The sequence below is a fragment of the Lycorma delicatula genome, chromosome 12 (assembly GCF_047948215.1).
Source record: "Lycorma delicatula isolate Av1 chromosome 12, ASM4794821v1, whole genome shotgun sequence".
NCBI classification, from domain to species: Eukaryota; Metazoa; Arthropoda; class Insecta; order Hemiptera; family Fulgoridae; genus Lycorma; species Lycorma delicatula.
The window spans coordinates 1,851,905-2,140,262 of record NC_134466.1 but is presented as its reverse complement, the minus strand read 5'-3'; the positions used below and the strand labels follow the sequence as shown (position 1 = coordinate 2,140,262).

Below are 288,358 nucleotides of genomic sequence, written 5' to 3'. Positions count from 1 at the left end.
GAAGTTAGCCACCTGCTGCATTTGTTTCATCTCCCCCCTCTCACCGCACCGTCGTCGCAGTAGTCAGACTGACAGTTGTTTTTACTCCCAATAAAATTAAACAAAAAAATAATTACCTCTGAGAGCGTATGAACCACACAATTTTATAAATTATTGTTTTATTTTATCATTGCCTATCGAACTATTGTTTTTCTATTAAAGCATTTATTACTATAAGGAATTTACTTATTACATTTATTTTATTTATATTTAATTTTTTTTATTAAACACTTCGCTTTTATTATAATCTGAATTTTTTTAAATCTAGCACAAATTATGTATTACAGTAAATAAATTTGTACCTTCAAAACTAGATTTAACTAACATACAATCTAGTTTTGAAGGTACAAATTTATTTACAAGAGGTTGTTGATGAAGCTTTCTATTATTTAATAAAATCTAATGTTGCAGCTTGATAAAACTATATGTGTATATGTCTTTATCAGTAATGCAAGAGTTAGCACGCACGCACACCCGCGCGCGCAAATGAAGAAATTCGTTACTACATAATTACAATTTTTAATTTTTATTAAATATTATATACGTTTACTTCTTAACAAATGTTACCGTTCGTAAATGCGGGGAAACATCAGAATTTTTAATTTTCTAAATCACACGAATCATTTACCGGTACAAAACAAAAATTCACATAGAACTATTTAAATTCATATTTTAATTTAAGCACGTTTTTTCAAAAAAAAAAGGCCTAAAGGATTAATATTTGAATATATGTATAAATAAATATACACTTATACAGACTTTTGAGAAAAATACAAGGTCTTCTGAAGCAGCTTTTTCAATATTGTAATACCGGGCGAGCGACTTAAAATCAAATTAATCAGCTCGAACTGCAGTTATTTTAGCGTCGCGTTTAACACTGCTATTACTAATAGTCTATTTTTGTCGGTTGTAAACTGTTCCGGCTACAGTGCGATATAGTTTCGTTCTTTACGATTATGTTTATTCTAAAATACAGTATTCCATCGAGGAAAGGGCTGCTATCGAGGACGCTTTGGATTGGATCCTTTCAAGAGAAACGTCAGTATCCCGATAAATAGTAGTAGTACACGATTCGGTTAAAAAACGACGCACAACGGAGTCCGTTTCAAACTCAAAACGAAATAGGCCACCTTTCGTCAGGACTCCGTAGGCCATAGCCCGTATTCAAAAAAGAATATCTGCCGGTCCGAAAAAAATCTATAGGGTAAATTATCGCACCAAGATCGTGTAAAATACACATCTTGTAAGATTCTTCACGACTTAAATCGGAAACCTTATCGTGTAAAACCTAAAACAGACTGACCGAAACGTCTTAATTTTTAAGGGGGTCATGAAAGGAGTAAACTTTTGACGGGTTCTTATGAAAAATCGAATAAAGCAGGTCCCAATATTGTATCTCCCATAGATTTTACGATAACCGCCGTAAAACAGAAAAATTCAGTGACGAAAAACAGGGTTTTTTTAGGTTTGAAGTACAATAACTTTGTTAAACGACTGAAAAATGCTTAAATTCTATTAAGAAAACATGTAGAGAACTTAATTTTGAGAAAATTGATAAAATGAAGTTACGAAAAACAAAAAAAAATATCAACTTTTATTATTAAAAACAAAACTCAACAAAATTTAACAGAAAACAACGAATGAATTTATGAAAATTAAAAACAACTTTTTAGCGTAATAAATTTAGATCGCAAACAACAAACTGATTTGTAGAATTTAATAATCTTCGTGAGAATAGCACACTTCGCAGCACTCGTGTTTCATCTGAACGCCAACCGTTACAAGCCGATGAAAAGAAATAAATTCTTCAAGTAGTACAGTTTAGTTCCAAAACGAGCTCGGGAAGAATTTCTACGCTACTTGACATTCTACAAAGTACAGTACGGAGGACATTACACGTTCAAGGACTGAATCCTTGTCACGGCCAGAAAATACAACACCTCAAGCTTGGTGACCGTGCCGGAAGTGTTTTTTTCAGCGGGTTAACATAATTACTTCTAAATCTCATTCGTACTATCTTCGGACGAAGCTGCTTGTATCCGTAACGGTGTAAACAACACGTGAAATTCACATCGGTGGTGTGAAGAAAACCACACGCTCCAGTCGGATCAAATTTCCAGCCGTAATTTTCGGTGAACGTTTGATGCGGCACGATCGACAAAAAATTAGGCCCTTTCTTACTAGAACGTGTCACGGGGAGAAATTTTTGGGGTGGAATTTTCCAATTTAAAAAAATATATAAACCGCAGTGAGTATTTTTTTTAAAAAGTAAATTAAAATTATTTTTTCAAAGGTTAAACATATTTTACTAAAAAAAAGAAAACTTGTTTTTATTTTTACAAATCCTTAAAGTTTTTTTTCCATAGAGTATATTACAACGATTTTTTTCAGAATTAAACGCTCTACAAGTTTGTTTAACAAAGTTATTCTACTTCAAACCTAAAAAAACGTGCTTTTCGTTACTGAACTTTTCTGTTCTACGCTGGATATCGTGAAAATAAGGGATGATAGTTCTGTTTTTTTTTTTTTTATTCTATTTTTCAGGTCAAAAACATCAATTTTACCCCTTATATAACGACTTAAAAATTTCAGTATGACTTATTTCACCGGGGAACTGAAATCCGAGCGAAATCTATGCTAGCCGTAACTTTACAAAGAAGCGTTTTCGGACATATGTTTGTACGTGAACTTTTTCCTTTATTTCAAAATCTAGAATCGGTTCCCAAATTATTTCCCTTTCCTCCTAAATCACCCTGTATTTACGATAAATAAAATAGAACTGATAGTTACCGTTTATTTAACGTTCCATTTCGGACAAACCTCAAATCGGGTGACTTTATTATTAATATAAAAGTACACATTGAAACAATCGCACGCGCGCGCATAGAAATTTGATACCAAATATCGCTAAATATTTAAAATTAAATAAATAAAACGAATGAAGATTGTAACAACGGAAAAAGAACTGCTCCCCCTGTTACACTGAAAGTCGTGGGCTGAATTGCCGCCTAGTTATGGTAAACGTATAACAAAACAGTCAATTAATAGCTGAACCGACTTAAAAGCGAAAAATAAAATTAATTACTCGATTTCCGTAGCCGAGCGGTAGCTGTCTCGGCCGTTCATTCAGAGTACCGGGTTCTAATCCCGGCCAGACACTGTATTTTTCATACGCTACAAATTTCCATTTTCTCGTTCCCGCTTTAGAAGTTTCTTTGTAAGCTTCTGCGGTGAATTAATTCGTCGATCGAAAAAAAAAATAAATGAACGATAAACATGGTATAGATAGATGGTAACGGCGACCGATTCGGTCATCGTGCACGGCTATCAGGAAGTTGTTATTACGTCTAATGTTTGACGTAGCAGAACTGCGGTTCAAATTCAGTTTCTCTAGAAAGATATTCAACATTTATAGTGAATCAATGTAGATGTTGATCATATGATAAAAAATGTCACACCCTTACCGTGAATCGAACTGACTATATATAAAATAAAAGCTACACACCACCGCACTACACTATTTGATTGTTCTGTCGCCTAAAGTTATTCATCTACTTTCAATCGAGACGTGAAAGTGAAAGATACCTCTATAAATTTTTCTTTTGGGGTTTAATTAAGTTAATAAATAATTTTTTTATTCAGATTAGTGTAGAATAATATATTATATAAGAGTATATAATACTCGGGAACGCGTAAATACGCTATTTCATTAATAAAAAAAAAGGAACTGTCCCGGCATTTGTGCGGATGGATCAAGGGAAACCGTGGTAAAACCTTAATCAGGTCGGCATGACAAATTTCACTATCGATTAAAAATAAAGTTAGGTTCGATTAAAGTCCATAAATATAAAAACAGATGAAATAATATCGAGATAACTAAATTAAGCGACTAAATATATAATAATTCACAATTCAAAAGGCGTTAATTATTTATATTTGTTTACACGGTTAACAGGATACAGGAAATTGAGTTTTTTTTTTTTACTTTTCTAATCGGTATAATTTAAGAGTTTATCGGCACAGTAATATTGTTTATGTAGAATGAAATAATTTAATCGTTTTTTAAATAAACAACCTATGTTAAATTTCTTTTTGAAACGGGCCAGTAACGGAAGCATAATGCGGGAAATGTACACATCGTTTGTCTTTTAACCCGTGATTTCTCATAAACTACTAAAAATACAGTTCTCAAACCAATTTCTTTCGATTTTTCACTTCAGATTTCATAAAGAAAAGAAAAACCATCGCGTTTTATTTGGATATACAGTCTGGCTGAATTTTACCAAACTGGCAAGAATTAAGGCAAAACATTTTACCTTACCAGACAAGACTTATTTAATTTTACCTGGCCAGCCAACTATTTGAATTTAAGCATATCTAAATTTTAATTGAAGAAACATATTTTCTTCTTGAGGTTTTTTTTTGTAATTTCAAGTAATCCTCATTACAGCTTTATATATATATTTTTTAAATTTTAAATAATCTAAAGCAGTATAATTTGATAAAGGGGAGATCGACTAGGAAACAAAATGTTTTACTAAGAAATTTGATTTTTTCCTCGATATATACTTTCAATACTGCATAATTTTTATAGTAAAAACGTAATTTGACAAAGGGGTTCAAATCTGACTCGAATTTTATTACTCGATATTTAAAAATATTTCGCGATTGTACTCTAAATATCAATGGCGTATTTGAAATAAAAATCAGTCGAGAGGAAATCTGGGGAAGTTATGCGACCGTTTACTAGTTTTGATTTTACTCAAAAAAAAAAAAAAATTTTTTTATAGAAATAGAATAAAATAAACGGACTGTGAATTTTTTATTCACATTCTGATGCACGGCTTACACACACAACTTAATTAAAAATATTTATTATTTTATTTAAATATATTTATTCGTTTACTTAATTCAATGATTCTAACTAAAGCGCGCGCGCGCATACCGTATTTAATTCGCGCAGGTGTGACGGTACTAGAGGCAACAATCGGCACTAATGTATTTCACAAGTTACAGAACAAATTTCGCTTATACCGTCGGAAGATTGTTGCAGCTTGTGAGGCTTAACGCACCAGGTACTTAATTAACCGGGCGATCGAGTTCGAGACCCGGCCAGTCCGAATTATTTTTTTTACACTTTAAATATTATTTAATTTTACCGCTCGCCTTTGACGCCACAATATACACGTATAGCAGTAGTTTAAAGCATTTATTGGGGTGGAGGTGTGCGATTTCGCAAATATTTTTATTTAAAAAAAAAAATATGACTTTAATTAGGTGAAATCTCGAGATACTGAGGGTGCCCTTGCTCTACAGCCTCGCCCCCTTGAGTTTTTAAGTTGAAAATTTAACGCATCAACGCCCCATATATAGAAATAAACTGACCGTCTTTGGTCAAAATCGGTCCGGTTGATCTGGTCGAAGATTTAGAGGCCAACATCGAACTCTCACACTCGTACATAAGAACATTAACATTCGGAAAATTTCCATCCTGTTTTTTGGATTCCGTAGATGCGAAAACGTCAAGATCCGGCGAAAATCGCATATGCCCAAATCGGACAGATTACGATACTTTTTCCTTCTAGAACTACAGCTCTATTATTGCGTTATTTAGACGGGAAAGTAAAAGAACCGCTCAAGATTTTCCTGGATAGATCAAGGGAAATCATGATAAATACATAACCGTGATAAATTCATGACAATGAGCGTCACAAAATATTTAATTAAATGAAAAAAAAAATTAAAATCAGTTAAAAATTGTATTATACTAAAAAATAAACACAACCTCAGGCGATTTATTAACACAGGATCAAATTGTATTTACTATATATAACCTATCAGCCAAAATGTTCCGTTGAATCGCTTAAAACTTTACTTTAAATTTACTTTAGAGATATCCTTCGTAAGTTAGATCCACGTGTGGATGTCTGTTGCGTATGGAAAAATTATGCAAACCATAGAAATATGATTTTACTCGCAAATAAATATACATACAGAGTGTTTATATAAGAACTGTTTGATTTCAAGTACGATTTAAACGGCATTATATTTAAGGTAGTATAACTTACTTACTGTGCATTAGTGTCTATCCTTAACGGGTAGATTCTGAAGTTTTTCTTGGTGTACTTCGATATATGTACCGTTCGTTGCCCTGCAAATGTCCAGACGGTAATCCGGCTCTTCCCACGTACTCGTCAGGATGTCGAGTGTAATGTATGCTACCGTCGCACTGCAACAACCCTCTTCTGTAGATGGTTGATGTTGCGGATTTTTTTTCCGAATAATGATTTTCACATGCCCTCCCAAAAAGAAATCTAATGAGGTTCAGGTTCCTTGGTGGCCGTGCGATCAGCCCTCCTCTGCCATTCCGCTTGTTTTGAAACCGATGTATAATGCAGCACGGACACGGTTGCTGTAATACCGCAGAGCGCCATTTAGCCGATAGAAAATTAATCCGTTTTACTTCCTTGTACGAAGTAAAGGAAGTAAAAAGTATTTGAGCTAAATTTCAACTTTTAGTGGTTAAATGGGGTCACATTAATTCGGCGTTAAGCAGGTAATGAAAAAAAAAAAACTACAAAAAATAAAATTATAAATAAATATTTATTTTTATTATTTTAGATGAGAATAATGATATCAAAGATTAAATTCCACGGAAAACTAAACTAACTGTTCCGGCATTTGCCCTATTGTATCAAGGGAAACCGTGGCAAAACCTTGATAAGAACAGCCTAACAATATTTATGTCTACGATACATATCACATTACAGGCTTATAATATAGTAAAAACGACTTATACATTACGATAATATTACAATTTTAATTATAATAAATCTTTATGATTTATAAATTTCTTCCACATCTGATGATATCCATCCTTTTTCCCTGCAAAAAGAAATAAAAATTATATAATAATAACAACAATCTACAATCTCTTATCGATAAAATATATCGAAAGGTTTTCACCTGTTACACCCGTCTTCAGAAGAGAATATAAAAAGAATGGAATGAAAAAACACATTATGTGTCACGGTGGTTCATTACAAGCACGAGTATATTACTTCAATTCTAACGATCGATTATGAATACATTTTTGATACAATATTAAAAAAGGCTTATATAATATAAGGAAAATTACAACGAATGCAATCGATATATGGATTAACAGAATAAAAGTTCTTTGAACGATAAACTCAAACATAGAAATTTACAATTACGTAATCTATTCTGATCGGTTCCTGCGTGCTGATATTTGTCATATATATGTATTTCTGGGGTTTGCAACAAAAAAAAAACATCAGTTATTTTCCAGTTATAAATAAATCAAAAAAATTATTGTGCTTTAATGAGAAAATATCGTTTACTATGATTAATTTACAAAATGTATGAACAGAATTGTCCCTTTCATACAAGTGACGTAAACAAACAAATCGTTTTCAACTCTAGATGAGGGAGATTAAAATTTAATGAATCAATTTTTATTTTTTAACTAATTTTTCTTGTGCTACCTCGTTAGGCTACCTAATGATGGCATATAGACCTGCAGTCCAGTCTTTGGAACTGTTGCTAATTGCATCTTAGTTAGCAGTCATTTTACTGTTAAAGTTAAATATTTAAAACTTATATTCAGGTATAAAATAGATAATAGCGTAGATAGAGCTATTAGTCCCTAGTCAAATGTAGGTAGACTACTCTCGCATCAGAGATTTATAGGGGGGTAAAAATTAATCCACTTTGATGGAATGAATACAGTATGTGGTTTCCAATATGACAGAATTTTAGAAACTTCTTTCATTGTAACTGTTCCGAAATCGACGATTTTTTTTAATCGATTATATTAAAAAAAATATCGTTACATTGTGTCATCTTAACCGATTTTTTTCAGTTTTCTTTTATATAAAAAATGTATCTGATAAAAAAGGTTTTTTTTATCAAAAACACTTATTCTCTTATATAACAAAAAATGTATTCTTTTAAAAGAAAATAGAAAAAAGAGTAAAAGATCATCATGAATTTGTTTGATTTTCAGAAATATTAATTACTAAATTAATACATCATTTTTCTTTCCGACCCTTCATTATATATGTTACCGCCCTCAGTAAAAATTTAAATTATTACTTTTTTCAATTTATTTGTAGTTATTTTGTAATTTAGATCTGTAATATAAGATGTTTCTGTATTTTAGGTTAATATTATGCTACCTAATCTATTTTCCGGCCTCCGTGGCGCGAGTGGTAGCGTCTCGGCCTTTCATCCGGAGGTCCCAGGTTCGAACCCGGTCAGGCATGGCATTTTCACACGCGCTACAAATTGTTCATCTCATCCTCTGAAGCGATAACTTAACTGTGGACCCGGAGGTAAAAAAAAATCTAATCTATTTACACGTTTTATTAATATGTAACCTCTAATGTCATTTTTATAATACATTTAGCTTCATTTATTGTAATAAACGAATAAAATAAAACAGATTGTTAAATTACGGGTTAATATTAATTTTATTATAGTAAACAGTATGAAAATAATAATTGCGAGAAGATAGTACTGTCGGATAAAACGTTCTGGGTTCGATTTCGGGTTGCGCTTGACATTATCTTACATTATTATCAAAATTCATAACGTGAAAAAAAAACAATTTTAAAAAAATGCGCGTGATAGTGAGCGGTTAACTTGCGTGGTGCGAGTGGTAGCGTCTCGGCCTTTCATCCAGAGGTCGCGAGTTCGAATCCCGGTCAGGCATGATATTTTCACACGCTATAAAATTGCTATTTCATCTCATTCTGTGAAGCGATACATAACGGTTGGTCCGGAGGAAAAGAAAAAAAAAATATGCGGGTACTCTGGATGTTGTCATTGCGAGTAAAATAAATTAACTTAAAAAAAACCGATTATAAATGTCCGTTTAATTCATGTCGGATAACGTTATAAACATCCTGCAATCATATACAAAACTACATGCCGACGCGCTGTCTACATTTTACTTTGCGATGTGATATGCGAGTCACCCTCTCCAATCGCCGCCACACCAGTCTTTGGTCAAGGTTAAACTAGTAGCGCTGTGCGGTACCCCCGTTTGCGTATTATTTTTTTTTTAACGCGTAAAACTCATATAAGTATTACAGATTATGGAGTGATGCCTGAGCTGTAACTCAGCTCAGAGCTGTATGGCAGCTCTGTTAATTATATGTTACTTTGTGATCTCTAATTATAATTTTTGAATTAAATCCATACTAAATGTGTGTTTGCGAGTTCGTGTTCGCGAACACAAACATAAATATTAAGCTGTCGTTGGTCGGTTGGTTGTGTTACGAGAGATGAAACAATGCAGTCTAGGAAGTGCACTTTAGAGGGCGGGCTAGTTTTCGTAATTTATTTTTGCTGTGGCGTTTGAAGGTTTGTTGTTTATCCGGACGTTTGTTGCGGGGGTGGGGAGCGCAGAGAAATTACGTGGTGACAGAACGAAGCTTATGAAATACAGCGGTCAGTCTCGGCTTGTTTACACAGTTCAAATTAGGTTATCGTTTCTGTGTTCATTGTTTTTAACAGCTATGTTTCCCGTTACCTTTTTATGCTCCACACTTGTTTCTTGTTTCCTTTCATCGGAAAATTTTCTTTACCTAACTTTCTCTTTTACTTTTACTTGTACTAAAATTATCTTCGATAAAAATTCTTCGCTGTTTTAGAACTGCCGTAAAAATATTTCTTTTACTTTTTGGAACTTTTATGCGAGTTTCTTTTCGCGTATATGTGAATATAAATAAATATACGCTTCAGGTTTTACATTCATCGCATCTTTAATCTGTTGTATTTTTTAATTGAAATAGACAAAAAAAAGTCGAAATGAGATCAAAGATTATTTATAAAAAATCTGATACGGATACCACATGCCTTCCTTAGACGCCTATTAAATTACGTATATGCATTTTATGCCGCACTTCATTTACACTTTTTCATTTGAAAATAAGATACGATTTTCGAATTCTATAATAAAGTTGACGGTTACATAATTGCATCGGGGTAGGCGCCACATCGCATCAGATTATTTCCGTATTTTCACATTATTTGTCCGTAACAGCATTTTTATATTAGTACGACGCTCAAGTAGGTGTGTGGTGAGTACATAAAATTAAAAAAGTACATAAACCCGTAATTAAGTAAAAGTACGTAAAATTTTATTTCACTAATAACTTCTGATTTTTTTCATATTTTTTGTTTTTGTTTTATTCTTATTATCGGATTATTAATTATTGTAAAAGTTGTTTTTTTACAATCGGAGGTTAATAATTGTTAATAAATCGATATATTTAAATTTAAAAAAAAAAGTTAATAATAAAAAGCATATCAAGTCGTAATTTAATCGATGCGCCATCCTCTTGTAAGATCTAAATATTTCATTAATTAAAATTTTATTTCGCTATAACTCTGAAACCGATGAAAATAAGTACCGCGTATGATATATCGTTGAAAAGCTCCCCCGATGAGGGCTTATTACTGCAGTTAGAAAAAGTCCAAAATACAATTTTATGGAATTTTGGGCTTTTTTGACATTTTTGGTCCGGTCGATTATAATCAAAAGGGGAGGTGCACGACTAGACAGTACAACACTCCTAAATCCAAAATTTCAACATCCTACGGCTAATCGTTTTTGAGTTATGCGAGACACAGACGTCACGCCGAAACTAGTCAAAATGGATCACGGATGGTAAATAATGATTCCTTTACTTCGTACAAGGAAGTAAAAATGAAATTGTGATTATCCTTTTTAGATGATCGAAATTAAAATTAATCAGTTTAAAAATAATGGAAGTTACGATGTTACTTTTCATTAGGATTGACATTCAAGCGCTTTTTCATTCCGTTACTCTTTTGGAAAAAAAATTGCTTTGATATTACAAAGGCTGAATTTATTGTCACTAATTTGAAAGAACAACTTACTATCGACAGATATTATTGCAAAATGTCGATTTCCTTCTGTTATAAGGAAAGGAATCGTTCCTGTTCTTTCACAAAAAACGTAATTCATCTGTACGATAAAGTCCTTATTAGTTCTCAAAGACGTGGGACGTCATTCAGAAATCGATTCAGAAGTTTTTAACACATTAACCTTACAGTCCTGATCTCGCACCATTAGGTTTTTTTTTTGTTCGGTTCTCTCGAAAAGTTTTTACGTAGCACCAAATTCGGCAATAACCATCGAGTCAAAAATTGCGGTATAAGAACGGGTTAGATACAGAGTTGAATAATCCTTAGTTCACGGAAAGATGGCTACATTTAGCGGGGATTATGTCGGTAAATAGTTTTAATTTCATTATTGAATAAATAATAATTTTTCTACTGTCGTATATCTCTTTAATTTCCGATCGATCTTCGATTATAACCCGAATAGAAAATGCAATTAACTTTTTTAATCGAATGTTATATAAAATTTATTCTCCCTTCCTCTCCTCTCTCGCATAGTCCTAACCCAAAATTTTGCTGACAAAATTTATTATTATAATTGATTTTCTCTTGTTCTAAGACGTGTTGGTTTCAAGTACATTTTTACGATAGTTTTTATCTCTGTTATTTTACGAGCGGAGGGGTTTATGTTACGTTTTATCTATATAATATTTATTTTTTAAAATACTGCAGACGTTCAACATTTTTAGTAGATTATATCTGGAATAATTTTTTAAGATAAAGACGTATGTATGATTATAGACGGTCGATTTTATAACCCTATAAAATAGAATATCCGTCTGTTTGCATATTTGTAAAAATCTTATTCGTATATCAGAAACTCCTGATCCGATCTCGATAATTATTTTAATTAAATATATTTAAAATTTTTACGTATAAAATGTAATGAAGATAAATTATAATTTAGGAATACAGGAATTTCCATTTAGGAGCATAGATTTTATAAATGTACACGTATCGTGTACATTTATAAACGTCAAATAACCGGAGTTCACTAGAAATCCATTCGAATCAAATTACACTTTTTTTTTTAATTTTTTGTTTCAAATTAAGTTATTTTTATTTACAATCTGAACCGCAAATAAATTTGATTATAATAAACAAAAGCCGTGCAAAGAGAGGTCTCCATCGAATCCTTTTAAGAATTGTAAATACAATACAATACGATACAATTGTAAAAAATACACGTACGCTTATGTATACATATCTTTTATAGTTCATTAAAGTATATAATAAAGATAAATAGTTAAATACACCGATTAGTCCGAGAAATTAAGTCCGTAACGTAAAAAGGAAAAAAAGAAATACCAAGAAGTATACCCCCAGTTACACAAGGAATCACAAAAAAAAAACAAACGAACAAAGAAATATCAGAAAAAAGAGAAAAAAATTTGACGTGGACCCTCTCATGACTTCCTTGTACACCTGTTAAATTTACATATACGCATTTAAAAAAAAAAATGAAAAGTACATAAAATGTTATTTCATTAATAAATTCTGATATTTGTTTTTATTGTTATTATTGAATAATTATTTACCGTAAAAGTTTTTTTACAATCAGAAGTTAATAATTATTAATAAATCGATATATTTACATTAAAAGAAAGAAAAAAAAATTAAAAAAAGGAGATGAAGTCTGATTCGAACCGATGTGCCTTCCTCTTGTAACATCCCAATAATTCATCGATGAACATTTTGTTTGGCTATAACTCTGGAACCGGTGAAAATAAGTACCGCTTATGATATATCGCCGAAAAGGTTTCACTGAGACCTGCAGTTTTGGGGATTTTCTGCTTTTTTGGACGTTTTTGATTCGGTCGATCGCAATCAAAAGGGACGTTGCACAACTACATGTTACAACAATCCTAAATTAAAAATTTCAACATCCTATAGCTAATCTTTTGAGATATGCGAGGTACATACGTAAGCAGTCCCAGGAAGGGGGAAGCCAGGGATGGAGGTTTAGTCGGTACTGCGCAGGTATACATACGCCCTTTGTTATAACTGGCGGAACCTGTTAGCGAGCCCGACATTGCTTAGGCGCCCGTAAACGGGGTCCTCCATCTCTTTTAAAAAAAAAGAAAAGGGTACATACGTTTGCACAGACGTCACGCCGAAACTAGTCAAAATGGATTCGCGGATGGTCAAAATGCATATTTTTATTGAGATCTGATAACCGAAAATTTTTCGCGATCCTTTACTTCGTACAAGGAAATAAAAAAAATAATAAATGATGAAAACAAAATGAAACGGCGAAACAAAACGAGATATTTTGACAAAGTATAATGACCTAATGTAGTAGATTAATCCAAATTTCGAAGAACCTTACGACTCCAATAAATGCAGTCGTTTTAAATGTCGAATTTTGTCGCTATTACTCGAACTGCGAATTAGCTCGTATGATGTTCAGTCTCATTTTGTGCTTGTTAATGAATCGTTTTATTTCCTCTCGAACGCTCCGAACTCTCAGATAACCTTAGAGTGTATCTTAGAGTTTCTTGTAAACCACGGAGCCTCTGTTATAATTCTCAGTAACTTATTCCGATATCGCTGAACGATGTCAACGTTACTCTCACTTGTAGTACTTCACAGCAGGATTTTACCATTCCAAATTGGATTTAGGATTGTTGTACACAAATGTTTGTTCGATAATGATAATTGCCACCCCCTGCCTAGCAATCGGTACATTTCCCTGAACTAATCCAGTAATACAAACCGGAATAGTGCTTACATACGCTAAATACGATATTCTGACATGCACACACACACACATGTATATATTATTATTATTATTATGCTTTTACGGCCAACATGGGACCACTTAAGTCAATTTTAGTTGGATCTTTTCTGAGAAAAGCGTGTTATTTTACTCTTCCGAGCTGCCCAGTATTTCTTCATCCGTAAACACCCTCTTCGTAGTATTTTGTCGTTTGTCTGTCTTTTGTTTAAATCTAATGCTTTTATCTTTTAGCTTTGTAATTTTTCCAGTTTTATTCTGTAGGTCGGTCAGGGAAATTCCCAATTCTTTCATATCTTCTCTAATTTCTTTGATCCATCCTACTTCTAGCTTTTGGAACCAGAGCTTTTCAATGATATTTCTTGACAGTCTTGTTTGCGGTGTCCTTATGAGATGACCGAAGAAAGAGATTCTTTTTTTCCGCATAGTATCAGTAACAGGCTCTATTTCTCGATACACCACCTCATTTGGCACGATCCACCATCGGCCTTCTTTTTTGTGTTTTTTATCGATACACGTTCTGACAATTCTCCTCTCTATTTTCAAAATTTTTTTTCAATTCGGTTTTTCTGAGTGATTTTGAAAAGGGTCTCGCTTCCGTAGGTGACTTCTGGCTGTACTACAGTTTTATAATGTTTAAGTTTTGTTTTAGCAGAAAGGCATTTTTTGTTATATGTTGACCGAGTTAATTTTTGGGATTTAATCATTTTATTTGTCCTGTTTTGCCATGTCACTTTTTCATTTAAATTATAAGTTATTATTTCCCCTAGATATTTAAATCGTTTTACTATTTTAATTTTCTGATCGTTTACCGTAATGCGCTCTATTACCAGAGGATCTATGGCCATCAGTTCAGTTTTTTCGAAAGAGATATGAAGCCCTATCTTTTGTGCTAGGTTTTGAAGGCTCATGATTTGTGTTTTGGCTTCTTGAATATTATTTGCTAAAAGAGCGAGGTCATCTGCAAATCCTAGGCAATTTAGTGCGATAGAGTTTTTCTTAGTACCCGTTTTTATATTTTTGGGATTTATTTCATACCATTTTCTCATGACAAATTCGAGGGCGCAGTTAAAAAGGAGTGGTGAGAGGCCTTCTCCTTGCCTCAATCCAGTTTTTATGTAGAAGGGTCGAGAGAGTTCACCTCTGAATTTCACTCTGGACTGGGTATCGGTTAAAGTTAATTTTATCATGTTTACGAGTTTAGGGTTCCAGGTTTCTTAGAATATTCAGCACGGATGGTCGGTGTATACAATCATAGGCCCTTTTAAAGTCGACGAAGGTGATTATTAGTTGTTTTTTCCGTCTTATATATAAGTCCATCATAAGTTTTAGGGATATTATTTGCTCCGGGCAACCTCTCCATGGCCTAAATCCCCCTTGGTATTCCCCAAGTTCCAGTTCAAGTTGGTCTTTGCATCGGTTGTATATGATTCTCGACAGGATTTTGTATGTGCAATCCAGGAGAGATATGCCTCTGTATATACATGTGTATATATATATATATATATATATATATAATTCCTAGCGATTTAGTTGTTTTTGACAAAAATTTGATTACGTTAAATTATTTTTGAAAATCATATTATGTAGTATTTTTGTTTATTGTACTCTAAACTGTACCTACATTTTTCCAATTGATATTGAATTTAAACAAGTGAAATTCTGTTTGGAATTTTTTGTTTTGAAAAAATACGGCGTCTCTTCAGTCACATAGAATATGCCGATATGATTTTTGTGTACGGCTTTTTGCGATAGAAATGGTCCGGCTTCAGCGGAAGAATACCGACGTAGGTATCCTGGACGATTAGTAAAGTATTTTAGAGGAATTTTTAATAATCTTCGTGAAAATAACACTTCCCAGAGCACATGTTTCATCTGAAAGTCAACCGATAAACAGCGATGCAACAAAAAACATTCATCAGGTGCTACAACCGGCTAACAGCTTAAAGAATTTCTACACGACTTAATATTCCTCAAAATCGTGTATGGAAGTCATTACGGCATTATGACTCCTTATGTACAAAAAGTTCAACCCTTCCGGCTCGGTGACAATACCAGACGACTGCAATTTTATCGACGGGTTAATAATTATTACCGCTTAATTCCATTTATTCTATTTTCGGACGAAGCTACTTTTCCTCTTAATGGCGTAAACAACGTACCAAATACTTATCGGTGTTCTGAAGAAAACCCGCATCCTGTAGTCGAATTAAATTTCCAGCGACCGCTTTCGGACAACGTTTGGTGCGGCACGATCGACAACCGGTTAATAGGCCCTTTCATATTAAAACAAAAAGTAGAAATTATCCGGAATTTTTAAACAAGTTTTAAACGTAAAGCCCTTGAAAATTTCTCATCGATAAAACGAACTGAAATCTATCGACTTGACGGAACAACAACATATTCACGGCTACGTTCAATCCGTTTACCGGTAAATATTTCATCTAAAAATCGTCTTAATTCATTCGTGATACACCAAGACAATTCTTAGATAAAAATTTTACCGGTAAATGAAGTGGACGCTACCTAGATCACCTTACTTTTTTACATTGTTTCTGGGGATGGATTAAATGCGAGGTATGCAAGCAAAAGGTGGAAACACGTAATTAACCGATTTCTTTTTAAATATATATAAATGAACTGTTTTGTGCGAATGTAAGTGGCACAAAGGACACCGCTGGTGGTTTCCTGTAGAAGTTATTTTTAAAAGAACTTCTCTTAAAAATAATTTTCGATTAGATTTTCATCCCAAGACGAAAATAACACGATTTTTTCCTTGTTTTCCCCACGTTTTAGTATATCTGCTTTTATTTTAAACCTGTAGACGGAATACCTGTAGAATTACTGCGCAGTGCAGGTGAGGAAGCGATTGATAGATTATACAAACTGGTGTGTAATATTTATGAAAATGGGGAATTTCCATCAGACATCAAAAAAAGTGTTATAGTTATGATACCAAAGAAAGCAGGGGCAGATAAATGTGAAGAATACAGAACGATTAGTTTAACTAGTCATGCATCAAAAATCTTAACTAGAATTTTATACGGAAGAATTGAGAGGAGAGTGGAAGTGTTAGAAGACCAATTTGGTTTCAGGAAAAGTATAGGGACAAGGGAAGCAATTTTAGGCCTCAGATTAATAGTGGAAGGAAGATTAAAGAAAAACAAACCGACATACTTGGCGTTTATAGACCTAGAAAAGGCTTTCGATAACGTAGACTGGAATAAAATGTTCAGCATTTAAAAAAAATTAGGGTTCAAATACAGAGATAGAAGAACAATTGCTAACATCTACAGGAACCAAACAGCAACAGTAACAATCGAAGAACATAAGAAAGAAGCCCTAATAAGAAAGGGAGTCCGACAAGGATGTTCCCTATCTCCGTTACTTTTTAATCTTTACATGGAACTAGCAGTTAATGATGTTAAAGAACAATTTAGATTCGGAGTAACAGTACAAGGTGAAAAGATACGTACAAGATGATACGATTTGCTGATGATATAGTAATTCTAGCCGAGAGTAAAAAGGATTTAGAAGAAACAATCAACGGCATAGATGAAGTCCTACGCAAGAACTATCGCGTGAAAATAAACAAGAACAAAACAAAAGTAATGAAATTTAGTAGAAATAACAAAGATGGACCGCTGAATGTGAAAATAGGAGGAGAAAAGATTATGGAGGTAGAAGAATTTTGTTATTTGGGAAGTAGAATTACTAAAGATGGACGAAGCAGGAGCGATATAAAATGGCGAATAGCACAAGCTAAACGAGCCTTCAGTAAGAAATATAATTTGTTTACATCAAAAATGAATTTAAATGTCAGGAAAAGATTTTTGAAAGTGTATGTTTGGAGTGTCGCTTTATATGGAAGTGAAACTTGGACGATCGGAGTATCTGATAAGAAAAGATTAGAAGCTTTTGAAATGTGGTGCTATAGGAGAATGTTAAAAATCAGACGGGTGGATAAAGTGACAAATGAAGAGGTATTGCGGCAAATAGATGAAGAAAGAAGCATTTGGAAAAATATAGTTAAAAGAAGAGACAGACTTATAGGCCACATACTAAGGCATCCTGGAATAGTCGCTTTAATATTGGAAGGACAGGTAGAAGGGAAAAATTGTGTAGGCAGGCCACGTTTGGAGTATGTAAAACAAATTGTTGGGGATGTAGGATGTAGAGGGTATACTGAAATGAAACGACTAGCACTAGATAGGGAATCTTGGAGAGCTGCATCAAACCAGTCAAATGACTGAAGACAAAAAAAAAAATTTTAAACCTAAAATTAAAGTCTGGTTCTTTCTCCATAAAGGAATTGGAAACGTATTCTACGGTCCCTTTCTCTTCTAAAGTAAAGGCATAACGTGTTTTTTCTCTAAAATCTGTTGTTATAGAATTAATAGTATAAACGCCCTCTTCTAAATCCTCTATTTTTTACATTTAGATACAGTAAAATTAGCGCTTAAGTAAAACGTCTGCACAGCATTTTTTCTACTATTTCTTTAGATATTTTTACTTTCTCTTCTTTTTTCTGTATATTTTCTTTTTCCCAATCGTTAAGCTTTCGAAGGGACTAGTAACAGAAATATCCACGTACTTAAAAACCTTTGTGGTACACATATGTTCTTTAGATTGTATTTTGAAAAATGGTGTTTCTTTAGGCCAGTAGTGGAAATAATTGTTTTTATAAGACATCTGTATAAATCCCTCTTGTTTTGCGATTTTATTAAATTCTACAGCCACCACAAAAACAAATGGTTTCTTCACTGCGGCCACGCGGTCCCCCCAACCCCTTCTCAGACACACGTGTGTCTGAAGGTTAATGATTACGTGGAGTGAATAATTACTGTTTACTTCTTCCAGAAAATCGCCGCCCCAAAAATGCGATCGCGAATAGGTGTCACCATTTGTAAGTTCCCTATTACCTTCCTTTCCTTTCAAGAAAGAAGAAAGAGGGAACGAGCCCAGCAGCCATCAGCCCAGCAGCCACTGACAGCACAGAAGAACGAAGAAACCTGCACTTTCCCCCGTTCAGCCCTTCGGGGCTTCGGGAATTCCAAGGTTAATGGTATGTAACTTCGGTTACTACCAATTCTTGGAAAGTGCAGGCCAAAGAAGAACGAAGAGGTCTTCGGAAGAAGAAGAGGGAGAAGAAGAAGGAAGACCAACCACTCGCCTCAACATCACGGACTGGAGTCCGGAACAGAGCCCAGCAAAGATGCGTCCTGAAGGGCAGCCATACCAGATAGGATGAAGAGCTTCTACACAACCTCTCCTATTTCAAAACTTACAGTAAGATAAAATAACCCAGCAATTGCGACTCCTCCGGAAAAGGGGACGCATTGCTCCCTCCTTACAGGTAGTGCCCCGTTGTGGCGTATTCCTGCTAGCCTATTAAGAGTTAGCACCGAAAGGACTTAAGTGGACGGTCTGAAGGGGAATTACGTCGGGAGGAGAGGCTTTATAAGCCTAGCCTTCCGCGGTCGGCCCATGAAATGGGTTCGATAACGCTGGTTTAACAACGGATTGGAATGCAATTAAATCCGTCTTAAATTCACTAAAATAATAATAGACAAAACTTGAAAAATTAGATCCGAGATTAAAAAATAACCTTTTTAAAAAAACAAGCCCGATTAGAATGATCCAGCAGCAAGGGACTCTGTCCAGGTTCTGCGATAAAGTAGGGAGTAATAGACTCCTCCCAACTTTGCATTCCATTAAATTCTATTAATCTGCGCTTAAATTGTCCCTTAACAGTAAATTATAAAGTTTTTTCTCCTAGCCTTCTACAGTAAATCGCAACAATAGGGAATTTCTCTGTTGTTATTACTATAAAACGAAACACTTCTACGCTAGAATTTACAGGTAATTCGATCCGGTTACCTTTGTGTAAATTTTTATAAAATTCAGCGCTATATTTTTGCTCGTTATTCTTTATTTTCAATACTTCTAATGCGCTGGCGATATCTAGAGATTTTTCAGCTTGTTCGAAATTCTTTCTTGTTTCTTGGATAATTCCTCCAACAATTTTACGCCGTAAACAACACAACCTGTAATCGGCACGATTTGCTGGCTGTTGTAGAAATTTAAGTTGTTTTTAAGGGACGATTGTTTCTGTGGAAATCGTGGTTTACAATATCTTGTATTAAGCCCGTTTGTCCGGTATTTACATTTTGCGCTAAATAGAAAATTATAACCGGAAAAAAAAAGTTTCTCCTATTTTTACGTAAGCGGAGTAGAAAATATTTAATTTGTTGTTTTTCTCTTCCGTTTCCAACAAATTTATCGGCAGCATATTAAAGCTAAATCCGTTTAAAATGTAGCGTATTAATTTTTTTTTTTTTGCTTGTCTTTATCGAGTTTTATCTTGTATCCGATTAGTTTTTTAGTAAGAGAATTTGCCCGTAAACGATAATACAGTAAATCTTTATAAACAACGCAGCAGGTATATTTTAACACGCTACAGATTTTTCCCCGTTGTTTCGTAACAGACGCAGAATAGAACGGTGCATTCGTAAATATTTTTTTGTACTTTTCTAGTACATTCGTCGTGGTATTTTTAAGCTATCGCAAAAACTATCGCATGAAAATAAACAAGAACAAAACAAAAGTAATGAAATGTAGTAGAAATAACAAAGATGGACCGCTGAATGTGAAAATAGGAGGAGAAAAGATTATGGAGGTAGAAGAATTTTGTTATTTGGGAGATAGCATGAGAACTTGTTATTCTTAAGTTGGCTGCGTCGTTTTCAGAAGCGATTTGTGATTCGTGTCATGTCAGATATCATTAGATAAATGAATTATCAACCATTAGGTTTATGAATTTTATACATACATACATACACACACACAGAGAGAGAGAGAGAGAGAGGGATAGGCTTGTACGTTTACGAAGAAGAGTTGTGATTATTTTATCATAAATAACACTTGAGTCACATATATTTATGATACATGACTAACTATATATAACGATTTTAAACACCGCCAGAATGTCTTTAAAATAAGTAATATTTTTATTGCTGAATAAATCAATAAATTTACTCGGTTCATCGGTTGATATTTGAAACATCAAATTTTGTTGTTTTACAAATACTGTTATAAAGAGTTCCTGTGGGCATTAAACTATGTAAACTACCGGTAAGAGCTAAAAAAAATTTAGACGGTTCCGAAACTTGAAAATTTTCCGATTCAAAAATAAAATGTTAAATATCGTATTCAATATTCGTTAACACCTCGGAAATCAATTTAGTTAAAAATTATTTCAGATGGTGCGATTCTGATCGATTAAAACGAACCGATTTATTTGTTGTAAAACTTATTTATTAAATAAAAAATACCATTTTAAATATATTATTATTGTAAATATTTTAAAACTATGGGACATAATGAAATGTTTATTCGAAAATTTAAACCAAATAATTTTACGTTAATATAGAACTATCAGTAACAAAAAACGACATTAAATCAAAATAAACTATAAAGAAAAGAGCGGGGTAACTTTATGTAGTGTGATTACGAGAGATGTATTAAGACACAAGTGAAGTAGTCTATATTGCGTTTGCTGTGTGCGTTATTTACCGGCTAGCTGCTGTACCCGTCTCGTTCGCTGTCTTTCTCATACGTTATTTGTCTCTTTCTGTACCGAACAGTCAGATCTGATTTACTACATGCAACAAAACATCGTGTTACGTCGATGAAAAATGCATTATTTGTAGTTAATTTATCTTGCGTTTTACGAATATTTTGTATAAATACAAAAACGAAATAGAAAAGGATTCTTCTACACAAACTCGGTAAGTAATTTAAATATTAGTATTTTGTACTAAGAAAAATAGCACGGTACTAAATAATGTGGGGACAGAATAAACGGGAATGGTGAAAATTAAATGAACTAAATATTTTAATTTTTTTTTTTTACAAATTACCAAATTGGTTTGTAAACCGATCGATTTAGACATAAACATTCGATTTAGGCGATATCTCTCGATATATACAACTACATTAAATCTAGTAAAAAAAGTTTTTTTTAGGCTATTTATTTACAGGTTTTTTGTTTTTTATTTTTATTTATATAGTAGTGATAGTAATGAGGTTTAAACTGTAGTAAACATTCCGGGGGTCATAAGAAGAAAGAAAGAAAAGTAATAGCGAATTAATATTATTATTTTCATAATATAAGTTGTCAAATATAATACAATAATTTATTTAATTCGTACAAATTAATGCCGGTCCGCTAGATAAAAATTTGCTTTTAAGATTACAAAGTAAAATAACTTATTTTAAGTACCAGTACAATAAAAAGAGGAAAGCCGGTTTATTTTGTGGATTAATCTTGTTATTTAAAATCGAATTATTATAGGTATTTTAATTATAAGATTCTCGGTTTACCGACTTCTCTCGTTCATTTATCCGAACGTTCGTGTTGTTTTCAGTATTCTTAAGTTAACGTTAAACAAATCTCTTTGTTTCTCTTTCTGCAGCTGAAATAACATTAAAATATCTAAATTGAAGTAACTGTTTTTTAAAATTAATATCTGAAATTTCGATTAACCGAACATTCATAGATCGTTTATCGGAGGTAATATACCTGTCAATTTAAATATTACGTCAGTTATTTTACGAAAATAATTCATTTTTTTGCTTCAAATTTAGGTATTTTGTAATTTATTATATTTCTATATTGTAATATTTTCTTTTCAGCGATTCTAATCCTACTGCGATCATTTTATTTTATATTTTTTTTATTTTTAAATTTTAAGATAACAGCGTAACCTTTCACTAGATAAAGTAAACGAGATTAAAGTAACTAAATTTTATATGTATAAAATAATCATGAAGTCAAACCGGGAATGGAACTCAGGACCGAGTGTGCAAACCTCTCCTTGCAAAAAGTAGATTTTTACTTTTTAACTGGCAATATGTACATGTTTATCAAAGGTGAATCCAAATCCAGTCGGATTATTACAGGAAGGAGTAGTATGCAGTTTTATCGAATAATATGTATCTCAGTAGCGATTGAAACACAACCTAATTTTAACATTTTTTATATAAAAAAATAATCATTTAATTTTTTTTCTGTTTAGCCTCCGGAACCGCATAATGTATTATTACTTCAGAGGATGAATGAGTGTAGTCTTGTACAGACAGTGTCACAGCTCGACCGTTCCTGAGGTGTGTTGATTAATTGAAACCCAACTCTCCAAAGAACACAGTTATTCACGATCTTATACTGTTCAAATCCTTAGAACTCTCGATTTCGAAATTAGCTGATCTGCGAAGACAAGTTCACCTCTAGACCAACACGGTGGGTTCATTTTAAAACGGTTATATTAAAATTTCTTTGGTTACTGATCTAGGTTAAAGTTTTCAGTATTTGGACTACATCTTTAACCAAAGCATCTTTATCAAAGGCACGTTCTTAAAAATTAAATAATTAAATATTTATAAATTCTGTATCACAGTGTTCATTAAAAATTATTATTAGAAAATAAACATTCACAGTAATTATAGCATTTTGAAAGTAGCAGACATGAATTCATAATCGGGAGAAATATTTAAATAAACTCAAATACATTTTGTAACAGTGGATAAAGGTGTATAATTAATTTACATTTTTCAAAATTTTATATTTTGGATATCGGATGTAAAATAAGGTAAGTTTTGAAAATCTAATTTTAATTTTATTAATTTACAAGACGATCTATATTTTTTATTTACATAAGTTATTTCTTTTAACGAATAATATTTTTGAAAAAAAAACTTTATTTTACTAATTAATTCTGTTACATTTCTTAATTTTTCTAATTCAACAGAACGATTTACATATTACGTAATTCCATAAAATTATCTTCAATTATACTAACTGTTTTATGAAACTCATAATATCTGTACTAAGAGACTACCGGTCATTAATCTGATTTACAATAACATTTTGTTTTATTTCTACTAACAATTTTTTATATTTTTCTCCATCATAAGCATGTAAATTGGTAGTAAAGAATTAAACAATCGAACCGAGACCATTAACAATTCGTCTTTTATTTCTTACTTTATTACTTACCAAGACTATTTTTAACTTATTCATTTTCGAACGAGTAATAAATTTTAAATAATTACTTCCATCTCTAGACTTATGACTGTTTTTACTTACATTATACAATTTATAATTAAAAGGTATAATTAAAACAATTTAATAAATATTCTTAAATATTATTCAAATTTTATAAATAGATTTACTACTTTATCATAATGAATAAATGTACCGGTAAAAAGCCTCTAATCTGGCTAAATCTAATTCTATCGGGCCCGTTTCCGAATTAATAGTTAGGACCTGCAAGATATTTTAAATACAGATTAGTTTCTGTATCGGAGGATTTTTCTGTTGTATCTGTTTAACCTTTCGAGGTCGTTAAATGTATTTTACTTTTTGTATATGTCGTGCTGTTTTTCACCGAACTGACTTTTCCTTTATCATATTTATTTTTCTCTTTACTTCATCATCTTTACTTTATGATTTTTGACGTAATCGTTTATTATCTGCCGCTGTATATCTGCTTCTAACAATGAAGTTGGGTTATGTCCGTAAAATTTTCAAACCGTTTTAATTTGGTAACAGAATAAATACTACTCTTGTACGCAATAACTGCATATTTTATTTCATTTTTAATACTATCGTTTTTAATTTCTTGTCGGTTATTAAAGATTCTGATATGTTCAGTTACCGTAGACTGAAATCTTTCACGTTGACGATGGATGTTGTGCTTGTAAAATATATTTTAATTTTATATATCCGCATTCATTTTTGAATTATTGAATTCGGTATCATTAGAAATAAATTTTTTCAGGTATTTTATGACGGGTAGATTAATTTAATAATTTATCAGCTGCTTCTGTTAATTGTGATCTTTCAATCCATTATACTTGTGTATACCTAAAAAACTATCTAAATTGACAAAATCTTTTGTTTTTCAACAACAAAAAAACAAACGCCTATCGATATGAAGTATTTTCAGTGGTTTAGGTGTTGGAGTCAAATTCATTTCTGAATTTAAAGGAATTCTTTCACGATTTGTTTTTAAACGAATTTCACATTTATATAATTTTACATATGTATTTTTAAATGCGGGGTTTTAAAAACGCTATCAAAAACATGTTCAAGTCTTGATATATGTTCCTCTAAACTAGTTGAATAAATAAGATAAACAGGTTAATTTTATTCTGATTTCCAACTAGTATATTCGTAATGTGTTGGGAGGTAGGTAAGCTATTAGGTACATTTCATTAGAAAGCTACCTATTGTAATGGATACCGTGATTCGACTTCGGGAAAATTTTGATATATCTTCGCGTTTCACATCCTCCAGACTCCAAAGCCACCTTCAGCTCAAAAGCATATATATATATATTTAACTTTCTCATGGACAAGATAACTGCCGTAATTTTCCGCAAATCACTTTCAAACTGTTCCCTGAAAAAAAGATGCGACCCAAAATCTCGTACGAGTTTGTTAACGGCCAAAATCGGACGATGGGGATGGAAATGGAGGGCTTTTTCGAAAAAAAAAACAAAATATTGCTATAACCTTTTTATTAAGTAAAATATCGAATTCGTTTATGTTTCTACGATTCTTTGGATAAGAGCCTAAAACTTTTGTAAGTAAAGTTTTTTGATATCACCAATCATTGGTTCAGGGGGTAGAAAAAATGAAGTTTTGAAGACAAAAAACAAATCACACCTCCCTTAATAGGCACAGTATCGCATCGCTTTAAAGTGTTCTTTAATCGTCTAAACATTACGTAAAACATTGTCAGACACAATTTTTGATATAACCAACCCGTACGGCAAGGGATGACCGGAGTGTTGCTGGAATTGTAAGACGGGGCTTGTCGTAAGCTAAACATGTGAAACTTTTTTCACATTGTCGTATCGAGTAAATTTGAAGTTTTCTTAACTTTAAGGTGGGAATTTTTTTTATTCCCTCCTTAGCACCGGTGAAATCTTTTTTTTCAACTTCTTTTTAAATTATATTGATGTATTAATAATTATTAACCTCTTGATTGTAAAAAAGGTTTATAATAAATAATTCAATAATAATAAAAAATATGAAAAAAAAATCAGTAGTTATTAATGAAATAAAATTTTATGTACTTTCCATTTTTTTAAAAAAAGGAAATGAAGTCGGATTCGAACCGATGTACCTTCCCCTTGTAAAAGCAAAATATTTCATTAATTGAACATAAAACGATAAAAAAAGAAATATTTTTCATTCTCGAGATAAAAACAAAAATGTACGCCAGGTAAAGTTATGTAAACAACAAAAAAGTCCTAAATAAAATAATTCTGACTGCTCTAATTGTACAAAAATCTACCTAGAATAATAATGAAAAACGACAAAAAATATTTGTTTTTCTTTCTTTTCTTACAAGCACATTTTCATGATATAGTAAGTTAGCGATGTGAAATTTAATATTATTTCTATATTTGATGTAGTCGGGTGCCTGTGTAGGCTATATGAGGTGGTAACTACCGAGTACAAGATAACGCATAAAAGTAATATTAAATTTCATATCGCTGACTATACTAATTTTTTTTTTGTCTTCAGTCATTTGACTGGTTTGATGCAGCTCTCCAAGATTCCCTATCTAGTGCTAGTCGTTTCATTTCAGTATACCCTCTACATCCTACATCCCTAACAATTTGTTTTACATATTCCAAACGTGGCCTGCCTACACAATTTTTCCCTTCTACCTGTCCTTCCAATATTAAAGCGACTATTCCAGGATGCCTTAGTATGTGGCCTATAAGTCTGTCTCTTCTTTTAACTATATTTTTCCAAATGCTTCTTTCTTCATCTATTTGCCGCAATACCTCTTCATTTGTCGCTTTATCCACCCGTCTGATTTTTAACATTCTCCTATAGCACCGCATTTCAAAAGTTTCTAATCTTTTCTTCTCGGATACTCCGATCGTCCAAGTTTCACTTCCATTTAAAGCGACACTTCAAAAATACACTTTCAAAAATCTTTTCCTGACATTTAAATTAATTTTTGATGTAAACAAATTATATTTCTTACTGAAGGCTCGTTTAGCTTGTGCTATTCGCCATTTTATATCGCTCCTGCTTCGTCCATCTTTAGTAATTCTACTTCCCAAATAACAAAATTCTTCTACCTCCATAATCTTTTCTCCTCCTATTTTCACATTCAGCGGTCCATCTTTGTTATTTCTACTAAATTTCATTACTTTTGTTTTGTTCTTGTTTATTTTCACGCGATAGTTCTTGCGTAGGACTTCATCTATGCCGTTCATTGTTTCTTCTAAATTCTTTTTACTCTCGGCTAGAATAACTATATCATCGGCAAATCGTAGCATCTTTATCTTTTCACCTTGTACTGTTACTCCGAATCTAAATTGTTCTTTAACATCATTAACTGCTAGTTCCATGTAAAGATTAAAAAGTAACGGAGATAGGGAACACCCTTGTCGGACTCCCTTTCTTATTACGGCTTCTTTCTTATGTTCTTCAATTATTACTGTTGCTGTTTGGTTCTTGTACATGTTAGCAATTGTTCTTCTATCTCTGTATGTGAACCCTAATTTTTTTATACTAATGAATCTGAAAAAAATGCCGTTAAAATAAAGAAAAACTCGCTCGACTATTTTTTGTTATTCTAGGTAGATGTGTACAATCAGGATTAGTCTTTTTTTTTTTTTAATAATTTTTATCTTGCAGTATAAAAACCAATTACATATTTTAGGGTAATATTGTTTTAGGTATAACTATGTATGGATTATGATTTTAAATACTCATCAAGAAAGCACTGATAAAACTATAGTAAAAGTAACGGAGAAAGTCATTATGATGGATAATGAAAAATGTTATTAAAAAGATATTTGCACAAACTTAAACTTTATAACTAACAAACTGTTAAAATATATCATCAAATAAACATATCAATATTATGTCGAATATTTTGCAGGTTTAACTGTACATCTTTTTCTTTTTCCTGTTTAGCCTCTGGTAACTACCGTTTAGATAATTCTTCAGAGGATGATATGTATGAGTGTATATGAAGTGTAGTCTTGTACATTCTCAGTTCGACCATACCTGAGAAGTGTGGTTAATTGAAAACCCAACCACCAAAGAACACCGGTATCCACGATCTAGTATTCAAATCCATGTAAAAATATGTTTTTTAAAAACAAACTTTTTATTTTATTATACGTATAAAAAAATTATTTCAATATAAATATTCTTCCAGAATTATATTATATTAGCCAATGTTAAGTGTAAATGCTAACAGTGATTTTTTAATTAAAACTGAATAAAATAACATACGTAACAAAGACTTCAACCAGGAATACATACCACTAATAATGCTTGCATATTCTACATACTGAATCCTAACATGCGTGTGTGTGTGTGCGCGCGCGCGCGTGTATGTAAAATTTTACATAAGAGGATATTGATAACATTTTAAAAATTACTTCTGCAGGAATATTGATAGTTATGCCCCAAAAGGGTTTGTATCTTATTTTTGATATATTTACGTACAAAAAATTTTTTAAATTGTTAAACAATGGGTTTCTTTTAAAACGAAATTGCTCTAAAAACTAGAAAATATTTGTAATTTGTAAAAATTTTCAACATTAGTAAAAATTTTGCGCTCACAAAATATTACTTTGTCTTATCAATTTAATTTTTGTTCAATTTTTACCTTTATTAATCCTCGCAGAACACCTATTCCAATTCTTCAGTAAAATTTTATGAGCCGCAATGGATTTCTTTTTACAAATATTGAAAATTACTTTGATTATATTACAGTTACTGAAAAATTATTTCCTACTTTTTAGAGAAATTTTTTTAAATTTATTTATTTTTACTTTTTGGTCTCCCGCATTCGCTTGTTCGTTCAAATGCTATCGATTCGTTCACATCGGTTTATAATTTTTTCTCATTCTTTCTTACTCTAGTAGCGGGCGCGTAATAAATAAAATAAAAACTCAACTTTCGCCCGCTAAAAATCAACTCGTCGAATCTCGCCCGTTTTGCCTTTTCGCTTTCATTCGCTCGCTTTTCATGCTATTTCTCCAACCGTATTTTACGGTGTGTTGCAGTTTTTTTTTTTGTTTTGTACTCTAGTTTCATTTTTTTGTTCCGATGAGAAAATACACTACACGAAGAAAAATGATTTTGTTATAGTAACAGAATTCATTTACTTACAACAAATCGGTTTGTCGTCGTAACAAAATCAGATAACTTACAGTAAAAAATCAGTAACGATAGTTAATAGTAACAAATCCATTTTGTAATCGTAACAAAATCGTTTCGCTGCCACAACACACCCTTAGTTACCGAAACATATGATTTGTTACCCGTAAGTAAACAAATAAATATGTTTTTACAAATGTTCGACATGTTTGTTTTAGAACGATATTAAATACGGTATATTATATTATCATTCGTGCCAAACGTGTATGATTTTTTTTAATAGTTTTCTTATGTTCGAAATCCTGTTTAGATGACACACGTGAAATTTCAGCTTGATTGGATAACGGGAAGTTTATCAGATTTCAGTTACTAAATTTCATCTAAATAGGATTTCGAGCATAAGAAAGCTATTAAAAAAAATAACTGTAATTGAGCGTTATTTCTACGCTCTTTCGTACGGGTAAAAATGTACTTTGCACGATTCATAGCGTTATCCGACAAACACCGCAAGAAAATGACCAATTTTCTTTAATCTAAACGCTGAAATTGCATACAGAATTACAGTTCTTCTCTCTGGAATATGTATATATACGTTGTTTTCTACATGAGCATAAAGCAAGCGACTTTATTTGAAAACTGAAGGTGTTTGAATCTAAAGGGCAAGTCTAAAGGAATGTACGCCGAACATTCAAAGGTATATTTACCGATAATCCAAATAGTATCGCAAAAGATAGAGAGAGACCTTTTTTTGTAGAAAATTTAATTTCAAAAACTGTAAATGGTGTCAGAATTCGATCGATCAACGGTTTGACCGTAGTAAATTTAAATATAGGAAAGGAACATAATCCGGTTGTTACCGCAAGCAATTTAAACGATTACCGTCATGAAACGATGGAATATTTCGTTACGGTAATAGTCGTAAATTCTTTTCGGTTATAAAACCTATGTTAGTACAAAATTTCACCTCGATCGGCCGTGTAGATTTTGCGTGAAATAATAACAGCCTCGTAAAAATTATTATATATTTACACAGATTGTATCACAAAGTTTTCCCGGGCCCTTTCATAACCTTTTCTACTCGTGAAAATAATCTACTCGTTTAAATTTCATTTAAACATTCGTCCTAAAATACTTCGTTTGCGATTTACGGCTAATGAAAGAGACGTGAAAAAGTTTTCTTTGTTTGATTCAACTTACTCTATACCGTTTTGTTTAGAATTAAATCCTCTACAAGTTTTGTTTAAAAGTTATTTAACAAAGTTATTGTACCTCTAACATTAAAAACAGGGTTTTTACCCCGATTTATTAATTTCACACTAGATTTCTACTACTACTGCAGATACGGTTCTAGGATATATTTTTGTTCGATTTTTCCGGTCAAAAACAAAACGATTCACTAATTTTGTCCCTTAATTAATGTTTTAAAAATTTCAGTGAAATTATTTCACCGGGATAGCTGAAATCCGACGTAACTCGCAAACGAAGCATTTTAGGACAAATTTTTATTATAAATTTTCTCCATTATCTTCGCGAGTAGGTTGTGAAAGTCCCGGAAGAAATTCGTGATACACTGTGTATATATAATAAATAATTGTATATGTAATAGATAATACATTACCGGGAAGATAAAATTTTAATTGAAATTAAATGAGATTCGATTGAATCGATTCTTTTTTCTACAACTGATGAATTGATTCACCGTACAAGTTTACAAAGGAATGTAAAAATGGAAATTTTTAGCATAAGCAAAATGTTACACCTCACTGATATTCGAATCCGGGACCTCCAGATGAAACGCCGAGACGCTACCACACCGCCACGGTGATCGGAAGAGTGGTAACCTTAATATAATTTATTAAATCAGTATATTTTTAAAATCTGAGTTCGATTTCTAAACGGTTTTATAATTACATTTTTTTAATATTAATCTATTTTCTTTTTTAAATAAACCTTTATTTAGTTTATTAACTTTTGATAATAAATAAAAATATTTATGTATAAAATTAAATTTTTAATTATGTTTAACTGTTTATTTTAACATTTATTTTATTATTTTAGTCGTTTTAAATAGATTTTTAATGTATATGTGAGGGTGCGCGTACGTGTTACGTAATTGATAATAAAAAAACTGTAAACAACAACCGTAATATTAATCTATTTTGTAAGAGTTAAGAAGACGTGTATACACTGAAGATCACCGATTGTACGCGGAGATGGACGAACATGTATACAGCCTAACTCACTCGATCCAGTCGCTTAGCGTTACGGGCGATAAACGAAATTAAAATTTACGTTTCATCAATGTGTGTTGTTTTATTTAAACAAAATTAACGTCTTTATTTTAACATCATGGTATGTGCTTTTTAATATAGACTTAATAATGTAAATATACTTAATATAGAATGTAGTGTATTACCATTTTTATTATATTTTAAAAAATAGTATTGAATAACTTGTTTCAATCCTGCTTGTAGTGTGTGTTTGTATGTGTGCGTGAGTGTGTGTGTGGGCGCGCGTCCTAATCCTTTATTGCTTTTATATTAATCCTTTATAATCATCAAATTATTGTTGATTTTTGTTTGATTATTGTTGATTTTATTTGCATTTTTGTGCGAGTTTGCGTGCGGGCGCGCACATCTATGTATGTGTATGTATTTAATTTATTCTTTTAACTGATTGTTAAACGAATGAATTTTGACTTTTTTTGTCATAAGTCAAGCCGATCTTAACACACTAGTTATGATATATTTTTCAGTCTACCGGTTGTGAATTATAAAAAATAAAAATTATTTTTTTCTTATCACACTTTGGAGGTACTGAACCGACTTAAAAAAAAATTCGGTTTTTCTATATAACGTAGACGTACGTAAATAAATGATTTACCATAATTAAATAATAAAATAAAAATGAAAAAATTTTCCAGAACATTACCAATATAACTATGAATATAATTTAACCGTACTTAACCTACGCTCGCTAACTTTGACTAGCGAAGGTTAAGTTTGGTTATGCTTTTAAATTTATTTATTATATATATATATTTATTTGTTTATCTCATAACCGAACACGAATATTGCCCTTTTTGTTATCTTCAACTGCTCATTCACGTTATCTACGAACTTTCAGGCAAATCGTGTCTCTTCTTTCGTCTTCGTGTTGACCTCCAATATAACGTATTGCAATCTGGGAAAAATTGAGGTCGGGGGAATAATCGCTCAGAATTACCAAATGATATATAATATAACTAATGTAATTTCACAACTTACATAGAAACAAATTTCCCCGTTAGACCGAGTTACTTTTTACACTTTAAATATTATTCATTTATTTAATTCTACCGCTCACCTGTGACGTCACAACATAGGAGTAAATTAGAGCAATTTTTGTGGCGGGCATGCGATTTAAAAAAAAGTTTTTTTGCAAATATTGTTATTTTTTAATTATTAACAAATGCGCCTAAGTAAAATATGACCTTAATTAGGCGAAATCTCGAGACTGAGGGTGACCTTGCTTCACAGCCTCATCTCTTTGAACTTTTAAGTTGAAAATTTAATGGCATGTGCCTCATACGAAGAAGTAATCAGACCAAGTTTGGTCTAAATCGGTCCAATAGTTCTGGAGATATAAGGTGATTTATATGCAAACACCGAACACATGTTTATACGAACATTAACAACAGGACAATTTCCATTCGGTTTTTTTGGTTACTTAGGCGTCAAAACGTCAAGATCCGGTGAAAACCGCATATGCCGAAATCGGACCGATTTCAATACTTTCTAGAGCTGTAGCGCTATCGAGACGGGAAAGTTAAAGGTAATTTAGTAACTCTTCTTTGCGTTTTTACTGTTAGACATTGTGTGACGTATAATAAATCGACTATTCTAATTAAAAAGGTGCACTAATAAATTTATTTATAGGAAAATCGCTCTATTTATGAAACAGATGCAAAATTTAAATTTAACTATCTCTGGTTCCTGTATATTTTATGTCCACATTTAATAATAAATTTGGTAATTATATAAGTTACGGTCTCGCCACTGATTTTGATGAAATTTGGAATATAACTTACGTAAAAGAAAGTTATTCGTTACTATTAAAATTATTAGTGGGAAACGCCTTCCATCGAGTTACGTCCCTTGCAAGTTACGCAGCACCCTTACCGAAATTTCGAAATATTACAAGTGTAAATAAACTTTATTTTGGGACTGAATAAATCGGTTTCGATGAAATTAAATTCACTTAAGGTTAAATTAATTTAGGTTTAGTTTACGATGTGGGTTTTGGTAAACGTACGATATACATTATTTGCGGAGTAAAACGCTCGGTTTAAATGAAATTTAATCGAGTATAGTTAGTTTAGAACAAGGTTAATGTTAGGTTTACGAGTAAGTCGGTTGAAATTTTCCGTAGTTTATCCGATTAATTCGCATTTCAAGATTTCTGTTCGACTCGACTTTAAGCAAATCTAACCTTATTCTTAACTAAATTTATACGAAACAAAATTTTAGTCGACAATTATTGTATGTTACTGTGAATGCTCGATATCTGACAAATATGGATTTTCTCCGGTACATATCGCCTCCCACCAAATACATCTGTGAAATATCAAAATATTTACTTATTCAGACCTTCCCCAGAATATGTGACAACACAGATAAGTTCTGGGGTAGAGGGTTGAAACGATAACTAAATATTAAAAAAAAGTCACTCGATACCACGCTTACGGTAAATAGATTACAAGAAATGCTCGTAAAGAAGGAAGTTTAAATTTTCGCCATATGTAACCTACGTTTGCTAATCTCGTCTAATCAACGTTAAATTTACAAATTAAATATGTTATTCTCCCACACTGGAGGCGATTAATCAAATTCACCGCATTTATAAACAATCTAATCAAATTTTCAGAATTTTATAAATGAAAAGGTCCAGTCGCTATCAGCGTACCCTGAATGCGGCGAGTCAAATTAATCGCCTCCAGTGATGTATAATTTGTATATTCGATTTAAAATACAAATTTATTCCGATAATACTTTAACAAATAAATACACGGAGTTCCATTCTCTGGAATACCTAAAGTTACATTTTTTTATCCTCCGGGAACACCTTTAGATATCGCTTCAGAGGATGAGATGAATGACAATTTTTGTATAGCGTGTGAAAATACCATGTCTGACCGGGATTCGAACCCGAGTCCTCCGGATGAAAGGTCGAGACGCTACCACAGAGGACCGCTTAAAAGCTTCATTGCCGCAGGTAATTCTATCCTACTAAACGGCATTTGTATGTGTGTGTGTATCCCCTTAGCTTAGCACGGGAATGTACTGTTTACTAGCTGAAACTCCTGATTCGTTAGTACATGTCTAGCGGTGATTAGATGTATACTTGTTATATTATTATTTATCGATATACCTTATTAATATACGTTATATTTGGGGAATATTTAATACCTTTTAACCGCATCTGAATTTCGGTAAGAAAATCGTAAATATCTCGAAATCGGTTGGTCCTAGCGCTCTGAAAGATTTTTTCGAACCCCCCAGGAAGTAAATCTATCCGCTCCCAGCGGTACCCATCGGATGATAATATTTTCAAGCGCCCCCGGGGCGCCGTTCGGAAATCGGTGAGGGGGTGTGATGAGTTTCCACCGTAGTATTTCGGCAACCGCTCGTCCGATTTTCACGATTCAAACGGCGTACGTATCGTCAGCCGGTTGAACGCTAACTGTTAAACGTATCGGATACACTGTTGTTCCGCTGTATCTTAGTTATACGGAAATTAAATAGTTTACCCTGTGTTCAAATTGCAGTCGGTAAAACGTACCGATACGATCTTTCGCTAAATACGCTCAAACATGTGCTCTAGCACAGCCGTAACGTATAAACTTATGAAGATAAAATGTAGAAAATAAAAAATATATTAAAAACACTTTTTAAAAACCTCCTTAAATTAAACACGCTTAACGATAAAAAAAATTAGGACTGTATCTAAGAATGGATTTGACGACAAATACTTTTGTTGTTACTGTATTACAGGAAAATTCCGATTCGTTAGTATCTTTCTAGAGTTAAATTTCTAATTTAACTTTCGTTATATCGGTTTTCATCATTCAAAAAAAATATTTTCGCACAAGAGGTAATCGATTTTGGACACCTAATAATCCCATTCCGAGACGCCGCCCGCCAGAGCAACCCGTCCGGGGGGGTCTAGCTGCGAAGGGCGTGCCTACGGCAGGTCTCTACAGCCAGTAATACAAAAATCTAGCCTAATCTAAGTACAATTAATCTAAGGTTTGTCGCATCGAGTCTAGTTCATATTATTACTCGTTACCTGTAAGGTGGAGGTTCATTCATCAACAGGAGCACAAAACCGTGAAAATTTGAACGTATTTTAATTTTATTCGTTCTATATTAATTTTATTCGATGTAATTTAGAAAACGTAACAGTAGTGTCCTGAATACTGGTAATCCATTTCTTCACCTCTTTATGAAGACATTTTCAACAGTTATACGCTTTATACTATCGTCTAACGTGATATAAATTTTAGGTCTTAAATAGATAAACGATTTCGAAACTGTTCTTTAAATACAGCCGGGATTTGTGAATCTTCTGCATCCGTACTTCTTGTATTATACGCATTATTTTATGACTTTTACAACTATTGAAAAATACTCTTAATAATTTTTATACGTATAGATTCTTCGGGTAAAACATTCAGTTTTTTGGAAACATCAAGAGATAGGTTGAAACTGCTTTTGAATTCCATTATTCTAATTATTATTTTTTGTGGTATTTCCACAGTTAAGTGAGATTTTTTTTTTTTTTGTCTTCAGTCATTTGACTGGTTTGATGCAGCTCTCCAAGATTCCCTATCTAGTGCTAGTCGTTTCATTTCAGTATACCCTCTACATCCTACATCCCCAACAATTTGTTTTACATACTCCAAACGTGGCCTGCCTACACAATTTTTCCCTTCTACCTGTCCTTCCAATATTAAAGCGACTATTCCAGGATGCCTTAGTATGTGGCCTATAAGTCTGTCTCTTCTTTTAACTATATTTTTCCAAACGCTTCTTTCTTCATCTATTTGCCGCAATACCTCTTCATTTGTCACTTTATCCACCCGTCTGATTTTTAACATTCTCCTATAGCACCGCATTTCAAAAGCTTCTAATCTTTTCTTCTCAGATACTCCGATCGTCCGAGTTTCACTTCCATATAAAGCGACACTCCAAACATACACTTTCAAAAATCTTTTCCTGACATTTAAATTAATTTTTGATGTAAACAAATTATATTTCTTACTGAAGGCTCGTTTAGCTTGTGCTATACGAGATTTATAAGCGATTTAATCAGCGCATTATATACGTACAACCCGACCATTTTTAATTGCAATAATTGTTTTTAACGTTAACCGAACGAGGTTAGCGAGCAAAGCGAGTGTAATTATTTTTTTTTTTAGGACTTGGTTTTTTAGCAGGATTTCTCGTAATCTATTAGCCTTAGAGATTGGTTCCGGGTAATTTTTTTTTTTAATTTTAATTTCTAGTTATCGTTTCGACCCCCGCCACAGCTTATCTGTGTTTATCGACATATACCGGTGAAGTTCCGAATTTATAATACGAAATAGTAAACATTTAGATCTTTCACCGACGTATTTGTTGTGCGTCTTCATTCACTGAAGAAATGTCGATCGACATTCTCTAATTTCGATCTTTCACGTTTATATGTGTATTACACGCGTATAGTGCAATATAAAGACTTTTTGGTGCGGGTACTGCATAAATTAGGAGGGATTTAATTCGGGTGAAAGGGGTTTTTGACAAAAAAAGAGTTGTTTTATAACTCGTAACTTACGTCTTTATATTTCAAATTTTATAAAAATCTGAGACGAGTCCGTAACAACTGTAACTACCGTTAACGTTTGTCATGCGATTCTAATCCGGTATGAAAATAAACCAGTTATTTAAGAGGTTAAGAGCTATTCGGTTAAACTGCAATATAGATCTACGAGAATTATTTTAATACATTAAAATACGTTTAGTATTACACAAGTGAAGTGTAGAATAACATTATTTTCAACCGCATTAATGAAAGAAGTTTGTAACGTATGTTTCGCAAGCATATATAGTGTTTCGTTCACGTTCCTTTTCTATCTTCAACGGTTTTTGTTTTGCTTCGCCTGACGATATTACCGTACAGATTAAAATTAAACTACGGAAACGGATTCATATTATGAAACGTGGAATATTAGGAGGTAGAAACAAAGACGGATCTATGTAGTAAGAAAATTTCTATTTACGGTGCGTTTGAAATCTTTTGACAGCCATATTGGATCCGCCATATTGAAACAATTTTTTTTTTTAAATAGGAAACGATACACGACTTTAATTTAATGTTTTACACAAAATACAGTGTCGAAAACCATTTCTCTTCAACGCCTCGTTTTTTATTTATGAACAATAAAAGTTGGTAAAACGGAAAAATCGCGATAGAAGTAAAACGAGTTAAAATCCCCCGTTGTAACTTTTTTATTACATATTACCTTCAGAATTACATCCGATAACAAACTGTAAACAGTTCATGTCGGAATTAATGGCCCAAACCCTAATAACAACAGCCTTCTCGATAATTATAATAAAAAATAATAATTTGGAATACTACTAGAAATTAAACGGCTTCATAAAGCGAGGTATTATTTACTTAAATTATCACAATATTTAATTTAAAAATTTAGTTAAATGTTTTCAGTTCTAAATTATTTAATACGGCAAACTTTGAAAAAAATTTAACAATTTTGAAATTAAAAAATTTGTTACAGATTTATAAGGTAAATCAGTTGTTATTTTACAACATTACGAATTATTAATTTCTCATTTCGGCTTCTTGTTTCAACATAAAAGTACAGCATATATATATATATATATATATATATAGTATCCTAAAAGTACAGCATATATATATATGTATATATATATATATATATATATATATACTATATGCTTACTTACCCACTATATGCTTACTTACCCACTATATGCTTACTTGCGTTTCCCGACGCAGTCAATTTTTCTAATTTTATGTATGTTTTTTAATCAATTTATCGGAAGGCGTGTACTACTCTTCGTATCGAACATACAGTAACACTAACAAGGGCTGTGTTAGTTCAGCCGTCATGTTGTACAACGTCGCATTCCTTACAAAATCAGAATTTAAAAAAATGCCGATAACAGTTTTTAGATATTTATCTGAAGGGTATTTGCAAGCCCAGATATTTCTACTGAATATCTGGTTTTTTTTTTTTGTTATATATATTATAGCGCTGTTTAAAATTCGTTATTGTATGCATTATGAATGTAAAATACAATAAGATTATAGTATTTTGTATTTATTGTATTAAATGGAAAAGCGCGTTTTACCTCGTTTTATTGTTAACACGATTTTTCCTTCATCGCAAATTTGATTGCTTATAACTCGACAACGAAGGAATTAACAGAAAAACGGGTTTCACCACTGTTTTTGTTGTAAAATTTTAAATCGAAATCATCCGTCATACGTCCACCTTCCTATTTAAAAAAAAATAAGTGATTCAACATAGCGGATAAAATTTTAAAACCAACAATAATGATGATTTTTTTAAAAATGTGGAACTCCATTTCTTCCCGTTTCCAAATACTTCTCAGATACACAGCAAAAAGCTGTTCCCGTACTTAAATATCACCCGGTGTGTATAAAAGAACATGTCCTGAATGACTGATTCATCAACGTCCAGCAAAAATACTGAAAAATGGATGAAAATTTGAGTACATGTTCTTGCGCTGTTCCATTTCAATAAAATGGATTTTTTAACATTCCGAATATAAAAGAGTGAAAACAAAGTAACAATGAAACTTAGTATTTTTTTTTTTTTTAATTTGTCGGTAACAAATGAAGATATCAACTTGATTTTTGAAATTTCATTTAAAGATTTAAAAAAAAGTTTCTACATTTTCTTTTGAAAGTCAGCCTTGAAAGTTATAAGAAAAGTAAAAAAAAGAAATATTTGATCAATCCTTGCAAATTTTCCCCGTTTTCGACTATATTAATTGAGATACCTAATCACTAGATTGGGGCTTGCAAATACTCCTTCATATTTTTTTTGTCTTCAGTCATTTGACTGTTTTGATGCAGCTCTCAAAGATTCCCTATCTAGTGCTAGTCGTTTCATTTCAGTATACCCCCTACATCCTACATCCCTAACAATTTGTTTTACATATTCCAAATGTGGCCTGCCTACACAATTTTTTCCTTCTACCTGTCCTTCCAATATTAAAGCGACTATTCCAGGATGCCTTAGTATGTGGCCTATAAGTCTGTCTCTTCTTTTAACTATATTTTTCCAAATGCTTCTTTCTTCATCGATTTACAGCAATACCTCTTCATTTGTCACTTTATCCATCCGTCTGATTTTTAACATTCTCCTATAGCACCACATTTCAAAAGCTTCTAATCTTTTCTTCTCAGATACTCCGATCGTCCAAGCTTCACTTCCATATAAAGCGACACTCCAAACATATACTTTCAAACATTTTTTCCTGACATTTAAATTAATTTTTGATGTTAACAAATTATATGTCTGACTGAAGGCTCGTTTCGCTTGTGCTATTCGGCATTTTATATCGCTCCTGCTTCGTCCATCTTTAGTAATTTTACTTCCCAAATAACAAAATTGTTCTACCTCCATAATCTTTTCTCCTCCTATTTTCACATTCAGTGGTCCATCTTTGTTATTTCTACTACATTTCATTACTTTTGTTTTCTTCTTGTTTATTTTCATGCGATAGTTCCTTCATATATATATCGAAAATACAGTTTTCGGGATTTCTTAAGGGGTGGGACGGCTTACAGTATATTTGAGAATATTAATAAAATTGTTTGGGTTATTATTACGATTATGTTCCAAAATATGTCTGGTAAAATTAGATCGTTGCTAGTCGGTGTATTCTTTATGACTGCTATGATACAATAAAGTAAACTATTTTTTGAAATTTTAATCCTCGATTAGATTTTAACCTTAAATATGAACTAAATATAATTCATATGAACATAAGAAAACATTTTGATGAAATTTTGTTTTACTTAAGTAATAGTAAAGTTAAGTTTCACATTATTATATCGACCTAATTTGGATCGGTGATGACATTGAATTTAATTTCAGTTTAGGTTATAACGTATTTATTATTCAAAATAATAAACTCGCAAAGAATGACTGGTATATGTTTATTTGTAGATAAAAATATTAAACACGAAATAGTGTAACTAGAGTTAGAAAATGCAACACATCGCGTCGGTCTAGTAGTGAAAGCGTCTTCCCAAATCAGCTGATTTGGAAGCCGAGAGTTCCAGGTTCAAGTCCTAGTAAAGTGACTTATTTTCATACGGATTTGAATACGAGATCGTGGATACCGGTGTTCTTTGGCGGTCGGGTTTTTAATTAACCGCACATCTCAGGAACGGTCGAACTGAGACTGTACAAAACTACATTTCATTTACACTCGTACATATCATCTTCTGAATACCTGAACGGTAATTCCCGGAGGACAAACAGGAAAAAAGAAAGAAAGAAAAGAGTTAAAAAATGCGAATTCAGTCGGTATTAATTTTAGAATTAATAACGGGAACCGTAAACTGATTGCCGTTTATCGATCGCCTTTCCAGAACATACTTTCTTGCCTGACTAGCTTAGATGCTTATCTACGAAATATAAAGACGGATGATAACGTAGTTTTAATAGGGGGATACGAATTTGAATATTATTGATAATAATAAGCTAATAAATGAATTTAATTTCTTAGTATTGTGCAATTATATGAATTTAAATCACGTGTAAACAAATCTATACGATTACAAAACAGTCTTGATGACGTAATGCTGTCGACCAGCTGCATAGACAATATTTTCTTTAATAGCGGTTCCGTTGGAAGAGTGACGTCATTGACCATTACTATACTTTTTTTCATACGACACTTATAAACTTTGTAAAAGATAAGACAACAACCGATAATATTATCGATAAAATAAATTATGATGAACTTAATCTTTCTTTCTCCTGTTTAGCCTCCGGTAACTACCGTTTAGATAATTCTTCAGAGGATGTATGAGTGTAAATGAAGTGTAGTTTTGTACATTTTCAGTTCGACCATTCCTGACCCACCGGGTTGGTCTAGTGATGAACGCGTCTTCCCAAATCAGCTGATTTGGAAGTCGAGAGTTCCAGCGTTCAAATCCTAGTAAAGCCAGCTATTTTTACACGGATTTGAATACTAGATTGTGGATACCGGTGTTCTTTGGCGGTTGGGTTTCAATTAACCACACATCTCAGGAACGGTCGAACTGAGAATGTACAAGACTACACACTTCATTCACACTCATACATATCATCCTCTGAAGAATTATCTAAACGGTAGTTACCGGAGGCTAAACAGGAAAGAAAGAAAATTACGTTAAATAAAATAGACTAATATTAAATAGATTAAAAAAAATTCTGTTTAATAAAGATTTCTATTTAATATTAAAATAGAAAAAAATAAAATAAATAGATCTATCTATCTAATAATATGGCTTCCAATGGGGGACTGAGTGTAAGGCTACTGGTGAAGTGATGCAGAAACCTCGTGGATCATCGATTGGTAATACACGTATAATGCTCGTAGGGTGCTGTTTTGGGAGGTGCAATGGGATCTTCTTATAATATTTTTGCAAACAACCGTCCGATTTTCAAAATTTGTTACTTAGTAGATTGAAAGCTAACTTTTGCGTTTATCAAATACTTTCGATTTAACAAATAACGGTTATTCGGAAATATTGCATCTTCGCAACCGATCTTCCGATTTTCAGAATTCAAGCGGGGTGTTTACTAGTATAGAAAATCATAATGGAACCAAACCAAAAGAAAAAGTACAACGTTTGTCAGCAGTTTCTTTTGGGCAGTCGTGTTTTTTAATTTTTAATATTCATCTCTTGTTTATCTTATAATTTGTTTTTGTAATTTTTTTAGACGTAATCTATATAATGTATTATTGTGTCTCGATCAGAATGAAGGTTTATCTATAATAATTAGTTTTATAATGTGAGATTTGCCGGTTCAAATACTACCTGCTGCGAGAGGTTAAAATTTGTAAACCAAATCGAAAACTCTCCGACTAATTCATAAAGGGTACATTGATGGTGGTAGTTTAAGATCAGGCATGTTCCTTTACTAAAAATAGTAATTTGTGTACCGTCGACTATCAAATTAGGCTAATTTTAACGTCTAAATTTTACCGTGATCGCTTGCTTGTTTCTATTTTTTCTCGAGAACAATCGGTCGGTGTTTTTGTGTCCTCAAGTGTTTCTTTATTAATAAAATATTACTTTTTAAAGGACCTGCCAGAAAATTTTCAATAATATTTTGAGCATTTTTGTCAGGGTATCTTAAAATCTAAGAAAGTTTTGTTTCTTACGTTCTGTAACCAAACGGTAGACGGTGCCGTGATTTTAAACTTTTTTAGTTATTAAAAAAAAAGCGTAAGTATCTCTAATATTTCATACCACGAGTACTAGAAGAGTAGCGCGTGAGTTTCCCGTTCCCTACTCGTTGAGCCGAATACAGAATCGGACACCATTTTTGTCATTCGATCAACTTTTGTAATAATTTCATCAAAAATTAATGTTTAAATCAGTCGAAGTACGACCGAATGATTTTTTTAAAATGTAACATTTATTACGACATTACAAAAAAGTGTAAGATTTGTAAAAAAAAAACTTCATTCGCGAACCAGGTGTTATTTTCGAGGGTTAAAAAACCCCATGAAAACGCTTTCGTGCTTTTAACGCAATAGTTCAGTCTTTATTTATTAACTGTTCTATAATGTATATCCAACGAGTTAATTGTTAAACAAATATTTTGTTTAAAGGAGAAGAACGCCGTTCGAAGTGTAAGACCCTTTTTTTTCTATAAGATAATTTTTTTTTGGATTTCTTTGAGAAGAGGAAATGAGGTAAACGCTAGTTTTAAGTTAAACAAATTTTGTAAAAAATTAATTTTCTTAATTTATGTCCTTTGAAATGTTCTTTAAATTTATTTTCAAAGTATTATATGAAAAAAGTTTCGGTTCGGTTCAAAATTTCCAAAAAAATATTTGCAATCGCATTTCTTGAAATTATATTTGTACAAATAAAGAAAATCAATTCAAGGTGATAGGCTGAAGTAGAAAAGGATTTATTCTAAGCGATATATTTTTGTTTAAAGAAAGATAAAAATTAGTTTTATTGCACCCGATGAGGTGTGTGTTATTATTATTTATGTTTTTTTTTTTTAAGTTCAAACTCACTTTTAGGTTTAGTAATGTAGATGTAAATACTGCGTATATCTTTGTGCAGTAAAATTGTAATTTAAATCTACTGTTAAAACATAATTTTGAAAATTATCAAAATTCTGATTTTGTTTAAAAAAATAAAACGTCGATTATTATTATTATTATTTTAATTATTTTAAATGAACTATCAGAATGTAATGAAATTTACTATACGTTCCTGTTATCGGGTTACAAATAATAAATATATATATTCGTTAACCTCTTTGATGTAGCGAAGGTTTTTCCTCTATTATTCTCTACTTTTCTGCCGTAAGTAATTTTTACACGTGTACGTTGAATGAAATGCGATAAAAAAAGCATTGAATTTATTTCAAACGCTAAATTCCAAGTCCTTAATGTTATATGAATTTTCTTATAGTTATTTGATTTACTCGATTTAACTTTATGGTTTTGTACTTACTATTATTTCGCCTCTCAAGCGATGATGAAAATATATTTTGGGTTACCTTGACCGGGCAGTGGAGTTTATTATTAAAGAACTTTGGATCCGACTAATTTTTGAATTCGGCTGACCGATTTCACTTATTACTTTTGTATGGAAAAAATTACGTTACCATTTTGCGTAATTAGCAGATTATTTTGTTAATTGAGGAATTTAACTGTGCAACAAAGTTTGTTTATATTATATTTTTACGATTTCGCTGATCTTTTAGTACGGTTATCTGAATTCTCACGCGGTGCTAGTTTCTTTCACCGCCGTAATGTGGACATCTACTTCGTCGAATCAAAATCGTAATGCATTTTAAATCCAAGATAGTTCCAAATACTGCGTTAGGTATTAAATAAATACTATGTACTGTACTGGAATTTTTCTATTTTGTTAGTTTTTATATAATGAAGGTAGAATGTGATACGTACTAAATTTATCAAACGCTATTTTTACCGAATTCCCGATAGATTTTAATTTAATAAATAATTCAAAGGATAATTAGCCAAACCTGTTTTATTACGACGAAATTCAGTTGTCATATACCTCGCATAGTTTACTCTTGGTTTACGAATTCTGTATGCGATTGTTTTAAATTTTATTTTATTCCAAAACCGTACCGAAAATTAACTACCAGTGAGCGAAATTACTTTCATATGCACAGGATGAGAGACTTAAAACCGAACCGACCCGGTTCGAACTGTAATTATTAGCGTCACTTTTAACATTGCTGCTACTACGAACTCCACTATTAATTGTTTATTTTATTACTCTCGTCTAGCGACGGGCATAATCGAATTGAGATTAATCGGACGGCTCATTTGAAATATGAATGTTACTTATTTTTTTCACAAGTACAAACATCGAATAAGATTAATTACTGTTGAATAATACTCTAATGTTTTGACTGTCTACGGGTTATTGGCGCCGCAATAAGCAAATGCTGCGGTTTCATTTTAATTATCTCATTCTCAATCAGTAGTTTTTGTTAATATATCTTGCGTGTTAATTCGTACAATGTTATTTATTACTGTTTACTAAATTTACTTTTTATTCTTTGGTGATGGTATTTTTACGAAAAGAATTCGCGTTCAAATTTTATTTGATTACTAGCATCCCTCGTCGCGGGTTCGCCCGTACTATATGCGTAAAGAACTTCAAACATTTGGAATAGATTTTTAGTAATTACGTGTAGACTGTTGATCTCAAGATTTATCGCTATTCACAATTACTTGTTAAAAGTATAAAATTCAAATTCCAAATTCTCAGATTCAAATTTTTAATAATCATATCAACATAAGTCTTGCTCGGCTTTGTTTTCCTTCGGACGCCGGTTTGTGATATTAAAAAAAAAAAAAATATTTCTCAGGAGCGGGTAAACCTACATTAATTAAATTTAGAAAATCTAGTTTTTTATTTTACAAAATAAAAATTTTGAAAACTTCACCTTCAAAATGGCGGCCATCATAATTTTTATTCGTCAATATCTTTGTAATTGTTTGATAACATTTTTACTAATTACAAAATTTATTAAGCGTTTTATTTTGAACAAAATGACGCCTCACTTTTAAAATTCCGTTGACAAACAATCAAGTTGTAGCAGACAACCCGGGGCAGTACGCTTTTAAACCGTAATGGAAGCTGATAATTATTTTTTCTGTTTCTATTACCTCCTTTAAATGTAATAAAAATTATCAACTTTTAATATTTTAAAAGCCCTCGTATCCCTTCTAAGTTATATGCTTGGAAATGTAAGAATTTTAAAAACATTTAATCAAAGACAAAATTATATTCGTATAGATAATGTAGTTTTAAATAGTTATTTCATTTAATTCTGCAGTCTAAACATTTTATTTGCCTTGCCTACATAGTCAAAAGACCAAGAGAATAAAAGAAACGAACAGATTTGTTAGTTGTTCATAATATTACTAGCTCACTCACTATCATCTCTCTCTTTCTAACATGAGTTACAAAACTGTTTTTAATATACTGGACAGCTGTCGTTATTTGTCTATTAATAATGATTTATGTCTTTTGGTTGTATGCGGTGTCACTTTGTTTTTTAACGGCAATGTATTATACTACTGTAGTCTGCAGTTGCTTCATATCTTTCTTTTCTAATGTACTTAAATCAGTTATATTCTTTCTAATAATAAATACAATAACATTTCTTCAAAAATATCTTCACTTATTTGAATTATTAAAAAATCTACAATCATTTTTTTTTTAAATATTTTTTTAATTTGAATATTTTTATATTTGAATTTATTAAATAAATCCCTTGTACCAGTTTAGTTTAGTTACACTTTCTTTTTCATTCCTTTCTTTCCAAAAATAATATGATTCTAAATTATAATTTTCAATTATTATTAAATAATCAGATGTTTCACCATCTCTATTACGTACACACACATGTAATAATGCCTGTGAAATTACATATAGTCTACTCATTTTTATAAGTACATAAAATTTTATTTCACTAATAACTTTTAATTTTTTTTCCATATTTTTTTATTATTATTGAAAATAATTATTTATTGTAAAATTCTTTTTACAATCACGGGTTAATAATTATTAATAAATCAATATATTTAAAAAAATAAAAAAATGTTAAAAAATGGAAAAGGAGATGTCTGATCGAACCGATATGCCTTCCCGTTATAGATCGAGATATTTCATAAATTGAATTTTCATTTAGGTTCAACTCTAGAACCGATGGAAAAAGTATCACTTGTGATATATCATTGAAAAGCTCTCGATGAACGCTTATTACTGCGGTTAAGAAAAAGTCCAAAATCAAATTTGTTTTGGATTTTGGTTTTTTGGATTCCTTAGATGTCAAAACCTGAAGATCGGCTGAAAACCACATATGCCCGAATGGGACCTATTATAATACTTTCCCTTGTAGAGCTACAGCTCTGCTATAGCACTACGTAGATGGGAAAGTGAAAACGCTAATATTGTGCAATATTAGCGTTTTCACTTTCCCATCTACGTAGTGCTATAGCAGGAGCGCATGAATATTTCCTACCGAGTTAAAGCAGTGTTTATAATCAATCGTTTCAAAATAGAAAGGAAAAAATTAACATGTAGCGTTGGACTGTTTGTCCCGGTCTCTTTTTACAACTGTAATGCATGTAAAGATAACAAAGCACAAGAGATACCGGTTAGAGCAGCCTTCCATGAGAGCAGTGATGTTTACTAAAATCCATTGTCAGCTAAATATTAGTTGAATTTTTTCTGCAGACTCTGCACGCTGATATGTTTGACTCGATGAAGAAGGCCGTAGGAAACATATCATTTCTCGCATTTTTTGGTAAATCTGGCACATGATTTTTATTGTTCTTGAGGATGGCTCTACTATTTTTAGAAGTAACTGGGATTCATTTCAGGTCATCTACAACTTTATGCCCTTTAATTTAATCGTACAAAAGAACGCATAGTCGTATTTGCTGTAAAATATTAAATCAAATATTATGGATGTGTAATAATACATATATGTACTGTTTTTTTTTTTTTTTGTCTTCAGTCATTTGACTGGTTTGATGCAGCTCTCCAAGATTCCCTATCTAGTGCTAGTCGTTTCATTTCAGTATACCCTCTACATCCTACATCCCCAACAATTTGTTTTACATACTCCAAACGTGGCCTGCCTACACAATTTTTCCCTTCTACCTGTCCTTCCAATATTAAAGCGACTATTCCAGGATGTGGCCTATAAGTCTGTCTCTTCTTTTAACTATATTTTTCCAAATGCTTCTTTCTTCATCTATTTGCCCCAATACCTCTTCATTTGTCACTTTATCCACCCATCTGATTTTTAACATTCTCCTGTAGCACCACATTTCAAAAGCTTCTAATCTTTTCTTCTCAGATACTCCGATCGTCCAAGTTTCACTTCCATATATAGCGACACTCCAAACATACACTTTCAAAAATCTTTTCCTGATATTTAAATTAATTTTTGATGTAAACAAATTATATTTCTTACTGAAGGCTCGTTTAGCTTGTGCTATTCGGCATTTCATATCGCTCCTGCTTCGTCCATCTTTAGTAATTTTACTTCCCAAATAACAAACTTCTTCTACCTCCATAATCTTTTCTCCTCCTATTTTCACATTCAGCGGTCCATCTTTGTTATTTCTACTACATTTCATTACTTTTGTTTTGTTCTTGTTTATTTTCATGCGATAGTTCTTGCGTAGGACTTCATCTATGCCGTTCATTGTTTCTTCTAAATCCTTTTTACTCTCGGCTAGAATTACTATATCATCAGCAAATCGTAGCGTCTTTATCTTTTCACCTTGTACTGTTACTCCGAATCTAAATTGTTCTTTAACATCATTAACTGCTAGTTCCATGTAAAGATTAAAAAGTAACGGAGATAGGGAACATCCTTGTCGGACTCCCTTTCTTATTAGGGCTTCTTTCTTATTGTCTTCAATTGTTATTGTTGCTGTTTGGTTCCTGTACATGTTAGCAAGTTCTTCTATCTCTGTATTTGAACCCTAATTTTTTTAAAATGCTGAACATTTTATTCCAATCTACATTATCGAAAGCCTTTTCTAGGTCTATAAACGCCAAGTATGTTGGTTTGTTTTTCTTTAATCTTCCTTCTACTATTAATCTGAGGCCTAAAATAGCTTCCCTTGTCCCTATACTTTTCCTGAAACCAAATTGGTCTTCTCCTAACACTTCTTCCACTCTCCTCTCAATTCTTCTGTATAAAATTCTAGTTAAGTTTTTTGATGCGTGACTAGTTAAACTAATTGTTCTATATTCTTCACATTTATCTGCCCCTGCTTTCTTTGGTATCATAACTATAATACTTTTTTTGAAGTCTGACGGAAATTCCCCTTTTTCATAAATATTACACACCAGTTTGTATAATCTATCAATCGCTTCCTCACCTGCACTGCGCAGTAATTCTACAGGTATTCCGTCTATTCCAGGAGCCTTTCTGCCATTTAAATCTTTTAATGCTCTCTTAAATTCAGATCTCAGTATTGTTTCTCCCATTTCATCCTCCTCAACTTCCTCTTCTTCCTCTATAACACCATTTTCTAATTCATTTCCTCCGTATAACTCTTCAATATATTCCACCCATCTATCGACTTTACCTGTCATGTACTGTCATGAAAAATAAAATAATTTAAAAATATTAATATTGGAAATTTCAATAATCGATATCTTATGAAATAACATGGCATTTACAATCGGTGTTAGTAATATTCATTAAGTTTTTTAGAAAAAATTGAAAACTCACATTTTGAATATCGACTTGGTCGAATCTAAAGATTTTTTCAAAAATCTAGTTATCGGTCATTCAGTAAAGTTTAAGTCAAATTTTGTATATATACTGAGCATCAGGAATGCTGAATATAATAATCGATGTGATGTAACATTTTTTACATGAAATTACAGGCGGTACGTGCAAACAACATAGAAACCTGGCTGAAATGTGTTATTAAGCGTGTAAATAATACATCTTGATAGTATGAAACAATTCTGAGGCGGGTATCTTAGACCAGGTGAACAAAAATTCTGTTTCACTATTTACTAATTAGAAAAAAGTTAATAAAGAAAGGTTTTATTATATCCAATTCACATCGGAAGAAGTGTTAAGAGTGTTGTCTTTCTGTTCTTACGAGTTCATACAGCGTTTAACCGATGAAGTACATATCTTTTATTTTTAATAAAGTTTCATTCTGATTTATAAAGTCAGAACAAATATTTAAAAGCTTGAAATTGTTCGGGTCATTTGTATTTAAAGGAAATACCGTGTTTTTTTGTTTAAAAAAAAATTAAAAATTGTAGGCTTCAAATTACACGAATGCGGTTGCTATTCAGTTTTTCCTTTGGTGGCTTAAACATTCATAAAAATTTTGATCGAGTTATTGTCTAGTTTAACCCTAACTTGCTCAAAAATCAGGATAACACAGATAAAGGCACCGGGGACTGATCAACTTGACTCGGATATTTTCTATCATATGTTGCTATTTTCTATCAGAGTCGCTTGGCAGGCTGTTCTCGGGGTGCCTAAGCTAGGGTTGCTTTTCGACTTGTTGGAAGGTGGCTTTGGTGAGGGTGCTCTTAAAATCAGGAAAGGATCCGAGTGAGATCAGCAGTTATCGACCAATCAGCCAAGTTGCTTTAATGGCTGGTTGTGGAACGGCTCTGGAAAGCATCGATATGAACTCGCTTCTTAATCGAGGCCAGTACGGCTTCGTTAAAGGGGTTGGAACCAAGGATCGCATCTTAAATGCTCTTGCCGAAGTGGAAAGCGCCGACTGTAAATATGTGTTGGCAATTTTTACTGACGTAGAGGCAGCATTTCCATCCTTATGTTGGAATTCTCTTTCTTTTTCCTGTTTAACCTCCGGTAACTACCGTTTTTAGATAATACTTCAGTGGATGAATGATAATGATATGTATGAGTGTAAATGAAGTGTGGTCTTGTACATTCTCGGTTCGACCGTACCCGAGATGTGTGGTTAATTGAAACCCTACCACCAAAGAACACCGGTATGCGTTGGAGTTCTGTCCTCTATGAGTTGGAACGCCGCAATGTTCCCGTAGCCCTGCAGGCCGTAGTGCGTGACTATTTGTATAAGCGTACGGCTCTGTTTAGAGATACATACCTGGCTGTAGAAACGTCCGTCACCAGGGGAAGCCCGCAGGGTTCTGTTCTCGTTCACCTGCTGTGCAACCTGGTATTTGACGGATTTCTGAGACTGACATTCGCAGAAAGGGTCACGGCCCAGGCGACCCTCAATTTAAGTATAAAGGCTGTGTGATCAGCCGAGTTAGAGTTCATAAGTACGTAAGTGTCTCTGATGCACAAGCATAGGAGGATTGCTGGGAAGGATTACGGGCTATCGGGCCGTCATTTGTACACGGTGTACTGAGGTGTCTTCGAAAGTATGGTCTTTTATGCTGCGTCCGTTTGGGCCCATAGGTTGGACAGAAACAGAGCACTTATTCAGAATTTAATTAATAATAATTGTTTATTTAATCGGGTCGGTTCCAATCCGACTTCATCTCTTTTTTTAATTTAAATACATTGATTTATAAACAATTATTAACCTCTGATTGTAAAACGATTTTTACAATAAATAATAATTAAATAAAATAAAGAATATGAAAAAATATCCGAATTTATTAATGAAATAAAATTTTATTTACCTTTCATTCTAAAAAAATGTGTATATGTAATTTAATAGGCGTACAATTAAGTCATGCGGTGTCCACGGTATTTTTTTTTCTTTTTGTCTTCGTAACTTTGGAAACAATATTGGTGATGGGAGAATCGATCAAAGTTTAAAAATATCAAATTCTGGAATTTTTAAAAAAGTTTCTAGTTTATTTAAATCTTTATTAATAATATTACAATAAAAAATCATCATGATTCACCCCCACCCGTAAAAAAGAAACCTTAGATAACTTTTTGTTGTACATTTTTCAGTGAAATTTTCTTATTTCTTCCATTTAACATACTAAATGAAAATAAACCTAATCGTTTTTTTGGGATGTGATTTTGGGGGTAGGAGAGCAGAAAAAGTAATAAAATAACGAATTTTTTAAACTTTTTTCTTGAATCATTATTTTTTCACTATATAGAAATAATTAACCGGTGTCAGGAAAATATTAAAACAGCCTGACACCGGCCAAAAGCCGCAACTTCAAATACATTCTTAAGAACAACAATCAAAACATACCAAGTTTACGTAGGAAACCTCAGGAGTGAAGCGGTTTCCTGTTTCCTTCTTCGTTAAACCTGAACGAACAGCTTCTGCTATATACCTGCGTTAAAATAAAATGCAGGTGATTATCAGCTCTACAAATGACATCTCTCCGAATGATCGCTATGATCGCGGATGTAATGAACATCATTACTATCAGAAAAAGTATTATCTGAATGACGGTTCTTGTACCTCGTATGTTTTAAATGTGTTCAATGCCAAAAAAAATATACTTTAGTCGATTATAAAAATATTTAAAATTTAAAACGTTCTGTAATTTACTGCATTTACAACTAAAAGTAATGAAATGCAATAAATCCACGATCGGAAAGGATTTTTCTTGGTTATAAAATTATATTTTCTTTTTTAATAATTATTTTATTTAAATAAGTGTTCGGATATAACAAAAAATAGAAATTGGTTTGTAAAAAAATATTCAAAATCTATTTGTTTATTCCACAATTTCTTTTTTCCTTATAGCTTTACAAAGGGAAACAATGTTTCCCGATGTTAATGAAGATTCATTCCAGCGTAATAGAATTTACAGTTATTATTCAAAAGCGATACCGGCAACAATTTATTATGCGTCTAATCTTTGTGATCATTAATAAAAATTAGATTATGCCGAATAAAATAATCGTAATTAAATAAAAATATATTTATATACATCGGTAATAAGCGTTGTAAATGCAAAGATAGAAATTTAAATTTAAAAAAATGAATTTATAAAATGATACCCTGTAACCGGCCGCTACTTCACTTTTCTTATTTTAAGTTTGGTATTATAAAAAAAGATTTTAACTCAAGACTCGATGACATGAAGATTCAATATCGTCAACCGTTAAGAGTAACGTTTAGCGTTCTAGAAGCTTTTGCGAGAAAGAAAAATTAGAAGAAAAAAATTTTAATTTTAAAGTTTTTTAAACGGTGTTTCCGTACTTTTATTTAACGATAGTTTTCTGCATTGCTGTTACAATAAGTTTCCGATAATTGTTTTCTAACTTAAATTTATTTTTTTTTCAGTCGCCTAGCGCAAAGGCGTATTTCTCTTTTCTTATAACGAACCAAATTGGTTTTTATTCTAATTTCAATATAAATTTTCCGTAGCAATCTGTAACCGGTTTTATTTTCTTTAAAGAATAATTTCGCACCGTCTTGACAAAATTAATTTTACGTTTAATATTTCCAATCTTAGAGATTAGTTTGCTTAACGCGATCTCGTTAACGCTAAAATTACGTTTATTTATTTATTTTTTTCAGTGTCTGTATTCTTTTGTTTTACGAAAAGTGTAAGCGGCTGTTTTTTGATTATTATTCTGTCCTTACAATCTTTTTAAAATTAAGATTGTTTGTAGAAAAAAAATTTGGTCGATTTCCTTTCTACGTTCACGTATTAATGACTATTTTATTAATACCGTTGAACTCATCTGTATTTTAACTTCCCGACTAAAATTCTGTCGATGCTGAAACAGCATAGCTATAAACAAATAGTATAACGATTTGGGTTTTGGGGCTTTTGTAGATGCTGAAGTTTGTAAGCGCTATTAGATAAAAAAACTCAAAATAGAAATTTCTGGAATTGTATGTTCGTAGCATACCTGTATTTTTATTAATTACTTCAGACCGACTCGACATAAACACTTGGAAAACGACTAAAAATGTTCTTTATGAGGTATTGATAGGATTAAATTTTTGAAAAACAAAGTCGAGGGAGGGCTAGTTTTCGTTATTTTGAATTTTTATATAGCGATTGTAGAAAATTGAGATTTAGTAGAATGAAAGTACGTATTAAATAAGTTTTAAATCGATCGGTTTAACGGTAGGAATATTCAACATAATTTCTAATCGGATTTTGCCTCCTACCTAGTAAACGAAAACCAGTTTACAAAAAAACAATTGAAAGTTGCTACAAATAGTCGGTTGACTATAAATCGGTTGATTTTTCGTCTCCATTGGACAAGGGAGAATCAAACAATCCATTTTTTTCGAATTATTTATTAATATTGCATCAGATTGAACCAACCGATTGAAAAAAAATAATATTCATCGTTTTTTACTTGGGTTTTTTAATCCGTTTTACAGTCTTTATAGGGGATAATACTATTTCGCTATAAAAACATCTATATCTGTTTATAGTTTTCTTCGGGTCATCTTATCAAATAATATCGCAATACTAATTTTACGTAACATTTGCATTCTATTTCTGTTAAACGTACGAGAAAAGATAAAAGATTTACTGAAAGTGAACGCTGCATTTAGGGATGAAAACTTACTTAATCAGGTACGGTTACTTAATTCACAAAACCTCATTAAATCTATTCGGTAGAAGAGAGAGTGTTGAGTGTGTCTACCAGCGAATGTGTTATACGATGTCGATAATTAGACGCAAAAATTATTTTACTATTTAATTTAATTGTATTTTTAAGGGCTCCTTTTTGCATTTTGTTACAGATATATTTATTGATAGGTCAACTTATACTGTACTTTTTAATGTTTGCGGTAGCTTTATATAATAAAATAATAACTAAGGTAATAAATTAATAGGTCAATTTAAAATATTTAATTAATCTATCCGTATACAATCTACCGATTAAAAAAAAAAAAAAAAAAAAAAAATGTGGCATATTTTATTGTAGTGTTTCTAATTCTGGTGTATATTATTATATTGTTTTTTGGGATAATATTTAGATTTCGAATAAAATAAAAAACAAACGTGTAATATTAAATCGATTTTATTACGAGACCGGTAAAGGATTTTGAAATTTCAAGGAACGATTTATTTAGGTTCAACGGCACAAAACAATCTCGTATTAGTTAAACAATCTGTAACCTATGAATTCGTTTCAAAATCAAAAGGCAAATTTATAAATTGACTACGTATATTTCGATAAATGGATTTGCGTTAGTGTAATTTGATACGGTAACGGCATTTTGAGTATAAGTAAACTAATTTCAAATTCTTCTACCTTTTTATTATTTTTTTCAAAATTAGACGTTCATAATTAAAATTAATAATTATTAATTTTAATTAAAGATTAAAAAACAGATAACAAACTAGAAAAGTTAGCTCTTATTCCGACTAATGAATATACAAGGATATTTTCACTAAACAATAATACTTATGCGATAAAAAGCAAACTTACTGTATTAGCGATAAAAATGGTAATTAAAAATTATTATGGAATAAACTGGAAACGGTGTTCATAATTTCCAAAATAATGGATCGTATTTGTTTTCCGATTTAATAAATCAAAAGGATATCTCGATGGTGTGTGACACGACTGAGTGTCGTCAGTACGAGGAAATCGTACGAATCAATAAATTAATACATACATTTACGTAATAAATATTTTCTAAATAAATAAAATCAAAATATTTTCGTATATTCTACTTACATTATTAAAGTCGTGTTTTGCCTGATATCCATTTATAAAATTTTATTTGTCGCTTATTAAAACATTTCATCACAAAACTTTCTTTCACCGCAGTATATCGCATTAATGAAGGAAATACGCTAATGAAAATTAAACATATTAAAAAAAACTTGCAATCCAAAAGCAGCATAATTCAAATTCTTATTTTACTTTATTTTAAATACATAAATTTTAATTTAATCATTTAAAGGCTGTTACAAAAAAAAAGAAAAAGATTAATTTTAAAATTAATGATTTATCTTTGCTAACTATATACAACTTAATTTTAGTTCTCTCTCTTTAGACAGCATTACGGGCTGATGAAAAAAAAAACTTATACGATGATTAATATTTTCATGCCTCACCCTCTAATCGACATGAACAGTGGGGGAGAGAGAGAGAGTGAGAGAGAGTGAGCGCGCGCGCAGCGGTCACGTACACTCCATTTGTTAAGTTTTTTTCTATAGTATCACTTGTCCTTGAAAGCATTACAAATACTAGCGTCTGTCTTTTTGTTTTAAACTATTGTCAGTTTTAACTGAATTCTTTTTTTTTTACCACAAGCGGCAGTGTAAATATAAAAAGAGTTTTATATAACATATATATAAATATATGTTAAAGTTTTACGGTTGTTTCATCAATTCCTTTATAGATAGATATACATAACTCTTGTACGAACAAATACAAAAAAAATTTCAATAAATAAAACTTTTTTTCAGGCTTAATAGGGAATATAGAATGAGAAATTAAATAGATTTCTGTCTTCACCAAAACACGAATATACATTTTATATACCGATTCAAAATGTTTATAATGATCGCCAAATGGTTATCTAATTAATAAACATCATTACTTTCATAGTAAATATTACTCTTAATTAGTAATATTATAGTAGCACATATTTTACATACATCACAGTCATTAGAAAAAATAGAAATAATATGTAAAACAATAAATTAATGTACGAGTTTTGCGCAAAATCCTTTAAAAAAAGAATGACAGAATATGAATCATCAAACTACAACGATCCAATGATGTTGCCAATGTGTTGTGTTTACCTTCAAACCGTTTGTAATCTTTGCAACGAATCTTACATGCGTAATAATGTAATAATAATATTGAATACGTAATAAATAATTTGATCAAACCGAGTAATAAACCCACCGGGTCGGTCTAGTGGTGAACGCGTCTTCCCAAGTACTCTCGACTTGGAAGTCGAGAGTTCAAGCGTTCAAATACTAGTAACGACAGTTAGTTACTTTTATACGGATTTAAATACTAGATCGTGGATACCGGTGTTTTTTGGTGGTTGGATTCGATTAACCACACTTCTCAGGAAAGGTTGAACTGAGACTGTACAAGACTACACTTCATTTACATTCATACATATCATCCTCTGAAGTATTATCTGAACGGTAATTCCCGGAGGCTAAATACGAAAAAGAAAAAACTACGTAATAAATAATTTGAACATCTGCCCGAATATTTGTACATCTGAGAAACGTACAATTCACAGAGCTAAACACTGTCGAAACAATTTTACCGAATGCATTTACGGAATTACTCTTGCACTTCTCAACGATAAATTTATCGATGATGATAAGACAACACTCGCCGATAACTTCTTATCTTGGTTATTATCTGTACTATAAAAATGTACAGAAAAACAGAACGGGAACGGAATATCGTTTCATCTGTAAGCACACAAAACACACATTGTGAAAGTTATTTTACGATTGCGTGCATTACATTTTACTTTGGTAATAAAGATGAAGATGATTTTGAGGCCGTTTCTTGAAAAAAAATTACGAACATTCTTACTATCAAGATAACATTCTACGTTATATCTGCGGATTTACAGCAAGACGAGTTGCAGTGCGAGAATTGTAGTTCTCAACTTGTACCGGACAACAAAAATCTTAGTTCGTTCACTAGTTTGGTAGACTTTATCGCTAAAGGTAGATCGATTAGGCTCATCAAGGCCTACAGAAGACCGTTTAGTTTACGTATAAGAGATTTCAGTTACACTGTCTAGAACAGCAACCGATGCGAGTGAACTCGAGCGTGTAACTCAACGACTACCTGAAAAAATAGGCGACTTATAAATTCATACTTTTCAAGGTAATCGATAATATAATTTTTTTAATCGAATACAATCATTTAGCTTAAGAAAAGATTATTACTGCTGTTATATAAAGTCTGAAAGCTTTATCTGTATTTAATTATTCATCTGTACTATCTTTACGTAGTATTCATCGGTATTCGATAAACTACAACGAAAAAGATTTGTGAAGTTATTTACACGGTAAACTACGGTAAGAATTTAATAAATTATTTAAGCGCTTATTTATACGAATAACTAATTCGACGTGAGGTCGACGGATAAATGAATTTAATTACCGGTTTTACTAAATATTTAAAACGTAAATATATTACACAAACGGAAGTTTAGAAACCGTACGAAAATTAATACTCGTAAATAACGGGATTCTAATAAAACCTGATCGGTTGTTGTCTGATTAGACGTAAGAGAACGGGGGAAACTATGTACAGGACCAGATTTACAATTCTCGGCCAGCAATCCATATATATACGGTATATATCAATGATTACAATAAAAATAGGGGAATAAGCAGAATCGGTGGAATAGATGAGGAAGCGGCGTGACATACAAAGCGCTATTATCGTAATTATAAAACGCTCACCTCACCTCGGAACAAAACAACGTAATTACTCGTAGTAATTTTGGCGGTTTTTTTAACAATGACATAATATTATGTAGGGACAGAGTCTGCTGTTCTCCGACGACGTATTACTCCGTAGTAACCTCCAGAAAAATCAACTCGCGCAGTGAAAACGAAACAATAATAACTCTTGGAATGTTTGTCGATCGGTGTTGAAGTTTAGGTACGTCTGAAACGCGCAAAAGAATTCCAAAATATGTTTTATTAACCGTCTAACAACTAATTTTATTCCTGTTTGTTCAGAGGAACGGCGATCAAAATCCGGCCATTTATCGAGCGATAACTTTCGATCAGAATTATTTTTAAATTTAAAAAATACCTTCTTTTAGATAAACAGAATGAGAAAATGACTTCGGTAAATAAATATTAGTTGCCTACTGTATTTTTTTTTATATATAGTTTCATTCTTTTCGTAATATCTGTTATTACGGAAACAATGAAACTATTTTTTTAAATTCTTTTAAAATAATAGCTATACTTACTGTTTAGGAAAGGTAGAATCTCAGTTACCAAGTATTGACTTAAGAGTCAAGTTGCTGTTGCGATCATAATAATGAAAAAGATTTTCTTACTCGGCTTATAAAGATGTTTTTTTTCTTATTAAAAGTAAATATAACCGACAGAAACAGCTATCACTATAATAACCGTCGGTAGCCAAAAGGTCAACGACCCGAAACATAAAAATCGGGTGATGAGAAAATTTTAATTATATTATTAACATTTTAAAATCCGTTCAAGTTTTACAAAGGCGTAAAGTCGAATCGGGTTAAAAAGAACACTAAAACGTAATTATTTTTCTTTGTTTAGTTTTCCTTTAATTTTTACGCGATTCAATAACGTAATGAAACCGCATAGGTAAGCAGAAAAACAACCAGAAAATAAAACATAACAACCTTGTTATTTTATCATCATTATGGGGCGAGTTTTTAAGCTTTAAAAACATTGGAAAATATGTACGGCGACACTCGACTGTTACAAAATGTAAAATTATAATAAACGATAATTAATTACTAATATAAAACAACGACAAAATTAATAACTAATAATGTTATTATTTATCGAAGTCTATTTAAACAAATTATACTTTTCTATTAAGTAGCGGTCACAATACACGGTTTTCTCTTTAGTCGGCAATTAAACGGAAACATTTTTAAACAAACGGCTGTATTACGTATCGATTAATAAAAAATTGTACCGTTAATGAAAATGGACAAACGTTTCCTATCGCTCGAATAAAGGAAATGATTTTAATAAACTTAAAGGGTGAAGTAATCCCGACCTCGATTCTATCTTACGAGATAAAATGTTTAATCCTTAGACTTTTTTTTTGTCTTCAGTCATTTGACTGGTTTGATGCAGCTCTCCAAGATTCCCTAACTAGTGCTAGTCGTTTCATTTCAGTATACCCTCTACATCCTACATCCCCAACAATTTGTTTTACATATTCATAAACGTGGCGTGCCTACACAATTTTTTCCTTCTACCTGTCCTTCCAATATTAAAGCTTTAGACTGTTTTTAGCTGATTTCGCTTTCGACTCGAATCGTCCTAAAACCAAATTACACTTAAAAGCTGCGATTTTAGATTTACATTATAATTATTACTTTAATAGTTTTTCTTTCGCGTTACGTATTTGGGCTTTTTTACTGTTTCCTAAAGATTTATTTTTATTCCTAATAGCATTTACTAACTACGATGTATAATTATTTTATGTACTTGAAATAAATATAAGATATTTTTTTAATTTATACATATAAAACAGAACATTTTGCAGCCTTCCTGTTTTGCAAGTCCAAGTCGAGTTGTGTACGTTGTAAACTTCATTAATATCATTTATTCCTCGATCACAAAAAAAATTTACTATTCGCTCGCATCGATTGGATTAATGTTCATGAATTTCTAAATAACGTATCGTTTTGTGATTTTTTTATTGCTCGGGATATCTGATCGACATTTTGAAAAGAAAAGAATACAAAGTGAAGGTATATTATAATAACGCAAAAAAATATGTACTACGTATGTGAAAAAGATGACGGTAGGAGAGTACAGTATAGACTTAATATCTTGTTCTATGACAAACTCTGTGTTATGTAACGGTAAGTAGATCTTTTTCACGTTAAATTTTCCGCATCGCGGCAAATAACAAATTCAAACTCCGCTTTTAATTAATTACCGTTTTTAATTTTTACGGTATTTTGTACATTAATAACACAAACGTTTTACGAAAGTAAATTTTTTCACGTTCTACTTTACCTCACGCGTATATATCGCAACACCTACTCTTACCTAAACCGGCGTCTTAATAGAAATAACAAATGCAAAGAAATCAATGATAAAATTCTAACAAGCGTCAGCTACAATTTTGTGGAACGTGTTTACCCTAACGCCTCCGATAAAGTTTCTCGAGTTTTCGCGCCATTTATATCAGAATGACATCGGGGTTTTTATCGTTACTCTGAAACAATTTGATGATAATCGTAAGAAAATACGGTTATAAAAAAAAAAAAAAATATCTCCACATCGTCTATCTAAAAAATGTAATTTACCGATTAGACATTTTTCCACTAAAAGGAGAAAACTATAATCGGGAATTTCCTTTACAGAATAAAAAATTTAAGTTTAATGAAGAGAAGGCTTGAAAGTTTATTGAAAAATACATACGGGATTGAGAATTTAACTTTTAAAATGTATATTAGCTATTCTTATTATCAGAATTTTGTTTTTAACTAATAATCGATATCGAGTTTTAGTTAAGAACAGTGTACTACACTATTTTTATAACTTTCAAAGTAATCTTTCAGCTATTTTTAGAGTAGAGTTTTTAAGTAGAGTTAGCAATTTAGCAGTTTACTAAGTCACTGTGATCGCTATTATTCTGTCAGTTTGATACTCCTTAAAATTTGTTGAACGTAATAACAACTTGCTACTGCTACGCTTTCTTAATATGTTACTTCAGTTTCGTGTAAGAATTTGTGTGTGTGCGCGCGCGTGTGTGCATATTACCTCGGTTAAACTTTTAAGTGTGCACCTTTCTTTCTTTTTTTTTGCTGTTTAGCCTCCGGTAACTACCGTTTAGATAATTCTTCAGAGGACATGTACGAGTGTGAATGAAGTGTAGTCTTGAACATTCTCAGTTCGACCGTACCCGAGATGTGTGGTTAATTGAAACCCGACCGCCAAAGAACACCGGTATCCACGATCTAGTATTCAAGTCCGTGTAAAAATAGCCGGCTTTACTAGGACTTGAACGCTGGAACTCTCGACTTCCAAATCTGCTGATTTGGGAAGACGCGTTCACCACTAGACCGACCCGGTGGGTCGATTTAAGTGTGCACCTAAATTCACATAAAGTTTGCAAGTCGCTAGATTTAATATATACTGTAAAAAGACGGTTTTAGTTATATCTTGAAATATAAAATTTCACTCTTCTGCGGAAGTACGAAAACGAGTAAGGTAAAGGACCTCGTTTGAAAAGTTACACGATGGAGACGCGATTAACACCGTATACGACCTCCTTTGCTTCCCTTACTTGTGTATTATATTAGGTTACTTTTGATACATTTGATCGGGGAAAGAAATTATACGTGCGGTTTAAATTTAACCGGTCCAAGCCAGAATCAAATACGCTACCTTTAAAATAACCGATACTTTTTAACGCTTAGCGTTATCGGTTAATGGATTTTTATAAATATCAATTAGCTTATAAAACGCTTCCTCGACTTATAAAAAATAAGAAAAAAGTCTTTTAATTTTTTTTTAAATAGCCATTTCTGACTAAAATAGCCGATGTTCGGAAAATGTTAGGTCTAAAAGCGCCTAAATTTGGCTAGGAAAACGAGAAAGATTAGTTAATAGGGCGTATTTCACACGAAAAATCAAGTAACCTTCAAATATCGGTAGAAAAGGGGTTTTCTTCTTTTTTCCTACTCCGATTAAATAAGAACCGCTATGAAAAGTACAAATTCAACAAAATACAGGATTGCGATCACAACATATTAAGATAGCCGCCGTATCGCTCGACCCGATTAAATAAAGTCAAGTTGCCGAATAATATGTATCGGGTCAGAAAAATATAATTAAAGAAACATCTCAGAAAATATTTTCTGTACTGCCGGCTTAATTTTGTTAACAGTTATGCGAGCACGTCTTAAAAACGAAACAGAATTATTATGAAACACACCCGAAACGATTTACCGATAAGTAATCTGACTGCACACCGAGAGCTCCATCGTCACTCCCCACTCTGCACAGTATTGATATAGTAATAAATAATATTGCGTTACGTCGATGATGTAATTCGTGGTATGTTTTCGATAACAACGGGGTTTGTTGAATTATTCTAGCCGTATTGCGACATCGACTAAACTGTTGGTTCTCAAACAATGTTGTTTCTGCGACCTTGACCGAAAACAAGCATTGGAAAAGGCAAGGAAGGAAATATAGTGGGTGAATACGGGCTGGGCAAAAGGAATGAAAGAGGGGACCGACTTATAGAGTTTTGCATGAAGTATAATTTAGTAATTGCCAACACCCGATTTAAAAATCATAATAGAAGAATATACACTTGGAAAAAGCCAGGCGATACTGCAATCAGATATAATCTATCTGATAAGATAGATTATATCATGGTTAAGCAAAGATTTAGAAATCAACTCGTGGACTGCAAAACTTACCCTGGAGCAGACATTGATAGCGACCATAATTTGGTGATAATGAAATGTAGATTGGGGTTTAAAAACCTGAAGAAAAGGTGTCAGATGAATCGGTGGAATTTAGAGAAGCTTGAGGAAGAGGAGGTAAAGAAGATTTTTGAGGAGGACATCGCAAGAGGTCTGAGTAAAAAAGATAAGGTAGAAAATGTATAAGAAGAATGGGAGAATGTTAAAAAGGAAATTCTTAAATCAGCAGAAGCAAACTTAGGCGGAATAAAGAGAACCGGTAGAAAACCTTGGGTTTCAGACGATATATTGCAGCTGATGTTTGAACGTAGAAAATATAAGCATGCTAGTGATGAAGAAAGTAAAAGGAACTATCGGCAATTAAGAAATGCTATAAACAGGAAGTGCAAACTGGCGAAAGAAGAGTGGATTAAAGAAAAGTGTTCAGAAGTGGAAAGAGAAATTGAAAAGAAACATTGCTAAAATAGACGGAGCATACAGGAAAGTTAAGGAAAATTTTGGGGTACATAAATTAAAATGTAATAATGTGTTAAACAAAGATGGTACACCTATATATAATACGAAAGGTAAAGTCTATAGATGGGTGGAATATATTGAAGAGTTATACGGAGGAAATGAATTAGAAAATGGTTTTATAGAGGAAGAAGAGGAAGTTGAGGAGGATGAAATGGGAGAAACAATACTGAGATCTGAATTTAAGAGAGCATTAAAAGATTTGAATGGCAGATAGGCTCCTGGAATAGACGGAATACCTATAGAATTACTGCGCAGTGCAGGTGAGGAAGCGATTGATAGATTATACAAACTGGTGTGTAATATTTATGAAAAAGGGGAATTTCCGTCAGACTTCCAAAAAAGTGTTATAGTAATGATACCAAAGAAAGCAGGGGCAGATAAATGTGAAGAATACAGAACAATTAGTTTAACTAGTCGTGCATCAAAAATCTTAACTAGAATTCTATACAGAAGAATTGAGAGGAGAGTGGAGGAAGTGTTAGGAGAAGACCAATTTGGTTTCAGGAAAAGTATAGGGACAAGGGAAGCAATTTTAGGCCTCAGATTAATAGTAGAAGGAAGATTAAAGAAAAACAAACCGACATACTTGGCGTTTATAGACCTAGAAAAGGCTAAAAAGATAACGTAGACTGGAATAAAATGTTCAGCATTTAAAAAAATATAGGGTTCAAATACAGAGATAGAAGAACAATTGCTAACATGTACAGGAACCAAACAGCAACAGTAGCAATTGAAGAACATAAGAAAGAAACCGTAATAAGAAAGGGAGTCCCATGACAACATGGGACTCCCCCATGGATCTTGCTGATGAGACTATTGACGATTCAGTTTTAGAAAATATTGAGGATAATATTCAGAATGCAAAATATATGATACTCGACAAGTGTAAAGATAACGTTTTAGATAATCGTCTACATAAAATATTCAATGAAATTGACAGTGCTAGTAGTGATGGATTCAGTAATGACAAATCATTAGTATTTGAACATGATATAAAAATTAATAATAATGATGTAAGTGATAGATTAGTGGAGTGTAATAAACAAAATATTAATGACGCTAAGAGATATACTTGTAATCATTGTGAAAAAACATTCCAAGTCAAAATATAATCTTAAGTATCATAATAATATTCATATCGAAAAAAAAAGTTACCATTGTACAATATGTCAAAAATCATTTTATCGGAGAGGTGATTTTAACAGACATTTTTCTTCTCATATCGCTGAAAAAAGATTTAAATGTAACACTTGTGGAAAATCTTTTAATAATAATCGTAATTTGCAGAGACACCTTATAATTCATACAGGGAAGAAAAAAGTTACATGTAATATTTGTTTACAGTCTTTTAATAGGAGTAGTACTTTAAAGAAACACCTTGCAATTCATAATAGTGATAAAAAACATTCATGTAATATTTGCTTTAAATCTTTTAATCAGAATGGATTATTAAAGATACATCTTTCCACTCATACTCGTGAGAAAAAGTACTCGTGTAATATTTGCCTGAAATCTTTTGGTCAGAGGTGTACATTAAATACACATTTATCTACTCATGACAATGAGAAAAGTTTTTCATGTAGTATTTGCCTGAAACCTTTTAGTCGCTGTGATACTTTGAAAAGACACCTCTCTATTCACACTGGTGAGAAAAAATTCTCATGTAATTTTTGTCAAATGTCATTTTTTGAAAATTATCGATTAAAAATACATCTTTCTGTTCATACTGGTCAGAAAAGATTTACATGTGATTTTTGTGATAAGTCTTTTAATAGAAAAGATAGATTTTTAAAACATATTGATTTTCATAATGAAGAAACGAATTGTGTAAAATTGTTTTCATAAGATTGTATACATATAATTCACCCAAGATTAAGATATGATGCACGATTTAAAATTAGTTATATTTTTTTATTTTAAATAAATTTTCGTATGAAATTAGTGTTTTATTTATATATAAGTCATTCATCTTGTTTCTACGAGTTATTTATTAAATTTATTTCTACTCTAATACATACAAATTCTGTTCAAAAACTAGCTGTAGGCCAAGGAAAAAATAATTTCCTTAACCCAGTCTTCCATTGCTGGAAGTTCTCCTTTGGTAACGTTGTTAATTGTGCTGTCACGTTTACTTTTGTCCTCTCAGCCCTCAAATTGGAACACTTTCATAGGGTTCTTTACCTTGGGGAAGAATCAGAAATCATATTTGAAAAGTAAGGAGCCCACAAAACCGAAAGAAATTTTTGCTTGGCAAAGAAATCATGAATTGGACACTAGGAATGGAGAGAAGCATTGTCATGATGTGACAACCTAAAGTCCAGTTTCTTACAATGAATTGTATCTTAGTTTTACAAATAAATCTTAGTTTTAATGCTATTTCACTAATATTTTAATGTCCAAGAAGGAGCCTCGTGTTATTATTTTGACTCAGGTGATGATAACGGAATAGCGTTTTTCGCCCCCCCCCCCAAAAAAAAGAGTTCTGCATTAGATTATGAAGTAGCCATTGTTGTTAATACATAATGTGATGTGTATTCATAAAGTAATGGGAACATAAATTTTTGTTTGTACATCATATTACATTGTATGTAATGTTCTGAGAATGTTTTTGATTTTATGAAAATATTTATTTTTTTATTAAATACTCATTTAACACTATAATGATATGACCTTTTAATTAATTTCTATGATAAACCTTTTTTAATTTTATAATTATCTTTATTTCTGATTTTACGAATTTACTCTTGCAAAAAGTCAACCCAGGTAATCGGTGTTTTTCTGTGTGTGTTTGTGTATATATATATTCGCACTTCTACAGTCTATATAAATTATATATTAATGTACTTGAAAATCTTCTAGAACAACTCTGACAGTTGGTAACAAATAAAAGCCATTTAATAATAACTTGTCTTCTTCTTAAAAAGAAAAAAACATGTTCTAAATGAAAATTAATGACAAACACATAAATATGAATTACTCTATTTTGCGGTTTAAAAATGCTATTGAATAGGTTAGAACCCCAAATAGATCACAAAATAGGAAGTATCAAGGACGTTTTTGAAAGGGACAATCATTTCTGGAACAGATACAAAGTTTCTAGTTGATGTAAAATACTTCTTTTTTTCCTGTTTAGCCTCCGGGAATTACTGTTCAAGTATAACTTCAGAAGATGAATCAGGATAATATATATGAGTGTAGTTTTTTACTGTCTCAGTTCGACCATTCCTGAGATGTGTGGTTAATTGAAACCCAACCTTCAAAGAACACCTGTATCCACAATCTAGTATTCAAATCCATATAAAAATAACTGACTTTACTAGGACTTGAATGCTGATCTAAAATACTATATATCCAGGAACAAACCTATCTTTTATCAAGTTTCAGAAAACAGAGTGACGACTCCTTTTCAAACTTTTGAGAGAATACAGGGTTGACTGGAAAACTTTAAATCACATTAAACTCACAATCATAGTCTAAATTTAAATTTATGGAAAAAATAAGCAAATCTTTTCTAGCCACAACAAAGTTGAAACAATATGATGCACTGTCATTGATCCTCTTTAATTTGGTTTTGGTAGATGAATGATATGGGTTCAGGAATCGAATCCAAAAACTGAAATGTCAAAATAAGATGCCTAGTCCTTTTGATAACCCGGCTGTTTTACTTGAAACAAAGAAACATACAGTTAATAAAGATAACCCAAAAAAACAGGCCTACAGGTATACTTTTCCAAGTTGAAAATCAAGTTGAACATCAACTCATTAACAATAACGACAATAGAGATTAAATACAGAATGATAAATGTCACAAACTAATTTTAGTAACCAGGAGAGATTATAAGCAGAATAGATAAATCATCAATTGAAAATAGAATATTAAAACTGAAGAAGTCTAGATTTATCACCAAAAAAAATCTAAAATAAGAAAAATCTCTCTAAGATCACAAAATTAAGATGTATGCAACTGTACCAATACCAGTAATCGTATATGGCACTGAAACATTGCACCTAACTGACCTTGAATAATTGTTCAAGATCAAAAGAGGATTACTGAGGAAAATCGATGGTCCATAAGAACTGAAAAAAGGTACAGACTGAAATCTAACAAGAATATTACTGATATCAAGAAACAGGGATGAAGAAAAGAAGGTTAAATTTCTTGGAGCATACAATTGGGATCAATCCAAATAGATTAAATAAGTAATGAGCTATGGAACGTAAATTACAAATCAAATTACCTGAAACAGATTGAAGGTGACTTTCAAAGGATAGGCTTGAAAGAAGAGGACTGTTGTGATTGAGATAATATCTGAAGAATAATTTACAGTATAAAAGTTCTTGTGGCAGAAGAAAGAAAAACAGGAAGAAAATGGACAGATGAGCAAAAACAAATCCAAGCCAAAAAAATGAGAAATGTATATATGTGATACTTGTGTGGTCCTAAGTTTGTCTTTTTACGTAAAAAAAAATTATCTTCGTAGTCTTGCTGGATGGTGAGTCATCATATGACAAGGAGTCATTACTATGATGTTACTAAAAGGCTTCGTGTAGAAAAATTGTGCCTTTCAACTTGATACAAAATTTAGAAATTCTTTGTCATCCTTTTTACTCTTTGTACTGATATTATTATATGTAGTTCACCAGTCTGTAGCAGTTCTTTCAATTTCACACAAGTCTTTTTTTATTTCTTACTTATTTAAGTCAGCTGGTAAAAATTCATGTCAAAAAAATTTTTATTCCTTTTTTTATTAATGAAACTTGCTGCTTCCACATTAAAAATTTGGGAGCTTCATCGTCAGCATAGACTACATTCTTTTTTTTTAACTTAAAACTCCTCCAGTATTTTCCTAATAATTTAAATGTTCCATGTTCTTTAAGAATGTTGTCATAATTTGGTGTTAGAATATTCTCTTATGCGACGTAAAATCTTTCTATTCTGCCAAATACATAGGTAGTATAAAACTTTATCCACATAAAGGGAAAATTTATTAAATTTAATTAAAAGCTACACTTTGTTGATATAATCAAGTAAAAAATCTGTAACAGTTGAATTCTTTTTCTGACTCAAAGTGGCATCTGAGAAGAATTTCAGTTTCGTTGTAGTAGAAATACTTTTTGCTCTGAAAAAAGTAAGTGAACATTTTTAAATTGCAATGAAAAATTAGTAATTGAAAAAAAAAGTAGTGTTTGGAAAGTAGCAGAATATTTTATGACTGGTAAAACATGGTTGAATTATTACAAAAGAAATTTTTTTTAAATATTCATGATATAAATTGTAGGTGTAATATGTAAGACAGAAAATTCCTTTTCTAAGCCATTTCTTAAAAAAAGGGCCCTTGATGTTTTTAAGGAAAAGTGACTTCAAAGAAAAATACTGAAATAGGCATTTTATTTCTTTTAAAACAATGTCAAAGAGAAGCAACTGCAGTAAAAATGTAAATTAATGGGTTAATTACACACCAAAATTGTCAGAATACTTATCTGGAAATGTTTTTAATGCAGACAAAACAAATGCTTTTATTGGAAAAAAGCATTATTGCATTCAAAAAGTTTAACTTATATTAAGCAAAACAGTGCAGTATATAAAATAAGTTTTATTGTCATAAAAGGTTTTAACAAAAATATTTTTCAAAAAATACAAAAACATCTTGCAGCATAAGATTTTGTGAAAAAAAATATTCTTCAGAAAAGAGAATGGATTGACAAAGCATGTAGGTCATCACAAAAAGTATTGTTGGTAATTGCTTCAGAAAAACAGAAGTCTGTAAGGAGACAGAGCTACCTGAATCAAAATCAGCTACATGATGACTTAAGAATTTGAAAGTTATTTTAATTCACACAATAGTTTTTAAGATATTCAATGTAAAACTCAAAATTCGGTGTCAAAAAACAAGGTTTTTTTTTAGGTTTGTAGAACAATAGCTTTGTTAAATGACTAATAAATGCGGAATATTTAGTAACAAACCAGAAAATTTAATTCTGAGAAAATTAATATAAATACACCCAATAAAAACTTTTAAAAATTTATTTTTTATTGATGTAAAATAGACAGAACATCATATTATATTCTTTCTGTACTTAAAAACCATTTATTTTAAAAACCAAAAAAGTTAATTACTGAAAATAATTTTAAAAGAAACTCAAACTTTATAAAACAATATTTTATCTATGTATAATCAATAATTTACAGAGGTAAAATGAATAAATACATAAAAACTAAGTTGGAATGTACGGGAATGTGTACTGGAATGCATGGGAAAGCTGGTCAACAATGAAAATTGTGTACTTTGTTTGGATCTGTTGTCATAAATTATCATACAGATTAAAGAAGTGTAGTTTTATCCTATCATAGTGTAAAACCACTACGATGGCCATTTCAATTTTCTAACAAGGAATATGCCAATGTAAGTTTTGTTTATGGATTTTCTAATGGAAATTAGAAGCTGCTCAACATGAATATTAGGAGAGATTTCCTGAAAGGGAAATTCCAAATATGAAAACCGTTTCTTCAGTATATAAGCATTTGATCTTCTCCATTATCTCTCACCACTGAATTTAATCATGCACATAACTAAGTTTTCATTAAAATTAGAACTCCATTTTAAGTATACATCGAATATTAAGCTAATTATTTAAAAATTTTTTTTTTTTTTTTTTTGTCTTCAGTCACTTGACTGGTTTGATGCAGCTCTCCAAGATTCCCTATCTAGTGCTAATCGTTTCATTTCAGTATACCCTCTACATCCTACATCCCTAACAATTTGTTTTACATATTCCAAACGTGGCCTGCCTACACAATTTTTCCCTTCTACCTGTCCTTCCAAAATTAAAGCGACTATTCCAGGATGCCTTAGTATGTGGCCTATAAGTCTGTCTCTTCTTTTAACTATATTTTTCCAAATGCTTCTTTCTTCATCTATTTGCCGCAATACCTCCTCATTTGTCACTTTATCCACCCATCTGATTTTTAACATTCTCCTATAGCACCACATTTCAAAAGCTTCTAACCTTTTCTTCTCAGATACTCCGATTGTCCAAGTTTCACTTCCATATAAAGCGACACTCCAAACATACACTTTCAAAAATCTTTTCCTGACATTTAAATTAATTTTTGATGTAAACAACTTATATTTCTTACTGAAGGCTCGTTTAGCTTGTGCTATTCGGCATTTTATATCGCTCCTGCTTCGTCCATCTTTAGTAATTCTACTTCCCAAATAACAAAATTCTTCTACCTCCATAATCTTTTCTCCTCCTATTTTCACATTCAGTGGTCCATCTTTGTTATTTCTACTACATTTCATTACTTTTGTTTTGTTCTTGTTTATTTTCATGCGATAGTTCTTGCGTAGGACTTCATCTATGCCGTTCATTGTTTCTTCTAAATCCTTTTTATTCTCGGCTAGAATTACTATATCATCAGCAAATCGTAGCATCTTTATCTTTTCACCTTGTACTGTTACTCCGAATCTAAATTGTTCTTTAACATCATTAACTGCTAGTTCCATGTAAAGATTAAAAAGTAACGGAGATAGAGAACATCCTTGTCGGACTCCCTTTCTTATTATGGCTTCTTTCTTATGTTCTTCAATTGCTACTGTTGCTGTTTGGTTCCTGTACATGTTAGCAATTGTTCTTCTATCTCTGTATTTGAACCCTAATTTTTTTAAAATGCTGAACATTTTATTCCAGTCTACGTTATCGAATGCCTTTTCTAGGTCTATAAACGCCAAGTATGTTGGTTTGTTTTTCTTTAATCTTCCTTCTACTATTAATCTGAGGCCTAAAATTGCTTCCCGTGTCCCTATACTTTTCCTGAAACCAAATTGGTCTTCTCCTAACACTTCCTCCACTCTCCTCTCAATTCTTCTGTATAGAATTCTAGTTAAGATTTTTGATGCATGACTAGTTAAACTAATTGTTCTGTATTCTTCACATTTATCTGCCCCTGATTTCTTTGGTATCATTACTATAACACTTTTTTTGAAGTCTGACGGAAATTCCCCTTTTTCATAAATATTACACACCAGTTTGTATAATCTATCAATCGCCTCCTCCCCTGCACTGCGCAGTAATTCTACAGGTATTCCGTCTATTCCAGGAGCCTTCCTGCCATTTAAATCTTTTAATGCTCTCTTAAATTCAGATCTCAGTATTGTTTCTCCCATTTCATCCTCCTCAACTTCCTCTTCTTCCTCTATAAAACCATTTTCTAATTCATTTCCTCCGTATAACTCTTCAATATATTCCACCCATCTATCGACTTTACCTTTCGTATTATATATAGGTGCACCATCTTTGTTTAACACATTATTAGATTTTAATTTATGTACCCCAAAATTTTCCTTAACTTTCCTGTATGCTCCGTCTATTTTACCAATGTTCATTTCTCTTTCCACTTCTGAACACTTTTCTTTAATCCACTCTTCTTTCGCCAGTTTGCACTTCCTGTTTATAGCATTTCTTAATTTCCGATAGTTCCTTTTACTTTCTTCATCACTAGCATTCTTATATTTTCTACGTTCATCCATCAGCTGCAATATATCGTCTGAAACCCAAGGTTTTCTACCAGTTCTCTTTATTCCGCCTAAGTTCGCTTCTGCTGATTTAAGAATTTCCTTTTTAACATTCTCCCATTCTTCTTCTACATTTTCTATCTTATCTTTTTTACTCAGACCTCTAGCGATGTCCTCCTCAAAAATCTTCTTTACCTCCTCTTCCTCAAGCTTCTCTAAATTCCACCGATTCATCTGACACCTTTTCTTCAGGTTTTTAAACCCCAATCTACATTTCATTATCACCAAATTATGGTCGCTATCAATGTCTGCTCCAGGGTAAGTTTTGCAGTCAACGAGTTGATTTCTAAATCTTTGCTTAACCATGATATAATCTATCTGATACCTTCCAGTATCGCCTGGCTTTTTCCAAGTGTATATTCTTCTATTATGATTTTTAAATTGGGTGTTGGCAATTACTAAATTATACTTCGTGCAAAACTCTATAAGTCGGTCCCCTCTTTCATTCCTTTTGCCCAGCCCGTATTCACCCACTATATTTCCTTCCTTGCCTTTTCCAATGCTTGCATTCCAATCTCCAACTATTATTAAATTTTCATCTCCTTTTACGTGTTTAATTGCTTCATCAATCTCTTCGTATACACATTCTACCTCATCATCATCATGGGCGCTTGTAGGCATATAGACGTTAACAATCGTTGTCGGTTTAGGTTTTGAATTTATCCTTATTACAATGACTCTATCGCTATGCGTCTTGAAATACTCCACTCTCCTCCCTATTTTCTTGTTCATCACGAAACCTACTCCTGCCTGCCCATTATTTGACGCTGAGTTAATTACTCTAAAGTCACCCGACCAAAAGTCGCCTTCCTCTTCCCACCGAACCTCACTAATTCCTACTATATCCACGTTTACCCTATCCATTTCCCTTTTTAAATTCTCTAGCCTACCAACCTTTTTTAAGCTTCTAACATTCCACGCTCCGACTCGTAGAATGTTATTTTTTAATTTTCTGGTGACCCCTTCCTTAGTAGTCCCCACCCGGAGATCCGAACGGGGGACTTAAAAATTTATCATATAATAAATATTATTTTTAAAATAATATTAACAAAAAACGTAAAATAATTAGCTTAATATTTATCTTAGAAAAAGCTTTGGTAAAATGTACTTCCAATGAAACTGTATGTATTGTTATCTAACGTACTGATGTATAGTTAAATGGAGAATAGATTTCATGAAAGCATTATTAGTTCAAGTGCATGATTTAATTCGGTAATGACAAATAACAGAGAATCGGTGTGGCAAAATTGACAGTAAAATTCTAAATGCAGGATTGCACTGAGAACTTGCGGTGCTATTCAGTTATTCTGATATGATTAATGTTGCTTGAATATCTGTTGTTAATATGTTAAACTGATAAAAGAGTAATTTAAATATAAAAAAATTAAAGCAATTTTGGAGTCTCTTCATTACAGTACAGCAGCTATAACGGAGCTTGTTCAATCAGGATAGAAAGATTTGGATAACGTTGCAAGAAGAAAGGTCAAACGCGCTGACCAAACCGTTAGAAGCAAAGTACGTACTAAAATTTATGTTTTTTAAGCAAAGAATTGTAAAAAAATTATGTAAAATTTCCAGGTTTTTATATTTATGAATATATCTTTGCTTAAAATTATTTTGAGAGAGATATATTTATGTTTTTAACATAAATATATCTCTATATTATCTCATATTATATCTCTTTTAGTAACTATGTATAGAAAATTGGCCTCTTTCCTAAATAGCAGTAAGGATAAAAATAAATCTTTCAAAACAGCAGACACTTTAATATTAATTTATGAAGACAAAGACTAAAATTTAGGATACAAGAACTGTGTAAAAGAAAGAAAGAAGATAGAATTAATGGGAATTTGACAATTTTAAGTAAGGGAGACCAATATTGCTAGATAATTTGGTTCTAAAATAGATTAATTAGATACAAATTTTAGTTAAATGTCATTGAAGAATAGGCTCAATCAGGAAACTTCAGTAACCTCAGGATTTCAATTTTAAATATATTCAGAAAAATATTAATTGAGAAAGAAAAATAAACACCTTTTTGTTTAAATTTTAACATAATTAATATGTGTAATGTAGTTAAATTTTTGTTACCTCACTTTATTGAGATTATATTTTATTTAACACTAGTAAGCATGACTAGCCTGAGTAGGGAGTAAAAGTAGAAAGAGTACATCTAAGTCAACCATTCATTTCAGAGCTTTCTGGGACGATTGGTTTGGCTTTTTATTAATAGAGGTAGATATATATATATATATCATTAAAAAATAAAGAATACCAGGGCATGTTTTACGAATGGAAATAAATAATTACTCCATGTTCATATAAACATAGATTAGTCAGGAATTATTTGAATATGGAATTTACAAACCAATGGATATATCACCAATGACCTATTATTTGTAGGGTCAAACTAAATCGTTATTATATGAAGAAAATTATAACAGATTTAGTGACTAAATTCTCAACAATGAAATTATATGAATCAGTTTGGAATACTATGTGGTTCTAAAAGTAGAAGCGAGAACGTAACAATTTTCAGTCATTTAAAAGAAACATATTTTTTAATGAAATGGTAGTCATGATGGAACGGAACGTTGAATTAAAAGATGTTAAAAATATAATCTTAATCAAATTTTTTGTTTCGTCATAATTAAAAAAAAAGTAATAATGACTTCTCGATTAATAATATAATGCCAAAATTCTTACGAATTTTACTATTCAAGAACAAAGAAAATGAACGGCTTAGTCCCAAGTTGTACTAATTACATTGGATATCAGCTGATATTTATTTATTATCATTACCAACATGACAAAGCTGTAATACTATCGAAGACAATTTTTTTGTTGAGATATTTAATTTCAGATTAGTTCTTATTACAGTTATATTTATTTTAGGATAGTAAGTCTATATATTAATATAACCTCAACTAGTATTTCCTTGTTTTTTCCTGAAAAATGTATTTTTTTCTTTGAAGGTTTGAAATTTTAAATATTTTTTTGAATATTAGAAAACATTTTTCAGAGATTTATACCATTTTGTTATGAAACATTTATAGAAATAATGTTGATAATGGATAAGAAAGCATTGTGTCGTTTCTTCCCGTGCGTTGCTGGTATCTGTTGTGACTTTAGGCAGTTGTCAGAGGGTACTTTGTTAAGTTGTTATAAAGTGAGTTTTAACAAATTTTCGCAAAGAGTAAGTTGATGTGTTTTGTATCATTAGACTTTGATTAGTTAATTTTTCACCTTAAAACATTTTGTAAACGACTGTCGGTCATCAAATTTTCAAGTTAGTGAGTTCAGAACTATTGACCAAAGATGATTTTTGAAAGCCTCGTATTGTTAAAAAAATAATGTAGGCTGATGAAAATAATTTTACTTGGAAATATTTTTGTAAATCTAACCCAACTATGGTTTTTTTTTAGTGGTTAACATTAATGTATTATGCGTTGTGCTTCTTATTATTGTACTTATTCGATTAATTTACAATGGTTTTGTTTCATTTCAAACTTTGTTTTATTAAATTTATTTTGTTGATTGTTTGTGGGGATAATGTTTTATAAAGCTGGTTCAGCGAATAATTCAAGTGAAATGTTAGCAAACCCAAAGTGTTCAGATAAATTCACGAAACATATATTCTCAACTTAATGAAAACAGTATAACTAACATAACACATTTAATATATTGTTTCCACTCATTTTTTAACAAATTAATTCACTTAATATCATGTCGAATTGAAGCATTACACATATTACAAGCAAAGAGCTGGATGCTAAACAGTTAAAAATGAATTGAAATTATCATTATAATCTCAGAAAGGATTAAAAATATTTCATAGAATTTAAAACTGAAAACTGTTTCAGTTGTTAAGTCTTCAGTTAATTAAGGAATAAGTAGAGGGAAAAATTTATAATTATATTTTAATCATCAAAAAAAATTTAGCTTAAAATCATTAAACCATTGAAACTTGCAAATCAGATTGCCTGCCATTATCTAATGCATACCACTCGAGTAGATAAAAAAAAGAACCTTAAACTAAAGAAATATTCCTATCATAAAATGTAAAGGATGGGATATTATTTTGTATATCACGATTGTAAACTTTCACAATAAGATTTTTAATGTTACTTTGGCTAGATTTAGGAAATTGGTTTCTGTCACTAGAAGTGCCAAAGATGAAATTAAATTTAGTCAAAAGAGTGGGCTTTATAAGGTGCTGTAAATTCAGTAAAGGATACATGGTCGAACTGAAAGAAATATATAAAGTAGAATTTGCTCATAAATACTGAAAACCAGATCAGTTGACTGTAGCTCTACATTTATTTGAAACTATTATAAAATTTGTTAGAAACTAGTTAAAAAATGTATGCAAATAAACAATTGTGAAATATACTTTATCAATAATAATGTGTAATTAGTCATAGGGTAATTGTTTACAATTACAGTTTCACCTCCAGTTTTGACGAAATTTGGAATATATATTATTTAGAACCAAGTTATTCGTTACAATTGAGATTTTTCATCAACTCCTTTCTCACAAGTTACATCCCTCTAAATTACACAGTACCCTCCAAATATTTTGTAATTTAACAGTGCATAACTGTAAAATACATTGTTTTACAAAGTAAATAACTTGAAAATTCAATTGATAGGTTAGGTTAGGTGATTCTGTGTACTGAACTTTGTACAATATAAACATAACCCTAATGCTTGCATTGCTCATCAACTTCATCTAATTAACCTTAAATATTAAATTGACCAATTCTTACGTCGAGTTCATAATTATATATCACAAACATTATTTAATCGAAAATAATGTATTTTGTACAAATTTAATGTCACTAACTCAACCTTGACCTAAACCTAACTAAACTCAGTTGAATTTCACTTAAACCAAGTTACTTACTCTGTAAATAATATATATTGCTGGTGCATTCCATTTTAATTCAACAAATGATCAATGCATCACTATTTTTGATTATATTTGGTATATAACTAACCTACCTTGTAGTGGCCAAAAAATATTTTTTATTAGTTTTCAGGCTATCAAATTGTGTTTGTAAAATGGCATAAGGGTTCTTGCTACCCCAAATATGACAATTATGATGAACGCAGTTAACACCACTGAACAAATACACATACATCACTTTATTTCTGTGTTGGGCAGCGGTAATACATGCATGAGTTGCACAGAGAGAATATCATCAAAGATTTTGGATTGGTAGGATTTCCAGCCACAGAAAATTTGCTTGAATGTTTTTGTGCTTATATACCACTTCATCACTGCCTTAATATTACTTCATATACTGCTGCATAGCAAGAACCATATTCTGTTAGTGAAGAAGAAATCTTAATTCAACACATTGAACGTAACCTGGGCATGTGTACCAGAAGAATCCTAGTTCTCCAACTAGCAAGTGTGTTCCTGCAATTTTTAAAAATTAGTTGTTTTTTATAATTTTTTACATTATTGATAAATTCTCATTTTAACTTTGTAAATGCAAATTCTTTTGTGCTTAATTTGCAGATGAAATTGTGTTCATCATTAGAGTAAAATATTATGACTAATGCATTTAAAAAAAAAAATTATTGATTTACTGTTGATGGTGCATTATACAAACTTTTCCCTAATCTTTTCAAGGAGTACCAGTTAATTTTGAGGAGTACCAAGTAGAGAGTTAATTTTATACAGTTCATTCATTTGAATGTGGTTGTGTTCAAATCTTTTATTTATATTGAATCTAGAGTAGGGAGGTCTTATGTTTTTGTACTGTTTTTGATTTTTTGGTTTCCCTTGTTGGAAAAGAGAAATTATTAAAGAGGTAGTTGGTTGAAAACATACAGTATTTATACATATAAAAAAAGCAAATCAATTTTAGTATTTAAAGGAAGATAATAGTACAAAGGCTTAGTTTATTTTAGTTCTTTTAGAACATATTATTCATTAGATCAGTAGTTATGATGATATGGATTCATTCATTTATTAGATGTTTCCATAGAGTGAGATAAGAGAAAATGGTTGTCAGATATGAAAAAACCACCCTTCTACCCAAAAATATCTCAATCTAATTAAAAGTGTTCCATTGTTTGCATATGGATGATAGTAACAAAGTTGATGCCATATTATATTTGTTTGTTAGAAATTACAGTATGAAGAACAAGCAGGTTGTCGGTTCATTGATGTCTATTAGTGCTTTAAATGATGATGAACTGAACATAATGATTGCCAACTGCCACTGAGGGGAAGCTCGGTCTGATTCCAATGAACGAGCTGGCTTTGCTGGAGATCAGCTCCTGCACTCACAACCCTTCTCTAGGACTACCTTTGTTTTCTGTAGAAGCTTTGTTTTCCCGACTATTTTTTTTATTAAAAATTTACCTCTTAATATAACAGGTTTTTCAAAAAGAATACAACCCTTAGATTAAGATAGAAGTCACACTTAGGTAAATTTTATTTCTCCCTACTTGTCAGTTGGCAACTATGTACTCAAGTTAACAGCTTGTAAAACTGTTGTAACATACTTATTATGCACAAGTGCTTTACCGTATAAATTCATCTATTGTGTTAAAGACTTATCGTGTTTAATATTGAGACTTATTGCACATATAAATCTTATAGACGAGTAAAAGGCGAGTTTCGGATAGAATTTTCCAATTCTCAGTTCTTAATAAGGTATTGCGTTCAATTAATAAATTTTGTGAGACTGGGAAGTGTACACAATTGGCAAAGCACAGGACGACTGTTACTGTTAAGGTAGAAGTTCTGGAGGATGTGAAAGAATGTTGTCTGACTTGCTTGCCCACTATGTCGCTCAGAAAGTTATCTTCAGGCTGTGCTTTCACTATCTACTGCTTTCAGGGCTACTAAAAAACTCGTGACAAAGGGTTATTGTATCTGTGTTGTTCAAGAACTGAAAGAAAGTAGACCGTGGAAATTGTTTACAGTTTTGTTCTTTTGTTGATGACAACTGTATTGAAATTTTGGATCGTGTTTATTTCAGTAATGAGGCATGGTTTCCCTCAGATAGCTACATTAAAGCCAAAACCTCCGGATATGTAGCGCTGAAAATCTTCACTCGTTTCATGGGTTACCATAACACACATGTTACACGTATGTAAAATTGGTGTTTGGTGTGCGATCTTGTGGCATCGTGTTATATAACCCTTTATTTTTTGACAATCTGTAGACGGTATGGTTTATTGCAACTTAATTTCCATCAGATTTACATGAATGAGAATATTGGTTGTAGCAGGGTAACGCAACGTGTCATACTGCTAATGAAATGACGGATATTTTTTAACGCTTGATAATTTTTTGGCCATAGTTTGATATCAAAAGTGTTGTGGCCTCCCAGATCTTACACCAGCAGACCTTAGTTTTTAAAAATAATCCTCATACATTTGACAACTTGAAAGCGAGATTTCAAACATTACTAAGCAAACATTCTGAAAAGTGGTTGCAAATGTTATGAAATGTGTATGAACCTGCATTGCAATCACAGGAAACCATTTTGAACATCTACTGCAAAGTTATTATAGGTAATTTTGAATATTGTTGTATGCCTTTTATTAACATTAATATTTTTGTAATCAATACATGTCAAAGTGGTTGCATCCTTTTTTAAACACCTGTTATTTATTCAGGAAAATATTTATGTAACTATCAATATTTTGGTATTCTATTTCTGAAACGTTCAACCAGAAAGAAGATTCTGGAGAAATTGCAAAGGATCTACATGCAATGGGCTTGAGTGGGAAAAAAGATGATACCAGCTAATAGTTTAAAATACATTAAAATATCAGCTTTTTCAATTTTGAACATTGAGTATGAGAGTTCCTTACAAGGTCAATAAGATAAGAACCAAGTTCAGAGCTATAGTAAATCATAAAACTACAGATAAGATTTTAATTGTAAAATGTACACAACACTGATGTTTTAATGAGTAATTTGATGCAGAAATTAAAAAAAAAGCAAAGTTTGCATCTACCTCCACTAATGATAAAAAAGTTTAATCTGGCAATCTTTTGCAATTTATAAGTTGCAATCTTTTCTAAGTTGCAACTTACTTATGACTATTGTGATTTGACATTAACAAAATTTTCTTTGTGTATTGACTGTTGACAAGTGGAGCTGTTGATTTTTTAAGGCATTTTCATATTTTCTGTTAATTTAGATATTTTCTAATCTGTTAATTTTGATGTTTCCCAGCCATGGCATGTTTTTTAATAGGAATATTCTTGTTTTTTATATTACAATATCAATTAGGCGTATCAGGAGATAAGATGTTGGTTAAGCTATCCTTGCTATTGTATTTTGGCTTTTTATTTCTTAACTTATCACTCCATTTTATAATCTATTTAGCTTCTATTTTATAACTATAAATTGTTTATGTACGATGATTCTGTTTATGAAGTGATATATATGTTGCATGCTGTAGTGAAATTTTAACTGAGATCAAGGTAGCTTGGTGTACCATTTATAACATGTCCCTGTTATACAGCAATGCTTAATCACACACTGCTGCAGCAATCAAACAAAAAATTGCAGTACATTCCAGACTAGTTGCTTGAACCACTCCAGACTATTGAGAGGTCAGTAGTTTAAAGGTGAAAACTTTCAAGTGTGTCATTTTGGGCATTTAAAGACGCATTCTTCAAATAAAATAAAAAATGAAGCAAAAGTATTTATATAAGCAAAAATGAACCCTCTGCAAATCTTGTTTTGGTATGACCGTGTACTCTCATGTCATGTTTTTTTCTGGAGATTACACTGTCTAGTTTTCATGTGGCTGTGTAATACTCATACATCTTATTTTACTGGATGTGAATAACATCAAAAAAAAAAAATAATAACTTTCAATGGTAACTTGAATTTTGCTCACAGAAAATAATTACTGGGTTTTTTATCCCTAGCTGGCATTTGGATCGGATTGACTAGCAGCATACAGCCTGTATGCTGCTGCGGATGCCAATGTTTTTCTGATTTCAACAAATAAAACACTTCCACGCATGGTGGTCCATAGCTGTTGTTGTCCTGGCCTCATTAAGGTTTAGCCTACTGTTTTTTATATCATCATTGATGCGCTTGATCCATGTTTTCTTTGGAGCTATTTGTTGGACTCTCCAACGGGCGGGTTGTTTATGCCAGTGGAGTTTGTATGGTAGTTGGTTTCCACTCATTCTGCAGATTTGGCCAAACCATTCCAGTCTGTTTTTGAATCTGTTCCTCGATTGTTGGCTACTATTCACAGCAAAGGTGGATATCCTCATTTTTAATGCGATGAAGCGAGACTGATGATTTGGTGTAGGCATCGCATTTGGAACATTTAAAGTTTGCTCAGGTCTTTCTTAAATAATGTCCAGATTTCTGTTCCATACAATAAAATCGGCAGGATCAGGGTTTGGAAAAGACACACTTGGTTCATCAGCGAGATGTTGCTTTGTTTTCACAAACACCACTAAAGGGAAGCAAATGCAGCATTTGCTTGACCAATTTGACTGGATTTTCACTGTAGCTACTTTCTTCTGGACCAGTGAGCCCTAATATTTGAATTCTTGCACTTGTCCAATTTGCACACCATCCAGTTGGACAAGGGTGCATGAGCTTTCTGTTAGTACATGTGTCTTATTCACAGTGAGAGCGAGACAGATAGCGCTCTCCCTCTCTCTCTCTTGCTCTTGTACGTTTATATTCAGATATTTGAATTACTGTAACGTTCAGCTATTTATACCATTTGCCATAAAGCAGATGGTATTTTTATTATTTTGAGATATATACTGTGATATATCTTTGTTTATTACAAGAAATATATCATGTTTGGCTGATAGCATAGAATTGTTTTTCGGCCAGAAAATACCAAAAAATCAGCTGCGTAGTCTCAGATATATATTTTTTAGTAAGTTTTTAAATATGCTTTGATATATCCTTTATTTTCCTCAGTTACTAATACAACAGTTTACTGCTACCTATCCAAAATTATTGCATAATGTTTGACATGCTTAAAGTGAAGCCATGTAGCATTCCCTGATGATTAGGGACAGCTTAATAGATTGAACACAACTAAGTAGATGATTTACTAATTTTTAAGTTTTCATCAATATAATTCATTTTTTTGACCGATTCAGTAACATAGTGTAATTTGTATTGTTGCCTGGTATTGGTGAAAATAATACATCAGGTATGTTAATAAATATTTGTACCTATGTTTACTGTGAAAAATTGGATTGTCCTTTCTGACATGTACTTTCATCTTTTGCATTTTCTTTACAATGTTCATTAATTTTAATAGTAATCTTTCATTATTTTTGTTTGCAAGAACATGTTTTTACATATTATTAGTGATTGCTTTGCTTTTCCTTATCTGTTTAGCCAGAAAATGTTTTGGCAACTTTCACTTGATTGAAAATGTGTGATTTTTATTATTTAGGGAATTGAAATTTCATACTTTGATTACAGAATTTCCAGTGATGTATTAATTAATAATAATAATAAATGAAAAAAAATCTTGCTTAAACAAAAATAGCATTAATCAACAACTTGATAGTATCTGCTCATTAGATATACTGCCATTAAATAATAGCAATATAAACATTAATATATTGTGATTAGATGTTAAAAAACCAGTGGTATGTTGTAATATATGTTTGGATTAATAGTCACCATCCTGACTCCTTAGGGAGAAGATACCCCCACCTTGTTGTGATTCTGATTTCTACATCACCTCTGTTCCTAACCCTAATGAGCCAGCCTGACAGTACACCATAGTACAGTACAACTTATTGACTGAGGGTCAGCAAAACAAGTCAAGACCGATTACATATTGGATTCATCAGCTAGACCTCTTTCAGGATGCTACTGATGCAAAACCTACCTCAGTAGACAATTTTATCAGCGGTTTATTATCAGCTTTCACATTTCCTTAGGCTTCTTCAGACATGAATAATTTATCAACCATTTGTGGATGTGTGAACCCTGTGCCTAATTAGGCGCAGAATAAAGATTTATGATAAATGAAACTGTATAAAAAGAAACTCTTGAACAAGAGCAAAAAACCATTTTTCCTTCCTACTGGGCTTGAACAAGTTATGGTTGTAAATTTTTTAATTGCAACTACCTTTTTCATAAGTCTCATGATTTAAATTTCCTTCAAGGCTATACGTATTCTGCAATATTATGAGCTTCATATGAAAACTAGTTTAATTCCACAAGAATAGACAAAGTTACAGTGTAACATTTACAGAGCCGCTTCCCAAAGTCTTTCTCTTAACATCAACATGCAAGTCCAAATGCCCATATGTTTTCCCAAAGCATATCCACATGCTTCTTTTTCTTTCTCTCAGTACCCTTCAGATTCTTCAGGTATTCATAAAATAACATTCTTTTTTCTGATGTGATTAAAATAAATTTTACTTCAACGGTTTTAACTTCTATCTTTTTTTTTCTTCAGTCATTTTACTGGTTTGATGCAGCTCTCCAAGATTCCCTATTTAGTGCTAGTCGTTTCATTTTGGTATATACCATCCCCTATATCATACATCCCTAACAGTTATACGTATTCTAAACGTTGCCTGCCTGCACAATTTTTTCCTTCTACCAGTCCCTCCAATATTAAAACAACTATTCCAGGATGCCTTAATATGTGGCCTATAAGTCTTGCTTTTCTTTTAACTATATTTTTCCTAATTCTTCTTTCTTCATCAATTTGCCACGCCTTTTCATTTGTCACTTTATCCTCCCATCTGATTTTTAACATTCTCCTGTAACACCGCATTTCAAAAGCTTTTAATCTTTCTTCTCAGGTACCCAGGTTGTTCCAAGTTTCACTTCCATATAAAGCTACACTCAATATACTTTCAAAAATCTTTTCTTGACGTTTAAATTAATTTTTGATGTAAACAAATTATATTTCTGACTGAAGGCTTGTTTTGCCTGTGCTATTCGGCATTTTATATTGCTCCTGCTTCATCCATCTTTAGTAATTCTACTTGCCAAATAACAAAATTCTTCTCTTCATAATCTTCTCTTCCTATTTTTACATTCAGTAATACATCTTCGTTATTTCTACTACATTTCATTATTTTGTTTTGTTGTTTGTATTCATGCAGTTGTTCTTGAGTAGGACTTCTTCCATGCCGTTCATTGTTCTTCTAAATCTTTTTTGCTCTCAGCTAGAATTACTATATGAGCAAATCATAGCATCTTTATCTTTTCACCTTGTACTGTTACTCTGGATCTAAATTGTTCTTAAAAAGTAATGGGGGATAGGGAACATCCTTGACACTTTTTTTTTATTATGGCTTCTTTTTTATGTTTTTTATGTTAATAATAATAATTATTACTGTTGCTGTTTGGTTCCTGTAAATGTTAGCAAAGAGGTCCCCTCTTTCATTCCTTTTGCCCAGCCCGTATTCACCCACTATTTCCTTCCTTGCCTTTCCCAATGCTTGCATTCCAATCTCCAACTATTATTAAATTTTCATCCCCTTTCAATTGCTTCATCAATTTCTTTGTCTGCACACTCTACCTCATCATCATGGGTGCTTGTAGGCATATAGAAATTAATAATGTCGGTTTAGGTTTTTTATTTTATCTATTACAATGATTCTATCACTAGGCATTTTGAAATGCCCTACCCTCTTCTCCCTACCTTCTTGTTCATTAACCTACTGCCTGCCTGCCCAAGCTGAGATAACTAAAATCATCTGACCAAAAGTCGTTTTCTTCTTCCAACTGAACTTCAGTAATTCCTACTATATCTACATTTATCCTACACATTTCCTCTTTAAATTTTGACTTCTAACATTCCACGCTCCGACTCGAATGTTAATTTTTTAATTTTCTGGTGATCCCCTTCCTAGTAGTCCCCTATCTGGAGATCCAAACAGGAGACTAGTTTACCTCTGGAATATTTTACCAAGGAAGGTGCCTCCATCTTTGTTAAATGAAAATGCAGAGTTACATTTTTTGGAAAAATAATAATATAAAAAAAAAAATAGAAATAAAAAGCTGCTCAGTTCATATTTGATTATAAAGAATTATATGTTATACTGTGATTGTGTTACAGCATATGGAAAATCAGGAATTTGGTTATGATGCCATTCAAAATCTTAAAGTGTATCTAATAAAGGGAACTGCTATGATTGTTAAAAGTGTTGCTACTAGTTGTAAGGGACCTCAGACTGCTACTACTAAATTGTTCGTCGGTAATCTATCTGATAAAACTAAAGCACCACAAGTGACAGCTTTGTTTGCTAAATATGGCATTGTGGTTGAATGTGATATATTGCACAACTATGGTTTTGTGGTAAGTAAATATATATTTATTTTAATTTTGAGCTTAAATTAAGTATCGTATTTCCTGAGCTTTGACTCCTGCCAAGTGGACTTCCTGGACCACTATAAATCTCATTCTGTGTGTACATTTCCTTGGGTGATATCCTACTGCATCAACCACAGGAATGTTATCCATCTCTTACATTGTGTCAAGTACCCGGTTTATCTGAGCGCCTTGATTGCAGACTTTGTCATACTTAATCTAGATGACAGCAAATCAGTATTTCATTTCATTGCTAGTTTGAAAGATTGACAAATTGTACTGAAAACAGTGTTACATGATATTGAAAGTTGTTCAGTAATTATTTTTCATTCGATGTTTAGAATTTTATTTTCTATTGTTTTATATCTGTATAAATAAGTTGGTTTTTCTTCACTTTCATTTTTCGAGGCATAACATACATTGTAAATAGTATATTTATTTCATCATTACTGTTTAATGCTAATTAGTCATTTATTAAAGAAATTTTGATAAACAGAGTGATTCAAAATTGCAAATCAGTCTCTTGGAAGATGATTCCATAGCCAAAAATAGGAAAAATGTTCATATAAACGTAGGCTAGAAAATTGTTCATTAGTGGGTTTTGGCTTGCAAAAAATTTAGCTCTGCTTTTTGTTCGCTCTGTGAAATTAAACAATTTTACTAAAATTCTTACAATACAAATCTAGGGATAATTTTGGTGCTTCCTTATGTTTTTTATCTAAGAAATTGAATAAAGTGGTCCCATACCTCTGTCCTGCTTAGGTTTTAAGAAGGTAGAACACAAAACCGTTTTGTCAGAAAATAGACATTTTTGGGTTGGAATAAAATAACTTTGTTTATATATTTATATAGGATTTTTGGTTTGTAAGAAAAAACCTTCAGAAATTCAGAGGATGTTATGTTCCAAAGTTATATTATGTTCCCAACATATACAAAATCTGCCATTTTGTATTTTAAACATATAAATTGAGCGGTTAATTGTATTAAGCTGAAAACTGCTAGAGTACCTAGAAGTTCTCTAGGTACAAATGTTAATGTGTAATGAAAGAAAAAAATGGGTTTTTCATTTGAACCTACAAATTATGGCTCCAAAAACTTTTTAATTAATATATTTACAACCACTGGTTTATTTAAATGTTGTTAAAAAAAAATGTTAAGCCTCTCATGATAAAGAAAATAACACCTTATTTATTCAAATCCATTCATAAATAACAAAGTTAAAACAAACTTTGATGAAGTAACTTTCTCGAAGTAAGTCACTAGTTTAAAAAACCAGTTTTCATTTCGTTCTGAATAAAATTAAATAACTTGAAGCAATCTCAACTGGGATAATTTTATTAATGTTATATAATAAATTATAATAATCTAATATATTGAAAATATTGTAGTACAGTAAGATCGTATTGAAACCATAAAAATGTATAATAATAAATAATATTAATATTGAAAAATAATTTACATTAAAACAGAGGTTGTAATTTGTAAAGGCAAATAAAAACTAATACCCAGTTTGTCTTTTGCTATTGATCAGGTGAATACATTGATCTGTGTTGTAAAAGTTTACACACAAGTCAACAAAAAAAAAATAATTGAACTTGATAAAAGTAGGTGAATCAGAATGTATTTTTTATGCTGATTCTTAAAATGAAATTTTTATTCTACATCGCCCTGAGATTTTTAATTATGACTCTTTAAAATAACTTCTTAAGGGACTAATCAACCTTGATATTTTGCAAAAAATTTTTTCATAAAATTTTTCCATTGATTTTCATCATACTTGTGTACTTAATCTTGTGATAAGATTCATTTTTTAAATTAATATTTCAAGGACAAAAAATAATTACTGATCAGAAACAGTCAAAAGATCCGGTAAAAACAGTAAAAAACAGATTTTTGAAGTCTAATTTTTGATCTAGGATAAGACAGGTGGTTTAATTAAAATCATTTTAAAGATTGTTTCTTTATGAATTAGTTTAGCATCCAGTTACTGTTCTGCATCTGTTTGTTTACTGTATTGGATAGCAAAACATATTGTTTTTTGTCGAAAATAGCAAAATTTCTTCTTTATTGTGAATGTTAATAGTGTATTGTGTAATTCGAGGTCTTTCCTTTCTAATTCGTGGTCAATTATTAGTGCGTTAGTAAATTAGGTTAACCCACTCCACGGGGTTAGTCTACTGGTGAACTCATCACAAATCACCTGATTTCAAAGTCAAGAATTAAAGGTTCAAATCCTTATAATGGACCTTTTATATGGATACATATTATCCTCATTCATCCTCTGAAGTAATACCTTATGGTGGTTCCAGAGGCTAAACTGTAAACGAAAGTAGTCAAGTTAGGTTATGTTTGGTAGGCATGTTTTCTTTTTTTTGGTCCTCATGTGTTTTCAAATGTAACTGCCAACCACAATTACCAAACTAAATATTTGTTGTAGTTTATTTACAGATTTAGTTTTTCGTCTAACATATCAGTAGGTTTTTGGTAGTAGTACAGTTGCTCTTTCATTATGGGTCAAAAACAATCGACCAAAAAAGAAAAGAATACTTATAATTCTGAGAAAAATAAACCACAATGGTGTAGAGAAATTTTGTCAAATAATTCCCCACCAAACTTTTCACAATCGCATGTAATTTATTCAGCTTGTAAATTTAATTTGAATCCAGTCTTTGTTAGCTTGTTGCTAACAAAACTTTAGATGTTGCTATTAGCTATGATGGTACATGGCATAAGAGAGGGTACATCAAATTATGGAGTTGGGTGTATGTTAATTGATTAATAATTAACATAATATAATTAGTGTTAACACTATGCTATAGTGTTACACTATTGTCAAAGTTGTGCCGTAACTAAAAATCAGTTAGGAGAAAACAGGCCTGAGTTTTTCTTCTAAGTATAAGGGGCATCATCCTAAATGTATCCAAAATTATGATGGGTAGTCCCCAAATATGGAGACTGTTGCTGCAGAGATTCTGTGGAAGCTGTTTTTTTCCTATAAGTTACGGTAATCCACTGTTGTTGGCGAATCTTCAGTTTGAATGTGTATGGTAGCAAAACTAAATTAAAAAAAAAACAGGCATGTACATCTGGCTACACCTCTGAGAAAATTAATAAAAACTTGTGCTCAAAAAGTAACATAGCTGGTAAAACCTATGGGAACTTAAAAGAAAGCAATGTTATTAAATTAACAAGATTTTATAAAACTGCAGTTTTTTCAAATATTAGTAAGGACGTGAAACAGGTAATAATGGCTACCTTACACCTCTGCCTCCACTGAACAAGAATCAAAGCGCATGAAATGTTTGTAGGCAATGAGAGTAGGTGTTTCTACATGAGTCTTGGCTAATTGTGAAAAACCCGGAAGTCATAATGACAATATCCACACACCACTCAACACAATAGTTTTTAAGATATGTTGCCCCAATATATCAGATTAGTTGATCTCATTGTTGGAATGATATACCCAAGGGCGCACACAATGTCAGTGAAAAATCTTAAAATGTAATTTAGTAATGTGGATACTAGTTTCATTTTTAGTCATTTCTAGTTTATTTTTTATGTAATTTTTTTTTTAATACAGGTAGAAATTAAAAAAATATACTATAGTTTATACATTATCCCTACATTCAAAAAAAAAATCATTAGACCTGGTGAAAAAGTAACATATGATGTTCTGAAATTATAAGAGTTGTTGAAATTTTTCTGGTGAGTAATATGCTTGTACAATAGGAATTATTTACCAAGGTTACAGGTGTTTTGCATTGAAGGAAATTTTTTTTTAATTTGGGTGTATTACTCCCTGACATAATAGAATACAAAAATAATAATTACAGTAAAATTCGTACCTTTATTTATAGACATTTATGTTTGTCATTTCTTTTTTCTTATTTTCTTTTTGTGTTGAGTGAATTCTCTTTTTATCAAGCAACAAGTCATTCATCATAGATTCATCCCATCTGCCTTGATAATGTTGTTCCATCTGCAATATATCATGGTGGAACCTTCTCCAAGTGTAAAAGGAAAAAATCCAGAATGTAAAAAAAGAATTTTCAATGACATTCTGTAGCCTAAATTTTTGTAGTTCACTAAGAGTGAATTTGGCTTCACTTAATTGTGAAAAACTCTCAGTTAAATATTTAAACCCACTTCCATCTTTATCTAATGCTTTTACAAAATCCTCAAGTCTATGTAAAGAGGTTGTAAAATAATAGTCTGCTTTGACAAGGGGGATATTGACAACATTCTCCTTTCGTGGGGTAAACTGATTTATTTTTGGCCAGTCTTTAACTGTGTAACGTTTATCTCCAGCCAGACCACCACACAAACACAAGAAATATATATTTTATAAAGAGAATGAGAAGCCATATCACTTAGGTCAGCAATGAATTCGCCATGAGTTTTAAAATTTTTGATATTTTTCTTGTTTCTTTCATTTCTACAGCATGTGCTACTGGTATAGAAGAAAACTTATTCGAGTAATGCAACAACACTGCCTTTAAGATTCTTTTTGATGAGTATAGATAAACACCAATCATGAATAACATATTCAATGTCCAGTTCAGACATTGGCCCCTTAATATCATAGCAGGAACAAATTAAACCATCTCTGCTAAAATATTTAACTAAATTTTTGTTTTGATTTCTGTATTTTGAAATTTTAGTATCCTTGTTTAAAGATATGCGGGCAATGCTGCCGAGTCATTATGGAAAACTATAAAGAAAAAGATTGTGAGAGCTGATGTGACCTTCAAAGGGTAGGTCGATTAGAAGTTTTTCACCCACATAAAGGACTTTATTGGTGAGATCATGTACCGAGATGTGCAAGTGATTTAGGGGATAAAACCTCAGTGTTGGTTATGTCCCTCAGGCTGGCTCTTTGCAGTACCCAGAAGACAACCATGGAGCTGCTAGTGGATGCTGCATGCTGCTCGTCAGCTCCACACTATTGGCAGGATCCAAATCTGGTAAGCCAGTTGCCATGTCACCAGAAGGAGGAAGAATCCAAATGTTTTAGATGCTGGGATACAAGCCATCTTGCCTGTAAACTGCAAGAGGCCTGACCAACCAGCACTTTTTGTCGAAGTGCAAAGAAATACAAAATGTGCAGCCTGGGAAGTTGAGCTACAGGACTGGTAGTAAAGAGTGCCATAAAAGTAAATGAAAATCTTCCAAATCAATACAAACAGGAGCTGGAGAGTCTATGATTTGGTATCAGAGATTGCAAGAAAGGAAAAACCAGACTTCATGCTCTGCAACGAGCTAAGTATAGCATTGGCCACTGGGAGTGAGTGGGTCTGTGATGTTGACAGCAGCACCACCATTATCAAGGACTCTAGTGTCTTGCAGATAATTTGCCGTGGCAGAGGTTCAGGCTGTGCCTCATTGTCACACACTAGATATCCACTCATGCTTATAAAATTATAGTCACACATCCTGCCACCTTTTAAATTTTTTTTATCCTTTGTGTTTCACAAGTTTGAGGAATAACTAATCAAAGTTAAAGGCCATTGAATTTATAGTTAATGTAATCTATTTAAATTACAGCTGTTTCATAATGTATCATTTTCATTTATTTTGTTTTGTATTTCAGTTCTGATTCAGTTTGAATACAATTTTTTTTTTTTGTAAGTAAGTTTGACTTCTTTAGTTTTTATTTAAAAAAAAATAAATAAAGATAATAAAAATATACTTGTCTTAAATATTATTTGCAATAAAGTTTTAAAATAAATAAAACTTAAACAAGACTCTATCTCAAAAACATTTTTTTTTAAAAAGCACCAAAAATTTTATACTGTTTTCAATTATAAATTAAAACCATCAAGTATTGCTCAGCTTGTACAGGACTTTTCTTGCCTTCATTTTATATGTCAGGATATTTTATCATGTCCTTTACTATTAATGTCTAAAAATAGTGTGTGGAACTGATAAATTAAAATTATTTGTTGTAGGCAAAAAAATATTTAGACAATATTAATAAAGAACTGCAGAGAATTGAAAATACATTAAAAGGTCTGAATTACAGTTATGTAGAAGCAATGAGAGAACGTCAGATTTTACAAGAGGAAACAGAAATTATGCAAAGACGTCTTATTGCTGCTGATAAATTAATAACTGGACTTAGCTCTGTAAATAAACGGTAATTTTTTGTTTCTTAAATTAATATTGCTCTTATAATGTCAACATCTAATTTATCATCAACATAATGATAATGGGTAGGCATTAAATCAGTTTTTATGTTCAGTTGTAACATTGTCTTGTGCAGTTAATAAATAAATAGATTTTTTATAATGTGGTAAGAAAAAAGGATCTATGCTACACATTATTGAAGTAAACTGGAGAACAAAAGAACATTTACAAAAAATTGATTTAAAATATAAAAGTAATGTCCATTTCAATTGTTAAAAAATAATAGATAATGGGAAAATGTTATACATAAAAGATTAAATAAATTAATAAGTAATGAGAAATAAAATAATGTTAATAATACTTTTGGCAAATAAGTAGAACCTACAAAACTATAAAATAAGCATTTCTTACATTGTTTTTAGAATGAGTGAAAAATACAAAATTTTACCTTAGCTGTGCATTCTTTACCAATTTTTTTACAAAATAATTCTCTAATCTAATTATCTCTGACCTAGTCCTCCTCGTATTTATTTTTATTTTTACCAGTTTGGTTCTACTCTTGGATAGCATTGTTTGTGAAGTTAGCAATGAGTGAAACATTGAAAACTCACTTACCATCAGTCATTATGCTGCTACCTGGTTTTGTATATTAGTTTACAATGATTAAATTTACCATCTCTCTTTGTTTTGCAGGTTTTTAAAAGGACTTTCTTGTTCTCTCTCTTAAGCCAAAACTTGCACTCATCAAAAACACATTTATCATTCTCAAATATACCTTCCAGTTTTTTGCTATTTTTTTGGAGCCTATAATTATATTATCAAAAAACCATTTAAAACTAAAAAAATAATGAGCACTAGAAATGATAAAATATTTTTACGTCTTTATTAGATATATTTTTAATAAAAAATTAAGCTAGAAAAATGAGCCACAGAACTTGCTCTAAACCCCAAAGATAAATGTCTGTTATTACGTTCAATTTTACTGACTTCTTATTTAGGATTGCTTTGAATAGCCTGTGCTTTTTACAAATTTTCATTGAATGTGGAGGTAAGTTCTACACATATGTACATCCCATCATAAAGTTTTCCCAAGCCTGGCACTCAGTGCCATTTATTTGCCAGCCTTATTCTACAGTATTGAAGTTAAAGGAGATCCCATAATCTACACATAATTATGCAACCTTGTTCAAAAACTATTGCTCAACAGAGTGGCAATACTTAAATGTACAGGCAATAACCAGTCCTCCCCATTCACCTTCAGTCGTACCAACATCTTCCACATAAGTGGCCTCTTTTAACTTGAACACTGTTTTATTCACTTAGTTTATTCTATAAAGAATAGTTTATTATCAAACACTTGCATAATAATTTAAAGAAGGTGTTAAAAATGATATCCATCTACTTCTATGCACAACATGTTTGACCATGTTTGCAGCTACTCTTGTTAGCTCTATCCTGTCTTATTTCCTGGATGACATTAGTAATGTTTTTTCAATTCCTGCAAGATGTGAGGACTGCTCTTATAAAAAATTTTTCTTTTACATAACCTCACAGAAAGAAGTAGACTAGTCAGATGAGGGGATCTTGATGGCCACAATCCTTTAGAAATGATTTTTCCACAGAAAACATTTTGTAGCATCTACATAGAAGGGCAAGCAATATGGCAAATGGTGCTGTCCAGTTGCAACCAACAGTCACGCTTATTCTCTTTCAGTAAGGCTAGGAACTGTTGGATAATTTCTTGGTAGAAGGCAGCATCCACAGTTTTTTTTTCAAAAAACAAGGGTTTAATTTTCATCCCCTTGAAACCACACACCAATATACCTATTTTTTAGTGTAGGGGAGATTCAAAGAAAATGTGCAGGTTTTCAGTATCCCAAGTTCAGTAGTTCTGACAACTAACATACTCAACTAGATGAAACCATGCTTCATCTGTTAAAAACACTTGATTTAAAAAGCCAGTGAAGCCTCTAATGAAGTTCTTGAACCATTGATTGCCATGAACCCTTTTAGCATAATCGTATTAGTTAGCTCATGGAAAACCTTCTTCATTCAATATGGATAACACTTCAGCTTCTCTTCACTGCAGTGTGGGATGAAAAGTAGTATTCACATTACTCCACAAGTAATTATTTTTAACACTACCGCTTTGGCAGAGTGGTAGTGTCTCTGCTTTTAATCAAGAAGGTTATGGTTTGATTCCTGGTCAGACATTTTTTCAAACAATACCATACTTTATATTTCATATGTAACAGTAATTTTGGTGGTTAGTCTATTGTTTCTAAAAATTAATATTGCATGAGATCATAAATAACTTTACAAAGAGAAAGGTATATGCAGTAAAATTTTTATAATAGTTTTTTTAGGGAATAAGATATGATCTTTACTCTATAACTTGAATTGTTAATCTAAATAATTTATTAAAAACTAAATATTTATGACTATAGGATATTGTGCCATAAAAAATTAACAATGAATCAAAATGAATCAAAATTTCATCTTAGTGGGAAATGATATTATGAGTTAAAACTCATGAAATATTATAAATGGAAATTATGCGTAACATTAGCACTAATGCAAGTATGCATTATGCAAGCGTATCAGGAGTTGCTTGTTTGAATATGCTGTGTACATGGCTCTTTCCTCAACTACAAGATGGATCTGAGAATTTTATTTGACAACAAGATGGGGCGCCTACTCTCTGGCATAACTCTGTATAGGATTGGTTGAATGATCTTTTCGCCTAGTGCTGTATCGATCAGTGTGGTCCTGATGACAGAGCTTGTTTGGTGGCCTAGATAACTCAATCTGACTCTTTGTGATTTGTTTTTTTTTGGGGTTTTTAAAGGATCTCGTGCATGTGCCTCTGTTACCAACCGATCTACTCAATTTGATGCACTGGATTGAAGTAGCTGTCGCTTCCATTGCTCTAGACATGCTGGTTGAAGTGTGGTACAAACTATTCCATTACTTAGGAATCTGGATTTCATACTTCTAAGTATGAGATGATAGATTTGGTTGGATGTTTGTCACGGCATACATCCAAACAGAAAGTGTTCAAAGGTATTTATATTGTACACTTGGTTGGATCTTTTCATTGAGAGCAGATTTTCAGCTGATGCAGTGATCATTTTATGGTTTTATTGTACATACCTTTATTTTTATAAGTATTTTATACCATTCATTTAATATTTTTATCTTGTCATTTTATATGAACATCAATATTCTTATTAAATTCTTTACTGATAAGCTATTTATTTTTCCAGTTTCGACATGATATATGATCAAAGTTCTCCTGGCACCCCAGTAATTTTAATTTTAAGTCCAGGGTCAGATCCAACTAGTGAACTAATGAAACTAGCTGATCGATGGGGAGCTGGACCAAAATTTAAGTACCTTTCTTTAGGTCAAGGACAAGATAAGGTAAGGTATATTACAGATACTGTGATGTATGTTTATATAATAATATTACTATGAATTAGTTTTCACAAAAATGAAAACAAATGTTACAAATACTGTTTATTGAAATAAATGTTACTTAGAACATTGTAAAAGATATTAAAACTCCTTAACAATCTTTTTCAAACAAAAAAAATTTGTTTAAGAAATAAAATTCTTCATGCTTAGCAAAGATTGAAGAAGAAGAATTATATTAAAATATATTATTACTAGCCTATTGGGGCTCTACCCCCTGGACTACAGGGCCCAGATTAGCTCAGACAAACCCCAAAGCTGACCCAGGAGCTTCCCAGGGCCACAGGGCCTGCCACAGAGCTTGCTTTGCTAGTCATTCCCATCTACCCAGAGGGCTCTGCCCCCTGGACCCTGCAGTGTTCATTATCATCATGGTTGTGAGAATAATACTGATAAATAACAATTAAAGTATTCAGGCATAGAAACCTGAAAAAGAAACTTATTTACAAAAGGCAGATTATTAGTAATTATGGTAACTGAAGTACACACACCTTTGACGATGAAAAATTCATAACTTATCTGTTCTCAAATGGTGCGAGAACAAACAGACAAAATTTTGGCTTTACATATAAGCATATTCAAATAAATTAGAACTATATTTAAGATAAATAAATAGTAGGTTAAACAATAAGTATGTGCATGATGTTGTGTTTTCATGTGTAAAATGAGAATATGAACTATGTTCATATATTCCTATTTTACAATATTATTATAAAACATTCTGTATGTTTATTGTTATCTTTTTTATTTGAATTTAATTCAAGCTCAGGTATGATAGAGTTCTATACTGATAAGATGCAGGCTTATTGCATTAAAATGATTATTTTTGAATTTAGTTTACTAGAATTGCTACAGGATCTAAAAGGAATTTGGTTATACAGAATAGATGTTTGATTCCTGCTTACTATTTTTAATACTAGATTACAGTGAGTTGAAGAAAAGCTAAAGAGATAGAAAAGCTAATTTTGTACTTTACCAAGCACTAGATTAAACTGTTTGGTAAAATTTCTGAGATGTAATTTAATGAAGTATACCGCCAAAAGTAATTTTAAATTATTTTAGAATCTTTATTTAATTTTATACATTCACTCTCCACTTAATTTTTCGCTTGTCTCTGTTGATTTAATTTTCACATGGTGTTCCACTGTCAAACAAGGATTATCCTCATTGACTGAATTAAGGAGCCAGAGTTAAGGAATGCTTCTTGTGAGCATCGTTAGTAGTTCCTTCTGTTTCAAAGTTATCCCAGTTACAGGCAGTGGATCTCATTGGAGCATCTTGTTGAAACTGATTTCTATACTATGTTCTCTATCTACCAGAAAGCCTTAAGGATAAATTTTCTTTCCTCAAAGCTTAGCCTTGATTCAGTCATTATTTAATCACACCTGAAATCAAGATGATAGTTATTAGCTGTAAAATAGTGTTTACTTTTTACTTTTTTTGGGGCACCTGATATAAATTCTTGTAAACTAATGTACTTTTTGTTGTGGTCAGGTTTTTTGTTAATATTTTATGTATTTCTTTCCTTCAATACTTGAGCTATCTTCTCTCCTACTGCTTCCTTTCCAATTCTTATTTTTCCAGTTTCTCTTCAATATGACTTATTTATCCTACTAAAAGTATATGATTGCTTATAAATTGCAGTTATTACTTATAAAAAGCATTATTGCTTATAAATATTTGTATAAATTTACTTTCTTTTGTTATAGGCGGCAGTTTCGCTTTTAGTAAATGCAATAAATCGTGGGAATTGGTTAATGTTACAAAACTGTCATTTGCCGATCAGTTTTATACGAACGTTAGAAAAGATATTAGACAAAAATACAAAACCACATCCTGATTTTAGGTTATGGCTTACAACTGATCCAACTCCGTCATTTCCTATCAGTGTCCTTCAGAGGTCAACGAAAGGTAAGTTTACTTAAAACTGACTTATCAATATGGTATTTCATTTTCAATTTTTTCCTTTTTTTTTGGAAAAACTACTATAATTTTTTTAAATACATATTAACTATAAATGGCTCTTGATATGATATGATTCTGGATGCTGTTTGATGTAGTGGAAACCATAGTGCCATAAGTAATGTTTTTACCCTGTAAATTAGTTATATTGTTTTACCGGTAACTATTTATCAGCATATTTACTTATAAAAATTAACTTGTTAGTGTGGTTCTAAGGAAAAGGGAAAAGATGTTAGCCATTTATCTTATAATTCTATATTTAATATATATGGTTTTCCTTTATTTTACAATGTCATGTCACAGTTGGCGTGACCCTTATCTCCCGATATTGTTCCAATGATGGATAGATTTTCTCCTCCTCAACCTTATTAAATTCCCAAAATCTTGTTTTTTTTTTTTTTTAAATTTTTGTACTATTTTAGTTTTGCAATTGGTGAAAGTCTTTTATGCTCTAACTTCAGTTAGATGTAATTTACTTAAATATATACATGTAAGTACTGAAGAAAACATTGATGTGTGAATAAATAAATTAATATTTAAACATAAGTTTATATGACACCTGTTAAGAAGGATCTAAATTATTATTTTTTTGTTCATTTGAATTTGAACAGAAAAATTCAGCTTACCATGGCAGTAACCCTAGTTTGCTTGCATGATTTTTTATACCCTAGTAAAATGATTCATTTCCTGCCAATAAAAAAAACCAGTCTGTAATTTGTACAATACGTAAGTATTATAACACCATTTACAATATTTTTTTTCTATACTCTTCACATTTTTACTTTGTGTACATTGACAGAATGCATTAAACAATGCTACTATGGCAAATTTTGCTAAAACTTTGTAATATTCAGGATATTACATCATTTGTGATGTAATATCATGTAATGATATTATGATGATGATGATGATGTAATATTATGTAATTTATATCATTTTGTGATAGCTAACTATGACACTATGGAGTTATATAAATTTAAAAATTGTATAACCACTTAAAAATAGGTAAACATTAGTTATCACTGATCAACATTCTGTCTACTGATGTCTGTTTGTGGTGGTTTCTTTGTAATGTGTAATTATATATTATTTTTTATCATTTACTTTGAAAGATTTTATTTTTATCACTATATTTATTTATTCTCTTACTCATTTTCTGAAAATTTTTATTAGATGTAGTTCATCTGACTTACAGTATTTTATTGTTAATGACTTTTATGTGATAATAACTCACCTGGTTGTTCATTCCATGTTAACTGGTGAAGGAGAACTCCTCTATCACTTCCTTCTCTTCTTTCTCCTTGGAATGTAAAAAGTAATTTTTTTGGATTGTTTTAGGGTACCATCTTCAACTTGTTTTATTAGCAGCTAATTTACCAACAAATTTGTTTAAATATGCTATTGGTCACAAAAATATAATGTTAGGCTAATTTATCAATAAAAAATATTGATATTGAAGTATATATGTAATTTATATACAACCAGAGTTACTAGATTTTCAAGATAAAATCAACTGAATAAGAAATTGGTAGTGATTTAAAAAAAAAAAATATGAATGGTTAAGAAATAAACTGGTACTGATCAGTTGGATGGTTGAAATTTATATACAGATTGTATTAACGATTTTAGGATACTATCTATTAAATTTCTTGCTAAGAAATTATAGGTATCGATCAATTACAGGCAAATAGCTGGAAATACCAAGATGCATAAAATTCTTACACAAACTTAATTATTTGATTTTACTTGTTCAGTTAGGGGGGATATATTTTTGAAACCTGAAAAAGGTTTTTAAGTATCGGTGGTTATAGAACAAATGCCAACATTCAATGATGGTCAACAAAAGGGAAATTCTTTGAACAGCTTGTGTAAACTGCATTAATTAAAATTACAGGTTACCGTCTGCTAACTTTGTTGCTAGTTAGCAGATGATCTTTTAGACATGAGTTTATTTTAATTTATGAAAGCGGTAAGGAATTTAAATGCACTAGTAAATATAATTACAAAGAAATAAATAAAAGAAATATAATGGTAAACTACTGCATAGTTGAAATTCATGAGCAACCTTAGTTACTTGAGACTTGAATAAAGTAGTCTCTGCCATCTTCCTTGTACAGTTATGTGAAGGTGAAAAGATTAATTATACCGCTCAATTATGGTTAGAAAAACAGAAAGTTAATTGATAGTTACAATATATGTGTAACCTGGAAGGGTTTTCTAAAAACTGAATTATTGTAAAATAAATAAGTCCATGATAAAATTGCTGTCAAAAAGTAGGAAATATTACATTTAATAAATATTTAATCCTGAACTTCTTCTGATAACTGCAAGTACTTCTACATCTCTTATTCTTGATATAAAGCTAGGAATTAGGTTTAGCTTAAACTAAGTTTTAACTTTAAATTAGGATTTTACCTTGTTTTTAGTTTTCCACAAAAACGGCTCCTAGTTATTTAACTTTTTATTTATCTTTGTTTACCTTTAATTTATTTACCTTCCAAAGTTCTGAATTGGGTCCTGTTTTAGATTAGTACACTAGAGCCAGATTTTGTGTGAGATTATTAGAAACACAAGACAGTGTGTATGTAAAAATTTATAATTGTTAAAAATATTTTATAGATAGCAGTTATAGTTTGACTGATTTATTGCATTTGATTATTGTAATTGGAATTAACATTTTCCTATTAATTTTTCTTATAGTGTAACTGAGGCTCCAAATGGTCTGAAATTGAATTTACGAAATACTTACTTTAAATTGAGACCTGAATTATTGGATAGCTGTTCTCATCCAAAATTTAAAACTATAATTTATGTATTAGCATTTTTTCATGCTATTGTTCAGGTAATGTTATTCATGATTAATTTATTAATTTAAAAATATAGTTTATACATTTAAAAATTGTTTCTTTTTTAACAGTTGTTTTCCCCTTTTTTATGCTTTAAAAATCTGTTTTATTTAAATCTTTTACAGCTTTTACATAAATTTTTATTATAGTTTTGAATAGTTTGAAGCAGCATGTAATTCACTTTTTTGTGTTTTTCAAGCAATAGTAACCTGTTTTTTTTTGCGTTGTCTTAAGTTTGAGTATGTAGAAAGACAAAGTAGGTACAATACAAATTTCAAAATTTATTCAGCTAGGTCATAACAAGATGGGTAGTGTGAATATTTTATTTTTTATTAAGATACACTATCTAGAAATATCTTTCAATATACTGAATCAAATGACTTTCACTACTAGAAATAAATAAATTTATTTATTGATTGTTTTCGTTGTTATTGTTGCTTCTATGTTTTATAAATTTTCTTAATTTAATTTAAGGAACAGAAGTACAAATAAGCTTCTTATGAGTTAGTCTCATAATAAAACCAATAATAACTACAACTTTATTCTATTAATCAGTTATAAATGTTATTGCTATGCTTACCTTAAGCACAGCCTTTAGAAAAAGATATGTCTATATAAAGTAAACATAAATGTAAAGATATATTTACAAAAATTAACAGTAATTATTAATGAATTTTATTGAAATGAGACTACTGGTCTTTTATTTCTCATCATATTCTTAACAGCAAACTTTCATCTGCAAAAACTGTAACTGTTCATGGTTCTTCATTTATTGAGCAGACTGAAATATAAGTCAACACACTTCATACGTTTATGTATATATCATACTATTTGAACCTGTTTCATTGCCCATATAGTTAATGAAATATATTTATACAGACATTCACTACATATAATATGGCTACAAAAGGACAAGTTCTTATATTATAAGAATGTTGTAATTTAAAATAATGATATATTCTATTGTATTTTTCATACAGTTATACTGAATTTCTCATGACTTAAGAGGATAAACTTCAGGAGTGCATTATAAGGTCAAAATAAACAAAAACGTGTCTTAAATGAATGTAGGTGCAAAAATGCTAAACATTCAAGTTTTAGTTTGCGGAAAATCTTTTCTGATTACTGCTCCAAAGGTGAAGTGATGCTATGCTATATAATACTTGGAATGGAGATAAATGAAGAAAAATTAGTGACTTGTATGTTATTTGATCCGAGAACATTTTTTTATTGGGCCCATAGAACTGTGTTTGATAGTTTCCAATATAAATGTTATAAATCATAAAAAAATTGAAATTAAAAATTCACTTTTTTAGTATTTTTATTAATAAACCGAAGCACATCAGCTTCCTTGTGGGACATTGTAGTTATTGAAATAATGAAAGTTCTATGAATAATATCATAATAATGATATGGCAATAAAATTGTTTTCAGATTACAGTTATAATATTAATTTTCACTTTTTCCCTTAGGAACGACGTAAATATGGTAAAATTGGATGGAATATTGCCTACGATTTTGGTGAAATGGACTTTATTGTATGTACTCAAATAATTGAAACATATCTGAAAAGAGTTGTGATGAGTACAGACCAACGAATACCATGGGCTAGCCTCAAATACCTAATTGGAGAGATCACTTTATTATTTTATCTTGTAACTTTTAAAATTTATTTTTTTTATATCTGACATTATCTTATGTTTTGTAAATTAAATTTATTATCAAAACTGAAATTTAATTATTTATTTTTAAATTTAAATATAAAAGCATCTCTTAATATTAAGAATTCTTTTACAATTTCTCTTTCCCTTCTAGTCACTCCAGATTGGAGACCAAATATTTACCAAAATATTGCCAAATATATACTTGTACTCATTGTGCCGCTATTTAAGTTTACTGAGTTCCTATATTTTTCGTTGTAATGAAGCCCTATATTTTTTATTGTATTTATTTATAATATTCTTGATAATGTGAAAATAGCAAATATAATAATTTCTTATATTTAATACTCTCTGAGTAGGATATATTGTTAAATTTTATAAGTTTTCCTAAATTTATCTTATTATATTTGTGAAAAGTAATATAGAATAATAAGTTTTATTAAGTATTCAAATTTTAACTTGTTTACTTTAAAAGTTCTGAAAACAAAGTAATTAATTAGTTGCTATGTAGAGATGGATATTATATTGTTTTTTTGTAGGATTACCTTTGTAACTTTTTCAGGTTTTGTTCATATATAAAATTTTAATGTTTTATTTTGAAGTATATTATAATCCTTATAACAGTTACATGTAATTTCTCATTATATAAAACATAATTAATAAAATTCAGCACAACTGAATTGTACAAACTATATGACTAATTATCCTTAAAAGTTTTTCATAGATCTTTGTTTTTTTATAAGACAATTCAGTTGAAGAAATCGTAAAAATTTTCACAAAGCTCTTCATGTGGAAGAAATGATATTGTAGAAAGGATAATCAAAGATAATTAAGGATGATTGAAACCATCCGAAGAACTATAAAAAGTGACACTGTAACGATGGTTGATTTTATTTACTGTATATTTTTTTTTTATATAATGAATTTCTTTTCAGGTTATGTATGGTGGACGGGTAATAGATGATTTTGATAGACGTATAGTAAAAACATATATGAATGAATATATGGGTGATTTCTTATTTGATTTCTTTCAACCATTCCATTTTTACAGAGATACTACTGTGATTATGTTATACCACCTGACGGAACCAGAGATGATTATATGGGTAAATAATTACATCAGAATTATAATTTAATGGTTATAATGCTATGATATTATTTAATGCTTAGATATGTCTTAAGTAACATCCTTAATCTTTTCAGACACTGACATTTAGAGAATACAGTTTGCATTTCTGAAGAGAATGTTAAGAATATTATTAACCCATTAGGTATGAAGATCTAAACCGCTAAATATTTTGGGATGTAGAGGAACGTAGGTTACCCAGTTGGCATCTTGGCCACTATTTTGGCTTCTTGTTCAATTCCTGGATAGGAAATATAGACCCCCCCAATAAAGAACCAGCTGGCTTACCAACTGCTAGAAGGTGGCTGCATGATACTGTATTTTGAGGATAAGAAAATGATAATGAGGATAAGGATAAGAGTAGTAAGAAGAAAAGGAAAAAAAGGTTTTTAAAAAGATGTAGAATTCAGTAGGTCAAATAGTACTATTTAACTTCTCTAAATATAGTAATTATATAATACTGTTAAAATTACTTTTTCCATAACTTTTTAATGAAAGATATGGAATATGCTCATGTTAAGGCATCAGTTTGACAAATTTGTTTTTAAACTATTCCACTGACTAGTGTTTGAATACAGTAAAAATATGAAATTTGAGTGGATGGTTTTATTGTGTACATAAAACCAGTTTACACCATGACTGCAGTACCAGCAAACAAGATATTTACTTTTGCCAGTTTTTGAATAAACTAGTCTTTTAAGAAAATTATCTCAAAATAATGTTATAAAAATGTAAAATTTTATTTTATTTATGTTAACTGTTATCATGGATATGGGAAATATTTTTGGCCAAGAATTGTATTGGCCTCTTTAATTTTTGTTTATAATGTTTCCTATTTGCATTGTATTAATGTCCGTATTTTTAAGTTTTATGTATTTTATTTAGAGTTATGCATTTACTTTTTTTTATTTCAATAAATTTTATTTAATTTCACAATAAGTAAGAAAGTAAATCATAAAAAAGTTCAAATTTCATAACAAATTGTGTATTGGGTGATGAAGATTTGTTCACTTTATTTGTTAGCAAGTTATGTTTTTGTTAAGTTATTTTTATTACTGACAATTCACTTTCAACATACTGCAAATACAATTGAAAAAAGCTGGGAGCTATTAACAAGAGTTTGAAAAAGTGAATTATTAAATGTAGCAGCCATTTTTTTTTTTTAAATAATGGAACATCAATCATAAAATTTTCTTCAAAAAATTTGGTAATGGCAAACTACATTAATGTATTACACGATGAAATGTTAAACAAAGCTAATGTTGTCTTGTTTCTTCATTTTTGATAAAATAATGAATGATTTATCAGGGCCAATTATACAGAAGACCCTGGTTATATTTTAGCTTGTAGATGGTTGATTTAAGTTTCACTATGATGTCAGACAGCTAGCTTAAAGTGAGAACAATTATCTAGCAGTAAAATAGTGGAGATAAATTTTTAAAAAATGACCAAAAATCAATGTTTGCATTAAATATATAATTGATCATATAGTTGCCCTGGAACCTGTTATTCAAAACGTCTTCACCAACACCTGGTTGTTGTATTTTTCAATATGCAAAGGGCATATGACAAGGCATGGATGAGAGGAATCCTAAATACACTGCATGAATGGGGTGTAAAAGGGAATCTCCTTGCATTTATCAGGGATTCCCTCAATAATCAGTCCTCTCGAGTTTGAGTTGGAATGACAGTATCCATACCCATAAATAATATAACAAACTGCATGCGGAAACCCATTATGTGCTCATTATTTGTAGTTGATTTTGCAATTTACATTGCTTGTAGAATTTTAGCTACTGCTGAGAGGCTGCTCCAAAACACAGTAACCTGTATTGTTGTGTAATACTACTGGATTCACTTTTCTCTGGAGAAAACAAAATTGATTTGCTTTTCTTCCTTGAAGGAATATATTGACTCTCAACTGTTTTTACATGGTGAACCATGTCTGCGAGTTAGATTTCTGGGATAGGGGGAGCACATTTGAAGGAGATAAAGACAAAGTATCTAAAAATGCTAAACATGCTGAGGGCTCCATCTAATAATCGGGGAGCTGATCATATATGCATGTTGCATTCTACTGAGCTTTGATCCTTTACCGTTTAGACTATGGCTGCATGAGCCACTGCTCTAAAGATGCTCGATGCAGTCCTTCATTCATTTGTCTGTCTTGCTACAGGTGCATTTTATTCAAGCCCCATGGTAAGTCTGCTAGTGAAAAGCGGTGAGCAATTTCTTTGGAATAGACTAAACCAAATAATCTACTCTAATGAAGCTCGCATTTAAGCACAACCAAATCATCCTTTGAATGAGGTGTTCTCTAACCCACACCTTAATTGATATCAGGAACAAACCAGATCTACTGCTCCACTAGGCATCAGAGGTCAGCGCCTATTCCTATCTCTAAATGTACAATTACCTCCAGTTCTTACTGTACTCAGTGTTATTACCCATCTTGATGGTCATTTCTGGTAAATTACTGCTTTAGTCTTTGTTGATAGCACAAAAAGTACACGATTCTGGTTATCTAACTAGAAAAACTTTATAATATTGTAAATAGCATGGATCTTGATGTTGTAGTTTATACAAACAGCTCTAAATATGATAACTCTGCTGGTTGTGCTTTTGTGATCAGCAATAGAACATAAATCTTTGGCATTCCCAGCATCATCAGTGTTTTCATTGCAGAGCTGTATATTATTAATAAGGCCTTAAATATAATTAGCCCAACTTATCGACATGTATTTATCTATTCAGATACGATGAGTGTCCTGCAGGCGATTAGTGACATCTACTTTAAACACCCTATTGTCTATGATATGCCATTATTTCTGAAATGACTGCAAAATACAAGTGTGAACTTCTACTGGAATCTCAGGCAATGAGCGCACTGATAGTAAAGCTAAAGAGACTTGTTTACAGCCTCCTTTCGCTAATTGGATTGTTTCTGAAGGTCTCATCTGTTTTGTGAAGAAGGTGGTTTATGATGAGTGGCTAAGTGAATGGAATACTACCATCGACAATAAACTTTGTCTAATTAAGAGCACTGTATCACTGTGGGCTGTTCATCCAGAAGTTGCCATTGACAGGATGATATTATTTGCTATTTGTGAATAGGTTACACTCGCGGACCTCTCACGACTCGGAATAATGTACCTGTTTGTGTTTGCTGCGACTGTCATCTGACGGTACCCATATACTTGTAGGCTGTATCTGTTACTCAACAGTGCATCATAAATTTAAATTAGAGGCTAACATCTGTAATATTTTAGGGAACAAGACGGCAATGTTATCCAATATCTTATAACTTAAGGTCATGCATCTGTATTCACTTATTTGATTATTCTTATAAAGTGTTTCACTCATACATGCTGTTTATGCGTGTTTTAATTGTTGATTTTAATTATTTTACATTGCTGTTATCTAAATTTTTAAGTTTGATGATATTTGGCTAAATTGGTTATTGTATTAATTTTGTGTCCAGGTGCTAATGACACTTCATTGTCCACCCAGAAAAAAAATAAGTATATAATGCCATTTGTGGCTGGAAGCCATTACAAGAGTTTGAAAAGAGGTGGTGAATGTGCTGTTGCAGCCAATTCTAAATAACGTAATATCAATGCTAAAACTCTTTCCGCAGTTATATCGTATATTACTGTTTCTTTTTTCTGTTGAAGTTCAGCTTCAAAAAAATCCTTGTCTTGCTAAAGAAAACACAAGATTTCTTATAAATTTCTATTTTCTAATGTATTCATTTGCAATTCAGTAATACACTTAGATAAATGACTTTCCAACTTTCTAATACATTCAGTATAATGCTATTTGTCCAACTCTGCAAAATTGGTTGTCCCAACTTTGACCGTATCATTTGAAATGAATCTTTATCCAGCAAGCCATTTTCTTCAGGTTGGGAAGAGAAAGTAATCGCTGGGAGCCAAATAAATTTGGCATATGTAGAAGCACTTCAAAGCATAGGTCATAGTTTAGCAGCAACAACCCGAGATGTGTCATGCAGGTGCATTATTGTAGTTATTTTTGTCCATATATGGACTTCTAGTTTAAATAATACCCTTCAATTGGTTTAGTAGAGAAACGAAATACTTCCTACTGATGATCCTGTCTTTTTCCAGGTAGTCTATGAGCCCTACATCACAATGATGCCAAAAAAACCACAGCCATGACTTTTTCTCCAGATGGAATTGTTTCACTTTCTTTGAGACACTTTCACCTACTGTCACTCACTGTTTGCTGTCTGGCACGAAATGGTGAATTCATGTATCAAAGAAACTCAGCACAATTGTGTTTAAATAAATCTAAACATCCTTGAGAATTGTTCAGTCAAATGCATTTTTAGTAAACTGTTAACAGATGTGGCATCCATCAAGCGGCAAGGTTTTTCATATCCCAAACATCATGTAAAATCTAGTGAACATGGTCTAATGAAAGTTTTACAAAGTCAGCAACCTTTTATACCTTAAGTTCGCAATCTTAATATGGCACTGAGTGGATCTTTCTGTTGATTTCACTGGTCTTAGCGGTCTTTGGGTGTCCTGAGTGTTCATCATCTTGCATGGATGTACAACCATGTTTAAATTTAGTAGTACATTGTTTTACCATTGAAAACAACGGGGAAGAATCCTTTGAAGTGGAATCTAACACTTTTTGTATGTCCATCAGGGATGTTGGGATCAAACCTTTTAAAAGAGAGCACTTAATAACAGTTCAAAGTTCAATTTTATTCATTTTTAAGATATTGTCAGAACTTGCTTACTTTACTTGATCGCCACAAACCAGTTACAAAACATATGCTGATTCTTCACCTCACACCATCTAAAGAATCATAGTAATTTATTTATACTTTCCACCACAACTTTTCGAGCCCCCGAACAGGTTGAGTTTCTAGATAGCAATAATATACAAGCAAAGATGCTCATAAGGCTTATCCTTTCTAAAAAACTATATAAAAAATATGTTGTAATTTTTTTGCTTATTTGTCTTTCAAGTTGAATATAATATTAAATTTTAGGAATATCAATGTCATATAATATCAATATTATATGTTGTTATTAAAACAAACTATTATTATAACTGTATTGTAATTTGTCTTCAGCTGCCATTAACCAGTTACCTTTAATAAATGTTCCTGGTGTTTTTGGATTACATTCAAATGCTGAGATTGGTTACTATACTGAAGCAACTAAAGAAATTTGGGAGCATTTAATTACTCTTCAACCACAACAAGGTTTATAGTTTATATTAATATTATTTATACTATGGAAAGTGTACTTTTTGTGCCTTTTTAAAATTAATTTTCATGTTTTATCGAAATTAAATAATTACACTGGTCTACAAATTGGAAAAAACTTTTCATAAAAACCCCAATAAGTGAAGTTCATTATTCTTTATGCACTGAATCTGAAAATGAAGTCAGTTTTTCATCATAACACATTTTTGTTATACAGCCTTCAGAAATTCCTAAATAATGTGAAAATTAACAAGTTTGTAGGTATAATAAACTTTGCAATGAGTTATATATATTTTCAATACTCATATTTCATTTTGCTTATTGAATAAAAAACCATGTGGAATATAACTACAAAAAAGTGTACCTAAAACTTTTGATAACTGGAGTCTGTGAACTAATAGATTACTTCTTCTTCTTGTGCATGGTTGAGAGTCCTTTGTAGAAACCAACTGTATTCACTCATCATCAGTTCATCCCATTTACCTTGGTAATGATGCTCCAAATTTGGTGTAAAAACATCAAGATGAGAATGCAAAAAAGGCATTTTTAATGGCATTCAGCAGCCTAAATTTTTATAGTTCAACAAAAGATTTTGTACTAAAAGATCAATGTCTTCTGCTTTGTTATTTCCAAGAAAACCATGGACTACATCCTTAAATGACTTCCAGCTGCTAGCTTTATGTAATTCAACTTTGTCATAATTTTCATCATTGAGTAATTTTTTAACTTAGATCCAACGAATATTCCTTTTTTTAATTTGGCTTCAATTAATATAGGAAACTTAACTAAATATTTAAATCCTTTTCCTTCTTTATTAAGTACTTTTATTCTCAATCAACCCCAGTTTTATTCGTAAAGGTGGCAAAATAACATGCTGAGGGTTGATTTTATTTTTTTCTCCAGGAAAGAGAGTAAAAAGAGAAAATGTCTCTTTTTGGCCATTCTTTAACCATATTATGTTCATTTGTTGTTTAATTGTCCCATAAACATAATAAAAGACTATATTTTGTTACGCCATCTTGCAGACCGAGAAGAGAACCAATAACTTTTGAGGTCGCCACACATACACCATAGGTGAACATTGTAATTCATTGCTTTCAAAATTAATGACATTCTTTCATATGTAACTTTCATTTCAACAGAATATGCTATTGGTATAGAAGGTCCTGTATGAATTATGCTTGTTTTTGAAGAATTGAGAATAAGCCCTTATTATCAACATTATATGCAATACCCAGATCTGGGTATTGCATATAATGTTCAGTTGACAACTGATCAACTGTCAATCCTATTGACAGATTTCTACTTGGTTTTTTTCTGTTTGTGCTAAACAAAAAGGTACCTAGGGCCTGCCACAAAATAGTGATGGTATTTTTTGGTAATTCTTACCTAGCATTATGTTTCTAATTACTCTTATTACTTAGGCTGAATTGATTTAATTTAAAAGATAGTTAATAATTGGAAAGTTTATACAACTTTCAGATAAAATAAGTTAAATTATTATTAACATATATATATTTTTTTTTAATCCTATTAAACAAGGATAAATCAAATAAAAGTTATAGTCCTGTAATATTCTACTTTTAAAAATAATAAAAATATCAAATTAAAACATAACTTAAATTCAAAAGAAATAACATCTGTCTGAAAAAATGTACTAATTCTGATAAAGTTTCAGTGTGTAATACAGAACAAAAGGCATTGCCTACTGAGTTTGTGATTCATATTAAAGATTTTTAGGTATTTCTCTACAAGAACTTGAATCTCAGTTCAATGTCATTCATTCAGTTATGGTTTAAAACTTAAATACTTAAATGGTATGCCATTTGAAATATTTTTTTAATGAAATTGTAATTCTTTATTATCTGACAATAAGTTTTCGTCACAAATTCAGACAGTTGCTGTTTCTTGAATTAAGGATAACTTTTGCCTCTTAAATGACTTATCACATTGCTGAATTTACATTGGATAAGGCTTTTGAAATTTTTAGCTTTTAGCTCTCTCTTGTAATTCATTTTTACATATATTTTTTTAAATTTTATTTTATCTTAGACTGTCCAAAATGGTTATTGTTAATTTTCATCAAATGTACTACATTTTCCTTAACTTTTCTTTTAATTTCAGTAATAGTAGGATAACCAATCATTTCTTGGATGGGTTTCTGTTAAATAATGTTTTCTTAACATAACAAACAAGCTATGTTGAAGCTATTTATAAATAAATTAACCAAGTTTTCAAATCGATTTAATATTTTGAAATATCTTGTCTTACCTTTTTCTTCAACCTCATATTTAATTCTGTTAAATTTCGTAAATGCAGCTCTCAAAATTCTGTTTACTAACATTTACTGAAAAATTAATAAAGCATGATCTGAAAACTTATTTTTTTCAAGTGATACTAGTTTAACATTTTCTTTTACAATGTTTTAATAAGTTTTGTGTAAACAAGAACTCAAATACAATCCTGAACATTTTGAACTTTAGTGAAAACAATAATTAGGATAAATATGTATTAAAAGTTTCAAAACTAATTAAATAATATTTTAATGTATGCTTTTGTATCAATATTTTTTCTTACACTTTAAATTGGTTTGAAAATTATTAACGTGTAATAAATAGATCTTGACATTTTATAAAGATGAAATTATGAATTAAAATCAACATTTTATGAACTTAATTTTTAAACATTACAAACCAAAAATCATAATATGACTTTTTAAATTGTGATAATATTTAAAAAAAAAAAAACATATTTTAAAATATGTATAATTTTTAAATACTTTTGGATGGTGATTGCCAAATACAGACAGGGACACAGTAATGTTGAACTAGTGAACAAGGTTGAAATAGTTAAAAAAGTTAATGGTTGAAATAGTGAACAGATGATTATGAAATTATCATAAAGTGAAAATAAGAACTAATGGTAAACATAAATGGCAAGTAAATTAATATTATGCTACATAGTTAAAATTGTTACATTATGCAACAGAATTTTAAACCTTGTTTCTTATGCACTGCTGGTTTTGTAAAATTTTTCAAAATGACCAAATTATTTGTTTTCTTCATTAGGTACTGCTGACAAAGCAATAAGCCGAGAAGAAGTGGTGATAAAGTCAGCTGAAGGTATTTTAGAAAAAATTCCACCAAAATTTGAAATAGATAAATTAAAGATTGGATTATCTGAACAACATATATCACCTATATCTGTTGTTTTTATTCAAGAGTTAAATAGATTTAGTTTGTTAATAGGTCACATGAGAAGTTCACTAAATTTTTTAATTAAGGTTTGTATACATTAAAATTTAGGTATGTGAATAAAGACACATTATTTAATTAATATTAAATTGTGTTCCTTCTTTTTGTGATCAGTGTAAAGTTTATATGTTTAGTTTGACAAGCTAGACCATTTTTTTTTTTTATTGCTTTATGCCTTAATATGTCCCTTTATCACACTGCATATAGATTCCATTATATTCTGTTATTTTGTGATTCAGTAAGTTCTCCTCATGTTTTAACTGCGATAGTTGCACTCTGCTAAATTTTGTGGTTTATTTTATCCAATTTAATTATGAATGGAACTCTGGTTGAAAGCGCTTGGCAAAATGAGTGATTGACAGTTGTCAACAGTAAATGGTATTTTATTAAAATACTGTCATGGAAACTGCCTGTACAAAACTACTGCTCTGAAGATGTTGCTGTTTGTGTTTGGAGGATAACAGGATATGTATGGACTCTCTTTCAGATGGTGATTCTATAATATGCCCTCTAGGCAACTTCTGCTAAACTATGCATCTCATTCTAAGTCGAATATGGTGAAACTTTCTTACTGAGTAAGAAATATTATAAAAGATTTTGAATGTCATTATGATTATGGTGATGATATGTTACTGTTGATATGGCTGAAATTGACAAATTTTCAAATTTCGAAATTGAATTTGATCTTCAGTTTCTATTCATTTTTTGGAATGAGTTCTTTGCATTTCTACCTCAATTAACTTGTAATTTATATGTGCATATTTGCTCAAACATTAGCTGTATGTATATGTGTACAGAGAAACTTGATTAGAAAATTTAAAATTGGCACAAAACACAAGCTGGTAAATAACTCACTGATTGAATCATAGGTTTTCACAGCCTAGAGCTGTGAAAGCCCAAAGCAAGTCATTTATCAGGTCCTTTTTCAATCCGTTATTTTATTATTTCTGCAAGCTAGTACTTTCAAAATATTATCTGTGTTTTACTACTGTTTCTTAATCTACTTCTCTTCAAATTTAATTTTTTTTTTAAATTCGCCTATGGCTGCTTTGTTGTGGCCATTGGGAAAAAATAAGTGTACCTCTTTGTCCATACAAATAAAGAAATAAATAAAATAATAAAAACATTTTGTGCTTCATATAGTTGTTACTGTCACTTTATGAAATATAAAAGTTAATGTTGTTCAAAAAATAACCTAATTTAACTGATTTCTTATCAATCAACTTTGAAAATGTTATTCTGTTTGGAAGATTAATATCCTTGAAGTACCAAAGAAACTTCTTAAACAAGTCATTTAACAAGTGAATAGAATGCTGTGAAAATGGTGTATTAGGAATTCAGCCCATGACCTGCTATTTTATATCTGCCAGTATACCTACGAATACAAGTGAACCTCAAAATCTGACTATTGTATTTTGTGCAATGTTTAAAATTTCTAAGAAATATTTTGTGTATAGAATTGATAAGTATGTTCTTTCAGTCTGGTCTACAACAAATCTGTCTGTTAAGGCAATATGGTTATTTCTCTCTATTTTGGCGATATGGTTATATGGTTAATTCAATTATGATTCCCTCTGTAGCACCCAAGATCAGTACAACAACATGGCCAAGAAATTTTGTATGTTTCATGTTTATTTATTGAGATCTTAAAACTTAATTTGATTTGATGTTGATATTCTTAATTAAATTTCTAAATGTATGTTCGTTTGGGTATGCAGTAATATTAGGAAGGTATTTAAAAGTTCTTTTATTCATAGTAATTTTGAAATAGTTGATTTTCATATTAAACTATTAAAAAAAGATTATAATATACAATCTTATTTGCTATGCTTTTGTCCATGACAGTCTGTAGTAATGCTCAAATGACATACATTATAATTCTTTCAGCTGCTTTTGTGGCCATTTTCAGTGACTGGTGCTGCTGTTCTCATCCTTGTGTTATTTGAAGTTTTAGCCATTATCAAAGAAAGGTCTGAGCCACATCAACACAGAATCAGCATTTTCCAACCATTTCATTGATGCGAATCATAAATCTGCCATCATTAATTATAATTATATTCTACGTATATAAAAGGAACTACACCTCATTATCTTATGTATCGATACTATCGAATGTCTTAAGACCATGCATCTGGATTCAGATATTTGATTAAAACTTTAAAGTTTTTGCCTTTTGACATATGGCAATTTGATGTTTTATGTTACATTTTTAATATTGTTTTTATTTTGGTTTTGTTTTGCATTTAACATACTGCATAGACATTTTACATCTGTTTTATTTTTAAGATAAATTTTAAATGTTAATGTTTAATTATTTACTCTAATTATTTTTTGTCTGGGTGCTGATAGTGACACCTCGTTGTGCGCGCAGGAAAAAATTCAACTTACTTGAACCTTAACAAATACACAATAACACAACTATGTACTAAACCAACAAACACAATTCACAGTAAAAACCTGTTTAAACTTACATTCTAAATGTATATCTACCTAATTCTATAAAACTGATGGCAATAGTATTAACTGATGGCAAGATGAGAACAGCAGGACCAGCCACTGAAGCGAGAAGACATACGCGTAATCTTAGCTTTAAAAAAGAGCCATCATGAATGTTAATATGCTTTACTTTAAAAAATTCATCTTAGTTTGATTTAAAAAGTTGATAGGTTTCGACAGTTTTTTGTACATACAAATTTCAGGTCAGGAAAGAACCGATAGAGCTGCTGAGGGTACCTATGTTTAGCTGGCTTTCACTTAGCACATTTCTTTTCTGATTATGCATGCTTCATAAAATATTATTTGAGAAGTACATCCACAAGAATGAAAACACGTAGACTGTTTAAACTATTTTCAAAATTTATGTTTTTTAAAATGTTGTATGAACTATTGATCAACTTATACACCTTAAAAAATAAGATTAATAAAATACTGCAAGAGAATCATGAATGACATTGAATTCTCTACCTGAAATGCTGAAAAAAGACAAAATAGGACAAAACAGATTTTTTAAATATAGTGTACAGTAAACAGAAAATACAATAACTGATTGCAAAGATTTGCTTAATAGTTGGATTCTGGAAAACTGAAAACTACACCTTTTACAATGTATTATAAACGGTTAAAATCTCATTCACCAAAGTCAAATATTTTCTATTGCAATTTCACTGCATTCTTTTTACACAGTAACATCTTCTTTTCTTTAGCATCTTAGTAGATGCTACTAAAAATTCATATTTTTTTATAAGTCTTAACCAAAAAGGATCATTATTATCCAAAATTTATGAAAAATATGTGCCTTACTGCAGATTAACAATGTAATGCAAATATTCAAATAGTAGATAAATAACAAAAAATTGAGTTTTATAATTATATGCAATAGAAGGAAGATAATTTGGGGTTGTAAAGGAAGCTCTCATAAACAAAAAAAAATGAAGCAAAGTTTGGAGGAGGTTAAATATGGAATAATATGTCAGCCAAGTGCTCCATAGGTCTTTTTTTTCCCCTACTTCCCCGGGCCGGGTATCCATTCAAGTATGCGCAGCCAGGGAAAGTGTCCTTTAAACTCAAAGGAGGCCTCCTCACCCGCCGGCTGTATGTCCGGCACAGCAGGTCAGCCCCCCCGGTTGGATCTTTTGTTTTAATGTGCCTGCCTCTAGCCCTCCCCCGACAGAGAACCAGGCCCGACAAAACCGTCCCTAGCCCCCGCCGAGGAAACCGGGTCTCGGTCTTTTCATTACCCAGTTGTTATGATCACCAAACGAAGGAATGATCTTCTCCTCATAGCTGCTTGCCTTAACGAAAATATTAAACTGCTAAGTTACCACGGGGCCTCAATGGCCTCTTAAAAGGGCTACATCATCTTTAGCCTTTAGCACTATCTTGGCAAACTCCTCCATTTTGTTCCAATTGTCAGTGGATCGTAGGAGAAAAAGAAGCAGATTCTCCGGATTTAATTCTTGCAGCCCTGCACGTCGTCTATGTATAGTCCATCTATTACAGTGGAACAGAGTATGTTCGGAAGTATCCGAATCCTGGCAGAACATGCAAATAGGTGCTGGTCTTCTACCGAATCGATGTAAATAATATTCGAAGCTACCATGCCCAGAAAGTATTTGAGTAAGATAATAACCAACCTCCCCATGTCCTCTATCAAGCCACATGCCCAAGTCGGGTATCAGTCTCCTGGTCCAGGTAGCTTTAGTGGAAAGATTCCATCTGTCCTGCCATATGCGCCTGATGTTAGCTTGGACTTCTTGTTTTGGCATGCCACGATACCTAAGTGATCGCTCCTTAACTAAGAGGTCGATAGGGGGAACCGATGATAAAACACAAGCCGCATTGTAAGAGATGGTGCGGTATGCAGAAGTGATGTTTATAAGAGCTTGCCTATGCCGAGTTCTAAGTCTTACGACATTTCTTGCAACACAAAGTGCTTTTTCCCATATAAGTACAGCAATAATACAGAGGTTAAAGTTGAGGCAATGACCTGCCGCCTAGATGCACGTGGAGCTTCATGTCCAGCCAACAATCTTGTTAAAGCCTTTGCGGTATTCTCGACCTCTTTACATTTCTGTGCGAGATGAGGACTAAACTTTAGAGCTGGGTCTATAATGACCAAGATATTTTGTTACTGCCACACGGTCTAGTCTGCGATCTCCCACGCGGAGATTTAGGTTTCTAAGTCGCCTTCTTCCAGCCAGAAAAATATAGTGACATTTATCTAAAGACAAAGATAGTTCTTGGTCCAAGAGCCAGTTATTAACCAATGTTAGCACTTCATTACCGGTAACTTCAAGGTCACGTTCAGTTTTGGCTTCAATTAATATAGCCAAATCATCGGGATAAGCAAAACAATCGTTGCATCCGCTGTTTAGGCGCTCATTCGCGGAAAACTTGTACGTCACAATTTAACTGAAAAAACTGTAATAATTCCTTGCATCATACCTTATTGTGTCAAAAGTGTAATTTCGCTCTCTTCGGAACTTCAAATGACAGCGCTTTGAAACGTTTCACATCGTACTCTTCCTTCATCCCCTACCTTTTCCCTGCAAAATATCCCACAGAATTGTCCCTCCCAGCTTTCCAATAATTTTCAATCTCCCTGCGTGTCAATCTCTCTGTTGTGTCTCTTTCACACACTTGAAATTTGTATTTTACATCATACACACTTTTCATACGATGTGCTCAAGACAATGGAACAAATTCTGCTCCAGAACCTCTATTAAACTCTCTGTTATTATAGTATTCATTCATCGGATCCCAGTCATGCATAGGTATTCATATCAAACTTCCTTCCTGTGAATAAAATTCACCCTCTGGTCTTCTCTGCTTGATTTTGCTCGCTCGCCCCCCCAGTATGTTTACGCCAATGCATAAAGCGGTTATCAGTTAATTCAACTTGTTTGGTGTTTGACTTGTTTTCATCTAAAATTTAACAGTATTTCAGTGTAATGAATATTTCATTTATAATTAAGAAATTTTTCATACACTGAAATTTATGCATTCCATTCAACATACATTATTTATATGCTCAGCTGATTTTTTCATTTAAGCCTTCAGTATTGATTATTTATTAAGATTTAACTCTGTATTATTTCATGTGTTTATATCTTGAATAGTAATAATAAGAACTTTTAATGAAGAAGAGGAAAAAACATTCCGAGATTGTTGTATTGTTTTCTTTAATTTTTTTTCATAATTACACATGTACATCTTTTTTCTTTCAATTTTATGTATTTTGACGACATTGTAAAATAAACTCTCTTGATACATTCTCTCTCAAGTTGTTAAGCTGTCTTGTTAAAGTTTTATAAGTTTTCTTGTTAAAAAGTGTGTTTCAATTAATTATGAAAGTACTAAACTCAAAGGAATTTATGTAGACATATATAAAATCCACGATTGTGAGATTATATTTTGTGCAAGTGAATATCAAGATATTAATGTTTTTCTTTGAACGGTAATCGCCTGCTAAATAGTAAGGTAATCGTCCGTTAAATAATAAGATATTATCATTATACTCTGTATTATTATATACTTTGTGTAAATAAAAGAAACATTAAAGGTAACAAATTTATCTATACTTTACAAAGGTTTGTTGTATATAAATTTCGCACATGGAGATTTTGTGCAGTCTTAACAAAGCACAAAATTATACAATATATAAATACATTATCACAATGTGATAATGTATTTATATATTGTATAAATATGGTTATACAATTTTGATTTCATTCTGTTAAAAAATAAAGTCCAATATTCTTTTGGCAAACACGAGCTATGTGTAATTTTATTTTTGTAACTTGCCCCAACAGTTATATCTCTTAGCTTTATTTTAAACGCGATTAGTTAAAACTATTTGAAGTATTACACAAAAGCTCTAATTTTTATCTGAATTCATTACGGGAGGTGACTTAAAAGTATGAGACCAGAACTCTATAAGGAGGAACAATTAGAAAATTTGGTTAAGCTTCAAATTATTTGAATCTATGAACTGATAGTTGATAGCTTCAAGCCCTAAATGAATAAGCCTATTTAAAATCCAGCATACTTTAACCGCATTCTAAGTACATGAATGCCTAACTCAAAAAAGCTGCTAGTAATAACATAAGCCGATGCAAAGGTGAGATTCACAACACTAGTCTGTAAAGAAGACACAAGAATGACTATGAATGTTGTAATAACTGTTTCAAATATATTATTAAATTATAAAAATATTACTTTTTAAATTTGATTTGCCATTTAAAAAATAGATAGTATCAAATTTTGTTTGTCAACTATCATGAGCAAAAACAAGTAAAATTGCCATTGAAGTTCCCCAAAACTGAAAAAGTTTAACCAATCTCTGTACTCGAGTTGAAAAATGTTGCCTACCGTTTTTTGGGATGAAGGGGTGCCATTTTGGTTGACTTCATGGATTGTGGATCAACAATTACAGCTGACATTTACTGCAAAACGCTTACCAACTCGAGACGTGCGAAACTGTTGTTTGGCATAATCCTTTTTCACGACAATGCACACACTGCTGCCTTAACCAAAAAGACGATTCAAGATTTTCTTTGGAAACTTTTTGACCACCCTCCACATAGTCCTGACCTTGCGTCTAGCGACTACTTCTTGCATTTGAAAAAGCGGCTTGGAAATGACAGTTTGAAAATGACTAACTCAAGGCTACCATTGTCAACTGGTTCAATTCCCTGAGGGTGAACTTCTATGCAGAGGGATTAAAGAATGCGGTGCAGCATTACAAAAAGTGCTTAGAACTGAATGGCGATTATGGGGAAAAGTGAAGTAGATATGTAGTAAACTAAAACTGTAAGTAAAAACCTTTTCTCACATTAATGATCAGACTGCCCTTACTTTATGAATATGCCTCGTAATTACAAAATGAAAGTTCCTGTGACACCATCTAATAATATATCGTTATTGACAAACTCGCAGGAAATTTAATGCACAAAATTGAAAACAACCACAGTGGCATAAACAAACATACAGTGGAACTGAAGTCAGATATTACACTTAACATTCTCAAGGTATGTTAAAGGGGGCAATAATTGTAGGTTTATATCGTTGCTGAAATAGAAGTTCTTCTGGAATGCACGTCTATCCAAAGCTGCATTAGTGACTATCAGAGTTTTTGCTCTCTTCCAAATTCTTAGTATGTTCTAATATTGGGTAGGGCTAGTGACATTTATGTGCATATTGTTAAATCCTTAAAACAGGTTCTGCTGTTTTACCTTTAAAACTGATATTCTTAAGATTATATTATAAGAGGAAAAAAAGGAAATGGAACTGAATACTAACTGATTTTGCAAATTCAAATATTCATGGAAGCTGATTTTGTAATAAAGCAAAACCATTAAAACTACTGTTCATCAACTTTGGACTTAGTATTATTTATAGTATTAGGGCAACAAACTTATTTTAGTTAACTTAACAGATTCAGTGATTGAAATCATGAGAGCATTATTAAAATTGAAGATAATACAGTTTTATATAAATTTAGTCAAGGTTTAGATAAGCAAATAGAAATTAAAAAAACTATTTTAGTATTTAAATATTTATAATTTAAATAGAATACCAGTTTTAAAAGTAAGCATCAGAATCCTTTTTAAGGCTTTATTTATATTTTTAGCATATGTTGCACACAAACGTAATTAGCCTTACCTGATACTAGAACGTATCAAGGGTTTTTACCATCAGTGTTGCAACATATTTAAAACTGATATAATACGAATGAAATTTATAGAATAAAATGAAATCTGTGCTAATACATTTATAATGGAAAGACATGCAAATCTTAAATATATTTTCAAAAACACATGAGAGCAATTAAATATTTAAAAAATATCAGTAATGTAGCACACCATTTATTAAAAAACAAAAAAAAAGGTAACTAATAAGCAACAAGACACGAGTAGAATTAAAATTAATTATACATTATTAGTAATGTAGAAACAGGGCATTTTGGAAAATTATTATATATATTAATATATAAAGATACATTAATTAAAGAATTTACTAAAGTGAATAAAAAAATTAGACTTTATTCTATAGAGAATAATTTAATTTCAGGTTGACTGTAACGGTCAAACCAGAAGCAATAATTCATATTACTCTTATCTGAATGTTGATAAAGTTAATTGGCTATTTTAAACTTATGAGAAAATGTTTTACTAAATACTGCATGCAGGAACTGATGCAGGGCATCTTTGAAAATATTATTACTCTATTAAATAAAAAGGTAATAGTAGAATATTTTCTGGCTTTGGAAGTTAAATATAAATATTCAATCAGATTTCAGAGTAGTAGAAATTAAAAACACATGTTTTGAAGATAAAACATTTTTTAAAATAGTATAATATATAAAATTCAAACATTTAAAAATATAATATAAAACATGCAATTGATTAAGGCAATTCATACATAGATAAATTCAACTTTTCTAATAACTTTGTGAAGATAAAATATAATTTAGTTATTGGACACACACATACAGGTTATAAAATTTTAACATGCTTAGATAATATAACATATTTCAAATTGTTATTATTCTTTTTATATCAATATTCAAATCAGTAGAAAGAAAATAATTTCTTTGCATTCATGGGGAAATCTTTTAAATGGTTTGTTAACTGATTGAAAATGAAAACAGAAGGATAATAAGGTTCTTTCTTGATAAGCCGAAGTATTGTGTTGAGTTTCAACAATGTGTGGTTTGGTAGAAGGGGAAATTGTTATTTTTTAAGAATAACTGATCATTCTTTTTATCAATGATCGCATATTCATGAACATAAACACAAGATAAGTTAACATTTTTATTTCTAAAAATTGATTTACAAGATTCATACTTGTGCATACTAGATAATGATTTGACAGCCCATTTTTGAATCTTAAAGAAGATGGAGCCACAAAAATAATTATACTTTAGATGGAAATGTATGTAAGCATAATATATATTTAATAATGATTACCGTTTCAAGGTTAAGACGTTTTAAAGCAAAACAGAATGGTTTTTTTTTGTAAGAAACAAAATTAATTTGATCATCCCAAAAGAACTTAACACCTCACCCAAAAATAATGTAATGGAACACCCTGAAATTTTGCTTTATGGATAACAAAAATAGTACTGTTATCATTAATGTAAATTCTATTCCCATGACATCAATATGTACCCGAGAAGTACAGTGCAACAGTTCTATCCATATTAAAATTAAATGTTTACAATCCATCCAGTGAATTATTTTTTGGCCTGCTGTTATAAAATTTTCAATTCCTTTTAAATAATTATTTTCAAATATAGATACAGTTGTGTAGTCTGTGAAGAGGGTTGCAACAAATGGCTCAAGATTTTGAGGCAGATCATTAAAAAATTTGTTGATGTTTTGTGGTTTAATACATTTGACCAGTCGGTATTCAAAGATAAATACATAAGCTTAAATAAATACTGCAGGCGCTATTTACATACTGTAAAACAAAGCATATAAGAATTATTTTGCAAATATACCAAGTAAATATAAAGCTGTAGTCAGCAATTAAGAGCGAGAGTAAACTAGGAAAAAATATTTGTAAATCTGTTTCAACAATATTTAAATTGATCATTTTGTTAAAACATAAATAATATGGGAATGTTATTCAAAAAAGATAAAAATAAATTACCTGTATCTCTTGGGTGTAGATTGTAGGGTAACGGTAAATTTTGTGAAAAAAAATGTTTTTCAAGTTTGAAAAAAGCACAATTTTTATGGTCTTCCTAACTATTTTATTCCCACCTATAATCTAAACCCTTTGGCTTGTTAAAAAAATAATGTTCTTGTTTCACATGCTTCCTGGTTTATTACAGATTTAAACGATGCGTTTAATAAAAGATAGGGAAACTTAATAATTATGAACTAGTAAAAAAAAAGTAGGGAGTGTGTATACAATCAGGTCATTCAGCACATAAAAAAAAAAACAAATAATTTTGTACTAGTAGAATTATAGTTAACTGCAGTATACTATACTGATATACTGTGTATACTAGGTTCATTCCTTTTCAGTGCTATAATGAATGACTTAAATCAGTTTTGTAGCCTGATAGAATACAACTTTAATTTATTAATTCAACTAAAATAAATCTCAGCATAAGATTTAATGGTGCATAGCATTAATGTTTTTTAGTTTAGTATTAAACGAAGGAGAGATGCAAAAGAAAATATTGCCTGACTTAAGAATGCTGGAAAATGAGGTTGGCAAAGTTAAATGTTTACATTTTTTGTTTAGATCCACCTCTCTTGAACAACTGTTGTAAGGTTTTTATGTACTAAACTATTAATTCTTGTTTATTTACTAATAACATTTTGAGATACTCTGAAATTAGCAGTTCATTTCAAGGCTATATAAATTAGAGTTCACACTTAAGTTTTGGGGCCAGTCACCACCGCATATCTGTGAAGTGCTGCTGTGTCAAAAAATTAATGATATAGAACAAACTTTATAATAAATGTTGTAGGCCATTATTTGTTAAATCACAGATTATGGCTACTATTGCTTTGTGTATTTTTTATACACTAAAGGAAAAAATAATTTAAATAGCTGCAGTCAACTTTAATAATTACATTCTCAGGATGTCAGTTTCTTGATCTGGTTCTAGCTAAATGAAAAACCAGTTAAACTTCAGTAGAAAAATATATAATTAATTTACGCAGCATTTGCGTACCAGGATAGTGTAAGTTCTATTTTAACCGTAAATAGTTAACAAATGAATAAATATTACTATTACCAAAAACAACATAATTATAAAAAAACCTTTCTTTTTTTGGTCAACTAAAACATTAAATTAGTTCATAACCTAATTTTGTGGAGAAATTAATACATTTTTCTTTTTTTTTTTAGAAATAAATTACTATATTTTTTAAGCAAAGAATTGTAAAAAAATTATGTAAAATTTCCAGGTTTTTATATTTATGAATATATCTTTGCTTAAAATTATTTTGCTTTAAATTATATATTTATGTTTTTAACATAAATATATCTCTATATTATCTCATATATCTCTTTTAGTAACTATGTATAGAAAATTGGCCTCTTTCCTAAACAGCAGTAAGGATAAAAATAAATCTTTCAAAACAGCAGACACTTTAACATTAATTTATGAAGACAAAGACTAAAATTTAGGATACAAGAACTGTGTAAAAGAAAGAAAGAAGATAGAATTAAGGGGAATTTGGCAATTTTAAGTAAGGGAGACCAATATTGCTAGATAATTTGGTTCTAAAATAGATTAATTAGATACAAATTTTAGTTAAATGTCATTGAAGAATAGGCTCAATGTCATTGAAGAAACTTACAGTAACAAAATCCATTGATTAATAACAGCATTTGCCTATAACTAAATACCTCAGGATTTCAATTTTAAATATATTCAGAAAAATATTAATTGAGAAAGAAAAATAAACACCTTTTTGTTTAAATTTTAACATAATTAATATGTGTAATGTAGTTAAATTTTTGTTACCTCACTTTATTGAGATTATATTTTATTTAACACTAGTAAGCATGACTAGCCTGAGTAGGGAGTAAAAGTAGAAAGAGTACATCTAAGTCAACCATTCATTTCAGAGCTTTCTGGGACGATTGGTTTGGTTTTTTATTAATAGAGGTAGATACATTATATATATATATATATATATATATATATATATATATATATATATATAATAAGAATATACATTATTTAGAACCAAGTTATTCGTTACAATTGAGATTTTTCATCAACTCCTTTCTCACAAGTTACATCCCTCTAAATTACACAGTACCCTCCAAATATTTTGTAATTTAACAGTGCATAACTGTAAAATACATTGTTTTACAAAGTAAATAACTTGAAAATTCAATTGATAGGTTAGGTTCGGTGATTCTGTGTACTGAACTTTGTACAATATAAACATAACCCTAATGCTTGCATTGCTCATCAACTTCATCTAATTAACCTTAAATATTAAATTGACCAATTCTTACGTCGAGTTCATAATTATATATCACAAACATTATTTAATCGAAAATAATGTATTTTGTACAAATTTAATGTTACTAACTCAACCTTGACCTAAACCTAACTAAACTCAGTTGAATTTCACTTAAGCCAAGTTACTTACTCTTTAAATAATATATATTGCTGGTGCATTCCATTTTAATTCAACAAATGATCAATGCATCACTATTTTTGATTATATTTGGTATATAACTAACCTACCTTGTAGTGGCCAAAAAATATTTTTTATTAGTTTTCAGGCTATCAAATTGTGTTTGTAAAATGGCATAAGGGTTCTTGCTACCCCAAATATGACAATTATGATGAACACAGTTAACACCACTGAACAAATACACATACATCACTTTATTTCTGTGTTGTGCAGCGGTAATACATGCATTAGTTGCACAGAGAGAATATCATCAAAGATTTTGGATTGGTAGGATTTCCAGCCACAGAAAATTTGCTTGAATGTTTTTGTGCTTATATACCACTTCATCACTGCCTTGATATTACTTCATATACTGCTGCATAGCAAGAACCATATTCTGTTAGTGAAGAAGAAATCTTAATTCAACACATTGAACGTAACCTGGGCATGTGTACCAGAAGAATCCTAGTTCTCCAACTAGGAAGTGTGTTCCTGCAATTTTTAAAAATTAGTTGTTTTTTATAATTTTTTACATTATTGATAAATTCTCATTTTAACTTTGTAAATGCAAATTCTTTTGTGCTTAATTTGCAGATGAAATTGTGTTCATCATTAGAGTAAAATATTATGACTAATGCATTTAAAAAAAAAATTATTGATTTACTGTTGATGGTGCATTATACAAACTTTTCCCTAATCTTTTCAAGGAGTACCAGTTAATTTTGAGGAGTACCAAGTAGAGAGTTAATTTTATACAGTTCATTCATTTGAATGTGGTTGTGTGTTCAAATCTTTTATTTATATTGAATCTAGAGTAGGGAGGTCTTATGTTTTTGTACTGTTTTTGATTTTTTGGTTTCCCTTGTTGGAAAAGAGAAATTATTAAAGAGGTAGTTGGTTGAAAACATACAGTATTTATACATATAAAAAAAGCAAATCAATTTTAGTATTTAAAGGAAGATAATGGTACAAAGGCTTAGTTTATTTTAGTTCTTTTAGAACATATTATTCATTAGATCAGTAGTTATGATGATATGGATTCATTCATTTATTAGATGTTTCCATCGAGTGAGATAAGAGAAAATGGTTGTCAGATATGAAAAAACCACCCTTCTACCCAGAAATATCTCAATCTAATTAAAAGTGTTCCATTGTTTGCATATGGATGATAGTAACAAAGTTGATGCCATATTATATTTGTTTGTTAGAAATTACAGTATGAAGAACAAGCAGGTTGTCGGTTCATTGATGTCTATTAGTGCTTTAAATGATGATGAACTGAACATAATGATTGCCAACTGCCACTGAGGGGAAGCTCGGTCTGATTCCAATGAACGAGCTGGCTTTGCTGGAGATCAGCTCCTGTACCCACAACCCTTCTCTAGGACTACCTTTGTTTTCTGTAGAAGCTTTGTTTTCCCGACTATTTTTTTTATTAAAAATTTACCTCTTAATATAACAGGTTTTTCAAAAAGGATACAACCCTTAGATTAAGATAGAAGTCACACTTTGGTAAATTTTATTTCTCCCTACTTGTCAGTTGGCAACTATGTACTCAAGTTAACAGCTTGTAAAACTGTTGTAACATCCTTATTATGCACAAGTGCTTTACCGTATAAATTCATCTATTGTGTTAAAGACTTATCGTGTTTAATATTGAGACTTATTGCACATATAAATCTTATAGACGAGTAAAAGGCGAGTTTCGGATAGAATTTTCCAATTCTCAGTTCTTGATAAGGTATTGCGTTCAATTAATAAATTTTGTGAGACTGGGAAGTGCACACAATTGGCAAAGCACAGGACGACTGTTACTGTTAAGGTAGAAGTTCTGGAGGATGTGAAAGAATGTTGTGTGACTTGCTTGCCCACTATGTCGCTCAGAAAGTTATCTTCAGGCTGTGCTTTCACTATCTACTGCTTTCAGGGCTACTAAAAAACTCGTGACAAAGGCTTATTGTATCTGTGTTGTTCAAGAACTGAAAGAAAGTAGACCGTGGAAATTGTTTACAGTTTTGTTCTTTTGTTGATGACAACTGTATTGAAATTTTGGATCGTGTTTATTTCAGTAATGAGGCATGGTTTCCCTCAGATAGCTACATTAAAGCCAAAACCTCCGGATATGTAGCGCTGAAAATCTTCACTCGTTTCATGGGTTACCATAACATACATGTTACACGTATGTAAAATTGGGGTTTGGTGTGCGATCTTGTGGCATCGTGTTATAACCCTTTATTTTTTGACAATCTGTAGACGGTATGGTTTATTGCAACTTAATTGCCATCAGATTTACATGAATGAGAATATTGGTTGTAGCAGGGTAACGCAACGTGTCATACTGCTAATGAAATGACGGATATTTTTTAACGCTTGATAATTTTTTGGCCATAGTTTGATATCAAAAGTGTTGTGGCCTCCCAGATCTTACACCAGCAGACCTTAGTTTTTAAAAATAATCCTCATACATTTGACAACTTGAAAGCGAGATTTCAAACATTACTAAGCAAACATTCTGAAAAGTGGTTGCAAATGTTATGAAATGTGTATGAACCTGCATTGCAATCACAGGAAACCATTTTGAACATCTACTGCAAAGTTATTATAGGTAATTTTGAATATTGTTGTATGCCTTTTATTAACATTAATATTTTTGTAATCAATACATGTCAAAGTGGTTGCATCCTTTTTTAAACACCTGTTATTTTAACCAGGAAAATATTTATGTAACTATCAATATTTTGGTATTCTATTTCTGAAACGTTCAGCCAGAAAGAAGATTCTGGAGAAATTGCAAAGGATCTACATGCAATGGGCTTGAGTGGGAAAAAAGATGATACCAGCTAATGGTTTAAAATACATTAAAATATCAGCTTTTTCAATTTTGAACATCGAGTATGAGAGTTCCTTACAAGGTCAATAAGATAAGAACCAAGTTCAGAGCTATAGTAAATCATAAAACTACAGATAAGATTTTAATTGTAAAATGTACACAACACTGATGTTTTAATGAGTAATTTGATGCAGAAATTAAAAAAAAAGCAAAGTTTGCATCTACCTCCACTAATGATAAAAAGTTTAATCTGGCAATCTTTAGCAATTTATAAGTTGCAATCTTTTCTAAGTTGCAACTTACTTATGACTATTGTGATTTGACATTAACAAAATTTTCTTTGTGTATTGACTGTTGACAAGTGGAGCTGTTGATTTTTTTAAGGCATTTTCATATTTTCTGTTAATTTAGATATTTTCTAATCTGTTAATTTTGATGTTTCCCAGCCATGGCATGTTTTTTAATAGGAATATTCTTGTTTTTTATATTACAATATCAATTAGGCGTATCAGGAGATAAGATGTTGGTTAAGCTATCCTTGCTATTGTATTTTGGCTTTTTATTTCTTAACTTATCACTCCATTTTATAATCTATTTACCTTCTATTTTATAACTATAAATTGTTTATGTACGATGATTCTGTTTATGAAGTGATATATGTTGCATGCTGTAGTGAAATTTTAACTGAGATCAAGGTAGCTTGGTGTACCATTTATAACATGTCCCTGTTATACAGCAATGCTTAATCATACACTGCTGCAGCAATCAAACAAAAAATTGCAGTACAGCCCAGACTAGTTGCTAGAACCACTCCAGACTATTGAGAGGTCAGTAGTTTAAAGGTGAAAACTAAATAAAACTTTCAAAATACACTTTTCTGCATTGCAGGTCCAACCTACCGGGTTATTCTAGGGAACTCGTCTTCCCAAATCAGCTGATTTGTTAGTCGAGAGTTCTCAGGTTCAAATCCTAGTAAAGGCAGTTACTTTTATACGGATTTGAATAGTAGATCGCGGAAACCTGTGTTCTTTGGTGGGTGGGTTACAATTAACCACACATCTTAGAAACGGTCGAACTGAGAATGTACAAGACTACACTTCATTTACACTCATACATATCATCCTCATTCATCCCCTGAAGAATTATCTAAACGGTAGTTACCGGAGGCTAAACAGGAAAAAGAAAGGAAAAAGCAAATTTTGAGGGAGTTACTCTTTTTATTCATGGAATACGATATCAACCCGTTCCTGATGTCATCTATATGTTTTATAGCGATCGGAATAAAATTTTTTTTTGTCTTCAGTCATTTGACAGGTTTGATGCAGCTCTCCAAGATTCCCTATCTAGTGCTAGTCGTTTCATTTCAGTATACCGTCTACATCCTACATCCCTAACAATTTGTTTTACATATTTCAAACGTGGCCTGCCTACACAATTTTTCCCTTCTACCTGTCCTTCCAATATTAAAGCGACTATTCCAGGATGCCTTAATATGTGGCCTATAAGTCTGGCTTTTCTTTTAACTATATTTTTCCTAATTCTTCTTTCTTCATCAATTTGCCACACCTTTTCATTTGTCACTTTATCCTCCCATCTGATTTTTAACATTCTCCTGTAACACCGCATTTCAAAAGCTTTTAATCTTTCTTCTCAGGTACCCAGGTTGTTCCAAGTTTCACTTCCATATAAAGCTACACTCAATATACTTTCAAAAATCTTTTCTTGACGTTTAAATTAATTTTTGATGTAAACAAATTATATTTCTGACTGAAGGCTTGTTTTGCCTGTGCTATTCGGCATTTTATATTGCTCCTGCTTCATCCATCTTTAGTAATTCTACTTGCCAAATAACAAAATTCTTCTCTTCATAATCTTCTCTTCCTATTTTTACATTCAGTAATACATCTTCGTTATTTCTACTACATTTCATTATTTTGTTTTGTTGTTTGTATTCATGCAGTTGTTCTTGAGTAGGACTTCTTCCATGCCGTTCATTGTTCTTCTAAATCTTTTTTGCTCTCAGCTAGAATTACTATATGAGCAAATCATAGCATCTTTATCTTTTCACCTTGTACTGTTACTCTGGATCTAAATTGTTCTTAAAAAGTAATGGGGGATAGGGAACATCCTTGACACTTTTTTTTTATTACGGCTTCTTTTTTATGTTTTTTATGTTAATAATAATAATTATTACTGTTGCTGTTTGGTTCCTGTAAATGTTAGCAAAGAGGTCCCCTCTTTCATTCCTTTTGCCCAGCCCGTATTCACCCACTATTTCCTTCCTTGCCTTTCCCAATGCTTGCATTCCAATCTCCAACTATTATTAAATTTTCATCCCCTTTCAATTGCTTCATCAATTTCTTTGTCTGCACACTCTACCTCATCATCATGGGTGCTTGTAGGCATATAGAAATTAATAATGTCGGTTTAGGTTTTTTATTTTATCTATTACAATGATTCTATCACTAGGCATTTTGAAATGCCCTACCCTCTTCTCCCTACCTTCTTGTTCATTAACCTACTGCCTGCCTGCCCAAGCTGAGATAACTAAAATCACCTGACCAAAAGTCGTTTTCTTCTTCCAACTGAACTTCAGTAATTCCTACTATATCTACATTTATCCTACACATTTCCTCTTTAAATTTTGACTTCTAACATTCCACGCTCCGACTCGAATGTTAATTTTTTAATTTTCTGGTGACCCCTTTCCTAGTAGTCCCCTATCTGGAGATCCAAACAGGAGACTAGTTTACCTCTGGAATATTTTACCAAGGAAGGTGCCTCCATCTTTGTTAAATGAAAATGCAGAGTTACATTTTTTGGAAAAATAATAATATAATAAAAAAAATAAAAATAAAAAGCTGCTCAGTTCATATATGATTATAAAGAATTATATGTTATACTGTGATTGTGTTACAGCATATGGAAAATCAGGAATTTGGTTATGATGCCATTCAAAATCTGAAAGTGTATGTAATAAAGGGAACTGCTATTCTAGCTGATAAAACTAAAGCACCACAAGTGACAGCTTTGTTTGCTAAATATGGCATTGTGGTTGAATGTGATATATTGCACAACTATGGTTTTGTGGTAAGTAAATATATATTTATTTTAATTTTGAGCTTAAATTAAGTATCGTATTTCCTGAGCTTTGACTCCTGCCAAGTGGACTTCCTGGACCACTATAAATCTCATTCTGTGTGTACATTTCCTTGGGTGATATCCTACTGCATCAACCACAGGAATGTTATCCATCTCTTACATTGTGTCAAGTACCCGGTTTATCTGAGCGCCTTGATTGCAGACTTTGTCATACTTAACCTAGATGACAGCAAATCAGTATTTCATTTCATTGCAGTAGAACAGTCCATTTGCTATTCATTAGACAAATAAAGCACCATACTATATCTATCCAGGTTTTTTTTCTTTCTGTGTTACGCACATTAGTAATCATGCAATTGCTTCTAAGGGAGATATTTTGGGTTACCCATGGGTCAAAATATTCTTTGTTTTAAATAGCATTTTTAAGTTTAATGATGCTTTCATTAAACAACCTCTTGTTGTTTAGCAATGTAAAAAAGTGTAATTTCAGTTGTTTATGGGGAGCATTTCAAATACTTAATTGTATATATGTGGTTAAAATTAATTTATTAGCATAAATTTTTGTAATTATTTTTTTCAGGTTATCATCAATTTTTAATTACTGTTTGTAAATTATTGAATTAATCATTTGCAAAACAGGAAATTTATAAATCTGATATCTAGAAAAAGATTTCTACCAGTATCAATTGCATTTAATATGCTTTGGGCTAATTTTAGGGGGAAATGTAAATAAGTTTTAACTTATGTGTATTAAGCTTACAAGGTCAAATTAGACATAATATATACTGGCATAAGTAGGCATACTAATCATTCTATTGCCTATTAGGCTTATTTTTTTTTAAGTGGAGTGCAGATTGTTCTTATTCTTAATTATACTGGTTTCATTTTGTAGGCTAATTGAAATACAGTTTTGTAAGTTGTAGAATAGTATGAATTCAAGTAAATCTAATCGTTTAATTTCACTGTGATATGTAAAGCTTGTGTGATAGATTTCATGATTAAAAGGAGTAATCTTAAGTTAAACAAAGAATTTATGAAGTTTTTCATAAAATGATTGTTGTGCTATTATTTATAACGGTTTTGTACTGTTAAGCTTTAGAAATACCCAGAGCTTAAAATATTTCTATAATAAGTTATAGGTTTTTGTGCTTTTGCAAATCTTTTAACCTCATAATTGCGACATCCTACGTTCGTAATTATCTTTCTTTCAATTTTTAAAACTTTTCAGTTTTTATCATCTATTTTTTTACCTTCTACATGCATCCCCCATTCCCAAATTACCTTAATGTGATATTTTAATGCATGGCCTAACAATATATCGTATCTTTTACTTTTAAAAAATATTCTCAATTTCTTGTCTTTCATATCAAGCGATTTATCTCACCTTTACTGTAATTAAGAATTTTTAGGTTTCAATTTTATCAGCCATCTAATTTTCAAAATTTTAGTGTAATATTTACATTTTCATTCTTATAAAATTCAGGTGATGGGCAAACATAAACAAAAAAGAGTTGAAAACTATACAGTTGTACTGAATCTGTTTCGAAATCACTCAGAAGTAATGGATAATTTTGTTTTGTTCTGATTAAAGCGTATTTTCATCTTTGTGGAGTTTAGTTAATAAGCAGAATTATTGTTGCCTTGTATTTAGAAATTCTAAAGAGATTCATCAGCGACCTTTTTATAAACCAAAGTTAATTGTTGGTGTGGTTTGTTGCCATTCTAACATAATTAAACTATACTTCTAAGAAGATAAAAATGTGTATTAAATTCAAATTACATTGAGTGCAATAAAGTAGATTTGAACTTTGGACTCAATACTTATGGTCACCATCTGACAGTATTAAAACAATTAAATTCTAAAAAACAAAGGTAAATAAAATTAAATACATGCAATAAAATCATTTCAATGATATTAAACCGAATAAATTGTTTTTTATTTTTACCTATGATAATAGGCTTCTTTTCAGGCAATATAAACCATCCATTAAAATACAAAAAGAAATAGTATTTTGACTTACAAAAACAAAAAGGTAAATATATAAATAAGAAATAAACTTTTATTAAAGTAAAATTAATAACTTTGAATTAGAATATGCCTAAATTGCTTGGCCTCTATTGGCTTCATCCTTAAAACAACCCAATTTACCAATTTGAAAATATAAAAATAATTTAACATGCAAATATTTAAAAGAAAATGAATCAATACGTAAATAAGATTTAAAATTTATTACAATAATGGTGTAAAATTAATCAGTTAATTACATTATTGAATTTTACTGTATTCATATTAATAGACTACTGGAACAATTAAATTTATATGTTCAACGTATAAAAAATAATATTAAATACAATTTCAATAATATTGAAAATTGAAAAATATTGAAACTACTGTGCCTACAATGCCAGGCATCTTTACTACACATACTTAAACCCAGTATTACTTATAAAGTTAAATGAAATTAATGTTTAATAAATATATTTGTAATACTATTATATCCACATTGCCAGGCTTGTTTGCATTACAACAATGCCATAAAACAAGATCATAACTAAATTAAAATATTCATAAATGAAAAATAAACATTTACTGTAATATTATTAAAATAAAATTGATATTCTTGGATTAGATTGTACCTACATTTCCAAGCTTTAGTATAATACACATTAAAATCATTGAAAATAATATGAAAGTAATGTAATATGCATAAAAATTAGAAATAAATACATGAAATGCAAAAAGTAATATAGAATTAATAAACAAATATTGAAACTGTATAATTTACCCATCTATCTGCATTACAGTCACATTCAGTATTTTATTTATGCTATGTCAAGCTTTCAACAGGATATAGTTTTACAAGCTGAACTGTACAGGTCTATACATACAAAGTATATAATTTTTTGACCTTATCTGTGATTGTCTTTAACATCTTCGGTTTACATGGTATATAAATTTATAAAAATTAATGATTTTTGTTAATTAAAAAAAGTAATAGTTTTCATTATTATTTATTTTGTTTGATAGATTACTTATAACAGTCAGAATAAATATAGTACTTTTCGGTTAGCATCCCACCTAACACAATATTGACATAACCTAATGCTTACTTTGCTCACTAACCTTATTCTTATTGATAATATTATTTTAGATAATTATTATTTCATTAAAAATAAACATTTTCAGTTTTATATTATGTTTTTCATATTATTGCAATAATGAGATTTGAAAACTTGTATTTTCTTGCTTTCAGTTATATTTAGTTTTGCATCATATTAGTCTCGTGGCATTTAATATTCAAGGTTAATTAGACAAGGATAGAGAGCATTAGGTTATGTTGATATCATATTAAGTAGGATGCTAATCGAAAAATACCTAAATAACTACGTGAATAAAGTGAAATTATGCATGAGGCATCGTAGGCTAGATGAGAATATGGTTTTGAGCATCCTTGCATTGTGAGGTGATGAAGATGGGAGTACATCAACTCTACATCCTCGCAGGCCAGCTCGTTTTGTAAAAGATGTACCTGAGTTATTATCGGTCCCATCCTTGAACTTTATTGGTTTCAAAACATTGGGTTGCCAGTGAAACATTTGATTTGTGAAATCAATGGTAATAATTTGGTACTGGCAAGGTGTAGTGTGAAAATGGTTGAAAATCTTCCCGTTAAAGTGGTAAATTGCAACTTATCGAGAAGTATCTTCTTTTTATCAAAATAATATCATCGTGAGTATCCCATATCATTAGTTTTGAATTGATTACATGAAGTTTCTTCTAGCTCTGTTATTGTAGTTCCAGATTTTATGCATTCTACAGCAAATTTGGCTTAGAATCGTAAAACATTATAGCCTTATTTTTTTTTGTTAATACTGAATGGTTGAACTTTTTTGTGTTGTTAAATGAGCTGTGCATCAACTCTTTCATCTTGAATTTGTCATACCACTGCCATTCGTAATATTATTACTAAAATGAAAAAATAATTTACGGATCTTGGTAGCCAATGCTACTTTTATAAACTAAGGACAATTCCTTAGTTTATAAAAAATTAATCATAATAATTCATTTATCACATTTGAATCCATGTTTCATTGATTGCTATTTAATCAACATTGAATAGAAGCGTTTGTATCAAGAATATAGTTTCCGTTTACTACTGTGCATGTAAGCTGTCATGGCAATTTGATTATATGATATTATTTTCAACAGATAATCAAGACCTTGTACATTGTTGTTATTAATTTTATAGTTTTTTCTTTTATAAAAAGAAATTATATTTTGTTTAAGGTTGGATCATTTTATTTTTCAGGTTATTTACCCACAAGTCAAAACATTTTTGTAACATGTCTGATTGTCAGAAAAATGTTTCAAAACCTACTGTGAAAAAGCCAATATTTAAACCTCCTACATTTGTTCCACCAACTTCAACAAACACTGTCAAAGGTGGTATTAAATCTAGTACTACCACTACAACTAAAAGTGATAATGTAACGGTGACTAAATCCGGTATTGTCACTAACGATTATTCTGTTCTCAGTAAGAATAAAATTAAACCAAAAACTGATGAAAAATCTAAGGTATTTATTGTTATTTATTTTAATAATACTTAGTGCATGTATCTAGTGGAATATTTTTCTCTTTCAACTCTCCTCAAAATATGTTAATTAACTACTAACAGATTATAAAATAAATTCTAAAGAGTAATTCATTAAAATGAAGGTAAATTTGCAAAGTTTTTCTTTTTATACGCACAATGTGTTTAACTTTGCAGATATGATAGAATTCAGATGATACTCCATTTCATCCCATATTATATAAGAATCTACGGTTGCAGCTGTGATAATATATATTAAAGTGACATGAAAATATTCAAAACAGTATTTTTCATGAATATGAGAATTGACAAGAGTTGTCTTTGCTTTAGTGAACATTATAGATAATTTTTTCTCTCTGTTGATTAATTAATTTACATCATCATAATTTGCTAGTAAATTTGTTCTTTGTGAAGTATTCTTGAATTTAGAATCTACAGCTATAACAGAGAAGTATACAGATTCTTAAAAAAATTGGTTTTTTAGTTTTGTGCCTTAAAGAATCATTATAATAAAAAAAATTTCAACAAAATAATAAATTTTAATAAATAATCTCCAAAAAAAGTTTTTACTTCTAATGCTCCCAAATCCAAAAAATCTATTTTGTATCAGATGGACATTTGTTTGTATGTATGTATGTAGGTAAGTCTATATTTGATTTTTATAACTTTGGATCCTGTTGATGAATTTTTTCAAACTTCGTTGACAGGTGTTACCTTCAGGAGGAAATTGTGTAATAAATTTCTGCAAAAATTGGAAAAATCTGTGTTATGTTTTGGCTGAAATAAAATTTCAAATCTTTACTTGGGGGATACTTTAGCAAAAATTTTTCATAGAAAGTTGAAGTTTCTTTTATCAAAGTCATAAATTACAAAAAAAATTATTTAATATTCACCCCCTCCCCAAAAAATGAATTAATAATTTGTGCTTCCTTTTACAAAGTCAAGGGAGTGAAAAACTGTGAATGTGAAAAATGCTGGTTTTTAGATTTCAACAGAAATCTACATTTTGACCATCCCTCAATCCATTTTGACTAGTTTCAGTATGACGTCTATACGTAAGTACATTCATATGTATGTTTCTCGCATAACTCAAAAACAATTAGGTGTAGGATGTTGAAATTTTGGTTTAGGACTATTTTAACACCTAGTGCTGTGGACCTCCCCTTTTGATTCCAATCGACTGAACCAAAAGTGTCCAAAAAAGCCCAAAATCCAAAAAAAAAATTGGATTTTGGACCTTTCTTAATTGCAGTAATAACCCCCCTCATTGAGAGCTTTTCAATGATATATCATAAGTGGTACTTTCATTGGTTCCAGAGATAGCCAAATAAAAATAAAATTTTTTTTTTTCAATATACTGATTTTATTTTTAATTATAGAATAATTTCCACTTACTAACTATTTTTATTATTGTGTCTGAGTGCTTTCGGAAATTAATCCATCATCAGGGACATTTATGTGTTATGGAATAATTATTTCCTTCACAAATTAATATATTTAATGAATTTTGAATTTTTTAAAAACAAAAATTATAAATACAACAATTGATCGTCAAAAGGTCTACTGTCGACGTTGTCCATCATGTCAGTATGAAGCTCTCAATTGTGTTTGCTAGTATGAATCAGTATAACCAATCTAAGAATCAATATTATTATTTAACATTTGTTTAAATAATACATCATTATCAAATTTGTATTATTTAAGTATATGTAATTTGTTTCAATCATATTTGTTTTATGAAAGTTACTGGAATATTCGAGAATATAAATAAAATTTTCTGGATTATAATTATGATTATTTTCTAAGATATTTCTAGCAAAATTGGATTGTTCCATATTTCCCTTATTTATACAATTAATGTGTTCATTAATTCTGATCGAAAAAGATTGGTTTGTAATCCTGATATATTCCAAATCACAACTTGCACATTGTAAACTATATACTCCCTGTTTATCTAAATTAGATTTATTGTTATATTAAGTTTTCATTGTATCCATTAATTATAACTATATGTTTGATATAATCCAATGTTTAATTTTATATTGTTATGTTTTAAATATTTCATAGCTATATTAAGAATTAAACATCAATATTTTTTGATTCCAAGTTTGAAACGAATTATGGTGCCCTGTTTAGTGGGTTTCCTATTTATATCAATACCCAGTTTGTTAGTATTATAGTTTTTATTAATTTTTATATCTAAAAAATTTATGATAATAAATTCTCTTGAGGTCGAGAAAATAACGGCATGAATTTTTCACTTGCCATGAGTGCTGCGCAAAAATGTTCATTTTCTGTATGGTCCTAATATTTAGAAGCGTAAATAACTGTTTGGCTAATTTTAATCATTAACCTATTGCCTTGCTTGCAGTGATAAGATTAATGTTCATTCTTCTGTCAGAGTTGATCAGCAGATCTGTAGTCATATTTAATTAATATAACTTTAATATTTAAAATCATTTTATTAATTAAAAGGACACAATTGTTCTTATAAGACTGTAAAATCCTAACCTATACACTTGAAAATATCATATATCATGACTTGGTATTGTATCAAATAGATTGCAATAAGAGTGTGGTGTTCCAAAATTAACTTACAGTCAGAAAGATCTAACTTCATTTATTTTGATGATTATAATTTAATTCCTTTACTATTAGTTATATGAATTAAATCAATGAATGGGTGTAAGTGAGAGAAAAGTCAATAAGTATAGTGGATTGACACATCTGATCATGATACAAAATGGTACATGTATGCATTGTGTACTGTTATAGATGTATAAAATGGTTATAATATCTTAAAAGTATTAATTATATATATATTTATATTTATGTTTTTTTTTCTCTAGGAGAAAACAACAAAACGTCCTGATTTCCAGACATTTGTATCAAAAGGTAAAGAAAATATTGTTGAGAAGACTATTGGAAGTGAAGATAGGTCTGCAAAAAAGGGGGAAAACCTAAAAAGGTATTTATTATTTTATTTCAATTAAAGTGTTTTTGTTCATGTGTTCTAATGATAATGTACATTTAATACTGCTCCATTTTAATCAGTATTAATTAGACTGCTTTAAGCGAATCAGAATAAATAAATTAAATTTAATCATTTATTGAGTGGTGGCATTTTATTCTAAATACAATAATTCTCAGAATATTTTAATAGTAAAGTCTATTTAATATTTTATCGTTTAGTTCCCTATCGCCGTTACTTTTTAATCTTTACATGGAACTAGCAGTTAATGATGTTAAAGAACAATTTAGATTCGGAGTAACAGTACAAGGTGAAAAGATAAAGATGCTACGATTTGCTGATGATATAGTAATTCTAGCCGAGAGTAAAAAGGATTTAGAAGAAACAATGAACGGCATAGATGAAGTCCTACGCAAAAACTATCGCATGAAAATAAACAGGAACAAAACAAAAGTAATGAAATGTAGTAGAAATAACAAAGATGGACCACTGAATGTGAAAATAGGAGGAGAAAAGATTATAGAGGTAGAAGAATTTTGTTATTTGGGAAGTAAAATTACTAAAGATGGACGAAGCAGGAGCGATATAAAATGCCGAATAGCACAAGCTAAACGAGCCTTCAGTAAGAAATATAATTTGTTTACATCAAAAATGAATTTAAATGTCAGGAAAAGATTTTTGAAAGTGTATGTTTGGAGTGTCGCTTTATATGGAAGTGAAACTTGGACAATCGCAGTATCTGAGAAGAAAAGATTAGAAGCTTTTGAAATGTGGTGCTATAGGAGAATGTTAAAAATCAGATGGGTGGATAAAGTGACAAATGAAGAGGTATTGCGGAAAATAGATGAAGAAAGTAGCATTTGGAAAAATATAGTTAAAAGAAGAGACAGACTTATAGGCCACATACTAAGGCATCCTGGAATAGTCGCTTTAATATTGGAAGGACAGGTAGAAGGGAAAAATTGTGTAGGCAGGCCACGTTTGGAGTATGTAAAACAAATTGTTGGGGATTTAGGATGTAGAGGGTATACTGAAATGAAACGACTAGCACTAGATAGGGAATCTTGGAGAGCTGCATCAAACCAGTCAAATGACTGAAGACAAAAAAAAAAAAAAAATGGTTTAGTATTTAATGTCGAGGCTAAGAGTCCAGTTTAATTCAACAAGAATATAGGACCTTAATGTAGTCCGGCTTAATCTGAAAGGATTATCATGCAGCCACCAGACAAAACACTCTGTGTTGGGTTGATCTGTAGTCAGCTCTTAGATCACAATAAAAATGCACTGATTTTCTCAGTGTTCCTGGCTTTACCAAACTGGTTTTCTCAAATTTTTCATCTACTTTTTCAATCAAATTCTTACTGGCAGCCGGCTTCTATGGTCATCATCATGAATGTCGTTGGCCATTTTTTTTTTTAAATGATTGCCACCACTGTCTTACTTTAGAATCGGTTCATAAATATTTGGTCCATAAATTTCACAAATTTGTCTTTGAATTTTAGCTACAGAATTGTATTTTGTCATCAAAAATTGGATTACTCTCATATTTCACACTTGTGAGAGATCACAAATTGCAGCACTCATTATTAATAGATGAATATAAACAACTAATAACAAAATGACTAATTTATTATTGCTAACAGCTGACTACTGATTGAAATAACTGAGTTACACAAACGCCATCTGTTTACATCATGTATGTAGACAGCCAGTTCAAAACACATCTTACTTTAAAAATAAGTCTGGTATTATTACTAGAATCTGAGTGCTGAAGAGATCTTGTAGTAAATGAATTTGATGAATAAAGTTGATCATTTTTATTTATGCGCCTTTATTGAATTATTTATAAATAATTATGTTTTCACTTTTTTGTGCTTATTTTTAGGTTTTATCTGCGAGATCGTTGACCGATCCAGAATATGATGAAATATTTACTGCTGCTATTCAGAGGTCGTTTACATATAGTAGTGATGAGAAATTTCTATCTAATGATAACAATAGAGAAAACTCTACATTTTTTGATGGACCAGACTCTTCTTCAACAACTGTAATTATTATTAAATTTATGTTATTTCTTTTCTTGTTTTTTAGTTACCTGTAGATGTAGTTATGAGTAACTGTGTTTATGAGTAACTGTGTTTTAACAATGATTTAATGTCATATCTATTTATAAAACGTAGTTTAAAAAGGTTGTTGAAATATTTTTATTTTATTTTACGAAAACTGTATTAATGATTTTTTATTATATTGCGGTTAGGGAAAAAGTTTCTTCGTATTCTCCCAGCAGATGACTTTAAGATCACATATTTCTGGTAATATTAATGAAATCTGGTAACATTTTAATTTGGTGTTTTTTAAAAGATAGCAGCATATCACTGAGTACTTTTAAAAAGATTATGATTATATTAGTATATTTAAAAATTATTGTGTTGAAAGGAGTGAAAATAATAATTAAACGAATTACAATACATTTTGAAATTTTATTACAAAAATGAGAAGAATTGATGAAACCCAGGCTGCTAAAAAAATTGTTGTTATTTTTGGACATAATGTGATATGAACATGGAATGAAATCGAAACATTTTTGAAACTGCTCATTACAGATGATGAAAATGAATGGATCGAAATATCAATAACATATGGAAAAATTCATGGGTTGAAGCATGTTAAAACTCTGCAAATGGTAGAAAAGCAAGAACTGATGCCAAAAAATTGTGGTATCACAATTTTTGCCAGGAATGTGTATATGATGAGATTGAAAAGCCGTTGTTCACTGGTCAAATGATTGACCGGTGCTATCAACGACTGAAAAGATTACACCAAGCAGTTAAGATAAAGCAGCCAAAATTGATTGACTGGAAAAGTGTCTTCTTCCATCACACCAGTGCCAGACATCTTTGGTGATCCATTGAAAATAGTGAAAGAAGCTTGGCTAGGAATTTCTGATGCATTCATCATATAGTCCTATTCTTGTACTGTCAGACCACCATTTATTTTGGTCTCTATAGAACTGTCTTAAATAATATAAATTTGGCTTCAGAAGAGATCTGTGATGATCACTAGTCCCAATTTTTTCATCAGAAAACAAGTTTTTAGGTTCTTCATTTGTGTTTTGTGAAGATAGTCATTGTTAACCTGGTTGGTATCAATTTTCTTTTAAAATCAATCTGAAATAAGAAATATGTCAAAATTATCAATGTCAGTCTGGGAGAGTATGGAGTGTTCTACATCTTAGTGATAAATTTTATGTGAGGAAATAAAATATGTACCCTATTCACTGATATTTTTTGCCCTTCTATTGACAGTCGGTTCTAACTGCTTAAATGCTGTATTCTCTCGGGTTATTGTTTCTGCAACAACAACCCACAACAGCTGCTATATCATAAAACAGGGATTGAAGGTATATTTTATAATGATCTCAAATTTAACACCAACTTTCAGAAATTATATATGATGTGATAGATCTTGTGTAAATAGATCTTGTGGCATCACAGCTCAAGAAGAAAAGTGTAAATCAATCAAAGAATCGAGTATGGTTTTTTTATGTTTTTCAAAGTTGATGACCAGAAACCTCAAAAACCAAAAATAAAATGGTGGGGGTAATGTTCATATGTACTTAGGTGGTGTGTATGTACCCATCGGGTTGGTCTAGTGGTGAACGCGTCTTCCTAAATCAGCTGATTTGGAAGTCGAGAGTTCCAGCGTTCAAGTCCTAGTAAAGCCTAGTAAAAATCAAGTCCTAGTAAAATTTTTACACGGATTTGAATACTAGATCGTGGATACCGGTGTTCTTTGGTGGTTGGGTTTCAATTAACCACACATCTCAGAAATGGTCGAACTGAGAATGTACAAGACTACACTTCATTTACACTCATACATATCATTCTCTGAAGTATTATCTAAATGGTAGTTACCGGAGGCTAAACAGGAAAAGAGAGAGAGGTGGTGTGCATGTGTGTTAACATATTTGAAGCTAATAACTTTTGATTGGATTGACTGATCTTGAAATTTTTTTGCAGACTTGTGTATAGGGGGCAATTTTTTGGTAAAATTTTGGAGTCAATATTTCCAGGGAGGTTTTTTGGAGGTCATTTTCTCAAAAACTTGCAAACATAACCCCACTTTATTTTAAGCTTAGTATGTGTGTGCATGCTTATCTTACCATTTAAAAAAAAAAAAAATTGCCACATATTTTCCCCTTTCCCCCAAAAATTGAGAAAAGCTATCCTTTTGTTTATTGCATATTTTAAATCAATTTTTTTTTTAATGTCTTCTTAGGCATAGTAGTAGTGCAAGTGACCCCAAAGAAATACTTTGGTAGCAATATTGATGGTGGGGAACTAATCAAAATTTAAAAATATTGATTTTTTTTTTTCAAAGCTTTTTTGGATTATTTAAACTTTAATGTTATTAAAAGTTTAAATAATAAACGTTTAGTAATAATATTACAATAAAATTCATCATAATTCATCCCCACTCCCAAAAAATAAATCTTAGGCAACATGAAATATTTTGTAGTTTCAATGTTTAAAGTTTCAAGTTAACTTTTTTAGTTTCATATTAAGCCCTTAACTTTTAAAGGAAAAGGTATAAGTGGTGAAAAAATACAAGTATTTTAAAAATTCAACGTTGGTGAGGGTTGTTTTGAAAAGTTCTCTGCCCGACAAAGAAAACAAGGTTCAGAATATTTTTTTATTTTTCAATGAAGTCACTCCTGCAATGTTCGTAAAAACAAATTTGTTCAACTGTTCTAAATAAGTGGTTTTCTCAGCTTTGACTTTATCGTTTGAATTGAATATTCATCCAGCGACCCTTTTCTTCATGTTTGGGAAGAAGTAATCAGTGGGAGCCAAATCTGGTAAATACACACATGTAAAAAAACTTTGAAGTGTAGATCATGGAGTTCTACAGCAATAATTTGAAACGTGTGTATTTTTTTATCATGGTGAAAGAGAACTTTATTTTTGGCCAGATGTGGATGTTGAGTTGTTTGTAATGTCATCAAGTTCATACACCTTCAGTCAGCAAACATTTAATATAGCGTTGGTGATGATTTCATTGGCCGTAGCAGTTTTGGTTAACCCGAGTGTTTATCTTGAATGGATGTATGAGGCCACATTTAAATTTGCAGCTCACTTTTTATTATTGAAAACAAAGGAAAAATCGTTTAAAGTGGTCCATTCCTTTTTTTTTTTGTCCTTGGGGTTAATCTTTTAAAACAAAGTACCTTATAACAGGTTGAACTTTAATTTTATCCATATGTCAGAAAATGTTTGCTTTATTTGTTTTAAAAAAGAAGCAGCTAAACACCACCTACACATCTGAAAATTTGCAGCATGCAAATCGTGCAAAAGATCTTTAATGATTATGAAAATCTATATAGATCTATAGAAAACATCTAAATGTATACTGTTTGATCATACTTGACAAACATTATACTAATTTGGTCATATTTGCACAGTCTCTGTGTCAGGCCTACAACTTTCCAAAAGTCTGTAGTTAAATGCATCATTACAGTTAAATGCAAAATATACAATTTATAAACAGAAAGGGCTTAAAATGAATTGTTTCACATAGGAAGAAATTGATTAATTCATTGCTTTACACTGCTTTTAAATTTCTGTTATGCGACTGTGATGCTTGTAAAGCATGTGAGATACAAATGGTGTTAGGATTGATTTTTCTAAAAGTAATGATGTTCATTATACAATTTCTATGGTAAATGGAGCATTCACCATGAATAACTTGTAGGATTGAACATTAGTTGTATCTCAGTAGTTTAATATAATAATGTGACATTTCAGCTTGATGGGGAAAAAATGGGAAATTGCTTCATTTCTCACTTTCTTTAATAAACAGTGTTAATCTTGGAAATGGCTCTGCCATTTTTATAGTGACTGTTCACATGTCAAATTGTATAAACTATTATGTTTACTGAACCTAACCTAAAACATGTACATTTTAGTAAGCATTTTAAAATGTTAGAAAATTTGAATTGCTTAAGGTTTATTTTTATTTACTTGTTTTCACAAATAATTTTTATCATATTTTACAGTGGAATCTCACGACGAAAGTGTAATAATGGAAGATAGCAGTGAAGATATAGTATCTAATTCTGATTTAGATACTACATTTGATAAGCCAGTAGATAGATATTTTTGAGAAGAAAAAGAAAAAGAAGACATCAAAATTGTCACATGGTGAAAAATTAAGGATGATTTGTGAAATGATGAGTCCTTGGGGAAGTCATGCTAGTAATAAATCACATAGTCAAAGTTCTTCACTTAGTACTCGATTGATTCTGTAAGTTTATAAAGTATTTGTTGTTTTAGAAATGTTAACATCTGTTATTGAGTTTGCCATAATTACTCAGCTGCCAAATTTTAACTACACATCTAAGATGGGTGAATATGTATTAACACCAAATTTTCATGTAATCTAGGCATGTACGTTCACTTGAGATGTTCAGAATGTAAATGACCTTGTAAATCTTTTTTTCAACAATCTTCCAAAATGGTATCATGAATTTTCTCAATGATTACTGATGTTTTTATCTTATTTGGATGATCTTTGTGCGATTCCTGTTTTGTGCTTGTCCAATCGTGTTTGAATCCACCAAATTGAAAGATAAATGGTTGTTTTCAATGGTATATCTGTAAAATCATTACTGAGCAAGGCTTAAAGACCCATTTCTTGAGTCAAAGATTTTTTTTTAGTGGTTATAACTAATTGATCAGCTCTTATATTATTAGCTATTCTTCAGTGATATATGTTTGAATTCCTGGGAGTTCCTGAATGCACCTCATATAGGGTGTCCTACCTTACTAAACAGCATTCTGTGTGTGCATTAGCTTAGCATCAGAATGTACTGATGACTAGTGGAAAATCACCATTTATTAGTACATGTCTCGTGTTGGTCAGGTGTATACTTGTTATATTATTATATAATGATATACCGTATATATATATATCTGTATATATGCAAAATATGTATTGAAGTTTTGGGAAAATTTAGTATTTTTTAAGCAGATTTGAATTTTCAGACAAAAATCACAAATATCTCAAAAACGGCAAGTCCTTGCGTTCTGAAAAAAATTTTTGACCCCCTGGACGAGTATCCCATCTGTTCACAGTGGTACCCGTTGGATGATAATATTTTCAAGTGTCCCTGGGGTACCATTCAGAAATTGGGGAAGGGGTATGATGGGGGACCTCCATAATATCTCTGCAATCGCTCGTCCAAGCTTGAATCCTTATTCTGCATTTTCATCCCTATAGATTTTTTCATAGCACAGAAAAATTGTTTGTAAAATTAATTACCCTCAGTGATATTGTATTCTTATTATTTTTTAAATATATTTCTTTCACAAAAAATACATGACATATAAGCAACCTTAAAACAATCTCTCAATTTACTAACAATAACATCAGCATTGTAGCTGTTTGCAAAGCCATCATCATATTTTTAATATAACTTAAAGTATTTATACATATAACGTTTTCAAAATAATGATATTTATTTTTTAATATTTCTATTGAATAATACATTTTTTTATTAGTGCTATCAATTTTTTATTCTAGTCATTTCAAGATTCTGAGGAAATCATTTCAGAAAATTTGAACAAAAAAGTATCAACAACTCTTTCAAATGAAAAATTATCTGAACGACAGATTAAATCAAATAATTCTAATCAAATAATCAAAACAACTATGGTATTATATGAGAATAATAACAACAATAATAATGATATTGTTTCTGAAAAAAATAATCAGATAAAGGATTCAAAAAAAGGTACTACTAGTGTTAAAAATGATAAAAATAAGAGTTTGTCAGTGAAGAATAATGAAGTTATGAAAAATCCAAAAGATTCAACTGTGAAAAAGAAACTTTATCGCATAAAAATATTAATGATATTCCAAAAGTTCAATGTTCATTAAAAAATAAATATAACTCAAATAATAATAATAATGTTCAAAATGAATCAGTTGCATCATCGTCATCAAGCGATAAATACTCATGGTCAGAAGTTAAGAAAAGGTTCTATCAGCCACTTCCGTCAAAATTTAAAAATCATAAAGAATCTTTAATGTGGTTAATGAAACAGCGAGACGTTGGGACTTGGGTAAGTTGTAATTTTATATTACTAAGAATTTACTATTAAGGAAGTTACTTTATATACGTATGTATAAAAGGTACATCAGCAAAGTAGAAAATTTTTAAGAGAGATTGGTTATTCATTTTGGTTGCGGGGAGCTAAACTTGATGGTATATTGTCAGTCATTTAATGCATTTAATATTCTTTGTTAAATCGTTGTATAAAAATGGTAATTCTGCGACAACTTTACAAAGGTTATTTTGAAATCTGTTCAATATTTTGTGTCATGAGCAGCTACTGTCTGTTCATGCAGTTAACTTATGGTTAACTACATGATTTTTGATTGGTTTCTTTATAAGTTGCTCGATTCATTATGAAGTGATCAAAGTTAAGCTATGCTATTGAAAATTTTCTACCTAATGAGTTCCTAAACTTCTTTCAAAACACAAAAGTCAATGGATGAACTCTATAGTAATATATCTTCAGCATTACAAAATTAAAGGTGATATTTTTTGTATATAGAATTGTTGCAAATGATAAAACCAGAGACATAAACTCAGTATTTGGCCATACTTGCTCGCCAACAAAATCAATAAAGTGTCAGCAAACATTTTCTAGTCAGAAAATCATGGCGAATGTCTTCTGGAACAGAAAAAGAGATGTGATGGTTGATTTCCTGGAATTGAGGTCTACAGTCAATTTAAAAGTTAACAAGGGCCATTCAAAACAAATGTGGCATATTGAGCTATGATATTGTTCTTTGTATGACAATGTATGCCTGCATATTCCAAAATAAGTTGAAATTTTCTGTTACAATTCAAGTGGGAAGTCTTTAGTAATCCTCCATACAGTTTAGTTTGGGTACTTTGTGATTGTAATATTTCATGAATGTAAAGTATGACATCCAAGTACTTTGACAATGAAAATAAGATGTGAAAGGCCAACTTAAATCACAGAAAAAATTTATAACAGTGGCTATGTTTAAGAAAAAGGTTTGTTTTTTGTGTACATTACAAAAATGGTTTTACTTATATGTTTAAATGAATAAAGCTGCTTTTGCATAGCCCTTCTAATTACAGCAACTGGATATTAAACCCAGCCCACCAGGTTGGTCTGTTTGATAACTTGTCATCACAAATCAGCTGATTTCGAAGTTGAGAATTCTAAGGTTCAAATCCTAGTAAAGGCAGTTACTTTTATATGGATTTGAATGCTAGATTGTGGATACCGCTGCTCTTTGGTGGTTGGGTTTTATATCTCAGGAACAGTCGACCTGAGACTGTACAAGACCACATTTCATTTACATTTATACATATCATCATCTTCATTTATCCTCTGAAGTAAAACCTTACAGCGGTTCTGGAGGCTAAACAGGAAAGAAGAAAAAGAGAGAGAGAATATTAAACCCAGTTGCTGTGGTTGCGGTTGGATTGTTGCTTTTTAACTACCATAACCACAATGAATGTTGGTCTCTGTGGAATGAAATTAATAATGGTTTATTATAATACAGCTATAGTAACAACAATGAAAATCCCACATCACTATAATTAAGAATATTAATATTGGTGCAGTTTCCCAAATTTTAATTGAACCGACTAACTTAGGCTTGTCAACCCACTAAATTTGTCTGTTAGGTTAGCTCTCCTCCAGTCTAATTCTCAGAAAACATCTTTTTGCATGTATCATTTCATTCATCTCAATGATGATGCCCTGACTGTGCAAAAGCACTGTTTTATAGCTGCTGGATTTCAGTGATGGGTGACTCGTGATTGGTGGTTGAGTGGGTGCACGATGTGGTTAGAATAGCTTTCATCTGACTGATTGCCATTCTCAATCCACTACATATTGGTGAAAATTTCTAGTCTCCCATTCAAAGACTTTGACAGTCTGGTAACCCAATTGTTTTAAATATTGACAGCCAAGAGAATTCTAATAGTACTTTTATTAATCTTTTTTTTTTATTACATTGATTTTATCATTTTGTAAATTCAGTGAATTAAGAAACAAAATTTTAGATAATTCCCTGTATGGTTTCTTATCATGAAAATATAAATAAATAACTAGATAAGTTTAAAAAAAAGAGTTATCTGTGTGACAAACATTACCAACATTTAAAAAATGAAAAATAAATACAGATTGGAATTATAACATAGCATAATACTTTTTGAATAACAAATTAAATTCTTTGTATATGATTTAGAATAAAATGTATAACTATAAAAAAAAAAACGTGTGTTAGATTTGACACTGGTTTTTTGTAATAAAAATTTACGGTGTGATATCAGATTAGAAAACCTAGTTTGCAAGTTAATCATAACTATTTTTGCTTAATTCTTTTAATGTAACATTCATTATTTCATTCACTATTTATTGCTTTTTATACTTGGTCATCAGTTTTGAGGTATGCAGTTTATATACAGTTTTTCTTTTACCATGTGTGTAATTGTATATATTGATATACACATACATTTTTCCACCTATTTAATGTTTGTTTTCTTTTTAGACCAAAAAAGAAGGTGTTGATTATGCATTTAAAATTGATAAAGCTATGATTGAAACTGATAAAGCATTACTCTTGTCTAATAATGAACGTTTGAAGAATTACAGTTTTTTATCACGATATAATGGACCGATTCGGCGACCAAAAGATGTAGATAGTAGTGATGATGAAAAATGTGGTAAGTTATAAAATCAGTTTTCTTGATTATTTTTCCGCTATAATGTTTTACCTTCTTCAACTGATAGATTTATTGATTATATTATTATATTTGAAGAATTCTTTTTATTTTGTTTCTTTCTACTCGGATTTTTTTCTTTTCTTTGTTTGCTTTGTATTTTATGTTTTTAGATAGGGAGGAATATTTAACATAAAGGATCAATTGTTTTATTGTTTTCACACTCTTTTTAAGACTTCAGAGTATTAATGCCATTTGACAACTTTTCCTTAATATTGGCATCTTTACTTAAAAATCAAAAATTTTTATTATGACCTTGATTTTTTCAAACTTAACACGCTTATTATGCGCTTTGTGAACTTTTCCCTACTGAAGTTTACATCATAGATATAAATATATGTTTCATCACTATTATAATGTTACTGAAAAACGTTTTGTCTACATTGGCACAGTTTAATCTTGTTTTATTTTTGGCTAACGAAACAGATACTCTTCAAATTTTAGAAAATAACCTTTGTGTATGTTTGTATTTTTAAAATATGTTTTATTAATTATATGTTAATAAGGAGGATTCATTGATTTCATTACATGTTGTTTGTTAAAAGAGCAAAAATTGAACTTTCAAAGTAGTACAGATTTGAACTGCTCGTAGGAATTTATTCAAAAAAATATTCAGTTTCTACATCATTCTATGCTGTGTTTCATTTTCTGATATTAATGGAATGAATTCTTGTAGAGCACTGTGTTTGTGAGAAATTATGTTTCAAATTGAGGAACATATTTACAGAAACCTTAAAATCTTTGGAAGACGTTTAAGAGGTAGGATATATAAACCAAATTCAGTGTTATGATTAGTTATCAGTGTTTCTCAGATTTTGCACAACAAAGTCACTCCGATTTGAAATTGATGTTGATCATTTTTTTTTTTTGGAATGGTGTTGTTCATTATTCCACATGGTTATAACAACAATAATAATTTTATTTAGCAATATTTAAGAGGCAATGAATAAGTGTGGGCAAGCAAAAGATGGATAGTGCATGATGACAATGCTATCCACATTTGGCATTCCCATTCTCCAAGGATGTTACAAAAACTTTGTACCTCAGCCTCCCTATTTGCCTGATTTTCTACCTCCTGTAGACTTATCTAGTTTTCTGCTGACATCACAACTGCTAATGTGTTGGTCTTAGTCAAATTTTTCCAATGATCTCATTAACTTTTCAGTCACTGGTTGACCAGACAGAGATCACCGACAACAAAATTTCCAGATTGAAAATCTTTGAACCAACTCTGTACCACACATACTGATACCGCATCGTGTCCAAAAACATCATAATCAAAAAAGTAAAATAATAATTTAAATAAAATAATAATAAAATTTTAAAATGTATTAAATTTTCACTCATTTTCAAGATGTAATAAACTAATACAATCTCAGTGATATTTCGTCTATCAAAAGCACACATATGCAAATATAGACAAATTTGATTAATATTACCACAGTTATGCGATCCTAAAGAACCTTTTTCCTCAAATCCAATATTTATCTTTGCTACCAGTCAAGCTTAAATAAAAATCAGGTATGTACCATTAAGAACAGGCCAAAAAAAACAGTAGATGACATGAAAGTTAAAAATGTCGGTACAAAAAATACACGGTGACCAAACATGTTTAACGGTAAATGATAAACTTTATGATCTCAGCTATTTTTGAATTTGTATTCTTACTTGTTATTTTGTTTTTCAGGGACCAGGAAGAAATGCAGAAGAGAAATAAATGAGAAACAATCGCAAAAACATAAGGAGTTAAACCAAGATGGTAGAGATGATATTACTAGCGATCATAATGAAATTAATAATAATAGCAATAAGTCTATGACAATTACAGAAAAGTTATCGTCTGCAGATGAAAACTGTAATAAAATTTCTGGTGATAATAATAATAGTTATATCTAATGGTAATGAATCCTATATAGGTATTGATGATGATGATAATAATAATGAAATTAATTCAAGTGATGTAGTTGTTAGTTGTAAAAAAATAGGTACTGATAAATCAACTGTTAATGATGGCAGTGTTAACAAAAATTCAGATAAAGAAGAAATGGGCAGTAGAGAAAAAATTCATTGCAATGATACCAATAATGATAAATATCAGGATTCTATGGAATCTTTTGATGAAGGTAATAATGATGTTGATGAAATAATCAATAATGACTTTATGAACGATACTGCAATGAAAATTGATAAATGCCAATTGTTAAGTGGTACTTCTATGGCGGTTGATGATGTTAACGAGGACTTTGTTGAAGTTCTTGGTAATAGAGAAAATCAAGAACCGATTTCATTTAGTGTTCTTAATAACGCATTAAATGATGCACCAAATTCACAATCATCAACCCAGTCTTTCAATCCGTTGATTGAAGATGTATTAATAAATAGATATGATTGTGATGATGAATTAACAGATAGTATTCTGTCAAATTGTTTTGTTAGTGAAGGCTGTTGTGCCAAACAGTTGTAGTTTTATAGAATCATCACTGGTATTCGAGGAGTAATTATTATATTATCTAAATATCCAATATTGTAAGTGATATTTAAATCGCTTTAATTATTTCAAAGTGTATTTTAAGAATTTAATTTGTATGGATAATGGAACATAGAAACGTAATTGCCGATTTGTATATGACGGTATAGACAGATATCAATAAGATTAATTTTAATTAATTATACTGCAGCTCATATTGTAGGTGATGTGAGGTGTTTTTTTAAAAATGTTTATGAGATAATTAGTAATAATTGGTTAATAGTTAAGATTTACTTATTACTAATTATTAATTACAGAGTTATTAATAACTATATTTAAATTTAATTTTACTTTTATGTAAGAATTTTTAAAGGAAAAAAAATCATTTTACGATTTTGTATATTATTTTGCTGTAAAAATGTACATAATATTATCTTCTTGAGTATCTCAGATTTCTGATTCAAAATTTCAAATTTTGAACTGAAAAAGTTAAATAACATTCTCTTACTAGGTTAATGACGTTTTGATGCTTTTTACAGATAAATATTTATGTAAATAATTTTTTTACAATGTATAGATAAATATTTATATAAATAATCATTCTTTTACGATGGAAAAATGTTAATAATTTTATGTCAAAAACTATTGTGGTGGTATTCTGGTAATTGGTAATTACCAACAAATTTTAAAATGGTTAACAAAGAACGGGAAATAATAGAAGATAGAAGTTTATTTTTTTTTTACTATAAATAAAAGATATTTATTTCAGTTTTATTTTTAATCTATAGTTTCTTGTCATTAAAATTAAAAGAGCCTCTCATATGTCTCGTTTCATTTTCAATTAGAAGTAATTTAATTGTTTTCAGAGGCGATCAATCCTTATTTATATCTCCACATTATTAATTAATTGATTTATTCTATGATAAAAAACAAAAGAAAAAGGTTCATGTGTTTTGTTTTATGTAAAAAAAAATACTGTAGAACAAAAATTTTTTTGCACCTCTGAAGAAGTACATGAAAAAATATATTTTGATATGCACGTGTTTTACACAGAGTGCAGCAGTGAATCAGTTGATTAAAAATACTTGATAAATATGTAAAATAGTATTTATCACTTTATTATATATGAAATTACATTATGTACAATTATTTAAAAACAACATAGAAGATAAGTAGGTTATCTATCATATTTTGCAGCGTAGTGGTGGTGGTGTTTGAAAAACACTGATTTCAGTACCCCTAGAAAAAATAATCTCTTGCAGACAGATCTGATGCACAGACAAATTCTTCTTGTATGTTCTTAAAGATCACGTGATTAGGGAAATTTCCATCCTTGAAATGTCGCTCATAGCACCATCTTGTTGAAATAATGTGTTATGGTTAATAGAATGACGAGCTACTTTAGGCTAAAGGAGATTTTTTTACATGTTATGATAGTTTTGTAAATCTAACTGCAAAACCATCATCATTCTCAAAGAAGTGTGGTCTTACAATTCCAAACGATGTAATATTACACTTGACAGTATGACTTCAAACTGTAGAGCAGCTTTTCATGTTATCTTTGCATAAAAGGTTTTTAGGATTTATAGTCTACCGGTAGTGAAATCTTTGCGTATTGACGAAGCCCAAAAAGTGAAAATAATAATAATTTTCTTTATTATTCATAAATATTGTTTATATGGTTGTTAAAACTGTTAATTGAATAAGGTCTAGGCACTTACTAGGCACAACTATTCATTTTGTAGTTACATACATGATATAGACATATAGTCCTTGGATTATATTTGATAACACAGCATTCCACATTTACCCATTAGCGATAATGAATTTAACAAATAACATAGAATTACTATTCATTTACATACACCATATTTACACATACGCATTAAAGAAAGGATTTAATAAATGAACATAGAACTAGTATTTATAATGATAATTTAACATACATCATCTTTCATCATATTTTTCAATCTTCATATACGTGATAAATTACTTTATTTATTAGATAGTCCTCCAAAATTTTTTAAGAATGTTTTTCCCCAGACATTTGTCTTACGTAGACTTGTAATTTGTAGGAATTTCTTACCTTGGTATTAATGAGGTCTTCTCTGCAATCGACAGTTGTGTGTTTATCAAACCCTGTGTAGAGATGTACTGATGTAGTGAATATCATGGTACAAATTGCTTATTTGGGACCACAAAAATGTTTCTTTGTCTAACAAACAAATATATAAACATTTTCTTTTTTGAATTCAGTATATTTTTGTAACCTAGTTTTTTAACACTTACACAATGCTCTTTTTTGTTTAAAAATAGTGATTTTCCCCAATTTGTTTGGGTGCACAAACTAACCACTTCATACTTTGAAATTTCAGCAGTCTCCAAACCATCCATGTTTTTAGTACTTTTTTGACTGTCACATACTGCCTACGTTTGGATTTTCTTACTTATCTATTCAATTGAAACCTACCTGTTAGTTCAGATATATAATATTTTCATTTTCCTCTTTTGTTATATGACTCCAGTCACAGCACAGAATATTTCACCCTCCTTATTTCATTCAGTTTTGATGTTCACTTCATTAAATAATATGTTATTTGTTCAGTTTTCATTTTTCTATGTTGTACTAAAGGTTATTTTATTTTCAAACTATGAAATTTTTGATTCCAATCGATTTTTAAAAAACCTCTGATTGCTAACCTCAGTCAAAATTTACTCGTCCATATTATTTATTTACTATTAGTAGTAATCTCTAAATTTTTTTCCTTGTCAACCGATCAGTTCCAAATCAATATATTATAAATACATCAAACTTTTTTCTTCCCGTGTTTATTTTCAGTTTCCTTTTAACATATGAGATATAACTGATAAATCATTTATAAAAATAATTTTACCTGTATATCAATATTATTAGGTCACGATAAAAATATTACCTGTAAAGTATATTCTCATTTTCTAATAATCGTAGATTATTTGGAAGTATTAATCTTGATAAATAGATCCATAAATCGAATTTAAGTGGGTTGTAACTAATTTATATTTATAGACTGATCTGTATCGCTTCACAAATACCATTCACTTCTGTTTAATCTCTTTCTAGAACTTCATGTGGTCTTCTGTCATTAGTTTCCTCTGTTAAAATTATTTTTTTAATTATATTTATTTAATTCATTTTGTTTTTAAGAGTTTTTAAGAGTCTATGTATGCCACTATTCTTGATATCGATTGTCAATTTTATTGTAATTGATACTGGAGTGTAATATAAAATGTATATAATATTTAAAATACTCTGTTTAAGTATTAAATTTAATTAGTTTAATAAATATATTTAAATGTGACACTTGTTATAAAAGTCAATTCAAATTTAGATTTTTGTATATGTAGTACAAGTTTGTACAGGTGATAATTTTTTATTTATTCGTTATATAAATTGTGTTTATTATGATTTTATACATTTATTTACTTTTCTTTTATACATTTGTAATATGTATATAAGCTTTAGTGTGACAATTGTAATAATACAATTTTTAGTTTTTTATATGTATAGTACAAGTTTTGTACCGGTGACAATTTTCTTTTTTAATAATATTTTTGTTTTTTGTTATGTATGTTTAGTACACAGATAATCTTTTTATTTTTTGAGAGTACATTTATTTTTTTTTCAATATAATTGATGTATTTGTAAGTAAATTTATGTAATTAAAATAAATTTGTTACAAATTTAAAGTTACCTATTGTAAAAATTTAACATTAAAAATAAAGAGAGTATATTTTCAATTAATCTCTTATTTCTTTACTTAGTATTGTGTATTACCTCATTTGTGTGATTTGATGAAGTGTGTGGCTCAATTATAGACAGATGTAGCCCTCGTTAGAAAAGTCTTGCTCATTGCTACAATTAAAAAATCTGTCTTGTCAAATTAAAATATTCTTACCAGTGAATTAATCGGCACGCATATTATTTTATATAATTTCCTTATTATGTATTTTTTATTTAACTAATGCTAGTCTTAAAATCGATTTAAGTACTATGAAGTAAAAACAATTATAAAATAATCATTTCATTACGTATCATTCATTTGGCAGCCAGAAAATAGATATTCCTTCCAAGTAGTGTCGAGCGGTTTTCTGGTGTTTTTTGTTCCTCCATTCTTTCGATTTGCTGAGTATGTGATACCATCTCCCCGGGTTTATGAAATTGTGATGGGTTAACTTATGGATATGTATAACCAGCCGCCTCCAATTCATCATGCTGATAACCATGCTGACAGTCTGATATGATAATCGATTCCGCTTCAACTTTTTCTTTAATAATTCCCAGTAGTATTTTTGCAGAACAATCAGGAACTTTGGCAGTGAACATTTGGCTTAGTTCTTTGTAAATTCCCCCAAAAATCCACTCTTGTGGAAGAACCCTGCTCGCATTATATTTGCATCATGTAAACAGACTTTCAATAGTCTCCACGACTGCCACTTATTTTGTTACAACTTATTTTGCTTATCGGAAACTGATGTACAATAAAAGCAGACATTTCTCTTTTGTACATATTCCAGTCAACTGCAGTGCATTGATTTATGTTCAACTGCTGATCACTGAAGTCGGTTCCTCACACCAAAAATAAATGTATAGTGTAACAGTAACTATCAGAAGCCTTATACCCTCCAGCCAATTTCCAACATGAAATTGCTTAGTTTCATTATAAATTCCTTTGTTACATTTCCACTTCACACAGTCACAGAAATATAATTTCAAGTCGTGATCCTGTCTGCATTTTCAGGAACATAACACTACTACATATTCCTGTAACAACTGTACTTTCAGTACTGCTGTCCCCTTCAGTATTTGATTACTGCCACAAATTCATTACTGTTTCTTCTTATTACAATGGAAGGAAACTGAATGACAAAAACACCACAGCCAAATAAACTAAATAAATGAACAAAATTATTGCGATGACAAGTAGAATAACGTGAAATAAAATAACTTACAACAAAAATAATGTGTTACAATAATATATATAATTGGGGCTAATGACCATAGTAGTCAATGCCCTTAAAACTTGCGTTAAAATGCGTCGGTTAATGCACAAATACCAAAATATTAACACATTTTAAGTCTATTTTTACCGTGAGCCCACTTGGTTAGACCAGCCTAGTTAAACTGTAATCAGGATCATAAGGAGTGTATAAGAACAGAGAATACAGGAAATTTTGAGGAATAAGAGAATCCACTGCAGGTCATTCACAGGACTTTATTATAAACTGTAGGGGGTCTATATATATATATATATATATATATATATATATATATATATATCAGAGAATAATTAAAATTTACTATAAGTTTTTATATTTACTATTAATTAATTTATAGTGGTAGCGTCTTGGCCTTTTACCCGGAGGTCCTGGGTTCAAATCCTGGTCAGTCATAGCATTTTTCACACACACATACTACAAACCATTCATCTCATCTTCTACGGAATGAATTGCTTGACTGCAGACCCGGAGGTAAAACAAACCAAAAAAAATTAATTTATATAGAAGATTTTATTGTTATTAGTCAGCTCACTGTTTATCCTAAAACTAAACAATATACTAACCAGATAAAAGTTTTTGGGGTAAGTCCTGTTTTGTAAGTTCAAATTATCCATGATTCTGAATTAAAATATTTTACTTTTTCTTTATACATCAAAAAAACTTACTCCCGAACAAATCAAACAACTATACAACAAAACCTGAAATAATGGAATCCTATCTACAACAGAAAATTTCCCAGGTCGTGTGAATTTTACCAAAGATATGATGTTAATTTTCCCAAACTAATTGAAACCTGGCTGATCCGGATATGGAAATGTTTTTTTGAGAATAATGTAGAGTACTGTAATTTACGCAAAATAATACATATGTCCATTTTAATGCTATACATAAAGTACGCTACTAAATTTTCCCACAATGCCTACTGCCCTGTGAATCATAACACACTCATCATTACTTATCTAGAGTCACAGCCCGAATGTTGACAGAAAACAGAGTAGCTAAAAGTAAAAGTTCAGTACAAAAAAATAACCAATTTTTTTTTGTCTTCAGTCGTTTGACTGGTTTGATGCAGCTCTCCAAGATCTCCTATCTAGTGCTATCCATTTCATTTCGGTATAACCCCTACATCCTACATCCCTGTAAAACAATTTGTTTTACATATTCCAAATGTGGCCTGCCTACACAATTTTTTCCTTCTACCTGTCCCTCCAATATTAAAGCGACTATTCCAGGATGCCTTAATATGTGGCCTATAAGTCTTGTCTCTTCTTTTAACTATATTTTTCCAAACGCTTCTTTCTTCATCGATTTCCCGCAACACCTCTTCATTTGTCACTTTATCCACCCATCTTATTTTTAACAATCTCCTATAGCACCGCATTTCAAAAGCTTCTAATCTTTTCTTTTTAGGTACTCTGATCGTCCAAGTTTCACTTCCATATAAAGTTATGCTCCAAACATGTACTTTCAGAAATCTTTTCCTGATGTTTAAATTAATTTTTGATATAAACAAATTATATTTCTGACTGAAGGGTCGTTTCGACTTTGCTGTTCGACATTTTATATCGCTCCTGCTTCGTCCATCTTTTCTACTACCCAAATAACAAAATTGTCTACCTCCATAATCTTTTCTCTTCCTATTTTTACATTCAGTGATCCATTTTCTACTACATTTCATTATTTTCATTTTGTTCTTGTTTATTTTCTTGCATAGGACTTCATTCATGCCGTTCATTGTTTCTTTTAAATCTTTTTTATTCTCGGCTAGAATTACTATATCATCAGCAAATCGTAGCATCTTTATTTTTTCACCTTGTACTGTTATTCCGTATCTAAATTGTTCTTTAACATCATTAACTGATAGTTCTATGTAAAGATTAAAAAGTAACGGAGATAGGGAACATCCTTGTTGGACTCCCTTTCTTGTTACGGCTTCTTTCTTATGTTCTTCAATTATTGCTGTTGCTGTTTGGTTCCTGTAAATGTTTGCAATCATTCTTCTATCTCTGTATTTGAACCCTAATTTTTTTTAAATGCTGAACAATTTATTCCAGTCTACATTATCGAATGTATTTTCTAGGTCTGTAAATGTCAACTATGTTGGTTTGTTTTTCTTTAATCTTCCTTCTACTATTAATCTGAGGCCTAAAATTGCTTCCCTTGTCCCTATACTTTTCCTGAAACCAAATTGGTCTTCTCCTAACACTTTTTCCGCTCTCCTCTCAATTCTCCTGTATAGAATTCTAGTTAAGATTTTTGATGCATGACTAGTTAAGCTAATTGTTTTGTATTCTTCACATTTATCTTCTCCTGCGTTCTTTGGTATCATGACAATAACACTCATTTTAAAGTCTGACAGAATTTCCCCTTTTTATTAAATATTACGCACCAGTTTGTATAATCTATCTATCACTTCCTCATCTGCACTTCACAGTAATTCTAATACAATAGTAATTTCTAATATGGAGGAGTCTTTCTTCCTGCGATAATGTTCTATTACATTCAGATCTCAATATTGTGTCTCCCTTTTCATCCTCTTCTTCCTCTATAACACCAGTTTCTAATTCATTTCCTCTATATAACTTTATAATATATTCAACCCACCTATCGACCTTTTCTTTCATATTATAAATTGGTGTACCATTTTTATTTAACATATTATTAGATTTTAATTCATGTACCACAAATTCTTTTTAACTTTCCTGTATGCTTTGTCTACTTTGCCAATGATCATTTCTCTTTCCATTTCTGAACACTTTTCTTTAATCTACTCTTCTTTCACTAATTTGCACTTCCTGTTTATAGTATTTCTTAATTGTTGTAAGTCCTTTTACTTTCTTCATCACTAGCATTCTTATACTTTCTTCATTCATACATCAGCTGCAATATATCCTCCGATATCCAAGGTTTTTTATCAGTTTTCTTTGTTTTGCCTAAGTTTGTTTCTGCTGATTAAGGAATTTTCTTTTTATCATTCTCTCATTCGCCTTCTATATTTTCTACATTATAGTTTATGGTTGTCAATGGGAGATATTGAAAAGTGATTGCGTGTTCATTGGTTGAACTATTATCGGCTTTCCTGCTCAGATTATATTGTTACTTATGTAATCTTAGTACATAAAACCAGTGATGGTTTTATGCCGTAGGAAATATTGAAAAGTGACTGCGTGTTTTTTTTTTTAACTATTATCGGCTTTCCTTTTCTGATAACCAGTTACTGATGTTATCTTTAACACAGTAATGGTTTAATGTATTAGGAGATATTGAAAGGTGACTGTGTGGTGTCACTGGTTTCCTGATCTGATAATATTGTTACTGAAGTAATTTTAGAAGGCAGTGCTGCTTTAATGTAGTGGAAGATAATGAAAGGAGACTGTGTGTTGCCATTGGTTGAACTATTATCGGCGTTACTGTTCTGATAATTTTGTTACGTAAGTAATACTAAAAGGCGTTGATGGTTTAATGTTGTGAGAGATATTGAAAAATGACTGCGTGTTGTCATAAGTTGAACTATTATTGGCTTTCATGCTTTGATAACTTGTTACTGAAGTAATCTTTAAGACAGATAGTTTAATATAGTGGGAGATAATGAAAGGTGACTGCATGTTGTCATTGGTTGAATTATTATCGGTTTTCCTATTCTGATATCATTGGTACTGAAGTAATGTTAAAAGGCGGGGATGGTTTAAGGTAGTGGGAGATATTGAAAGGAAATGCGTGTTGTCATTGGTTGAATTAATATCTACTTTCCTTTTCTGATAACATTGTTACCGTAGTAATTTTAGATGGCAGTGCTGCTGTAATGTAGTGGGAGATATTGAAAGGTGACTGTGAGGTGTCACTGATTTTAATATTATTAGCTTTCCTGATCTGATTATATTGTTACTGAAGTAAATTAAGACAGCAGTGCTAGTTCAATGTAGTGGGGGATTTTTAAAGGAGCCTTTGTTTGTCATTGGTTGAACCATTATGGGTTTTCTTATTCTGATAAATTTGAACTTAAGTATGGTTAGAAGGCGGTGATTGTTTGATATATTCGAAGTTATAGAAAGGTGACTGAGTGTTGTCATTGGTTAAACTATTATTGATTATGTTATTCTGAAAACATTGGTACTGAAGTGTTCGTAGAGGGAGGTGATGGTTATACGTAGTGGGAGATATTGAAAGTAAACTGCATTTTGTCATTGGTGAAATTCTTATCAGCTTCCCTTTCCTGATAACTAGTTGCTAAAGTTATATTTAAGACAGTAATGGTTTTATGTATTTGGAGATATTGAAAGGTGACAGTGTTGTGTCTGGTTTAAATATTACCTGCTTTCCTGATCTGGTAATATTGTTTTTTTTTTTTTTTTTTGTCTTCAGTCATTTGACTGGTTTGATGCAGCTCTCCAAGATTCCCTATCTAGTGCTAGTCGTTTCATTTCAGAATACCCTCTACATCCTACATCCCCAACAATTTGTTTTACATACTCTAAACGTGGCCTGCCTACACAATTTTTCCCTTCTACCTGTCCTTCCAATATTAAAGCGACTATTCCAGGATGCCTTAGTATGTGGCCTATAAGTCTGTCTCTTCTTTTAACTATATTTTTCCAAACGCTTCTTTCTTCATCTATTTGCCGCAATACCTCTTCATTTGTCACTTTATCCACCCATCTGATTTTTAACATTCTCCTATAGCACCACATTTCAAAAGCTTCTAATCTTTTCTTCTCAGATACTCCGATTGTCCAAGTTTCACTTCCATATAAAGCGACACTCCAAACATACACTTTCAAAAATCTTTTCCTGACATTTAAATTAATTTTTGATGAAAACAAATTATATTTCTTACTGAAGGCTCGTTTAGCTTGTGCTATTCGGCATTTCATATCGCTCCTGCTTCGTCCATCTTTAGTAATTTTACTTCCCAAATAACAAAATTCTTCTACCTCCATAATCTTTTCTCCTCCTATTTTCACATTCAGCGGTCCATCTTTGTTATTTCTACTACATTTCATTACTTTTGTTTTGTTCTTGTTTATTTTCATGCGATAGTTTTTGCGTAGGACTTCATCTATGCCGTTCATTGTTTCTTCTAAATCCTTTTTACTCTCGGCTAGAATTACTATATCATCAGCAAATCGTAGCATCTTTATCTTTTCACCTTGTACTGTTACTCTGAATCTAAATTGTTCTTTAACAAGAATTGTTCTGTAATATTGTTACTTAAGTAAATTTTGAAGGAAGTGCTGGTTTAATGTAGTGGTAGATATTGAAATGAAACTTTGTTTGTCATAGTTTGAACTATTATCGGTTTTCCTATACTGATATCATTGGTACTGAAATAATCTTAGAAGGCGGTGATGTTTTATGTAGTACGAGATTTTGAAAGCTGACTATGTGTTGTCATTGGTCTAACTGTTATCGGTTTTCCTGTTCTGATAACATTGGTACTGAAGTATTATTGGAAGGCGGAGATGCTTTAAAGTAGTGGAAGATATGAAAAGTAAACTTTGTATTTTCATTGGTGTTGCTATTATCGGCTTTCCTGTTCTGAAAACATTGTTACTGAAGTAATTGTAGAAGGCAGTGTTGGTTTTATGTAGTGGGAGATATTGATAGGTGACTCCGTGTTGTCATTAATTGAACTATTATCAGATATCCTATACTGATATCATTGGTACTGAAGTAATCTTAGAAGGGAGTGATGGATTATGTAGTGTGAGATTATGTGTTGTCGTTGGTCTAACTGTTATCGTTTTTCCTGTCCTGATAACTTTGTTATTAAAGTAATCTCAAAAAAAGGTGATAATTTAATGTAGTGGGAGACATTGAATGGTGACTGTCTGGTGTCATTGGTTGAACTATTACCGGTTTTCCTTTCCTGATAACATTGGTACTAAATTAATCTCAGAAGCCGGTGAAGGTTTAATGTTTTGAGAGATATTGAAAGTTGACCGTGTTGTCATTTGTTGAACTGTTATCGGTTTCCTATTTTGATAACTTTTTTTCTGAAATAATCTTAGAATGTGTTGATGTTTTATGTAGTGTGAGATTATGAAAGCTGACTGTTTGTTGTCATTTGTTGATGTATTTTTTGCTTTCCTTTTTTGATAACATTGGTACTGAAGTAATTTTGAAGGCGGTGTTGGTTTTATGTTGTGGGAGATATTGATAGGTGACTGTGTGTTGTCATTGACTTAAATATTATTGGTTCTCCTATTCTGATAACACCGTTACGGAAGTACCTTTTAAAGTACAGGTAGCAAGCTAATCTATTGAAATGAACTTAAAAGAGAATTGGCATTTAATTTTTCAAAAGTAAAAATTCTACTCATATATTGAAAACAGAATAAATTAATTTTATGCTTTGTGGTAGTGTATGTGATTTTGCACTCATATTTCTTATTTCTGCATGCCAACAATCTGGAAATTTTTTTAAACAACTTTGAAATTAAAAGTTTTTTCTTCGTATCGGTATAAATTTAATACAATTTTTTGTAATTAACCTACACTTTGACAAAGCAATACTTGTTGACACTTACATTCTATCTCTTTTATGAGACCTAGTATGTGCTTAATTCCTTTGGACAGCCATGTTACAAGTTCATGGAATTTTTGTACAGAAAAAAAAAATTTTAATTACTATTTTTTGACTATACATTTTGTATGATGCTATTCTACTGTCCAAATACAATACTCTCTACTGTATCATTCTGTTGGAATTGTACATTAATTTAATGTAGAACATGTTTATATTTATACTGCAATACTTCTCATGTGTATCTGTATATGTAATATGACACAGATCAATGTCAACAATTTTTGTTGAAGAGAAAAATGATGACAATTATTTAGAAAGATGATCTTCATTCAAAAGTCAATAGACTTGGCATATGTTGTTACGGTCATCATGTTAATCATCAATAAACAAGAAAAATCGGTCACTCTACGGTAGTTTTTAAATTTTACAATATTTTTTTTTGTAATAATGATACATTTTTTTGGTTTTTCTTAATATATGAGAAGGGAGTAAAAACTCAATTATGACACAAGCATTAATATTTAAATAACTATATTTGAATGGAAGAAAATTTAAAAAGGGAAATGGTTAGGGTAAACATGGATATAGTAGGAATTAGTGAGGTTCGGTGGGAAGAGGAAGGCGACTTTTGGTCGGGTGACTTTAGAGTAATTAACTCAGCGTCAAATAATGGGCAGGCAGGAGTAGGTTTCGTGATGAACAAGAAAATAGGGAGGAGAGTGGAGTATTTCAAGACATATAGCGATAGAGTCATTGTAATAAGGATAAATTCAAAACCTAAACCGACAACGATTGTTAACATCTATATGCCTACAAGCGCCCATGATGATGATGAGGTAGAATGTGTATACGAAGAGATTGATGAAGCAATTAAACACGTAAAAGGAGATGAAAATTTAATAATAGTAGGAGATTGGAATGCAAGCATTCCATCCTCCTCTATGAATCATGAGACCTTGCCGTTGGTGAGGGGGCTTGAGTGCTCAGGGATACAGAGTAGCTGGACCGAAGGTGCAACCATATCGGAGAGGTATCTGTTGAGAGCCAGACTAAGGAATGATTCCTGAAAGAGGGCAGCAGCTCTTTCAGTAGTTGTTAGGGGCGTAAGTCACAATGACTTAAACGGCCATATCAACATCACTCAGTCCTCTGAGTACTGCGCAGATGAAAGCAATGGAAAACTACAGCTGTTTTTTTTCCAAGAAAATGTGGCTCTGCATTTTCAAAAGCAATAATGGAGGCGCCTTCCTTGGTAAAATATTCCGGAGGTAAAATAGTCCCCCGTTCGGATCTCCGGGTGGGGACTACTAAGGAAGGGGTCACCAGAAAAGTAAAAAATAACATTCTACGAGTCGGAGCGTGGAATGTTAGAAGCTTAAAAAAGGTTGGTAGGCTAGAGAATTTAAAAAGGGAAATGGATAGGGTAAACGTGGATATAGTAGGAATTAGTGAGGTTCGGTGGGAAGAGGAAGGCGACTTTTGGTCGGGTGACTTTAGAGTAATTAACTCAGCGTCAAATAATGGGCAGGCAGGAGTAGGTTTCGTGATGAACAAGAAAATAGGGAGGAGAGTGGAGTATTTCAAGACGCATAGCGATAGAGTCATTGTAATAAGGATAAATTCAAAACCTAAACCGACAACGATTGTTAACGTCTATATGCCTACAAGCGCCCATGATGATGATGAGGTAGAATGTGTATACGAAGAGATTGATGAAGCAATTAAACACGTAAAAGGAGATGAAAATTTAATAATAGTAGGAGATTGGAATGCAAGCACTGGAAAAGGCAAGGAAGGAAATATAGTGGGTGAATACGGGCTGGGCAAAAGGAATGAAAGAGGGGACCGACTTATAGAGTTTTGCACGAAGTATAATTTAGTAATTGCCAACACCCAATTTAAAAATCATAGTAGAAGAATATACACTTGGAAAAAGCCAGGCGATACTGCAAGGTATCTGATAGATTATATTATGGTTAAGCAAAGATTTAGAAATCAACTCGTCGACTGCAAAACTTACCCTGGAGCAGACATTGATAGCGACCATAATTTGGTGATAATGAAATGTAGATTGGGGTTTAAAAACCTGAAGAAAAGGTGTCAGATGAATCGGTGGAATTTAGAGAAGCTTGAGGAAGAGGAGATAAAGAGGAATTTTGTGGAGGACATCGCAAGAGGTCTGAGTAAAAAAGATAAGGTAGAAAATGTAGAAGAAGAATGGGAGAATGTTAAAAAGGAAATTCTTAAATCAGCAGAAGCAAACTTAGGCGGAATAAAGAGAACTGGTAGAAAACCTTGGGTTTCAGACGATATATTGCAGCTGATGGATGAACGTAGAAAATATAAGAATGCTAGTGATGAAGAAAGTAAAAGGAACTATCGGCAATTAAGAAATGCTATAAACAGGAAGTGGAAACTGGCGAAAGAAGAGTGGATTAAAGAAAAGTGTTCAGAAGTGGAAAGAGAAATGAACATTGGTAAAATAGACGGAGCACACAGGAAAGTTAAGGAAAATTTTGGGGTACATAAATTAAAATCTAATAATGTGTTAAACAAAGATGGTACACCAATATATAATACGAAAGGTAAAGTCGATAGATGGGTGGAATATATTGAAGAGTTATATGAAGGAAATGAATTAGAAAATGGTGTTATAGAGGAAGAAGAGGAAGTTGAGGAGGATGAAATGGGAGAAGCAATACTGAGATCTGAATTTAAGAGAGCATTAAAAGATTTAAATGGCAGAAAGGCTCCTGGAATAGACGGAATACCAGTAGAATTACTGCGCAATGCAGGTGAGGAAGCGATTGATAGATTATACAAACTGGTGTGTAATATTTATGAAAAAGGGGAATTTCCGTCAGACTTCAAAAAAAGTGTTATAGTAATGATACCAAAGAAAGCAGGGACAGATAAATGTGAAGAATACAGAACAATTAGTTTAACTAGTCATGTATCAAAAATCTTAACGAGAATTTTATACAGAAGAATTGAGAGGAGAGTGGAGGAAGTGTTAGGAGAAGACCAATTTGGTTTCAGGAAAAGTATAGGGACAAGGGAAGCAATTTTAGGCCTCAGATTAATAGTAGAAGGAAGATTAAAGAAAAACAAACCAACATACTTGGCGTTTATAGACCTAGAAAAGGATTCGATAACGTAGACTGGAATAAAATGTTCAGCGTTTTAAAAAAATTAGGGTTCAAATACAGAGATAGAAGAACAATTGCTAACATGTACAGGAACCAAACAGCAACAGTAACAATTGAAGAACATAAAAAAGAAGCCGTAATAAGAAAGGGAGTCCGACAAGGATGTTCCCTATCTCCGTTACTTTTTAATCTTTACATGGAACTAGCAGTTAATGATGTTAAAGAACAATTTAGATTCGGAGTAACAGTACAAGGTGAAAAGATAAAGATGCTACGATTTGCCGATGATATAGTAATTCTAGCCGAGAGTAAAAAGGATTTAGAAGAAACAATGAACGGCATAGATGAAGTCCTACGCAAGAACTATTGCATGAAAATAAACAAGAACAAAACAAAAGTAATGAAATGTAGTAGAAATAACAAAGATGGACCACTGAATGTGAAAATAGGAGGAGAAAAGATTATGGAGGTAGAAGAATTTTGTTATTTGGGAAGTAGAATTACTAAAGATGGACGAAGCAGGAGCGATATAAAATGCCGAATAGCACAAGCTAAGCGAGCCTTCAATAAGAAATATAATTTGTTTACATCAAAAATTAATTTAAATGTCCGGAAAAGAGTTTTGAAAGTATATGTTTGGAGTGTCCCTTTATATGGAAGTGAAACTTGGGCGATCGGAGTATCTGAGAAGAAAAGATTAGAAGCTTTTAAAATGCGGTGCTATAGGAGAATGTTAAAAATCAGATGGGTGGATAAAGTGGCAAATGAAGAGGTATTGCGGCAAATAGATGAAGAAAGAAGCATTTGGAAAAATATAGTTAAAAGAAGAGACAGACTTATAGGCCACATACTAAGGCATCCTGGAATAGTCGCTTTAATATTGGAAGGACAGGTAGAAGGAAAAAATTGTGTAGGCAGGCCACGTTTGGAATACGTAAAACAAATTGTTAGGGATGTAGGATGTAGAGGGTATACTGAAATGAAACGACTAGCACTAGATAGGGAATCTTGGAGAGCTGCATCAAACCAGTCAAATGACTGAAGACAAAAAAATAAATAGAAGAATATACACTTGGAAAAAGCCAGGCGATACTGCAAGGTATCAGATAGATTATATCATGGTTAAGCGAACTGGTAGAAAACCTTGGGTTTCAGACGATATATTGCAGCTGATGGATGAACGTAGAAAATATAAGAATGCTAGTGATGAAGAAAGTAAAAGGAACTATCGGCAATTAAGAAATGCTATAAACAGGAAGTGCAAACTGGCGAAAGAAGAGTGGATTAAAGAAAAGTGTTCAGAAGTGGAAAGAGAAATGAACATTGGTAAAATAGACGGAGCATACAGGAAAGTTAAGGAAAATTTTGGGGTACATAAATTAAAATCTAATAATGTGTTAAACAAAGATGGTACACCAATATATAATACGAAAGGTAAAGTCGATAGATGGGTGGAATATATTAAAGAGTTATACGGAGGAAATGAATTAGAAAATGGTGTTATAGATGAAGAAGAGGAAGTTGAGGAGGATGAAATGGGAGAAACAATACTGAGATCTGAATTTAAGTGAGCATTAAAAGATTTAAATGGCAGAAAGGCTCCTGCAATAGAAGGAATACCGGTAGAATTACTGAGCAGTGGAGGTGAGGAAGCAATTGATAGATTATAGAAACTGGTGTGTAATATATATGAAAAACAGGAAGTTCCATCGGACTTCAAAAAGAATGTTAAAGTCATGATACCGAAGAAAGCAGGAGCAGACAAATGTGAAGAATACAGAACAATTAGCTTAACTAGCCATGCCAAAAATCTTAACTAGATTTCTGTACATAAGTATTGAGAGGAGAGTGGAAGAAGTGTTAAGAGACCAATTTGGTTTCAGGAAAAGTATAGGGGCAAGGGAAGCAATTTTAGCCCTCAGATTAATAGTAGAAGGAAGATTAAAGAAAAACAAACCAACATGCTTGGCATTTATAGACCTAGAAAAGGCATTCAATAACGTAAACTGGAATAAAATTTTCAGCATTTTTAAAAAATTAGAGAATAAACTAATACAGAGAAATACAGAGAATAGACTAAATACCTGTGGAATTACTGCGCAGTGCAGGTGAGGAAGCAAACCAGTCAAATGACTGAGGACAAAAAAAAAATTTTAATGCTAATAATTCACAAATAACCTCAACATGACACTTTTCACCTGAGTTACGTACCTTGTAGGTACCTTGTACGTATAAAGTTTTCTGTAAGTACCATCACAAAAAACTTCATAATTCAGTACTATTAGTAATATACATTTTTTTCAGACTGAATAACTGGTTATTGTATACAATTATTGACTCGTCCTAACTATCCACCAATTTAATATTTGAGGATAATTACACGAGGTTAGGTTATGTTTGCTGAACTCCCTCTAATTGATCTGAGTGTTATTTCCTAGCATTGTCACTTTAATAATCGTGGTTTAAGCATTTTGGAGTACCTCTGAAATTACATTTAGCACTTGGAGCTGAGTGTTAAAAGTAGTTTTGAGAGTGAAGGGCTGAAAATAAGTCAAATCAATTATGATAATTATAGTGGAAATATGAAATATTGTGGAAAAAATCTCTCTTAACTAATTTAATAACATTCTTTACAATCTATTAGTTGATACAAATTTCATTGGTTTATTTAAGAGCAAATAATCATCATTAGATATGGATCATACGAAAAGGAAAAAATGTAAACACAAAAGTATTCAAACAAATTCAAATCACTATTCTCAGCTGCTATGGGAATAAGTAATTTTTTGATTTTTCATTTTAAAACTTTAAAGTCAAAAACTACAATAAAGTGATTTTTTGTAGAATTAAAATCAACATGGAGAAAACAATATATACAAAAATTAATGACTTGAATGTGCAGATCTTTCGAAATGAATTATACACAGTGTACATCATCCACTTTTGCAAAAAAGTAAAAAAAACTGTACCACCCCTTTTATTTATTTTTATTATTAGATTATACAGATTATAAAATACTGATATAGCATCAATAGAATAAAACTGGTGGTATTATTGGAGATAATTAATTTTCCAGCAATCTTTTTATCCATCATTATTCTAATAAAAATGAGTAAATAGCATCCGAATACATTTCTGTCTATTCATTTGCATTTATCTGTATACATAACATGATTATATTCATTAAAAAAAATAATAATATACATCATCCAATTTTGTGAGAAAGTAAAAAATCATAATCCCCACCATTTTTATTTATTAGTTTTATTGATTATAAGAGTAATGACATATCATTAATATTTTATTAATTGCTGGAGAAAATCCAATTTTCATCTAACTTTGAATGCATCATTATTATAAGTATATTAAAAATAAAGTAAATATCAACCAAATGTATTAGTATGTACTACTCCTGTATATTTCTTTATATATATATATCATATGAGAGAGAGAGAGAGAGAGAGAGAGAGAGAGAGAGAGAGACTTTTGCTGAAATAAAAACGAATTATACACCAACAAAGTGAATTAAAAATTTCAACAGAAAAATTTTTAGTGATGAGGCTCATTTCCACGTTGTTGATATCACGAATATACAAAATTGTTGAATTTGGGCAAGTGAAAAGCCAAAAACAGTTCAAATGTGTTCATGTATCCACAAAATGAAACAAAATGTTGGTTGGGCTCTTTTCTTTGTGAACAACACTGGTGTTACTGTTATGGTAATGCTGTTTGTTATTGCACAATGCTCATTAATTTTTTGTCAGGTTTGGCTGTGGAAGTTATGAATCCAACAAGACTGTGCACAAAATATATGAAACCATCCAATTTCAGCAGACCAAATTTCCAAGTCGTGTAATTTTTTAATTTGAATATTAGAACTGGCCGGCAAGGTCATGTGATCTAACACCTTGTGACAGATATGTGAATATATGGTTGAAAAGTTTTAAAAAGAATGGACACTACCAACAGACCTATGGAGCACTTGGATAACATATAATTCCATATTTAACCTCCTATATTGTACTTTACATTACAAAAACAAAAATATTAAATATTGTCAACAAAAATTGAGTTTTTCTTAATTAAAATACCAGTTATTATTGAGACATATAAACAGGATGTTCATTTTTAAATCTGCCTCACTGGGATCTCATACACAAGACAAGGTTAGAACAAAGAAGAACCTTTCCTCAACTTTTGAGTACAATCAAATATTATCTCTGGCAATAAATCTACCCCTATCACTATCAGTTTTAACAAACAGTGAAATTAATAATTGCCAAAGATAGTATATTATTTTAATAACTGATGATGAATCCATGGATTCAAAAAGCTTTTTTTTATTAACTCATGTTTGCACTGACGTTGGTTTTTATTTTTTGTTGTTTATGGTGATAATATATAATTCAAAATTTGTACCACTATAAAGGTCACTTTTGAAACAAGCTGTGAAAAAATCAAGTTGCTGTCATTTTGGCTACATTGTTATAGCCCAAAGTTTTTATTTTATGATAAAATTTTTGTTTTTAATGCCTTTAAAAGGATATGTTACAACTGCCATTCTTTCCATTTAATTTTTGATTTGCATTCTCCCATGGTTGCTAGGTGTTAATAATATTAAATAGTAGATTATTTTAAGGTGAAAGAGTTATTTGTTGAATTTCATTTTACTTTATTAACACTCCTTATATATATTACAGCATGCAAATTACTTTTTTTTGTTTATTTCCAGATAAGATAAAAATATGTTCCTGATATGAGTTCATATCAGTACAAATTCTATAAGATAAAAATAAAATATTTTATATATATATATACTTTAATAGCATGCTTGGAATGTTCATATCAGTATTTCTCTGTTCTCACAAAACTACACATACAGTAGAATAAAAAAATTCCCAGAATTGCCTCATATTGATAGCAATTGAAATAAGGTGCTGTGTGACAGCACACATATCAAATTCTGTATTTTACTTACAAAAAAAAAATCATCAGGAACATTATGACTGCTTGAACAAGCATATGTGAAGCAGTAATGAACAAATCAGCAGATTACAATCTCTGTAAGTATTTAAGAGATGGTTGTACTATTGCTTAAATGATATTCGTAGCAGATACTCAAATCTACCACGATAATACTGAGCATGTCAAAATTTTGTTTGAAATGGTAGAAAAGAAACTGTCAAGGAAATAACATCCTAGTCTGAAATTATCACAATATTCTACATAATGGTCTGAACTTCCAAAAATGTTATCTGCAGATTAGAAAATATCCCACATGACAATGGCAGGGCACCACCACAGAATGGACCTATCAAGATCATAACAGGAGAAATTTTTGTTTTTTGTATGACCCATAGACAAACAAAACACCTGTTTTCAAGAGTGTATAACAAACATAATCACAATCACAGAGATATCATTTGGATAGAAGTAAATTTTTAAAAGTTTTTTTTGATTTGCAGGATATCATTCAAAACAAATACATTCCTGAATTTGAAATGAACAATACCAACAAGGAAATCTACTTCATTATACTTTTTTGTTTACAGGAAAGAGTTGGGAAGAATCAACTTGAAGAATAGGAAATAAAGAATTGTTTTCTTTTGCATTACAATGCAGCAGTACATATTTGTGCTCATCTGATACCTGGCATGAGACTATGTACGAACTCTGGAGCATCCATCATAGTTTTCTGATTTAGCACTAGCTTATTTTTTATTTGTATTTGTTTCCTTGCTTAAAAATGTTCTGAAGGAGAAAAATACAAATATGCTGATTACATGAAGACTGATGCAATGAAGAATCTGGGTACACATCAAAATGTATCCTAGTAATGTTTCCAACTTTATAGAAACTGGCAAGAGAGATGTAGTATAACAGAAGGAAACTACATTGAAAAAGTGTATTACAAAACTTAATTAATATATATAGTTATTACAGATTTCACGGCATCTCTCGGGAGATGATCCTATAGCCAATATAAAATTCATATAAACATAGGTCAGAAAACAGGTTTGTCAGCAATTTTTGACTCGCAAAATATATAGCCCAGCTTTCTGCTTCCTCTGTGAAATTGAACAGTACTAAAATTCTTGGATATGAGTCGAGTATGGATACTCAGCCTGAGTGGACATGTATTTCTTGCTCTGCGGTTTATGCGTTTTTGGTTTGGTTTTTTGCGGCTTTTTTATTGGACAAGTAGTGAATCATTTCGAGGTAAGGATAACGGACAATTGTGTAAGATTTTGTGAATTTTGGTGACCGGACTGTGCTGTAATTACGTTTTTTTTTTTTCACTGTCGTAATGTTTTTCTCCATAAGAGCCAATGTTAAATTGGCTGTTGAGGCTAGTGAAAATAAGTTAAGACAATAGACAAGTAATCTTATCTATAATTACTTTATATTATTAATAACAATAGCTTACAGTGATAAGCTATTGTGGCTTGAACAGAGTTAAATTTATTTCTTTTGTTTGCGTTATCTCTTGATAAGAGACCTATAAATATAATATTAAGCTTTTTTATTATATTAAGACTGTGCGTGTAAGACTATACACAAGTAAGTATACTTGTGTATAGTAGTGAGTAAACTATTTACATTTAACTGCATTTGTGTGTGTGTTATTAACATGCAGTGTGTTAGTATATAAATATTTAATTTATAAGTTACTGGAATAGAAGTCAAGTTTAATCTTGTTATATATAGACCTAGTTTTATTGAATATGCTTCTAGTAAGTGACCCCCGTTTGGTACTTAATTTGGTAAAATTTGGTACTTAATATAGTTTCTGATGTCAAAAATAAAATAAAAATGGTCCCAGACCTCTCTCTCACTTAGGTTTTAAGAAAAACATGGTAAAACACAAAATGTTTTGTTGGAAAATACACTTTTTTTAAGTTTGGAGTAAAATAACTTCGTTATTTACAAATTGTTAAGTTTTAATATCATGTTTTCTTCTTATTTAAAATATTGTAATGGCAGCCTTGATTGTTGTAATTCTTTTTCTCAGCGCTAAAGCTCAGCTGATTCGATTCTAGACACAGTACACAAGATGATAAGTAGTGGGACGGTAACATACAATGAATTAAGCAATTCAATCAATCATTTACATCAATCCTATTCAATATACTTCAAATACTCAAAATATTATATGTATCATTAATATTCAATGTGTTATTACTAAACTGAAATCAAATTACAACAAACAAGGCTACCAAATATATCTAATCAAAAATGTATTCTACAAATGAATAAATACTACATAACTCAATATGGATTCGTCTAATTATTCAAACTTCAACTAATCAACACTAACAAACAAAAAAAATTACACTTTTTAGAGACTTTAATTCTGAAAAAAATTATATAAATAAAAATGAAAACAAATAAGAAATTTTTTATTATTTTTGGTTAATATAAAATATTTATAACTAAAGAAAATTTAAGTTTCCCAAATAAACAATATATAATCAATCTCTAAAAAAAAAATAATGAAGCATCCAGGAGGGACTCTATAACTGTAGAACTTTTAAAATTATGATTATTAGCTAATTAATGTATGATCTATTAAGAGAAATTATTTGGAAATCTCGGCTAGTATTCCATTTCCCTTTATAGTGACTTTCCATCACGGAAATGTTCACAGTGTTCGTCACTTAAATCTCAGAGATTCTCCGGGAAAAAATCCAGGTGCGAGTGGAGGAAATGTATTTTCAATAACATATTACATACTATAGCTCTGTACGAAAGTAAGAAGATGATTAACAATATTGTGGTAACGGTCGCATTTTTGTTTGTCAAGAAAACTTTTACAAACGTCTTTAAATGAAACCCAAGCTACACTTTCTACAATATTTAACATCGAATTAAATACATCATCTTTGACCAACTCTCTTACTTGAGGACCAACAAATAATCCTTCTTTAATTTTTCCTTCACTTACATTTGGAAATTTATGCCTGATGTTCAAAAATCCAGGGCTATCCTTCTTCATTGCTTTTAAAAGATTTTCCATTAGTCTTAGCTTGATATGGAGAGGGGGTAAAAATATTTTTTTCGGTTCAAGTAAGGGGTCGTAAATAATATTTTTCCCATTTGGAGTTAAGTTGTCTCGTTTCTTCCACTCTTTGGTAAAGTAATGTTTATCCCTAGCTCGGCTGTCCCGTTCACAAAAAAACCACAAGCACTTAGTATAGCCTAGCAAAATAGCTATAACTTTCAAATCACCACATACGTTCCAGCTGTTTTTTTATATTTTATTTTTTCAAGAACGTCCTTCATCACATCGTATGTCTCTTTCAAATTAATACCACAAGCGATTGGTATCGAAGGATATTTGCTACCATTGTGTAGTAGAACCACTTTTAAACTATACTTGGACGAATCTATGAAAAGGCGCAGTCCTAAGGTTTATGAACTTGTCCAAGTGTAACATAAACTCATCAATATTTGTGGAATAAATCAAATTATTTTCAATAAAATACTTTCTCAGTATTTTATTGATGAAGTACTTCAAAAGCCCGATATTTTTGTATTTTTTTGAAGTAAAATCTGACCTTGCAGTCTTGATCCTACGTTGACCCTAACATAGTCATTTAATAATTTACCTTGTGATACAAGATGTGGCTTATTGGAAGATAATTCAAAATCAAAATCATTGTTGTCTTCTTCAGTACTGCCCGATTCTTCATTGCTGCTTTCCAAACATACATTTACAGGTGGCTCAGGAACCGGAATAATTTCACTGTAGGTACAGGCCTGATTGCAGATTGCAATGAAGGGTATTTTACAGTATGTCTAAATTTTTTTAGAAATTCCAGACAAACTTGTTAAACAAAACTATCGGTTACATGATGCTTTGGTTCACACCAAACCACAGGTACACCAAATGGCAGAGCCTTCTGTGTACCTTTCAGCTATCCTCTTAAATATACACAACAATTAGTGCGTATTATATGAGAAGCCCGTGTCTTATCCCGATCAATTTTACATTGAAAGTACAAATGATATGCATTTTTAATTAAAGGTGTAATGTTTTTCAATATGATTTTACAGTAAACTCACCACATACATATCAAAGGCATCGCATCATTTACACAATTTCGAGGCATTATGACACTGCACTGTTAACAAACTTAAGACATCAATAAGACTGAAAAAAATTAATTCATTCCTAAATCCAGTGCTTAATACAAACAACACAGCTGTTTTCCAGCTACATGTTCTGGCCTGTTTAGACATGATTAATCTTGTCCATGAAGGCTCACTCTTCAGTATTACATACATTCACAGGTGGCTCAGGAACCGGAATAATTTCACTGTAGGTACAGGTCTGATTGCAGATTGCAATGAAGGGTTATTTTACAGTTTGTTTAGATTTTTTTTAGAAATTCCAGACAAACTTGTTAAACAAAACAAAAATATATCACAAACACATAAAAACATATCACAGTCACATTATGTGACTGTGATATGATTTAATTCTTTATCTAGTATTGCTTATTATTCATATTATTGCTTATTCTGAGTTCATATTAGTTTTCAGCATCAAAAAACAATTAAAATCATATATCACATGTTAGAACACAAAAATTATGTTAATCAGGGTAATTGGAGAGAAATTTCTCTTCTTTCAGTCACTTATACAATCTTATCAAAAATTGTAGAGAACAGAATAGAAGGGCACATCAATAAACAACTTGAATACATCAGAGTGGTTTAGAAAGTTAATGAACAGAACAAATAGTTTGTGCAAGAATAATAATATGAGACAGAAATACAAGAACTATATAATTATATTTTACAAAGGTATGTGATTCTGCTGGTAGAAATGGACATAAACATTAAACTTTTTAAATGAACAATTTCCATGCCTTTTCTAAAGTTAAATTTATTTTGAATTATCGGTACCATTAAATTAGAAAAAATGCTTGGTAATGAGATTCTCGTCCCTTTTAATTGTTCTGGATAGTGAAAAGAATGGAGGAAAACTAAATGTGGTAGGAAAAGTTTAGGTTACAAAAAGGTCAATCTAGGAAATTAATAAAATTATAAATTATACATCATCCATTTCAAAAAATAAAAACTGTACCCCAGTTTTTATTTAAAATCTTGATTTCTTCAATTGCACAGATTATAAACTGCTAAAATTTCATTATTTTATGAATTTGTGTAATTACTGAACATTAATCATTTTCTAGCAATTTAAATTCTATTAAAATACAAAAACATTTACTAGTAATCAAGAAGAAGAAAGATTGTTTGTTTTGTCACATCTTTGTAACAATAATAAAATACTGAAAAAAATTAATAGATTTTTGCTGTAAGAAAAACAAAATAAATTACATTGAAGCAATTAAAAAAAGGATCTTGAGAGGTAGGAATTGCACAAAAGTTCTTGAAAACAGGAACTCTTTAGGAAATTAATTTTCAATCATGAGTTGAGAAATAGAAAAAGAAAATGGCTGTGGAAACGAACTGAAAAAAAGAAAAAGAGAGCGAGTCAAAATTAAAAAAAAAAAATTCTGGAACAAATTTTCTTTAAATTATTGTCCATAAATGCCTAAACAAGAAAATAAAGCAACATTACAATGATACATAAAAAGAATAACAAGTATAGGTAGTGTATAAAACACAGACCCTAATTGCTGTTCGGCCACTAGACATAAAAAAATGAAATTTTTATAAAACTGCATCTCAAAACAATTATTTTTTTATAAGAGGCCACCACACTCAGAACTCCACAGTTGGAACACAACATTTAAAATGGAATAGTTAAGGTTACAGAATTCCAAACCTGGATGTACACACACTTTAGTAGCACTTTCACCACATAGGTTGGGCAACTTTATAAAAAAAAGGTAACTTAATTTAGTTTTAATCATCATAACTAATACAAAATATGTTTAATAAACTTGCACTCAGTCACACTAATAGAATCTATTTATTTTTACAAAAAGGAATGGTGTATGTTTTAAATAAAAAAGCAATCTGTTTTCTGTGGAACTTTGTTTATTAGATTAAAAAATGAATCACTTGGAATGTACATTTGAAAATTAATTGATAATACAACTTTTAAATTAAAATAAACATACATAAACTATCGTTTCAATTTCACAGATATAATAAAAAAATCTAACTAAATAAATCTGAAATATTTTACATTATAAATAAAATGTTACTAACATCACATAAGAATTACAATTTATATTTTATAGATGTGTATTTCTAAAACTGAAATTTTTATTACAATAAAATATGTCTATTCACAAAGAAAATTAATTGCACATAAAATTTAAGTAAAACTATTTTTAATAAGTCGTATAAACTTCTTATAGCAAACCTTTAGCAAATTATTATGAAAAACTATTGAAATAGCAAAGAACGCCAAAGAAAAGCTCAACTGTTTAAAACCAGTAACTTAACTAAAAAACTCAATCCCCCAAATAAACAAAAAATAAAGAATATATAATCATATTTCTAAAAATTAATAAAGCATCTGGTGAGAATAACAATGCAATTTTTAAAATTATGATGATTAGATAATTAATGTATGATCTGTTAGAGAAATTATTTAAAAACATTTTGGAGACAGAAAAAAAATCCCACAAGAACGAGCAGTCTGCCCTAATTCACCTTCTACACAAAAAAGGAGACAAAATGGAAGTTATAATTTCAGAGGAATTTCTCATCTTTCAGTAACCTATAAAATCTTGCACAAGTTGTAGAGAACAGAAGAACACATCAATAAACTATTTGGAGAATACATCAGGTGGTTAAAACAGGAAGATTTTGTGTGGAACAAGTAGTCTGTCTAAAATTAATAATCTGAGATAGAATAGTGAAATAGAAGAATTATGTAATTAAATTTTAAAAGGTATATGATTTTGCTGGTAGAAATGGACATAAATGACAAACCTTTTAACTGAACAAACTGGTGGCAAGAGTAATTTATTTTATTTTAAAGATTCTTAATTTTTTTAGGAAGGGTTTTTTACATTGTCAAGTAAACAAGAAACATTTTTTTATATTTTCTAACAGTGTATACTTTCAAAGATATGTCTGTAAAAATTCATAATATTTGATAAGTTATAACAACTTAAACTAGCAGAGATGCAGAGAGAATTTCAGAGCATGGTGAAAGAACTGGCATCTAAAATTTTCATCCTCTATTGTTTAGGTTTGCAGCTTCTATCCTTCCAAAACCTCTTTGTATTGTGAACAGAATATATTTGACAATTTAATAGGACTATTACAATGATCTGAGACGTACATTTCAAAATGTTAGTTTTTGTTTTAGGTTATGGAGCATTTTTAATCATTTTGTTAATGCAAAAAAAGGAAAATAATTCACAACCAGGGGATAACAATAAAAGAAAACATTTTTAAAGAAATCGAACTAATAAAGATTTTGAGGTCAACATTGATAACAGGCACAAATACCAGATTACACACTTCTTGTTTAGATTCATTCAAGACCAGTGTTATTTGAGAAAGGCAATGTTCAAGAAAAACACATTTAATATGTGATTTTTATAAGAAGTCTCAGTTGTGAACTTTATACACGTTTTTCTACACCACTTTTTCTGAACTGATGGAATTCCTCAGTGCCAACCAAATCACTCAATTGGCATTATTCTGGGCTTAAAATGTTCATAAATATCACCCACTTATTATAAACTAAAATTATATATAAATCTAAAGCTTTTTTAAATAGTATCTAATTTTTCTAAAAGTAGTTTGTAGCCTTGGCTGATTTTTGTGGTGAGTGATAGTATCTCAGCCTTTCATCTGGATGTCCTGCGTTCAAATCCTGGTCAGGTGTGGTATTTTTCACATGCTACAAAATTGCTATTTTATCTCATCCTCTGATGCGATACCTAACAGTAGTCCTAGTACTACTTTGTAGTTAAAAGTTATTTTTTTTAATTTCATTCTAGTCTACTTGTGTTGATGTTTACCTGTTACAAAGCTACTAAATTTTAAATTTCACATAATTCCTTCAATAACTATCCCTTATACCATCAACCATCACGTTCAGACCTTGACTGATTGCCGTTCATTACCTTTGTGTTGATCAAAAAATGTAGTAATTTTTCTTTTCCTCAATAAATATACATGAACTACATAGTAAGAAGATTGCATCTTTATTAGGTTTTTAAAAACCTATTTAAATATCACCTGTGTTTGAGGCAAACAAGGTAGAAACCTCCCTGCCTGAGGTTGTAACAAACAAAAATGAGAAAATGTAACATTAAATTGTAAACCTTAGATAAATTTTGTTATACTTTTTTTTAAATATGCACACTTGAAAGAATGCTATCAATTTTTTTCCTTAATCAATTTTCTTAATATAAGATTTTTAAAGGTCACAATGGTTCAACTGATTAAAAGATTTTTGATAAATGTTACAAACATTAATTCTTTTCTTTAGCATGGAAATGTTTTTTTTTTTTTTTAATCACAACTGCAATTATAAAGACTTATATAAATATGCATGTTAAATTAGAAAGATAATTTAAAACCTTTTAGTAGAAGTTACAAATTAATTTTTCTCTTTTGTATGAATATTTAAATGTGATTTTAAAGTAAAACTTTGATTAAAAGATTTCTGACAAAAGTTACAAACATAATTTTTCTCTTTTGTATGAATATTAAGATGTGTCTTTAAGTTGCTTTTGCAATTAAATGACTTTTGACAAAAGTTACAAATATAACTGTTCTCCTCAGTATGAATATTTAAATGTAATTTTAAAGCAGAACTCTGATTAAAAGACTTCTGACAAAAGTTGCAAATATAATTTTTCTCTTTGGTGTGTAAATTAATATGCACCTTTAAATTAGAAAGACGATTAAAAACCTTTTGGCAGAAGTTACAAACATAATTTTTCTCTTTAGTATGAATATTAACATGTTTTTTTAAATCGCTTTTGAAATTAAATGACTTTTGACAAAAGTTACAAATAAAATTTTTCTGCTTAGCATGAATATTTAAATGTAATTTTGAAGCAGAACTTTGATCAAAAGAATTCCGATTCTCGACTAAATTTTCTATAGTTACATCACCATATACACACTTACATTCACTGGATTTTTTGTTTATAATTCCATCATTTACTGAATTATTCATGCATCTCTTACAAGTAATACAACTCTTGGTAGTTCCCTTGATGTTTCCCTCATCTTCAGTAATCTGTAGCTTGTAAAAAGGCACAAAATGTGTTTAAAAATATCTATAACATATATGTTATAACATATATTCATAACAACCTTATAATAAGGAACTTTACTTATCTTATAGTATGCACTTGGCTAAAACTTAATTAGCATATACATGTTTTAAGAAAAATGAACAAATTAACTATACGAGGTCTGTAAATAAAGTAATGAGACTAGTTTATTTTGGCAGCCAAAGTGGCAACACTGTAAAGTTACTAGTAAACATATGGTTATAGAAACAGCTGATTTATATTTTAACTTTTCATGAAATGTTTTTGTTGTGCATTGAAAAAATGAGTGATACTAATTACGAGCAATGTTGTGCAATCAATTTTGTGTTAAACTATCTGTCATGAGCCCATGTTTTTAGGTGGTTTAAAGCATTTTCAGATCGCCGGGAGTCAGTTGCGAATGATCCACGCTCTGGAAGACTGTTAATATCAAGAAGTGATGACAATATTGAGCAAATCAAAGACTTGATATGGTACGACCGATGATTAACTGTCAGAATGATTGCAGAAGAATTGAATTTGAACTGCACCACAGTCCATCAAATTTTGACAAATGAATCGGACATGAAAAAAGTTTGTGCAAAATTGGCCCCAAAAACCCTCACTGTTGAACAGGAAAACAACAGGGTGGAAGTGTGCTGCGATCTTCTAGGGCAAATTGAAACCGATCCTGACTTTCTAAAAAAATGTTATTACTGGTGATGAATCTTGGATATTTGAGTACAATCCAGAAACAAAATGCCAGAGCAGAGTGGCACACTTCAAACTCAACACGTCCCAAAAAAGCAAATATGAACAAATCAAAACCAAGCTAATTTGTTTATTCAATAGTAATGGCATTGTCCATAATGAGTTTTTGCCTATAAGATCAATATGTTTACCGAAAAATTCTTGAAATACTGCAAAAAGGAGTTGCCTGACTGAGACCAGTCATCAAGGCAACTGGACAATGCACATTGTCATACTGTACTCTCAATTAATGAGTTTTTGACAAAGAAAAACATTATCAATCACCTTATTTACCTGACTTAAGTCCTTCCAACTCTTTCCTGTTCCCAACTTTAAAAGAACACGGAAAAGGACAACATTTTGGAACAGTAGAAAACATTAAAAAAATGTAACCAACCATCTGAAGGATAATCCAGTTTCTGAGTTCCAACACTGCTATAAAGAGTGGGAAAACCATCTGAAGCGTTGCGTGGTTTCCCAAGGGAATTATTTAGAAAGTGATAGAGTCCACGTATAATTGGATTGTAAAAAGTTTTTCTGAACTAGTTTCATTACTTTATTTACAGACCCCGTAGAGCAAATTTACAATAACATATAAACATATTTATTACTTCTATATCCAAACTGATCAGATCTATAAACCCACCAGCACATTTTAAAATATAAAATTTTACTTACAGGATGTCTGCATGTCCAAAACTAATGACTTATATTTAGGAAACCAGACACTGTAATTTCTTAAATGTTGGCTCAAATGACACGATATATCTCCAAGATTTGTTCAGTGTACTCTCAGAGTCAGCAGAATACGCATGTGTGGACAAGCCAACTCCAATGCAATTATTTATTTATGCTGTTATCACAAAGCTTTGTAACCCTCAAATATTTACTGGTACTCCAGGAATAAACTTCCCAATTGACGACCCTAATAATGTATATTCTTTATTCAAGTTAGTTTTTACTGATAAATTAGGTGATATTCTAGTGAAGCAGACTAATCTTTACGCCAAAAATTTCTAAAAAAATAAAATACTACTAGTTTTCAAGGTTTCACCTATGTAAACCAACTGATAATTATGAGAGGCTTTTGTTTCTATCTGTACATATGCTAACAAGAATTATTTGGAAGCCACAAACTGAAAGCTATTATACAAACAAGCAGCCCCCTTTTTACACCTCCAGGATTTGGAAAAATTTTACCCCATAAAAATCACTTCTGTCACGTTTCCTCCATTTTACTAATGATAATAATACTAACCCACCTCCAAAAAAAGTAAAACAGATTATTCACTACCTTGTTAACAGATTCAGAGAATATACACCTGAAAAAAATTTAGCAGTTGATGAAAGCTTACTGCAGTTGGAAAGGTAGGGTAAGCTTTATTCAGTTTAATAAAATAAAAACGGCACACTTTGGCATTAAGACATATGTTATTTCAGTCAGAAACTGGTTATATTTATATCATGATAGTTTATGTAGGTGCTCACACAGAAATTGTAAAAAACCCAAATCATAGCTACACCACTTATTAGTGGTGTAGCCAAGAATCTTTTAAAAACTAGGTACCTGTTAGACAAAGGTTACTATATAATATTTATGAACAATTTTCATAAAAAAATAATCTGTTAATAGTTTTTAGGGGGTTTAGTGTTCATTTATATCATATATTTTTTAATTGTGAAAAATATATACATAGAGATGTATATTTTTTCTTCAGTCATCATGTCAAGTTAGTTCATTATACACAGATTGAGCCAAAAGATCTATAACCCAATAATTTATATTCTTAAAAAATCTTTATTAACATAATATACTCTACTGTATTTTGGAGGTGAACAAAAATATATTTATTGTTATTTTTCTCACAATAGATGTTGGAAATATTCTATATCTGCTGTAAACATGCCTCAACACATTTCTTCATGTTATGTGCTATTTTTCAGAGGGTTGCTGCACTTGTGGAATATTTTGTCTTAGATGTTGTGTTTGAGTCGGTAGATAGTGTGAGGGTTGTTCTTATCGACATTAACCTTCAGATGTCCCAAAAGAAAAAAGTCAGCAAGAGTTAAATCTGGCGATCTCAACAGCCACAGTCCATGAGAATGATGTGATCCCTAAAGAATCTGCGCAACATTGTGCTATTCACTGTGTATGGTGTAGCACTGTTTTGCTGCAGCCTAGTTCAACAGTTTAATAGTAACACGAATTGTATGACGATATCCTGGTAACTTCAGCTGTTATCAATTCCGTGAAAAAGATTGGTCCTAAAAGATTGATTCTTTTCTGTAAAATTGCACCCCAAACTCCAACCTTCTGTGAATGTAGCAGGGGTCTCATGGAAAATGCAACGGTTTTCTGAACTCCAGTATCTGTCACTCTGGCTGTTTATTAGCCACTTAGGTGAAATTGCACTTCATCAGAGTAGTGTTCAGATGTTGACCACTGAACACAACATCTGAACACTGCTGCGAATTAAAAAAAAAACATTAAGAGTAATGTAGTCTTTTTCTCCTATGAGGTCCTCAAACCTCATGCAAAACATTAATGCAATACGAACAGAGTTGCAGCTTCTTTGTGGTTCTGCCAATACTCCCTTAAGACATTTTGGTTTATTGACACAATTTTCTTATCGATTTTCTTGAAGAGTGCAGCAAGGATACACAGATATTTTCCAAGGACAGATCACCTAAACTATAAGTACGCTGGACCTCTCTTTTTCCTGTTTAGCCTCCGGTAACTACCGTTTCGATAATTAAAGAATTATTGTAATTATTATATAATTTGTATATTAATTGTAATTATTATATTATATATTGTAATATATTAATATATTAATTAATTGTAATATATATTATATTATATATTGTAATTATTATATTATTGTAATTTTTATATAATTATTGTAATTATTATATAATTATTATATCGATAATTAAAGAATTAGGGGATGATATGTGTGAGTGTAAATGAAGTGTAGTCTTGTACATTCTCAGTTCGACCATTTCTGAGATGTGTGGTTAATTGAAACCCAACCACCATAAAACAATTTTTTAACCACCAGTTAAAAATAACTGGCTTTACTAGGACTTGAACACTGTAACTCTCGACTTTCCAAATCAGCTGATTTGGGAAGACGCGTTAACTACTAGATCAACCTGATGGGGTTAGGTAAGCTGGATTCATCCACACTTCCAGTTACTCTAAAGCGAGCAACTACGTGTCAAATCATTGATTTATTAGGGACCTGCGATTCAGGAAAAGCTACCCTAAAGTCTCCCTGACATTTTAAGAATGACAGCAATTTAAAGTTACTTTCAACAATGAATGCAGTGTATAGTCTACGAGAAATGCATGGTTTGTTCGTTCACAGCTTACTCACTACTGTCATCAAAAGGGAGGAAAATTGCTCACTTATTGTGCACTAATCTTCTACCATAGCGTACCTGTTGCCTACACACATTCTCCCACCAGCAAAAAAACTAAATCTCCCTCTGGAGTATGTTTTAAAATTTAGGGTTATATATCTTTTGGCTCACTCTGTTTTCTTTAAATAGGTTCTTAAATTTGTTTTTTTATCGTATTTCATTGCATAATCAGAATATGTGAAAAAATATGCCCTTTTTTTAATCATAATAATCGCTAAAACTGTTAAGGGGTTAAAAACATTATTACAGAAGATACCATTCAAAATCTGTCTAACTTAAAAATGACAGAAACATTCAAGAATAAAGACAAAAATGTGCCAAAGTAATAGAAAATTGTTTTAATTTTTTTTTTTTAATATAAATTTACTATCAATGAAATATTGCAAAAGTAATTAAAAAAAATATATATATATATATTACTCTATTAATGTGTACGTTGCAATTTGTTCAACTAGTGAACAATAAAGCTACTCCTCCACAGCCCAGTGAGATGAGGATGATGTGTATGACACATAAAATATGTACAATCTTGTACACTCAGGCCGACCATTCCTGAGAGTATGGTTAAATGAACCCCAACTACTAAATTACATCAGTATCCACTGTTTAGTTTTTAAATCCATATAAAATCAACTAACGTTTACTAGAATTTGAACCCGAGAACCTTAGACTGTGAAAATCAGCTGTTAAATAACTGATTTACGACAAGTAGACAACCACTAGACCAGCCTGGTGAGCTAAATATACAATGAAATCTATGTAATCCAAAATTTAGAAATTAAGTAATAATGAAAATATAATACAATGATACACCAATTTTCCAGATGTCCAGTTCGACTGGACTGTTCAAATCCTGACTAGGCAATTTAAAAAAAAAACTAATACATATTTGAAAAATTTAAATATCAAAATCTTTGCTTCAACAGGAATTTTTTTATTTACCTTTTATTTTACAGGGTTTTTTAACTGACGGTTTTGCAATTCATTTAGCAAAAAATAATGTGCATATATATATGGCCCTTGTTAAACTAGTTATAAATGAAAATTTCTATACATTGTATTTTGTATACTATATTACTGATCTCTTTTTTCTTACATAAAATATGTAAATATTTAAACATTAGAATACTATGTACAGTATATCTGATAAAAAGTTTTTAAATTATCCTTTCCAATTATCCTGACTTGGCTTTGCAAAGTCCATCTGGATAATTAGTCTCCACTGTATGTGAAATCTAACACCCTTACCCCTTCATTTTCAACTTCTAGATTTTTTGATTTAACTAAGTTCGTCTCTTCTATTGTTAAAGAATGTTTTTCAATACCACCATTATCAATATCAAGCGGTTCCTCTTTCACTTGTACTAAATCTCCTTGCTGTAATGAAAAACAAAAAAATGAATCCTACAAAGTAAATATGTTTATCATTATTTGTATAATTTATAAAATTAAAATAAATTGTATCTATAATTCACTTACCACACACATTAATAGTGCAGCCAAAGAAAAGTTATTAGCGACTTTAATTTGGCAAGTTTTGCATGGGAAAACCTAGAAAATATTTCTTTTGCTAAATGTTATCCAAATTTAAATGTTAAAAATGCTGTTTTCTGCAGTAAATCAAATTGTTATAAGTATTTCTGTAATATTTCAGTTTAATTTATTCATTAAATATTTTGAATTTTACAATGAATAAAAATTGGACTTGTAAAAAAAATTCTCCAAATAATTTTTGTTATGTTTGCAGAGAATTCACCACGAAAATTCAATGAAAACCAATATCAAATCTGCTGAAAACATTTTAGAAACATTAATTTGATTGTCCCTTGAGAGACCGAGATAAATCCTGGGTTCCACGTGTAATATATATATCAAGTGCTACATTAAACTAACACAGTGGTTAAAAGGAAAAAAAGACCATTTGTCTTTTTGCATACATATGTTTTGGTGGGAGCCTACTAACCATTATGATGACTGCTATTTTTGCTTAACAAATGTTTCTGGTTTCAATTCAAACAATAAAAGCAGTACCGCATACCCAAATGTTCATTCAACTCTGAGACCAGAACTTCGTGGTGTTGATTTACCGATTCCAATCACTTCAACCTCTAGGAAAGAAATTTCTGATTCCCTCAGAAGGCTCAACCGATGAATCCTCAACTTCAATAGATATTAATTACATTCCAAAAGAATCAAATTCTAAACCTCACCTCATCACAGAAACAGAACTGAATAACGTAATTCATTTGCATTTGTCAAAACAACATGCAGAACTCCTAGCTTCACGTCTTAAAGAATGGAATTTATTAATCAAGAATACTAAAATTTCAGTATATTGAAATTTAAACGAAAATTTACTGAAATACTTTAGAAGAGATGGTTTAACTTCTTCCTGTCACTAGGGGACCCTAGTGTGCCCTGGGGGCTAATGTCTGAACTGGAAGTTGAATATCTTATTCATGATCGCCGTTTATTTATACTCATCAAAAAGAAGCTTAAAGGCAGTTTTATTGCATAACTCGAATAAGTTTTCCTCTATACACCAGTAGCAATACTCTATTTATGAAAGAAACATGAATTATGTCAACAATTTTAAAAGCTATTATGTATGATGAACACTCATGACAAATCATCGTTGACCTGAATGTGATAGCACTTCTCCACAATCTCCAAAGTGGCTTTATAAAATACATATGTTTCTTGTGTTTGTGGGATAGTCAAGCTACAGATAAACACTATGTAGTTAAAGAGTGGCCAAAAAGAAATCGGTTTACCCCGGGAAAGGAATGATATTAATATTCCCTGTCGAAGAAGATCGTATTATTTTATCACCTCTGCACATAAAACTAGGCCTGTTGAAGAATTTTGTAAAAGCATTAGATAAAGATGGAGAAGGCTTTAAATATTTAGCTGAAGTTTTTTCACGATTAAGTGAAGCCATGTTAAAAGAGGGAATATTCATCAGACCAGAAATGCGAAAATTAATTCATGAAAGTATATTTGACAGCAAACTGAATCCTAAAGAACTGGCAACATGGAAGTTATTCAAAGATGTCATCACAGGTTTTCTTGGAAATAAAAACGCTGAAAACCATGATCCACTTATAAATGAATTCTTAGTGAGCTACAAAAATTTAGGCTGCAGAATGTCACTGAAAATTCATTTTTTACATTCTCATTTGGACTTTTTCCCTTTAAACTCAGATAACATAAGAGATAAACAAGGATAAAGGTTCCACCAAGATACGTGACTACTGCTGGATGATAAAAAGAAAAGGCTTAACTGAACACAAAAGGAAAGTCAGAAAAAATAAATTAAGATGAACATAAATGTCTGCAAAATAGAGGTAGGAATTTTTATGGCAATTATTTTTGTATTCTATTATTTAAGAAGTTTGACAATAATTAAAAGGGTCATAACTAAAAATCTGAAAAACTGATTTCCTTTTAAGATTTAACGTAAAAAATACATTCTAATTCACCTATTTTTACCTCGGTTCCCAATTTTTCTTTTTGACCTGTGTTATCGACCTATTAGCAAATGTAATGTTTTTGCCAAGCTCTTAGGTTATTTTGTATGAAAATTACACCTTACATAAAGAAATTTATATTTCCTGAACAAAATGGTTTTTTGTAAGTTAAATCTATGTAAACGAATTTGTAAGAATATATGGAAGACAGTGTTGATGTGCAAATGATGGTTATTATTTTGATGCAATTTATATTGATTTTTGTTGTCGTTTGATATAGTTAATATCAAATTAGTTATTAGAAAACTTGCTGTGTGAGGATTTAATAATAAATTATTATTCATTCATACAAACAGAATTCCCTATATTAAAATTGATAATTTTATCTCTAAGCCTATTTATGTTAGATCTGAAGTAGGACAAGGTGTGCATTTGGGTTCAACAGGTATCCTGGTAGTGTATTTATAAATAACATCAGTTAATTTATACGCTAGTTAATTTTTTTTTTTCAACAGATCTGATTTTTTTTTGTTTAAGCCTATTACAAATCTAGTAGATATTCAGTTATTTCAAATCGACTTGAACTATGTGTAAAAATTATGTCAAATAGTATTTCTTCAAATTGAAAAAAAAAAAAATTGTTTTCAAATTCAATTTGGAAGGTTTGCAAATGTTTACTGAATAATACTGCAACACAAAAGATATCTTTTATTAATGGCTTAGTTGTATATTTCGATAGTAAGTTATCCTTCAGTGAATACATTGTTTATACTGTATCTAAGTCACTAAAAATGGTAAATTTTATTAAGAGATTCTCTACAAATTTTAGAAATATTACCTCTGCAGAACTGTGGGTTACACTTTTATATATCCAGTACTAAATTATGGCTCTGCTGTCTGGCGACCTTTGACCGACTTGCAATGAAAATTACAAGAAATATCACATAGAATCTTTCTTAGATATGCTGCCTATATAATCTGTGATTCTATGCACATTACTAATCATAACTTTACTCATACTTCAAATTTGTTAAAAATAAAAAGATTTGAACCATCTCTGACTAGGATAGATTTAATATTTGCCAATGAGATTTTGGTAGTTATTTTGACTATCCTAAGTGCAACTTTTTGACTTTGTATACAAACTGTTTAGGCATAATTTTCCATATTTTTATGTTTCGATAGATTTTCACAGGAAATCACCTATTAAGTACTGTTAATACCTTATACAGTTAAGGTATTAAGTACTGTTAATACCTTATACAGAGCTATTCTAGCTTACGAATAATAATTTTGTTATTTACTTACGTTTATTCTTTTTTTTAATGTGATCTTGTATTGATAAGTTTTATGCTTGTCTATCTGAATTAAATATTTAAATTTACAACACTTACCAAAATGTATAAACTTACCAAATACCAAACAACCAGCCTTTGCTTTAGGATAAAAAGACAATCACAAAATTGTCAGCAAGTATCACAAAATTCTAGCAAGTACTTTGAAAATTATTAAACTATCAAGAACCCAACCTAAGATTTCAATTCCAAATTCAGCAATATGAACTAAAAAATCCAAACCACCTAATGAAATATAAATAGACAAAATCATCCAGAAAATAAACAAGGTAGCAGGTAATGGCTTGATTGCAGCAGAATTACAGAAAAAATCATGAAAACAGCCAAAAAAAACTTAAGAACTTCCATAGAAAATTGAAAAATCTCTCAAGATTTGAAAAATGCTTTAACACATCAACTACGTAAATAAAGAGATGAAACAGATGTAAACTACTACAAAGGGATTTCCCTCTTACCTATCCTTTCGAAAGCATATCAAAGTAGAACTGAATTAATCGTACTCTGACAACTGAGAGAATACAAAGAAGGATTCATAAAAGGAAAAACATGTATAGAACAAATTTCAAACCTTAAAACAATAATAAGGGGGAAAATGACAAGATATAAAAAGTAATTCTCTTCACAGATTTTTCAAAAAAAAAAGTATACTTTTCTACTGATAGAACTTCCTTATTTAACATCCTAGAAGAATTTGTTGAAGATCCCAAAGCAATTAACATTTTCAAAAAGACTCTTTCCAAACACAAGTAAAATACATGTTAGAAGTAATAGAAGAATTAGAAATTACAACAGAAGACAACAAATTGGTTTAACATCAACTCTTTTTATCAGTATCCAAGAGTAAGTAATAATAGAATGGGATAAGAATATGAAAAAAGTTGAAACAACCTAAATAAAATTGGGTTGGAAATTGAAAGAAATTGCAATTAACTGCTAGCCGATGGATATTACAATTTTCTTGGAGAACCTCAAAAAGGCAGCAGAACAAGTAAACAAACTAAAATAAATTGCATGGAAAATAAGGCTAAAAATTTCTTTCAAAAAGGCAGAATTTGTAGTAACCAACAAAGATTCCACCTACAACCCAAAAAATAAAATATGGAAAAATCAAAGTAAAATTTAAATATATGGGAGAAATAATAAATTAGATAAAGAAGTCAAACAAGAATGAGAAAAATAAAATAAGTCCACCAACAAAAGATATTTTCAACAAAAAGAACATCTTAGTAGATGCCAAAATCAAGCACTAAAATATGGTTATCAAACCATTGGACCAGTTAGCGTCAGATGCATCTTCAGCTTAAAATCATTTAAAATAAATCAAACAGAAAGTAAAAACTTCAAGATAAAATTGCATTTCATCAGAGTTGTAGACATAACCCAACATCTGAACACTGCTGCGAATAAAACACAAAAACCATTAAGAGTAATGTAGTCTTTTTTCCTAGAGTTTCACCTTCTTTGTGGTTCTGCCAACACTCCCTTAAGACATTTTGGTTTATTGACACAATTTTCTTATCGATTTTCTTGAAGAGCGCAGCAAGGATACGCAGATATTTTCCAAGGACAGATCACTTAAACTATAGGTAAGCTGGACCATTTATATTCATCCACACTACCAGTTACTCTAAAACGAGCAACTACGGGACAAATCATTACTTTATCAGGTTCCTGCGATTCAGGAAAAACTACCGTAAATTCTCCCTGACATTTTAAGAATGACATCAATTTAAAATTACTTTCAACAATGAATGCAGTGTATATTCTACGAGAAATGAATAGTTTGTTCGTTCACAGCTTTTGGAATGAAATCAGCTGTTAAACAACTGATTTACGACAAGTAGACAACCACTAGACCAGCCTGGTGGGCTAAATATATAAATAAATATATTATGAACTGTATGTAATCCAAAATTTACAAATCAAGTAATAATGAAAATATAATACAGTGGTACACCAATTTTCCAGATGTCCAGATCAACTGGACTGTTCAAATCCAGACTAGGCAATTTAAAAAAAAAACTAATACATATTTGAAAAATTTAAACACCAAAATCATTGCTACAACAAGAATTTTTTTATTGATCTTTAATTTTACTGCTTTTTTAACTGACTGTTTTGCAATCAATTTAGCAAAAAATAATGTGTATATATATATACACATTATTATATATATAATAGCGCGCGGGTCACAGCGCATGCTACTGAATCGCACAAGGAGTACTGACAGAGCGGAAACGGCCAATACGCAGCTGATTCGAAGAACGCGCTAGGATTAATTAATTTTTTTCATATAGTAATAATTCTATCCCCCATCGATAAAAAAAGTGTTTTCGAAAGGAAATTTGACAGAGAACACGATAAATATTAAAAACTTGATACGTGGGGGGGGGGGGGGCAATTGTTAAAAACCGATTTAAACATTTTAATTGTTTATAACAATTTCAATTTGTAAATAATTTCTTTTCAAGTACTTTTTAATTAAAGCTCGTTCTTTTACCTTGAAAAAAAAAATGAAATCTGTAGCTCAAATAGAACCAGAGTTATGAATTTTTAAGAAATATACTACAAGCCAAAAATCACCAAATTCTTAAATTTTCAATCCTTTCTATTTTCCAAAAAAACGAAAAGAAAAAATATCCTAGAATAGGTATGTATTTTTTGTCATATAGAACACGTAAAAAAAGTTTTAGGTAAATCAAAAATGTGTCTGTCAATTTTCGACCAAATCTGTACGGTTTGTAAAAGAATGTCCCATATATATATATATGACCCTTGTTAAACTAGTTGTAAATGCAATTTCTATACATTGTATTTTTTGTGTTATATTACAGATCTCTTTCTTCTTACATTGTATGTAAATATTAAACATTAGAATACTATGTACAGTATATATGATAAAACGTTTTTAAATTATCCTTCCAATTATCTTGACTTGGCCTTGCAAAAGTGCATCTGGATAATTAGTATGCACTGTACGCAAAATCTAACACCCTTACCCCTTCATTATCAACTTCTAGATTTTTAGATTTAACTAAGTTCGTCTCTTCTATTGCAAAAGGATTTTCTTCAATATCACCATTATCAATATCAAGCGGTTCCTCTTTCACTTGTACTAAATCTCCTTGCTGTAATAAAAAACAAAAAAATGAATGCTACAATACAAAGTAAATATGTTTATGATTATTTGCATAATTTATAAAATTAAGATAAATTGTATCTATAATTCACTTACCACACACATTAATAGTGCAGCCACAGAAAAGTTATTAGCGACTTTAATTTAGCATGTTTTGCATGGGAAAACCTTGAAAATTTTTCTTTTGCTAAATGTTATCCAATTTTAAATGTTAAAATGCTGTTATCTACAGTAAATCAAAAGCCTGTTCAGATTACTATTCAGAAATGAATAGCCACAGTTTTAAAAATTGGTTTACAAATGACTTTTTAAATTACTTACAAGATGGGAGCTTAATGCAAGTTATACCTTACTGCGGTGAATAAAGTTACCACAAACAGCTGGAGGAAACCTGAAATCTAACAGTGGCTCCAAGAAAAACTAGTTACTTGCAACCGCTTTTACAGATTTTTTAGATTTCAGTGTTTATAATAAATTGTATAATGTTTACAGATATGATTTTAATGCCTTTTTTTAATCTGTTATTCTTTTTATACGGGTAATTCTTTGATAAGAGATATTATGCATATTTGTAAAAACAAAAATATATGAAACAGTAACAGTAGCAATAATAGTATTTATGTATGTAATCTTATTTACCAAAAATTTAATTTATAATATAAATGAAATATAAAGTAATCTGACAAAACTATGTGAAAGATAATATTAAACCATGCCCGCATGCCGTTGGTATATATAGCAATGAACAGGATGCACACTCATCTACCAGTTGCAACTGTACTTTTTTAATGATAGTTTCATACTTTTCCCACCTCAATTGTTTTTTTTCTGTAAAATATTGATTGAAACTAAAGATGAAGCTGTCTCGTAAAAACCGCACTGGACACTTAAATAATATTTATAAAATTTTGTGCTAAATCTTAATTTATAATTATTGAGAAACGATCACTTAGCTCCTAAAGTGGAGAATTTTTATCTATCGATTTTGATTTTATAGTAATTCAAAATTGACTTTCTCAAAACAATGCAAAAAAATCATGATTTTTCTGCTTTTCACACCCCTAATTTTAAAAATAATGAGGTTAACTAAAATCGTCTGAATCCAGTTAGCACAAAAATAACTGCAGTTTCCGACAACTTCTTCATTTTTTGTTCAATTTTTTAACTGAGATACAATAGTTTAAACATAAGCACCATCTTTTACGGCAATCACTAAAATAATATGTTGATAATCATGTATCAAAAATACTTATAAAAAAAGATTTAATTTTCAAAGCGGTTCTCTAGTGAAATTATTAAGAAAAAGTACCATAAGCTACAAAAACAATATAAATTTACTTATTATGAAGAATTATTTAAAAATAAAGTGTAAAGTGTAAAGTGCATGTAATACTCTTGGTCGTAAAAATTTATTATTAAATTATACTAAAGTTGAGTAGTCTAACTGATAATTCCAAAGATTTTTTTAAATTTGCTAATAAAATTCACAATGGTTGATCTTATCCATCGCATATGCATTTTGAAATTGAGTGTGCCGATATAGGGACAATATTGTAAAACTTTTGGTTAAAAATTTTTGGTGTCTATACTAACATACTAAATGATTTTTCCTCGACTGAAATTACTTTTAACTGTAATGATCGCTGCAGTAACATTATTTTAACTGAGAATGATGTTGTAGATTTAAAAATAATTCTTTGATTAACCCAGAAAACATTCACCCTCTTTTAGCAAAAAAATGACTTTTTGTACAGTTTTTAACCAAGCTCTTCATCTTTCTTTAAATGCTGGTGTTTTTCCTAGTGTTTGGAAAATTTGCTACATGTGCCCATTATTTAAAAACTGTGACATTTAGATATCAATAATCATAATTACACTGGGCAACATAAAATTTGGAACTGAAAAGGGAGTAAGCGTACTTCTATGCAGTATTTTATATGCAGAATCTGAATATGTATTTCAAAACAACCCATCATGTAACTTTCTTAAGTTACAATCCCTTAAATTTATTTGTTCCATCATTCATTGAACAAACAATACATAATATATACGTATGTTTGTTTATTCACATCTGATTTATATTGTGATGTATGCTGTAGATGTACATTTTGATATATAACAGTCTAATGACGTCACTTCATGTCAAGCCAGACATTATAGACATGTCAGTGAGTCAAGAATGTTTTTTCAGTATGAGTTCAGCTATTGGTATGACTTGCTGTGTACTTTAGTTGTGGTATTTAGTTTACTTTAGTTTGTGGTTTTTGATATTACTTTATTGAACATCAAGATTTATTAAGCATGTGTATTTTGTACTGTGTTTTATTGCACTCCATGATGAAACAATTTTATAAAGTATGTTAAGTAATTAAGTATTTATAGATTAAAACTAAATTATTTTTATAATTAAGTATTTCTGTAATATTTCAGTTTAATTTATTCATTAAATATTTTGAATTTTACAATGAATAAAAATTGGACTTCTAAATATTTTTTTGTTACGTTTGCGGAGAATTCACCACGAAAATTCAATGAAAACCAGTATCAAATCTGCTGAAAACTGTTTAAAACATTAATTTGATTGTCCCTTGAGAGACCGAGATAAATCCTGGGCTCCACGTGTAATATAAAAGGAAAAAAGACCATTTTACTTGATACTAATGCAAGCTTTCTTTATTAAAAAGATGAGAACTGGCAAATAATATTAACACATTGATTGCCATATGGCTCACATTAAATCTGTTTGTGAGACCATGTCACACAGCCCTTGTCTCACTGATTCTTTGAGTCTTAATAAAGTATGATTTTTATTTTTTTAAATCTATTTTTTTTTTCTTTTTACTTGTTTGCTGTCCATTGGCCGAGGCCACTGTAGAACCCTATCACAGCCAGCCTTGATGGCCCAGCCGAATTGCTCAGCCATCAATTCCACCTCCTCCCTGTGTTCCATGAGCCAGTCCAACTCCTGCAAGGCAACTGCGTACTTGCGCCGCAGCTTGTGTTGATCCAGGCCCCTTAGGTTATAGTGACCCAAATCTAGAGCTCTTAGGTCCGTAAACGATCTCATAGGTATAAGCCTATGATCTCTCACACTGGGCTCAGGCCAGACAGTTTAACTACTTGTACTTTGCACCAAGTGGCTCGTCACCAAAGTGACGTTTCTGTAACTTTCTCCCAGTTTGGAAGAGAAATTTGGCGGTTGTTCTGCATCATTAATTAAGTAGAGATTCCTGGCTTCAACAAACTGTTCGAGACCAGCGCCTCCTCTGGGGTCAGCAAGTCATGCAGAAATTCAAAGAGGGGATCCTAATGATGAGGTGACATATTCTGTTTGGATATCTACTGACAGACCTCAACAGGTGCAGCTCACTGCAATATTAGAAGAATATCTGGAAATATTAGTTGAATACCTAGAAAAACTAATACCGTTATCTTTCATTACAAAATCTCAGACCAGATATTTGAAAAAAATCAAAAACAATCTGAAAGTAGATGAAGCCATTGTTCTTATTGATTTTAGTGAAAACTACTCTTTTTTTTCAAAATGAAGCCCAAGGCTATCACTGGACAAGCAAACAGCTGTTCTCTTCATTTGGTTGTGATCTACACATGTCATGACAACAATGAAGACCTAATGGTTTCAGTTTGAGCTAGTGTCCGATTACTTGGAAGCAAGATGTACCATTTGTTCATAAAATAAAAAAAGGTTGTTGCTGGATACTTGAAAAAACGTTTTCCAGAGGTAAAAGCATGATTTATTACAGTGATGGATGTGCAGCACAGTACAAGAACTGTAAAACCTTTGTCAATCAATGCCTTCATGAAAAGAACTTTGGATTAAAAGCTACATGGTCTTTTTTTTGCCAGCAGCCATGGGAAGCACCTTCTGATGATATTGGTGGCACTGTCAAGCGCATTGTGACAAAAGCAAGTCTCCAATGTAGTCCTGGTAATGCCCAAAAATTGTGATTAGAACAAAAATAGAAAACAAAATTCACAATGATTAAAAAAGGAACAATGATAGAGGCACGCCAAAAACTAGAGGCTCATTTCTCCAAAACCAAGACAGTTCCTGGGACACATAGAAACATTTATGTAATTCCATAACAGATGTAGATAGCAAATGAGCCTTTGTAAAGACTTTTAGAAGACTTAAGTTCTTCTTTCATTCACAGATTTTATTCAACTCATTGCATGTTAACTTTTAAAGTATGGTACTTTGTACACAAACTTATGAATGATTTTATGTACTAAATTAAACAAATATAGAAGGTAATATACATTTTAGAAATGAGACATAAATTAGTTTACAGGATCTTGATGCTATTTCGAGTTGGGTCACATTAATGTGAATTATTTGTCAGCTGTTTCATGATTTATTAAATGTATTGGCATCAAAAAACCACAGATTTTCTTTCAGAACCTACTTGTTCATACTTTTAGGATTATACATAAAAAAAGGATATTCTGGTTACTGTAGTGCCTTTATCTTAAATCGCATTTTAAAATTTGGTTTTTTCTTAAAAAAATTGTGAAATCCAGGTTTGAAATTATATTTACTCCAGCAATTAAGATAAGTTGCTAAATGCATTTTTACCTTATTCTGTATATTTTTCTGAAAATTTTAGTGGAAAACCCATTGTGATACGATGAAAATTGACAAAGTTATAAGTTTTTTATTAAATCAAATAACAATCACTAAAAGCCTCAAAAACAATGACGTACTTTTTAACAAATTTAAAATATTAATGATTTTTTAAATTAGTTTAAAATAAGTTCTGAGACCATGGTTTCATTTTAATTTTTAGCTGGGTGATTTGAAACCCATTCTAGTTAAAGAAGTCATGCACTTGATCTCAATTCTAAGCTAACTTTCGTGCCATTAAACTTACAAGTAACTTTATATTCCACAATAAATAAAAACAAATTGAAACTAGATACCATTATGGGAGGAAGCTGGTGAAAGAAGGAAGCTACATTTCATCTGAAAAACATGCAGCAGATATGTTTACAAAAGGACTATCATCTGCTTAAAGGAATGAAGACTCTCATGGGTATGAAAACTCAACTTGATTTATAGACTTCTGATAGCTTGAAGAGGGAACATCAAGTATTATTAATATTTACATACAACTTTCATGTTATATTGTTTCAAATATTATTTATAATTCTTATTTTTGTGAGATGCTTTTTAATAGAAAATATAATTTGCAATATATTAATTAGGCATACATATTAGTTAGTTGAAAAGATGTTTTTAGTTTTGTTGTTCGGTTTTTACAATAATTCAATTAGTTTTTACAACAGTTTTTTGTAACCGATCCGTTTATTTTAGTGAATATGACCTAAAACTAATAAAAATGACAGACATTTCCTTGAAGTTACCAAACAAATCTGTTTTCTATTAATTGTAAAATAATTGAAAGCTTCAACAATCTATTACAAAATTGTGAACTATCAACTGTATTTTTTTATTAATTTCGGAAAAAACGGATAAGAAAAAAAATTTAATTTGAAATACAATAGGGACAATTATTACTATTTACAACTAATAATATTAATAATGTGTCCACAATTACGAAGAGATTTTTTTAATAAGACATAACTTCAATAAAAGATTTTACAACGAACTAAAATGAATTTACATCACAGAATAAAGCCCACACTACCGATTCATCATTACTAAAATAAAAAATCAAACTTAATTATAATATATTATTAAAAAAATCAAAACTTACATTCTATTAAAATATAATAGAATAGTATAAAATTACTTACTTATCAGATAAACAAATATGAACCCCAACGAACAAATAATACTGAAATTATAACACAGACCTATTAACCTTAGAGCAACCGGACATCATAGAACAGTTTATCAATAATGCCACACATGCAATCTTACATGTCAATGCACGATGTCTGTTGGAAAAAAATATATACATTAGATATATAAATTGCAGAATAGACTGAATAAATAATTTTTCATTCAATGAGCATTTAAAGTAGTTTTATACAAAAATAAAGAATTTACAGAAACTTTCATAAAATTCTTATAAGCAATTGTTATTTATTAATTTATTTTTAAAAATGGACTGTCATTTAATTATAATGTTTTTGTTGAACACAAAAGTAATATAACACAAAAAAGAACATAGTTAAACATAAAAATTCAAATTACATTTACATTTACATCAATAAATTACAACCTTTCATTCTTTCCCTGTAGCCTCCGGGAATTACCGTTCAGGTATTACTTATGAGGATGAGGTAAATGATATGTAATCTTGTATACAGTACCAGTTCGACCATTCCTGAGATGTGTGGTAAATTGAAACCCAACCACCAAACAACACCGGAATCCACAAACTATTATTCAAATCCATATAAAAGTAATTGCCTTTACTAGGAAATAAATTACATGTAATAATTTTTAATTACTTATGTATTTTTGTCTATGACGGTCGGCGATGATATTAGTTTAAAAATATAAACTTCTGTAACTACAACCCACCCAAATTTTATATATATCTATTTAAAAAATAAAAATACTTAAATAAACTTAACTTATAAATAATTAGGTCTCTTTTATTTCACGTCGGTGGAGAGGAAATCTTTAGCGAACACCGTCCGACCGCAGAAATGATGTCGAATTCTCATCGACCACTGTTTCTAGCGATCACAATATCTATTGTGTTGCATTGAGTCTAACAACCACTAATTTGCGAATTAAGGAAATAGTCTTCCTCGCAGTTGTATTTTAACACTGGCGTCATCTGACAATAGCGGCGGTTTTTTTAAATCAGTATAAGCATACGTTATCCCACCGGCTGGACTTGTGGTGAACTCATCATCGTAAATCAGCTGATTTCGAATTCGAGAGTTCTAAGGTTTAAGTCCTAGTAAAGACAGTTATTTTTATACATATCTGAATACTATATCATGGATACACGTGTTCGTTGGCAGTTGGGTTTTCAATTAACTATACATCTCAAGAATGGTCAACCTTAAACGGTACAAGACGACACTTCATTTACATTCATACATATCAAACTCTGAAGTAATACCTTATGGTGGTTCCAGAGGCTAAACAGAAAAAGAAAGTATAAGCATATGTTAGAATGTAGTTGAAATAAATAACAGCTGATAATAGACCTTTTTTAGTGGAATTTTAACGTATCTTTAGTCTGTTCTTTTAGGACGATGCATAAATGAATGTTTACAAATGTCTTGAAGGAGAAAACCTCAACGGCAAAAGTTAACTTGCATTATGTCATGCTTTCCTTAGAAGGGTTCACTTCTTAAAAATCTTCAAATTAAAAAAATCAGTAGGACATAAGTGTCAAATGTGGTTTGAAAGGTTGTCAGACGTTGATGAGATACTGATTAATAATACATTGAGATTTCTTTTGTGGCAGTATATTGAGGGTCTTGTAAATTATTATGTGCAAAGCTAGATCTGTGATTTTGCGTAAAAATCTGGATTGAAAACAATATAATTACGTTGAATTTTGTTAATATTACCAGTAACTGAATGCCATAATTCCAGATTGGATTTGGGATGGCTTTGTAAATAATTAACTTGATCAAAGACAATTTTGAGTTTCAATTTAGAAATTCAATTGACAAAACTTTGTATCGAGTTGTCCCTTTTTTTTCAAATGCGAGCCTTTTGTAAAGGTGAATCCCAAAGTATTTTGCAGAATCTGATTATGGTAGCTGAATGTCAATGACTATAACAAGTGAATATTTGTTTGGAGTGAAACTATCATGTTCTTTTATTTTCATTAGTTTTATTTCCCATAACTTTTTCCATGCTTCAATGTGGTTTAACTTTTCTTCAAGGTACTGTGACGTAGTATCTGGTGACTCATGAATAACTTAAACAAAGAAAAGTACACTAATAAAATATGCTTGTTAGTATTAGAAGTAACAGGCATATTAGAAGTGTATGTAGAATAATATACTTCCTTGAGTAATGCCTGCAGTTATTGAAAATAATTCAGTCTGGAATTTAACCTTGAAATATCTATTATTTAAAAAAAACATATGTTTAAATACTGATATATATACCGATTAATTTCAAAAAGGCCAGTATGTCACACTATCTTAAATGCTTGGCAGATATCAAGAAAACTGGTAGAGCAGACTTTTTTTGTCTAAATATGCCTGAATATTAGCAAAAACTCTATGAATATATGGTACTATGATCTAATTGAAAGCCAGACTGGTAGTCGGATATTAGTTTTTGTTGTAAAAAGGTTTTAAAACTTGTATGCAAGATATTTCTTGAAAACTTATGAAAGTACAGGTAACATGCTAATTGGTCAATATGATATTGTATAATTAGGTGATTTGCCTGGTTTGATTGGTTCTGGCTATTTTCCATAGACCCAGAAAATATTAATTTCTGATAATGATTGTATAGTAATAATAACTACAACTAGCAAAACAAGTTTACAACGTTTGTAGTTTATATTGTAGATAGTTAATGAATTAGATGGTATGTGAACTACAAGGAATCATTCGTAAACTATCAAACTGAATTTTAAAAAAGTATTTGTTTTTAAAATTCAATTTTGGAAGTGTTTTAATAGTTTATAATAAGAAAATTTGCACTAATTTTACAAAAGCAGCAAAATTTATTTGAATACATAAAGTTGTTTGAAAAAATCTGTTCGTTATGTGATTCTTCACTCATTTTTTTTTATTCTGCATGCCAATCTGTAATTTTTTTTAAACTTTTAAATTAGAAATCGTTTTGGATGGACTTGAAATTATTTAATACATATTAGAATGAGACTTCTCCTTGATAAAGCAGTACTTGTTGACACTTTACGTTTCTTATACAGGACCTAATATATGCTTAATCCCTTTTAGCAACTAAGTTACAGAGTCATGGGGTATTTATACAGAAATTAAAAAATATTATTGTTATACGAACAAATATAAAACTTTCCAAACTACCATATTGTTGAAATTGCACATTAATTTGGCGTAAAACATGTTTTTATTTATAGTATAATTCTCATGCATATCTGTATACGTATTAAATAGATCAATGACATCAACCATTGAAGTATACATCATCCAAGTGGATGAAAACTTTTCAACAGAAAGGTGTTTAGTGACAAGGCTTATTTCCACCTTACTGATATCATGAATAAAGAAACTGAAATTTTTGGGACAGTGAAAATACAAAAGTAGTTGAAATGGATGCATGTATCCACAAAATGACAATATCAACTAAAAATAACCTTACAAAAAAACTTTTATTTATAAATTTGAGTTGTGATAGTGATTGGGTCTTTTCCTTCGAGAACAATACTGGTATTACTGTTGCGGTGAATACTGTTAGTTATAATGCAATGCTCCAGAATTTGTTTTTGTCAGAATTGTATGGTCCCAAATAGGCCAGTGAAACCTGCCATTTCTTATTTTGAAGATTAGAATTGCCCTGCAAGGCCGTCGGATCTAGAATCTTGTGATTAATTTTTATGGAGTTATTTGAAGAGTAACATATATACCGATAACCCACAGACACTCCTCCCTGAAGTAGAAGAATTAAATGCACCACTTACTGAAAAAATTGACATAGACATGTGAATATGCAGTTGAAAATTTTGTAATAAGTGGACACTGCCTACAGAACCATGGTGCATTTGGCAAACACATCTTCCATATTTAACCTCATACATTACAATAAAATTATTAAATATTGTTAACAGAAAAAGTAAGTTTTTCTTAATTAAAATATCAGTTCTTATTGTGTCACCCATTATATATATTTCTACTTTAGTTTCTCATACAATAGAAAAGCTAAGAAGCTATTCTCAACTTCTGAGTACAATGAAATATCTTAATGATGTGTTGAAAATTCTGCTGTTTATCTACTACTATCTTAGCAAACTTAATTTTATTATTAAATAAAAATCTTCACCTTCTATAACATTTTCAAATGCAACACAAAAGTGCATGATATCCCAGTGATGGCACATTTAAAACGAACACCTGTAAACCTACAGATAATATTATACATAATAATCAGCATGTCGCAATAAATAAATTACTACCTATGAAACAAAAAAATCAGAAGGAAGCCGAATGGAAACTTACCAGTTTGTATAAAAAGCACTTTTATTATCTTCTTTTATTAAAATACTATCTACACTACTACTGAAGGCCACTTTTGAAATAAGCTGTGAAAAATATTATAGTTTTTACAGCCTTAAGTTTTTTTTTTTATGTTAAAAGCTTTGTTTTTAATGCCATTTAAAATGATGTGTTACAACTGCCATTCTATCCATTTAATTTTTGATTTGCATCTTCCCATGATTCCTTGGAGTCATATCAAACAGATTATTTAGGAGAACATTTGCTAAGTTTTATTTTTCTTTGTAAAATTATTTAAAATTCCCTTACTTTATTAATTTACCTGATATACTTGATACCATGCAAATTAATTTTTTCAGTAATGTTTTGAATAAAACAGTAATACGGTAATTATTGCAATTATTTACTATTTAAATAATTAAAACATTACTGTTTAGTCAAGGTTACCGGGGGTAGGTTAAGTTTGGCTAGTTTTTAATTTGTAAAATACGTCAATATGGGTAATGTTTGAAATGACCGGTATAAAAGAGCATGTTAGTGTGTTATCAGGTATTTCTCCAACTGGTTATTGTTATATCAATATTTCCTGCCATTTTGAAAAATGCACATTCCTACTGAACTCTTATTGGACATTAAAAATATATTGATTTTTGGACAGTTGTTTAAAAAATTATTTTTTTATAGGAGGAGGAGAATTCCAAAAAAGATCCTGTAGTTTTAGTAACAACTAAAAAAAAGTAATAAAATAATTTATACATTAAAACTTTATTTAATATTTTTGCTGATAAGTTTTTTTAACCTTTAGATGTGTTATGCTGTACTATTATTAAGGCAGTGAAAATTCAGTACCACAGTGTTTTTTCGTAATACTACGCTTCACGTATTGCTATAAGCTGTGGATGTGTAAAATGACTTAGACTTAATTTACTTAGTAATATACGATAATCGTATCATTAGTAACTGCCAACACCCAGTTTAAAAATCATAATAGAAGAATATACACATGAAAAAGCCAGGTGATACTGCAAGGTATCAGATAGATTAATCATGGTTAAGCAAAAATTTAGAAATCAACTCGTTAACTGCTAAACGTACCCTGGAGCAGACATTGATAGCGACCATAATTTGGTGATAATGAAATGTAGATTGGGTTTAAAAACCTGAAGAAAAGGTGTCAGATGAATCTGTGGAATTTAGAGAAGCTTGAGGAAAAAGAGGTAAAGAACATTGCAAGAGATCTGAGTAATAAAGATAAAGAAGAAAATGTACAAGAATGGGAGAATGTTAAAAAGGAAATTCTTAAATCAGCAGAAGCCAACCTAGGTGGAACAAAGAGAACTGGTAGAAAACCTTGGATTTCAGAGGATAAACATTGCAGCTGATGGGTGACATAGAAAATATAAGAATGCTAATGATGAACAAAGTAAAAGGAACTATCAAAAGCAATTGATAGATTATAGAAATTGGTGTGTAATATATATGAAAAACAGGAAGTTCCATCAGACTTCAAAAAGAATGTTAAAGTCATGATACCAAAGAAAGCAGGAGCAGACAAATGTGAAGAATACAGAACAATTAGCTTAACTAGCCATGCCAAAAATCTTAACTAGAATTCTGTACATAAGTATTGAGAGGAGAGTGGAAGAAGTGTTAAGAGACCAATTTGGTTACAGGAAAAGTATAGGGGCAAGGGAAGCAATTTTAGCCCTCAGATTAATAGTAGAAGGAAGATTAAAGAAAAACAAACCAACATGCTTGGCATTTGTAGACCTAGAAAAGGCATTCAATAACGTAAACTGGAATAAAATTTTCAGCATTTTTTGAAAAAATTAGGGTTCAAATACAGAGATAGAAGAACAATTAAGAAGAATTACTGCGCAGTGCAGGTGAGGAAGTGACCGATAGATTATACAAACTGGTGTGTAATATTTATGAAAAAGGGGAATGTGTGTCAGACTTCAAAAAAAAGTGTTGTAGTCATAATACCAAAGAAAGCAGGGGCAGATAAATGTGAATACAGAACAATTAGTTCTGTATTCACATGTATTCGCATAACTAGTCATGCATCAAAAATCTTAACTAGAATTCTATACAGAAGAAGTGAGAGGAGAATGGAAGTATTAGGAGAAGACCAATTTGGTTTTAGAAAAAGAATAGGGACAAGGGAAGCAATTTTAGGCCTCAGTTTAATAGTAGAAGGAAGATTAAAGAAAAACAAACCAACATACTTGGCATTTAAAAAAAATAGGGTTCAAATACAGAGATAGAAGAAAAATTGCTAACGTTTACAGGAACCAAACTGCAACAGTAATAATTGAAGTATATAAGAAAGAAGCCGTAATAAGAAAGGGAGTCTGACAAGGATGTTCCCCATCACCATTACTTTTTAATCTTTACATAGAACTAGCAGTTAATGATGTTAAAGAACAATTTAGATCCGGAGTAATAGTAGAGGGTGAAAATATAAAGATGCTACGATTTGCTGATGATATAGTAATTCTAGCTGAGAGTAAAAAAGATTTAGAAGTAACAATGAACAGCATGGATGAAGTCCTACGCAAGAACTACTGCATTAAAAAAAAACAAAAAACATGATAGTAATGAAATGTAGTAGAAATAATGAAGGTGGACCACTGAATGTGAAAATAGGAAGAGAAAAAATTAGGTATAATAGGTAGAATTTTGTTATTTGGGAAATAGAATTACTAAAGATGGACAAAGCAGGAGCAATATTAAATGCCGAATAGCACAGGCGAAACGAGCTTTCAGTCAGAAATATAATTTGTTTACATCAAAAATTAATTTAAATGCCAGGAAAACATTCTTGAAAAGTATATGTTTGGAGCGTAGCTTTATATGGAAGTGAAACTTGGACGATCGGAGTACCTGAGAAGAAAAGTTAGAAGCTTTTGAAATGTGGTGCAATAGGAGAATGTTAAAAATAAGATGGGTGGATAAAGTAACAGATGAAGAGGTGTTGCAGCAAATTGATGAAGAAAGAAGTGTTTGGAAAAATATAGTTAAAAGAAGAGACAGACTTATAGGCCACATATTTAGGCATCCTGGAATAGTCGCTTTTATATTGGAAGGACAGGTAGAAGGGAAAAATTGTGTTAGCAGGCAACATTTGGAGTGTGTAAAACAAATTGTTAGGGGTGTAGGATGTAGGAGGCATACCGAAATGAAACGACTAGCACTAGTTAGGAAATCTTGGAGAGCTGCATCAAACCAGTCAAATGACTGACGAAAAAAAAAGGCTTTATGTATATATATATATATATATATATATGTAAAACATTATTAATCTTGTAAATGTATATGTAAATTCCTTGTATTGTAATTTATATGTGTAACATTATTAAACTTGTAAGCCTATATGTAACATCATGTAATTAGTAATTTAGTCCTTGGAGACTGATCTAGATTGGTCTGACGACAGAGACGTAGTACGGAGCCATGAATCTGTCAGGAGCTGTGTGAACTATATGGAGTCGAGTGCAGCCAAACAGAGCCACTGAATCGTCAGGAGCCAAGAGCTGAACAGAGCCATGTATTCATTAGAGCTGTGTTAATCTGACTGTAGCCAAGTACAACTGAATGGAGCTATCAGAAACATTTTTAAATAACATGAATGAAATGAGTCTATACATACTGCCCCCAAAAATCATATGATATATGAATTCAATTATTATAAACAATAAAATGAATCAAGATTTTTTTTATAAATATATGATTTTTGTAATTACAAGTAAGTTACATAAAAGGTACAATTTATAATGAGTATTTGAAAAAATAACAAGTTTAGTTGTATAAATGTATAATAATATAATTAGCATATTGTTACTGTCACAATTGAGTAATTTGCTCTTTACATAATCATAATTAAACTAATACAAATATTTAGTCAGGTTACAAATATTAAAACAATATTTATAAGTGTGTTCACAGAAATTTTATAAAAATACAATCAAATGAAATTAAAGAAAACATGTGTATAAAATAGTTAAATTGACAGAAAATATTACAAAAAAGAAAATATATTATTTGAATTAATCATTTGGGATTGGTAACGGGCATAATTTATAAATAGGTCTTAATGGATCGTTAGCCATTTGCAAATCAGCAACTCTTACAAGATTCTCAGGTTTTCAATATGCGGGTAGAGAATTTTTGTTGGTAACTAATACCCCAACACAAAGATTACACGATGGAAAATGCCATTTATTGTGTTGCTGCAAGTAGTCCTTAGATCATTGGCTCCAAATAGATTGAACAAATTTTTGGAGTAATTGCCAGCAGCCTAATTGATTAATTATAAGTTCTTGGTAATCGGGATCAGGTAAGTTGATATGCTACCTTCATATGAGCAAAGTTGTCTAAACCCATTATGAGATCATCAACATAAAAATCATTTCAAATGGACTTATATGCAAGTGGAAATACATTTTCAATTTGAATTAAATACAATGTGGCCAAATATGGTACACAGACGGTCCCATATGTAATGTGTAGTTTTATCTCCTGATCTGGAGAATCACTCCAAAGTATATGTTGTAAATTGGAATTACTAGAACTTAATACTCGATACATTTTAGCTACGTCAGACGATGGATTATGAATCTAAGCAAAATGGAAATTAATATTGTTGAACTACATTTCCAATTAATAGAATATCGTTGAGGGATAAACCATTAGTGGTTTTTGATGAACCGTCAAAGACAACTAGAATTTTAGTAGTTAAACTTGATGGTTTAAATACTGGATGGTGGGATAAATAATAGACAATCTATTTGTTAATTAACAAATCATTGGAATTAAGTAATGTGACATGTAACCTAATTCTAAATATTCTTGAATGAAAGTCCTTGTTAATTAGTTTTCTTTCTAATGATATTAATATTTTTTTGGTATTAACGAATCACCTAATTGAATGTTATTATTTGTGTGCAGTAACGCGACACAACAAATTTGCGCTGATTGTTTCTTGTAGTACTGGTTTGAAAATGTTTTTCACATGTCAAGGTTTTATTACCTGAAGCATCGGTATTAATTTCTTAAAGTTTCCAGAAATTCTTGAGTAAAGCTGATAGATGTTTATAAATTATGTACAAGAAAGGATGCGACATTATTGTTGCCTTCAATGATATTAGGACGGCGACAGCTATATTAGCTAATTTAGTTCCTGTACAATGTGATATCTTAAATTACAAATAAATTTCCCAGGAAGGATAAGACTCAAAACGAATTGAATTCAAATCAGTACAGCAATATTATTTGCTATATTGAATTTGGGATCTGCTAAAAGTATATTACGAGGAAGATTACATGTCAAATGTGGTTGATAAGGCATTCAGGAATATCAGGAAAAACAGCACTTATATTCAAGTTTGTTAGTTTTCACTTATAAAAACTTTTCATAAGTGTAACACTGTATTTGGATTTGAATAATGAATTATTTACATCTGAAATGGACTGTTTATTTTTACTAAGTTTAAGACCTAATTTGCGGGCAAAATTAAATGCACAAAAATTTTCTATTAACCAGAATCTACACGAATATGTATTTAATTTTAAGTATTACATACAGCCGTTGACAAAATTATATTTTTATTTGAACGATTTTTAAACTAACAATACGTTATACTTTCAGGCTTAATGCCATCTACCTTAAAATGATTAATTTTTATCATATGAATGAGTGTATTGTGTTTCTTATCATATATCTTACAATAACTCTTTGAATAACACTCATTATTAGAATGGCCTTAAATAAATTAAAAAAACTATTATTTGTCAAAAAGGTTTTATGATCATCAATGGAAAAATTAAAACGTTCCTTACATTGACATAAGCAATGATTTGAATTACAAAATGAACATGGATAAAAATTTGATTTTGTATAATAATTAACATTATGTCCTTTAAATTGTTTATTAGGATTTAAAAAATATTTATTACGTTTGTAAAAATAGGAGAGAAAAGATTATGGAGGTAGAAGAATTTTGTTATTTAGGAAGTACAATTACTAAAGATGGATGAAGCAGGAGCGATATAAAATGCCAAATAGCACAAGCAAAATGAGCTTTCAGTCAGAAATATAATTTGTTTACATCAAAAATTAATTTAAATGTCAGAAAACCATTTTTTAAAGTTTATGTTTGGAGTGTAGCTTTACATGGAAGTGAAACTTGGACGATTGGAGTACCCAGGAAGAAAAGATTAGAAGCTTTTAAAATACAGTTGTACAAGAGAATGTTAAAAATCAGATGGGTGGATAAAGTGACAAATGAATAGGTGTTGTGGCAAATTTATGAAGAAAGAAGGCATTTGGAAAAATATAGTTAAAAGAAGAGGTAGACTTATAGGCCACATATTAAGGTAACTGTGTAATCGTAAAGATCTATTAACAACAGCCATTTTTGCTGAAACAAATTATGAATTACAAAAACTATTTTGCAAAAAATATCAGAAATCTAACCCCTGTTTTTTATTTATTATTTTCATGTATTAAATTGTACACGTTATAAAATCCAAATATCTTATTGGTATTTTATGACAATACACGAGCTGAAAGTTTTCTCCTTGCAAACTTCTGTGTCTAGTGTACTAGTCACTCTATTGTACTACTGTTGTGTTTGCATTTTATATACAAACGTGTTATGTTATTAGTAATCAGATGATGTCATCTGGTTAGATAGTACAATAAACACTGCTCACCCATCTAGCCTAAGCCAGTCAACAGTTCGGTTGACAAAGACAGGGGGCAAACCTTCAGCTCATGTAGTGTAATTGGTGAAAATACTACGTTAATCATTTTCCAGCACATCATTAATCCATCATACTCCTCTTTATTTGTCTATATATTTAATGAGACATATATATATAACCTTTTTTATATAAATTTATATATTATATTTTTCTGTTTAGCCTCTGGAACCACCATAAGCTATTACTTCAGAAAATGATATGTATGAATGAAAATGAAGTTTAGTTTTGTACAATCTTAGGTACAACTCATAATAACACACTGATATTTTATTAATTATTGTAATACAGAAAAATAAAGTAAACAGCATACAAATGTATTTTTGTACATCACTCATGTGTACCTGTTGTTTATACATAGAAAAAGAGATTTATGACAAAACAATTTTTGCTGGGAAAAAAATATTAATTATTAATCATTCATTTAAAAAATTGTAAAAAATGTATCCAAATTTTTTATTTATAATCTTGATTTCTTCAATTGTACAGATTATAAACTGCTAATATTTCACTATTTTATTAATTTGTGTCATTGCTGAACATTAATCATTTTCCAACAATTGCAATTCCATTATTATTCTATTAAATATGAAAACATTTACTAAGCATTGAGAAGAAAGACTGTTTCTTTTATCACATCTTTTTAACAAGTTATATATAATAGAACACTGAAAAAATTAATAGATTTCTGCTGAAAGAAAAACAAAATAAATTAGATTGAAGCAATTAAAAAGGATGTCCAAGAAGTAGGAATTGTAGAAAGATTTTTAAAACAGGATCTCTTCAGACAAGTAATTTTCAATCATGATTTAAGAAATAGAAAAAGAAGATGGCTGTGGAAAGAAATGGACTGGAGAAATAGGAAAGAAAATGAGTCGAGACATAAAAAAAAAAATGCTGAAACAAATTATCTTTAAATTGTCTGTAACTGCCTAAACAAGAAAATAAAGTAAGATTACACAACAATGACATATAAGAATAAGGAGTACAGGCAGTGTATGCACACAGTAATAACTATTCGACCATTACACAGGGAATAATGAAATTTTTACAAATGCTACAGTTCATAACAATCAATTTTTTGATATGAGGCCACCACACTCAAAACCCCCCCCCCCCCATGGCTGGGACACTAAAATGTTTGAATGGAAAGGGTAAGATTACACGTCATTTTTAAAAAACATTTCAAAATACAAAAGATACTGATAAATCATATTTTATCTTTTATAAAATAGACAGGCTGAAAATATTTGTAGGCTCTTAAATAAATAATCTATTTAATGTGTTAAAAATTCAAAACCAATCTAAGATTTCAAACCCCAAAGATGCACACATTAGTACCACTTACATCATGTAGGTTGGAACAAAGTGGATAGCTTTAATTTAGTTTTAATCATCATAACTAGTACAAGACAAATAATAAACTTTCATTCAGTCACACTAAAATACAATTGATTTGTTTTTATGAAAAGGAATGATGTACCATTTAAAATAAAGAAGCATCCTGGTTTTCTGTGATCAGATAAAAATCACAATTTATATATTATAAACATATTTATAAAACTGAAATTTATATAAACTGAGCTTTTTATTACAATAAAATAGTCTATTTCATAAAGAAAATTATTTTCTAAGAAATTACAGATGAAAAAATATTTTTAAAGTCATATAAAGTTGTTATAGTAAACTTTTAGCAAATTATTATATAAAAAAACTATTCAAACTGCAAAAAACGCAGAGAAAGGTTGCATTGAACCAGTAACTAAACTAGAAAAAACAAATTCCCAAATAAAGAATACATAATCTAAAAAATAATAAAAGTATTTGGGTGAGGACCCAAACTTTGCAATTTTTAAAATTATCATATTAATTAAAGTATGATCTATTAGGAAAATTATTTGAAAACATTTTAAAGAGGGAAAAAATCCCACAAAAATGTCCTAATTCATCCTCTTCAGAAAAAAGGAGATAAAATGGAAGTTACTAATTACAGAGGAATTTCTCTTCTTTCAGTAAACTATAAAATTGTTGAGAATAGAATAGAAAAGCACATCAATGATGTATTTTCCAAATTGTTTAAATACATCAGGGTGGTTTAGAAAGGGAAGATCTTGTGCGGAACAAATAAAGTGTGTAAAATTAATAAGCTGCATAAAATATAATCTTTTAAACTGAACAAACAATTTTCATTGCCTTTTCTGAAGTTTAATTTATTTTGAATTTTCAGAACCATTAAAATTAAACATAAGGTAATGAGGCTGTTGACACTTTTAATTGTATAAAGAATACAATTAAAAGATGATAATCATAGAAGCATAAAGGAGAAAACATTGAAACTAGTTGTGGTAGAAAAAAAAGTTTAGCTTACAAATGGGACAAACCAGGAAGAAATTATTTTGCTTTTACAACAGATCGGGCAACAATTGCAGACAATTTTAAAGAAGCAAAAATTCAAATCGAAATGTTAAAGTAATTGCACAAAAAACAGGATTATTTATTTCCTACAGAAAAAAAAATTAAATATTTCCTATGGAAAGACAAACAAAACTTTTTCCTGTTTAATATTTGTCCTTTTTCCAAAGGATATTAAAAACAAACCAAAATCTCTAAAAATTAACAATCTTATAGAATTAATTCATCAGTCAAAAAAAAGCTTAAATATAAATCTCTTCAAATATATAACAAAAAATTCCTTAGAAGTTTTTTGGCATTTTTTACATTTTCTGGCAGTATGTAGTTTCAAAAATATTTAGATATATTTTCAAGTATAAATTCATAATATTTGCGAAATTATAACAAATTAAGTAGTAGAGGTGCAGATTGAATTTCGGAACAAGGTGAGAGACCTGGCATCTCAAGTCTCTGCCCTCCATTGTTTAGGTTTGCAGCTCCTATCCTTTCCAAAATCTTTTTCTATCGTAAACAGAATATACCTGAAAACATTATAGAACTAATCGTTTGTGTCTCAAACGATTTGAGACACATATTTCAAAATGTAAGTTTTTGGTTATTTTCAAGGTTAACAAAAGAAAAAAGAGAAAATTCACAACCAGGAGGTAACAATAAGACATTTTCAAAGAAATTGGTACATGAAAGAAGGACGAATTTTTTTACAAGTGTGTTGGTAATAAATTAAAAGCTAGTAAAGATTTTTAGGTCAATATTGATAACAGGCACAGATATGAGATTACACACTTCTTGTATGGTTTTATTATTTGAAAACATTACTAAAATAAAAAAAACATGTTATAAAATTTAACTTAATATAAAATCAGAATGAGGCTTTAAATTCTCTCAAGATCATGGTTATTTGTGAAAATGCACTGGAGAAAAAAAATGTTCAAGAAAAACACATGAAACTTGTGATTTGTATATAACAAGTCACACTTAAGAACTTTACACTCTTTTTTACACCAAATTTTCTGATTGCCATGGTTCTGGGCTTAAAATGTTCATAAACATACCCACATTATAAAATACAGTAATATATAAATCTGTGTTTGAAGCATATAAGATAGAAACCTCTCCATCTTTAGTTGTACCATACAAAAATGAGAAAAATATAATGTTAAATCATAAACATTAAATAAATTTTGTTATATGAATTTTAAATTACACACACTTGAAAGAATGCTATTTTAATTTTCTTCCTTTATTAATTTTCTTAATATAAGATTTTTAAAGTTCATAATGATTCTCTAATAAGAATAAGATTAAGATTAACTCTATCAAAACGTTTCTAAACTCTATCAAAAGATTTTTTATATACAAATAATATTATACACCAATAGTGCCATACTTAAAAAACTTAAAAGATTTTTGATAAATGTTACAAACATTAATTTTTTTCTTTAGAGTGGTAATAAATGTGTTTTTTTAAATCACAAATGCGATTAAACGACTTTTGGCAAATGTTACAAATATAATCTTCCTCTTTTGTATGAATATTAAGATGTCTCTTTAAATGACTTATTATTGAACGACTTTTAACAAAAGTTACAAATATATTTTTTCTCCTTAGTATGAATTCTTAAATGTGATTTTAAAGCAGAATTTTGATTAAAAGACTTCTGACAAAAATTACAAACATATTTTTTCTCTTTTGTGTGAATATTTAAATGTACTTTTAAAGCATTACTTTCACCGAAAGACTTCTGACAAAAGTTACAAACATATTTTTTCTCTTTTGTATGAATATTTACATGTCTCCTTAAATTGCTTCCGCAATTAAATGACTTTTGACAAAATTTACATACATAATTTTGTATGTAAATTATATTATCTGTATGTAAATTATATATGTAAATTATTATCCTTCTTATGAGTAGCAAGATGGATATTTAAACGGTATTCAGAATTTAATGACTTATGACAAAAGTTACAAACATAATATTTCTTATTTTTATGCATTTTAAGATGCCTCGTTAAATTGCATCTGAAATTAAATGACTTTTGACACAATTTACATACATAATTTTTCTTTTTGTTATGCGTAATAAGGTGGGTTTTTAAATCATTCTGCGTAGGTATCTTGTTTTCACTATTTATATCCTTGACTAAATTTTTTATTGTAACATCACTGTGTGCACACTTATATTCACTGGATTTTTCTTTTATAATTTTATCATATACTGAATTATTTACGCATCTCTTACGAGTAATGCGATTCTTGGTACTTCCCTTGTAGGTTCCTTTATCAGTAATAACCTATAAATTAAAAATAACTAATAATTCAAAGGTAATTATGAATAATGTAAAACTATTTGAATTACAATAACATTAAGTATTACATCTTGTAAAAAGCCACTAAACATGTATAAAAAAATTGAATATTTTAAACATATATTCATAATCAAAGTGGTTTTGGATATTAATTAATCATCAATGAGTTAATAACCTAACTTATCTTGCAGTATATTTACACATTTGGCTGAAACTTTATTATCATATGCATGTTTTACAAAAACAAAACTATTGGCAACTTTATAACAAGTAAATGTATTTATTATACATGTTTTATATACACATGTTGATCAGACCTACAAACTCATAAATTTTATATATATAAAATTTTGTATACAGGATGTCTGGGTTGAAAGCATCCAAAATTAATGGCCTACATTTAAGAAACCAGTCACTGTAATCTCTTAAATGTAGGCTCAAACAACAGAATACATCTCAAAGATTTGTTCAGTATACTATCACAGTCAGCAGAATATGCATGTGCAGACAAACTGAATTGAATGCAACATTGTAGTCCATCAAAATGTGGATCCCCACAAAAAATGTTCAGTTTATGCTTCGCTTTTAATCAGTTATGCACGTTCTACAGCTTGTATGAACTGAATTGAATGTCAATTCTCCCACATCGAAATCTATTGTATTCCAAGGATACGACTTTAAGAGACTAGAAGCTGGGTTTCACAAACTGGAAATCATCACAAGGTTTCAGTTAGTTACGAGAGAGTGGATCAAGTAAGCGATATACTGCCAGATAAGTCTATTACGCGATCTAGTTATGGGCTGAAGATTCCTTTTTCTACTGTTCACGACATCGGTCATAAGCGCTCCATTTGCAAGTGTACATTACAACTGCTTCTTCACATTAAACCAAATGATTGCCGCAATATCAGTTTGCTGCAGAGATAATCACCATATTGAAAACAATCTTAATAATATTTTATTTAGTGATGAGGGTTACTTTTCATATATTTGGGATAATTAAAGACAACTGTCAAATTTGTTGTACCGAAAACTCCATACAGTAATCAAGAATGAAAGGAACATACTGAAAGTAAGTGTCGGCTATGATGGGAAAAAATGATGTCACAGAACTGTTTTTTTTTTCATAGAGTCCACTGTGACAGGGCACACACACGTCTAGATGTTTCAAAAGTTTGCTGTTCCTCAGATTCCTGAAGGATTCAGTTTTCAACAAAATTGTGCTCCACACCACTTTTACCGAGAAATTAGCATGTTCCTGGACAACACTTAGCCAGATGTTGGATCAGATGAGAAGGTCCAACTGCAGTGATATCTCTCAGATATCACTTCTCTAGACGTTTTTGCTTTGGGTTTTATTAAAAGTTATACCAAAGAAAAGTTTGAGATTTGAATGATTTAACATAAAAAATTGTTAAAGGTGGTTGGTCTAATAATGCCGCAGATGCTCCCAAACACCTGGCAAGAGTTAGATTATTGTCTAGGCATCTGACCAGCTAAAAAAGGTGCATACACTGAAGTTGACTAACCTACATTAAAACATGCCGAGTTGCTAAGTTTATTAAAAAAAAGAAGAAAGTTATTAAATTATATTAAGATTAGTTATTATTCTTAATATAAGATTTACTTTTAGTCTGGACATCTGCAGATTATTAAGTGTATATATAATAAAACAAAGAAAATATTACTTATAATTATATATTATAAATAATACAATGATAATAAATTTATAACTAAAATAAAATCACCTCATACTGCTTGGTTTTTTTTTAATTCTTGCAAATTAGCACTTTTGTGGTACACAACTTTTCATCAATGTATTTAATGTGTTTTATTAATAAAGTTTTAAATTCTTTTAAAAGGTTAATACATCTGATGAAGCGGTGCACACTGCAAAAATGCTAATAAGTATATTTACACATATAGGGTAAGAAACATAGAACTGAACTGAGAGAGCTTGAACTGCAGTTATTTGAATGTCACCTTTAACACTGCTTCTATTAACATCATTATTGGTTACGTATGTTACTACTCTAATCTACTGCTGTCAGTTGTAAACTATTTTACTTTACTTTACTGCAATAAGTTTTGTCCCTTGAGTAGTGATTTTCTGACAATGCCTTAACCCATTCCTGGGTTACTATTTTGGAAGCTACTCACTGTTCTTGAAACCTTAGCAGTTACATATCAAATATTTACTGAAAAATTTTTGAATAACAGAATCCCAGACAACAGTAGCATACACAATTCAGTTAGAAAAAGGCATACAACAAGGTTGAATGAATAATCCAAGAATTAAGAGAAAAAATAGGCCAAAAAAAGAAGAAAATTGTTTTAAACAATTTTCAACTGTTAAACAACTGATTTCCAATGAGTTAACCATTATATCAGCTTGGTGGGCTAACACACACACACACACACACACACACACACACACACACACACACACACACACACGTTGAAATAAGCTGTATGTAATCAAAAATTTACATAATGAAAAGTTAATACAGTGGAGCACCAATTTTCCAGATATCCAACTAACTACACTTCTTAGTAATTTTAAAAAAAATTAATACATTATTTAAAAAATTTAAATACTACTCAAATAAATTTTTTCTTCAAAAGGACTTTTTTATCAATCTTTATTTTACAGGATTTTTTAACTGTCTCTTTGTAATTCATTTAGCAAAAACAATATGTATATCTAGGCATTTGTTAAACTAATCATAAAAGAAAATTTCTACACATAGCATTTTTTATACCAGTTACTGTTTTTTTTTTCTTACACTGTACATATATTCAAAATTTTATTTTAGTATTACTGAAATACATTTATCTTTCTATATACTTTTTTCCTTAGCGTGTTACCCATTAAATATTAGAATGATATGTACATCATATATAATAGCAGTTTTTTAAATTATCCTTTCCAATTATCCAGCTTTGGTCTTGCAACGGTCCATCTGGGTAATTGGTGTTCCATTGTATCTAATACCCTTACCTCTTCATTTTCAAGTTTTACATTTTCTAATTTAACCAAGTTGGTCTCTTCAATTGCTAAAGGATCTTTTTCAATATCATCCTTAATAATATCCAGCAGTTCCTCTTTTGGTTTTACTAAATCTACTGGCTGCAATAAAAAAAAAAAAATGAATTAAATACGTTTATGATTATTTGTATAATTTATAAAATAAAAATATATGTATCTCTAATACACTCACCATACACATTAACAGTGCAGCCACAGTTAAATTATTATTATGTGACTTTAACAGGGTTCCCACCGAATTTTAAGATTATTTTTTCCTGACACCCATAATCTTATGCTACAGAGCTGTAGAGCAAAAATGGTTTATCATATAAATACAATGTTTTTATCTCCTTTTCAATGTAATCCCTATCAGTTTTACTGCACTTGTCCAATTTTTTACGAGTCTTAAAGCCATTTTTTATCTCAAAGCCACTTTTATAGTTTTCTTTCTTTACCTCGTCGTTGTCATTGAATTTGATGCCAAGCAAAGCTTCTTTCATCAGATCAAAAACATAAAAATCTGAAGAGGCAAGGTCAGGAAGTAGGAACTCCCAACCCAATTTGCCAATAATTTCCAGCGTCAGTTGGGCCATATGAGGGGTTGAGTGTTGTCTTGAAGAAGAAGCATGCCTTCTTTCCTCTGCCATCACAGACATTTCCTCTACAACCTGGGCTTGACTTTGTTCTCAATCATGGTCGATAATATAGGCAGTTGATAGTGTATTGCTCCTCCAAATAATCACAGAAAATCGGACCATGGGCACTCCAAAAGATAGTTAACATGACCTTACGAGCCGATGTGTTTGTGTTTTGAATTTCTTATGGACAGGTAATTCAGGAAGTTTCCACTGCAATCTTTGACGCTTGGACTCTGGCTCAAAATGATGTATCAAAGTTTCATTACAGGTTAAAATCCTGTTCAAAAATGCATCACCTTCGTTATTTGGGCTATTAGGCTATTTTTTGTGATAAACTGTTTCAGTAAATTATCGCAAAGTACAAAAGAAAACAATAATTAACAAGATTTTTTGCATAAAATGAAAATCATGGTAACTATAAATAACACATATTATAATATCACATATTATATATCGCAAAGTACGAAAGAAAACAATAATTAACAAGGTTTTTTGCATAAAATGAAAATCATGGTAACTATAAATAACATAGATAAAAAATAAAAATTAATTAATCCAATTTTTAAAAATAATTGGCTCACACCTAAGATTGTATAAAAATTTTTCACAAAAACCAGCCTACAATATTTTGCAAAGTAAACAAAAAAAAAATATTAAAAAAAATATTTTATGCAGGTTTACATTTAAATCATTTGTGTAAGTAAATAGATAGCTAGGCTGGGTAAAATCTGATACTTATTATTCAGCAATAAAAGTTTATAAAAGTTTCGAATAAAAGATCGGTCAAAATTAACTACAAACGTAACGTATTGTCACTTATAGTTTTATATTATTTAGATAACATAATTAGTATGAATTAAAACAGTAAATAAGTAATGGGGTTCAAAAACTCACATTCATATTAAAAACAATTAAGAAAATTATATGTCATTACTTACTTGTAGTAAAGGACCACGGCGGAAAATAGTATTTCATTATTCATTTTATTTACTTTATATTATTTGTTTTGGTATTTTGCAAAATCAGTCAGTAGATCTATTAAATTATTTATCTTAGTAAGCATTATTTAGACTAACAAATTAATCTGCATCGTTAAATTCAATATTATTAGCCGTTAACACTGCCACCAAAAAGGACGCTAACTATAAACAAGAACATCACACGATGTATTTAACGCGTTTTCTCGCTGCTTGTGGGAGATGTAGAAAATAATCTTAAACGGCTGCCATATTTAACGCGTTTTTTAAAAATCTACGCGGGAAGCAAGTCAAATGAAAGTGTTATAAATGTATTAAAAAACAATATTATTCTGGAACTTATCAAAACCTAATAAAGAGTTAAGATTATTATACCTAATTAGAAAAATATGCAAACAAAATCCAGTTACAAATTTCATATAATAGATTCCAATAATAAAAGTAAAATCCAAACCATGAAAATTTCAGAATTACAATCAAAAGGGTAGAAAAGTTTAAATATTTAGGTAAAATAATTACCCTGAATTTTTTAGAAAGAAAAAGAAATAAAAGCCAGAACACAAAAATGAAAGTGGCTTTCATCTTACAGAAACATAGAATAAAAGATTCTTATTAAAAAGCACATAATTAAGACACTATAAAACCATAGTTTTACCAGACGTGTTGGGTGTTATATAGTATGGAAGGCATACACAGAGCTGCTTAGTTAAATCTAGTAATTGTCAAAAAAAATTATTTTAAAAAACTCTACGGCCAAAACTCAAAGATAATATTTATAAATTAAGCAAATCTTAAGAAATTTACCAGCATACAATTAGAAAAAGAACTCAAATTTTATGGTCACTTAAATCGAATGTCAGAAACTAAATTAATAAAATAAATATTTAACCTTTTTTGAGAAAAGATAAACCAAATAAGCTAGTTAAAAAAAAATTGAACATCTCAAATTATTAAATGTTTCCAAAAAAATAATTTTTGATGAAATCTTTCAGAAAACTAGTGGATGAATCTACATTTCCACAAAAACAGAAAAGAAAACACAGTGAATGGATCAAAGAAAGGAGAGAAAAGTTTAGGGAAAAAATGAAACAATTTGGAAAAGAAAGAACCGAGGAACTATGCATGGGTGATCCTTTGAAGGTCTGATCGCAAACAAAAAAATTAAATAACAAGATATGTTTAAACATTTGAAATGTAGTCTAGCTTATCAGAAACAAAACAGAATCAATCTGTTATGACACTCTTGGCTATTGATCCTACACATTTAGTCCACATCTTTTTTGCACTGACAACAGGATTCACACGTTTATACATTGAACCACCCAATTGAATGACTGTAATTACCAAATTTATCAGGAACATCAAAATAAAAGATCTTATGCAGATTCAATTTATAATTTCATCCCTATTAAGATGTCAAATTAAAATAACTTGATCAAAAACTCAAGAATTATTAAGACTTATATTTTTTTTAAACTATAACTATTTTCTATAATTTAACTTAAACCAAAACTTTTTTTTAAACTATAACAGAAGTGGCTTTTCTTCAGAACAAAAAATATAGAACATTTAATAACTAATTCAGAGTTGGGTCTTACTGTGACAACGTCTTATCTGTACAAGCGTTTTCATGAAAAGAATTTCATTTAAAAACATTTCATAACAATGAAAAAACATTGAAAAGTTTTGTTTTTTTTTTAAATAATGATTGCACATAGTCATTTTTAATATAGTTTAAAACAGTTATTTTGAAGACACTTAATGGTTCACATTAACTGAAGCCCATTAAGTAACAGAACCACCTATGAACTCACCCATTTACTTCTGCTGGATTATTTAATTCTATGATAGTTTATGATAAAAACATCATGAAGTATTATTTATAAATATTATATTCAATCAAAAAGTGAAATTACCACAATAAAAAACAGTATTTTTGCCTTAAGTCTTATACTGTTCGAAAGGCCTATAGAATTTCTTAGGAAAAAATAATAAAAGTTGTAAATATACAAATATGTAAATAGAGCAAATAACTAACACTTTTAGGCAGTAAAATAAGATAAGAAATCCAGAAAGAAAAACACCAGAAAGTTTAGAAATTGAATTACAATGTTACAAATTAAAGTTGATGATTTTGTACCCTAAAAAAATGAGTTTAAAATATCCGTTCTCAAAGTGGGTGATAATGCTCCCTTGTAAGCACTGGAGGCAATCTGGGGGGCTCACAGAAAATTGGGGGTGTTCAGGCAGTCTAAAAAGGCTAACTGATTAAAAAAAAAAAAAGGCAAAAATTATGTTTTTCTGATATTTCAAACTAAATACCTACTACACTAGTAGAAAAATTGTTAATACGCTATCACTATTGCTACATAATTATACACAATTAACATTTTTCTGAAAGCAATTTTAATAAAAATACTTCTAAATATGATTAAATATGTGTTTTCATTGCTCATTTAAAATGTTAAGTTTCAACTTAGAAATAGGCTATGCCACATTTAAAAACTAATTGCAATTTGTTTTTAAGAGCGTATCTTAAAAACACCAATTGCAATTATTATTTTTAACAGATGGTAAGTTTAAAAATATTGGGGGCACTAGAAAAGTTTTGATTTTCAATATGGGCCAGTGGGTGAAAATTTTGAGAATCAATGGTTTAAAAGAACATTACTACAAGATTACTATAACATATAAAAGAAGCATCATGAATATTTTCACTGTACAACTAGGCTAGCCAGGGGTTTGTAACCTTCATCATTTGGCCACTAGCATTTTACTTTATAATCTTCAATTTCCAGTTTCTTACTCTGCACAATGTTGTGGAATAATCCAACGGTAAGGTAGGGTATCATCTTACCCAAACCTCCCTCCCACTGCTGAGTTGGTTATAATTTAGTAACAAAAAGAATGATCTACTATAAAAGATATGAGAAGATATAATGTTAAGAATTAATTAACATGTAATACTAATTAAACACACTGAGATCAAAAGATAAGTAGAATTTTGGAGAAGTTTTTAAACATAACTTGGAACAAATAAAAATACATTTTGAATTGTTTTGTAAAAGAGGAAAATTAAAATTTGTTTTAAATCAATTTAACAAAATTACTTCCCTTGCAGAAAAACTGATTCATTAACTTCTTCCATTTTCCTTAAAAATCTGAATTCTAGTTTTAATTCTCTAAATACATTTGTTTTAAATTTACTCGAGTCCATATTAGGTTTAAAGTTTGACTACCAGTATCATATTAATGAAAGAAACTCTTCCTTCCAAAATGCCTTATGCGGCTAATTATTATTTCATTCCTATTTACCCCAGGAAGGTGCCAATAATTAGCTACACATGACTTGGGAGAAAAATTACATTAATCTGAAACTCAATTATTAATAATTTTAGTTTTATGTCACGCTGTTTAATGAATAAATCCACTATGCATTTCACAATAGCATTATTACAAATTTGAGTTTATAAACAAACGTTTTTGAGGCTTACATTATCATTAGTGTGAGGAAGTAAATGTTTAAGTAAACCGTTTGAATAGATAGCTCTAGGACGGGTAAATCATTACTTTTATTCAACAGCAATGTACCAGTATGCCTTAACACTGAAAATAATTAACATGGAAATTAGAACTAACAAGCATGAATAACAAAACGTAACTTTGTTTACGAGCTCAAAAAATATTATAACAGTAGAAAGGTTTCAGATTATACACAAAAGTTAGGTCTAAATTCTAAACCGTAACAGTTACTCCTAGTTTTAACACAATTAGTATAAAGTACAACTGTAAATAATTAATGCAAAACGAATTCAGAAACTCACATTCATATTATGTACAACTAAGAAAATTAACCATATGATCATTACTTACTTTTAGTAAAGGACCACGGCGCAAAATAGTATTTCATTATTCGCAAAAACCGATCGGTAGAACTATCAAATTATTTCTCTTAGTACGCATTCATGTTAGAATTGGAATAACAAATTAATCTATATCATTAAACTGAGTAAACGGCCGTTAACGGTACGGTTGGAAAGGACCCTAATAATACACAACCACGCCATGTGACGTACTTAACAGGTTCTCGCGTCGTTTACGAGATGTAGAAAACAAATTTAATCTTCCGACATTTTTGATGCGTTTTTTAAAATCTACGCGGGAAACAAGTCAAGTGAAAGTTATAAATTGATTAAAAACAATATTATTCTGGAACTTATCAATACCTAATAAAGAAGATAGATTAACTTAAAATACTATACTTATTATTTATTCACACGAATTCATAATCTTTTTTTATACACATACACTTGTAATTTTTTTTATCCACAATCTCAGTTTAGATTATTATTATCATCCTAGAATATTCTCTGTTCATTTACAACATAAATACAACGGTAAATAATTCATGTAAAACGGATTCAAAAACCCACACTCATATATTATGTACAATTAAGAAAATTAACTATATGTAATTACTTACTTTTTTAGTAGAGGACAATAGCATCATTTCATTATTCGCGGAATCCAATCGGTAGAACTATCAAAATAATTCTCTTAATAAGTATTCAAGTAAGATTATCTGGACTAAAAAATTAATCTACATCGTTAAATTGAATAACAGCCGTTAAAAGTACCACTAGAAAGGACGCGAACAGTACCCAACAACGTCGGGTGATGTATTAACGCGTTCTCACGTCGCTTATGAGGTGTAAAAAACCTTAATCTGCCGACATTTTTGATGGGCATTTAAATCTACGCGGGAAACAGATCAGGTGAAAGTTATAAATGTATTAATAACAATATTGTTCTGGAACTTATCAAAACGTAATAAAGAAGATAGATTAAATTAAGTTACTATACTTACATTATTTATTCACACAAATTCATTATCTTTTCTTTTTTTTTATCCACAATCACAGTTTAGATTACTATTACACTGATAAACATAATTTTTGTTTCCTAATGTTTGATACATGATTTTAATCTGTTTTTTGATGCTGAAAACTAATATTAACTCAGAATCTATCACTCACCATTTTTTTTTTTTAATTTCAATTAAGGGATTCTTTTTCATTTTTCAACAAATAGTTGTAAGCATAAATCAACAATACTAGACAAAGAATTAAATCATATCATAGTCACACATTACACAACATTTATACCTATGGTTTGGTGTGAACCAAAGGATCATGTAACAAACTATTACTTTTGTTTAACAAGTGTGGAATTTCTAAAAAATCTAAACTAATAGATAAATCTAAACCTTGCGATCATTTGGAATAGTACCTGATTGTTTACGTTTACAATAAGTAACAAAATGTTAAATAATTGTTAATCATCGAATTTATCGACATCTTATTCAACTACTTGTCTAATAATTGTACGCTGATTTTGAAATAAAATAAAATTAAAGTGTTTTTATTATTTAAAGTTGCATATTTTGAAATATTTCATGCTTATTTTAAGCATATTTCATGCTTTTTACGTTGCATGTAATCCGGTATAATTTTTCAATAACTGTGCTATTTAAGTGAGCAAATCTTACACAATTAAATTTTATCTGTAAGCCCCAAAACACATTTTTTATGTTTAATCACAAACTACAGCGAAACGAGAGCCAAATAACTTTTTTTTACTCGTTAATATTATTTATATCTTTCTTTCTTTTTCCTGTTTAGCCTCTTGGTAACTACCGTTTAGATAATTCTTCAGAGGATGAATGAAGATGATATGTATGAGTGTAAATGAAGTGTAGTCTTGTACATTCTCAGTTCGACCGTTCCTAAGATGTGTGGTTAATTGAAACCCAACCACCAAAGAACACCGGTATCCACGATCTAGTATTCAAATCCGTGTAAAAATAACCGGCTTTACTAGGACTTGAACGCTGGAACTCTCGACTTCCAAATCAGCTGATTTGGAAAGACGCGTTAACCACTAGACCAACTCTGTGGGTTAATATTATTTATATCTAAAAAAAAAAAAAAAAAACTTTATCGTAACTAATTTCAATAAATTTATACATGACAAAATGAATTATTATTAATCATGACATAAATTAAGTTGACATCAATAACAAATTATACATGCAAAATCAATAATTAAAAATAATATAGCATGTACTGTACTTTACTTTGAGCGAGCCATTCATTCCGTTTTTGCTTTTTTTATCACATCGATAGTTATCATTTAAATTTACTTTTATGTTTTTACTAACCGCAGAGTTACTTACATAGACAAACACAAACATTTTGTTTTTAAAAATGTTTGGTTCTATTATCACAAAAAAAAAGAAAAATAATAGTAAAAATTTAAGTAAAATAAATAGTTAATACTTTTCAAATAAACTGTATAGTATTTTACATATTTACATGTATAAATATTTTTTTTTTCGAAATTCTTTGAAGTATGTCTACTACGACTTTTAGTTATTAACTGTCCCGCTTTTGAAAAAAGTCGTTCACTGGAAGCAGCGGTTGCAGGAATGCAAAGTCTAGTTTGCATTATTTTGAATAATCTTGGATAAATTAACCTCCTTTATTTCCACTAAGAGAGAGGATTTTGTGTTCTTGAGATGAGAAATTTATTTATATATTTATGTAGCTCTAAAATTCCTGCAGTTGGGTTTGAATTAGTTAAAATTGATGTTACATTTTTATCAAAATCTTCCCGTGCAGTTTTAAAATGCATATTTTTATTGCGGTACGAATCGGATAGAAAGAGAGAAATAATGAATGAAATACAATCGGACTTACAGCGAACGAGCCGGGTAAAGCAGCCAGCCGGTAAATAATGACACACAACAATTACAAAACTATTTTTTTTTCTCCCTTTGTCTTTATACATGCCCCACGTTCACTTCATATAGTGAGCATTATTACTCTCAGAGAAAGTAATTCTGACCGTTTATTTTACTATCTGAGGTATTTTAGATGTATTATAACAACAATAAAGTCTGGAGCAGATAGAATTATAACAGCAAATTAATGTGGCCGTTGTAAAACAAGGAGATGTTATCTTGGTGTTTTCAACCGATTTTATCTATTTATTTAAAACATGCCACCAGGCTAGGATATGTTGTTAATGAAACTCTACAACAGAATAATGCCGAAGACAGTTTTGAGGAGTAGCCGAAGATAAAATGTAACCGATTCAGTAAAATAACATCAGAGTGTTAATATTTTATATTCATAGAAATATACATTTTTGTAATTTTTTCTAGCGAATAGATATTGAGGTCAAAAAAACACGTCCATACTCATACTCTCTCTTCCTCTCCCTCTATATATCTCTCTTTCACATAGACAAGCACGATTTGTAGAAGCAGATAATAAAAAAGAAACTATTAGATAATAATTTAAGTAAAAATTTAATTGTAGGCTGTACTTAAGAATTTATATTTATACGAACAACGACCACGCTATGCTCCTAAAAAATTAATATAATTACAATTCCGCTCCGATCACCGCGATACAAAAAAACTTAAATGATACAATTATACTCAGTAATTTTATTAATCCGACTATCAATTATCCGGACTGCCGCATTCATTTATCCGTAAAATATGCGCATATTTTTTATTGTAAAATTTACTTTTATGAATTATTAATAGTATCAAAAAAAACTTCCTTTGTTGGAAAATAGAAAAGTAAATATATTCAAAATAAACATATTCATTAATTAACATCTATCAAAATCTCGATTATCCGTACCTCCATTCTCAAAAGCTTACCAGTAAGTAATTTGAAAATATATAATTAAAGATACTAAATAATCTGCTGAACCGAACGGTAGATAACGAGTTTTGACACTAGCACCGCACCTAATCATTCTTCTCGGACTCCGTTACTGAAGAAGAGACACTAATTACAATTGAATTGTTGCGAGTATCATTAAGGAGGGTAAAATATATTTACGGATTCTAACCAGGTACTTTCGGATTGGGCAATAAATGTTCTACTACTGAGCTATCTTCACCAAACTTTCTCTCTCTCTCTCTCTCTCTCTAGAGGGCTATAGTCCCGAACGAAGTGGTCGGGCGATTATGTTCATTAGTTTATTTGTCAGTACATAGAGATATTACTGTTAATCCTAATGAAGTTTTAGATATTATGGCGAGAAATAAAAATCGACGATTAGCTTTATAATAATTCATAATTTTTATTGGAGTGTAAATGTGCGAGTGTGTAGTATAATGTGATTATGAAAAAAATTATATAATAACATTATGATTCTTATTTGCGTACTAAATTATGTATTAAATCTAAGCATATGTTTCGCGTTTCTCAAGTGCAAGAAAGTATAAAAAACCGTTTCAATATAAAATAATTTTCATTATTATTATTATTATTTTATGATCTCATCAGCACCCTACACAATATGTAATGTTAAATTACATAAACTTTAAAATACGTATAATATAAAAGATTAATAAAATAAAAATGTTGCTGAAAGGTGCCGAATCCCAGACAGCCTTTGTATTTTGAATATGCTAAAATATTAATTTCATAATAAAAAAAATTAAAAATAATTTAACGTTGATATGCTGTCGATTCAAATTTGTTAATAGATGCATTTTGACCCGTCAGTAGAGTATTTGTTTTAGTAAACGCGGAAGACATAACAATTTTTATTCACCCGCTGTCTATCTATATGTAACGTATGTAGCAACGGTTGTTAGGAAACCGAATTCCCTACCTCACCTCGACTACTACAACCTTTCAAGGTTAGACAGCTATGTATCTGCCAACGTCTGTTTGTAAGTCTGGCAACAGCGGTTGCTAGGAAACCGAATCCTCCCTTCCTCGCTTCCACTACATACAAACGTTCAAGGTTACACAGTTAGAACGTAAATGCATCACTTTATTACTGTAATTTATAAAATTATAACTAACCAAAAATATAAAATTAAACCCTTTAACACTACAAACGTTTTCATCACCGATGTATTTATTTTTTTATATTGGTTGTGGCCATTATTTCGATTGAAATTATTGAAAAAAAAATACTTGTAAGTCAAAAATTGAATTCAAGACTTTTTTAATGTATGAAACCTAGCTAAACAACTGCCGGTGGTGGTGTCTAACCATGAGACTCGAACCGATGTAAAAAATATTTATTTGTATAAGAAACCAGTAGAGATTGTGATTATAATGTTTATAGTCGTTGACCATGATTATGTACAATGTAACTGAAAATTGATCCCTTTATGTTACAGAAATTTTTTTTTTTTTTTTTTAAGTAACAAATTTCTGTCCAAAACGAGAATCAACTCAAATCTTCAATTAGCGGTTGCCGTAACATCTCGGCAACCGCTCGTCCGATTTTCACGATTCAAACGGCGTATGTATCGGCAGGTCGAGTGCTAAGTGTTTAACGCATCGCATACACTCTTGATCGACAGGATGTTGAATATCCGGAAATTAAATCGTTTAGTCCTATGTTTTGATTGCACTCACCCACCGTAAAACGTACAGATCCGATCTTTCGATAAATACGCTCAAACCTGTACGCTAGCGCAGCTGTAAATTATAAACTTATGAAGAGTAAAAAACAGAAAATAAAAAATATATAAAAGAAGTTTTTAAAAACCACTCTTATATTAAATGCCATAAAACGTTGAAAGAAAAAAAATTAAAACATCGCTCTTAAATTAAACGCACTAAAAGTAAAAAATAATTTTACGACGGTATCTCAGAATGGATTTGACAACAAGCTTTGGTGGTGATATGTAAGATTACGTGAAAGTCACAGCTTCAAATTAAAAATTAGAAAAAATTGGCAAAAACATATTTAAAAAAATATAGTTTGTGGAACCAGGACTCAAATTTAAGCAAGAGCTTATTTATAACAAAGGTATTCGTTGCGTAATTTCACAGCCTATGGTATCTAATGACGTAATGCTCTAGCATTTCACTTAATTACTTTTTATCTTCCTCATTCATAGATTTGTAGGGTATGAAAAATACCAAATCTTGTTGGGATTAAACCCAGAACTTTCCATTGACTCTACCACTCTTTCCGTCCTATATGTTTCCTCAGCTTCATTTAGGAATTATTATTCTGTTTTATATTTGCGCTAGGTATAGGCCGACATTTCTTCATTATATTTTATTCAACTACTAACTCGTAACAAAAATAAAACTAATTAGCCAACCCGTTAATTTAAATTGTAATCGATCCCTTGACTGTTCCGTTCACAAAAACCTTTTTTTCTGCATTTACAACCTCAGGCTGCTCTTCATAAAAATATAGGTTATAGGAAAGTAATTTGGAAGTCGTAAAATTATTATAGGCATTTTACTAAAAATGAATTGAACTTGCAAAATTATTTTATGGAGCCTGATGCATGTGATTTTTTTGGCATCTTATAAAATTATTACTTTTACGTACTTTTCATTTTAAAATAATGTGTATATGTATTTAATAAGCGTACAAAGGAAGTAAAATAAAATTTTATCTACTTTTGATTTAAAAAAAAAAAAAAAATTAATTTTGTAGGCTAACACGGAAGTCATAAGGGCCGACGTCAATTTTTTTTAAAATGAGACATCCAAATTAATTGCAATGCCAGTGTTAAGTCTGATGAGTTCATTAAGCCCTTAGTGTGGTATCTAACAAAGTATACGATATTTTATTTCCATATGTTCAGTTCATACTGGTTTGTTAGCAAGATTATTTAACGGTGCCACATTGCATTACAGTTTAGAATAGTACATTAATTTACATTTTTTTATCGGGTTATAAATAGTTTTTCTGTAACTATCTTAAGTTTCATATGAATGAGATGGAAACACCTTCGTTTCCCGATCAACATGGCTGAACAATTAAGGGTGGTTCCAGAATGTAATCTACAATGAATATAAATTTCTTCAAAAGCTATTTGACTTTGAATTTCGTAGCACGATTTACTTTGATGAAGTACATGAAGTCTCTGCTAAAACATGCGGCATTAGTTGGAGGTCGGCACAAAGGATATGTAGAACAGCTAAGGAGTGTGATAGTAATGACAGTTGTGTTCAATTTGAAATACCAAGGAAAAATAGGACATGGCAGGAAATCTATTGCTGGACGATTTCAATTATCATGTATTGCACACAAACATATATCAGTACTACCCGTACAGTTCAGAATGATCCCTACTATTAAGAAGTTCAAAGAAGAAATACGAAAAAAACTGGATGTAAATCCATCATCTATGACTGTTCATCATATTGTAAAAAAAATTGGTTTTTGTTATAAAAAATTGAAGATGGTTGACGTTTCTTGGTGGAAAAACTTGATATTGCATTAAAAAGAATTAAATTTTAAACACATTTCACAAATTAAAAGCGTCACCTGACGATCTATGTATATTTTACACAGATGAGACGTGGATTAATGAAAATCATTCTCATAAATATATATATGGCAAGATTCAAAGCAAAATAAGATATTAAAAATAAATACTCATCAGAAAGGCAGTTGCTTAATAATATGTCATGCAGGTTTGGCTAAAACAGGGTTCATTAAAGAAATATTCACAGTAAATTCTTCGCAGATTATCATTCAGAAATGAATAGGGACAGTTTTAAAAATTGGTTTACAAATCGGCATTTTCAATTACTTACAAGAAGGGAGTGTAATAATAATAGATAACACACAGAACTCCTTTTGTGGTAAATAAAGTTACCACCAACAGCTGGAGAAAAGCTGAAATCCAAACAGTAGCTTCACGAAAAGATGGTTGCTTGCAACCAATCTTATACATTTAAAAAAATTTATAATAAACTGTTGATAGAATATACAAACTGGTGTGTAATATTTATGAAAAAGGGAAATTTCCGTCAGACTTCAAAAAAAGTGTTATAGTCATGATATCAAAGAAAGCAGGGGCAGATAAATGTGAAGAATACAGAACAATTAGTTTAACTAGTCGCGCATCAAAAATCTTAACTAGGATTCTATACAGAAGAATTGAGAGGAGAGTGGAAGAAGTGTTAGGAGAAGAACAATTTGGTTTCAGGAAAAGTATAGGGACAAGGGAAGCAATTTTAGGCCTCAGATTAATAGTAGAAGGAAGATTAAAGAAAAACATACCAACATACTTGGCGTTTATAGACCTAGAAAAGGCATTCGATAACGTAGACTGGAATAAAATGTTCAGCATTTAAAAAAAATTAGGGTTAAAATACAGAGATAGAAGAACAATTGCTATTATGTACAGGAACCAAACATCAACAGTAATAATTGAAGAACATAAGAAAGAAGCCGTAATAAGAAAGGGAGTCCGACAAGGATGTTCCCTATCTCAGTTACTTTTTAATCTTTACATGGAACTAGCAGTTAATGATGTTAAAGAACAATTTAGATTCGGAGTAACAGTACAAGGGGAAAAGATGAAGATGCTACGATTTGCTGATGTTATAGTAATTCTAGCGGAGAGTAAAAAGGATTTAGAAGAAACAATGAACGGCATAGATGAAGTCCTACGCAAGATCTATCGCGTGAAAATAAACAAGAACAAAAGTAATGAAATAGTAGAAATAACAAAGATGGATCGCTGAATGTGAAAATAGGAGGAGAAAAGATTACGAAGGTAGGAATTTTGTTATTTGGGAAGTAGAATTACTAAAGATGGACGAAGCAGGAGCGATATAAAATGCCGAATAGCACAAGCTAAACGAGCCTTCAGTAAGAAATATAATTTGTTTACATCAAAAATTAATGTAAATGTCAGGAAAAGATTTTTGAAAGTATATGTTTGGAGTGTCGCTTTATATGGAAGTGAAACTTGGACGATCGGAGTATCTGAGAAGAAAAGATTAGAAGCTTTTGAAATGTGGTGCTATAGGAGAATGTTAAAAATCAGATGGGTGGATAAAGTGGCAAATGAAGAGGTATTGCGGCAAATAGATGAAGAAAGAAGCATTTGGAAAAATATAGTTAAAAGAAGAGACAGACTTATAGGCCACATACTAAGGCATCTTGGAATAGTCGCTTTAATATTGGAAGGACAGGTAGAAGGAAAAAATTGTGTAGGCAGGCCACGTTTGGAATATGTAAAACAAATTGTTAGGGATGTAGGATGTAGAGGGTATATTGAAATGAAATGACAAGCACTAGATAGGGAATCTTGGAGAGCTGCATCAAACCAGTCAAATGACTGAAGACAAAAAAAAAATAAATAAACTGTATAATGTTTACTGATATGATTTTAAAGGCTTTATGTAATCTGTTATTCTTTTTTTTCAGATGAGTTTTTGATAGAAATATTGCAAATAGTTATAAAAATAAAAATAACAATACCATCAGTATAAAAACAATATTTACAAAAATTATCATTTATAATATTAACGAAGTAATCTGATAAAATATAAAAGTAATATGATAAATATAAATTAATCTGATAAAACTGTGTGAAAGGGTATATTATTAAGCCATGCCTGCATGTCACTGATTATTATAGCAACAAACAGGATGTACGCTTAACTATTGGTTGTGGCTGTACTTTCTGAATGATCTTTTCATACCTTTCTGAGCACAATTAAAAGCTTAATATTAAATACATTATTTTCAAAATATTGTTATCTTATTCAAATTGTTTCAATGATTACAACGATGTATTTTTTAGTTTCATTGAAACTAAAGGTAGGCTGTCTTGTAAAACATACTCTGCACGCTGAAATAACATCAGTTTTGGGCTAAATCTTAATTATAATTATTGAGAAACAATCGTTTAACCTACTTCCAAAACCAGACAATTTTTATCTACAATGGTTTTAATTTTATAGCAATCAAAGTTGACGTTCTCAAAAAAATGCAAAAAATTGTGAATTTTGTGCTTCTCCTGCGCTTAATTTTCAAATGAATTACTAATTAAAATTGGCTGAATCCAGTTAGTAAAAAAATAATTAATGTTTCCAATGATACTTTCATTTTTGTGCGATTTTTTTTTAAACTGAAATATATAATAAACAGTTTAAACATAAGTGTTATCTTTCATGGCAACCACTATGATAATATTGTTCAAAGTCATGTACCAAAACTACTTACAAAAAAAAAATAAAATTTTCAAAGCAGTTCTCTAGTGAAATTATTATCATAATTATTAATAACAAAAGTTCCATAAGCTTCAGAAACAATATAAATCTATTCACTATTAAGAATTACTTAAGAACAAAGTGTATGCAACACTTAAGTCATTAAGATTTATTATTAAATTATACTGTTAAAGTTAAGGAATCTTTATCTGACGATTCCAAAGGATTTTTTTTAATATGTTAATAAAAATGACAACAGCAGAGATCTTATCCAACTTGTATTGCTTTTTGAAATGAGTATTGCTAATAAGGGTGCTGATGTGGTAAAATGTTTTTGCTAAAAAATTTGGGTGTGTCTATACTAAGAATGATTTTTCCTTCACTAAAATTACATTTAACTAATGATCGCTGCAGTTAAACATTATTTTAACTGAGAATGATGTTGAAAAGGCCATTCAACTTAATGATAACTATTTGATAAGCCCAGAATATATTCACCTTCTTTTAGTGAAGAAATGCTCTGGTTTTTTTGAACAGTTTTTAACTAAACTCTTCAATCATTCTTAAAATACAATTCTCCCTAATGTTTGAAAAACGCGTTACTTATGCCCATTATTTAAAAATATTGACATTGCCCTCAGCAAATGCAAATAGATCCTGAACATAGTTTTTTGGAAGGTAAATCTACACAAACTTGTATGTATATTTGCAAGATACTGTTGATGCACTAAATGATGGTAATTACCTTGTTTGCAATTTATACTGATTTTCATTGTGCATTTGGAGTAGTTAATGTCAAATTACTTATTAAAAAACTTGCTGCATGTGGATTTAATAATAAATGGTCTTGGATACATCCATTTCATATAAACAGAATTCCCTCCCTATGTTAAAATTGATAATTTTATCTCTAAACCTATTTATGTTAGACGTGGAGTAAGACAAGACATACATTTGGGTTCTCCAATTTTCATAGCATTTATAAATGATATTAGTTTATTTATAAATGATATTTTTTTTGAGATATGAAATCGTTTAATCCTATTACAAATCTAGTTGATATTCTATTACTTCCAATCCACTTGAACTTTGTGCAAAAATGATGCTATTTCTTCTAACTTAAAAAAAAATTGATTTCATACTAAATTTGGAAGGTTTGCAAATGTTGATATAGTTGTGCAACTAAATAATATAAAATAATACTGCAATACAAAAAGTATCTTCTATTAAATACTTAGCGGTACGTTTTGATAGAAAGTTATCCTTCAGTAAATAACCTGGTTATACTGTATCCAAAAATGGTAAATTTTATAATGAGATTCTCTACAAATTTTAGAAATATTAACTGTACTGAATTTTAGGTCATGCATTTAAATAGTAATAAAAACTTGCAATTAAAATTACTAGTAATATAACGTAGAATCTTTCTTAGATATGCTTATAAATAACATTTGGTATTCTATACACATTACTAATGATAATGTTAATCATATTTTAGATTTGTTAAAAATACCAAAAACTGAATAACCTCTGATGCGGACAGATTTAATATTTGCTACTAAAATGTTTGGCAGTTTTTGACTATCCTAATTTATTGCAGCTTCTTGACTTACATGAATTAATAACTAGATTGCTTAAGCATAATTTTCAATATTTTCATGGTTCAATTGATTCTCATAGATCTATTACTAGGTTACCTTTACCATGTAAAGTACATTAAAGGTGCACTTAATACCTTATAAAGAGCTACTCTTAACTTATGAATGATAATTTTTTTATGTAATTTTTTTTAATATGATTTTGTATTAATAGGGTTTCATGTCTATTTCATGAACTATTCATGACTTATTTCAATTAAATAAACAGTTTCAAATTTACCACATTTACTGAATACCAATAACCCAGCCTTTGCTTTAGGGTAAAAATAGAAAATCAGGTCACAACAAAGACAATTGTAAAATTCCAGCAAGTACTTTGAAAAATTATTAAACTACCAAAAACCAAAAGTAAAATTTGAATTCCAAAATCGACCAACTTGAACTGAAAAATCCAAACAACATAATTAAATAAAAATAGACAAAATCAGCCAGAAATTAAATAACAAGGTAGATGGCAGAGTTACAGAATCTCAAAAACAACAAGAAAAACTGAAGAACTTGCTAGAAGAGATATGGAAAACTGAAAAAAATCCCATAAGATAGGAATAATGCATTAATACATCTACTATACAACTAAGAAGATTAAACAGAAGTAAATAACGACAAAGGGATTTCCCTCTTACCTTTGACAAACAACATCTTTTCAAAATAGAATTGAATTAATCATAGACTTAACTGGGAGAATACGAAAAAGGATTCTGAAATGCAAGATCATGTGCAGAACAAATCTTGAACTTTAAAACAATAATAAAGGAAAAAATTACAAGGCATAAAAACTAAATAATTGTCTTTTCAAATAATTTCAAAAAGGCATACAACTCAATCTATAGAATTTCCGTATTTAACATAACAGAAAAATTTGGTGTGAATCCCAACACAATTAACAATACTAAATCAGACTCTTCCAAACGCAAAATCAAAAGTAAAATTCATATGAGAAGTGTCAGAAGAATTAGAAATTAAAACAGAAGTAAGACAAAGGAGTGCTTTAGCATCAATCCTTTTCACCTGTCCTAGAGAAAGTAATAAAAGAACAGGAAAAGAAAGTGAAAAAAGTTAGAACATACCACTAAATCAAACTGGAAAGTAATTGGAATTAACTGCTTAGGATTTGCTGACAATAATACAATTTTCTTGAAGAACATTGAAAAGGCAGTAGAAAAAGTAAACCTCTTAAATTAATTTGCAGGTAAAGTAAGTTTTGTTTTCATTTACTTCTAGATCCAGTCTGTGTGTGTTTTGTTTTTTATTAAACTAAAAATGCATGACCAACCAAAATTTCCCAAAATAAATAGAAATAAGATGAAATAAAAGAAACAAAAAGTAAAATCAGAATATGATTCGGAGAGCGGAGAGTAAAAAGGATTTAGAAGAAACAATGAATAGCAAGGATGAAGTCCTACGCAAGAACTATCGCATGAAAATAAACAAGAACAAAACAAAAGTAATGAAATGTAGTAGAAATAACAAAGATGGACCGCTGAATGTGAAAATAGGAGGAGAAAAGATTATGGAGGTAGAAGAATTTTGTTATTTGGGAAGTAAAATTACTAAAGATGGACGAAGCAGGAGCGATATGAAATGCCGAATAGCACAAGCTAAACGAGCCTTCAGTCAGAAATATAATTTGTTTACATCAAAAATTAATTTAAACGTCAGGAAAAGATTTTTGAAAGTATATGTTTGGAGCGTCGCTTTATATGGAAGTGAAACTTGGACGATGGGAGTATCTGAGAAGAAAAGATTAGAAGCTTTTGAAATGCGGTGCTATAGGAGAATGTTAAAAATCAGACGGATGGATCAAGTGACTAATGAAGAGGTGTTGCGGCAAATTGATGATGAAAGAAGCATTTGGAAAAATATAGTTAAAAGAAGCGACAGACTTATAGGCCACATATTAAGGCATCCTGGAATAGTCGCTTTAATATTAGAGGGTCGGGTAGGTAGAAGGAAAAAATTGTGCAGGCAGGCAACATTTGGAATATGTAAAACAAGTTGTTAGGGATGTAGGATTTATTAGGGGGTATACTGAAATGAAACAACTAGCATCAAAAAGGGAATCTTGGAGAGCTGCATCAAACCAGTCAAATGACTGAAGACAAAGAAAAAAAAATTATTTCTAACTATAAATTTAATGTAGCATACTAAATGTTAATAAACAAGAACTAATTATAAAGGAAGGAAGGAATTATTATTTATGTATAATGTTCATATGTTTAATGTGTTTCAAATATTATTTATAATTGTAATTTTTATGAGATGCTATTTAATTTCTGAGGCTTTTTAATAGAATAAATTAGTTTGCAATGTTACAATGTTTTTTGTTCCTTTGTATTAATAATTTTAACACCGTAAAATGTTGAGTATTTATTTAATAAATTCAGTAATTATTGCAATTATTTATTATTTAAATAATCAAAACACTCCTGTTAATTAGTCAAGGTTAGCGAGCGTAGGTTAAGTCTGGTTAAATATATTTATAAAATAAATAAATATAAATAACCATTTATTAAAATTAATAAAGAGACTGTTCATTTTTCACCGAAATCCGATTGACTACTTTGTTTTTAAATAAAGCTGTAGCTCCGGTGGCATTAATACGTAAGTACCAAATCAAATGAAATAAATAAAGATTACTGTTAATTATCAAGATGGACCAGTGCAAAAACAGATATGTTCAAAGATAATTCTACAAAAATATGAGTTCAGCGACTGTAAACCTTAATATTTCCAATTGAACTTTACTGGGAACTTGGAAACTCCTCTAATCTCCAATGGTGAACATTACAGGGAAATAGTTGGAAGCTTAAATTATTTAGCTTCAGGCAAAACACCAAACCTAAGTTTTGCCTTGATTATTGGATCTGGAGCACAGATTCAACCAATGAAAGGCCACTTTTAGTTTGGTAAAATGAGATTTCAGATATTTTTAATTGTTTCTGAAGATTGTATTAGTTAGTAAAACAACCGGTAGACAAGAGGCATACAGGAATGCCTTAAATACTGTGTGGTAAACTAAATTGCAGAAATTTGTATCATTTTCTTCTATGGAAGCTGCATATGTTACTATAGTAGACAACCAAATAGTTGGTACACATTATGTCAATCCAAAGCAAACTCTCTTATTAGATAATCAGTGCCATTAAAAAATAATTAATGTTTCACAATACATCAAAACTAGATGCCATTATGTGAGGAAGATGATGAAAGAAAAAAGCATTCTGAAAAACAGTCAATATATTTACAAAAGAACTATTACCTGCTTAAAGGAATGAAAACACTCAAGCGTATGAAAATTTAATACAGACTTCTGAGAGTTTTAATAAGGAGTATTAATATTTTTGTACAACGTTCATATTTTATTCATAATTCTTATTTTTGTGAGAGTTAATTTCTAAGTCTTTTTAATAGAATCGAAGTTTGCAAAATTATTAAGTAGTTACATCTACTTAGTTGTGAAAATGGTTTTCTTCTTTTGTTCAGGGTCACAATAATTCTTTGTAACCTACGTCCGTTTATTTTAGCGAGTTCCACCCGACACTAATAAAAACGACTAACATTTGCTAGAAGTTCTCATGAAACACTTCTGTTTTCCATAAATTGTAATAATTAAAGCTTCAACAATTTATTACAAAACTGTTAACTATCAACTATTCTTTTTTATTAGTATTGGAAAATAAGCATTAAAATTAACAATAAACAGAAAGAAAATTACTAATTAAAAACTAATAATAATAAAACTACGTCCACCATTATTCTTTTTTTTTTAATGTTGCTTATTGACACGATTTTACAACGAACTCGAATTTACACACAGGTTTAAAGCCCACACCACCAATTCATCAATACATAAAACTCAAACTTAAATTCTATAAATTTATATTAGAACGGTATAAAATACTTACTAAGATAAAAAAAGTGAACGCCAACAAAATAATAGTGATGTTAGATTATTTTTTCTTTTTCCTGTTTAGCCTCCGGTAACTACCGTTTAGATAATTCTTCAGAGGATGATATGTATGAGTGTAAATGAAGTGTAGTCTTGTACATTCTCAGTTCGACCATTCCTGAGATGTGCTTAATTGAAACCCAACAACCAAAGAACACCGGTATCCACGATCTAGTTATATTAGATTATTTAACTCGGCTTAAGATTTTTGACAACGCTTTCACGCAATTATTGATCAATGATGCCAACACATAAAATTGTATACTTGAATGCATACAATGTCTCGTTGTAATGGCGGGAGGGAATAATATATATATATATATATATATATATATATATATAAAAGAAGAAATTGAGATGAGATCAAATTACATGCAGAATGCATATTAAAGTTCTCCTGGGATTTTCATAACCTATTCTGCTAGTGAAATTAATGGAAAAAGTTCATATAAACATATGTCCTAAAATGCTTCGTTTGAAATGTAACGGCTATGAAAGATTTCGCTTGGATTTTAGCAATCCCGCAGAAAAGTCGTATTGAATTTTTTAGGACGTTAATTAAGGGACAGAATTAGTCATTTTTTAGTGCTTAAAAATTGAATGAAATAGCTTCCAAAACTGTGGGATGAAAATTAATAAATTAGGGTAAAAAACCCGTTTTTATATTTGACGTACAACAACTTTGTTAAATGGGTAATAAACCCATAAAACCTTTAAAAAATGTAAAGATATTAATTCTGAACAAAATGGTGCAAGATAAATCCAACAAAACAAAAAAAAGTTTAGAAAAATTAGAATTTTATTTAGAAACAATACAGTAGATCGTACCTACCAGTTTTCTAATAAATATTCAAAAAGAAGCCCGCCAGTTTCAAAACATTTCTTGGCTTACTTTGGTACTGCTTTTATATCTCTTTATAGTTCTTCAGAGCTATGCTTAAAAGTTTCTCAGCAGCATAATGTGAAAAATTAATTCCTTGTGAGTATGTATTTTTGCTTTATATCTGATATTTTTCATCCGTCCCCAGATGTAAAAATCAAAAGATGTTACATCAAGTGTTCTTGGTGGCCAGAAAGGCGGACCTCTACAACCGATCCATTTCTCAGGGAATTTGTGCACATTATCAATTAGGTTTATTTATTTTACCAGTTTTTTTTTTAACGCAAGTATTTAAATGACTATTTACATATCCTTGCAGATTTCATCAAATGTAGGATCATCAATACAGAGGGAGTACAGTACTTATAATTTAAGATCTTATCATATGATAATCGGGTTCAAAAATTAAGAGGCCAAATTGTTGAATAACATCCGATTAGTTGTTTCATATGGCAGTCATAAACTTCATAAAATTTAATTATTTTTGTTACCTTCATTGATTTGTAAATATCAAAGGTCTTAATGATAATTAAAAGCTGTTTACAAGTTATTCAATATAAAAACCATTTACAAATTAACTAACTTAAGAAGATGTATTAATTTGAGAATACAGTGTAAATTCAAGTGAGTCATGTTGCAATAATATTATTTATATTTAAATATTTATTCTTTTGAATACTGTTGTAGATATGTTGAAAATTACTTGATCTAACATAATCGTATGGTAAAACTGAGGAAATTATTTAAATATAAAATTAGAAGCAAAGTTGCACTGTCACCAATCAGCTATCTATAATCTATATTGACATGTTCTTTCATTTTATTCGATTTAATGCTGGTAAAAGAGTAGTGTATGAATCACATGATGTTACTGTTCCCAACTGTGAAGTATGTTTTGTGATTCATATTCTGTAACTTAGCAGAAATTGTATCTTAAGTTGTAGAATTACATAATTTGTCACTATCACAATGCTGAGTGATGCATGTAAAGCACAATAGAGGTAGGAGGTACAATTGCTTTCTTCTTCACTAAAAATAATGATTTTCGTACAGGACCAGTCCCAATGGTGAACAGAATGAAGGTTGCTTATAGAAGTGAAAGATTTCCTGCGTTTTGGTAGGCTTGGTCTACTCTGCATAGAAGACAATGGGTAATCACTTCAGCCTTCATTCACTTTCCTTATTAAACCTGTCGTGAAATGCTTTTTTCTTGTCGCATTCAATCTTTTGTTTATGGCAAATGACATATACAGTGTCCTGGCATGTAAGTCTGACAATTTTGTAGTAATTGTTATGTTGGCACTACTGTCAATGAGATGACGGGAGTATTGTTCATCGACAGGTCTAATCATGCTATTTCAGTAGCCAATATGTCGTGGTCGGGTGAACGACGAGCGTTTGTGACTGAAGCCTATTTTAAAAATAACGACTCGGTTATTGTAATACAGCGTTTATTTCACAGACATTTCAATTTAAATCGACACGCGTTTGTTCCTAGTAGGAGTACGATATTGTTGTGGGTGAAGAATTTTAGGTACACATCGTCTGCTTTAAAAATGAAACCGACAGGATGAAAACGGACTGTGAGTACGCCTGAAAACATTAACGCTGTAAGGTTAGCTGTTCTCCACAATCTCTACGACGTTCAGTAGCGGGACATGCTGCTGCGCTAGCCATTTCTGATCGAAGTGTACGATGAATTCTTCATGCCGATCTGAAATTCCATCCATATAAGACGATGTTAGTGCAGCAACTTAATGCAAATGATTGGGCGTCTCGCAAAGCAGCTTGCTAGGTCATCCTTGAAAATGCCCACCTGGATGCCATTATTCTTTTAACTGACGAGGCGCATTTTCATCTGTCAGGATTTGTGAATAAACAAAATTACCGTTATTGGGCTTTGCATAATCCACGGCAAATTCTTGAAAAACCACTTCACAGTCAATATTTTACTGTGTGGTGTGCGGTTTCAAAGTTCGGCATAATTGTTTTTTGAGGAGTTAAATCGCAGAGTAACCACTTATTGTTTCTTCTAAATATTTTTTCATCTTTATATTTTCATCATGCACTGTTACTCTGGATCTAAACTGTTCTTTACCATTATTAACTGCTAGTTCTATGTAAAGATTAAAATGTAACAAGGGAACATCCTTGTCTGACTCACTTTTTTTATTACTGTTTCTTACTTATGCTCTTCGACTATTACTGTTTGCAGTTACTATTGGCAGTTTGGTTCCCATAAATGCTAATTGCTCTGTATTTTTCACATTTATCTACTGCTGCTTTCTTTGTATCATGACAATTACACTATTTATGAAGTCTGATGGAACTTCCCTTTTTTCGTAAATATTATGCACCAGTTTGTATAATCTGTCTATCACTTTCTCACCTGCAGTGGGCAGTAATTCTGCAGGTAATCTGTCTATCCTAATCCAGAAATGGCAAAAAAGAAAAAAAATTGCTCTCAACCCTTTATACAGATTGGAATAAGGTGTAAGACCAAACACAATCAGAAAATATCTTGGCTACTTAAAAGAAATAGGAAGTGTCAACAATAAGTATTGTTATGTCATGGTGAGGGTTAATTCCAAGAATATATATTAACTAATTTTAAGTCCATCTAAAAAGATTTTTAATTCAAAACTAAATTTTTTATGACATATCAGCCGATTAGCATGCTACCTGTACTTTCGATTAGCATGTTACGTGTAATCTTCTACATAGAAGATTAAAACCTTTTTACAACAAAACAAACTAATATCTGACTACCAGTTTGGCTATCAAACAGATCATAGTACCTTTGTACAGATTCATAATTTTTTTCTAATATTCAGAAAGCTTTAAACAAAAAAAGTCTGCTCTACCGGGTTTTCTTGATATCTGCCAAGCCTATAGATTAATGTGGCACACTGGCCTTTTTAAAATTAATCAGCCTCTACCTATCAGTATTTTAACATCTTCAGTTCTTTTTTAAGTAATAGATATTTCAAGGTTAATTTCAGACTGAATCGTCTCCACTATTTTCAATAAATAGAGGTATTGCTCAAGGAAGTGTATTCTACATACACTTCCAATAAGTCTTTTCTCCCAACACTACAATAGCAGCTTTTACTAATGTACTTTGCTTGTACTGTGTAAAAGTATTTACACATCACCAGACACATGTAACAGCACTTTCAAGTAAAGTTAAACAACATGGTGGAAATTGTGCAAATAAAGTTTAATGAAAATAAAAGTACACATGTTAGTTTCACTCTCTGAATAAATGTCAATTTATTATACTCGATTACATTCAGATACCACAATCAAATTTTACAAAATACTTTGGTATTCACCTTGACAAAAGGCCCAATTTTGGAAAAATGAGAATAACTGAATACTAAATTTCGTCGATTGTACTGGATTGTAAATTGAAATTCAAGAGTATCTCTGAACAAGTTAGTTATTTACAAAGCCATAATCCAATCTGGACTTAAGGCAGCCGGTTACTGGGAATATTAACAAAATTCAATATAATTACATTATGTTTTCAGTCCAAAGTTTCTCACAGCTCACAGATATACTTTGGTCCATTACAAATAACAATGCACATGACTCCACATACTTACAGTTACAGAAGAAATCTCAATTCATTAATCAAAACTCAATCATCCAAATGTTCATACAACTAGCCTTTTAAACCATATTTCTCATTAACATCCTACTGACCTTTTTTAAAATTCAAGATTTTTAAGAAGTAAATCCTAAGAAAAGTATGAAGTAATTATTTTTTAACTTTTGCTGTTGAACTTTTCTCGACATTTGCAAACCTTCATTCACCTCATTTATACATTTTTCTGAACAAACAAATTATAGATATCTACTTGCATTAAAAAAAATTTATATCAGTGGTTATTTATTTTTACCACATTCTAAAATATGTTTACAGCGATTTAAAAAATAAACTGCCTAATGTCATCTGACACCAGTGTGAAACAGCTGTGGGGTAGACCACTTCCTTACCCAGTTCTTGTTGAGTCATGGCTGCTTCAGGTTTTACCTGCACACAAGGGAGTGGAGCGAGTACGATTTGTGTTCTTATTGTGAGCCCTTGATGATGTCAAGCACGTGATCTTCGTGTGCGTCAAATGATGAATCCATGGTGAGGCATGTGGCGCTAGACACGAATAACATAATGCAATTTCATAGTTAGTGAGGAGCATCAGTGTGTGTAAGGGGCCTGGGGAATAGGATGGTGGCCAGCCTGCTAGAGTGGTGGTTGTGCATGTGCATCAGTTAGGTTTGGTTAAACCATGTTCGGAGGCTAAACAGAAAAAGAGAGAGAGGTATTCTAGTGGTACCCACCAGGCTGGTCTAGTAGTCAACTCGTCATCGAAAATCAGCTGATTTTGAAGTCGAGAGTTCTAAGGTTCAAATCCTAGTAAAGGCAGATGCTTTTATACGGATTTGAAAACTCTTGTATTCAAATCCGTATAATGTAGTAAAGAATTAGTAGTACCTTAATATTTTACCATTTGGCTACACAGCTTTGGCTATCACCACGACTAATCCATCGAGCAGCTGAAAGAATTGGTCGATCTGGTACTCTGAAGATATAGGATTAGCATGAAGTGAAAAGTTGATATGTTGAATATAATCTGGTAATCTGTATTATTTCAAAGTCTCATATAGTTTGTATATTTTTGTAGTGAGGAAGATAATGCTAATTTAACACTTTGATCTTGATTTTATTTACACCAATCACTTATTTCCCCCACAATTTCAAAATATGTAAAAGATACATGCCTTATTTTTATAAATATGTAAAAGATCAGTTCTTGCCTTTTTAATATGCAAGGCAAATATATTACATATAAAAATGATTAAATTTTGAAGTAATTTGGATTACTGTTATGCTAGAAAAAATCCTTCTACTTAGGATTTTACCACAGAAAAAGGTAAATGTTGCTGTAAGTTAATTTTTTTAATAAAAGAATTAGTATTTATTATGGCACCTCTAAAATCAGCTGACCCTGGTTTGAAATTAAACTAACATGCAAGCATGATTCTCCTTTGAAGCAGGTGGCTGAATGCTGACTAGGGGTATTCAAAATTTAAAATATTTCAAATTAACAAAAAAAAAAAAATGTTAACTGTAGATGTGCCCAAAAAAAAAATTTAAGAAATATTTATTATTTTATATAAGCTATCAAAGTAAAAAAAAAAAAAAATATATATATTTGAAAATAAATATATATTATATACTACGTGAACCATATTTAGAAACTACATTTAATCAAGAAATTGCCACTATATTTTAAATTATGTTTTTAATTTCTTAAATGAATAATTTTCAATGAAATCAACAAAATTTAAATAATTTATAAAAAAGGGTAATTTTAAAAACCCAGTCAATATTATTTCAAAGAAAATTTATTGTTATGTTATTGTTTCTATTGTTATTCTATTGTTCCATCATTTTGTCTGTGTACTTGGTCAGTGGTGTCTGCTTCAATGGAGTGGCGTTGCCTTTGCGTTTCTTGGCTCAAGTCAGAGGCAGCGGGGGTTGACTCCCCGGTCGGTGGAGGTGTACCCATACTCTTACCGGTCTTGCTTTCCAATTCGGGGAACGATGTTATTGCCCGTTTGTGACGCCACCTGTACTTCCATGGCGGTCTTTTCTATCGTTTGGTGTTCCAAAGCGTCACGTTCTTGCTCACCACTTGTTGTTTTCTTCTGTACTGCCTCTTTGGATCGACTCTGATCTCCATTGGTGGGGTTTTTTTTTTATTAGGTGGATCGCCAACCACGATAAATAATGTGATTTTGAAAGTGGTCTTAATGTCCCATGAGTACAGACGATAAAAACAGACCACCTCGGCAGTGCACTGCTTTCCAGGGCCTAGGGTTTCATACAACCTTGTTCCTGGAGGCCACCATTCCATGACTCACTCTGCAGAGACTCACTTCTCTGCAATGCATGCATTACTATCCAGACCTCTTAATTACCCCTTTTAAGATTCTCTTAAAATGCATTTTCACAGTATAATATGGCCGATCTGGGTAGGAATTAAAACAAAACAAGCTCTATAAATTATTATTGAAACAAAGATAAAGAAAAGTATGTTTGATGTAAATGATATTAACTTGTAATTTATAAAATTTCCATTTAAAAATTTTATAAATTACAAGTTGCTGATGAATAGCAAATTGAATCAAATTATGATCATTAACAATCCAGGTGAAAACGGGGTATTAAATAATAGAAAGTAATATTGAAGTTATCTTTTATCTGCAGGATTATAGAAAAAAATTAAATTGTATTATGTATATTATATACAGTAATCCATAAAGAGGTCCTTTTTCAACAACGATATGAAATACAATTACATTTAAAATTATGCATTTGAGGTGGGAGGTGCAGAATGATTAATAGCAGGTGACAGGTAATCTCATACAACAAAAGAGAAGGTGCTCGATTTCAGTTTTACAAGATTTGGGAAACTAACCAGCAGGCAAGATAGGGCATATACCCTAGAAGACTAAAATCAGGGGGTTTATATCTATGGTTTGCTCTCATATAAACGGGTTAATGTAGTGTATTTTTAGATTTAACATTATCGTAGACGTTAACTGTATTAGTGATGGGCCTTTTAAATAAACTAAACTGATTACTGACTGATATACTGTAATAGTTCCTTGATGTTTCAAGGCAGAAAACTAACATACATTCAAATACAGTTTGATGGTGTCAAAAATTGATTTATAGATGTATGTATGTGTTGTATCCTTAAATTTATTTATATGTAGATAATCAAAGGGACATTTTAGATTTAATTTTGTTGTTAAATATAATTTTTTTAAGAAATTACTTCATATAAATTAGATTGGAATCGAGAGACCCAGAAATGAATGATGCAGTTAACTGCAACTGATATCCAGGAAAAATTTAGAAATATAGGAAACAAAAATAAATTTTTAAGTGATAATTGGCTTTTATTTTCTAAAGAATTACAGAAATAAGAAATTCAACAATGTAGATAATGAAAATTGTTGAGATTCAGATTGTTGTACTGCAGAGATAACACAATTATAATCTGAAAAGTATACTAACTATAAAAGAATAAGTGTGATATATATATTATGATATACAACTGCACATTCCTAATTCAAAATAAGTTCTTTTAATACAGTTTCTAAAAAAATATTCCTGTTTCAGCAATAATAAAGTATTTGATACATCAAACAATAAAAATTGATAGTTCCTGCTAGATATTCATTGTACTAAGGTATTTGTACTCAGTAGAGCATTTAAAGTTAGTGAAGCGCAAGAAAAAACATGTATTCAATACATATAAATTACAATTACTATTTATACAAATAATGCATCTAGATGTAATATAAAAATCGGGCAATTCCTATAAAATTATTGAAAATATTCGTCTTTTACTTTTTTCCAGAATAAAATTTATTTCAATTTATACATAAAATTCATCTGTAATTAATTTGATAAAAAATAGTCATATTTTTATATTTAGTCATATTGATGTATCCATATCAAAAATCATCACCCACCTCTTTTTTTGATTAAAACAAATTTTGTAAAATAGAAGATTATTATTTATCTACAGTAGATTTAAATTAAAAATAGTAATGTGCTTAAAAAATCGCGTTAAATTTTAATTTTCATTAAACTGTAAATTAAGAAAGAAATGTTTAATTTAAAACAGATATATTAAAAAAAATATCTATGTTGTATACAATAAAATAAATGTTCCCTCACTTTAAATAATGTCCTAAATTTGGTGGTTTTCCTTTCTAGACTGTAGTTCAAAGTTACCACACGAACGAGATGCTCACAGGTAAATGATTTCGACTATGTGTATGACGTTAATAGATTCAAAAACAGAATTGCTATTCTGTGTTTCTGATTGGTCAATCATATAGAGTTGTTTACTACTTGTTATAGACTCAAGCGACTCCCTCATGACGTATCTAATCCAAACAACTTTGTTATAAGAATTGAAAAAGTTAATTACTTTTCTGTGTTTCTGATTGGTCAATGGTATTACAGTTGTTTAATCAATCTAATGAATCCCTCCTGATGTAACTTAGTAATCTTCAATAAACAATCTCATTAAAATATATGTTTGAATTTAAAATAAAAAGAAGGAACTAATTTCAAAATGATATTTTTTTTGCTTTTACCTTTATTAAAATATTTTATAAAAAGAAATTACGTCATCAGAATTGTCAACGTAGTTGAAAATAACAAAATTTTTTTGAATAGTAATTTACAGACTGAAATTTTTTTTGCACCGGTATTTATTTTTTTCAGTTAAGGAAGAAAAAAATTTGTACTATTATGTACGAATAACACATTATTAATAACACATTAATATTTCATTGATGCCAATTAAATTCTTATTCTGAGTTATTCGTACATAAAACGAATTTGGTCATGAATTAATTTCCAGACATAATATTTTTTTATTAAAGGGGATATATTAGGTCTGCGCCTTTCCTAACACCGAAGGGAATTTTAGAGAATTTTACCCTGCAGGAACAAATAACAATCTTTACAATCATAAATGCCTTCTAAATACAGCTTAAAAGTTTTAATCCACATTTGTCATTTCCCTGGCAAGTACTGCTTAAATTTTAATGTCCTCGAAAAGAAACAGCCTCGTCGATACACTTTGTGGATACACTTTGGTGTATCCACAGCCTTCTGAAATCTAATATTCAAAAGACTTAACTAGTGGGTTTATTTTATACAATCTATCCTCTGGAGGACATTCTTAGCTATCAGAAAAGTGTAATAATTTTAGGAGACTTTCAAACCTTGTTCTAGAGAGTCCACATGAAATTCCTTTTTTAAAGAGGATTTGTACTAAAATAGTTTCTTATAGGATTTTTTTGTTCAAACCCATCCACATACATATACCAAAAAATACTTTCATCTGTTCTTTGTTTGTGTAATTGGTTTGCAAGGAGAGAATCTCATATTTTCTTGAAGAAGAATATTTTTAACTTCTGTTCAATATACAAGTATTTATTTGTTTCAAGAACTATTATCTTTAAAATTTCATTAACAAACAAGTTGTAAAAATCAATCTCTTCTGTACCTCTTAAGTTCTGCAGGTATAATTGGATGAAGTCCTGTAGCTCTTTCATAATTGAGGTCTCCATTTACGTCACCCCATATCACATCAGGAATAGGGCTATTTGCTGCCCTAGGTAGACCAAAATCATCATCATCATCATTGCCATTTTAATTCAACTAGGGCTTTTTGAAAAATCATTAGGCCTAAGAGTATTTGGATTATTAGGAATTGATGTTGACTGTAAGCAGTAAGTGTACTGCTTTTTCTATTTTTACCTTTTGTGTGACCTTTTTTTATTTTGCATTTTTAAATGACAATTCATCATTAGAATCTGAAGAATTGCCTTCTTCAAAGTCTACTTGCAAATCTGGATCTTCATCTGTTGCATCACTGCCAAATAAATCACTCTGTTCATTAGATTCCTCTCCTTCTGACTCATCACTCATGTCACACAGTTCCATTTCTAACCATTCACTAATTTTATTATCCATTTTTATCTTACCACCTACATGTCTGTTATCTAACAACAATCAAAACATTCAACTGCCTTCTATAACTTGACGTTATTTTATACAATCCAACCAGATTAGTTACAATCCCAAGTTTAGTGTATACAATATGTAGTACACATGGGAGTTGACATTTAAATCAAAAAACTTTTGTTGAATAGTATTATCACTCTGTACAATAATACAAAAGAAATAGAATAAATGCTATGTCTACATAAATGATTACTTGCCGAAGCAAGTAAAACAATCTCCATTTCAACAATTAATTCAATATTAACAATTTTTACTGTAAAAATCTGAGTATTACTGTTTTTGCATAAGTTGACATTTCAAGATGCCCTTCATATACCAAAAAAGTAATAGAAATTTCCAAATGTATGTACATTCATGAGTTCACCTGTGTTTATATCTCTTCTGGTAAAAATTACCTTGTCTGGTAAAAAAATTAATAATTTTTTACATTTTCTCACAATTTATACTTTCATAAAAGTTACATTCATAAAAATAAAACAAAAATAAATTTATCAAAATAAATTAATACAAACTGTGATAGACTTTTAACAAAATCTACATAAATAATTTTCTCTTTGGGGTGTTAATTAGCATGCAATTTTAAATTAAAGACGATTAAAAGTCTTTCAAAAATTAAAAATCTAATTTTTCTTGTTTAGTATGAATATTTAAATGTAAACATAATTTTCCTCTTTTAAATGAACATTATGCGTTTTTAAATAGTATTTTTGATAAAATGACTTTTGATAAAAGTTACAAATATAATTTGTAACTTTTGTATGAATATTAATAATATGTCTCTTTAAATTGTATTTGTGATTAAATGATATTTGACAGAAGTTGCAAACATAATTTTCCTCTTTTGTATGAATATTTAAATGCAATTTTAAATTATATATCTCACTGAAAGACTTTGGACAAAAGTTGCAAAAAAGGTTTTTCTCTGTTCTATGAATATTATTAAGATGTATCTTTAAACTGTAAATGTAAAATGGCTTTTGACAAAAGTTACAAATTTCTCTTTTGTATGAAAATTAAGATGTCTCTTTAATTGGTATTTATTATGACATGACTTATGACAAAAGTTGCAAATATAATTTTTCTCTTTTGTATGTATATTAAGATGTCTCTTTAAATGGAATTTATTATTAAATGTCTCTTGAGAAAACTTAAACATAATTTTCTTGTTATGGGTAATAAGGTGCGTTTTATATCATCATCATGAATAAGAGACTTTTGACAATTTTTTTTCTTCTCTTTAGCATAAAAGTTAAAATATGTCTCTTTAAATAATTACAGCTGAATCTTTTATTACAATATTCACAAACCAATTTTTTTCCTTTTTGCATAGGTAACTTGTTTTCATTACTTATATTTTATACTAAAGTTTCTATTGTAACATCACTGTACGCACACTGGATTTTTTTTATAATTCCATCATGTACAGAATTATTTACACATCTCTTGCAAGTAATACAATTCTTGGTACTTCCCTTGTAGGTTCCTTTATTGAGAGTAACCTGTAAATTAAAAATAACTAAATTAAAAGATAACTTATGAATTAATATAAAAATATTTCAATTACAACAAGACTAACTATTTAGCAAATTTATAACTGGTGAATATATTTTACTTCTATATTCATTTGATCAGATCTACAAACCCACACATTTTAACATAAAATTTTATTTATGTACAGAATGTTTGTGCTAAAGGTACCCAAAACATAATGCCCTCCATTAAGGAAAGCAGTAATTGTAATCTCTTACAACAAAGGCTAAAACAACAGGATATATCCCCCAATTGAACTGTGTATACAAACTGATGAAGCGCATTGCAAAAGTGCTAATATATATACTTACATACATACAGTAAGAAACTTAAAAACCGAATTAAGAGCTTGTACTCCAGTTAGCACCATTATTGGTTGTGTATGTTATGACTAATCTACTGCTGTCAGTTGTAAACTATTCATGCTTCAGTGCAATAAGTTTTGTTTCTTGAGTAAGAATAAGTTATTATTTTGGAAGCAAATTACTGTTGTTGAATCCTTTCTAGGAAGACATTAAATGGAACACATTCTCAATTATGGAATCCCATTTCAAATTGCACAATGAAATAAATGGCCTTCTTTAATTACTCCAGAGGTCATAGCCAATATTTGAAAAAGGATTTGTCAGACCAAAAAATTTATATAATAGTGACACAATAAAGCAATTTAAAACATTTATTTTGCCTTAAGATTCTTCACAATTTATATTTGAAACCTTATCGTGCAACAATATATGAGAACAAATTGAAATATCTTAATTAATGTGGATCAGCTTCTCAAAAACATTGTCAATGGACAGATAGACCCAACAATATATTTTTGTCAGATTGAGGCATGATTTCATTTATCAAGGTTAGTGAATGAAACTCCTGATGTTTCTGTATAGAAGGGCAATTTTTTGATACACATAAATTGATACCACCAGGATTCAAATACTCTTTCTCTCTATCTATCTATATACCCCTCTACCTGTCAAAGAGATCTCTTTGAGAGATGTCATGCTCAGACAAAGCTGCACACACATATTTATATGTACTGAGATAGAATAACGTACTGTTTCGTACATTATATATAACAGTACAATAGAGACTATAACATGATATTTACTGTTAATATTCTGGCAAGGACGAATAAACGATATTGTTCCATTAATGTAATATAGATTATGGTATAATAATCAGTGTATCCCAAACCAATTTACTGACAATATCTAATTAAAGATATGGGTTTACACAACTGTAATTATCAACAGTTAATTTCCAGATTACATAAATACACCAAAATTAATTTTTTATAAAAAATAAAAAATAACCTCCAAAGAAATAAGCAGCAAAATTTGTTTAAATATTTAGTTTTATTTTCTAAATGTCTACATCAACCAACCACCCAGATATGTTTATAAATAAAAAAATATTTTAATCATTGTTTGTATGAGCATTGCAGTACATTAATACAATAGATATATTTAAAAAAAAAAAATTAACTTTTTAAATAATTATCTATACCAAATTTAATAAATACAACATTTTGAAAATTTAAATCATTATGTTTTTATTCGCTCATGAAACTATCTTCAGTGACTGATGCAGCGATTTAAAAATGAATGATTTTAGTTGATTTTAATGTTCACCTTTTTTTTAAGTTAGGCAGACATCAGTTATGAATGTAGTTGACAAATGTGTTTGATTTGAATTACATATATATATATATATAAAATGTAGCACATTATTATTGTACATCTCTTTGTATTTACATACTTGACAAAGTTCAAGTAAATTCTTTTATCGATAAAATGATTGGAAAATATTGACTCTATTGTATCTTGTTGACTATATATTGTAGCTCTAAATGTTTCTTTGTATCTTTATTTAAAGCTGCATATCATTTGAGAAGTATAGAAAACTAAATTGAATAGGAAATTTCAATTAGAGACGTTTAGTTTATATATAAACTAAATGTAAAAATACGGTATTGATGTGATGACTATTTTTTTATTGTTTTTAAAGAGCTTGTTTGAATATGAATAAGTACAAGCAATCTTTTATATTTGTTTAAATCACAATCGCTTGTGAAATTGAAATAAACTGTCTGATACTTATTTCATGGAAATCAGTACAATTGTTCTGAAGGTAAAAATACTAACTTATCCAAGCTAATTTTAAGAGAATAGTCTCAGAAACGTTGGATAATAGAACCTTGATTTTAAAATGAGAATACTTATGTATTGATAATTATGAATCAAAGTACTTACGAACAGTTTATGGACAATATAAGAGTAATCAATTTTAGTGTATGACACACAGAAATAAATAAATAAAATAACTGCCCGTGCAGATCATTTTTTGTAATTACTAGATGTACTATTTAACGAATAACAGAAAGGATTTAGTCCAGCAGTTTCCTGAAAGGATCGATGAAAGATATACAGAAAGTTTGATCAGAAAAAATATTATTAAATACAAAATAATTAATAGTTCTGTCTACATTAATATATAAAAATAAGAATAATATGGACATAGCAATGTAATGAAAATAAATAAAATCATTGGAGAAAAAATTAAAATTTTGAAGGTATTAATAAATATTTGGATGCAAATTTAAGTAGATGTAAGTAAATATTGATATGAAAAATTCAAATTTATGTAATTAGTATTATTTAAAAATTCACCTACTCAGTAATATTGGTCATATAAAAAGAAAATTTTAATTTAAAAAAAATTACTTGACAAATTTTGTTAGATTTCTGAATAATTTATTAAAAATAGAAACTGATAAATAAGACCCTTTCTTGTATGTATAATGTTTTATACTATATAACATCAAAATAATTTGATTGTCTAATTTAATACATGAACATAAATATTGTTAGTTTCCTTTTTTAGATAGTATTATTTTATTTTTTTTGAGGAAGGCTATTGGCTATATATAAGGTTACATACATTGGCACCAAACAAATATTGGACATCCAATTTTTGAATTCTGAAAACTTATTCCAACATTTTTAAATAATCTCAAGAAGCAATACTATATCATACACAGGCATGTTAATCTTGAATGATGATGGCAAATTTTGTTATAGACTAAGATGCTTCAGAGAGAAACAATATGGTTTGACCATGTTGCAAACGAAATCATATAATTGGCACTTGAAAATTTATCATCTGATGAGTAACCTAAAAATCTTATTTTATGATTCTAAATGTGATTCGTTTGGAAAAAGCAACTTAAAAACTAGTTTATTAATTCATCTTATATGGGAATGTGGAATAAAAATTATGTTGCATATGAAAAATACTAAGCCTGACTGGGATCTGAACCTAGGACATTCTCATAAAAACTGCAGGCGCTAGCTCTCCACCATTCAGTTCAGCAACTATAATTCAGTTTAAAATTGAAACAGTTCTCCTTTGCCTTAAAATTGAAACCTCCGCTTTAAACTTCATCTAAATAACTTAACTTTCATCAGTAAACTTAATTTTTTTTTTAATTTTTACCATGTATCTAAATATGAAATAAAAATGATAAGAAATAGAACAGCAAAATTTTGATACATAGCTGTTAAATCAATTGGCATATATGACTAATTTGTTATACTATTTATTCAAAATTGAATAGGTTAACTAATTAAAGCAGACAGACTAAACCTTCATAATTTTAGTTACTTAAATATAAAGGGATATCAAGAGAACAAGACAAAGGAAAGAGAATATGGAAAGGAATAAAAATGATGGGATATTCTGGAAAAGTAGATTTTTAAAAAATGTTAAATTAATTCTAACAACATTACCTATTCAAAAAAAACAAAGTACTTGAGTTCATAGATTATACATGCATATGAGGATTCTTTATAATTGACTAGAAAGTCAAGAAGTGAAATATAACTTTACTCTCACAATTAATTAATGATATTTGATTTTACTGTAATCTACAATGACAATATAAAGTCTTGTACTTGAATAAACAAAAATAAACACATATATACATGCTTAAATATATATATGATGACATGCAACTAAAAAAAGCCAGTTCAAAAAAAATGACAGCTATTCTCACCAAGAAAAAACTTCCCTCGCCAGGCTTTCTTCATAAAACCAAGTATAATTTTGCTTATCAAAGAATGTTAATCTCATTGACATGTAAATGATACTCAATCCTACAAGCAATATCTTTACTCTGTTAACAATATCGAACATCATTACTCTTAGAAAATTAGTTTGATTGATATCTATTGTAAAGTGGGATTAGAAAACCTCTTTAGTATATAGTTAATATATTCAATGTATATTGTTTGTTTATTTTACATATTTTATTTTTAGTGCGTTTATAATTTCATATTGTTCAAACATGTGTATCAGAGTGATATACATGGTCAGAGCTAGCCTTTCTATCCAGGAAATTGATACCAATTATATTTTAACAATAATGGCTTCCCAATAGGAGCCGTAACTCCTAACTGAGGAGGCCATCATTCTATTGTTTAGTTCACATATCCTGGCTTGAGAATCTATATGTAACAAGTTACTTACTCTCATTATATGAACAAGTGACAGCTAGTTACAGGACCCATATCAAGAAAACTGCTCTGGATATCAGATGACTTCCAAAATATCTTATATATTGATCAGTAAAATTGTACAAACATGTTGATTCTTAGTTATTACGTACATGTTAAAATGTTTGAATGGATGTCATCCTCTGAAGTAATACATTACAGTGGTTCCGGAGGCTAAACAGAAAAAGAAGAGAAGAGATGACTGGATGTCTTGTTTCTGTAAGATGATTTTCAAAAGATTATTCTGTTATTGTGTCAAGTGCATGAATATTTCTGTTTTTGTATTTAAGGGTGAATATACATCCAATCTAGCCAATGGAGAATTTAGTGTAATCACTAGAATTTAAATTAAATGTACCCGGATTCTTTTGTTATCAGAGCGTAATCTGTTATTTAAAAATACTTGTTTTGTCAAACTAAAAAATAATAATAGTAAATTCTTCAATTAGATTCACAAATTATTTGAATTTTATTTTATATTAACCATAACTTATATCTATTTCTATGTAATTTTTTTTAAGAAAAAACGTTTTCAAGAAAGAAAATTTTATACAATAAAATTGGTATATTATTAAAGAATCTCTGTATTTTTAATTTATTTTAATTTTTCTAATAAAGGAAAAAAATAAAATCAATAGTTATATGTTAACTTTTACAGTTTACTGAACTGTAAGAAATAATAAATTAAATGCAGAAAGAAAAACATATTGAGGCTAATATTAAATAAATGTACATAAGTAACAGAGGAATAAGCTTTTTTCTTTAAAGTTCTTCTTCCAGGAAAAATATTAATATTACTGCATAGAAAATTATTTACAATGAATACATTATTTGTAATATCTACTGAACAAAAGAATACACATATATATATAAAAAAAAGGAAATAAAACAATCTTCTTTAAGCAAAAATATGTAAAACAAAGTAGTAATGGTAGTATAAAATTTTAATATAATTCAGCATCAATAAATTCAAAGAAAATAATAACAATAATATTTATTTTCTGGGTGGAGAGTTGAAATGCACTTACATATGGAGTGTTGGGCTCCCTCTGGTGGTCTTATCAAACCACCACTAGTAAACTACTGGTTAAAACCACCCACCTTTCTATCAGGATTCTGCCTGGAACTGACCATTTTTAATTGACCGTAACACATTAAAAACTGGGTCACTTAGTAGAGCAGCTCTCCATGCCGTTATGAGAGAGAGCGGTTATGCTCTCGTGGCTTTGTCGGTGGCTCTTCATAACTGTTCAGCAAAGCTGAGTTTCCGGTCAATGATACCAAGGTTCTTCGCGGACGATTTGATCTCGTCAACCTCATCCCCGACACGCAAGGGGAGTAGGATGTCAGTACAGTTCGTTAGAACCATGATCTCCTTCTTACTGAGGACTAGAGACAATCCTTGGTCATCCAGCCAACCGCTGTCACTGTGCATCGCTCGGCTGAACCTTAGTTCGGCGTATCCCACGTCGCGGGCTACAACAAGTAGCGCAACGTCATCAGCATAATCAACCAAGGCCGAATCTTCCGGCATCTCCAGCCTCAGCAAGCCATTGTAGACAGCATTCCAAAGGTCGGGGGCAAGGATCGACTCCTGTACCTCCCTGACGTGATGGTGGTTCTATGCCAGCCTGCCGCTGTCTTATAGATGAGACCGCAGTTCCTTAGGTATGGATCCACCATTCTGAGGAGGTATCGAGAACACGTAGAATGAATTCTCCATATCCCGAAGCAAGTCGTTCCATTGTGAGAGTTGAACGCGTTTTTCACGTCCAACGAAACGAGAAGGACCACATGGCGCGAAAAATATCTTTGGCCTCTGCTCGCCGACGCACTGCCTCAACAACCTCGAACTGCATCCAGGGTCGACCGACCCTGCTGAAAACCATACTGGTAGGTTGATAGAGCACCTCCTGATTCATCGCCGCAACCAATCTCTTACTTAATAGTTCTCTAAAACCCCTTAATAAGACATTCTCAGCGCAACCCCATAATCTCCTATGTCCATCAGTAAACGGGTCACTTCCAGTGCCTCGGCTTCCCGTGGGGGATAGAGGCGACACATGCAGAAGCGATCAGTCGCATGGTCTAAGGAACCACGGCTTCAGCGCCAATGGCCTCCCAGTGGTTATGTTCCCAGGGATTACCGCCCCTGAGGAGATCTTTCCTGTGAATCTCTTTTCATCAGTTTTATTGAAATTGTATTTTTTCACCAGCCGTGGAGCCTCTGGGCGCTCCCGTGCACCGTCTAGGACTCTAAACGAGATGCATTGGTGGTCTCTGACAGTGTAGAACTCTCCAGTCTTTGACGAGCGTGACCAGCTCTTTGATGAGACGAGTGAAATAACGAGAATGGTCTTTGGATATCCTATCTGAAGACCGGGAACATCATCATGTTCCCTACATTGAGGACTGCGAGTCCAGTATGTGCTGCCACATCCAGAATGTATTTCCCTCTTGAGTCATTATGCTCCATACCCCACTCCACAGCCTGAAGTTGAAGTAACCAGCTACCACCACCTCACCAGCAGCAGCAAGGACAACATCAGTGCGTTCAACAATCCACAAGCCAGATCCCATACCCATGGGACCTGAAACACTGAGGGACTTGTGCTCTAGACCTAATCTGGCAGTACATGCAGCCAATCTTTTTCATAGACTGGCTGAGTAATCTGAAAGCAGCCTTCTTGCCAATCTCTATCATGACTACCTTCTGCTTCCTGACATTAGTATTTGTAATGCTATCCCTTCAGTTTCCTATATCATCAAGATCTCTTCTTAGTACTGCTTCCACATCCTCCCTTCTTTGTCACACAGTTCAAATCTCGGATCTCGGATCTCCAGGGTCTCCTGTGGTTCCAGATTGCAGGCAACACCTTCTCTGAGTACAGCCTTTAGGACACACTGAATGTTCAATTGTCTTTGGTGCTGCTCCCAAACTCAATTAGAACGTCTCCTGCTCTGGCCTTTCTTATTCCACCTCACTCTCTTCCAGTTTCACCTCCTTCCAGATTGATTGAGGATTTCAGCATAAGTTCTCCCCTCAATCTTTTTTATGAGGATCACTTTTTTAAGAATCTTCCTCTTTTTCTTGTTATTGCTGCTCTGGGAGGTTTTTATTGCTCCTTTGCAGCCTCTTTATCTTCAGAGTTTTGCTCCTTCTTTTTGCTCTTCTTACTTTCCATGCATGTACATAATTCCACTTGTGGATCGTTTCAGTTTAAATGGGTGCCCAATTAATAATAATTATAATAGTAAAAACAACAACAATAATAATATACCATTATTAAACAGAAGAAAAATTAAATATATCACAAGACCTTCAGAAATGAGAAATATTTAATATTTGCAATAAAATCCTACTCCATAAAATTAGCATAATCATTAAATAAGAAAAGAAACAAAAAATAAATGATTGTAATTCTACAGATCATAATACAGATAAATATGAAATAATATATTTTTTAAATAATAAAACTAAAATTTTACATCAGATCCAACTCGAATTAGTTTTGTCGAATAAATATTTATGCAGGAAATAATAATATAGAAAATCAAAGTAAATATGTAACAAAATAAATAAAATTTAAAAAATAATATATTAAGTTTCAAATTTTATAGGTTTTTATACCTGTAACCATACAAGATTCACAGTCACACCAAAAAAGTTATTAATATTTTGATTTGCTATTTTAAAAAGTTTGTTTGTAAATAAAGAATTCAGAGTTCAAAATCTTACCTTGTATTGTACATATGATTTAATTAAATTTTTTTAAACTTTGTGATGTGTGTTATGTCTTTTAATAAGTGGGTTATTAAGTAGTATTATGTATGTGCTAACTGTTAGTATGCAGTTATGATTATTATTAATAATAATTGTAACAAAAAAATAATAAATGAACATACTAAAATTTAATGAGTTGTACAAGACACCACTAAATTTTTTAAAACATTTTCTTTACTTATTCTTCTTTCATATACGATAAATAAATTATAACAAATTAAATTGCATAATTTTAACAAAAAAAAATTATATTACAAATCATAACATACAATTATGTTGACTCAAAATAGTTGAAAAACTTTCTCATACAGGTTGTGAAGCAAAGACAACAAATTAACATTGAAATTTAATAAAAGAAACCACAGACCAAAATTATTTAAAAAAAAAAAAAAACAACTGTAAATAATTAAGTCTAATAGCATCCTGAAAAAACACTATTAAAAAATATAAATATTATATTTATATTTCTTAGTTTTTTATATTTCTTTATATTTATATTGTTATTTCTTTATACTTTATAAAAATAAACATTTCGGGATGCTATTAAGAAATAGCATCCTGAAAAAAAAACACAAAACTCTTACTGTTACCTTAATACTCATCAACAGTATAAAAGCCATTAACAACAGAGTAAGCTTTTCCAAAATCCTCTTACAGAAATGTCTGGTTGGATTCAGCAGCTACTTGCCATCTTGTCACAAATCTGTGTATATCCCTAATAACTACTCTTTTTAAATTCACAGTTTTTTTAACATCCTCTTTAAAAAAGGATGTTTTTAAACATTTTTTTTTTATTTTGAGATGAGATTCTTCTGAGGGTTCAATAGTAAACTTTTTACATACATCTTTAGTCATAATACCTTGTCTACATAGATAATTAAAAACTTTTCACTTTTATTCTCATCATTGTTTTTTAACCTGGGTTTCAATTCCAGTCAATTTTTTTTTTTTGGTTTATTCTGGGTGAAAAACACTTTTGTGTTTTCATCTTCTGGACATGTATTTGTTGTAATAAACAAACATATATCACATTTTATGTCTCAATTAGAAAACTAAAATTTCAAATTGCTATATGGCAATTGGTATGAATAGCTGATACACATTACAGAAATTTAAATGATTGAGTATAAACAGGTGGTCCTAAGAAACCGTAAAACATAAAACAAAAATATTTCATTATCCGTAGAATAGTTTGAATGTTAGCCCCAGTTTAAATTTGCGATGCAGTGCTGCATAACAGATCAATCCACAAGAATGTGATCGTTCTCAGTCAGCTGTCATAGCGAGCACAAACTGGTGCATCCATTTGTTTCATCAGATATTCATGAGTGAGTCTAATGTAACCTATTCACAAACGGCAGATAATGACCTCTTCTCGACAGTTATTTCTGCATGAGAAGCTCCATGGTGAAACAGTGTTCTTAATTGAGTGAAGTGTATTTTTCATGGTAGCATTCCAGTCACTTTGCACCTCATCAGGAACCATCCTCTTCAGGCAACAGACAAGATCGTTAGAAGAAGTGGTGGTTCACGTATAGGCACTGTGGAACTGTAGCACCCCCTATTTCCACTTGATTTTATTGATAAAATTTAATATAATAAGATCCTTTTTCTTTATATTTGTACAGTATATAATCCTTGAGCTTAATGTCAGTAGCCATCCCCCAGTTTAAATAAAACATACAAAAATCTTGGTATGAAACTGTGCGCTTCATAGTTCCAGCAGTGTGGTGTTTGGCTATTGTGCACAGGCGCACATAGCTGTGCGCGAGGCTGTAAGGGAGAGAAAGCACTGTTACTCCTGCAGTGCCATCCCTGGCGTGCGTATTGGTGGAAGATAGTTTTTTTTTTTACTCTGGGTGTGTTAAAAATGATAAAGTGTTAAAAATTGTGTACTATATTTTTGAATGTGATAAAGTGTAGAATTAGATTATTATCCTGCTTCCAGCTATTCTATTTGATTCTTTTTTTTAAAACAACAACAATGGATTTCATTTTTAAATGAGTAGATCAATCTTGAACTGTAACAATTTAGGTTAAAGTAAGTAAAAAATGTTTGATTTTGTTCTTTTAGGGTTTTATCAAGTTTTTCAATAAATTTTCGTTTTATACATGTTTGCTTCCATTTACACAATTTTAAAACAAATGGCAGCCATTTGAATCTTTAAATATTAATAATTCCATAAATATTAGTTTTATTAGAAAATATGTTAAGCCTTTTATTGTAAAGGCACCCCAATTGTTCAAATACATTGATAAACAGCTGAGATATGACTAAAATTGTTACAGTGGATCACAAAAATGATGCAATTTGATAATTGTGCTTGTTTTCACTTTTATCACTAATTGAATTAAAAATAATTAATAATAACCCCTTATTAATGATTAAAATTGGAGCGGTTAATGATTAAAAAAGTTACATAACCACCATTTTGGAATTTTCAAAAAATTATATATGTTTACTGTATAAATATTTATACATGTTTTAAATATATTCATATGTTTTTATTTTTGTTTTTTTTTATTATATATGTATTATGTTTTTACATTTATTATGTAGAAGATGCCATTGAGTAGATGTATCCAAAATTCATTAAAATATTGCAATCTGTTCTTAAGATATACAATTTTATTAAAAAAACACAAAATGGCAGACACAGGAAAATGAAGTTTGTTCACAGGAACGTTTTTGTTTATTCTGATGCCCTGAATAAGTCCCTTAAGTTTGGCCAACACTCCCAGAAAAAAAAGGTTACTCTAAAAACTAATACTTTTAAAAGTAAATAGCTTAATAATATTCATGTTTCCAGTTATTAAAAAGATGTCAATTATAGAGTTTTTTAAACTCATACACAGAAAGATCCTTGAAAGAATATTTGATAATTGAGAAGAGTTGGGAGTGTGGAAAAAGTGGATTATAATTTTATAAATATTAAGAAAGCCTATAGTAACCTGTCTAGAAGAATCGTGAGGGCAGCATAAAAGAGGAAATGAAAATTGTGAAAGCACAATTAGAACCTCAAAAAGAATGACAGTTTTTTTTGGTGGAAACTAGTTTAAAATCCCGTGCAGAACCTTTGTTATTTATCAGTGTTATGGATGAAATCCAAATGGAAAAGAATAAGAAATAATAAGACCAGTAAAAACAGAAACAGGAAAAAGAGGATATAGACAAAAATCACCTTACTGCTTGGGTAGAAGAAACAGGAAAGTAATAGATGCAAATAACTATACAGAAAAGTAGAAAAGGTGACTGTTCTTCTTATGACTGTTCCTAAGATTAGTCTAAGAGCCATAATGGCCCCTCCTTATATAAATGCTTTTTGTGAAACCAAATCAACCTAATATGCCTTCTATCATATATTCTATTTTCCTGTGATCTACCCTGTTTTTTATGCATAATAAACTAGTGGTAAAATAGTACTCAAAAATTTATCTTAATCTACTTATAAATGGCAATAATTACATTTTTTTTTAAAGAAAGAAGTTATTTCCCAGTTTCATAAATTTAGTTTACTAATAAATACAGTTTATTCAGTTTTATTTCTTTCGGACAGTGTAATAATTCAGGTGATATGTCACCCAATTTATGTACTTTATTCTTGTTTAAATCCTTCAAAATACTATTGAATTGAATTTAAAATATAGTTATCTGTAAAGTAATCAATTTCTTTTGTCTCTTCTTGCACTTCATTAAATAAAAAAACTCTCCTACATACTTCTTCTATGTATTTTTACCATACATTTCTCTCTGTAACAAAGATTACCATCCACATCTTTGTTTAATTTTTCCAAATTCTTTTTTTTAATCTCTTTATGTATGTTACAATCTATCATTTTGTTACTTCAATAGATCTCTCTTTCAACCAGTTTTCATTGCTACATTTCTTGTTATTAATTTCACTTTGTCCATTTTCATTATCCTAAGTCTTTTACTACTCTTAAATTTTACTTTACCTCTGCTTTAATTATTTTTTTTTTTATTTGTTTTCAAATCTTCAGTTGCAGTAAATTCTGTGCCTGTTTATTTTAATCATTCTGGAGCAACTTATATACTCATATTTCAATTAATTACATGCAGTGCAATATTTCTTGTAATATTTAATAGGATTAAAAATAAAATAATCCATTTTCCGCATACAAGTGGGTACTATAATTTGCTGTTTAAGAAATAAAGTCCAGATGGACACCATTATTAAATTATATAACATATAACTGTCCCAATGCTCCTATATAGCAATGAACAACAATATCTGTGACAAGAAAGAATCAGATAGACATGAAGATGCTGTTTTTAAGAGTGAAGGAAGTTTCTTGAACAAATGAACGTAAAAATTAATTTATAAAAAGTAAGTTAAATGTGGATTCTATTAATTATAAGATATGGGCTGGGTGGATGGTGTACCTAGAAAGAATTAATGATACCAGAATACCTAAGTAGACTCTGAATTATGTAAACACAAAAGAAGAAGAATTAAAAGCCCGTGGCTGAAATGTGATGTTTACAAAAATTAATCTTTCTCTATCTATTTCCCATCTCTTCCTTCTCATACTTTTTTCTTTTTTTAAAACTTCAGTGTACATTACATCATTATTAAATTGTAGTCAGAATCAATGTCTGCTCCTGCGTATGTTTTAATTAACTATTGGGCTAATACAATAGTAAAGATTTTTGCTTATGATTGATTCATAGCTTAACAAAAAAGCATCCTATTATGAAGTCCCCTTATTTGCATTACCGGTTTTATTTTACATATTGTTATTTACATGAACGATCTAGACAAGGTATTTTAATTTTGGAAATAAAATGTGAGATTACATGACAAGTAAACAAAGAGGCCTCTCTGATTAATCCAAAATTCTTTTGTGAGGTATTTCTCAGTCAGGGACAAGTAAATTTATGATGAAAAGAGTCTACATTAAAAGATTTATGGGTAAAGAAAAAAGTTATTTTCATTCTTGTTTACTATGCAGTATATAAACAATTAAAAACATTTTATTATCTTTTTAATAAAGATGTTTTGCAGTATTTAACTTTAGATAAGATCGATCTTTGAGCATTACAATCTATTTGAAAATAATTAGTAACTGGAGATCAAATGTTAGAATTCTTTCCGTACTGACATTCCCCTTAATTGCTTTTAATGCAACTACTTGCAATATGTGATTTTTAAAAGAGTGAAGTTCCTTTTATATAAACATAATGATTTATAAAATATAATTTATAAAAGAAATTTAACATGCTATAAAGAAAAATTTTATTATTGCAACTAATAAAAGCTTTAGGTCCTATTTTAAAATTAAAATAATATTAATTGTTATACCATAATTACAGTACCTCTGATTTGTTTATATTTTTTTTTATATTTAATCATTCATTCCAGCAACTACAGGCTACACCCCCATTAACTTACCACACCACCATTTATTATTTTTTTAATTATAAACAAATTTTATATACAACAATAGTACTCCTTTCTAAGTTACAATAAATAAAAATTAAAATAGAAAATGAGACAATTGAATTTAGAAACTTCTTCATTTTACACTTGAATGCATAATGGAATTACATTTTGAACTGTTGTGTAAAATGTTTGAGATGTCTTGTTAGATGATAAATTTTCATAGAATGATTAAATTGATTTTGTTTAGTTCAATATTAAACCACTTGTTTTGTTTTGACGCATCTAACTCAATCCCTAAGCTAGTCATAAATAACTGTTATTCCCATACATATTTCTGTCTTAAATATAATATTACATTTACTTTAAAAAAATCAGAAGAAAAATGGGCAGTCATATCTTTTATGCCAGTAAAAAAAATCATATAAACCACCTTTTACTAAATTAAAAATTTTAATATTTTCTTGCGCTTACATTTATGAGTGTATCAAATTTTTTTTTTAAATATCACTCCTACAAAATATAATAATATTAACTTTTATCAAACCAGATAACAAAATTACTTTTAGTGATGCAGTGCAATACTTTGAGCCAATGAGAAAGGATTTAATTAATCTTAATTTCTACTTTCAATAAATCATTCTTCAACCTACAAAAGAACCTTCACATAATTTATTTAAAATTAAATTAAGATCCTTCCTCTGTAAAAAATAAAAAAAATATATATATACACATTCCTAAAAAGTAATACTGATCAGATAAACTTGAACTTTCTGCTTTCTTAACAGACATTTACTTATTACAATATTAGAACGTATAACCTTCAAAATTGTTATTTTATATTGTATGTTTCAATTTTATTTATAAGTTTTGCATAATTTCTTCAAAATTATTTTATGTAATTATTATTTTTATATATGAATAGATATATCCATATATGAATACATGGATTGTAAACACTTACTTTCTTCTCATTTATGATTCATGAAGTTCTTTTTAATGCTTAACTGATCATTGGTTTTTTCATTGTCACACTATTCTCTTCCAGTGAAATATTAAAGCAGCTGTTCTTTGTTATCAGTGGAATAATACATTTACACTGTTCTTAACATAATGTAAATAATATATAATTATTTTCTGATCAGAAAAACATATTTATTTACTTTGAAGTTTTAAAATTCAACTTAAGCAAATCGGTACTAAATACAATTCATTTTTAAATACGCTCATTATCGGTTTACTTTTTCAAAATCCTTTAAACTGGATTTAAGAATAATTAATTCTAATTTCACAGATCAATTCAAGAGTTGGTGAATGTACAGATGTATATCCATATGTAGCATTATGTACATTAGATGCAATTTGTAGAACAGCAATGGGTGTATCAGTAAAAGCTCAACATGGAAATGGAGGTGATTTTGTTAAAAATTTGGAAACTGTGTTCAAGGTAAATTTATATGCAATTTTATAATCGGTATAAATCTTGATAATAAGTTTGTCTTTGCATCAGTACTAGATTGAAATATATTTATTAATTGGACTTATTGGATTTAAATCCAGGTATTATATGTAGAATAAGAATGTAAAATCTGCAAGAGTAAAATCCTCATCCTATTTATCAATATGAATCAAAAAATTTTAATAGTTACGTATTTAAGAGAGAAATTTAAACTAAACTTCTCCATTATATTCCCCATTGGGCTACCCCAATACACATTCACCAGATCATGATAATACTCTCTCCATCTATCTTTATTATTATTCTTCTTCACCATATCTTTTCCATCCTTGTTTTTTATCAACGCCGCTATCTCATTTTTATTTTGCCTCTTCTTCACCAGGCCGTACAATTGTTTCTTTCTACTACCAACATTCTCTTCTAAATCATTTACAAACTCTCTCCAACACCTCTCCTTATCTTCCTTTATTATCCTTTTTCAATTCCTCTTTTCTTCTTGACACATTTTGTTTCTTTAGGCTATCACATCACCTTTCATTCTAGAAACACCCTTTTCTTTTCCCTCTCTGTTTTTTATCTTACAAAACATCTCCATCTTTCCCTGTGCAATTTGTAATGTTCTGTAGCACATTTTACCACATGGTATCTTTAAACTGTTTCTATTCCTTCTCCATTTCTCCTACCTCACTCCTTAGAATAATATGTTTTGTATTTTTCTTAAAATTACTCACAAACCCTCTTACTCAGACTTTCACTACCTGTGTTTAACATCAAATGCTTCTCCCAGGGCAGCCTCTATATCCATTAATTCTCTCTTTCATCCTATTTTATCAGGAATTAGTCAATTAATGACTTCCCAACGATCATCCCAACCATACCTTGTTTACTTTCACATTTGCTTTCTGAACCATGTCTTTTCTACAAGTTCGTTCCTTTGACAGTCATGTAACATATTTCCTTCCTCATTCCTTTTTCTCTAACCATATGAACCAACTAACTCCTCCATTCCTATCCTCTTCTTACCAATCTGTGCATTCATATCTCATGTATCCGATACCTTATTCTTTCTTATTAAACCTTCTACAACCTCCAGAAATTTTTCTTGATCATTCTCTTTATTTCCCTGTTGAGGACCATGGATTTGGATAAATTCTCTAACCTCTCCTCTGATAGGAAAGCTTAATTTAATTATTCTATCATTTACATATTCCACATCTTTAGTCTGTTATACCACTCCTTTTATAGAATAATTCCTACTCCATTTTTACACTCTTTACCTCCATTCCACGCCAATTTATAGTATCCGCTTTTTTTTTTATTCCCCATTCCATGCAATTTTGTCTCACTCAACCTAGGATATCCAAACCTTAAGTAATCACTATGTCTATTATTTCCTCTATCTTCCCAGTTAATGTCCCACATTTGTATTCCAATCTTTAACTCTTTACCTTTCCTGTGCTGTTTCCCATCTTTCATTTTTCGTAGTAACCTATTTCTCATAGCACCCCTGGAAGTCCAAGTACTACACATTGCCTCAGGGGAACGCCCTAACCGTGGTTGTTTCCTAATCAAACTTTCCATAAGCTGTTCTTACAAAGAGGTCGCTTTGTTTCAAAGCCATTTTTAAGCTGCTGGAAGCTATTTTATGGCCCACCACAGCCGTTATTCTGCCGCCACACATGAGGGATGAGTCAAATTATTTACTGGTAGTTGATACTCACCATTTCACAAGACTGTTTTTGGCTTAGTTGCATTTTTTAAGTGCACTGTCCCTCTTTCTTGACAGTATCTCACCACACCACTTCAGACCTTGCTAATTATTCAGGCAGCTTTATTCAGGCCTTGCTGCCTGTTACTGCTTATTCGGGTTGCCCCTTAATCTCAGCAAACCATCATACTGATACCTGTTCCCTTAACCTGGAAATACAACCAATGCTCACAGCTAGGGATCCCGGTCCACAGGACAGGATTTACTCGATGAGTAATTTTCAAGATTAAATTTCGACATTAGAAGGATTAAATTTGTATTGCTGCTGAGTGATTGGTACCGCACCATTTGAATATAAAATTTACAAATAGTTCTATCGGTGACTGACAGTTAGCATTAGAAGAGGAAAATGCTTACGAGATGCAGGTGCCTTATAATGCACCTGTGGAAAAGTGAATACCAGACAATGGGGACTTGTAACTCACAAAAATTATATGCATAAAAAAAATACTGCAGCCATGCTAATAATTACAAAGGTACTTTATAAAAATGATTGAATACCTTCCTTTTTATTTATCACTGTGCTCCTAATACTACAAATACAGAATCTAAATCAAAATTGTTCCTTAATCTTGAGATATATTCAAAACCATAATGTCCTTAGACCAGACATCTCCAAGAATGTTCAAGATTGTTTCTAGGAGATCAAATATGGTATTTAAAGACTGTACATTTATAGAGGTAAAAAGGTTGCTGCCTATTATTAATTATACATCTCCTAACAACAAACGGAGTATTGATTGAATTATATGTCAAAATAGAGACGTTAAGATCAAAAGAGAGCATGTTAATAAAATCCATTATGTGCAAAGAGAATTGCAGAAGACTATTCTACAATTACCACATATGTCTGAAAATATAAAAAGGATGTGAATTCAATGACTGATATCTTTTTATAACCTCAGTGAAACCAGAACAACTTCCAAACTGTACACATTCATCATCAGATACCTGCTGTTTCTAACAGTAATAAAGATTGATGGATGACTACATTTATGAAATTTACATTTGTCAATCCAGAGCAACCTGATTTGGAATGTTCTGCGTGTAAATTTAATCATAATCACACTAGTGGGGATGAATATAAAAACTATAATCTTTATAAACATTTAATTATAAGGTTCAATTATCTTAACATCTGGCACTGTTAGTATTATACAATTTATATAAAAATAGAGAATCCACTTACCAACAATTGTGAGTATCAACTATCCAAGCGCTTTCGGATTATTCCTCCATCATCAGGGATTACTGATAAATTATGAATTTTATAGTTGTGCATATAAATTTTTATAAATGTAATCAATACATAACAGTTGTAAACATCTTACTGACAAGATGTTTTCTTTTAACGTTGACTTATTTTAACTATTGACAATCAACTGTTATGAACATAATAATTTTAAATTTTATTTTAATTTTAATTCCCATTTATAAAAATGTTTAATTTTTATATAAATTTAATTATAACTATGTAGTTTGCTAAGCAAGATTTAATTTTTTTTCACAATGAGTTCAGGATATGTTATTACATAGGTTCTCTTTATAATTAAAATATGTTAATACAATCACTTCATTTTCTCTGAAATTAGGTTTAAGAATGTATATGACACAACAATATAGAATATTGAGCTACCAATATATAAACAAATTTATTCTGCTGATATTTAGAGTATTCACATATCATTTCATATCATAAAAAACTATTCAATTTAAAAATATTTGATATCCTGAAAGTGGTGTATTAATGACAATAGCCTACTGGGTTATAGAGAAATTATTCCTGATCAACCAATCTAATTTTTCTTGTACGCTTGTAACCCATACTTCAGAAACCACCTATCTATTCTTTTCATTTCTAAATTAACTATCATCCATGTTCTACTACCATAAAGGATACACTTAAAAAATATTTTTAAGTAATTCTAAATCTAAATTTAATACTAGTAAAACGTCTATTTTTCTTGGAGGATCTTTCTTTTGCTAATCTACTTTTAATATCTCCCTTGTGTCATCTACTCTTAGTAATAATGTTAAAGAAATAGGTTTTAAAAACTTTTTTGTTTAAGGTTTGGCAACAAAGAATGGTACGAATATGGTTACAAATACCAATATTATTTTCACTAAGTAATATAAAAAAAGTTCATGATGAAGCAGTTAAATCGACTCTACAGTTCACAGAAAAAGTTATAAAAGAAAAACATGAAGAATGGGAAATGAGCAAGGATGAGTATTATCAAAAATTAGGTAAGTAATGGTTTCTCCTTCATAATTTTATTATCTAAAATTGTCAGAAGTAAAATTGATAAAAACTGATCTGGAATTTTAAATTTTTAAATGTTACTGGAAAATTGACATTGCATGATGGGAGTACATTTTATTGTATGAACAATCAGTTTCAATTATTTATAATTTTCAATTTTTCCAGGATGAAGATTAGATAATATTTTGACAATATATAAATTGTAAACTTATACTATGGCAACATTATTAGCAAATTTTCACAAAATTATTAATTGATGAGATTTCTTAGAAATGACATCAACAACACAGTGTAAATCTAGACCTACTGTAAGCTCTTACCTGTGAAATTAGAAATAAAGTGTTGATATCATGGATTCTAAGATGATAATATGAATTTAAAATCAACACAAGAGTGATTAATGTGCTATTTTTATTGTAATAGAACCAAATATAGACACTGACAATAATGCTACATCAGATCTAAAATCGAAGTAGAGTTCTATGTAGAAAAACCTTTTGATTAAAACTAAATGTTTAATATTTAAAAAGCTCAACAATTATATTATTTGTACAAACATTTACTGTATAGTGTATAATTTATTTTACACCGGGTTGGCCTAGTGGTGAACTCATCATCGCCAATCAACTGATTTCGAAGTTGAGAGTTCTTTTCTAGGTTCAAATCCTAGTAAAGGCAATTACTTTTATATAGATTTGAATACTAGATTGTAGATACTGGTATTTTTTGGTGGTTGGGTTTCAATTAACCACACATCAACCTAAGACTGTACAAGACTACAATTCATTTACATAATCCTCATTCATCGTCTGAAGTAATACAGTGATTTCGAAGGCTAAACAGAAAAAAAAAAAAGAAAAAGGTGATTTATGAACAATGTAACAAACTATAAGGACATTTTCTACTAGTGAAAACAAAGAAGAATATTTATATAAACATGGGTCTAGAAATCCTTTGTTAACGAGGCTAAGATTTCGTCCTGATTTCTGCACCTTTGGTAAAATTAAGCCAGACTGTATTCTTGGGACCCAAATTAAGGGATAAATTCAGTGATTTTATAGGAAATCTGACCTAAAAAATAGAAGAAAAACATAGGTCCCACAACTATATTTTTAGTAGTTTTTGAGAAATCTGGGATAAAAGACAATGATTTACTGAGAAAATTTCAAGTACCTACATATACACAGACAACACAGGTCATCAGAAAAAGAAATAAATAAGTTGGAACTGAGATAAAAGTAGATGAATTAGAATGTATTTTTTATGCTGAATCTTAAAATGAAATCAATTTTTTTCATCACCCTCAGATTTTTAGTTATAACCCTTTAAATTATTGAGAAACTTCTTAAATAATAGAATACAAAAATAATAATAATTACAATTAAAATTCCTACTTTTATTTTGCAGGCATTTATGTTTATCTTAATTCCTTTTTTCTTATTTTCCTTTTGTCTTCAGTGAAGTCTTCTCTTTTTATCATTCAGCAGCAGTCACTCATTATAGATTCATCCCATCTGCCATGATAACGTTCCATCTGCAATATATCTTGGTGGAACCTTTCTCCTTGTTCGTCGCTGATGTCACACAAGTTTAAAGAAAAAAATCCAAATGAGAATGTAAAAAATGAATTTCAATGACATTCTGCAGCCTAAATTTTTGTAGTTCACTAAGAGTTCATTTATAAGCTGATCATGATTTTTTGTTTTCAAGAAAATCAGTAACAACATTTTTGAATGATTTCTATGCTGCCACTTCTTGAGGATTCAGTTTGTTGTCAAATATATTTTCACGAATTAATTTTCTTATTTGTGGCCCGATGAATATTTCCTCTTTTGATCTGGCTTCACTTAATTGTGAAAAAACCTCAGTTAAATGTTTAAAGTCACCTCCATCTTTATCTAATGTTTATACAAAATTCATCAGGCCTACTTTTATGTGTAGAGGTGGTAAAATAATACAATCTGTTTTGACAAGGGGAATATTGACAATATTTTCCATTCCTGGGATAAACTAATTTCTTTTTGGCCAGTCTTTAACTGCATAATGTTTATCTGTAGCCCAACTATTCCACACACATATATTTTGTAAAGCCGCTCTGGAGACCAAGAAGAAGCCCTATCACTTTCAGATCAGCAATGATTTGCCATGTTCATCATACTTAGTAGCTTTTAAAATTTTTGACATACTTCTCTATGTTTCTTTCGTTCCTGCAGCATGTGCTACCGGTATAGAAGAAAACTTATTCAAGCTATGCAATAATAGTGCCCGTAAGCTTCTTTCTGATGAATCTATGCACAAACGCCAATCATGAACAACATATTCAATGTCCAATTCAGACATCTCCCTAACATCATGGCAGGAACAAATTAAACTATCTCTTCTAAAGTATTTCAGTAAATTTTTGTTTCGATTTCTATATACTGAAATTTTAGTTTTGTTGTTTAATAAATTCCATTCTTTAGGTCATGAACTAGGAATTTTGTATGTTGTTTCAACAAACACAAGTCACGAATTAGGTCGCTCAGTTCTGCTTGTGTGATGAGGTGAGGTTAGGTATTTGATTCTTCTGGAATGTAATTAATATCTATTGAAGTAGAGGATTCATTGGTTGAGCCTTCTGGGAAATTAAAAATTTCTTTCTTGTACATCTGGATGCATGGCAATTAATAAAAGTGCAAAACTCAATTCAGTAGCTGTAGTTTCTCGGCCACCAATTATAATAGTCATTGTTTCATCTCGAAATTCATTATCAGTCATTCCATTACCTAACATCAAATCTAAGAATGCCAATTTACCACCATCTTCTGTAAACGATAAAGAAAGTTTTACTTAATTACAATCTTTAAAATATCTTTTAATGAAAGGCTTACAATTTATTGTTAAGAAGAATCCTGAATAAATTATCCTGAACATAAGCAGTACCTTGGTCGATTGTCTTCTTTGTCTACTTCTTTCCTGATGAAAGATAGTATATATTGTTAAGACCTCAAACATAATAAGATGTAAATTTTGTTTCTACATAATTGTAGATCTCTATTGAGATTATCTATTGGATAAGTTTTTCACAGTTGTTCCAGTGTTTTTCAGTTGTCAGTTTTTGTCTAGTACAAAGAAAGAAAATTCAGTCATAAAAAAAGAGAAAAAAAACCATCTCTCAAGTAAGATTTTGAAAATTTTATTTACTTGAAGTTTTCTTTGTAAAATCTTATTTTTTGATAAAATGCCTCCTATACAAGAAATATATAAAAAACTTATGCAAGAGAACTAGAAATCTGTTTAAACTTCCTGTAGTTCTTATGGAAAACAGAAATAAACAACAAAATTGCATACAGGCTAATAATACTTTAATTTAAAAAAAAAATTAATTACACTGGTCAACATAAAATTTGGAACCGAACAGGGAGTTCTATATAATAATTTGTATGCTGAATCTGAATATCTATTTTGAAACAAACCATCACGTAACATTCTTAAGTTACAAAACACCTTAAATTTATTTATTCCATTATTCTTGGAACGAACAATACAAATAAGTTAGAATCTCTGTATGTTTGCTCACATCTGATTTATATTGCAATGCATGCTGTAGAACCGTATTTGATACATAACAGTTGAATGCTGTCATTTCATGCCAAGCCAGACATGTATAGAAAAGTCAGAGAGTCAGATAATGAGCAATTCAACATGATGAAATTTTCTTCATGTTGTAGCTCTTGGTATGACTAGCTGTATTCTTTAATTGTGGTTTTATCATACATATATATATTACAAAGATTGTTTCTAACAATCAACAAAATTGTTTATAAGTAATGCTATAGATGTAGTGAAAGATTTTTATGACAGAACAAATTTTGGTATTATTTTATTGAACATCAAGATTTGTTAAGTTGTGTGTTTGTGTTTTATTGCACTCCATGGGAAACAATTTTATGAAGAATTTTGAGTAATTAAGTATTAACAAATTAAAACTTAATTATTTTTATAATTAAGTATTTTTGTAGTATTTCAGTTTACTTTCTTTCATTAAAACATTTTGAATTTTACAATAAATAAAAATCGGTTTTGTAAAAATTCTCCAAATATTTTTTGTTACTTTTGCGGAGAATTCGCCACCAATAGTTAATAAAAACCACTATCAAATCTGCTGAAAACTGTTTATAGACATTATTTTGACTGTCCCTTGGGAGACCGAGATAAATCCTGGGGTCCACATATAGCATGTATCAAGTGCTACATTAAACTAACACAGTGGTTAAAAGGAAAAAAGAGCATTTGCGTTTTGGCATACCTATGATTTGGTGACAGCTTACTAACAATTATGATGACTGCTATTTTTGCTTAACAAATAATAAAAGCAGTATTGCATACCCAAATGTTCGTTCAGCTATAAGATCAGTACTTCATAGTGTTGATTTACTGATTCCGATTGCTCCAACTTCTTGGAAAGAAATTTCTGATTTCCCAGAAGGCTCAACCAATGAATCCTCTACTTCAATAGATATTAATTACATTCCAGAAGAATCAAATACCTAACCTCACCTCATCACACAAGCAGAACTGAGCGACCTAATTCGTGACTTGTATTTGTTGAAACAACATACAAAATTCCTAGTTCATGACCTAAAGAATGGAATTTATTAAACAACAAAACTAAAATTTCAGTATATAGAAATCGAAACAAAAATTTACTGAAATACTTTAGAAGAGATAGTTTAATTTGTTCCTGCCATGATGTTAGGGAGATGTCTGAATTGGACATTGAATATGTTGTTCATGATTGGCGTTTGTGCATAGATTCATCAGAAAGAAGCTTACGGGCACTATTATTGCATAGCTTGAATAAGTTTTCTTCTATACCGGTAGCACATGCTGCAGGAACGAAAGAAACATAGAGAAGTATGTCAAAAATTTTAAAAGCTACTAAGTATGATGAACATGGCAAATCATTGCTGATCTGAAAGTGATAGGGCTTCTTCTTGGTCTCCAGAGCGGCTTTACAAAATATATGTGTGTGGAATAGTTGGGCTACAGATAAACATTATGCAGTTAAAGACTGGCCAAAAAGAAATTAGTTTATCCCAGGAATGGAAAATATTGTCAATATTCCCCTTGTCAAAACAGATTGTATTATTTTACCACCTCTACACATAAAAGTAGGCCTGATGAATTTTGTATAAACATTAGATAAAGATGGAGGTGACTTTAAACATTTAACTGAGGTTTTTTCACAATTAAGTGAAGCCAGATCAAAAGAGGAAATATTCATCGGGCCACAAATAAGAAAATTAATTCGTGAAAATATATTTGACAACAAACTGAATCCTCAAGAAGTGGCAGCATAGAAATCATTCAAAAATGTTGTTACTGATTTTCTTGAAAACAAAAAATCATGATCAGCTTATAAATGAACTCTTAGTGAACTACAAAAATTTAGGCTGCAGAATGTCATTGAAATTCATTTTTTACATTCTCATTTGGATTTTTTTCTTTAAACTTGTGTGACATCAGCGACGAACAAGGAGAAAGGTTCCACCAAGATATATTGCAGATGGAACGTTATCATGGCAGATGGGATGAATCTATAATGAGTGACTGCTGCTGAATGATAAAAAGAGAAGACTTCACTGAAGACAAAAGGAAAATAAGAAAAAAGGAATTAAGATAAACATAAATGCCTGCAAAATAAAAGTAGGAATTTTAATTGTAATTATTATTATTTTTGTATTCTATTATTTAAGAAGTTTCTCAATAATTTAAAGGGTTATAACTAAAAATCTGAGGGTGATGAAAAAAATTGATTTCATTTTAAGATTCAGCATAAAAAATACATTCTAATTCATCTACTTTTATCTCAGTTCCAACTTATTTATTTCTTTTTCTGATGACCTGTGTTGTCTGAGTATATGTAGGTACTTGAAATTTTCTCAGTAAATCATTGTCTTTTATCCCAGATTTCTCAAAAACTACTAAAAATATAGTTGTGGGACCTATGTTTTTCTTCTATTTTTTAGGTCAGATTTCCTAGGTCAAATCACTGAATTTATCCCTTAATTTGGGTCCCAAGAATACAGTCTGGCTTAATTTTACCAAAGGTGCAGAAATCAGGACGAAATCTTAGCCTCGTTAACAAAGGATTTCTAGACCCATGTTTATATAAATATTCTTCTTTGTTTTCACTAGTAGAAAATGTCCTTATAGTTTGTTACATTGTTCATAAATCACCTTTTTCTTTTTCTTTTTTCTGTTTAGCCTTCGAAATCACTGTACGGTATTACTTCAGAGGATGAATTAGGATTATGTAAATGAATTGTAGTCTTGTACAGTCTTAGGCTGATGTGTGGTTAATTGAAACCCAACCACCAAAAAATACCAGTATCTACAATCTAGTATTCAAATCTATATAAAAGTAATTGCCTTTACTAGGATTTGAACCTAGAAAAGAACTCTCAACTTCGAAATCAGTTGATTGGCGATGATGAATTCACCACTAGGCCAACCCGGTGTAAAATAAATTATACACTATACAGTAAATGTTTGTACAGATAATATAATTGTTGAGCTTTTTAAATATTAAACATTTAGTTTTAATCAAAACGTTTTTCAACATAGAACTCTACTTCGATTTTAGATCTGATGTAGCATTATTGTCAGTGTCTATATTTGGTTCTATTACAATAAAAATAGCACATTAATCACTCTTGTGTTGATTTTAAAATCATATTATCATCTTAGAATCCATGATATCAACACTTTATTTCTAATTTCACAGGTAAGAGCTTACAGTAGGTCTAGATTTACACTGTGTTGTTGATGTCATTTCTAAGAAATCTCATCAATTAATAATTTTGTGAAAATTTGCTAATAATGTTGCCATGGTATAAGTTTACAATTTATATATTGTCAAAATATTATCTAATCTTCATCCTGGAAAAATTGAAAATTATAAATAATTGAAACTGATTGTTCATACAATAAAATGTACTCCCATCATGCAATGTCAATTTTCCAGTAACATTTAAAAATTTTAAATTCCAGATCAGTTTTTAACAAAGGTTTTTCAATTTTACTTCTGACAATTTTAGACAATAAAATTATGAAGGAGAAACCATTACTTACCTAATTTTTTATAATACTCATCCTTGCTCATTTCCCATTCTTCATGTTTTTATTTTATAACTTTTTCTGTGAACTGTAGAGTCGATTTAACTGCTTCATCATGAACTTTTTTTATATTACTTAGTGAAAATAATATTGGTATTTGTAACCATATTCGTACCATTCTTTGTTGCCAAACCTTAAACAAAAAAGTTTTTAAAACCTATTTCTTTAACATTATTACTAAGAGTAGATGACACAAGGGAGATATTAAAAGTAGATTAGCAAAAGAAAGATCCTCCAAGAAAAATTGACTTTTTACTAGTATTAAATTTAGATTTAGAATTTCTTAAAAATATTTTTTAAGTGTATCCTTTATGGTAGTAGAACATGGATGATAATTAATTTAGAAATGAAAAGAATAGATAGGTGGTTTCTGAAGTATGGGTTACAAGCGTACAAGAAAAATTAAATTGGTTGATCAGGAATAATTTCTCTATAACCCAGTAGGCTATTGTCATTAATACACCACTTTCAGGATATCAAATATTTTTAAATTGAATAGTTTTTTATTACTTCTATGTATATTATTTATTAGATTTTACAATTACACTTAATGAAAAAACTTAATATTCTTTAAAAGAAGTAAAGTACTTCTTGATGCTTGTAATTTGTGAAACTGTCAAATAGCTGAAATGATATGTGAATACTCTAAATATCAGCAGAATAAATTTGTTTATATATTGGTAGCTCAATATTCTATATTGTTGTGTCATATTCATTCTTAAACCTAATTTCAGAGAAAATGAAGTGATTGTATTAACATATTTTAATTATAAAGAGAACCTATGTAATAACATATCCTGAACTCATTGTGAAAAAAAATTAAATCTTGCTTAGCAAACTACATAGTTATAATTAAATTTATATAAAAATTAAACATTTTTATAAATGGGAATTAAAATTAAAATAAAATTTAAAATTATTATGTTCATAACAGTTGATTGTCAATAGTTAAAATAAGTCAACGTTAAAAGAAAACATCTTGTCAGTAAGATGTTTACAACTGTTATGTATTGATTACATTTATAAAAATTTATATGCACAACTATAAAATTCATAATTTATCAGTAATCCCTGATGATGGAGGAATAATCCGAAAGCGCTTGGATAGTTGATACTCACAATTGTTGGTAAGTGGATTCTCTATTTTTATATAAATTGTATAATACTAACAGTGCCAGATGTTAAGATAATTGAACCTTATAATTAAATGTTTATAAAGATTATAGTTTTTATATTCATCCCCACTAGTGTGATTAAGATTAAATTTACACGCAGAACATTCCAAATCAGGTTGCTCTGGATTGACAAATGTAAATTTCATAAATGTAGTCATCCATCAATCTTTATTACTGTTAGAAACAGCAGGTATCTGATGATGAATGTGTACAGTTTGGAAGTTGTTCTGGTTTCACTGAGGTTATAAAAAGATATCAGTCATTGAATTCACATCCTTTTTATATTTTCAGACATATGTGGTAATTGTAGAATAGTCTTCTGCAATTCTCTTTGCACATAATGGATTTTATTAACATGCTCTCTTTTGATCTTAACGTCTCTATTTTGACATATAATTCAATCAATACTCCGTTTGTTGTTAGGAGATGTATAATTAATAATAGGCAGCAACCTTTTTACCTCTATAAATGTACAGTCTTTAAATACCATATTTGATCTCCTAGAAACAATCTTGAACATTCTTGGAGATGTCTGGTCTAAGGACATTATGGTTTTGAATATATCTCAAGATTAAGGAACAATTTTGATTTAGATTCTGTATTTGTAGTATTAGGAGCACAGTGATAAATAAAAAGGAAGGTATTCAATCATTTTTATAAAGTACCTTTGTAATTATTAGCATGGCTGCAGTATTTTTTTTATGCATATAATTTTTGTGAGTTACAAGTCCCCATTGTCTGGTATTCACTTTTCCACAGGTGCATTATAAGGCACCTGCATCTCGTAAGCATTTTCCTCTTCTAATGCTAACTGTCAGTCACCGATAGAACTATTTGTAAATTTTATATTCAAATGGTGCGGTACCAATCACTCAGCAGCAATACAAATTTAATCCTTCTAATGTCGAAATTTAATCTTGAAAATTACTCATCGAGTAAATCCTGTCCTGTGGACCGGGATCCCTAGCTGTGAGCATTGGTTGTATTTCCAGGTTAAGGGAACAGGTATCAGTATGATGGTTTGCTGAGATTAAGGGGCAACCCGAATAAGCAGTAACAGGCAGCAAGGCCTGAATAAAGCTGCCTGAATAATTAGCAAGGTCTGAAGTGGTGTGGTGAGATACTGTTAAGAAAGAGGGACAGTGCACTTAAAAAATGCAACTAAGCCAAAAACAGTCTTGTGAAATGGTGAGTATCAACTACCAGTAAATAATTTGACTCATCCCTCATGTGTGGCGGCAGAATAACGGCTGTGATGGGCCATAAAATAGCTTCCAGCAGCTTAAAAATGGCTTTGAAACAAAGCGACCTCTTTGTAAGAACAGCTTATGGAAAGTTTGATTAGGAAACAACCACGGTTAGGGCGTTCCCCTGAGGCAATGTGTAGTACTTGGACTTCCAGGGGTGCTATGAGAAATAGGTTACTAGGAAAAATGAAAGATGGGAAACAGCACAGGAAAGGTAAAGAGTTAAAGATTGGAATACAAATGTGGGACATTAACTGGGAAGATAGAGGAAATAATAGACATAGTGATTACTTAAGGTTTGGATATCCTATACTTAAGGTCTGGATAAAAATGAGATAGAGGCGTTGATACAAAACAAGGATGGAAAAGATATGGTGAAGAAGAATAATGATAAAGATAGATGGAGAGTGTATTATCATGATCTGGTGAATGTGTATTGGGGTAGCCCAATGGGGAATATAATGGAGAAGTTTAGTTTAAATTTCTCTCTTAAATACGTAACTATTAAAATTTTTTGATTCATATTGATAAATAGGATGAGGATTTTACTCTTGCAGATTTTACATTCTTATTCTACATATAATACCTGGATTTAAATCCAATAAGTCCAATTAATAAATATATTTCAATCTAGTACTGATGCAAAGACAAACTTATTATCAAGATTTATACCGATTATAAAATTGCATATAAATTTACCTTGAACACAGTTTCCAAATTTTTAACAAAATCACCTCCATTTCCATGTTGAGCTTTTACTGATACACCCATTGCTGTTCTACAAATTGCATCTAATGTACATAATGCTACATATGGATATACATCTGTACATTCACCAACTCTTGAATTGATCTGTGAAATTAGAATTAATTATTCTTAAATCCAGTTTAAAGGATTTTGAAAAAGTAAACCGATAATGAGCGTATTTAAAAATGAATTGTATTTAGTACCGATTTGCTTAAGTTGAATTTTAAAACTTCAAAGTAAATAAATATGTTTTTCTGATCAGAAAATAATTATATATTATTTACATTATGTTAAGAACAGTGTAAATGTATTATTCCACTGATAACAAAGAACAGCTGCTTTAATATTTCACTGGAAGAGAATAGTGTGACAATGAAAAAACCAATGATCAGTTAAGCATTAAAAAGAACTTCATGAATCATAAATGAGAAGAAAGTAAGTGTTTACAATCCATGTATTCATATATGGATATATCTATTCATATATAAAAATAATAATTACATAAAATAATTTTGAAGAAATTATGCAAAACTTATAAATAAAATTGAAACATACAATATAAAATAACAATTTTGAAGGTTATACGTTCTAATATTGTAATAAGTAAATGTCTGTTAAGAAAGCAGAAAGTTCAAGTTTATCTGATCAGTATTACTTTTTAGGAATGTGTATATATATATTTTTTTTATTTTTTACAGAGGAAGGATCTTAATTTAATTTTAAATAAATTATGTGAAGGTTCTTTTGTAGGTTGAAGAATGATTTATTGAAAGTAGAAATTAAGATTAATTAAATCCTTTCTCATTGGCTCAAAGTATTGCACTGCATCACTAAAAGTAATTTTGTTATCTGGTTTGATAAAAGTTAATATTATTATATTTTGTAGGAGTGATATTTAAAAAAAAAATTTGATACACTCATAAATGTAAGCGCAAGAAAATATTAAAATTTTTAATTTAGTAAAAGGTGGTTTATATGATTTTTTTTACTGGCATAAAAGATATGACTGCCCATTTTTCTTCTGATTTTTTTAAAGTAAATGTAATATTATATTTAAGACAGAAATATGTATGGGAATAACAGTTATTTATGACTAGCTTAGGGATTGAGTTAGATGCGTCAAAACAAAACAAGTGGTTTAATATTGAACTAAACAAAATCAATTTAATCATTCTATGAAAATTTATCATCTAACAAGACATCTCAAACATTTTACACAACAGTTCAAAATGTAATTCCATTATGCATTCAAGTGTAAAATGAAGAAGTTTCTAAATTCAATTGTCTCATTTTCTATTTTAATTTTTATTTATTGTAACTTAGAAAGGAGTACTATTGTTGTATATAAAATTTGTTTATAATTAAAAAAATAATAAATGGTGGTGTGGTAAGTTAATGGGGGTGTAGCCTGTAGTTGCTGGAATGAATGATTAAATATTTAAAAAAATATAAATAAAATCAGAGGTACTGTAATTATGGTATAACAATTAATATTATTTTAATTTTAAAATAGGACCTAAAGCTTTTATTAGTTGCAATAATAAAATTTTTCTTTATAGCATGATAAATTTCTTTTATAAATTATATTTTATAAATCATTATGTTTATATAAAAGGAACTTCACTCTTTTAAAAATCACATATTGCAAGTAGTTGCATTAAAAGCAATTAAGGGGAATGTCAGTACGGAAAGAATTCTAACATTTGATCTCCAGTTACTAATTATTTTCAAATAGATTGTAATGCTCAAAGATCGATCTTATCTAAAGTTAAATACTGCAAAACATCTTTATTAAAAAGATAATAAAATGTTTTTAATTGTTTATATACTGCATAGTAAACAAGAATGAAAATAATTTTTTCTTTACCCATAAATCTTTTAATGTAGACTCTTTTCATCATAAATTTACTTGTCCCTGACCGAGAAATACCTCACAAAAGAATTTTGGATTAATCGGAGAGGCCTCTTTGTTTACTTGTCATGTAATCTCACATTTTATTTCCAAAATTAAAATACCTTGTCTAGATCGTTCATGTAAATAACAATATGTAAAATAAAACCGGTAATGCAAATAAGGGGACTTCATAATAGGATGCTTTTTTGTTAAGCTATGAATCAATCATAAGCAAAAATCTTTACTATTGTATTAGCCCAATAGTTAATTAAAACATACGCAGGAGCAGACATTGATTCTGACTACAATTTAATAATGATGTAATGTATACTGAAGTTTTAAAAAAAGAAAAAAGTATGAGAAGGAAGAGATGGGAAATAGATAGAGAAAGATTAATTTTTGTAAACATCACATTTCAGCCACGGGCTTTTAATTCTTCTTCTTTTGTGTTTACATAATTCAGAGTCTACTTAGGTATTCTGATATCATTAATTCTTTCTAGGTACACCATCCACCCAGCCCATATCTTATAATTAATAGAATCCACATTTAACTTACTTTTTATAAATTAATTTTTACGTTCATTTATTCAAGAAACTTCCTTCACTCTTAAAAACAGCATCTTCATGTCTATCTGATTCTTTCTTGTCACAGATATTGTTGTTCATTGCTATATAGGAGCATTGGGACAGTTATATGTTATATAATTTAATAATGGTATCCATCTGGACTTTATTTCTTAAACAGCAAATTATAGTACCCACTTGTATGCGGAAAATGGATTATTTTATTTTTAATCCTATTAAATATTACAAGAAATATTGCACTGCATGTAATTAATTGAAATATGAGTATATAAGTTGGCTCCAGAATGATTAAAATAAACAGGCACAGAATTTACTGCAACTGAAGATTTGAAAACAAATAAAAAAAAAAATAATTAAAGCAGAGGTAAAGTAAAATTTAAGAGTAGTAAAAGACTTAGGATAATGAAAATGGACAAAAATGAAATTAATAAGAAATGTAGCAATGAAAACTGGTTGAAAGAGAGATCTATTGAAGTAACAAAATGATAGATTGTAACATACATAAAGAGATTAAAAAAAAGAATTTGGAAAAATTAAACAAAGATGTGGATGGTAATCTTTGTTACAGAGAGAAATGTAATGTAATTCAGTAAGCCATTACTGAGATGTATGGTTAATTGAAACCCAACCACCAAAGAACACCGGTATCCACGATCTAGTATTCAAATCCATGTAAAAATAACTAACTTTACAAGGACTTGAACACAGGAACTCTCGACTTCCAACTCAGCTGATTTGGAAAGACGCGTTCACCACTCAGTGGGTTACACAGCTTATGTCTGGCTTATTTTTAACTTCCGTTTTTTACGATGATTTCTCATAATCTATTTACTTTGTAAGAAAAACAAACCAACATACTTGGCATTTATAGACCTAGAAAAGGCATTCGATAATGTAGACTGCAATAAAATGTTCAGCATTTTAAAAAAAATTAGGGTTCAAATACAGAGATAGAAGAACAATTGCTAACATGCACAGGAACCAAACAGCAACAGTAACAATCGAAGAACATAAGAAAGAAGCCGTAATAAGAAAGTGAGTCTGAAAAGGATGTTCCCTATCCCCATTACTTTTTAATCTTTATATAGAACTAGCAGTTAATGATGTTAAGGAACAATTTAGATCCGGAGTAACAGTACAAGGTGAAAAGATAAAGATGCTACGATTTACTGATAATAATAATTAGTAATTTTAGCCGAGAGTAAAAAGGATTTAGAAGAAACAATGAACGGTATAGATGAAGTCCTACGCAATAACTATTACATGAAAATAAACAAGAACAAAACAAAAGTAATGAAATGTATTAGAAATTACAAAAATGGACCACTGAATGTGAAAATAGGAGGAGAAAAGATTATGGAGGTAGAAGAATTTTGTTATTTGGGAAGTAGAATTACTAAAGATGGCCGAAGCAGGAGCGATATAAAATGCCGAATAGCACAGGCAAAACGAGCTTTCAGTCAGAAATATAATTTGTTTACATCAAAAATTAATTTAAATGTCAGGAAAACATTTTTGAAAGTATATGTTTGGGTTGTCACTTTATATGGAAGTAAAACTTGGACAATGAGTATCTGAGAAGAAAAGATTACAAGCTTTTGAAATGCGGTGCTATAGGAGAATGTTAAAAATCAGATGGATGGATAACGTGACAAATGAAGAGGTATTGCGCAAGTAGATGAAGAAAGAACCATTTGGAAAAATATAGTTAAAAGAAGACACAGACTTATAGGCCATATACTAAGGCATCCTGGAATAGTCGCTTTAATATTGGAGGGACAGGTAGAAGGAAAAAATTGTGTAGGCAGGCCACGTTTGGAATATGTAAAACAAATTGTTAGGGATGTAGGATGTAGGGGGTATACCGAAATGAAACGATTAGCACTAGATGGGGAATCTTGGAGAGCTGCATCAAACCAGTCAAATGACTGAAGACAAAAAAAAAATTTACTTTGTACATTGATATCAGGTATTCTTCTTTTTTTTTTTAATTTTTAATTATTGTTTCAATTCCCACCAGAGCTTATCCATGTTTGTCGACATATACCGGCGAAAGTCCAAATAAGCATATATTTCAGCTTTCACCTAACATATTTCGTATGTGACGACACTTACCATATAGCAACCATAATTTAGTAATAATGAAATGTAGAACGGAGTTTAAAAACCTGAAGAAAAAGTGTCAAATGAATCTGTAGAATTTAGAGAAGCTTAAGGAAGAGGAAGTAAAGAAGATTTTTGGGAAGAACATTGCAAGAGGTCTGAATAAAAAAGATAAGTTAAAAAATGTAGAAGAATGGGAGAATGTTAAAAAGGAAATTCTTAAATCAATAGAAGTGAACTTAGGCATAACAACAAAGAGAACCGGTAGAAAACCTTGGATGTCAGAGGATATGTTGCAGTTGATGGATGAACGTAGAAAATATAATACTGCTACTGATGATGTAAAGGAACTATTGACAATTAAGAAATACTATAAACAGGAAGTGCAAACTAGCAAAAGAAAAGTGTTTAGAAATGGAGAGAGAAATGAACATTGTTAAAATATGACGGAGCATACAGAAAAGGTAAGGAAAATTTTGTGGTACATAAATTAAAATCTAATAATGTGTTAAGCAAAGATGATACACCGATTTAAATATGAAAGGAAAGGTCAATAGGTGGGTGGAATATATTGAAGAGTTATATGGAGGAAATGAATTAGAAAATGGTGTTATAGAGGATGAAAGGAGAGAAGCAATACTGAGATCTGAATTTAAGAGAGCATTAAAAGATTTGAATGGCAGAAAGGTTCCTTGAATAGACGGAATACCTGCAGAATTACTGCGCAGTGCAGGTGAGGAAGCGATCGATAGATTATACAAACTGGTATGTAATATTTACAAAAAAAGGGAAGTTCCGTGAGACTTCAAATAGAGTGTTATTGTCATGACACCACAGAAAGTTGGAGCAGATAAATGTGAAGAATACAGAACAATAGCTAATTGTTAGTAGTTAGCTAAACTACTCGTGCTTCAAAAATGTTAACTAGAAGACTGCACAGAAGAATTGAAAGGAGAGTGGAAAACGTGAAAGGAGAGTGGAAAACGTGTTAGGAGAAGATAAATCTGGTTTCAGGAAAAGTATAGGGGACAAAGGAAGCAATTTGAGGCTCAGATTAATAGTAGAAAGAAGATTAAAGAAAAACAAAGGCATTTGCTAATGCAGACTGGAATAAAATGTTCAGTATTTTAAAAACTTTAGGGTTCAAATATAGACAGAAGAACAATTGCTAACATTTACAGGAACCAGACTGCAACAGTAATAATCGAAGAACATAATTAAGACGCCGTAATAAAAAAGGGAGTCTGACAAGGATGGATGTTTCCTATTCCCACTACTTTTTAATCTTTTCATAGAACTAGCAGTTAAAGAGCAATTTAGATCCAGAGTAACAGTGCAAGGTGAAAAGATAAAGATGCTACAATTTGCTGATGATGCAGTAATTCTAGCCAAGAGTAAAAAAGATTTATAAGAAACAAAGAACAGGATGGATAATGTCCGACGCAAGAACTACCATATGCAAATAAACATGAACAAAATGAAAGTAATGAAATGTAGTTGAAATAATGTAGATGGACCACTGAATATAAAAACAGGGCGAGAAAAGAATATGAAGGTAGAAGAATTCTGTTATTTGGAAAGTAGAATTATTAAAGATGGATGAAACAGGAGCAGTATAAAATACCAATTAGCACAGGTGAAATGAACTTTCATTGAGAAATATAATTTGCTTATATCAAAAATTAATTTAAACATAAGGAAAGTATTTTTGAAAGTATATGTTTGGAGCGTAGCTTTATATGGAAGTGAAACTCGAGCAATTGGAGTACCTGAAAAGAAAAGATTAGAAGCTTTTGAAAGGTGATGCTATAGAAGAACGTTAAAAATCAGATGGGTGGATAAAGTAGCACATGAAGAGGTGTTGTGCCAAATCGATGAAGAATTATTAAAACTTCACATTTCTTTCATTATTATTATTATTATTTTCTTCATAATTACTTCTTACTAACTAAACCAGAACTTCAATGACATTAGTTTCAATTCACAGTAATAAAAAAATTATAACATATATATAATGTTAAAAAACAAAAAACAATCAGAGAATTAAAATATATATATATATATATATATTAAAATCAGGGGCACTTATACACTTAACAATCGATTAGTAAATTATTATTTATACATTTTACATAATTACATTTATAATAATATGCATATACATAAAATTACATCTGCCCATAATATTCTAAAGCTGCCATTAGCAACCTAATTGGTGTGTCATTTTGCAGTGAACCAAGCTTATTCATGCTAGTTCAAAAAGGGTGTGATGTATATAAGTTATATTACAATTGAGAATAACAAATTGTAATGATGCTTAACGGTTGCGCTTGCTGTCATAAATAGGAAATTTCAAGACTAAAATGTAGAATCTAATGTAACTTCTCTCCAAGTTCCTTTGGATGAATTTTCACTTTGGTTCCCAAATAGATGAGGTCATAATAGAGATGGTTTTCAATTTGTCATATAATTCAACACCTCTTATTATATGGGAACATATTTTTAAAAATGAAAAGGTTAATGGAAATACTGAATTTCTATATCTACTTGAATTGTAGAACTGTCTATTTCATCGTTGTTTCTTCATTCAACCTGTTATTTCTGTAAAAAAATTAATTTCTGATAATGACAGTTGATTAAGATGTAGGTATATTTTGTCGGCAATAAACAAATAATATTTAACTTTTCTGTCACCTTTATTTATTAATTTATTTAATAACAAAATACATTAAAATATATAATACAAAATTCAATACAATACAAGCATTGTACATTTTTAAAAGAAATATAGTTTTGTTGATTCATTTAAAATAAAAAAATATTAATGTTATTTTACAAATTTATTTTAGTTTCAGCAGCAAAGGTTTAAGACCTTGTTGTTAGTAAAAACATTAATTTAACTATAGTAATAAATCTAGTAGATACAGTAAGAGAAACCTTGAAAATGCAATACTTAGTTCATGAGCACAACAAAATTATAGCAGCTAATTACAATTTTAATTACTGGATTTAAATATTGGATGTTTTGAAGAAAAAAAAACAAGGAGGTAAATTAGTTATGTAAATATACATATGATGGTGTATATATATATATATATAGACAACTCATTCTTGAAAAGTAAGAAAAAAATCATATAAACATAGGTCTGAAAACGCTTCGTTAACGAGTTATACAGGTGAAACATTTCACCCGAGTTTTAGTTCCTCCAGGTAAATTAAGGCTTTCTGAAATTCTGGGAAGGTCAATTAATGGGCAAATTCAATTGTTTCTTATGGGTTTTGAGCTGGGAAATCAAAAAAAAATATGTCCCAGAACTGTATCTCTCTTAGTTTCTAAGATATCCCGTGTAAAACGCCAAAAATAGGGTCAAAAAACACATTTTTTACGTTTGACGTACAATTATGTTAAATTGGCAATAAATCATACATGTTTTAAACATAAATTGTAGAGAATTTAATTATAAGAAGATTGATGTAAATAATGTCAACAAAAAAGAAATAAAATTTTAAACATGTCGACTTTAATTAACAACAAAACCAATGAAAACTTAGAAGAAAATGTTACAAAAAAGAAAACAGATGTGTCTAGTAGGTACAATAATTTTAGACCTATATTCCGTAACCGCTGCTGCGGCACTTCAATTGCAAAATCCATAGATGAAAATCATGTCGGCATATTCGGCATTAGTGAAGATACATTTTTCAAAACAAAACTAAACAGAATTTCACATTTTTTAACAGACTTGATTTTTATGCGCCGTAAATTGAATACAAAATTACACTTAACAGTTTTTCCCTCACTAAAACTTCTACAGCACAGTTGAATAATAGCGGTGAGAGCCCATCACCTTGGCATAGTCCTGTTTTGATCTCAAAAGGTTCTGAGAGGTCACCTCTAAATTTTAATTCTGACTCAATGTATGCAAGGGTCAGTTTTATCATGTTTATTAATTTGATAAATAGTCCAGGGTGTCTCAGGATTTTTTGTAAGGATTCTCTGTGGATGCAGTCACAAGCTTTCTTGAAATCTCCAAATGTTATGACCACGTCTCTTTTTATTTTCCAGTTGTAATCCATTATTAGCTTGAGACTCATGATCTGGTCTGGACAACTCCTCCAGGCTCTGAAACCTTCCTGGTATTCTCCTAGTTCTTTCTCGAGTTGTGGACCGATCCTGCAGAAGATTATTCTTGAAAGAATTTTTTATGTTGCGAGTGACATTCCCCTGTAATTGTTAGGGTCGTTTTGTCCCCTTTGTTGTGTAGCGGATGGATGAGGGTTGTCGTCCAGTGTTCTGGTAATTCTTCATTGAACCACATGTTGACAAGCTATTGATGAAGTGCAATTTTTATTGATCTTCTGGCAAGTTTCCAAATCTCTACAAAAGTTTGATCTTCTCCTGCCGCTTTGTAATTCTTCATCTCACCCAGTGCTAGGTAGATTTCTTTTATTGAGGGAGAGTAGATGTTATGATGGTTGTGTTGTTATTGGGGTGTTAGTGTTGAAATTTAGGAATTCAGTCAGTTTTAGGAGTTTGTTGAAATATTTAGCTAGGATTTCCAAACAGTTTTTATTATTATGGACCAGTTTACCATTTTCATTCTTTATTAGCAGGGTTTGGGGTTGGAGTTGGTATTTTTGGAGATTTTGTACTAGTCTCTCGACTGTGTTTAATTGAATTCTTCTACTGATTTCAGTGTGTCCTTATATTGTCTCTTTATTCTCCTTCGGGTTTGGATGGTTTCTTTTCTTTGTTTTACTAGATTTTAGAAGTATATCTCTGATTTTTGGGATTGGTAAAATAGCCATGCTCGATGTCTTTTTTCACTGTTCGTCACCATTGATGTTTTTTACAGGATTTTATTGGAGCTAATTCTTCTGTGATTTGTTTAATGTTATCAACTAGATATTCGAGTGTACCTGTGACTGTTATTTTTTTCTATTGCTTTTTGGTCATTTTCACTCTTGATCAGTTGGGTAGGATTCAATTTTCTTTTAGTTTTAGGGGCTTGGTTTTGTTGCTTTCTTTGAGAAGTAAATTTAATTTTGACTACATAGTGGTCTAAGCCTGTGTCTATTCCTCTGAGGACTTTTACGTTGCAGATCTCCTTGAGGTGATGTTTATCCATGAAGACATAGTCCAGTTGCCAATCTCCTTTAGTGTAGTCAAGATGTTTCCATGTTTTGAGTTTTCCTCTTGAAATATGTGGATTTTGAGATAAGGTTGTAGTTTCTGCAGAAATCGACGAGCCTCTTTCATTTTTGTTTTCTTTTGGATTTCCCGATGACGTCATGATATCTTCTTTCTCTGCCTAGTTGAGCATTGAAAACTGCAATTAATAGTTTA

At 30.4% G+C, this 288,358-nt stretch overlaps 2 protein-coding genes, 1 long non-coding RNA gene and 1 pseudogene across 5 annotated transcripts in view; 1 reads left to right on the top strand and 3 right to left on the bottom strand.

The window, feature by feature from the left end:
- Nucleotides 1–6,623: 6,623 nt before the first annotated feature.
- Nucleotides 6,624–55,215, bottom strand: LOC142333407 (uncharacterized). Its single transcript, XR_012758594.1, has 2 exons — nt 54,897–55,215; nt 6,624–6,924 (listed from the first exon to the last, which is right to left on the bottom strand). It is a non-coding gene; the product is annotated as an uncharacterized LOC142333407 (long non-coding RNA).
- A 19,256-nt stretch (nt 55,216–74,471) lies between these two features.
- Nucleotides 74,472–144,685, top strand: LOC142333401 (dynein axonemal heavy chain 10-like; annotated as a pseudogene).
- Nucleotides 144,686–175,610: 30,925 nt separating this feature from the next.
- On the bottom strand, nt 175,611–194,020 carry LOC142333328 (uncharacterized). The gene is made up of 4 exons (XM_075380349.1): nt 193,796–194,020; nt 190,814–190,942; nt 184,238–184,366; nt 175,611–178,797 (listed from the first exon to the last, which is right to left on the bottom strand). Exons 1-4 carry the CDS (start codon nt 194,018–194,020, stop codon nt 178,150–178,152), a joined length of 1,131 nt encoding a protein of 376 aa, XP_075236464.1. The 3' UTR covers nt 175,611–178,149.
- An 18,037-nt stretch (nt 194,021–212,057) lies between these two features.
- Nucleotides 212,058–288,358, bottom strand: part of LOC142332962 (uncharacterized) — a 386,939-nt gene continuing 310,638 nt past the window's right edge. For 2 of the 3 annotated variants that reach the window (XM_075379684.1, XM_075379683.1), the window contains exon 3: nt 212,058–212,538. In XM_075379684.1, the coding sequence (XP_075235799.1) occupies nt 212,125–212,538 (414 nt within the window). In that variant the 3' untranslated portion in view covers nt 212,058–212,124. Of the gene's footprint in view, nt 212,539–215,554; nt 215,684–236,786; nt 237,066–288,358 lie in introns of those variants that run through there. The other variant, XR_012758457.1, reaches the window with a different exon arrangement.

Coding starts and splice junctions, on each gene's coding strand:
- LOC142333328 (XM_075380349.1), bottom strand. CDS start 194,020: ATGAGATCGTTTACGGACCTAAGAGCTCTAGATTTGGGTCACTATAAC. Junction 190,943..193,795: donor GGCCAATGGACAGCAAACAA/GTAAAAAGAAAA, acceptor TTTTTATTACAG/CAAGGAGATTTAGTACAAGT. Junction 184,367..190,813: donor TAGAAGTTGATAATGAAGGG/GTAAGGGTGTTA, acceptor TTTTCATTACAG/CAAGGAGATTTAGTACAAGT.